The sequence below is a fragment of the Schistocerca gregaria genome, chromosome 1 (genome assembly GCF_023897955.1).
Source record: "Schistocerca gregaria isolate iqSchGreg1 chromosome 1, iqSchGreg1.2, whole genome shotgun sequence".
In the NCBI taxonomy this organism is placed as follows: domain Eukaryota; kingdom Metazoa; phylum Arthropoda; class Insecta; order Orthoptera; family Acrididae; genus Schistocerca; species Schistocerca gregaria.
In genome coordinates this window covers 383,130,757-383,383,350 of record NC_064920.1, presented here as the reverse complement: position 1 = coordinate 383,383,350, position 252,594 = coordinate 383,130,757, and the positions used below count along the sequence as shown (strand labels likewise).

Here is a 252,594-nt window from a genome sequence, read left to right as displayed (position 1 = left end):
GGATTAGATGCATTTAAGTTGTTTGGTTTTACTACCTCAGGTGAAGTGAATTTAGTGTCTGAACAAGAGCTGTACACACAGTTAGAAGCATTATGTTCTGAGTTTTCCTCTTTGCTCTCTCCTGGATTGGGCACTGCAAACAATTTTCAAGTGTACTTTACCATGAAACATTTTGTTTGCCCTAATTTTTTCTGGGCCTGTCCAGTCCCAGCGCCACCCAGGGAACGAGTAAGAGATGAAATAGATTGCCTCATGGAATCCCACAATGTTCAGCCTACTGCATTAAGTGAATAGTCTACTCTCTTAGTTCTAGTAAAGAAACTGCCAGGCCGGTTACACATCTGCAGCAATTTTGAAGTTTCTGTGAACACACAATCTATAATGGATACATACCTGATATCACACCCAGATGAACTCTTGGTGAAGTTACTACGTTGGCAATATTTGTCAAAAACTGACCTGTCTGATGCCTACTTAAAACTCCCTTTAGATACAGAGTTACAACGTATGTTAATTGTCAGTACCCCTTTTGGACTGCACCAATACTTGCTGTTGTCTTTTGCAGTCACCACTGCTCCTGCTATTGGTCAACATTTTTTTTGAACAACTTACAGCATCTGTGCTGGGTTGTGCAAGCTATTTGGATGATGTTGCTGTTTCTAGTGCCTCCACTGAGGAACATTTACAAAATATCCATACTCGTTTTTTTTTTCTGTCCTCCAAGCAGCCAGGTTGAAGTGTAATTTGGAAAAATGTCAACCTTCTATCATTTATCTTGGGTTTGAGTTTCTAGTGAAGTTCTCAGACCCCTGTATCAACATGTTTCTGCTACTGTGTAGCTTCCATGCCCTACGTCACTCAAAGAGCTCCAAGTTTTTATAGGCTAAGTCACCTGCTACCATAAATTTTTGCCTGTGGCAGTGACAATCGCACAGCTGTTACATGCACTGCTGTGCAAAGGAACTCATTTCACTGTTCACCAGCTTGTGAAACCATGTTTTCCACCCTTCAGACCATGATGTACTCTGCACTCTGCTTAGTGACATATCAACAAGTTTCCACTTGGTCCTTGCAATGGACACTTCACATTATGGGTTGGGGATGGTACCGGCTCACAGAGATCCCAATGGTTCCAGGTAGCCTATTGCTTATGCCTAAAAAATGGTAACTCATGCTCACACTATTTACTTTCAGGTAGAAAAGGAAGCTTTGGTCACTGTACATGCTGTGAAGCAATTCCAAGTTTTTTCCCCTAAGATACCAAATTCTACCTGGTCACTAATCACAAACCATTCAAATCACGTTTACCATTGGGCTCCTTTACTTTTGCATTACAACTATGGGATCCATTTCCATCCTACAAATCAACATACAAATTCCAATGCTTTGTCCTATCTGCTAGCCAGCCCAGACCAAGAATTGATGAAGAGGAATTCCTTTGTTTCTACATTGACGTGACCAAACAGCAGGCAGTTGCTGTTTTCCTGTAACTACCACATGGATTGCAAAGGCTGTAGCTTCAGATCCCATTTCGCAGAAGGTCATAGCAATTGTACAACATGGTTGGCCCTATTCACCACCTAGTCATGCATCTGACCCCCTCCATAATTATTACTTCTTTCAACAATGATTCTCTGTTGTACATGGCATTCTGCTTTTAGACATGGATCACAAGGCCCCTCGGGTAGTGATCCCCTCAGTGCTTCATTTGGAGGTTCTCCATTTGTTTCACACAGATCATTGGGGTGTATCACGCACAAAAGTGTTGGGCCATCGACACATGTTTTGGCCCATTCTGGATGGGGCATTACCTGCCTGGTTGCCTCCTGCTCACAGTATGAGATGCATCAGCTTCCTGGGCATTGTTGTCTCCTTGGCCAATGCCACCACATGCATGGTATCATATTCATATGGATTTTACTGGCCCCTTTCTCAATGCTTTTTGGCTGTGGGTCACTGACGAATATTCTCATTTTATGTATATCGTTCATTGAGTTTCCACATTCACAACTGACACTGTTGCAGCCTTGTCCAAGTTTTTTTCATTCGAAGGCTTGCCCATGATGTTAAGTGTCCGATAATGGTCCACAATTTTCACCACAAGAGGTTGTGGTATTTTATTATTACTGTAGTATCTGTCATGTCCTCACCCCAACATTCCATCCAAACTAACAGTGAGGCAGAACACCGAGTGGAAATATTCAAAACTCACATGAAAAAGTATGTTGCCAACTCTTCATTCGATATCGTCTTAGATCAGTTTCTCTCTGTGTAAGTATGTGGTGAAAGACCCCCAGGATATCACAAAATTAAGTTTTATTAGAAAAACAAAAACTGGAACACCAGTCAATCATAAGCATTTGCAAAGGCATTAATTATGAATGTGCGGTAAGGCGCATACATATGAAAAAATATTCATTCAATTTTTTCTACGTGGTTTTTTTTTTTACACACTCTCTTGTATGTAGAAGCTCTGTTAAGTAGTGCTGTGTGGTGGATGATGGACTACGTGTATTTAGTATCTCACACATTTGAAAAAAGAAAAAAAATTGATACCAGTATTAAGTATTTCTTATTAATGTGAATTTAAGCCAAATAAGGAGGATTTTCTTAATTATGACAAGTGGTGGTGTAATTGGAGTCTGCCACCTGCAACTAAAATTGAAGAAGTAAGAGATGAAGCCCGATATCGTACAGAACATTTTTAATAACACAATCATGTTATATCAATTCTTAAAAAAAATGTTTTCACATGAATATTCAATAATATTTAGTAATATTTATTTATTATTCTTTTTTATTATTACAACACAACTGGCAACCTGTTGCCAGGACTTCAGGGCACCAGTTGTGAGTAAGGTTTGTTAATTATTGTTATAGTAAGAAATTTCTAAGACATTGTTATTGGTCATAAAACTAATTGTATTTTCTGTTTGAATGAATCACGACAGGGAGCAAGTAATGCAAAAAGGATAAATTGAGGAGAAATTTTTTGAAAGGAATAAGAATTGGACCCAGGTCACATAAAATTTTCCATAGTAAGCTGTTTTGTACGTCGCAGCATAGGTAGGATGGCTAGGCAAGTTGCTTTCACGGTTATGCTTGGTAGTGCCTCTTTTGATGTAGGTAGAAACCTTTTCCTCATTATTCCCTCCCTTGAATTTTATTCATGAGAAATTTACAGGAATTTTTCAGTGTGAGACATATTATCAGAAAGAAACATAAAGAATTGCAATACAATAGTTTGCACATCATAATAGACATATAAAGGGCTTTAACAATTTTGTGAAAATTTTATTTTCGCATATTCATGGCCGAAAAATATATGGCCAATGTTGATAGCGATATTGAAAATGCAATCAGCCAAGATGGTGTAGAAGTGTGTGATTGAACAATTGAAGTTCAGGCACCATGCATGTCTACTCCAGAAAGTTTATGTACCGGTACATCAGAGATGAGTGTCGCAGGTGTGACAAATGATAGTGATGCTCCACAGCAGAATAACCTTGACAATACAATGTTTACAATTGATGAGACAATGTCATACATTTCACAGAGTGACATAGCACTCATGAATGAGCGATTTCAATACGAATTTTGACAAGAAGTTATGAACACCACTTGTTCACAACACAAATATTAACTTAGAAAGTACAGCTGACATCAATCATAGTAGTACAACTGAAGCACTAATATGGCAGTTACTATCTAAAATAAAAATGAAATTTGACAATATGAACACGAATCTCAATGATATGAAACAGAATTGAATGCCAATTTCAGTGTTGTGAAACAAAATATGAATACTAAAATTGATAATTTGACACACAATATGAACACTGTCACACCAGATCTAAATGTTATGAAACAAGAACAAAAACAAGTATTCAAAGATTTGCAAGGCACAGTCTCACAGAAAGTCAATGACTTAGCCAAAGATTTTTGCACTGAAATTCACAAAAAATTGAATATTATGAAAAACAGGTAGAGCATGAAGTGCTTTATGAAGTAACATTAACATTACGGAGTTAAAACAGAAGGTAGAGTCTTTTAACGACAATGATGATCGAGTAGAGCAACAGATAAGGAAAATCACAGACACAAACAAAAACACTGAAGCCATGCGAAACCAGATGGGTTTGCCAGTAAAAAAGTTAACCAGCATCGTTAACAAAATAAGTAGAGACTATGATGGTGTACCTCTAACTGTAGAGGAGCTTAATTTAAGGATAGCAACATTAGACGTTGACTCAGCATGTGCTAAGAAGGGGCGAGAGAGAGAGAGAGAGAGAGAGAGAGAGAGAGAGAGAAGATCAACGAAAATCTGAGTAATATTATTAGTCAAGCTGAAACATGTATTAAATAAGGGTAATACCATTGCAGAGAAGTTAGTAAATGATTGCAAAGTTATACACAGATGTAGTAGAAAAGGCCATTCAGAAAAAAAGAAGATGAAATAGTGAACAAGGTAAACATTAATCTACAAGACGCGGTAAATAGGATCCGCAAAATAGGATCCACAATGTTTTAGAGAAAATATTACCAGATCTCAAAATATGCATGTAAATAATACACTGGTCACAGTGAACAAACCACAACATGTTGGTATTCATCCACAAATTGTCATGAGTTCCATAGCAGGTACCCATGACAGTTGTAGAGTGCAAAATGTAAACATACCCACAACTCCAATACCTGAGCAATTACCAACCAGAATTAAAGGTAACTACAATAACCACATAAATGCAACAGAAAATGTGCCTATCAATTATTTTTGCAGATAAAGGTTTGCTGGGACATCAACAGTTTCCTACATTCACCACTGAAGGTAAAAGAATGAATCCCATAGTATTTATCATTGCTTTTCATCATGTATTTCCACACAATTGGATGGAAGCACAGAAAATAAGATTTGTCATGGGATATATGCAAGGTGATGTTCCTTTATGGGCAACTGAAGTGGCCAAACTTTGCAGCACTTATAACCAATTTGAATGAACTTTCCTCGACAAGCTCTGGTCTGGCGGTGCAAGAAAGACTCAGACATTAGGTTTTTAACCCCGCACCATTCAATAGCAAATGCGCTAGCCTATGTGGATACTTTGAAAAAATACCTGAACAAGACACGCTACTGGACAAACTCAATATCACAGGTAGACATGTTAAAGATTTTGAAAAGTTGTTTACCAACGCACATTAGAGAAAAATTAATCACAATGCCAGAGCATGACACACAGTGCTTGATTCTATTGACTTAATCTATGAGGAAAGACCTGTACCCAATACAGCAACAGAAAGAACAACATAGTTATTTAAACCAGGCAGTGAAATGTGATCTAAACACACTGCAAGGATGGTACACACAACAGCAAAATTACATATCCAAAGGTATCGGGTACAGTAATGGCAACAAAAAAGCATACGATTTAAAGGAAATTTTCAAAACAATAGGGGTGATTTCAATGCACAAGCGAATTACAATTCACCATCACAAGGCTCTGCATGAATAGAAACAGTCAGCCGCAGCAGTGGTCGACGCATGGCAACAATGCCAGACCTTATGCTGTACTGCAGCCGACCTTCGGGCAGCAAAATAATTGCACAGCAGCTAACAACACAAATTGGTGAAGTATACACACAGTACAACTAACTGAAATTACTCCAAGTGAGGAATTAAGTCACACTACGCCGTCAGAGAATACCAACCAGTCATAGTTAAGCCTCAGAGTATTGACCTCACAGGGAGTGGGAGCAAAACAAAACTACAAACATGCTTTGTAAGTAGGCACGGCCTGAGTCATGCTTGGGTAGCTCAGTCAGTAGAGCATTTGCCCGTGAAAGGCAAAGGTCCCGAGTTTGAGTCTCGGTCTGGCACACAGTTTTAATCTGCCAGAAAGTTCCATATCAGCACACACTCCGCTGCAGAGTGAAAATTTCATTCTAGAAACATCCCCCAGGCTGTGGCTAAGCAATGTATCCACAATATCCTTTCTTCCAGGAGTGTTAGTTCTTCAAGCTTCGCAGGAGAGCTTCTGTAAAGTTTGGAAGATAGGAGACAAGGTACTGGCAGAAGTAAAGCTGTGAGGACAGGGCGAGAGTCATACTTGGGTAGCTCAGTCGGTAGAGCACTTGCCCGTGAAAGGCAAAGGTCCCGAGTTCGAGTCTCAGTCCAATACACAGACTTAATCTGCCAGGAAGTTTCATATCAGCGCACACTCCGCTGTAGAGTGAAAATTTAATTCTAGAAAAATCCCCCAGGCTGTGGCTAAGCCATGTCTCTGCAATATCCTTTCTCTCAGGAGTGCTAGTTCTGCAAGCTTCACAGGAGAACTCCTGTAAAGTTTGGAAGGTAGGAGACGAGGTACTGGCAGAAGTAATGCTGTGAGGATGGGGCATGAGTCGTGCTTGGGTAGCTCAATCAGTAGAGCACTTGCCTGCGAAAGGCAAAGTTCCCGAGTTCAAGTCTTGGTCCAGCACACAGTTTTAATCTGCCAGGAAGTTTCATGTTTCGTAAGGTTTGACAAACGTGACATCAGGGATGATTTGTATCAGCATAAGTTAGATCTAGTAGATAAAGTCGAGGAAGAACAAATACAAGCAATCATTAAGGTGAAAAGATTTAATATTGACACACACTTAATTTTAGATACAGGTTCAACTACTAACCTAATGTCAAATGCTTCTTTTGTGAATTGAAGAAGAGAGTGAAATTCCCAACATTTCCTGTACAAAATTGCAAGGTGCAAACTGCTACAGGCCTCAAGACTAAGTTGGTTAAGCATCAAGCACTTATTAGATTACAAACTGAACATTTTACAGTGAAGTGCAATTTTCTTATAATAGACAAACTTATAGTTAATTGTCTTATTGGTATAGACACGTTTAGAACATACAAAACACAGATTGACATAGGTAATTGTAAATGCCTCTTTCATGTAAAAAATCAGATTTTTTTCTATCAGTTTAGTAAAAACACATGAATAAAACCAGAGCCAAAAGTAATAGTACAATATTCCTTTCCAGCTGTTTATTTCACAAACAAATCTGATACTGAACAAGAGGCGAACTCTGAGGTAGTTATGAAATGGAAGAGCAAACAAAGTGAATCACAGATACTAAATGATATGCAACGACAAGAACTTTCTAACTTGTTATTTAAGTATGGAAATGTTTTCAGTAAGGAGCCAGGAATAATCAAAGACTATGAATAGATGTCTGAAGTCTATTCACATGAGACATTTTGTGTAATGTCAGATCCTATTACATGGGCAAAACGAGAAGCAGTAAGGGAAGAGATCAATCATATGATTAAATGGGGAATTATACAACCTTCATTTCCACCCTATTGTAGTCCAGTACTATCAGTAAGTAGACCAGATGGTTCTATAAGATTAGTTCTCAATGCTTGAGGTATCAATAAGATTACAGTACCAGTACGCGTAAGACCACACAAGATGGCGAACAGCTTTTAAAGATTTACAATACAAAATATTTCAGTATTTTCAACCTCAAGATGTCCTGCTGGCAAATAAAGTTCCATGAAGAAAGTCGATATACAGCAATTGTTTGTGGTGGTAGAAGTTATAAATTCCGTGCTCTACCTTTCGAACTAAACATTAGCGCAGGAGTGTTTATATCTGCATTGAACAAGGTTTTGGGACAAGAATTGCTTCGCAAAGTCATTGTTTATGTAGATGATATACTAATAGCCACACTCACTTGGTTAGAACATATCAGGCTCATTGCACAGGTGCTTCAATGATTTACAGATTATGGAGTAACAGCCAATTTAAAAAAGTCTAGTTTTGGAAAGCACCAAGTGAAATTTTTACGACATGTTGTGTCAGAACAAGGTATATTACTTGATCTGAAAAAACTTGATGTGATTCGCAATTGTTAAGCTCCAAGGAATAAAAAACAACTAAAAGCTTTTTAGGACTAGCATCCTTTTTTCGTAAATTTGTACCACAGCAACTGATGAACAGTGATGCATTGCTCAGCTTGTTACGAAAAAATATGCTTTGGTTATGGGATGATACGTGTCAATAGGACTTTAATGACATTAAGCACGCATTATTCAATGCAAACATTCTTTGCCATGCTGACATGTGCAAGGATTTTTGTCTATGCACAGATGCCTCATCCCAAGGGATGGGGCATGCTTGTTTCAGATGAAAGAGGAAGAAGGTAAGGAAGTTTTGCTAGTTATACATTGTCGGAAGCAGAAAGATCTTATTCTGTGTCAGAATTGGAAAGTTTAGTGGTTATATGGGCATTTAAGAAGTTTGAATACTTTTTTTGGGGCAAGAATACGAAAGTTTGCTGTGAACATCAGTCACTGTCTTTTCTTTAACATGTAAACTATTGCACAGTAGATTAGCTAGGTGGTGTCTATAGTTACAAGAATTCAATTTCGAAAGCATTTATGTTAAGGAAGTCAAAATGTTATTGCAGATGCCTTGTCTAGGTTACCACAAGGTTTAGAGGAATTTGGTGAATTAACAAAGAAAGATTCAGAAATCAAAATGTTATTAATGCAAGGTATAACACAACAGTCTGATTACTATAAGCTTTGTAAGCAAATGAAAATTATACAACAGCAAGATCGCAGATGCAGGAAATTCATGCAATAACTTAAGCAGGATGAAGATGGAAAGATAAGTAAATGGTATCTGGAGTACAAGGGCGTTTTGTTTCACAGGAAACATGAAAAATCTGATCTATGGTGTGGGTGCATTCCTGAAGATTATATCGATTAATTTATAAGACACGCACATGATGTATGAGGACATTATGGAATACGCAAACGTATTGCAAAAATTGCAACACTTTGTTATTTTCAAAATTTGAGAAGACTAGTCCTATAGGTATTAAGAAAGTGTGCAATATGTCAAAAGCCAAAACAGTCCAATGTGTCAAAATATACTGAGCTACACCCAATATTCACAAAATACCCTCTTGATATAGTATCCCTGGACATAGCTGGTCCATATCCAATAAGTAAAGGAGGAGTAAAATACATAGTAGCACTATATGATATTTTCTAGAAACATATCAAAATGTATGCCATTAAAAATGCAGCAGACAGAAATATCAGAAAAAGAATTGAGGGAGACTGTTGGAGAAGAGTAGGTAAACGAAAGGTACTATTAACTGATAATGCTTCATATTTCATAGGGCAAAAGTGCAAACAATTTATGTTCTCACAGGACATAAAGCATTATCACCTATCGTACCTACCATATGGCAGAACTTGCAAATAAAGACTTCGGTAAATCAACTTACATGTCGCCTTCTGCATTGTCTTTGTATACTCGTAATAAGAGAAAAATCTCTGTAAATGAGTCTGTATTCATTTGGGTTAAAGGTAAAGGAGTATGTGAATATGTTGTTGTTGTTGTTGTTGTTGTGGTCTTCAGTCCGGAGACTAGTTTGATGCAGCTCTCCATGCTACTCTATACTTCGAAAGTTTCTTCATCTTCCAGTACCTACTGCAACCTACATCCTTCTTAATCTGCTTAGTGTATTCATCTCTTGCTCTCCCTCTACGATTTTTACTCTCCACGCTGCCCTCCAATACTAAATTGGTGATCCCTTGATACCTCAGAACATGTCCTACCAACCGATCCCTTCTTCTAGTCAAATGGTGCCACAAATTTCTCTTCTCCCCAATTCTATTTAGTACCACCTCATTAGTTGTGTGACCTATCCATCTAATCTTCAGCAGTCTTCAGTAGCACCACATTTCAAAAACATATATTCTCTTCTTTTCTAAGCTATTCATCATCCATGTTTCACTTCCATACATGGCTACAATCCATACAAATACTTCCAGAAACAACTTCCTGACACTTAAATCTATACTCGATGTTAACAAATTTCTCTTCTTCAGAAATGCTTTCCTTGCCATTGCCAGTCTACATTTTATATCCTTGCTACTTTGACCATCATCAGTTATTTTGCTCCCCAAATAGCAAAACTCATTGACTACTTTAAGTGTCTCATTTCCTAATATAATTCCCTCAGCATCACCCGATTTAATTCGACTACATTCCATTATCCTTATTTTGCTTTTGTTGATGTTCATCTTATATCCTGTTTTCAAGACACTGTCTAATCCGTTCAACTGTTCTTCCAGGTCCTTTGCTGTCTGACAGAATTACAATGTCATCGGTGAACCTCAAAGTTTTTATTTCTTCTTCAGGTATTTTAATTCCTACTCCAAAATTTTCATTTGTTTCCCTTACTGCTTGCTCAATATACAGATTGAATAACATTGGGGATAGGCTACAACCCTGTCTCACTTCCTTCCCAACCGCTGCTTCCCTTTCATATCCCTCGACTCTTATAACTGACATCTGGTTTCTGTAAATTGTAAATAGCCTTTCTCTGCCTATGTTTTATCCCTGTCACCTTCAGAATTTGAAATAGAGTATTCCAGTCAACATTGTCAAAAGCTTTTTCTAAGTCTACAAATGCTAGAAATGTAGGTTTGCCTTTCCTGAATCTATCTTCTAAGATAAGTCGTAGGGTTAGTATTGCCTAGGGTGTTCCAACATTTCTCCAGAATCCAAACTGATCTTCCCCAAGGTTGGCATCTACCAGTTTTTCCATTCATCTGTAAAGCATTTTTTTAGTATTTTGCAGCTGTGACTAATTAAACTGATAGTTTGGTAATTTTCACATCTGTCAACACCTGCTTTCTGTGGGATTGGAATTATTATATTCTTCTTGATGTTTGAGGGTATTTCGCCTGTCACATACATCTTGCTCACCAGATGGTAGAGATTTATCGGGAGTGGCTCTCCCAAGGCTATCAATAGTTCTAATGGAATGTCGCCTACTCCCGGGACCTTGTTTCGACTTGGGTCTTTCAGTGCTGTCAAACTCTTCATGCAGTATCATATCTCCCATTTCATCTACACCTACGTCCTCTTCCATTTCCATAATATTGTCCTCATGTACATCACCCTTGTATAGATCCTCTACATCCTCCTTCTACCTTTCTGCTTTTCCTTCTTTGCTTAGAACTGGGTTTCCATCTCAACTCTTGATACTCATACCAGTGGTTCTCTTTTCCCCGAAGGTCTCTTTAATTTTCGTGTAGACAGTATCTATCTTACCCCTAGTGATATATGCCTCTACAGCCTTACATTTGTCCTCTAGCCATCCCTGCTTGGCCATTTTGCACTTCCTGTTGATTTCATTTTTGAGACGTTTGTATTCCTTTTTGCCTGCTTCATTTACTGCATTTTTATATTTTCTCCTTTCATCAGTTAAATTCAATATATCTTCTGTTACCAAAGGATTTCTACTAGTCCTCGTCTTTTTACCTATTCTGGTTCTGTCAATTTATCCATGTCCCATCTCCTTAAATTCCCACCTTTTTGCAGTTTCTTCAGTTTTAACCTACAGTTCATAACCAACAGATTGCAGTCAGAGTCCACATCTGCCCTAGGAAATGTCCTACAGTTTAAAACCTGGTTCTGAAATCTCTGTCTTACCATTATGTAATCTATCTGAAACCTTCCAGTATCTCCAGGCCTCTTCCATGTATAAAACCTTCTTTCATGATTCTTGAAGCAAGTGTTAGCTATGATTTAGTTATGCTCTGTGCAAAATACTACCACGGGCTTCCTCTTTCATTCGTTACCCCATTCCATATTCACCTAATACTTTTGCTTCTCTTCCTTTTCCTGTTATCAAATTCCAGTCCCTCATGACTATTAAATTTTCGTCTCTCTTCAGGATCTGAATAATTTCTTTTATCCCATCACACATTTCATCAGCCTCTTTGTCATCTGCGGAGCTAGTTTGCATAAAACTTGTACTACTGTGGTAGGCATGGGCTTCATGTCTATCTTGGCCACAATAAAGCATTCACTATGCTGTTTGTAGTAGCTTACCTGCACTCCTATTTTTCATTCATTATTAAACCTACTCCTGCATTACCCTTATTTGATTTTGTATTTATAACCCTGTATTCACCTGACCAGAAATCTTGTTACTCCTGCCACTGAACTTCACTAATTCCCACTATATCTAACTTTAGCCTATACATTTCCCTTTTTAAAGTTTCTAACCTACCTGCGCGATTAAGGGCTCTGACATTCCACACTCCGATCCTTAGAACCCCAGTTTTCTTTCTCCTGACAATGACATCCTACTGAGTAGTCCATGCTCAGAGATCTGAATGGGGGACTATTTTACCTCCGGAATATTTTACCCAAGAGGACACCATCATTTCACCATACAGTAAAGCTGCATGCCCTCGGGAAAACTTACAGCTGTAGTTTCCACTTGCTTTCAGCCCTTTGCAGTACCAGCACAGCAAGGCCGTTTTGGTTACACTTCCCGACAGCATTGATGGCCTCTCAGCCAACGATGCACAGTAGATAGCTGCGCAGCTGGGCAATGTGCGTTCATTCGGTTTTCGCACCTGGTGCTGTCCGAAGCTCTGTCATATTTCAGAGTTCTACCGTGTTTTACGTGTGGAAAAGTGTGGTTGGCTGATTTCTGTTGTATATTGGGTCTTCTCTGAATTTTGTCGTAATGGCTGAAACACCTAAACGTTGTCAAGTATTTCACAAACAGGCAAGAGATCTTAATTTTAGCAAGCGTGAGGCAGTTTCAGGCGAGCCAATATGCGAGGTTGCCAAGGTGCAGGACCGCACTGCGGCGGCCTCTGGCGATATTAGTGTACAAACTGTCAGGCGAGTTATACAGGAGGCAAAGCTGTCACAGCAGGCAGTTGGCAATGTGGTGTTTTGGTCTCCAGGGAAGAAACATAGCATTCCAAAGAGGGTAACAGGAATCAATGACTTCGATCAAAATGTGTTACATCATAAAGTTTTCAAATTTTATTAAAGAGGCAAGTTCCCCACAGCAGGGAAATTGTGCACTACTATGCACAAAGCTACTGGATTTGAAGGAAGTGCAAGATCAATGCAAAGAATGTTGAAGAACATCGGATTTAAATATGTTAAGTCCAATGATAGGCGCAAATTTTTAATGGAGCGTAATGATATTGCTGCTGCTAGGATTATATTTCTAAGAAAAATGCATGACATCAGATGAAAAGGAACGTCAACTGTCTATCACTGGATGAAACTTGGGTGAATCAAAACCATACTAGAAAATTTATTTGGCAAACAACAGATGGACAAGGCGGTTTGAAAGTTCCAGTGGGAAAAGGAGGGCGTCTTATAATATGCCATGCTGGTTCTGCTGCTACTGGGTTTGTGCCTGAAAGTAAACTTATTTTCAAATCAAAATCAAAAGCTACATCTGAATACCATACCAAAATGAATGGAGAATCATTTTGAGAATGGTTTCAGAACCAGCTGTTGCCTTATTTGCATTCAGACTCTGTCACTGTTATAGACAATGCAAGCTATCACTCTGTTGTTCTCAACTGGCCTCCCACTACAAGCACAAGGAAAAATGATATTGTTTCTTGGTTGTGAAATAATAATGTAACGCACAGTGAAACACAAACAAGAGCAGAGATTTTGGGACTGGTGAATATGTCAAAGACCAGCGTTAAAAACTACGAAGTTGTTGGACACAGAGTGATATGAGTACCTCCTTATCATTGCCATTATAACCCCATTGAACTGGTGTGGGCACAGGTGAAGAAATACATGGCAGACAAAAATACTACATTTAAAATAGCCGACACTGAACAACTCACCCATGAAGCAACAGAGAAAATCACTGTTGCTGATTGGGAAGCTTGCGTGCATCACACTGAGAAACTGTAAGAAGAAGATTACCAGAAAGAAGCTGTCGGGGACGAAATAATGGCTTCATTGTTCATCAGTCTAGCTCTCACATCCTGCAATTCCAGTTCCGAAGGCAGAGACAATGAAAGCTCCGAGTAAAAAGGTATGTGAATGGAATGTAAACTTACTCTCTAATCATCATGAACATTTACTTTCTTCTCAAGCTGTCTGTGCCATAGAAAGTAGTTCAGTGGAATATCTATTCTGTAACGACAATTTTATTTTACTTTGTTTTTTCTTTTAATTAAACACTTTTTCATTCTGCAATCTGTTTTATTAATCCAGACGCTTTAGAATTTTACTTTAAGGCATCATCGTTGGATATCATCTGATGTAGTACACTGTAGCTATTATATGCTGTCACGTACATTTGAAAACAGTTGACACCCTTATCTTTGCATAAATAAATTATTACTTACGATTATATGCAAGAATAAGGGCGTGAACTTTTCTTAAATCTACAATGACGGCATATAGCCACAGTGTACTATTTCAGATGATATCCACCGATAATGCCTTAAAATAAAATGTGGAACGCATCTGGATTAATAAAACAGATTGCAGCTAGAAAAGGCATTTACTTCAAAAAACGATTATTTATATACTTGCTGTTTGCCCCGGGGACTGGAGTGGGTATTTTAGATTTGATTCTTTTGTCTATTTATTTATAAAGCAAGAGGAACGGAAGGCGTAATCTTCCTGTAATGTGCAATTTATTATAGAATCCATGCTGCAGTGAGAGAGTCTGTATCACTATTTTGTAAAGTAGTTATGACTGGGGAAGACTGAATAGACAGTCCATTCTGTTATGTATATGTCGCAGTTATTAGGTACACTTAATAAATTTATCACGGAACGGGCAGTAAAGCACAATGAACCTGACAGTAGCGAGACAGGTGAAACATCGGCTAAAGCAGCTGTCCGTAGCATAGCTGCCGTCAATTCGCCCAGTGTCCAGTTGACAACGCAGCATTCCTTGGAAGCTGCGAGGTGCGGCGACAGACCATTAACGCTGTCGCGGACTATAGTGTTGCAAGGTCAGATCTGTCAATCATCCAGACTTTTTCCCCTGCAACTACTGAAGAGGCTGCTGCCCTTCTTCAGGAACAACATATTTGTCTCACCTCTCAACAGATACCCCTTCATTGTCATTACAACTATGGTACGGCTATGTGTATTTCTGAGGCACACATGGCTCCCCACCAATGGCAAGGGCCATGGTTCATGGGGGGAGAAAATATTAGTAAGCCTTTTTCGCCCAGAAGCAAGCCCAGTTGAATGAGTCTTTAAAGAATGTAACTGGTTTGTACGATGTATGCTGTAAATATGATTCCCAATTACCAAACCGTGAATACGCCCGAACTAAAAATTTATCACCATAATGTGCAATCCCTGCGTAATAAGATCGATGAAATTAACATTCTATTAACACACGAACTTAATGATATCTCAGTGTTATGCATTTCTGAGCACTGGCTTAACCCTGAATTAATCCAGAATACGAAAATAAACAAATTTGTCTTGGCTATTTACTACTGCAGGAAAAACAGCAAGCAGGGTGGGGTAGCAATTTACACAAAGGATAATGTAGATTTTATTACACTACCTGACTTAACTAGGGCAAATGTCGAAAAGGATTATGAAATTGCAGCTATAAAAATTACTCAGTTCAACCTGGTTATTGCTACAGTTTACCGATCACCGTCCGGGAATTTTGAACTTTTCTTAAACAAAATGGAGTCACTACTAAATAAAGTAAATAAAATGGATTGTGAATTGATAATCTGTGTGGACTTCAATATTGACTTCCTCACGAATAGTGGAAATAGGGAGACCATTTTGAACCTTGCAATGTCCTACAATTAAAAGGCTGAAGTAAAAGCAGCTACCCGAGTATCAGAAACTTGCCAAACAGCTCTTGATCAGTTTCTAGTCAAGAAGAGTTTACACAACACCTCACTAAGAATTTTCAATGCAGGTTTTAGTGATCATCTTGCTCGAATATTAGGCGTAAAAGTACAAGGCAGTATTATTAACAACATGTCTTTCAGAACAGCATATCGGAGTTATAATCAGCATAATGTGAACTACTTCAACAACTTATTACAGAAAGAAAAATGGCTAGGAGTGTGCAAAATGAACGATATAAATGAAAAATTCAACACTTTCATTGATGTATTAACCCATTTCTTTGAACTTGCGTTCCCACTGAAAACATTAACCATACGGAGAAACTCTAGAACAAACAGCTGGATCACAAAGGGAATAAGAGTTTCATGCCAGAAGCAAAGAATACTTAATGAAATATGTAACTCAAAAAATTCCTCACCTGTAGTACGTGCATACTATAAAAAAATACTCCAAAATATTAAGAAATGTAATAAAAGCAGCAAAAATAATGCATAATGATGAAATCATTTATAATTCAGCTAATAAATCAAAGGCTATGTGGAGTGTTATAAAAAAAGAATGCGGAGAATACAGAAAACCTTGGAAAAATATAACACTATCACATAAAAATAAAAAAGTAACAAACCCCTTAGAAGTAGCCAACACATTTAACAACTTTTTCACAGGTGTTGCTGAAAATATGTTACAGTCAAACTTTAAGAGCACCCAGGATCAATGTACATCAGTTCTGTTTCACAAGATGAAGTAGCTAAAGCAATAAAAGGACTAAAAAATTCCAAATCGGCAGGTATTGATGGTATACCTGCAACAATGTTAAAGAAGAGTGCATCAAACCTGATTGAAGTACTCACACATTTATGCAACTGCTCACTTCAGGCAGACACTTTCCCTGATGTGTTGAAAACATCAAAAGTTATTCCTGTATTTAAAAAAGGGGATAAAGACAATGTAAATAACTACAGACCCATCACAATTTCCTCCTGCATCTCTAAAGTACTGGAAAAAGTGATGTATGAGAAACTTATGAAATTTATTAATAAAAACAGCATCCTATGTAATGAACAACACGGATTCAGAAATAAGAGGTCAACAACAACTGCTATCTATGAGTGCATCAATTCCATTCTAAACCTGATGGACAAAAAACAGGAAACAATAGGAGTCTTTATTGACTTGTCAAAAGCTTTTGACATGGTGGACCATAAAATTCTGCTATCAAAGCTAGAAAGATATGGTATTCGAGGTCTGTCCAACAAGTGGATCAGTTCCTTCCTGACAAATCGTATGCAGGCAGTGTGCGTCAAGCACACAAATATTGAACTAAAAACTGTATCTAATCACTTATCTGACTATAAACAAATAAAATGTGGTGTACCCCAAGGATCCGTATTGGGACCCCTTCTGTTTCTTCTGTACATAAATGATCTAAGCTTAAATATTGATGCACACAAAACAATCATATTTGCAGATGACACCACGATTCTACTAAAAGGAGGCAACGATGAACAGTTACAGCAGACAGTAAACACGGTCACGAAACAACTTAGTAACTGGGCACAGAGTAATCAGCTTGTAATAAACAGTAAGAAAACCGTTGCTCTAAAATTCCACAATGTTCCTAACAAGGACATGTTTATCCCATCAGTCTCTATCAATGATGAGCCAGTTGGTAACAGTACTGAAACCAAATTCTTAGGACTTTGGCTGCAGAGTAACATCAGATGGAATAAGCATATTGAATATCTCAATGCTGAACTGAGCAAAACATGTTATCTTCTTTGTTCATTAAAATCATGCTGTAGTGAGAAAACAGTATTGAATGCATATCATGCGTACTTTCATTCTCGTCTTAGATATGGGGTCACCTTCTGGGGAAACTCTAAAACAGCTAATAGCACTTTTAAACTACAAAAAAGGGCCAGTAGAATCTTGTTTGGGTGCAAGCCTAAAGACTCTTGTAAACCCCTGTTTAAGAAATCTGGTATTCCCCCATTACCATGTGTACACATTATGGAAACCCTTTTGTTCTTTAAATTAAATGTAATAGGCAAGGACTGGAGACTACAAAAAAACTGTGATATACATGAGCACTTTACCAGACAAAACAGAAACTTACATATGACTCAAATCAGCACAGCACTGTGCCAAAAAGGTACTTTTCACATGGGAGTTAAGCTTTATAACAAACTTCCTGAAAACATAAAAGCTATCACTGAGGTCAATACATTTGGAAAATCTCTAAAGTCATATTTACAGCATCACTGCTTTTACTCCATTGAAGAATATTTAAATTTATGAAATGTGTTATATAAATACGTACTTACGTGTAAAGTGTACTATTGTAAGCTTACATATGTATGCCTTGAAATTACTTTCAGCCTGTATATTTATAACTTGACTTGTCCAATGTCTTATGCATAAGCTGCTATGTAGACAACAGGACCAATAAAATACAATCTACAATCTACAAGGAACCTATTGGTATATGTACACAGAGATTTAATTAAATACTAAGCTATATATAACATATTCACAGGCAAAAGGAAGCATTATGAAAAAGTATGTGAGAACATGTAAGCTGAGGACTAAAGACAAAATATTGTGAGAAATGTCAAATAAATGATCATAATGGGTAAAAGAATAGACAAATATCTATGAATTTACACAAGGTATGGAAATACCTGCGGATGTATGCAATGAACTACTGTATAAGTGGCCACCAAGCTACAAAATGCAATTAGTTTTAAGTTTTTTTCTTTCAGTTGCCAGTGCATTATGATGGTGCAAAAGAAGAGTAGTCGGTACCAAATGAAGAAATGAGCCACACCTCGAGTAAACAATTTAATTGGAAGGATATTTACACAAAGGTCTTAAAGCAAATGAAAAATGAAATACGCAACATCGCAGTGTATCTCCATGACAAATATCAGTATCACTGCAGAGTACACACAAAAATTGAAGAGTGTGATTTTACAAAAACCAGTTAATTTTATCGTGTCACATGAAAGCATGAATAATGACATTTCTAGGTATTTGAGAAAATACATCTACGATGGTTAAAATGTCATGTTTCGCACTAAGCTACACATGAATTGAAGTAAACAGCACTATCCTTGAAGAAACAACATGATACTACCTGAGTGATTAGTCAGTACACATTATTTCAATGAAACACAAGTTCCTTGGCAACTAGTCCATCATTGTATGAGTAACATTACCTCATAAATCCTTGAACCAGTAGATGAATATTTCCCTTCTTCCCCCCCCCCCCCCCCCCTCCCCCTCCCCCCAAACAAGGAGGCAATGCCAAGCATAGTTAGGACAGCAGTGCATGATGTTTTGGTCAAATTTCATAGGTTTTTCTCCCTCCTCCACCTAAGGTAAGAAATTATCTCCAATAAGTGATCAAAGCCTATCTTTAAAATGAAGCATATCTGTATCATATGCTTGTATTGTGTCATAATAATGTGATATGTAATTAATTTGTACATGTGATGTGAATGAAGAGAAGTTGAAACTAACAAACAAACTGTAGTAACCTAACGCAGTTAATGAAAATTTTATGACGTTTTAAAACTTAAAAATTTATGTTCTTAGTATAAGTGATGGATGGAATGTTAGCCATAGGTATAAGCTATCATGTTATGTATATTGTTGTACCTCAATACTTGTATGAATTCTTATTGGAAACCAAACTCCATATTAAAAAACAAATGAACTTTAAGGACAAGCAATTTCTACTATGTTTTGGTTGGCTATATGTGTCTTTCAACAAGTGGGTGGTTGAGTGTGGTGACAATAACACGCGTGTGCAAAATAATTTCCAAGTATTGTGGCTCATAATGCTCAACACTTTTACAAGTGAACTACAGTTGTCTGAGCAGGTACTCACCACATTGACGGATGCTGTTGATCAGGGTTCTCTCTGTAAATCAAGGCATTTTTCCAAAGATGTGAAGTGAAGTACACACAGCATAAGGAAATTTCTTATTCAAATCTTGACATTAGTTACTTTCCAACTGCATTGTACTTATGCAGCATATATTCTAAGAAGACTTGGGATTGTTGCCATGAAAGTATTTTCTTGTTTGAAGTCAGTTTCTTTGTTGATAAATTATGCATAAATACTTGACATTTTTGGAAAAACTATGTGATGAGACTGATCAATGTTTTCGTTTACTGAAAACAGCCCATGTTAAAAGCTGGCATTTCTAATACCCAACATACTCTCTGGCAAGTGCTTTAATGTGTTTCTAAATGAACAAGCTAGCAGATAGAGAACTCTTAATAATGGCCTACCTCGGAGATCGGTTCTATCCCCAATCTCTTTAACCTGTATATCCATGACATGTCAGCCATGGACTCCACAAAAATCCAGTATGCATGTGATCAAGGATTAGTTTTGCAGAGCAAAGATCTTATGCAATGTGAGAACATGCTGGCAAGTGATCTACCAAAATTGAGTGATTACTTCCACAAATGGAGATTTCAGCCTAACCCAAATAAAACTGAGGTAACTGCATTACAAGTGAATAAAGAAGAAACTCAAAGGAAGTTACAAGTGACTTTTGATGGAATCAAAATAACTCATAACTATAATACAATATATCTAGGAATAACTTTGGATCAGTTCTTGACTTTCAAATGGCAGTGCTTCAAAATATCTCAGAAACTTTGATCAAGAGTGAACCTGCCAGAATCAGTTTTGGTGCAGAAGTGAGTACTCTGTATGCTGTTGCACTCACTTTTGTGCATCCTGGAGAACACTGCTCTCCTTTCTGGGGAAAACAATACAAACACAAAAAAACTGATGCGCAGCTTAATGAAGTCTTGAGAGTTATCATGGGTACTACTAGATGTGCTCCCATTCACTCGTTACCGGCCCTAGCCAATATTGCTCCACAGTTTCTAAGGAGGAGTGCAACTGTGCCAATGCTCACCTGCTTTATTTAGTTCTTCATTTCTTGTACTCGGTGTTGATGTACAGGCTGAAAAATGGGTTGTGGATGTGCAGTAGTGTCTACTGTAAATGATGCAGCCGACAGAGGCACAGTTGCATTTCACAGTCTTTTACTTTCACTATTCACAACTCCCCCCCCCCCTCCCCCTCCCCATATACTTGTTTATATATGGCTAGTGCACTATTGTTTAACCTTCAGTAAGCCTCATTAATAGTTTGCAGTCGAACATACAATAGTTTACTGCTGAACACCTACTAGCAGTAAAAAACTAACCACAAAGTTCACAGTTATTGAAGAATAATTAGGTACATATGGAGCAGACACTGGCATTGGTTTACCACATGGCCTATTAGTGTAACAATTATTTCACTGTTAAGTTAATGCATTGTTGTCGTTCTAACCAATTCAGGTTCCTCGTTGAAACTCGGCCATGGATTGACTGTCTTGGGACCAAAAACAGAGCCTTTATATATCCCCACAATAATAGGTACTGAAACTTCACATTGTTCGATGTTTAATTTACAGAAATTACAATTAAAACTTAGCTCATTAAATTAACTGAATTCAAAGAAAAATTGGTTCTCTTCAACAGTTTCTTCTACTACAAGAGTTAGGCTGAATTATTTGTTTAAATTATGAAAGTAACAAATGAAAGTAAGCAAACAATACTTTTGACAAAGCTGTTCATCACTTTGGAATTAATGAAGGGCTGGTTTTGCTAACATGTGTCTGAATAGAGCCAAACAGATACTTTAAGATTACTAGTATTTCGTCTTCCAAATGTTTTTAATTAGTACAGAATTTTTATTTGTTTATATGTCAACAACAGAATTCAAATTACAAAACAATTACTGATTTCACCCTATAATGAAAGATACTAACTAGTAATAGTCAAAATAAACTAGAAAATCAGTTACATACATAAAATTAAGCACAAAATTAGATCTGGTATTAAATTCTTTAAAACTGAGGGGCAACCTTTCTCTTGAAAATGTAGATTATACTCATGTATGCTAATGGTAAATAATGAAAAGTAACAAAACAAATTTAAGGAGGCAAATGGCTAAACAAGAGGGGAAGTAAAATTATCCCAGCTTGCTTCGTCACACAACTAAGGTAAGCTTGCTCAAGAAGATCACTTCTTATACAAAATCTCCATTGCAACTGAGTGGGGTAGCACAGTGGATAACACACTGGACTTGCATTCAGGAGGATGACATTTCAAACCCATGCCTGGCCATCCTGATTTATGTTTTCCATGATTTCCCTAAACTGCTTAAGGCAAATGCCTGGATGGTTCCTTCGAAAGGGCACAGCCGATTTCTTTCTGCATCCTTCCCTATTCCAAGCTTCTGCTCCATCCCTAATGACCTCATTGTTGATGGGACTTTAAATACCAATCTCCTCCCTTTCCTCCTCCTCCTCTCCATTGTTTCATGCCCCACAAGGTCTACCAACAACTCACCTGAATTCAGGCAAATTGATTCAGAATGTATCAGTTCTTTCACCTTGATCTCAAAGTGGTGACAATGCTAGAGCAAACATCCTCTCAACAATGCTCATTTGGTTCAGGATCAACAAAGAATATATATTTATTTATTTGTTGTTAGGCAACAAATGTTAAAACAGATGATTTTATGTTTCAAGTTCAACATGACATTAAATATTTTCCAAACTTATTTCAAAAATTTTTAATTTATAACTTTCAAATTGATGTGGCGCACTTGGAATTGGTAAGTAACACTATACACACTCTATGTCATACAAATCTGAAGTTTTTGTGTACACTTTAACAGTTTGAGGAAAACACACTATTGAATTTGTATTTCCTTCTTAGCTTAATTTTTACAGTAAGTGGTGGGTCTGAACAATACCTGAGGATGAGGAAATTTACTATGTATATTCAAATGCTGTAACACTATAAACACTCTTATCAACCAATAATTTAAGAAGGTGATTCTTGAAAGTATCATTAGGTAAGTCTCTAATTGATGGTGGTAGCTTGTTATACAGCTTCATTCCTGTGTGTTTAAAAGTATTTTGGATCTTGCACAGTCTTGTAAATTCTTCATCTGGGTTATTTCTATCTCTAGTTTCATGGGAATGGATAGCTATTTGGCAAGGCAATGTTGTTGTTGTTGTTGTATTTTTTTTTTAAAGAAAGAAGGCAAGTATTAATATAAAAAGAAGGTACAGTCAAAATGTTTGTACCTTTAAAGCACTTTTGACATGAATCTCAGCCTGTAATTCCTCTAACTGCCCTTATATTTTTTTTCTGCCACATGAACACTGGTTGAACACTAGGAGAATTTCCCCATAGTTTTATTGCATATTGCTGTGTCATCTGCAACCCATGAATCCACCAGGAGTGTTGTAAAAAACTTTATCAACCTGTTGTACAGAACATGTCCAGAGATTTTTCCTATTGTTGGTAAAATACTCAAAGAGCTGTAATTTTCTGGTTCTCTTGCATAACCCTTTTTTAAAAATAAAGATGCTAATCTTGTAATTTTTAGGCTTTCTGGAACCACTCCCTCTGCCAATGACTCATTGAATACTTTGGCCAGTCGATGGATGACATTGATGTGGGCGAAATGATGAACAGACAGGTTGGTTGTCTTGAATGTACAAATAAACTTTGGTTTCCTAATAACTTTTTATAACACTTTTTAATGTATGTTTGAAACATACATTTACAAACAATACTGGTACAATGGATATAATCATACGTCTACCCGCTACCACTTATAGAAACAAACAGTTGAAGATAGAGGAATTAATCAATTGAAGAGCATATTTCTTCTTCCTTTTTTTCATGTAGATGTATCAAAACATTAGCCTTGCCACAAAACAACTCATTAACTTATCTGTGTCATGGTCTCTATGGCATTCCGTTTACATATAGCTTACATGAAACAAGGAAAAGGAGGAAAAAAGAAAAAAATAATAATATGATTCAACATAATTGAACCCCCTCCTCCTACTGTGCATTGACATCATATGGAGGTGCACAGTGTTTGAGCTTATCTCCCTTTTTGAGGGTTGATAATTCTGCTTGGTATGGGCATAGCTTTTATTTTTGGTGATTGGAGCTGTCCTGAACGGTTATCAATTTATATGGGCATGTCAGTGTCTTTTAACACATACATACATAAGTTTTCTCTCTTACCAGAGTGCTTGCTGTGACCGCATAGTCCAATTGTAGTCAGTCAGCATCTGCACGGTGTTTAGCTTGCGAAGCGTGTGCACACAGCGCATCATTTGTTATTGTCCCAGTTCATGTTCACATGTTTAGTACAAGGCCACAGTGTCTGTGTACTGCGTTTACATTAGCTTCCATTGCATGAATTCTTGAAGCTTGTGTTCAGTGGCGTGATCCTTTGTGAACTCTTTCTGCAGCGACAACTGGTTTCCATATCAGCGACCCGAGGAATTTATTTCACTCATCGCTCTCATTTATTAGTGAGGACACCAGCTGGACATCTGACATGAATTGACAAGGTAAGTTCCTTGCCTCGTTTATGACATTGTCGAGCACAAAAAATTCATGTTACACGAAGTATTGTCATCTTTAGTTTATCATGCACACACCAACATGTATCACATGCACACTCAACACTTTGCAGACAGGTTTCATATGTTTTTGTGCTTTGTTTTTGGGTGTCTTTCATACAGTTGCATTACATGAAGTTTCTATAGTGTACTTTTCACACACTATACACATAACATATAAAAATACAATAACAATTACAAAATACACTTATCCTATTCATTTGCCGACATGCCATTATCATCGCTTATATACATTACAGTCTGTAACATATTCTCTACCCTTTTATATATATATTTTCATTGTTTGTCATTTTGTTTTAGCACATTTTGTTAAATTACAATTTTGTTACATTATTCGGTTCCAATTATACGAGTACACTTTGTATGTTTATACATTCGTTACATAACATTCATACAATAATAGATTCTGTTTTCACTTATGGCATAAATTGATGTACATTTCATTTCAGTTTACAGTGACTTCTTGTTGAAGCATATCTATCAATTCCAAAGAATTAAAGAAGTAACCATAGTTGCTTAAATAGATACTACGCGCCACTTAGATAACTATGCATGGCCTCTCCCCTCTAGCATTCTCTATAAATGATCTACACCCTACAGGGTTGAGGAAATTCTAAGGAAAGGTATTTATGTGCTCAGTTATAGACTTAACTGTTATCTAAAGAACAAAATAGTTTGTTGTTTATAAACACAACTTAATTCTGACTATACCAATTGTACCAAAAATTTATTCAGTGTTTAAAAGTACAGCTCAATATTTACTTGTTATGTTCATTGCATAAAGGATAACCCTCTCATGTGCTGAGGTATACAGAGTTGTATCACCAATGCAATATGTTATGTAATACGCATAAAACAATGTTTACATAAGTAACAAACATGCACAAAAATGCTAATGTAAACCAGGTGTTTGACGCTTTCATGGGTAGTTGACACTCACAGTTGTTACGTTTCAACCCCGTGATTATTTGGTAGTGTTCAGCCTTAGTTCAGCATCATGATATGTGATGTGCTGCAACTGTTTTCTTCTTCACATACTTTCACACTATCACTGTCATAAGTATCATAAACTTATAACTACATTTATCTTGCGGTGGGGTCCTTTCTTATGTTTATATGGTACCTAACACTCTACAAGCATTTATCATTCTTCACTTTAGGACATGTTGATGCATCATTCCCTGGCGGAAAAAAAACTTAATACGAACTTAAAACTAAATCTTCTTAGGTAAGTGTATAGTGGCTCAATGGCCATGATGGCCTCTTTCATATATTCCACCTTGTATTCATTCACTTCAGTGTGAAGTCGTGCTATCACAAAACTTATTTAATATCATGTGTGCGTCTCTACTTACTTGATCTGTCTGAAAGATAATGTGTATTAAAGATGTAGTGCAACCTCTTATTTAGGTTGCCACTTATATTGTACTCACTTGGTTACCTGCAGCAAGACTTTTCTGGTCCATCAAGTATAATTAGTGCGTGGACTGTCAATACTTATATTTGTAAATATTGTACATATAAAATAGAAAGAAACTTCCACATGGGAAAAATATATTAAAAACAAAGATTCCAAGACTTACCAAGCGGGAGAGCGCCGGCAGACAGGCACATGAACAAAACACACAAACACACACACAGAATTACTAGCTTTCGCAACCGATGTTTGCTTCTTCAGGAAGGAGAGGGAAAGACAAAAGGATGTCCCTCTCCTTCCTGAAGAAGCAACCATCGGTTGCGAAAGCTAGTAATTCTGTGTGTGTGTTTGTGTGTTTTGTTCATGTGCCTGTCTGCCAGCGCTTTCCCGCTTGTTAAGTCTTGGAATCTTTGTTTTTAATATAAATATTGTACATATATAGATCTATGTATATAGTAGCATAGCTTAAGCAAATATCTCATAGTTTAGCATCCCTTTCCTCAGCTTATCTTCGTATGTGTATACAGTGTGTAAATAGTCTTAGTGGTAGTATAGTCTATCCCATAATTTTTTATGTCCTTGTTTAGTCAATAGCCTTTACAAATGCTGGTGCAGGCTGCAGCTCATCAGGTTCGTTTGTTTTGGGCACTCCAACACTCCCAGCTGTGCCTGTCTGGCATGCATGTGCTTGCGATTTATTGACTAGCTTGGTCCCCAACGCGCACGCACTGCATCACTCTGATGCCTCTTACACCACAGTGAGTTGTGTATTGCATTGCATGCTACAATGTGTTTCATATTGCATGCTACAACTGGGCTATGTGCCAGGTGCAGCATTGTATTTTGAGTATCATCATCTCTAGTCACATAAAAGTAAAATTCTTCCTTGTTACAACCATTCGTCATTTACACATTTTACTTATAAGAAAAAAAAATTCCTCATCAACTAACGACATAAATTCTGGAGTGTGACTTTCCAGCATCCTAAATCTAATATTCTTATACACTTATACAACTTAGAGGGTATACAGCCCTTCTTCAATATACAAACGTTCTCAAGTCTTTGTGTGGGAAAAGGACCTTGTTTTTACGCATGTTCGTGTGTACCAATCTGTATTCTCCCGGATAGGGGATTTTAGTAATTATGTATGGTCCGGTATATAGCAATTGCCACTTATGGCGCAGTTTTCCAATTGTTATGGATTTGGGATGTGTTCTAAGTAACACCTTTTGTCCTAAATAAAATTGTGTTATATGTTTCAGCATTCTGTCACAAATCCATTTCCTGTATTTAGTCCAGGTTTCAAGGTTGATTACTGCTTGTCATGTTTTATCATCCAGTGATAATTCTGGTATTGGTATCTTGGGCAAAGGTTTCTCCCACTCGTCTACTTGTTTGCAATTGAAGATCAGCTCATTTGGCGTAAATCCAGTTGATATATGGGGAAGATTGATAACAACTTGTAAGAAGGAAGTAACATATTCAGTCCAAATGATAATCTTGAAAATCAAAGTTCCTGCCTTCACATACATGCTGCGCTGTCAGTGAAAGGTGTGTTCATGTCCACATGTGGTGTAGCGCATTGCAACTGCACTTGCTCGACAGATACAGCTGCCAGCAAGTGTTGCTGCATTTTGCGACCTTCGCTATTTTTCTTTGATGGGCTAGCCATGTATTGTGGGTAACCAGTGAAAGTATCTAACTTTTCTAAAAGCCTGGATTGGTTTTCTATCAAATGTTGTTTTGGAATATCAGTAGTTTTAGCAATACTGCATTGTAACCTTTCCTCTTTTTCCTTTAAACCTGAATCTATTTTAGTTAGAAACTGACTTTCTTTCTCTTTTAGAGCTGCTTCTACTGTATCTACTGACACTACCTTTTCAGCAAGGGTGCTGCCCTTATCCAGCATCCCAGCTTCAGCTTTTTCAGTTACTTCCTTTACATCTGCACATATCTTATCTCTCTATTTTTTTGGCAAATTTGGACTCTTAACTCAACTGGTTTGCTCTTAGACTTAACATTTGTACTTCTGTAGATATGTTTTTGCACACGTCTTGCAGCTCGCTGACTGCATCTGTCACAATTTTTGCCAATGCACTCACTTGGGATTGTCTCTCCTGAATATGCTTCACTAAGGTTTTTCAACTCACCTCAAAGTTGTTCCTACTTCTCGACTACAGAAGATACTTTTTCCATTAATATATTTATATTGTGGGACATATCGGTAATTTCTTATTGTTTTAGTTGTTTACCTAGCTTTGTCAACTTCCTGGATAGTTCATCAGATAATTCAGTGCTCACGTCACTGAACTGTTGACGAATACTATTCTTGAAATCGTTAAATTCCTGATTTTGCTGTCTAAACTGTTATCCTACATTGTACTGATGTTTTGTGAACTGTTGTGTCATACCCTTAAGTTGCTGTGTTACACATTCCTGATATTCCTGTTGTTTTGTAAACTGTTTTATTATTTGTTGAAAGAGTTGTATCAAATTGTATGTCTCACTTGTATTTACATTGTTTTTACAAACTGTTTCCTGTTATTGCATTTGGAACATCATGAGCAAGTAATGAAAGGACTTTTCACTGCAGTGCCCTTCAGTTTTACTATTTGAAAAAAATGTTTCTCAGTGAGGACTGAGAAATTGTCTTCCTGAGTGTCATAAAAGTGACATCATTATTAGTTGTATTACCGGTGTCATCATTTTTTGATAGTGGGTTGTCATCCTCATTGTTTTGGTCGCCATTGGCTAGTTCACAAGTTGGCACATTACCTTCAACTGTTGCCAAGCTTGGATTTCTGACATCTTGAATTTTCAATAATGGCCATTTCCTTTGACTCCACTGTGGACAGTTTTTAGCAAAATTATGATTTTTTTTTCAAAAATGAAATTTTGTCTGTATTAGTATTTTCAAATTGAAGTAGATTTAGCTGCGTATTCACTAATGAACCTGATTTTATCTGACACAATCTTATAGAATTTGAATGACTTTAATGATAACTATGTACACATTTTTGTCTTTTTTGTATAAATGCACTTTCTGCAAAAGATATTAATTAGAAGGTAAAGAGAGATGGCGCAAAGCACAGCCATATAAGCATACAGCATAGTAGCTTCCTACCTTTACTGCTGAAATCAGCATTCCCAGCACATTTATTTATTTATTTTTATTTATTTATTTTCTGTCCATATAACAAAAAGTTTTCGAACATTGTCAGGAAACTTTAGATTACATTACATACATACAGTAAAATATTTACATTCTTTCATAACAACATATGGATCAGACATGTCCGTACACATTATTTTTCAAAAGGGCACTACAAGTAGATTCATCTATAGTGTAACACAGTTTAGCTTATATTTACAATAATACAGTACACATAATACAGTGTAAAATTACATTCTTTCATACCACTGATAGATCGGAGACATTGTCTATATGCACTGTTTTCCAAATTGGCACTACAACTTAAAAAGTCCTCTATAGAGTAACAGCACTTCCCTATTAGCAATTGCTTCAGTCTACTCTTTTGCATATTTAGATTTACTTTCTTGAGTTCATAGGGTAGTGCATTGTAGAATATTGCTCTCATTCTGTGTGGGCAGTGGTCCGTTGCCTTTTCATTGGTCACAATTCTATAAAAACTTTCCCTTCCCCGTGTATCATAGTTGTGTACATTACTGTTTCTCATATTAAATTCAGGATTTTGTTTCACGAACATGACTGTCTGCAGTATATACATGGAGTATACCGTGAGAATTTTATATTTTCTAAAGGTATCCTCTATAAGCCTCTCTCTTCTTTACCTTGGCTACTATTCTTACTGCCTTTTTTGTAATCTAAACAGTCTATCTATATGAACTGCTGATGCCCCACCCCATACCTCAATACCATACTGAAGGTAGGCAAAATATAATTTTAATTTGCTTCTTCAATGTTTTTCTTATTCCCAATCTCATGGACACACAATAATTTCAACAAAAGTTTCATTAGTTTCTTGTAACAATAAAATTAATCATTTGTCTCCAAAAATTTTTACCTCAATAATTGAAAGGTCTGTTCATATTTCGCTCACCGCTGTCCTTTAAACAGTCGCCATTGGATAGTGGCATGTGTGGGTGGGCAAATAATGGAAACTGATTAATAATTGCTGCTTGAATAGCTGAAAAAGAGTTGATAGGAAAGAACAGTTGAAACAAATTGGAAGGTAATTTATAAGTTTGATTTTAATTGGTATTAATATCAACAGACCTTCAATGTCAATACATTTAAGATCAATATTCATAATTTGAGTTATGTACTGCTTCACATCAATTACATTGCGCATAGTCCCAATTATAAAAATGCTGATGCAGGATTTTTCTTCCACTGCTTGAGCAAATTCCTCTTGTCTGCTCCGAACCTTCTGGTACAGGATCTCGGCGCGGTGAAATGATGTGGTCATCATGAATGTACAAATAATCTTTGTTTTCCTAATAACTTTTCATAACACTTTTTAATGTATGGTTGAAATACACATTTTTAAACATTACTGGTATGACAGATCTAATCAATGTCTGCCCACTACCACTTATAGAAACAAACAGGTGAAGATAAACGAATTAATCGATTGAAGAGTGTATTTCTTCTTCCTTTTTTATGCAGACATATCAAAACATTATCCTTACCACAAAACAACTAGTTAATTTATCTTTGTCGTGGTCTATATGTAATTAATTTTACATATAGCTTACATGAATAAAAAGAAAAGACCGAAAAAAAGAAAAAAATAATATGATTCAAAATATTTGCTATCAAGAAGTTAAGTGAAATTCTCAACATGGAAATCCTGATAAAATATTAATATGCACAATTTTATTCCATTATATTCTATGGGACTGAACCTTGGGGGAGTTCATTAATTAATAATAAGATTCTCATTATACAGAACAAGGCCACCCACACAATGCCAAGGCAAAAGAAGTGTACCACTTGTAGACCAAAATTCAAGGAACTGAACATCCTAACAGCAGTAAATGTCTATATCTACAGAATCCTAACAAACGAAAACCACCCACAGTAATCTTTACCAAAAAAATTAACAGGTACACCAATACGAAACAAGGGGATTGCTGGAAACTAAGGGCATTTCAGCATTAAGCCAACCGATATGAGAAAGGGATTACATAATAGGCCACTAATTGTCTTGCAAATGTCATTATGCAAATAGAGAATATAAATGAATTTAAAAAAATATTAGACAAATATTGACAGAAAATTCATTTTATTCAATAAAGGTATTTTTTGATCAAATTTATGAATAAATGAATTGATCATTGTAAACTTTTACGATCATAGACTAATATGATTATAAACCTGGATGATTTTAGCATTTATAAGAGTAGTATAAGAGTATTAATTTGTAACTATATGTTAATTTTTAAATATATATGTTGCAAACTTTAATGTACTCTCAACATTAGTGTGTATGACCTGACAAAGCCTATATGTACAGATACAGCATGTATCAACTGTATCTGTATTATTAATCTGTGGTGATTTTTGTTAATTTCCTAAGCAATTCCAATAGGAAAAGTGAACAAGAAGTGTTATTAATGACATACAACTTAGAATCAGTGATCAATTTCTCTACACATATGGCTCAAGACAGTAGCACTCTAATAGATAATGTATTTGTACAGCAAGAGGATGTAAAACTAACACATGCTTTCCCTGTAATAAATGGATTATCAGACCATGATACACCACAGTTGATTAACTTACAATACCTAGCAGGGTGTACAGTTAAGAAACCATCAAGTAAAAGTGTAGTTTTGCTCAACCTGGTATCTATAGAGAACTTCAGAGAAAGTTTAAGAAATGTTAACTGGGGAGATGTATATAATGAGCCAAATGCTAATGATAAATGCAGCATATTTCTTGATAAATTTATATGCATTTTTGACAATGTTGCCCAAAAAAATTATTAAATGTAACACCAAACAGTTTTCAAAGAAACCTTGGATTGCTATGGGTATTAAAGTGCCTTCAGAAAGAAACAGAAAAATGTATGAGAAGCAATTTTACACTATAAAAATTATTGTAACATACTGAGAAAAGTTGTCATAAAATCAAGAAATATGTATATTAGAGATGTAATTAACAACTTGGGTGATAAAAACAAATCAGTATAGAATATTGTTAGAAGGGAGACAGGAAAAGTAACCACTGGGGTAGATAGTATTACTATAAAAGAGAATGAGACCATCTTAACCAACAGTGCACAAGTAGGCAATGTATTTAACAACAATTTCTTAAGTGCAGCTGAAAAAATTGGTAAGAATAGTTTTGAGAAATCCTAGTCATATTAATTTTCATCTAAAACCCTCTCGTGAAATAAAGAAAATTATTAAATCTTTGAAAAATAGATGTTCTGATGACTTCTCTAACAAGATATTAAAACAGTGTGGAGCAGTTACAGCTCGTGTTCTGAGTCACTTATGTAATGCGTCACTAACTCAAGGTGTTTTCCCAGACATGTTAAAATATGCCATTGTCAAGCCTCTCTATAAAAATGGGACACCGCATACGTCAATAATTACTGGCCAGTATCCTTGCATACAGCATTTTCAAAAATTGTCAAGAAAGTAATGTACTCAAAGTAGTCAGCCATCTCAACAGTATTGGGATACTTAGTAAATCACTGTTCGGATTTCAAAAGTGCTGCTCCACTGTAACAGCAATATACAGTTTCACTGCCCACATAGTAGAGTCATTAAATAATAAAATGTCACCAATAGAAATTTTCTGTGACTTATCCAAAGCATTTGATTGTGTGAACCATGATATTATGTTACAGAAATTACAATTCTATGGTATAAATCGAATACGATGGTTTAAGTCATATCTACAGAACAGGAAGAAAAAAAGTTTTTTTATATGGTTTAACTAATTTATGGAAGTTTCCCACTTCATCTAACTGGGGCAAAAATTACATTAGGTGTTCCACAGGGTTCAACCATGGGCCCCCTATCTGTTTTTGATACATGTGAGTGACCTCCCTTCTTATCTGAAACAGGAAGCTAAACTGACCGTGTTTGCTGATGATAGAAGCACTATCATTAATCCAGGAAAAGAAACTCCAATAGAAATTGATACAAATAACGTCTTTGGAAAAGTCATTGATTGGTTATCTGTGAATGGGCTTGCTTTGAGTTTTGAAAAACACAGTACATCTAATTTTCTACTGCAAGGAGTACAGTTCCTTCAATAAATATAACACATCAACAGAAGTCCACAGCCATGGTAGAGCATACTAAGTTTTGGTAGAGCATACTAAGTTTTTGGGTGTACATGTAGATGAAAATCTTAATTGGAAAATTCATATTTTGGATCTCCTAAAGCAACTAGTTTCAGCAACTTTTGCAATCAGAATAATTGCCAATTTTGAAGATATAAAAATTAGTAAGCTAATATACTTTTCATACTTTCACTCTCTGATGTCATTTGGAATAATTTTTTGGGGTAACTCAACACTTACGCAAAAAGTATTCACTGCTCAAACGAAAGTGGTTAAGGTAATGTGTGGGGCTCATAGTTTATATCTTGTAGGCATCTGTTTAAAAAGTTAGAAATTCTTACAATAGCCTCACAGCACATTTACTTAGCAATGAAATTTGTTCTCAACAACATGGACCAGTTTAAAAACAACTGTGAAATTCATGATTATAATAGCAGAAGAAAGAAGGACTTACACTATCTTCCACTTAAACTATCTTTGGTGTAGGAGAGTAAAATATGCTGCTGTTAAATTTGTTGATAAATTACCAGATGAAATAAAATGTCTGACAGACAGCAGTAATAGTTTCAAAAATAAACTGAAATCATATCTCCCTGACAATTCCTTCTATGCTGTAGATGAATTCTTGAATATGTATTAATAAATATATAGGTATAATACATTCAAATTTAGGATTATGGGGTAGGTAAAACAAATTTAAGCCTAAAAAAAGAACAACTTCTTGATTCATGTGTGTATTTCTTATGCACTTGACATGTTTCACATCATAATGGTTACTGTGAGATTGATCAATGGAACAAGTAACTAACTAAGCAACTAAAATTACACCAAAATGGCTGCTGAATAAATAATAATAATTAATGGTTATTAACCATAACAATCTGAGTTCTGTTAGTAAAGCATGATCTAAGTACTGCCAACTCATTATTCCATATTATACCACCGCAATCTAGTTTATTTATGAGTATTTTGTGTTACACAGTGTCAAAAGCTTTGCTCAGATCTAGTAGTAAGACATGAGTATAGGAATTTTTCTCAAAACAATCAAGAATATCAGTAACAAGATCTTCTGTTTCAATTAATTCAGACAAACCCAGCCTAAAATGAAACTGCAAAGAGGAAATCAGATTGTTATCCTCAAAATAGCTGCAAAGATGTAATTTAAGACAACATTCTGTTGTCTTGGATTTTGTAGGTATGAGGTATACTGGACATGACTTTCATGTCTGTTTTTAGCCCCTTTCTTATAAATTGGGATAACAATAATAGTCTTCAGGACCTTGGGAAATATTCCAGTCTTAAAACTATTGTTTGTTTGTTGTGGTCTTCAGTCCTGAAACTGGTTTGATGCAGCTTTCCATGCTAGTCTATCCTGTGCAAGCGTCTTCATTTCCCAGTAACTACTGCAACCTACATCCTTCTGAATCTGCTTGGTGTATTCATCTCTTGGTCTCCCTCTACGATTTTTACCCTCCATGCTGCCCTCCAGTACTAAATTGGTGATCCCTTGATGTCTCAGAACATGTCATACCAACCAATCTCTTCTTCTAGTCAAGTTGTGCCACAAATTTCTCTTCTCCCCAATCCTATTCAGTACCTCCTCATTAGTTATGTCTTAAAACTATTATTGATCCGAAAGGTAAGAGGGGCAACATTACTGAAAATTGTTGTTCCAGGATGGTGTCTGAAATTCCATAGAGGTCTTCACTGTAAGAGTTACATAGGTCTGTCACAATTTTGTACACTGTCTGACAGGTAAACTATTTCCATTTCAAAGATAAATTATTAGGTAGGTCAAGTACATTATGGAAAGTACTTCCAGAAGTAGCACCATCTTTTGTGGAGGTAGAAGAACTTCACAGTTAGTGCTGTTAACAAAGGATTCATTTAATATTTCTGGCAATATTGGAGTTTCTTGTCTATTTTTGTGTTTCCCTGCTGCTGTGTCTACTATCTTCCAGACAGCTTTATATTTGTTGCTCTAATTTTGAATGAAAGCATTAATGGCTCTCTGCTTTGCTGTCTGTATTTCAGTTCTGCACTTCTTCCTGGCTTATTTGTACCTCTGCTTGGATTCTAGGTTACCAGTTTTAGCCATTTTATTTAGGGCAATAACAGTGTTTCTCAGGTTATGCAGTTATGATGTGAACCAGTTGTTTGGTGCACTACCCATTTTCACCTTTTTTGTTAATAGTGGGCAATGGCTTGGGAGTAAGCTCATTGGTATTTTAATAAATAAGTTTCAGATTCAGACTCTTCATTAGTCATTGACCACATGTAGTGAAATGGCCTTTATAGTAATGTACAATAGCAATCACTATACTAATTACTGTTCAAATTGCATGTTTAAATAACTTATCCTAAATTTACCAATTGTACAGTTGCCATTTAAAGTGGATTCACACTTTTTATAATAAGCCCAGCATATGTAAACAGTTGTGCTATTGCCTACTGTGGCATATAATGCAATGAGCAACAGTGAGCAATATGTATATTGATGTAGCCTGATGCACAAGTTGCTTTGTGTTTTTTAAAATATTTCATCCTGTGTGTGAGGTCAGCATAAAATGAACAAGTTTTACAACACGAGATTTTTAAGACCTGAAGATGACAGCATAGTTTGTTGAAATTGGTTGTCTTAAATAAAATGAATATTTTATGCAGTTTTTGTTTTTGAATGGTTTTTAAAAATTAAACAGATTGCTCTTCAGTTCTCTCAAAATGAGAAAATTCAAGCTACACCAGCTATTTTCTAGTTAGTTAGTTGCTTGGTCATCCACAGATATTTACAAAATGATATAATGTAAGATGATATTCTAATAGAAAAACTTCACCACAGTGAATGAGACAATGTAAACAAAAAAATGGAAAAAGGTTTGAATGTCTATCACAAATCCTGAGCATAGCATTTTATTGTAAGAAGTAGCAGTCCAATGCAAATGACAGTTGTCTATTGTTAAATAATGTTAATTATTTACAGTATCTAAATAATCCTTGACTTTGTAATATGAATTATTTATTAATATTTCTGGCAATATTGGAGTTTCTTGTCTATTTTTGTGTTTCCCTGCTGCTGTGTCTACTATCTTTTGTGTCCTTGGGCAATTTATTGTACAATGTTATTCCCTTGTACAAAATGCCATTTTGTGTTTGTTTACTTTTGGTAATTATAAGTTTAGTCTGGCTCTTGTTCCATGACCACGTACGCTGCTGTTTGTGAGATAACTGCTGATGTCTTTCTTGATGTACAAAACACATTGGTATACATACTTACTTGGTACAGTTAAGAGCTCCCGGCTGTTTGAACAGATTGTTCATGCCAAACCAGAGCTACAGCTGTGGTGTGAGTTGAGTGACTGTGTGGTGACATATGAATGGCATCTCCACCAAGTTTGTCATCTGCACAGAGACAAACACACAATGGTCATAATAGTGAATGGAAAACAGGCCACCATGTCTCTTAGCACCTGATGATTGCAACGTGGTCAATTGCCGAAATATTGTGTCCTATGCACACTCATACCAGGCTGTTCACCCAAGATTTAGTTCATCATACAATACGCCTGGAGAAATTGAAGAATCACACTTTCGCTTTATGTTGATTCTGTACTCTGTTTGTTTTATATTGACAAGTCTCCTATAGCAACTGACTCCTTGTGTGCTGTGATTTTCATTTATTAAAATTGTTCAAGATTATACTCAGCATGTGACTGAGCAATTATTAAGTGTTGGTAACACTAATTACATAATCTAAATTTCCCGTCAAATGGAATGACTTCTTTGTTATTAAGTAATGTTAAATTTTTAGTGTTCTACTATGTGTCTAAATAATCCCTGACTTTTTAGTATGAATTATTTAAAAGGCTAGCTTTAATTGTATTTTTAAATATTTGGATTGTAGTAGTCTCTTTTTGGATAATTTACCATATAATGTTATTCCCTTATAGAAAATGCTGTCGTCCCCCCCCCCCCCCTCCCCCCTGATAAATGTACGTTTAGTTTGTATGTTGTTCCATGATTATGAATGCTACTGTTTCATAATTTGTATAAATGATTTGTCCAACATGATGTCATGTAAGTCCATACTGTATGCTACCTTTGTTACAGTGACAGTGCCTTGGACACAATCAAGCACAGAAGTGCAGAACAATTCGGAATATCCAGTACATGGTTCAGACCAAATGAATTTATCACTCTACAACTGTAAATATTCTTTTCAGCCCATATCACAACAAGGACTGAGATGCCTCAGTTAATCATCTTGGCATTCATCTTGATCCTAAATTAACTTGGGAAACTAACACTAACTATTTATGCATAAAGTTAGCCCAAGTCACCTATCCGCTAACTAAACTTAAGATTCGTGTGATGAACAAGCTACTATTGAACTCCTATTATGTCATTTTTCACAGCCACCTGACATATGCAATGATGTTGTGGGGCAGCTCCTCTGGAGCAAAATGAGTTTTCATTTGGCAGAAAAAGACCATTAGGTAAGTTGCTGGAGCAAGGAAGAAGAAATCATGCAGAGAATACTTTACAAAGATCAAAATACTGACAGTTGCATCACTGCTTATTCTCAGTTGCTTGGTGCATATCAAGGAAACCTAAGACAGCCATAAACTATAAAAAATTTTGTATAACCATAACACACCTGAAAGGCAAATGATGGACATCCAAGTTACTAGACTTAAAAAATAATAGTTAAACCTAGATAGAGATACAATTATTCAATATGTTACCACCTACAGCACACAGTGTATCACTGAATGCCTTCAGAAATTATTACAAAAAAGGAATTATATGTAATAAAAATGATCTAATCTACTAAAGCTGCTGCATGATATGACCACTTTAGTTCTTGAGCTATACTGAAAATGATACTGTATCACACTGTTGTGTTTTATTTTCATAATACATTTACACTTAATGATTAATATTTATCAAGTATGTCCCATTTATATTTGTTAAAATATTTTTCTCAGCATGTGTATTGTGTTACACTTACTGTTTCTCCTTTTGTCCTTCTGTACAACACATTTATATTTAATGATAACTGAATGTGTCCAATATAAACCATATATATTCCTTCTACTCTTTAAAAATGTATGGTTTATTATGTAGCTATAAAATATATGTAAAATGGCAATATCAACTGCATAGAAAATGCTTAAAGATCGATGAGTAAATCAAACCAAATCAATATTCATGATGTGCACATACATATAGGTATATATACTCACATGGGGTAGTTAGAATCCCCAGCTGTTTAAAGAGATCTCTGTATGGAGATTGGTTATTATTTTTAGTTATTATTCAAAAGGCTATTTTCTGTTGTATGAAGACTGTGTCCCTGTTGTTCATATCGGACCTCCAAACATGATACCTGCTAGTCTGTTTGTGTGTTTATTTCAATTCAGCTGACAATCAATATTAAACTCCTAAAAATTTGGTGTTTGTATCCACACTGAATTTTGCAGATTTATTTTCTCTTTAAAAAGAAATTAATGCTATTTGTTTTTTTTTAGGAACAGTGCAAGTTTACAGCATTATGATCAGATATTGATATGCATTATGGTTTAATTTTCTTTCTCAAATATGAGTTTTAGTGTTTTATCTGTCATTAGTGTTACTGTCATCAGCAAAAGGAATTTTTCCCCATGATTAACATTGTCTGCAAGATCATTGATGTATGCTGGAAATAATATTGGTACTAAGATCCTGCCCCCATGGACTCCTACAGTAACATTCTTGGGACATGATAATAGTTTCACTAAAAATTTTGCTTCATTTGACATCTGTGATACCTCTACTGTTTTATTCTGTTTTTAAGATGTAATCAGAGCCAGTCATTGGCAATTCCTCTTATTCCCAACTACATTAGCTACATTTTAGTAGAGTTTTGGCAGTGTCAAAAGCCCTGTTATAGATATAAAATATACATGGTACACATTTATCCTTGTCTAGTGCATCACATACCACCTTTGTGAACTCTGCTATGGTTGATGCTGCACTTCTGTTACTACAGGAACTTAACTTTGTTTCACTTAGGAGATTATACGAAGGTTGGAACTTTAATAGTGGCAACTATTTATTTATAGCTCGAACAAAATAAATACTTGTTTCAAAGTTTTACAGACCTTCAAAGTAGTGACCAGCATTGTGTATAACCCATTGCCAGTGATGTGGAAGTCTTAGGATACTCATAGCAGTGCCAGTTGTGCTGACAGTTCGAATGGCGTGGTCTATTGCCTGACGAATTTGTAGCAGTTCTGAAGCAAATGCCATGAACTGTTTCCTTCAGTTTAAAAATCAAGTTGAACTCATGAGGGCTTAAGTCAGGGCAGTACAGTAGGTGGTATAGCACTTAGCAGCCCCATCAGTCAAGCAAATCAGTAACAGCTTGCACTGTACATGCGTGAGCACTGTCCAGCAAAATGATGGTCAGGTCCTGCAGAAAGTTTCATCACTTATGTCTCTAAGTTGGTCATAGGTTAAATTTCAAAAATGAACAGCATAGAGACAGAAGTGATGACACTTTCTGCACGACCTGACCACCATTTTGCAGGACAATTTTCAAGCACGTACAGTGGAAGCTGTTACTGATTTGTTTGACTGATGGGGCTGCTAAGTGCTATACCACCTACTGCACTGCCCTGACTTATGCCCTCGTAAGTTCAACTCAGTTTTTTGAAACATAACCTATGACCTTAGGAGGAAAATTAATAAACGGTTTATGGTCATTAAAGTGTCAGAAATTCCCCAAAATATTAATTTAAACGATTTCTGCACACACACTGCCAGTTACTTGGCTTTTTAAGTAATGTTTCTCTGCAATCTATTTACTTACTGTGTATGTAAGAAATGTAACTACTTAATATATGTAGCTAAACAATTCTAAGGGGAAATGAGTTCCTATTCCTCCATAATTTTTATAGCAGATGCTTTGTTACATAAAACTATTACGATATTGAATACATCCATGGGGTCATGCAATAGAAAAGTATTGTACCATAATAATTTCAGGTATTATAGACTTTGAATCCACCCCACCCTCCCGCCACCACCACTCCACTGGACGAACCATTGACTTTTTTGCTGTGAGGTACCATGCCTCAATGATACAGATAGTTGTCTCTTAGGTGCAGCCACATTGGAGGAGTATTGTGGAGAGACCAAACTAACATATGTTTCCTGCAGAAGGGCAACTATCTTTTTAATCTGGATGAATGACTCATCTGGCTGTTTAATATTAGCTAATGTGCCTTTGTTACATTGGTATTTCAGATGGCTAAAAGCAAGGGGAAACTGCAAATGTTATATTTCCCAATAATATGCAGCTTTACTGTATGACACATTGAGAGCTACATCATACCAGTCTTGGGAATGAAGACCACAACAACTAAAATTTGAATAATATGTGGTTGTTACATACATCAGTCCTTTTAGGTGTGTGCTGTTTAAATGTGTCGTCATAATAACTGAGATTGCTTTCAACTGGTATCTTTGTTATGGAGTAAATGTAGATAATTTGGAAATGAATATATCTAGAAACAAATAAGCTGTAACTTACCAAACGAAAGCATTGGTATGTTGATAGAGACAATAAAAACAATAAAAAACACACACACAAATTTCAAGCTTTCGCAACCCAAGTTTGCTTTGTCAGGAAAGAGGGAAGGACAGGGAAAGACAAAAGGATGTGGGTTTTAAGGGTAAGGGTAAGGAGTCATTTCAATCCCGGGAGTGGAAAGACTTACCTTAAGAGGAAAAAAGGACAGGTATACTCTCGCACACACACACATATCTATCCGCACATACACAGACACAAGCAGACATTTGTAAAGGCAAAGAGTTTGGGCAGAGATGTCAGTCGAGGTGGAAGTACACAGGCAAAGATGTAGTTATAAGACAGGTGAGGTATGAGCAGCAGCAACTTGAAATTAGCGGAGGTTGATGCCTGGCGGATAACGAGAAGAGAGGATATACTGAAGGGCAAGTTCCCATCTCCAGAGTTCTGACAGGTTGGTGTTAGTGGGAAGTATCCAGATAACCCGAATGGTGTAACACTGTGCCAAGATGTGCTAGCCGTGCACCAAGGCATGTTTAGCCACAGGGTGATCCTCATTACCAACAAACACTGTTTGCCTGTGTCCATTCATGTGAATGGACAGTTTGTTGCAGGTCATTCCCACATAGAAGGCTTCACAGTGTAGCCATGTCAGTTGGTAAATCACATGGGTGCTTTCACATGTGGCTCTGCCTTTCATCGTGTACACCTTCCGGCTTGCAGGACTGGAGTAGGTGGTGGTGGGAGGGTTCATGGGACATGTTTTACACCGGGGGAAGTTACAAGTGTAGGAGCCAGAGTGTAGGGAAGGTGGTTTGAAGATTTCATAGGGATGAACCAGGAGGTTACGAAGGTTAGGTGGACGGCGGAAACGAACTCTTGGTGGAGTGGGGAAGATTTCGTGAAGGATGGATCTCATTTCAGGGCAGGATTTGAGGAATTTGTATCCCTGATGGAGAGCCACATTCAGAGTATGATCCAGTCCCGGAAAGTATCCTGTCACAAATGGGGCACTTTTAGGGTTCTTCTGTGCGAGGTTCTGTGTTTTAGGGGATGAGGAAGTGGCTCTAGCTATTTGCTTCTATACAAGATCAGGAGGGTACTTGCGGGATGCGAAAGATGTTTTCAGGTTATTGGTGTAATGGTTCAGAGATTCAGGACTGGAGCAGATTCATTTGCCACGGAGACCTAAGCTGTAGGGAAGGGACCGTTTGATATGGAATGGGTGGCAGCTGTCATAATGGAGGTACTGTTGCTTGATGTTGGGTTTAATGTGGACAGATGTGTGAAGCTGGCCATTGGACAGATGGAGGTCAACGTCGAGGAAAGTGGCATGGGATTTGGCGATGGAACCACAGGAGTTGAGGTTGGAGAGGAAATACTGGAGTTTTTCTTCACTGTGAGTCTTGATCATGAAGATGTCATCAATAAATCTGTACCAAACTTTGGGTTGGCATCTCTTGGGAGATTGAGTAGATGGGAGAGACTGGGTCTGTGTGCAATGAGAGGAGGTTGAGGTTTGTTGGAAACGTTGTGGAGGGTGAATGAGTTGCCTTTCTGGAGGTAGGAAACCAGGAGATTGGATAGTTTTTTGAGGTGGAGGGTGGCATGCTGTTTTAATTTGCGGTTGGCCTGTAGGAGTATGCTCTGAACAGCCGATGTGGATGTGGGAGAGGAAAGATTGAGGACTTTTATTAAGGATACTAGTTGACGGGTGTGTTCATTGGCTGAGTTGATGTGTAGGTGAAGGATTAGGCGGGTAAGGGCTATGGATTGTTCAGTTTGGTCCATCAGTCCCTATACCAGTTCAAAATTAACACTCCATAGCCCTCACCCCCCTAATCCTTCACCTACCATCTCCCACATCCAGCTCCACTCCCCTTAAAACTTCAAAATTCTATTCAACACAATCTGGAACCAGAATACCCCAATTCAGTAGTTAACCTTTCCTCCAAATCCCTCCCAATCCAAAACCTCTGTCTTATTCAGAGGCCTCACCTTCAGCCCTACTCCCACATTCAACCGAACAGCCCTCGTCAAAGATTTACTGTCCTATACATGTACTCTCTGCTGGAAATACCACTTTGCCATGAAGAAAAATAATCCTAATTCTACTCATAATGATCGAACTCCCCAAGACACTATCCAAATTGAACCCTGCCTCAAACAGTTCCGTCCTCCGTCACAGTGGGACCCACCTCCTCTTCCTCCAAATCACCCTCTCCAAACCTTCCAGGAATTTCTCACTTCCAGCCTTACCTCTCAATCCTTCTTGAAAAACCTTAATCCTATTTCCAATATCACCTCAGCTGAAGCCCAGGCTATCCGTGATCTGAAGGCTGACTGATCCATCGTCATTCTTCTGGCTGACAAGGGTTCCACGACTGTGGTACTTGATCGTCGGGAGTATGTGGATGAGGGACTGCGTCAACTTTCAGACAACACTACATACAAAGTTTGCCAAGGTAATCCCATTCCTGATGTCCAGGCGGAGCTTCAAGGAATCCTCAGATCCTTATGCCCCCTACAAAACCTTTCACCTGACTCCATCAACCTCCTGACCCCACCGACACCCGGCACCCCTACCTTCTACCTTCTTCCTAAAATTCACAAACCCAATCATCCCGGCCACCCCATTGTAGCTGGTTACGAAGCCCCCACAGAACGTATCTCTGCCTACATAGATCAACACCTTCAACCCATTACATGCAGTCTCCCATCCTTCATCAAAGACACCAACCACTTTCTCGAACGCCTGGAATCCTTACCCAATCTGTTACCCCCAGAAACCATCCTTTTAACCATTGATGCCACTTCTTTATACACAAATATCCTGCACGTCCAGGGCCTCGCTTCGATGGGGCACTTCCTTTCACGCTTATCACCTGCTGCCCTACCTAAAACCTCTTTCCTCATTACCTTAGCCAGCTTCATCCTAACCCACAACTTCTTCACTTTTGAAGGCCAGACATACCAACAATTAAAGGGAGCAGCCATGGGTACCAGGATGGCCCCCTCATATGCCAACCTATTTATGGGTCGTTTAGAGGAAGCCTTCTTGGTTACCCAGGCCTGCCAACCCAAAGTTTGTTACAGATTTATTGATGACATCTTCATGATCTGGACTCACAGTGAAGAAGAACTCCAGAATTTACTCTCCAACCTTAACTCCTTTGGTTCCATCAGATTCACCTGGTCCTACTCCAAATCCCATGCCACTTTCCTTGATGTTGACCTCCATCTGTCCAATGACCAGCTTCACACATCCGTCCACATCAAACCCACCAACAAGCAACAGTACCTCCATTTTGACAGCTGCCACCCATTCCATATCAAATGGTCCCTTCCCTACAGCTTAGGTCTTCGTGGCAAATGAATCTGCTCCAGTCCTGAATCCCTGAACCATTACACCAATAACCTGAAACAAGCTTTCGCATCCCGCAAAACTATCCTCCCGACCTGGTACAGAAGCAAATAGCTAGAGCCACTTCCTCATCTCCTCAAACCCAGAACCTCCCACAGAAGAACCACAAAAGTGCCCCACTTGTGACAGGATACTTTCCGGGACTGGATCATATTCTGAATGTGGCTCTCCAGCAGAGATACGACTTCCTCAAATCCTGCCCTGAAATGAGATCCATTCTTCATGAAATCCTCCCCACCCCACCGAGAGTGTCTTTCCACCGTCCACCTAACCTTTGTAACCTCTTGGTTCATCTCTATGAAATCCCCAAACCACCTTCCCTACCCTCTGGCTCCTACCCTTATAACCGCCCCCGGTGTAAGACCTGTCCCGTGCATCACCCCCCCCCCCCCCCCCTACCTCCACCTACTCCAGTCCTGTAACCCGGAAGGTGTACATGATCAAAGGCAGAGCCACGAGTGAAAGCACCCACGTGATTTACCAACTGACATGTCTACACTGTGAAGCCTTCTATGTGGGAATGACCAGTAACAAAATGTCCATTCACATGAGTGGACCCAGGCAAAAAAACAGTGTTTGTTGGTAATGAGGATCACCCTGTGGCTAAACATGTCTTGGTGCACGGCAAGCACATCTTGGCACAGTGTTACACCATCTGGGTTATCTGGATACTTCCCACTGACACCAACCTATCAGAACTCCGGAGATGGGAACTTGCCCTTCAATATATTTTATCTTCCCGTTACCCACCAGGCTGCAACCTCCGCTAATTTCAAGTTGCTGCCGCTCATACCTCACCTGTCATTCAACAACATCTTTGGTTCTGTACTTCTGTCTTGACTGACATCTCTGCCCAACCTCATTGCATTTACATGTCTGCCTGTGTGTGAATATATGCGGATGGGTGTGTGTGTGTGTGTGTGTGTGTGTGTGTGTGTGTGTGTGTGTTTGTGTGAGTGTTTACCTGTCCTTTTTTCCCCCTAACGTAAGTCTTTCCACTCCCGGGATTGAAATGACTCCTTACCCTCTCCCTTAAAACCCACATCCTTTCGTCTTTCCCTGTCCTTCCCTCTTTCCTGACAAAGCAAACTTGGGTTGCGAAAGCTTGAAATTTGTGTGTGTGTTCTTTATTGTTTTTATTGTCTCTATCAACATACCAGCGCTTCCGTTTGGTAAGTTACAGCTTCTTTGTTTGTAGATATATTTTTCCCACGTGGAATGTTTCCCTCATTCATATCATTAATTAGGAAATGAGTTATAAGAAATTATCAAAGAATTAATGCATGTTGGGATTTGATTATATAGAGTGTGTGTTAATTTTATTTTGTTTCAGGCCCTTTGATGTCTTCTCAGTGCTAAAAGAGCCATTGAAGAACTATTAATGAATAATTGGGTGGCAAGTTTCTTTTTACACATACTTACAAAATCTTTCATTAATTATCAGTGATGCTGTATTGCTATATTTTCACATATGGATCCATGAATAATATTTAGACGAAGTCACATGTTTGCATATGTCATCAGCAAGAATTATATCTCACAGCAGAATACCCAAGGAAAATTTTTTAAATAGTGAGGCACTGACAGTCAGTCTTAAATGCTACCTTCACTACACTGCAACCAACCTTACCCAGCAGATATCAGGAAATGAGGATCTGAATCTCAAAGCAGCAGTGAGGTATTAGTCAATCTAGTGCAGCTATGATAGTACTACACATACGTCATTTCGGTTGGGGGTGGGCGGGGGAGGGTGGGGAGGGGACGGGGGGTTAAGGAGGACTTCACAATAAATTTGTAATAGTAGGAATGTAGTACATTGTAATAGCAGCATGTGGCAAATAGTAATGTTCATTATGCCAAATACATTAACAGGATGTATGATAATATGGCCTACTGTTGTTATATTAATAATCAGCTGTATGTTTAGAAAATGAGTAAATAAATACATGAAGTTGCTTCATTAATACAGTGTCACAACAGAATGACTTGAAGGAAATACTCCTTGGCAGGACACCAGCTGGTTTTCTATCACATATAGATTCCCAGTTTCTCTTCTCCCCATTGGTATTTAATCATCCAACTCAATCTGAAGGCAACAGCTCACCAGGAAATAACTCACTATTAAAGTGAGCCTCTGACATGCATCGTGACTTTGCACAATCTCTTCTGATTCCTTTGTGTCCTGGTATACATTTTTGTAGCAGGAGAGTGGCTGCATAGATCTGTTGAATCATTTAGATGATGTCTAGTCCAGAATCTTCAAAGATCACAGAAAATTCAAAATTGCAAGTTGTAAAATTATGACATCATCTGGAAGATTAAACCTGAGGCAAAATCCTTCATGATCACATTCAGTTCACAATTTAATACTGTAAAATTATGAAAACATCTGCAAGATGAAACCTGAGCACTGAAATATGGAAGATAGCTAATCATTCAAGAACCCACTGTACTTAGTCCCATTAGTACACATAGCAATACACTGGTTGGTAAGAAAAAGAGTAGCACCCAGAAGACCAGATCTTACATCAATGTAAATATGTACACTTACCAACATTGGTGGCTACATAATTGATTAGAGTTGCAATTCTCTGTAACAGGTAGAACAACCACATTAATGCATTAGTGTTATGACCTGGGGAAAATCCATATTTTTTTGGCATGTTTGGATGTGTCAGTGCCTCGATGTTGGATTACATGGGATCATGGCAAGCACACTTACGCTCGTGGTTTTGGTTGACAACATCTGACCACCACAAGGGACGATTGATATTTTGGTGAACTAGCTGCAGTGCCTTGACTTCAGGTGCTGGAGATTCTTTGGCATGCTGTGGGACAATATAACTTTCGCATGTGCCATTATTAAGACTGTGAGCAAGTGCGGTACACAGAGAGGGGTGTGAGCAGTAAATTGGGTAGACAGTTTGCTAGCAGCAGCAAACATGTCAAGGTTGCCCAGAACAGTGACAGAGGCAAATCAAAAAAGCAGCAGGTTTTGCTGTTTGAAGGTGGCTATGTGATGGAAAGCCACATGTAAAGCCATTGGTTCCTATGTGGCATTCTCACTACTGATTTGGAGCATTTCCATGTGGCAAATCCAGGGTTTAATTCTGCAACAAAGGTGCTTCGCCATAGTGTATCTACTGCGAGTCCATTATGGTAGTCATTATCATCATGCAAAGGAAATTAATGGTGAGATCCCGTCTGCTACTACATCTTAATGGGTCTTTGTTGTAATGAGGGCGAGTGACCCTCTACTATATTAGATTTAGTTTTTGTTCCATAGACCCAAAAAATGAGATGATTCCCGTGGGTGTGGAATATGTCAGAAAGTATAACATAAAAACATAGAACATTTGAATATAATACTTACTACCCTGATTATTTGCCAGGATATTGTCAAAACAGGTGAATACAATACAGTAAACTGGAACAGCTAATATTTACAGAATAAATACAATGTCAGAATGCAACATTGTTAGGCACTATTAATAAATTTATCATACACAAAATACCTAATCTTGACTGTTGTGACCAAGTGCTGTCAAAACTGAAATCTAACAGACATTTTTACTTAAGCTGTCCTAACAGTCTCCGTTAAGATATTAATCTATAGAGCAGAAGGAGTTACCTATCAAAAAGTAATTCGAACTCTGTTTAAATTGTGCTTTATCTGTAACCAAGTTTTTAATGGTTGCTGGCAATTTATTGAAAATGTGTGTTCCTGAAAACTGGACTCCTTTTTTTGATCAAGGTAAGTGATTTTAGAACTTTATGTAGATTGTTCTTATTCCTAGTATTGAAACTATGTAGTGAGCTATTGGTTGGAAATAAAGATATCTTACTTGGAACAAATTGCATTAAGCAATAAATATACTGAGAAGCATTGGTTAGAATACAAAGTTCCTTGAACAGGTTTCTACATGATGTTCTTGAATTTACACCACAAATAATTCTTATTACACGCTTTTGCATGCTACAAACTTTTGCTCGGTTTGATGAGTTACCCCAGAATATTATCCCTTATGACATAATAGAATGAAAGTAAGCAAGTTTCCATGGTCTTTTTTTGTGCCTTCTTACATCTGACATCATTCTTTCTGCAAATAGAGACTTGTTTATGTGCTTAAGCAATTATGTGGTGTGACCCTTCAAACTTAATTTATTATCGAGTTGTAATCCCAGAAATTTAACGCTTTCAAACTCTTTGATCTGCATGTTTTCATATGTTATACAAATGTTAGAAGGAAATCTCTTATATGTTCTGAACTGCATATAGTGGGTCTTTTCAAAGTTTAATGACAGTGAATTAGACTTAAACCATTTATTAATGCCAGTGAAAATTTGAGTAGCAGGTATTTCTAAATCTGTACTGGACTTGTTACTTATTGCAATGTTTGTATCATCTGCAAATAAAACAAACTTAGCATCTGGCAATGTAACAGACAAAAGGTCATTAACATACACAAGAAAAAGCAATTGACCAAGATGGAACCTTGAGAAACACGACATATAATTAATTCTCAATCAGATGAAGGCTGACTGCTTACTGCCAGGTATTTCACAGTGACACACTTTGTTTCCTGTTAGTTAGATAAGACTCAAACCATTTTGCAGCACTTCTGGTGATGCCCTAATATTCTAATTTACTTAAGAGAAACTTGTGTGGATTGGTCTTGATAGTGCTTGTGGGAGTCTGGCTGTACAATCATTCACATTCCTGTCTTATATTGGTTATGAAGGATTAGGTATCTACCACTACAGATTTATACGTTCCTCTTATTTAAGATTTCAAAGGGAGCGTGAGTTAAATGGTTTTTCAAGGCAAGAAACACTGCACCTGTCTGGCTGCCTCAATCCAAGGTTTTCAGGATGTCATGCAAGAAAAGTTCAAGTTGAGTATCATATGGTCAATTTTTCTGGAAACCATGATGCAACGGCAATCATTCAGTTTGAGGTACCTCATATGTTTGAGCTTGGAATATGTTCTAAGATTCTACAACAAATTGATGTCAAGGATATAGGTTGGTAACTTAGTGGATAGCTTCTGCTGTCCTTCTTATAGAAATATGTGACATGTGCTTTCTTCCAATCACTTGGCATGGTTTTTTGTTTGAGGAATTTATGTGTACTGTGGTTAAAAAAGGGGCTAATTCTTCCACAAATTCAGTATAATATCTGATAGGGATTCCATCAATGTATGGAGCTTTGTTGACTTTTAGTTGTTTCTATATGCCACTGACATTAATATCTGTTAGAATTGCTTCTACAGTGGAGCAAGAATTTAACTGGGGCAATACTGCTGGATTTTCTTTGAAAATGGACAGCAGAATTTCTGCTTTGCTGCCCTCAGTTTTTGTTCCTGATTGGTCTATGAGTGTCTGGATACTAACGTTGGTTACCACTAAACAGCCTATACACACAATCAGAATTCCATTGGGTTTTGCAAGAAATATTTCAACTGTGATAGTCATTGAAGGCTTCACACATTGCCCTCTTGACAACCAAATGTATTTCATTCATTGTAAGTAAGGACCCAGTATCACTGCTTGAAACAATTATTGATTATTACAACAGCTGTTTTGGAAGATTTCCATTTTCAAGTACTTCTAATTGTCCTGATGTACATATAGTGTCTGGTGTGACTGTATCTGGCGACTATTCTCATTATATTTCACGTGAAATTTTAAAATACTGATTTCATGTCAATTTTGTGCTGTTTTATACAGGTGGCATACTGCTTTGATATAATGTTGTAGATATCTCCTGTAATTTTTGACAGCTCACACCATAGATGCAGACACACCAAATGTTATATATATATGTCAGGACAATGTAGTTGTATTTGAAAATGGAAATCTTCCAAAACAGCTGTTGTAATAATCAATAAATGTTTTAAGAAGTAATACTGGGCCCTTATTTACAATGGCCTTTCGAGACATGTAGTTCACTGCAAGCCCCATCATAAAGAAAAAAATATTTGACTCAGCTTCTCTCTGTTTATAGCCATATGCTTCATTTTACACCTGTTATGCAGTAGTCTCTGGTTCTTAGAAATTTCTTTACAGTGACTGTATGCCATGGAGGTCCCTCCTTCATGAGTTGCTCTACTAGATACAATATATCCAAAATATTTTAAAACTTGAGCCGCAGGTCTTCTACATGCTCCTATCCCGAGCTAACAAGTTCCTCATTGAGATATGACACTATTGCCACTTTATTTAGTTTGCTGAACTTTGTTTTAGTTGCCCTTTGTTCTTTATTAATCATTATTGTTCAAACTGCCTCATTATCACTGATACCAACTTCAGTGTGGACCACCACAAAAATAGGCAAGTTCCATTTGTTCCCATAAAATCAACATATTTTCATCAATAATGGGCTTTTAAACTATCTGTTGCTGGTAGTTTTCAGAGAAGGCATCATGCTAGATGTCTTGACACTTTCATCACTAACACTGTAATTAAAAATATTTATTGTTGGATGCTCAAAGTATCCTCCAAAAATTATAGTATTATTGAGGTACTTGCATTGCAGACAGACATGAGATGGATGCAGATGAGCTAGTGTCTTTGTCATGGAGGGTACATGTGAGGATAGGTATGGGCAGACACACAGATCCCATGTTTACTTGCTGTTGACAATAGGCCTGCCCTGGCAGTTCTTACACAGACATCACCTACCTTGGACCTGGCCTTTGCCTCACTCTGTGCTGTTTTCTCTGTTCTTACTTAATTGCTCACCACACTGTGTTTTCCACCTTGCTTGTCCATACACAGTGTCTGGATTCTTGCTCTGCTGTAGATTGAATTCCATGTCCTGCGTTCAGTGCCCCAGTTCATTGTCAAACAGCTGTCACCTACTCCCCGTGCCAAAAGTTACAGTTAAGTGGCACTGTCATGCATTCACAGACACAAAAATTGTGATGTAGGGTGTTCTTAAGCATGAGATGGTATTTTTCATAGTGTTAAACTGCACCCAACATGGCCCTGGAAATTTTACAATGTCAGGAGGAGTAGCTGCACCTGCGGGAGCAGCAACAAAAGCTGCAGCAGGAGCAGATGAAAGAACTGCTCAAACAGAATCCAGCACTGCTCTCTAATCATGCTATGCTGGTGGTGACCAGACACCCACAGAGAAGCCTTCTCCCATGACGCTGGCATCAATGAGTCTGCACAAAGGTGGGAGAATTACCTGGACTGGTTCTTGCTGCACTGCCAGATAAGGCATATCATCGATCCAGTAGATGAGACTGCCTTGTGTTTGTCCTCCAGCATGGGATTGCGTGAAATTGTGCAAAATTTGCATCCCTCTACCGAGACTTAGAAACTTAACTCTGAGGAACTTTGTCAGTTGCTCACTTAGTATTTCATCATCAAACCCATTTGGTGGCAACATGGTTACAGTTTAACTAGCACCACAAGCACTCCAAGCTGTCATATGCAGTGTGGATCACCAACCTGAAAGGTCTCCCACAAAAATGTAGATTTGAGTGTCCCCCAAAGTGCTACATGATATGCAGAGCCACTAATTATCCAGTTAACAGCTGACCCTGATGTCCAAATAAGGCACTGGCTTTGTATGACTTGTCTTTAGCCAAAGTTGTTAAGACTGTGGAGTTGCATTAACTTATAGCAGTGGCAAAGCGCATCCCGTCTGACAGGTGGGAGCTAGTGAACTTAGATGTGCATGGTAACCAGCCCTTGGTGCCCTTTGGCATCAGCCCAGCAGTTTTACCTTCCATTGAGCCACTGTGTGTTCACACCATTGACAACTTGTGTGCAGTGGCATGATGGTGCTGCCTGTCTTCACCCGCATTGGGCTCAGTGGATATGAGTCAGTTGAAGTATCATAATCCTCGCTTGCATAATTTTTTGTGTTCTCCACATTGCTACCCTTCTGCACTTGTCTCCACTCAGTGGGAAAGCTGGCAGTCCTGCCTCAGCTGTCTTTCGGTGCATATCTGACAGGACTATCTGCACATGGATGCCTCATGCAGGTCATGTCGCAAAGTAGGCCATTTGGCAACAGGTTGTGAAAGTTGGGGATCATGGGACAGTGATTAGAGGCCCCACTGTATTCTCTGGACCTGGAGGCTGTCTCAGATGCCCCACAAGCATAACCCCTGCATATTCTGTTAGCACTGGTACTGGGTGGGCAAATGATTGAGTTTCAGGTAGATATGGCAGAAACTGTCGACCTAATTAACTTAGAAACATACATGCTCTTAGGCTGCCCAGTGTTGCAATGGCACTACATCAAATTGTGTCTTTTAATAAAGAGTGTGTTCCTTTGAGGAACTAATTTCCATCTTGGAAGATTATAAGAATGTGGAATTGTAAATTAGGTTGTTAGTGGTTAATTCCCTGTTGGTGGAAAATATTTTTGGGTTATTTTGCTTTCCTGTTTATGGCTTCCAGGCAGTTGACAAAGTACATTTAGTGTCTCAGTTGGTCCCCTCTCAAGATTTGGACTCTACTGTAGTCATATGACCAGCTGTTTGAGAATACTTTGTGTCAGGCAGAAACTTGTGATGCACATGGCTCCCTTAAACCATTAACGACACCAAAATTTTGACCCTCCCACCCCTTCTCTTCGTGGTGAATGTCAAGGCCAAGGGCAAGGCCAAGTTGCATCATTGGTAGCACCTCGGCAGTAATTCAGAAGCCAGGCAGCAATTATAAAGAGGTGATCAATGCACATGTGTTGTGGACTTGTATCCAACTCTGCAGCTAGAGGCATTGTTGGCAAAATTTTCAGAGGAGTCAACACTTTTCATGGACTGACTTGCTCAAAGCAATGCTACAGTTGCCATTGGGCACCACTTCTCATAGTTTCTTACTTGCCAACACCCTGTTTCCTCCTCACCAGTTTAATTATTTGTCTTTGGGAACTTTGTCTGCAGCAGAAACTTATCAATGATATTTAGAATAGCTGATTTAGCACATTACCTTTTGCATCAGCTCCCTCTAAGACTGCCAGGTCACAGACTTCATGTGAGAGGAGCCTTTTCCAAATCTGCATGCAGTTTTTCTACACATTCTAGGGAACACCTTCATTAGAAACTGGACAAATGTAACTTTTTCCCCAAAGGTGCGTTTTTGGGACATGTGCTTCATCCTTAAGGATGAACACACCAAAGCCACCATCAATCTGTGAAAGGTCTAGAACATGAAGGAACTCTAGTCCTTTTTGGGCAAAATTTCTTATTATGCTAAGTTCATTTCCCAGGCCATGCACATTGCCATTCTCTTATCCTTCACCAACAGAGCATCAAATTTGTGTAGTCTGTCAATGGACTTTTCAGTCTGTCAAGAAATGTTGATGTTCTGCTCAATGTTTGGGATTCTTTACAGAGGGTAAACTATTAACTCTGGCCACCGATGTGTACCAGTACAGGATTGAAGCAGTCCTGTCACACTGGAACTCGGATGATGCTGAACAGTCCACCACTTATGCATCAAAGACACTTACTGTGGCACAATGTAACTACCAGCATGTGGAAAAGAAGGTGCTGGCTATTACTTTATGCACCAAAAAGTTACATAACCCATCAGCCTATCCTTTTCATATACAGTTAAATTTCCCAGAACCTCATCACTAAATCAATTTTGAGCCTTAATCACTGTGTATTAAGTGAGCTCCACTGCCTTTTCTTTAGTTGCAATTCAAACTCAGGCACTTTTTTGTGAGTATTTTGGCAGTGAATCACTGGCATTTTACACCATTCACCTCTGAATTATAATTGCTTTGTTCTTACACTGAGACTACTGGTTGTCTTACAGCTATTATTATTTCAACTGGCTGGAGAGTTGCCTAATCTAAGAAACACTTCTCTGCACCCTGCAAACAGTCAGCTACCCGGGTAACAGCCTCTGATATGTAGTGCACACCTGACCCATTTACGATCAGAAACCTTTCTTTTGTTGACAAAAATGAGAGATGCTTTTAATAGCAGACACTTGTAACAGTCATTTCTTAGGAGTAACTCAAAAGATTCATGCAATCAGTTCACTAGATAAGCCAATTCAGAATGTAAATAAATCAGTGCCTTATCTTCACAACCAAACCACAGTTTACACAGTATATTATTATTTCAACTTTTACCAGTTTTCTCAAAAATTTTAGAAAAAGTGATGTACAGGCAGCTTCTCAACCATCTCACCACAAATAACATTTTATCAAGAACACAGTTTGGATTTCTGAAGGGGTCTGGTATCATGAAGGCCATTTACTCCTACAGTGAAAATGTACTTAATTCATTAAATAACAAATCACAAGCAGCAGGTATTTTCTGTGATTTGTCAAAGGCATTTGATTGTGTGAACCACAACATCCTTTTAAATAAATTAGAATTCTATGGTGTCACAGGCAGTGCTGCAAAATGGTTCAAGTTATACCTCGCTAACAGGAAACAAAGGGTGTCAGTGCAAGGGACCAGTGAATTAAGTCATCAGTCATCATCAGAATGGGAAGGATCCATCCTAATGCCATTGCTTTTTCTTGTATACATTAATGATCTCTCATCAGTTACACTGCCAGAAGCAGAGTTCGTTTTGTTTGCAGATGACACAAGTACTGCAATAAATAGTATGTGGAGTGTAGTTCTAGAAAGATCTGCTAATGATATTTTCATGGATATTAATAAATGGTTTAAAGCCAACTCACTGACATTAAACTTTGAAAAGATTCACTATATGCAATTCAAAACCTGTAAGAGGTTTCCACCCAGCATATGCATAAAGAATGAAGAAGAGCAGATAGAAGAGGTTGACAATCTTAAATTCCTGGGATTACAACTTGATAATAAATTCAGTTGGGAGGAGCACACCACAGAACTGCAGAAACGCCTTAACAAATCTGTATTTGCAATTCGAGTGTTAGCTGACATAGGCGACATAAAAATGAAAAAGCTTGCATACTTTGCCTACTTTCATTTCATAATGTCATATGGTATAATATTTTGGGGTAACTCTTCAAGTCAAACAAAAGTTTTCAGATTCCAAAAGCGTGTAATACGTATTACGTGTGGAGTAAACTCACGGACGTCCTGTAGAAACCTCTTCAAAGAACTGGGCATACTAACTACTGTGTCTCAGTATATTTACTCCTTAATGAAATTTGTCCTAAATAATATATCTCTTTTTACAACAAACAGCTCAGTTCATACATACAATACCAGCAACAGAAATGATCTGCACAAGGACTTAAAAGCACTTACTTTAGTTCAAAAAGGGGTCCACTACTCAGAAACACTCATCTTCAATAATTTGCCAACAAACATAAAAAATTTAGTTACAAATAAAGATCAGTTTAAAAGGAGCCTGAAAGACTTGCTAGTGACCAACTCCTTCTACTCCATTGACAGGTTTTTTTAATAGAAACAAATGATGTATTGTATATCTAATCTATCTAATCTCTAATCATTAAATATTAAATTGCAATGAAACTCACAGGCTTCTACGGCAATATAAAAATTTAGTTGCACAGATTATACTTACACAAAGTATCACTCACTTTCATTTAATGCCTCAGTACACCCAGTTTCAGCCTTATCATGAAACACTGTCATGTCTTAGGCCACAGATTTAAGACCTCACTCAATAAAGTGTACCATTTTATTTCCCTTTTACCTATGAAAGAAAATCTACTGACAGACTTACTGTAGTGTAGCACATTTATTTTGTGGGGATGGTCTTGCATCTGGCTTCCCCTCCATTCCTCCATATTCAGATTTTTTAATGCTACTTCCTGTAATGTAACTCACAACAGCCTATACATGCTGACTAATTAGTGAATTTTTCTCCAGATTTGCAATCAATTCCATTTCAGTTCCTTTATCATGACAGTGCTACTACTGAACTGCTAAATATTTTCCTGGACAAATTCTTTTGTGCCTTCCAGGCCTAAGATCAGAAACAATGCAGATGGAGCCTTAACAAGTAGTAGTTTGGCTCTTGCTTCACCATCCTGGAACAGCCCTTAAGATTCTCATTACTTACAGAAGCATCCTGTTTACCTTGTGAAGTACCCCTCTCACATGAAGAACCCAATGCAACTTGCAGCCGAATGTCACTCCTTGGTACATAAAATTAATTGATACAGAGAGTATATCTCCTCCCAGCTTACCCAATCAGTATAAAAAGTTCTGAGACTAGATTAATAAAAAACAGAGACACGTTAAGAACACAGTTTTTAATGTTTCAGGTGTTCAACATACACTCTCCCCAATCAAGCAAAATGCACAGAACATTCATACAAACATATGAAACTGTCAGGCAAGTCCTTCTGTGAGATGTTGTTCCACTTGTGTAACACAATGGCCAGAGACAGTAGTCATGTTTGTATGAGTTGTGCTTGCATGAATGTGTGTGTTTTTTTATTTCAAGAGGCTTTTTACAAAAAGCTTAAAAGTATAGCAGTGTTGTTGCGCCTTTCTTCAACTCAGCATCACCTCTGCATGATGAGTAGCAATTTATCCATTTCATAATATTGTCATTATCCCATCCTGGATGTTCCATTGTTTGACATTGGCTTGAATGTCAGTTATGTCATCAAAGCATTGACCATTCATGTGAATTTCTGTGCACTGTCATTTTGAGGTAAATTTTTATAGATAACACCAAGTCTCATCACCTGTGGGTTTTTTTTTTTTTTTTTTTTTTTTTTTTTTTTTTTTTTTTTTTAAAGAAAAGAATTGTCCCGCTTGTGCATTTCAGTCAAGTTGCAGCAAGCATCCACATGTCATCATTTTTGTTTGGGAGTCATTTCGTACTGGACAAACTTTGCACATCCTTATCTCTCCTTCAAAACATTCTGGAGAATTTCTTGAGCACTCCATTTAGAGATCGATTTGTGACACAACAATGTTTACACATTATGGATGCATTCCACTAATTAACACTGCCTGATCACAGATGACTTGATGAATGTACATCTGTTGTTTACAGTTGGTAGTTCAAGTTGCCCCCATAATTACTGGGCTGATTTTGCTTATAAACCAAAAATAAAATCAATCTTGTAACTTTTTTTGACACACAGTGTATGCTCTAATGTTGACCTTGATTTCCTGTAGCAGCAACTGACCAACTTGCTGTTGCTTACTACATTGACACTCATCCCATTTGTGTTTGCCCATCTCTATTGTTGCAAGATCATCCTGTAAAATCTCACAATCTCATAAATGCCTAATTTTATGACATATTATCAGGTCACCTTGTGAAAAACTCTTTAGACAAAAGCTTGACCTACTGACAGTAGCTTTATAGTACATTTATTTCTCTCTTAAGCTTGTGATCACCACTTCCGACTTCAAAAACAAAAGTACTTTTTAGTAATAATGCACAAAATGTATCAGAAAGAGCAAATGATGCTAATTATCCTTTACTCAAATTTAACATGGTGAGTAAAGGAGAAAAGCATGCATATGTATATATTTTGGTCCATTTACGCACTAAATATATTTTTTCTGGAATCAAATTCATTTATCAGGTACTCAGGAATAGGATTCTAAAGGAAAACTATGTATATGGCCAGCATGGAGCTATAGATGCATTTGAAAAATGTAATGTATATGATTTATTGGTTAAGTAATCTTCATCACACACTGAGATAGTCCACAGAGTCTACATCATAATGAACTGCCATGCACATGATCCATGGAATGAACAACAAATCAAACTAATCAACCAACTTGGGATGTGACAAAGTCTTGAATACTTGCAGAGTTAAGCATGTCTATGTCTTGATCTAATGCAACAAACTTCCATTTTCTCAGGTGAAATAAATGTAACTCATCTGTCAGACTATCATTTACAATGAATGTCTGTTATTTTGTGGCAGTTACCTATGTAAAAGCAGCTGTTGAAAACCCAGTAACACTTTCAATTGCTTTGGCTTCCTCTGCACTTGTCATTGGTTTATAAGAAAAAAATTCCATACTGAAGGTTGCTGTCCCAGAAGTAATCGTTCTGAGATCTGTTGCATAGCCAAGAACTTCGGAAAGTGGTACACAGCTAACCACCACCTTAAAATAAAAATACAAAATTACATAAAGCAGTTGTATTCTATTAAAATCCTTAAAATACCTTATTACTTTCTGAGTATGACTTCAAACTTTCACGACTCCGCACACACATGCACACGCGTGCTCACGCGCACGTGCACTCACACTCACTCACTCACTCACTCACACACACACACACACACACACACACACACACACACACAGGTAAAAGTATCCACATGTTGCAACTTGGGGATACAGGACAGGTGTATTTTTGGGAATGGGAGAGGGATGAAGGATAGAGGGACAATGAAATGACTGTATGGCATTGCTGGCCATACGATCATATCATTTTCACTCTGTCCATCTCCACTCCCAAAAATACACCAACTGCTGATAACAGTGTGGAATGAGATTCAATTAAATACACATAAAGATGAAGCATGAGGTAGCTGGTGTAGGAAAACACTGGGAAAACGGCAAAGAATGGTCTTAAAGATTGCACTGTTTACAGAATGGGAGTATTATCTTATCTACATACAAAAGTGGACTTTATCAAGATTATTGTGAACAAGTGAAAGCAGCACATATGCCATTGAAAAATGTGTGCAATTGAATTCATTTCCTTGGTTTCATAGTGGCAACCAACATCAATGTGAGGAATGAATAACTCTAGAAGATATCTAATTTGATGTTGACCAATTCATAACTATAGTTACCAACAAACAGTTCTGTCTTCCAGTGGTCCATTACATTTTTTGTAAAATTCCTGCCATTTTTGCTGACACTGATGTCTTCCCGGACAGTCTGAGACACAAGTGTGGGTCAGTGAAGCAAAGGCATTTTCTGTAGTTGAGTATGTCACATGTAGTTTGGTTTCTCAGCTTTCACAAGTCTCCAGACTTATTTTGTCAATCAGAAGCTGGTACTTCATTTACCTCCATGTATTTTTGAATTCTGTCAACAATTATATTTAAGCAATCTTAGCTTTTGAATTATTTCTACAACAGAGTGATCGCTCCACTACACACTGTGTGTTCACTGCAATTATACTTCCCCACAACTTGAACATAGTATTGCCCATTTTCTGTTTTGCTGCATCTTGTATTGGGACTTAAGTTGGTTTACTTATATGGGTATATGTTTTATTTTTCTCTGTTTATTTTTATCCATTAATTTGCTTTTGTAGTTTACAGCAAAGATTAAAAAGCAATATACAAACATCAATTAAGCCTATGGAGATAATGAGAAAAATGAAGAGCATTAATTTTCTTATGTTTTGTAAAAGCTCTCATTGGATATTCCATTGATCTTGTACTGTCTGTATTTATCTGTCTATGATAGTGAGAAGATGTGGATTTCTGTTCAGTTCACTAATAGTGTGAAATATTTTAATTGTTATATTTCAAAGTCAATGTCACTTATTGGTTCCTTATTTCACCTGATCTGTCTAACTCTGTCACTGGTACCTGTAAAACTTCAGGGAAGCAAGAAATTTAAGCAGAGAAAACTGGGCACCATAACATTGTCTTTTAAGAAGTGGAGGAGGTAAATGACTTCAAGGCTTGCACAACAATCAACTAATAATACAATATTATATGTTACAGATTTTACATGTATATGAAAAATCATGAGCCTGACTATCTGGAGTGTGTGTTACTGTGTGTAAATTAGCTGAGACACTCACTCCCAAGTGGACTCACTATTGTTGTGCCACTTGTGTGGTGCTAGAAAGTTTCCATCGTAATTACTGTTCTTAAAATTATTAATTAGTCAGTAGAACTAGTGACCATTCCCTGGCCAGTCCAGATAGATTAAACAGGTGGAATAATTAACTGATGTAAAACATACTGTGTAACATTCTATTACCTTTTTATTTACTTTGTTTCATGATTGTAATAACAATGTGAAGAGAAAACCAAGGGAAAACACCACACGATATGCATAAGTTACAACTGATTAGCCAGAGGAATTGTACCAGCAACATTTAAGAAGATTGTCCGTAAGGTCGGAAAGAACTCCAATTTACAGCTTGCATGGCTCCACTAGGTAAAGCCTCGATCAAAAAGTTATATGCGTTACTTACCCTATCCAATCAAAATTCTAAAGCATTAAAAAAATAATAAAAAATAAATAAATAAAAAAATAAAAATAAAATAGAGATCTGGTTTAAAATTATTCTGATTTTTGGAATGTTGATACATAAACTGTAATCAGCAACAATTAGCTGCAATAATGGTGTAGAGTACCTCATTTACTGATCAGGAAAATTCTCACAATCAATTTTAAGATTAAAATTCAGTTTTATTTCACATTTATTATTTTAAAAAAAAGATTTGCAAAATGGAACCAGTTAAAAAGGTTGTGCCAACTATGAAAATTGTGTAGAGATTCAAAATGTCACCAAAGTGGGTGCAACGACAAATGATAGTGGCACCGAAAATATCAATCATATTGATGAGATCCGAGAATATTACTCAAATTCCATTTATGCTGCTGACAATAATGTGTTACCTTACGATGCTACCAGGCTCACTGTAGACAAGACTAATTGCCAAATCTCACCAAGAACCATTTTGTCATACAAAGCCTGCGAAAGACGCACTAGTGCAGAATCAATAAATTTCAATTTCTCCATGTCACGAGAATTTGTTTCAAATTTGATGAAACAAGACAGAATAGGTACATAAGGCGCTAATGTGTTGTCAAGGCTTTCAATGCAGGACATGTAAAAGGCCTCACTGACCTGATGAAGAATGTATTTAACAATTTTTCTACACAACAAACCAAAAAACTTGACAAAAAATTTTGTGATTTTAAAAATGAACAAAAGCAAACATTTATGGTTTTCCTAACATAGAGGTTCAATAATTCAAGTCAAAATCCACACAATGGCCTTTCTAATGATTCAACAAGCAAACTTGCAGATATGGGGAAGAAATCAAAGGTGGAATTATTCATTGATTTGTCTAAGGAGATAAACAACATAGACCAAAAGTGTCATCTATAGATGAGGTGCAAGAGAAAATGGCATGTAAACTAAAGATTGTGAGTGATGTGCAGACTCAGATGCAAGAGGCTCAGTAAGAAATTTGCCAAACTTTAGGAAGTGTCACAGGTTAATGAGTTGCAAGCTTTATATAAAGACTTATTGCAAGAAGTACAGGAGCTGTCAGTAAAAGAGAGCAATTTAGATTAAGGCACTACGTTCGTAAAGAAAGCACATGAAAAAATTGAAAAGGACATAAAGAATTTAAAGGACAGAGCCAAAGTGAAAATGCTAGATAAGGGTACAAACCTTGCACAGAAGGCCATACAACAGCGTAAGATTTATGTTGAAGCAGTTGAAGAGGTAGTCAAGAAAACAGATAACAAATTGTCTGCTATGAGTGAGCTAACCTTAAAGGCAGCAGAAGAGAAGTTGCAGAGCAGTCTAATTAATGTTGCTAATGTCACAAGACAGATGCCAATAGCTAGCACCCAGGTGCAGTTGGACAGGACATATAGCAGCAGTACTTATCAACCATTTGTTACCAACATTTTAAATGGAGAAGAAAGGAATTATAAAATGTAACAGGCATTGCCAATCTCAATATCAGTTGCACAAATATATCCAAGAGTATAATCAGAGGCATCTAAGCAGTGCCACACACACAAGAGACAATACTGCATGTATGTCTACTTTATTACCAGACGAGGGTCTGCTCCGTCATTGTCAATTTCCGATTTTATTAACAGGGAGTAAGAGAATGAACCGCACAATATTTATCAGAGCTTTTTGCAATGTGTTACACTGTGCCTGGAAAGAAGCACAGAAGATATAGTTTGTTGTGGGGTATACACAAGGTGATGTTTTATTGTGAGCAACAGATCTGGGAGAAGCCATGTTGTTGTTGTGGTCTTCAGTCCAGAGACTGGTTTGATGCAGCTCTCCATGCTACTCTATCCTGCGCAAGCTTCTTCATCTCCCAGTACCTGCTGCAACCTACATCCTTCTGAATCTGCTTGGTGTATTCACCTCTTGGTCTCCCTCTACAATTTTTACCCTCCACGCTGACCTCCAATACAAAATTGGTGATCCCTTGATGCCTCAGAACATGTCCTACATGTCCTACGATCCCTTCTAGTCAAGTTGTGCCACAAATTTCTCTCCTCCCCAATCCTATTCAACACCTCCTCATTAGTTATGTGATCTACCCATCTAACCTTCAGCATCCTTCTGTTGCACCACATTTCGAAAGCTTCTATTCTCTTCTTGTCTAAACTATTTATCGCCATGTTTCACTTCCATACAAATGAGCAATTTGAACCAGCTTTCTTGGGCAAATATTGGTCCACAGCCATCCAAGAGAGGCTGCATCAAGAGGTTTTCAACCCATCACCATTCAGTAGTAAACATGAGGGACTGAGGAAGTATTTTGAAAAATACTTGTACAAAACCAGGTATTGGACAAACCTAATTTTCCATGTGGACATACTGAAAGTACTGAAAAGTCGCCTGTTTCTGTCAATATCAGGGATAAGCTGATCACTACCCAGTTTTCCATGTGGACATACTGAAAATACTGAAAAGTCACCTGTCCCTGATAATATCAGGGATAAGTTGATCACTACATTTGAAAATTATACTGAGTATTTCTTATCTGTACTTGACATGATTGATCTAACATATGACAAGGGGCTGTCGCAACCACAAGACATTAATAAGCAGTGTGTGCCCTTGAAAAATATTCAACAGGTAAATGGCAACAGTGACAATAAGCAGCATGGTTGGCACTTGTATGTCCCATACAACAACATTAATACAAAAAATAATTACAGTAAGAGAGGAAACCAAAAGTCCAAATGAAGTTTCAAAGGAAATCACAAACAGAATTATAACAGACTGGTTTATACCAAACAGAGGGGCTGCTGAGGCCAGCCAGAGACTGCAGTAATGTTTGTGAGAGTTGCATTTTTGTGTGTGTGTGTGTGTGTGTGTGTGTGTGTGTGTGTGTGTGTTTTCTATCTTTGATGAAGGCCTTGTTGGCTGTAAGCTCATTTCCTGACAATCTTTTCTTGTTGTGCCTACCTATGAATCAGTATCGCTGCTACATGGTGAGTAGCAACTATTCTTTTCATAGTACTGTTACATTTCATCCTGGATTTTTAATTGTTTAAAAGGTGGGAAGTTGACAAATGGGAGAAACCATTGCCCAAGATACCTATGAGAGAGAAAAAAAAGTAAACCAGTTTTTGATTGTTCTGGAGGAAAAGGCTGAATAGAGGAAAAAGTCATATGAGAAACGATTAGGCACACTGTACAGTTTCAAGTAGGAGAAGATGTATTACTACAGACACATCCTACATCTACAAAATATGGGAAGCTCAATTGTAAATGGCAGCTTTTGAACACTGGGCCATTTGTAGTTACTGAAATTTCACATCCAGTTGCATACAGATCACCCTGCCCTAATAGTGGAAAGGACAAGGGCTTTTATCCACACAAAGATTGAAGAGAATTTATACACTAAAAGGATTGGACAAAGATCAAACCTCACTTGAAGCACTGAACAACAACTGAAATATTTCAATATAATAAGTATATAACAATTGTTTGCTTAGTTTTAAGAGAAAATTTTCATTTTATTTATTTATATGTTCTTAAATGGAAGCTTGCCATTTCCACTTGCAGGCTGGTCATGTACTTGAGCATAATCCATACCATTGATAACTGCCAGGAGATATCCAATACCTAACTTTTTTGTAATCAGTTCAGGTGTTATCTGCAGCTGTTAATGTCATTTTTTCAAAATTTCTTCTCCAAATGTTTACTCAATCTATCAGGTTTGTTATAAACCTTTTCATTTTTCCAAGAGATCTTTCCAGAATTTGGTAGTTGTCTTTTTTCTGGTTTTCCAACTTTTGTGTTTACTTGCTGCTTCAACGTATTACACTACATCTACATCCTGATCTCTTGCAGCGTCTGCTACTGGAGTTGATTGAACATCTCCATGATGTTCTCATCTACACCTACCTCTGTACTCTGCCAATGACAATGAGGATGGCAGAGGCTACATCCCATTGTACCACTTATTAGTGTTCTTCCTGAGCCATTCACTTATGGAGCATGGGAGGAATGATTGTTTGAATGCCTCTGTGCCTGCAGTAATTATTCTAATCTTATCCTCACAATCTCTGTGTGAACAATAGGTAGGGGGTTGTAGTATATTCCTTGAGTTATCATTAAAAACCAGTTCTTGAAATTTTGTTAATAGACTTTCTTGGGATAGTTTACATCTGTTTTCAACAGTCCACCATTTCAGTATTCCTGTGACACTTCACTGCAGATTAAACAAGCCTGTGACTATTCATGCTGCCCTTCTCTGTACAGTTCAATATCCCTACCTGGTACGGGTCCCATACACTTGAGCAGTATTCTAGGATGTGTCTCATGAGTGATCTGTAAGCGATCTCTTTAGTAGACTGATTGCACTTCCCCAGTATTCTACCAATAAACTGAAGTTTAGCTCCTGCTTTACCCACAACTGAACGTATGTGATCATTCCATTTCATACACCCAGGTATTTGTAAGAGTTGGCCTATTCCAACAGTGACTCACTGAAATTATAAACATAAGATACTACTTTTTTTCATTTTGTGAACTACTACTACTACCACCACTACTACTACTACTAGGAAATAGTTAACTCACAAAGTTATATAATCATGACAAATTTGTACATGTGACAAGTACATCACTAATCACAATATTTATGTACTACAGTTCCTCATAGAACTTTACATGAAATAAATGTCTTTTTATGGAAATCTGCAAGCTGCTGATACCATAATTGCATCCTGTGTCTGTCTACTGGTGCTGTTCAAAGAAGGAGAAAGAGTGAACAAAAGGAGTAGGAGCAGCACTACGAACAACAGAAACAGATGGTATTGTTTGAAGAAACACAAATTTTGGGTAATTTTAAGAAAATTAATATAACTAACATATACATCAGACAACCGAAGTGAGTTTAATGTGAAATCAGCACCTCAACTTGACTAAAAGAAGAAACCAGTTGATAGAATATGTTTTGAGGCATCAGTAAGATGTCAGTTTGGTAACAGAAGGAGGTGTGTGTGTGGGGGGGGGGGGAGGGAGAGAGGGAGGTGGAGAGGGAGGGAGGGAGGGAAGGAGGGAGGGAGGGAGGGAGGGAGGGAGGGAGGGAGGGAGGGAGGGAGAGAGAGAGATTTATTGCTGAGAAAGTTAACTCTAGTATGATCGTAACAGCAGGAGAGAAGTTTGAGCACCCAGTCATCAGATGAAACCTACCAATTCATAATCATAAACTGGGAGTGAAGAGAAAACAGATTAGGCGATTCCTTAACAACAAATCAGTAGGATTTTAAGATCCAAGAAGATATTAACAATACAAATTTAATGAAATCATCTCATAATAAAGTATTTGCATCTGTTCAAAACTCTCATTTAATTTCTGAAAAGAACATCAGCAAAATCAAAGTTTTGCCAAGTCACATATATTAAGTCACTGTCCATGGTTTCATCTGATATGTTACTGAAATATTTCTCTCCTGCAGCTGAACTGTCCTATTATCAATTTGTAATTACTCTGTTCAGACCCCTGTCTTCAATTTCCTGCGTTAATGGCCTCCTCCGTGAAAGATCAGCTAGAATTACTGACATAAATTCATTTGTTGTTACAACTTCCACCTTCATAACAGGCTCAAGTAAAACAGTACCAGATTCTGTCAACATCTGAAACACAAGAAAAAGAAACAAAATAATGAACAGAAAATGTGATATAAATATTTAGTCAATATACCATATAAATTTGTGTGCATCAGGATGGAGTAAATTCTTCTTCTAACCTTTTTGATGCACTGAGTCATGGCTGCAGACACAAAAGTTTCAGATGTCCCTTTTCCAATTTCAATCCAGTGCAATATGATATGGATATTGATGACCTAAATAAAATTACAGGATGTATTAAACTATAGCAAAACAATGGGAACATAAACATATAAGCTTGGATACACATTTCAGCTTTCATAACACAAACTCTCATAAGCAAAACGCAAAAAACACAGTGTTTAAAAAATTAAAAACAGTTAAGATAGGAGATGAATTAGTTGTTGATTTAAAGCAACAGGAATTGTGGTTCAAATGGCTCTGAGCACTATGGGACTCAACTGCTGTGGTCATCAGTCCCCTAGAACTTAGAACTACTTAAACCTAACTAACCTAAGGACATCACACACATCCATGCCCGAGGCAGGATTCGAACCTGCGACCGTAGCAGTCGCACGGGTCCGGACTGCGCGCCTAGAACCGCGAGACCACCACGGCCGGCAACAGCAGGAATTGTGGCCAGAAGAAAAAATATAAGGGTTATTCACACTTAGTTCCTCAATAATATCTCCACTGAGTTACAATCAACTATCAGAGTTCATGAACTCGCATCTTATTTTTGGATTAATTGTCTATGTTAGACTATTTTTATTGTTCCAGACTATGCTAGCAGACAGAGCATAAACACTTAGTGTTTATAAAAACTAGGAATTCATAATCTGATCCACAATAAGACATCAGCTGCCAGATAAGGTCTCACACACAAAGACGAAACTAGAATTAAAATAGCTGGGATACATACAAATAACCTCAGACAAGCAGATGATACCTTACTGATGGCAGAAGGTGAAGAAGAGTTAGAGATCCTCTTACTGAAGATGAAAGAAGGAAGTGTAAAGGCTGGTCTAATGTTGAATGCCAAGAAAATGAAAAATATGGCAACTACACCTGTCACCCCATGGCAAAAAAAAGGAGCAAAAATGGAGGTAGTTTCTGTGTTCAATTTCTTGGCTCTTAAGAGTTCTGCTGATAATAACTGTAGCCGCAAAATCAAGAGCTGCTTGTTATTTGGTAGAAAGGCAATGTCCACGTTTGACAATGTTTTAAGGAGTAGAAGCACAACAACAAAGAGCTGTATAATAAGCGTCATGGTCTTTCCATCTGTGGTGTACAGAGATGAGACCTGGACCATAAGAAAGGCTGAATGGGTAGAATAGACACCTTCAAACTTTCTAATTGGAGGGAACTCTTTGGAGTTCCATGGACCACAAAGAGAGTGAATAGGTTGGTACTGCAGCAAATGGAACCTGATGATTCTTGGAAGGTCTCATACCAAAACAAAAACTGACCTTCATTGGATGCATTATGAGAAGATATGATTCACTGGAAAAGACATCAATGCTGGGGAAGATCAAAGGCATGAGGAGGAGAGGGCAGCAAAGGTTGAGATGGATCGACAGTGTCACAGAAGCGATGGATTCCAACCTGGAAAGCATGCAGGAACAGGACACAATAAATTGGCGCACTTTAGTTCATGGCATAATGGAGAGTCAGAATCAACTAAATGAATAGAGATACAAACACAAACAAACAAACACACACACACACACACACACACACACACAGAGAGAGAGAGAGAGAGAGAGAGAGAGAGAGAGAGAGAGAGAGTGTGTGTTTCTATTCACTTTCCCACATTTAAAAGTTCTAGCTACATGCTGCATTTTTTGCATAATATCATGCATGTACCTTTCTTTAGATTGGGGTTTCAAACTTTTCTTAGTAATTGGAATCTAATCCCTTAATTCATCTACCAGCCATTCACCTGTTTACATGTCCCACCCACCCCCATTTTATTTTCATGACCATTAGAATTATGTTTATAACTGCAGTCTTGTTTCCTGATCCATTTATTTGTTTTCCCATCTCTCCTAGTTATTCCCAACATTTGTCTCTCAATTGCATCCTTTCAATCTTCAGTTTTTGAATAAGTTTTTGTTTTTAAAATCCATGTCTCACTGCTATAAGCCAAAACTGGTAATACATATTGCTTATAAACTTTCCTTTCTGAGCAAATGACAAGTGTACCTTAGAAAACACTAATTAATTTACAATAAGCACTCCAAGACAATGATATTGTTCTTGAATTCTCAGAATAAGATGTGGCAATCATTACACTCAATACGAGTTACCCCTTCGTTATAAGAGGGAAGTCACTTGAAGAATCACTTGTACAATGCACAGTATTATAAAATTTTTAAAGAAATTCTGTAGTGAGACACGATACAGAAGAAGGTAATAGCAAAGTTCATATGAATACAAAGGCATACAATATTACATGAAACCAAAGCTGCTTACTATGAGAAAGATAACTGTGTCATGCTTTATATAAATTTAGAACACTCTTCAGCACCAGTAACTAGGTTGATACTGTTAGCTTGTACATGACATGACAGCTGGTTGGCCCAACCTGTAGCAAGATAAAATTAAGCATACTACCATGTATGTGATGCAATGCATGCATGTAGTGAATAATATGTATTAATCATACTGATCTCGACCAATACACTACATAAGGAATACTGTCATATTTGCAACTTGCAAATGCAGGCAAGAGGCATGCTGGACTCTGTGAGAGCTTTCATTACATCCACAGTTCTCAGCAAAAATGATCCACCACAGCCAAACCAATGTGAACTTCATTTGCTTACAGTTTCATACCACCATTCATCCCATCAAGAAGTAATATCATACATGCATGTAGGAGAGTGATGCAATGTTTTTCTTTTTGCTGAAAGACACTGCACTTGAAATGTAAATTATGGTCGGAGAGCAGAGGATAGTACACTGATCTTCAATTTGTGAATGTGTATACACTGTATGTATCAAGTGCCAAGTGTTATTGGTGGGGTTTTCAGTCTGAAGATGGTTTTACGCAGCCCTTCTGGCTAGTCTACAATGTGCAAACTTCTTCATCTCCAAATAAATACTACAACCTACACCCAGTTGAATGTCTGTACTGTATTCAAACCTTGGTCTCCCTGCATATTTATTTATTTTTTTTCCCCCTCCTGCACTTCGCTCTAACACTAAACTGACAATTCCTTGATGCCTCAGAATGTGTCCTGTTAACCCAGACCTTCTTTTAGTCAACTTGTGCCATAAATTTCCTTTCTCCCAAATTTAATTGACTACTTCCCCATATGTTACCTGATCTACCAATCTAACCTTTAACATACTACTTTAGCATCACTTTTCAAAAAATTCTATTCTCTTCTTGTCTGAACTGCTTATATCCTTGTTTCTGTACTCCAGAACATCTGAAAAAACCTAAGAACACACACACACACACATATATATGATGATGATGTAAATAAAATAGAAAGAAACTTCCACATGGGAAAAATATATCAAAAACAAAGATTCCAAGACCCACCAAGCGGGAAAGCGCCGGCAGACAGGCACATCAACAAAACACACAAACACACACACAGAATCACTAGCCCTCGCAACTGATGGTTGCTTCTTCAGGAAGGAGAGGGAAAGACGAAAGGATGTGGGTTCCAAGGGAGAGAGCAAGGAGCCACTCCAATCCCGGGAGCGGAAAGACCTCCCTTAGGGGAAAAAAAGGACAGGTGTACACTCGCACACACATACACACACATATCCATCCGCACATACGTATGAGAAAGAGTATCTAACTATTTCTCCACATAGTTGCCACCATGGTTCAAACAATTATCATTGCAAGAAACCAACTTTTCTATGCCCTCTTCACAGAAAGATGCTGCCAGTGAAGACAGCCACTGCTGAACACCATTTTTTGCATTGTTTTCTGCTTGTTGAGTTTCTTGCCTGGGGTGAAACCATCAATGCAGTAAAATATTGTGAAACATTGAGAAAACTTTGGTGCATAGCATGTAGTGCCTAGTCAGAGCATTGTGTTGCTCCATGATACGAGCCAATCCCCATTCTGCTGGTGTCACTCAAAAGCTTATTTAACAATTCCAATCAGTTGGGGCAGACTGATTGCCCATCATACAGCCCCAACATTACACTAATAATCTCTGGTTATTTCAACTTATCTGGATCCCATCTCATTAATTTCCAACCATTTTGCAATTTCTTAAACTTTAATATATAATTCATAACTAAAAAATCAAACAATGGAAAATCCAGGATGGAATATAACAATTATGAGAAAGAAAGTTTCTACTCATCATATAGTGGAGGTGCTGAGCCGCAGATAGGCACAACAAAAAGACTGTCACAAATGAATTGTGGTTTCAGTTGCCTGTGTCTGCAGTCGTGTGTGTGTGTGTGTGTTTTGACGAAGGCCACTGGCCGAAAGCTTTAATTGTGAGAGTCTTTTTGTTCTACCTATCTGCGATTCAGCATCTCCATTATATGGTGAGTAGCAACTTCCTTCTCATTATTTATAACTAACAAATTGGTATCAGAGTCCACACTTGCCCCTAGAAATGACTTTCAGCTTAAAATCTGGTTTTGTAATCACTCCCTTATCGTTGTATATCAGTCTGAAATCTTCCAGTGTCTCCAGGTCTCTTCCACACAAAGAACCTTCTTTCATGTTTCTTAAACCAAATGATAGAACTAATTAATGGAAAATCTCATATAAAGATGTGAAACAATTACTAACAAAGAGATAGAGGGGCTGGCCAGTACTTACCTCAGCTCAGTACAGCCGATAGAGACACAAAAAACAACCGAAAATTTAAGCTCCTAGCTTTCGGAATAAATGTTCCTTCATCAGGGAGGAGAGAGGGGAAAGAAAGGGAAGAAGGGAAAGTGGATTTAGTTACTCACAACCCAGGTTATGAAGCAACAGGGAAAGGAAAACAGGGAAGGTAGCAAGGATGGAGGCATGGTTGTCAGAGGGAAGCCAAAGATATTCTACTGCAGGTACTGTGCCAGCTTCAAACCAAAGAGGATGCATACAGAAGTAAAGAGGTGTATAGTATAAAGATGTAGGATGGAAAGATGCATGAATGGCTAAAGAGGAAAGGGAAAGAGGAGAAGACTGAAAAGTAAATGGGAGTGAGGTTGTTTAACGTAGGTTTAGTCCAGGGGGATGGCGGGATGAAAGGATGTGCTGGAGTGCAAGTTCCCATCTCCGCAGTTCAGAGGGACTGGTGTTGGGTGGGAGAAGCCAAATGGCACGTACAGTGTAGCAGGTTCCTAGGTCCCTAGAATTATGCTGGAGGGCATGCTCCGCTACTGGGTATTGGACATCTCCTAGGCGGACAGTTCGTCTGTGTCCGTTCATGCGCTCAGCCAGTTTAGTTGTTGTCATACCGATGTAAAAGGCTGTGCAGTGCAGGCATGTCAGCTGATAAATGACATGTGTAGTCTCACACGTGGCCCTTCCTTGAATTGTGTATGTTTTCCTAGTAGCGGGGCTGGAGTAGGTGGTTGTGGGGGGATGCATGGGGCAGGTTTTGCAGCGGGGTCGGTTACAGGGGTAGGAACCGCTGGGTAGAGAAGGTAGTCTGGGAATATTGCAGGGTTTAACAAGGATGTTACGGAGGTTAGGGGGACGACGAAAGGCAACTCTGGGTGGTGTGGGGAGAATTTTGTCAAGGGATGATCTCATTTCAGGGGTTGACTTGAGAAAGTCATATCACTGGCGGAGTAATTTATTGATGTATTCGAGGCCAGGATAATATTGGGTGACAAGGGGGATGCTTCTGTGTGGTCTGAGGCTAGGAATATTGTTGTTGGACGGGGAGGAATGTATTGCTCGGGAGATCTGTTTGTGGACAAGGTCTGCAGGATAGTTGCGGGAGAGGAAAGCACTGGTCAGGTTATTGGTGTAATTGTTGAGGGATTTGTCACTGGTGCAGCTCAGTCTGAATGGAGGGAATGGGATCCAGGGTAACAGCTTTGTAGGTTGAGGTGTCGGAGAGTTGACGCAGTCCTTCTGCCACATACTCCACACGGTCAAGTACCACAGTTGTGGAGCCTTTATCCGCCGGAAGGATTACAATAGAGCGGTCTGTTTTCAGCTGTTTAATGGCACGGGATTCAGCTGGGGTGATGTTGGGGGTTGTCGGAATGTTCTTCAAGAAGGACTGGGAGGCAACACTGGATGTGAGGAATTCCTGAAACGTCTGCAAGGGATGGTTTTGGGGGAGGGGAGGAGGATCCCTTTGAGAAGGCGGTCGGAACTGTTCTAAACAAGGTTCAACACTGGGTCTAGTATTTGGGGGCTGTGTTTGGGTGGTGAAGTGATATTTCCAGTTGAGGTTCCGGGTGAAAGAGAGGAGATCTTTAACCAGGGCAGTGTGGTTGAATTTAGGTGTGGGGCTAAAGGTTAAGCCAATAAAGGTTAAGCCAATACACCAATACACCAATAACCTGACCAGTGCTTTCCTCTCCCGCAACTATCCTGCAGACCTTGTCCACAAACAGATCTCTCGAGCAATACATTCCTCCCCGTCCAACAACAATATTCCTAGCCTCAGACCACACAGAAGCATCCCCCTTGTCACCCAATATTATCCTGGCCTCGAATACATCAATAAATTACTCCGCCAGGGATATGACTTTCTCAAGTCAACCCCTGAAATGAGATCATCCCTTGACAAAATTCTCCCCACACCACCCAGAGTTGCCTTTCGTCGTCCCCCTAACCTCCGTAACACCCTTGTTAAACCCTGCAATATTCCCAGACTACCTTCTCTACCCAGCGGTTCCTACCCCTGTAACCGACCCCGCTGCAAAACCTGCCCCATGCATCCCCCCACAACCACCTACTCCAGCCCCGCTACTAGGAAAACATACACAATTCAAGGAAGGGCCACGTGTGAGACTACACATGTCATTTATCAGCTGACATGCCTGCACTGCACAGCCTTTTACATCGGTATGACAACAACTAAACTGGCTGAGCGCATGAACGGACACAGACGAACTGTCCGCCTAGGAGATGTCCAATACCCAGTAGCGGAGCATGCCCTCCAGCATAATTCTAGGGACCTAGGAACCTGCTACACTGTACGTGCCATTTGGCTTCTCCCACCCAACACCAGTCCCTCTGAACTGCGGAGATGGGAACTTGCACTCCAGCACATCCTTTCATCCCGCCATCCCCCTGGACTAAACCTACGTTAAACAACCTCACTCCCATTTACTTTTCAGTCTTCTCCTCTTTCCCTTTCCTCTTTAGCCATTCATGCATCTTTCCATCCTACATCTTTATACTATACACCTCTTTACTTCTGTATGCATCCTCTTTGGTTTGAAGCTGGCACAGTACCTGCAGTAGAATATCTTTGGCTTCCCTCTGACAACCATGCCTCCATCCTTGCTACCTTCCCTGTTTTCCTTTCCCTGTTGCTTCATAACCTGGGTTGTGAGTAACTAAATCCACTTTCCCTTCTTCCCTTTCTTTCCCCTCTCTCCTCCCTGATGAAGGAACATTTATTCCGAAAGCTAGGAGCTTAAATTTTCGGTTGTTTTTTGTGTCTCTATCGGCTGTACTGAGCTGAGGTAAGTACTGGCCAGCCCCTCTATCTCTTTGTTAGTAATTGTTTCAAACCAAATGATAGCTATGACTAAATTATGTTCTAGGCAAAATGCTACCAGGTGGCTTCCTCTTTCACTCCTTTCTCCTATTCATGTTCTCCCACTGGTTTTACTTCTTGTCTTTCGCCCACAGCTGAATCCCAGTCATCCAATGCAATTTAGCCCAATGCAACTAAGTTTTCCACTCTGTTAATTATCTGAATAATTCCCTTTACTGCATTATACATTCTTTCAGTTTTTTCATCATTTGTGGAGCTGATTGGCATATAAACTTGTGCTATTGTGGTGGATGTTGGCTTCATGTATCTTGGCTGCAATAATGCATTCATTTTACTCTTAATAACAGCTTAGCCATATTTCTGTTTTCTCATTCGTTATTACATCTTCTCCTGTATTACCCTTATTTGACTTTTTATTTATCACCCTTTACTCGGCTGATTAGAAGTCCAGTTTTTCTCACACTGAACTTCACAATTCCCACTAAATCTAACTTCAACCAAATCATTTCTCTTTTTAAATCCTCTACCTCCTTAGCAAATTAAGGGATCGAACATTGCACACTCCATCCTGTAGAATGTCAGTATTGGCTTTGGTTGGTTGATTCATGGGAGGGGACCAAAAACCAAAGTTATCGGTTCCATTGGTTTAGGGAAGGCTGGGGAAGAAAGTCGGCCATGCCCTTTCAAAGGAACCATCTTGGCATTTGTCTGAAGCAATTTAGGAAAATTATGCAAAAACCTAAATCACGATGGCCAGATGCGGGTTTGAACCATCGTCGTCCTGAATGTGAGTCCAGTGTGTTAACTACTGCACCATCTTGCTTTGGAGTTTTGGTTTTCCTTATGGCTTTGTTCAAATGAGTAGTTCCTGTTTGGAGATCCCAATAGGGGACTATTTTATCTCCAGAATATTTTACCCATGAGGATACCATCAACATTTAATCATACAGAAGAGCTGCACACCCTCTGGAGAAATGATTACCATAGTTTCCCCTCCCTTTCAGCTGTTCACAGTAATCAGATCAGCAAGACCATGTTGGCTAATGTTACAAGACCAGATCAGTCAGTCATCCAGACTGCTGCCCCAGCAGCTACTAAAAAGGCTGCTGCTCTCTCTTCAGGAACCACATGTTTGTCTCATCACAGATACCTCTCCATTGTGGTTGCACCTGTAGTGTGGTTATCCGTATTGTCGGACCACTCAAGACCTAATGCGACAAGGCCTGTGATTCATGGAGGTGTCAAGTGCGATAATGTTAAAATCATATGTTATGAGCAAGTAAAGTAAAACACTAGTAAGACAATGAACTCACATTCAGGAGGAAGTAAGTTCTGATTCCCCTCTGGCCATACAGATTTACATTTTTTGTGGTTTCTCTAAATCATTTATGGCATATTATAAAATGGACACATCTGCATTCCTTCCCTCCATATTTTTGTGGTTTCTCTAAATAATTTATGGCATATTATGAAATGAACACATCTGCATTCCTTCCCCATCCTTCCCAAAACCAAATTGCCTGTAATGACTTTATTTCATCAAGAAGGTGTTGAAGCTTCTTTCTTTTCCTTTACACATATTATGATATCCAGGCACTTTCAGTGTCAATTCAAAACTCAGAAATATGCTACACAATTAATGGAAAATCTCATATAAAGATGTGAAACAATTACTAACAAAGAGATAGAGGGGCTGGCCAGTACTTACCTCAGCTCAGTACAGCCGATAGAAACACAAAAAACAACCGAAAATTTAAGTTCCTAGCTTTCGGAATAAATGTTCCTTCCTCTTTAGCCATTCATGCATCTTTTCATCCTACATCTTTATACTATACACCTCTTTACTTCTGTATGCATCCTCTTTGGTTTGAAGCTGGCACAGTACCTACAGTAGAATATCTTTGGGTTCCCTCTGACAACCATGCCTCCATCCTTGCTATCCTCCCTGTTTTCCTTTCCCTGTTGCTTCATAACCTGGGTTGTGAGTAACTAAATCCACTTTCCCTTCTTCCCTTTCTTTCCCCTCTCTCCTCCCTGATGAAGGAACATTTATTCCGAAAGCTAGGAACTTAAATTTTCGGTTGTTTTTTGTGTTTCTATCGGCTGTACTGAGCTGAGGTAAGTACTGGCCAGCCCCTCTATCTCTTTGTTAGTACATATGCTACACACACACACACACACACACACACACACACACACACACACACACACAGAGTACACAGGTAATCAGTTATCTTCAAATATCCGAATCTTCCTACACTCCGCAGAGGATGACATGGCCTCATGAAATGTAGAAGTGTATATGAACTACTTTTAGCCTGAAAGGCTACTGTCTACTGTGGTTACAGTATTTTTGGTAAAGCTAAGATTGGACAACTTGGGTTCTGCATGTTCAATCATTGGTAATTCTTTACCATGCAGTGCTCTCCTCATCACTACTGGTGCCAAGCCCTCTACAATGACATACTAACATCCCCAGTGCCCACGGCCTTGAGCTATTGAATACTATCTTTCCCAACACCTGACTGATTCCAAACTTATAACCTCCTTCCTGGTCACTATGATCAACTATATCCTCACCTACAATTACTTCTCCTTTAAAGATATCACCTACAAACAAATCTGTGGTACAGCAATGGGCACCTGCATGGCACCATCATATGTTAACATATTTATAGATCATCTCGAGGTATCTTTCATAAATATCCAGAATCCCGAACATTTCACTTGAAAATTGGAAATTTGTGGTAAGTCCTATGGGACCAAACTGCTGAGGTCATTGGTTCCTAAGTTTTCACAATACTTACTTTAACTTATGCTAAAGACACACCCATGCATGAGGGTGGAATCGAACCTCCAATGGGGGCAGCCACATGAACCATGACAAGGTGTCTCAGACCGCATGGCTACCCCACGCGACATTTCACTTGGTTCAGTTTCATTGCAGACCTCGTCATGATAAGGACTGATGGTGAGAACACACTATCCATGTTCCTCCAGAACCTCAAAACATTCTCACCCCTTTGTCATCTTGATCAATGTCGCCCTCCAGCTCAAGGTCAACTACATCCAAATCAAACCTATCATTCACCAACAATATCTCTACTTCAATGGCTGCCACCCATTCCACACCAAGAAGTCTCTTCCATAAAGCCTAATTACTCACAGTTGTTGCATCTGTAATTATGAGGAGTTCCTTTCCAACTACACCACGGGCCTCACTGAGGCCTTCACAGACTGAAATTACCTTTCCAGTCTTGTCCCGAACCAGATCTCCCATGCCTTGCCTCCCCAGTCACCTACTATGGAGTATATAGGGCTGTCGTCTGCATAGTTTGACCACGACACATCCCTCTATCTTTAGGGGGCCAGGTTTCACTCCTGACTCACCTACAAGATTGTTAGCAAATAGATGAGGCAAGATACTGCATATGTGATACCAGCAACTGCCACAGCATCTGGGAGTGCCAGCGTCACCAAAATACATGGTATGTGAGTCACAGCATGCAGTGCTGTGATCAGCAGGTAGTATTTTACATTGACATAGTTACATGCTCACGTGGTACCATGCTGCATCCTTCCGTACATGGGTATATAGGTCTGCACTCCATGCAGAGGAGGCTACACATGTCCTGGACTCTGAATGATCAAGAACCGCTTCAAGTCCTTGCAATGAACCACGCCTGCCTTGGTTGATGCCACTCCCACTGCCCACCGAGTTGTTGTGCCACCTTCAGTGTGTGTCATATCTGCCATTGCACTTTCAATAGCCACTCATGAGGCACCACTTCATCACAGTTGTCAATGGCTGCCTATGAGCTCCTTGTGTTATAAGACAATTCTGAACTGTCTCCCTGCTCCTCAAGATACTGTTCAAGATAGACAGTTTTCAGTTATCAAGTTGTGAAGATACTCTCCCTCAGAAGTGTACTTTGCTTAGTTACTGTAATAAACTGTTGTGTTGTAAAAGTGTGTTTTGTCACACCTCAGTAGGGGATAGAACACCTATCAGCTCCAAACCCGACACCTGTGCTGCCACAAAGGACACTCCTCTCATAAGAAGGTAAAATTGTATGGCATGGCACATGACCTATTCTTGAAGAGCACCACAGCACAAATGTCCCCATTTGACACAGAGATAATAATCAACAATACAGCAAGCACTCATTTCATGAGACACTACATTGAGGTTTGTAATTTAAACCAGGACATTGGCACAAAGAATGGTGATCATGGACTTTATGCACCCACACTCTTGTCCCCTCTGGCGTAAAGGCAAAGAGAAAATTACCAACAGTGCATGGTGTATTAGAACAGTCATCTGTCCAAATACCAGCCATGCCCAATGGTGCTGAACTACAGTGATCTGATGGGAACTGGTGTACCCACATTGGCATGGAAGTTGACGCTACTCTTGTGACTCAGTACCACTCAGGACTGGAGCTACTGAATCATATTCTCTGCCAGGGTTTCAACTATCTGTCATCATGCCCTGAAATGAGAAGCATCCTCCCCATTATCCCTCTCACCCGACCAATGCCATATCCTTCTCCAAACATACTCCGCCTCTGCTTTCATATCCTCGCAATAGATGTAGATGCAAGACCTATCTCATACACCCTCTCTCTATCACTTATTCCAGTCCTGCCACAGGCATCTAAAATAGGCAAAGCCACCAGTGAAAGCAGCAGTGAGATTTAAAAACTTCACTGCAACCACTGTGCTGCATACCACCTGCACCAGACTACTAACAAACTGTCTGTCTGTACGAATGGACACTGCCTAACTGTAGTCAAGGGAGCATTTTGCTCAAAATAGTGAGTTTCACTGTAATGACTGCTTCACAGCCTGTGCTATATGCATTCTTCCCACCAACACCAGTTTTCTGAATTACACATGTGAGAACTCTCCCTATAACATGCGAGGGTTACTCCAAAAGAAATGCACACTATTTTTTTTAAATCCATCTTTTATTCTACATGTGTGAATGTTTTACAATGTGTAGATACATTCTTTAGGAATATAATTTCCATCCCTCTCAACTGCCCTACACCATCTTGGAACCAGTGCCTGTATACCCGCACGGTGAAATTCTGGACCAACCTGTTGCAGCCACTTTTTGGCAGCGTGCTCAAGGGAGTCATCATCTTCAAACCTTGTTTCACGAAGAGAGTTTTTCAGTTTCCCAAAGAGATTACAGTCACATGGAGCCACGTCAGGACTGTAAAGTGGGTGTTTCACTGTTGTCCATTCTTTGTGAGCCACTGTCAACATATGCATCAGAATTTAAGGTGGTTCCACTTGGCATGATGTCCACAAGCAAGAGTCCTTCGGAATCAAAAAACACCGTAGCCATAACTTTTCCATCAGAAGGTGTAGTTTTGAAATTTTTTCTTGGATGAATTTGCATGATGCCACTCCATTGATTGCCTCTTCATCTCTGGTGAAAAATGATGGAGCCATGATTCATCACCTGTCACAATTCTTCCAAGAAATTCATCTCCACCATTCTCGTATTGTTTCAAAAGTTCACTGCATAGCGTTTTTCTTATTTCTTTGTGAGCCACTGTCAACATCCTGGGAACCCACCTGGCACAAACCTTTTTTAACGCCAACACTTTCAGTATTCTGCAAACACTTCCTTCCCCTATCCCAATGTAGCATGACAATTCATTCACTGTGATGTGTCCGTCAGCAGTCACCAATTCGTTAACTCTCTGTACATTGTCTGGAGTGTGTGCAGTACGAGGCCTGCCACTGCGTGGACAGTCCTCAATATTGCCGTGCCTGCTTTCATCGTGTAACCTGCTTGCCCACCGACTAATTGTACTGCAAATGACGGCAGCATCTCCATACACCTTTTGCAACCTCTTGTGGATGTTTCCCACTGTCTCGTTTACACAGCACAGGAATTCTATGACAGCATGTTGCTTCTGACGAACGTCAAGTATAGCAGCCATCTTGAAGACATGCTGTGACATCACCACTCATGGGAACTGGCTGAACTAAGTTTGAAAACAAGTGGGAAGGATGTATCTACACACTGTAAAACTTTCACACCTGCAGAATGAAAAATGTATTTTTACAAAAATAGTGTACATTTCTTTTGGAGTGACCCTCGTAGCTTTTGTTACTGTAAACTCCCCCCCCCCCCCCCCCCTCCCCCGAAACAACTTTTGCTAGTTCTTGTGCTCCAACTGCATATTCCCTTCTCTGCTCCCATTCCAGTACTACACACGCCTCCTATCCTACCAGTTTTTAGTCCTTTCCCCTTCTCTATTTCACTCCTCCCCTCCTCTCCCTACACACAAAGAGCACAGCCTGATGCTGCATGTAGCAGACTAGTCCTGTCCCTAAATTGTCCCTGCATACTCCTAAACCACCAAAGCATGACTGGTATCTTGCCCCAGCCATACCCTGCTATATCTCCACCTACCCATCCCACACCTCTTTTGTACTGCCACTACCCAACCCAGATAAATTGCTGCTCACTTCGGATGCAGTTGTAGTTGGGCCTTATTGCCAAGAAATGACAGTGGCCATGTATGTGTATTGTGCTTGTGTGAATGCATGTGTTTTCTACTTCTTATGAAGGACATAGCTTGAAAAAATTTCTGTGTGTGTGTGTGTGTGTGTGTGTGTGTGTGGAAAACGGAAATTTGTGGTAAGGACTATGGGGCCAAACTGCTGAGGTCATCGGTTCCTAGGCTTACACAATAATTAAAGTAACTTATGCTAAGGACAACACACACACCTATGCCCGAGGGAGGACCCGAACCTCCGACAAAGGGAGTCGCGTGACAAGACACCTTAGACTGCACAGTTATCCTATGCGGCTGTGTGTGTGTGTGTGTGTGTGTGTGTGTGTGTGTGTGCGCCTGCGTCTCAGTACATCCTCTGTGTGATGAGTAGCTATCTATCCTCAGTTCATCGGAGCTTTTTTAAAGTCATATATGAGTTTGTTCTCTAATTTTTTAGTCAAGTTTGTGATGAAGCCTCTATTAGAAACTAATTTAAATTATTTACTCACCTGTGCTCCACATAATAATCAAGTTGTCTATATGGAATTACTCAACATAGTTTTTCTTCGTGAGCAATCCTACACTTAACTTATACCTGAACAGCTGTTCACTTTAAAATATTCATAAAAATATGCAGAAATCAATAAAATTAAAATCTGAATTGACAGTTAGAAGTCTCACATGTTGTAGCATATCAGTCAGTTCACGACAACGTGTTTTGTTACTCAGATAAATATAAGCGATAAACTTATCTACAACAACCAAACAAACCTATGACAGGAAGTCACTGTCACTTTACTCATCATCTTGGAGTATATCTCAACATAGAGGATTCCATCATTTCTTTATGGTTTGGCCATTATTTCAAATGAATACATTTTTTTAAAGTAGCAGATAAGAGAAAATAAGTAAATAAGTTTCTAAAGAGAGTTACAGGTTCCCCTTAGTCCTGCATGTGACTGATTTGGTAAAATTTCCAGAGAGCTATAACAGTCAGGGAAACTCTCCCTTACACTGGAAATATTACTGTGATAAAGACGATGACAATGATCAACATCAGTTTTAAGTCTGTAACATTCACGTCTGTGGATGAAATTTACACTACATAAAGTATATCTCTTGCAGATGCTACTGAGAATGGCAGGTGACTTGGCTGCAGAAATATTGGTTGGTTGTGGATTACATCACAACCTGGTTACATTCTAGTGCACTTTGTAACCTTATCATGTACCAGGAAAAGCTATGTTTGTATAGCAACAATTATGTTTGTTACATTTTATAGTTTATTTGATGCTGTTCTCGTTAGTTTCCTCCCTTACAATCTGCTTTTCACTTAATATTTCTGGTTTATTTTCCAGTTATTAATTTTTTCCTTTGATTTGGCAACTGCCTGAAGCTCAGTAACACTTCAGGGTCTGAATTTCATCAGTCACAATTCACTGTTATTTTCAGTTCCTTTGTTATGCCTTCTACATCTCTTGTGATCTGACGTTCTGAGTCACTTTGGCTTCTCAATGCCATTTTTATATCTTCCCTTAGCTCATCTCATCAAGAAAGTGAAGGAGAGCTTTGTGATAGGATGATTATAGGAACAAAATGCCAGATGGGAACTTGCTCTACAATATCTGCCTGTTCTCAATTTAAGGTAATTTTCGTCTTCTATTTCATTCCTCTTTTGCCAAAGCTTTTCCTTGTATTTTCTGTTGATTTCCCTAATTTTGGTCCGTATTTTCCAATTTCGCTAGTATCTAGCTTTGTTCTCTCTTTTTTAGCTCATTTGATTCATATTAACATTCATATTGAGCTTGGCTACTACCCTATTTGCCATTTCAGCACTCATGTTTTCAAATTTCATCCATTGTCAGTAATCCATTTTTGTTCTCCTGCAGCTTGTTAACTCTTCCTTGGGGCGAAGTCCTGAGTGATGTATTCTGTAACTCTTCCTGTATTCTTAAGCCTTACCAACCTCTTTTCCTATAACCTTTACCTGATGGAAGAAAGAGCTATTGGTTCTGAAAGACATTAATTTTATGTCTTTATATGTGTTTGTCTTGGAGTTAGGTAGACGTTGGGAAATTTTACAGACATACATTTCATTATTTTCCAAACATTAGAAAACAAGTAGAGAGACAAAGGAAGGACTTACTGGACAGTTTAACCTGGGTCCATGTGCCAATCCAGAAACTGCTCCTTGTTTGAGTGGCTGTATATACTTTGAAGGAATTGAATCTATATTTGCTGCACTATCAGGACTCCGGTCAAAAATCAATAAATCTTGGCTGTTTCCTTTTCTCTCGGCATCAGGAGTCAATGACAATGCAATTGTGACATTCTGCAGTTTGTTTCCTGAAATTATTAATTTTATGTAATTAGAAAATATAAATATGAACACATAACAAAATTTACAGTTTCAAACAAAGGAATATCCAGTATGGAATGTAACAATATTGTGAGAAGGGAAGTTGCAAGTCGCCATATAGGGGAGATGCTGAATCACAGATAGGCACAACAAAAAGACTCTCACAATTAAAGTTTTCAGCCATTGACCTTCATCAACAATAGACACACATACACATACACAGTATGGTTTCAGTTGCTTGAGACTGCTGTCACATGTGTGAGCTGTGTGTGTGTGTGTGTGTGTGTGTGTGTGTGTGTGTGTGTGTGTGTGTGTGTGTGAGAGAGAGAGAGAGAGAGAGAGAGAGAGAGAGAGAGAGTGTTTATTGTTGACAAAGGCCAATGGCCAAAAGCTTTAATCATGAGAGTCTTTTTGTTGTGCCTATCTGCAACTCACCATCTCCACTATATGGTGAGTAACAACTTTCGTTCTCATAAAAACTCCAGTTTGGAATATAAAACCTAATATGAGAAAAGTGAATCAGTTACTGTGTAGGGGAAGCAGTAAGCATTAGACAGAGTTATAAAAAAAACATTATTGCTGAGGTTTTAAACATGTATTTTCCTTGAGAGTACATACAAGCACATGAACACATACTTGCACACACAAATTAAGTTTTGCTGGGTAAGTGCCGCCAGCTGCTGTCTTTCTTTCACAAGATTGTAATTAATCACAGTACCTGAAAGTAGTGTGAAGGTACTTAGTGAACTGGTCTCTTTGTATTTTTAATGAGTGAGATGCAAAAGCTGCAGGGCAAAACCCAGTGTTAAATAGAGGGTTCATTAATTGTATGGTGTTGCTAATAACCCCCCTCCACAAAAAGAAACAATTAATTAACCCCTCCACCCCAAATCCTTCACCACAGTCTCTTGTTCACAAACAGATCTCCCTTATTGTATCCTGTCATGATAATAATAATTCAACCAGACCTCACTAAACTGCCACAAATGAACTCTCTCTCACTTCAAATCATCATTCCTGATTAGAGCAACTGCACTGTATCCTTCACAATGATTCTGACTACCTTTTCTTGTGTCCTGAAGTGAGGAATAGGTTCCCAAAAATGAAACTTCCTGGCAGATTAAAACTGTGTGCCAGACTGAGACTCAAACTTGGGACCTATGCCTTTCACAGGCAAGTGCTCCACCATCTGAACTACCCAAGCATGACTCATGTCCCATCCTCACAGCTTTACTTCTGCAGGTACCTCGTCTCCTACTTTACAACTTCACAGAAGCTCTCCTGCAAACCTTGCAGAACTAGCAGTCCTGAAAGAAGGGATACTGCAGAGACATGGCTTAGCTACAGCCTGGGAGATGTTTCCAGAATGAGATTTTTCACTCTGCTGCAGAGTGTGCGCTGATATGAAAAGAAGACAAAGGTCCCAAGTTCGAGTCTTGGACTGGCACACAGTTTTAATCTGCCAGGAAGTTTCATATCAGTGAACACTCCTCTTCCTATAAGGTAGTCTGCATCCCAATCAACTTACAAAATATCTTAGTTTATTCTTATTTATCTCTCGGGGTCAGACTGTCACTATACGGGTCACATTTTTGTTTACGACCCCAGTTCAAGACATCTAGTGCATCCCCTTTCAATCCTGTCACTACTACATTTGTAAAGGCAACCACCTTATATATTACCTCTGCCACAGCTTCTGCTTGGCATTTTATTTATTTGTTTGTATTTATTTTTGATATAGTTATCAAATTACGGATTTTACAAATGTTATATTGTGGCAAAGGTATATAGTACACATCATATATGTGTACAAAGGTTTAATACATAACATAAAGTGTACTCCCAATTATTTGTGTGTGGATTATCCTGTTAGAAGTTTATTTGGAAGTAGGGGAGATGTGCAATATTTTTCTCTACCAAACAATATGAAACAACCCATCATATAACAGTAAGTGCAATTTCCGTTGCTTAAACAACTGTCGCATGACAACAGAGTACCATTTATATTGTTACTGGCCAGCATATTCCATGTACAATGAAATTAAACTCAGTTTTCTGATGTTAATTGGCATTTAAGTGTCAACAAAGCAAGTTAAAAGAAATTTGTAAAACATATGATGGAGAGCAAAAGAAACATGTGTTGACATTAAAACAGAAATTACTGTTAACTGAAAGATTTGAGGAGGGGAAAATTGTTGCAAAAACTAAGTGCTGATTTGTGGTACTGAAATGCAGACTATTTGAGAAATTAGAAAGAATCTGCAGAAAACACAGTATTTTGTCAGGGAATTCAATTCTTGTTCTGGACCATTTGCACGATAAAGCAACAAGAGATCTACATCTGATGAATCAGATGCTGCTCTCTTGCAATGGTTTTGCCAAAAATGATCAGAAAGTGTCATTGTTTCAGGCATGATGTGTGCCAAAAAAAAGGTAAAGTTTTTCATGAAGCTCTATGGTTATAGGGAGATTTCATGCCTCATCTGGATGGCTGACCGATCTCAAACATCATGGGATTTGTGAACTTACACTGCACGGAGAGCGGCTTAATTCAAATCTTGCGGCAACTGATTCCTTCCAGGAAGAGTACCAGAAATCTGTGGAAGAAGATAATTTCACAACAGACAAAATTTGTAATGCAGACAATAATGGTCCATATAGGAAATATCTACCAACCAGAACTCTTGCTTTTATGAGCAAAGTTCAACTCCTAGATAAGAGTGGTCTAAAGGATGCATTACAAATTTGTCACTAATGCTTCTGGAAACAACAAAGTGAAACTATTAGAGATTAGAAAATCAACAAGGCCTCAGAGTTCAAGGATGTCACACCTATGGATATCACTGTACATTATTACAATCAAAAAGGAGTGTGGATGGATAGTGAAAGTCACAAAAACTTGTTTCACACACATTTTGTACCAGAGGTTTGACAGTTTCTAGAGGTGAAAGATTGCCACAGAAGACTGTTCTATTGCTTGTTAACATCACAATGAAAGGATTCTGTTATATGATGATGGTCCCATCATAACTAAGTTTTACCTCCTAAGATGAGTGCCATCATACAGCCAATGGATCAAAGCATTATTGCAACAATTAAACTGGGCTGATCTACTGCGAATGCTAGTAGATGATGATTTGGTGGTATTATGTAAGAAGTTGGCAATTCCACATTCCATACATGGGATTTCTGATGCCTGGTAGGAAGTAAAGCCACATTTGTTTGATCACGGAGGAAAATACTTCCAGGTATAGAAGAAAGTGATTTTCACGGTTTCAGTAATGAAGAAATATCAACTGCACAAATAATGAGCTGGTGACTGGTTTAAATGCTTTTGAGGATGTTGATGAAAAAAAAACTTGAATGACTAGCTGAGGACTGACACATCTAAATCTGGCTTCCAGCACACGAGTGTCACCAAAATTGTGACTGCTGTTTCACAACAAAACAAAGAAGGGGACAGTGAATATGAATGTGAAAGTGGTGATGAAGAGAATGGCCTTGTCAGTCATTGTACCGCACTGGAATGTGTTAATACTCTCCTATATCATACGGGGCAGACGGGGTTTCAGTATAATGACATTATTGCTACAAGAAAAATTTGAAATTACTTGCAAAAAAAGTCACCTCCTCTCAGAAGCAAAGCAACATCATAGACTATTTTAAGAAATAAACAGGCCAACAATACCTATGCAAAGAACATGGAGAAACTTTCAAACACAGAATACATGTTCGAAAATACCTTGATTATTATTGATTTTAAATTATTTGTCCATCTTCTCCCTCGCATTCACCCCAAATAATCGGGAGTCTACTGTATTACCTACAGAGGTTAATACGTGCTATATACAGAATAGAATTATTTCAGTGAATAAGGACATTTATTTCCAAGAAAAGTATTTAATTTTATTTTAAATGGGTTGCCAGCATACACTATTATTTATTCTGTCAATTTGTTGTATCACATTGAGCCACTGACATATATATTCTGGTATGCTATTTTTAATTTTGTTCTTTTGTCTATGATAACCACGCTTATATCTTATGTTGTGATTATGTTTATCATAACATCTGGGTATGTTGCCCTGATGGCTTACAAAAAATGTTAAAAGTCAATATGTAGACAATAATTATACAGTGATATATTTACTTTTGATAAGGGCATCACAATAGGATTTCCTGTATCCCAGACCATGTATCACCCTAACAGCTCTCTTTTCTAGTACCAGTATTCTGTTCAGCAGCACATACCCACAGCTCTATTCCATAATTTATAAATGGGAAAATTATCCCAAGGTAAACTGATTTTAGTGTTTTATTACTAACAATTTTGTAGAGTTAGCTAAGCAAGTGCAATGCACTGCTTATTTTCCTGCATATCTAGTTAACATGGTTTTCCCATGGAAGATTGCCATACGAGTCCACACCAAGGACTTGAGAATCTGTTGATTTCTCTTCACCAAGGACTTAAGAATCTGTTGATTTCTCTTGCCCCATTTTGATAAATTATTTTTGTGCACTGTTACAGTTTTTTAGGTAAACAGGTAAGATTTTCCTCGCCCCATGAACCACAGACCTTGCCATTGGCAAGGAGGCTTGCATGCCTCAGCAATACAGATAGCTGTACCAAAGGTGTAGGCACAATGAAGGGGAGTCTGTTGATAGGCCAGACAAAATCATGGTTCCTGAAGAAGGGCAGCAGCCTTTTCAGGAGTTGCAGGGGCAACAGTCTGGATTATTGACTGATCTGCCCATGTAACATTAACGAAAACCGCCTTGCTGTGCAGATACTATGAAAGGCTGAAAACAAGGGGAAACTACAGCCGTAATTTTTCCTCAGAGCATGTAGCTTTACTGTATGGTTTAATGATAATGGTGTCCTCTTGGGTAAAATATTCTGGAGGTAAAATAATCCCTCCTTTGTATCTCCAAGCGGAGACTACTCAGGAGGATGTCACCATCAGGAGAAAGAAAACTGGCATTCTATGGATCAGAGCATGGAATGTCAGTTCCTTAATCAGGCAAGTAGGTTAGAAAATTTAAAGGGAAGTGGATAGGTTAAAGTTAGATATAGTGGGAATTAGTGAAGTTTGGTGGCAGGAGAAACAAGACTTCTGGTCAGGTGAATACAGAGTTATAAATGCAAAATCAAATAGGGGTAACACAGGAGTAGATTTAATAATGAATTAAAAAAAAAAAAAAAAATAGGAGCATAGGTCAGCTACTACGAACATCATTGGGAACACATTATTGTAGCCAAGATAGACATAAAACCCATGTCTACCACAGTAGTACAAGTTTATATGCAAACTAGCTCTGCAGATGATGAAGAGACTGATGAAATGTATGATGGGATAAAAGAAATTATTCAGATCCTGAAGAGAGACGAAAATTTAATAGTCGTGAGGGCTGGAATTTGATAACAGGAAAAGGAAGAGAAGCAAAAGTATTAGGTGAATATGGAATGGGGTAACGAATGAAAGAGGAAGTCCCTGGTAGAATTTTGCACAGAGCATAACTTAATCATAGCAAACACTTGGTTTAGGAATCACAAAGGAAGGTTGTATACATGGAAGAGGCCTTGAGATATTAGAAGGTTTCAGATACATTATATAATGGTAAAACAGAGATTTAGGAACCAGGTTTTAAATTGTAAGGCGTTTCCAGGGGCAGATGTGGATTCTGGCCACAATATATTGGTTATGAACTGTAGATTAAAACTGAAGAAACAGCAAAAATGTTGGAATTTAAGGGACCTGAATAAACTGAAAGAACCAGAGGTTGTAGAGAGTTTCAGAGACAGCATTAGGGAACGACTGGGAGGAACAGGAAAAATAAACACAGTAGAAGAAGATTGAGAAGCTTTGAGAGATGAAATAGTGAAGACAGCAGAGGATCAAGTAGTTAAAAAGACAAGGACTAGTAGAAATCCTTGGGTAACAGAATAGATATTGAATTTAACTGATGAAAGGAGAAAATACAAAAATGCAGTAAATGAAGCAGGCAGAAAGGAATACAAATGTCTCAAAATGAGATCAGCAGGAAGTGCAAAATGGTTAAGCAGGCATGCCTAGAGGACAAATATAAGGATGCAGAAGCATATACCACTAGGAGTAAGATAGATACTGTCTACAGGAAAATTAAAGAGACCTTTGGAGAAAAGAGAAACACTTGCATGAATATCAAGAGCTCAGATGGAAACCCAGTTCTAAGCAAAGAAGGGAAAGCAGAAAGACGGAAGGAGTATATAGAGGGAGTATATACAGGGAGTATATAGTATAGAAGGAGTATATAGAGGGTCTATATAAGGGTGATGTACTTGAGGACAATATTATGGAAATGGAAGAGGATGTAGATAAAACGAAATGGGAGATATGATAATGCGACAAGAATTTGACAGAGCACTGAAAGACCTAGTTGGAAAAAGGCCCCAGGAGTATACAACATTCCATTAGAACTATTGATAGCCTTGGGATAACCAGCCCTGACAAAACTCCACCATCTGATGAGCAAGAAGAATATAATAATTCCAATCCCAAAGAAAGTAGGTGTTGACAGATGTGAAAATTACCGAACTGTCAGTTTAATAAGTCACTGCTGCAAAATACAGACATGAACTCTTTACAGACGAATGGAAAAACTGGTAGAAGCCGACCTCGGGGAAGATCATTTTGGATTCCGTAGAAATGCTGAAACACCTGAGGCAATACTGACCCTACGACTTATCTTAGATTAAGGAAAGGCAAACCTATGTTTCTAGCATTTGAAGACTTAGTGAAAGCTTTGACAATGATGACTGGAATACTCTCTTTCCAATTCTGAAGGTGACAGGTGTAAAATAAAGGGAGTGAAAGGCTCTTTACAATTTGTACAGAAACCAGATGGCAGTTATAAGAGTCGAGGGGCATGAAAGGAAAGCAGTGGTTGCGAAGGGAGAGAGACAGGGTTGTTGCCTCTCCCCAATGTTACTCAATCTTTATAGTGAGCAAGCAGTAAAGGAAACAAAAGAAAAATTCGGAGTAGATACTAAAAACCATGGAGAAGAAATAAAAACTTTGAGGTTCGCCGATAACATTCTAATTCTGTCAGGGACAGCAATGGACTTTGAAGAGCAGTTGAATGGAATGGATAGTGTCTTGAGAGGAGGGTATAAGATGAACATCAACAAAAGCAAAATGAGGATAATGGAATGTAGTCGAATTAAGTCAGGTGATGTTGACACCTAAATTAGTAAAGGAGTTAAAGGAGTTTTGCTATTTGGGGAGCAAAATAACTGATGATGGTTGAAGTAGAGAGGATATAAAATGTAGACTGGCAATGGCAAGAAAATCGTTTCTGAAGAGGAGAAATTAGTTAACATTGAGTATAGATTTAAGCATCAGGAAGTCTTTTCTGAAATTTTTTGTATGGAGTGTAGGCATGCATGGATATGAAACATGGACAATAAATAGTTCAGAAAAGAAGAGAATAGAAGCTTTCGAAATGTGGTGCAACAGAAGAATGCTGAAGATTAGATGGGTAGATCACATAACTAATGAGGAGGTACTGAAAAGAATTGGGGAGAAGAGGAATTTGTGACACAACTTGCTTAGAAGAAGCAATCAGTTGGTAGGCATCAAGGGATCACCAATTTAGTATTGTAGGGCAATGTGGAGGGTAAAATCTTAGATGGAGACAAAGAGGTGAATACACTAAGCACATTCAGAAGGATGTAGGGTGCAGTACTTACTTGGAGATGAGGCAGCTTGCATAGGATAGAGTAGGATGGAGAGCTTCTTCAAACCACTCTCTGGACTGAAGACCACAACAACAGATAAGAATCTAAGAATCTAAGAATCTAACAAATATGTGCATGATATGCATTCCCTCAGTTTCTGCAAGAGAACTGCAAGCTTCACCAGGTCAAAGACCTTTTGAGAGCAAAAAATATTCCTACAGTATGTTTTCTTTCATCCAGATAGCTATAAATTTAATGCAGAAATTCTGTGACAGCTGTTTGTCTTTTGATATTCGTGTTGGGTTTCTGTGAGGAGACCATTTTTAGTGAAAAAGGCACTCTGCTGTGCCGGCATTATTGATTCAAAAATCTTACTAAATGTAGGAATCAATGATACTGATGTGTAGTTTGAGGCTTCATCCTCTGAGCCTTTTTTTTAATGTATTGCTGTGACAATGCTCCTTTTCAGTACCTTAGGACACATACCTTCTTTCATGCTACAATGGATGATATATGTAACTGGTTTTACTGCAATATTTGTGAATTTTTAATTTCTGAGGTGGAGAGACTGTACCAATCACTTGTATGTGTGTTTTTAGCTGCAGAATTATTTTACTACTTCTTGTTCTTTTACTTCCTCAAATTCAAAGCCCTTGTTGTTGTGTAGCAGAGTATTAGGATGTTAAATGGATATGTGTCTGGAATTATGGTGCCAGTTAGGAAGATAAAATACTTGTTAAGGATATTATAAACAGTTTTTTAGTCTTGTATCAGTTGACCTACAAATCATATTTATTGCTTTCCCAGGTGTGTTTGTAAATGTTTTACAGTATTTGTTCATGAGATTCCAGGACCATGGCTTACATTTGCTACTGATTCACTGTGGACTTGGCACCTGAGATTTGGTAGTTCTGATTTGAAACTTTACTTAGCACTGATATATTTTTCATTGAAAATGAACAGCCCATATGATTTGCACATCATACAGAGGTCATGGATATTCTCTCTAAGCATGACTAATCTAGCTGGTTGTCTAAATTTAACTTCTTTATCTCACTGATTGAGAAATGTTTTTGTTTTAATTGGACAAAAAGAGTTAAAATGACTCTCATTCCATTTATTATTAGGTCTTTCTAACTGACAGGCACTGTCCCAACTGTCTCCAGCTAGTGTATTTTTGAATCTGGTTATGTTGCAATATTCCAAGACATGTATCAATCACCACCTCAGTTCCTGTTCCGAATGCTTTAACTGCCATTACTGCTAACATTCTGTGTTGTAATAAAACAAAGTATATAAATATTACAAACAAAGATTCCAAGACTTACCAAGAGGGAAAGCGCCGGCAGACAGGCACATGAACAAAACACACAAACACACACACAGAATTACTAGATTTCGCAACTGATGGTTGCTTCTTCAGGAAGGAGAGGGAAAGACGAAAGGATGTGGGTTTTAAGGGAGAGGGTAAGGAGTCATTCCAATCCCGGGAGCGTAAAGACTTCCCTTAGGGGAAAAAATGGACAGGTGTACACTCGCGCACACACACACACACACACACACACACACACACACACACACACACATATCCATCCGCACATACACAGACACAAGCAGACATATTTAAAGGGAGGAGTATATAGAGGGAGTATATATGTCTGCTTGTGTCTGTGTATGTGCGGATGGATATGTGTGTGTGTGTGTGTGTGTGTGTGTGTGTGTGTGTGTGTGTGTGTGTGCGAGTGTACACCTGTCCATTTTTTCCCCTGAGGGAAGTCTTTACGCTCCCGGGATTGGAATGACTCCTTACCCTCTCCCTTAAAACCCACATCCTTTCGTCTTTCCCTCTCCTTCCTGAAGAAGCAACCATCGGTTGCGAAAGCTAGTAATTCTGTGTGTGTGTTTGTGTGTTTTGTTCATGTGCCTGTCTGCCGGCACTTTCCCGCTTGGTAAGTCTTGGAATCTTTGTTTTTAATATATTTTTCCCATGTGGAAGTTTCTTTCTATTTTATTTACATCATCATATATAAATATTACTAAATATTATTAAATACGCATATGAAAACATTTTTTTTAAATTGATATAACATGATTGCATCATTAAATATGTTCTCTGCTTACATGCATTTTTAGGCTATTGGACTTTGTTTCTACTTCTTCAATTGTAGCTGCAGGCAGCGGACTCCAAGTACACCAGCACTTGTCAGAATTAAGAAAATCCTCCTTACTTGGTTTCACGTCACTTGAATAAGAAATACTTAATACTGGTATGAGATTTCTGTCTTATTTCAAACATGTGATACAAAATACTCGTAGTCCGTCATCCTCCGCGCGGCACTACTTAACAATAAATTTTAATTTTAGGATATCCAAGGGGTCTTTATTGATGTACTTATACAATTGCCCTCACACTGTACATTGACACATTATGGAGATGTACAGGTTTTTTTTCCATGTATATATTTACATTTGTCGATAGGGGTCGATGCCCTTTATTTGTCGGCTTCCCTTTTATTTAATGGAATGGATATGTCAGCTTATCCTATGTATGTAAAACTTCTACAAGAAATTAAAAGGTTATATACCTGATATGATAGTCCATTACATATTTGAATTCAGTGCACTAACAATAATGTTCAGTTTGCTTCATTCTCGCTGCCAGGTTTCATGCTGGCACACTGGCTGATTTGGCGTCTTAGAGCTAGACGCTAACAGTCAACATGCTAGATGCTAATGTTGCACATGGGTGCACTTGCTTTCTTAGTGTTGATTTCACATTGAGTGTCACACTTTCACCTGAGTGTCACATATCAAAGAATTGCTGTGGCATTTGTCTTCATTCTGGGTGCACTGGGTGTGTGCTTATTGTTCAAAATCTGACGCTGAGGCAGAAGATCTTAATTTTTATGGCCCGGGCATCATTATTACCCATTGTACTTGCATTTTCAACAGAGAGAACCCCGACCAACAGCATCTGGCTATGAGGTAAGTACCTGCTTGAACAACTCTAGCTCACTTGTTAAAGTATCAAGCACTGTGAGCCACAATACTCATAAATTATTCCATTGCCCACATGTGGTAATGTCACCACACTTGACCATCCATTTGTTGAAAGACACATACAGCCATCCAAAACATAGTATAAATTGTTTGTCCTTAAAGTTCATTTCCTAATATGGAGTTTGGGCTCCAATGAAAATTCATACAAGTATTGAGTTACAAAAGTATATAACTTGATAGATTATATGTATGGCTGACATTCCATCCGTCGCTTATACTATGAACATAAATTTCTTAAGTTTTAAAATGTCATAAATTTTTCATTAACTGTGTTCTGTTACTATAGTTTGTTTGTTAGTTTCAACTTCTCTTCATTTACATCACATGTACAAGTTAATTACATATCACATTATTATGACACAATACAAGCATATGATACATTTATGCTTCATTTTATAGATAGGCTTTGATCACTTATGGGAGATCATTTCCTACTTAGGTAGAGGAGAGAGAAAAACCTTTGAAATGGGCCCAAAACATCGCGCATTGCTGGCCTAACTACACTTGGCGCTGCCTCCTTGTTTGGGAGGGAATAAAGGAAATACTCATCTACTGGTTCAAGGATTTATGTCCAAAGGGTAGAAGACGGAATTTGTAACTTCTGCCTCCACCATTAAATGCTGTTTATTTTTGACATTCTTTGTGGAGCTTTATTTGCCAGTAGGATATCTTGAGATCGAGTATACTGAAATATTTTGTACTGTAAAACTTTAGAAACTGTTTGACAAAGTTGTCTGGTCTTATGCATACTGGTACTATAATCTTACTGATACCTCTAGCATCGAGAACTAATCTTACAGAACCGTCTGGTTTACTTACTGGTAATATAGGATTACAGCTGGGTGCAAATGAAGGTTGTATAATTCTCCATTTAATCATGTGATTGATCTCTTCCCTCACCACCTCTCGTTTTGCCCATGGAACAGAATATGTCTTACACAAAATGTTTCATGTGGATGGACTTCACATTTATATTAATAGCCTTTGATTACTCATGGCTCCTTACTGAAAACATCGGCATACTTAAATAGCACATTGGAAAGTTCTTGTTGTTGTATATCATTTAGTACCTGTGATTCACTTAGTTTCTGCTCTACCATTCCGTAGCTAACCTTGTTCAGTATCATATTTCTTTGTGAAATATACAGCTGGAAAGGAATATTATATTACTACATTTGACTCTGGTTTGTTTTTGTTACTTTCATTAGGTGTTTTGACTAAATCAATAGAAAAATCTGATTCTTTACATAAAAGTGTCATTTACCATTACCTATGTCAGTCTGTGTTTTGTATGTTCTAAATGTATTCATGCCAATAAGACAATTAACTATAAGTTCGTCAATTATAAGAAAGTTGCACTTCACTGTAAGTTGTTCAATTTGTAATAGATAAATGACTGATGCTTAACAAATTTAGTCTTACTGCCTGTAGTAGTTTGCACCTTGCAATTTTGTACAGGGAATGTTGAAATTTGCGTCCCTTCTTCAATTCACAAAAAAAAAAAAAAAAAAAAAAAAAAATGGATTTGACATTAGATTTGTAGTTGAACCTGTATCTAAAATTAACTTTGTGTCAATATTAAATATTTTCACCTTAATTATTGCTTATATCTGTTCTTCTTGGACTTCTGCTGTATCTAACTCATGCTGATACAACTCATCCTTAATGTCACCTTGTTTGTCAAACCTCATTAAACATGTTTGTAGCTTTGCTTTGCCCCCATTCCCTGAGAAGTCAATAGACTGGGGCTTAACTATGACCTGTTGGTCTTTTCCAATGGCGTGGTGTGACTTAATTCATTACTTGGAGTAATTTCAGTTAGTTGCGCTGTGTATGTACTGCGTCAATTTGTGTCATTAGCTGCTTCACAGTTATTTTGCTGCCCAAAGGTTGGCTGGTACAGCATAAGACAGGGAGACATTGTTGCCATGCGTCAGCCTCTGCAGTGGCTGACTGTTTCTGTTTATGTCTGACATAGGACCTTGTGATGGTGAACTGTAATTTGCTTGTGTGTTGAAATTATCCCTGTTGGTCTGAAAATTTCTTTTAAATCATTTGTTTTTTCCATTCCCGTTACCATACTCATTACCTCTGGGTATGTGACTTCGCTCTTGTGTGTACCATCCTAGCTGTGTGTTTAGGTCACGTTTTACTTACTGACTTACATAACTAAGTTGTTGTTGTGCCTGATTTTCTGTTGCTCTAATGCGAACAGGTCTTTCCTCATAGAAGTCGATAGGATCAAGCACTGACAGAAAATATTCAGTGTTGTGCTCTGTCGTTGTGACTAATTTTTATCTAATGTGTGGTGGTAAATGACTTTTCAAAAATTTTAACACATCTACCTGTGATATTGGGTTTGCCAGTAGTGTGTCTTGTTCAGGTATTTTTCAAAGTATCCACATAGGCTACCGTATTTGCCATTGAATGGTGCGGGGTTGAAAACCTTGCGTCTGAGCCTTTCTTGCACCACCTCAGACCGGTATTTGTTGAGGAAAGCTTGTTCAAATTCGATATAAGTGCTGCAATGTTCAGCCACTTCAATTGCCCATAAAAGAATGTTACCTTGCATATATCCCATGACAAATCTGATATCTTTGCTTCTGTGCAGTTGCATGGAAATACATGATGAGAAGCACTGATAAATACTAAGGGATTTATTTTTTTTACCTTCGGTAGTGAATGTAGGAAAATTTCAATGTGTCAGCAAACCTTTGTCTGGCATTTTTGGTCGTATTTATGTAGATATTGTAGTTACCAGTAATTCCGTCAGGTAATTGCTCAGGTATTGGAGTTGTGGGTATGTTTACATTTTGCACTCTACAACAATCACTATTACCTGCTGCGGGACCAGTGACGATTTGTGGATAAATAACAACAGGTTGTGGTTTGTTCACTGTAGCCTGTGTATTATTTGTGTGCATATTTCGAGATCCGATAATATCTTGTTCTAAAAGATTACAGGTCCTATTTTCCACAGTTTATACATTAAGGTTTACCTTGTTGACTATTTTATCTTATTTTTTTCTGAATAGCCTTTCCCATTACATCTGTGTATATTGTGCAATTGGTTACAAACTTCACTGTAATGGTATTACCCTTATCTAATGTACCTGCTTCAGCTTGACTAATATCACTCAGGTTTTCATTGATCTTCTCTCTCTCCTTTTTAGCACATGCTGAGTCAACTTCTAATGTTGCTACCCTTAAAGTAAGCTCTTCTAGAGTTATCGGTACACCTTCATAGTCTCTATTTAGTCTGTTAACGACAGTGGTTACCTTTCTTACTGTCGAAACCAGCTGGCTTTAAGTGGTTACGATGTTTGTGTGTGTGTCTGTGATTTTCTTTATCTGTTGCTGTATTCGATCATGATGACCATTAAAAGAATCTACTTTCTGTTTTAAGTCTGTAATGTTAATGTTAACTCCAGAAAGTACTTCATGATTTACCCATTTTTCACCTCATTCAATTTTTCATCGATTTCAGTGCGAAAATTTTTGGGTAAGTTATCGAATTTCTGTGAGACCATGTCTTGCATATCCCTGAATACTTGGTTTTGTTCTTGCTTCATTGTATTTAGATCTTGTGTAACAGTGCTTTGTTGCTGTTTTACTGTGTTTATATATTGTGTGACTGTGTTCAGATTCTCTGTCAAATTATCAATTTTGGTATTCATATCTTGTTTCATATCACTGAAATTGGTGTTCATATTGTGTTTCATATTATCAAATTTCATGTTTATATTATCAAATTTCAAGTTTATGTAAGATAATAGCTGCCACAGTAGTGCTTCAGTTGTACTACTACAATTGCCATCAGCTGTACTTCCCAAGTTAATGTTTGTGTTGTGAACAAGTAGTGTTTGTAACATGTTGTCAAAATTCATATTGGAATCACTCATCCATGATTGGTATGTTACTCACGGAGATGCATGACATTGTCTCGTCAATTGTAAACATTGTATCGTCAAGGTTATTCTGCTGTGGAGCGTCGCTATCATTTGTCACGCCTGTGACACTCATCTCTGATGTAATTAAACTTTCTGCAGTAGGCATGCATGGCACTTGAACTTCAATTGTTCAATCATGCACTTCTACACCATCTTGGCTGACTGCATTTTCACTATCGCTATCAACAATGGGCATATATTTTTCGGCCATGTTACATGAATATGTGAAAAACAAAACTTTCACAAAAATGTTAAAATTTCATATGCTAATTATTACACTTGATAAATGTAATCTGTGTAATTTCAAAGCCTTTTTTATGTCTATTATAATGTGCAAACTATTGTATGGCTATTCTTTATGTTTTTTCTGACAATATGTATCACACTGAAAAGTTCTTGTAAAAATTCCTGTAAATTTCTCACAAATAAAGTTCAAGGAAAGGAGTAATGAGGAAAAGGTTTCTATCTAAATCAGAAGAGGTGCACCCAAGTGTAAATATGCAAGCAACTTGCGTAGCTGTCCTACCTTCGCTGCATCGAACAAGATAGCTTACTACGGAAAATTTTACGTGACCTGGCTCCAATTTTTATTCCTTTTGCATTACTTGCTGCCCATTGTGATTCATGCAACAGAAAATACAGACAATTAGTTTTTATGACCAATAACAATATCATAGAAATTTCTTACTATAACAATAATTAACAAACCCTATTCACAACCGGTACCGTTAAGTCCTGGCACACAGATTGACAGTTGTGTTGTAATAAAAAAAATTACTAAGTATTATTAAATACGCATATGAAAACACTTTTTAAATTGATACAACATGATTGTGTTATTAGAAATATTCTGTGCTTATATGAATTTTTAGGCTAGTGGACTTCGTTTCTTACTTCGTCGATTGTAGCTGCAGGCAGAGGACTCTCAGTACACCAGCATTTGTTTGGTTAAGAAAATCCTCCTTACTTGGTTTGACTTCACTTGAATAAGAAATACTTAATACTGCTATCAAATTTCTTTCTTATTTCAACATGTTTGATAAAAAATACTCATAGCCAATTATTCTCCACACGGTACCACTAACAGAACTTCTACATACAAGAGACTGTGTAAAAACAAAATCATGTACAAAAAATTGAATGAATGTTTTGCTTAATTTGTCTGCACCTTATACCAATGTTTGTGATAGATCAGTGTTTCATTTTTTGGTTTTTTAATAAATCTTAATTTTACGATATCCAGGGGGTCTTTCACCATGTACTTATACAATTCACTGAACATCCTTATGTGAGAGGTATGTAGGACATTGTGGAGTGTTGTCATACACATCTACGTATATCGACATCTACATCTACACTACGTACTCTCCAAATCACTGTGTGGCAGAGGGTACCCTGTATCATTACTAGTCATTTCCTTTCCTATTTCACTCACAGATAAGAGTGAGGGAAAAACAACTGTCTGTATACTTCCTTATGACCCCTAATATCTTGTATCTTATCTCTGTGGTCCTTAAGCAAAATGTATGCAGACGGCAGTAGGATTGATCTGCAGTCAATTTCAAGTGCCAGTTCTGTAAATTTTCTCAATATTGTTCCTCAAAAAGAACATCACCTTCCCTCCAGTGATTCCCATTTGAGTTCCCGAAGCATTTCCATAACACTTGTGTGTTGTTCAAACCTACTGGTAACAAACTAGCAGCCCACCTCTGTATTGCTCTAACATCTTCCTTCAATATGATATGGTGCAGATCCCATACAATCAAGAAATATTCAAGAACAGATAGCACTACCATTCCCAGAACATATATATTTCCAAAATTCTTACAATAAACTGAAGTTGACCATTCACCTAACCTACCGCAGTCCTCACCTACTCGTTTCATTTCATATTGCTTTGCAACATTATGCCCAGGTATTTAAATGCTGTGACTGTGTCATGCAGGACATTACTAACAATGCATCCAAACATTTTCCTACTCGTCTGCATTAACTTACATTTCCTACATTTAGTGCCAGCTGCCATTTACCACATCAACTAGTAATTTTGTCTGAATCATCTTGTATCATCCTAGAGCCAATCATCTTTGACACCTTAATACACCACACAGTATCATCAGCAAACAACCGCAGACTGCTGCGCACCCTTTCTGTCAGTTCCTTTATGCATACAGAAAATAATATCACACTTCCCTGGGCCACTCCTGATGATATCTTTGTCTCTGATGAATTGTTGCCATTGAGGACAACATGATGGATACTATTACTTGAGAAGTCTTTGATTCATCACATACAGGTATCTGGGAACCTATTCAGTATGTTCATAACTTCTTTAACTGTCTGCAGTGGGGTAAGATGTCAAATGCTTTTTGGAAATCTAGAAATATGGAATCTGCTTGTTCCCCTTCACCCATAGTTCACAGTATATCATATGATAAAAGGACAAGCTGAGTTTCACATTAGCAGTGCTTTTTAAACCCACGCCGAATCATGACATAAGATTTTTAGTCTCTGTGAAATTTATTATATTTAAATTCAAAATATGTTCTAGAATTATGCAGCAAACTAATGTTACAAATATTGGTCTGTAATTTTGGGGACCTGCTCTTTTACCCTTCTTATATACAAGAGTCACCTGCACTTTTTTCCAGTCACTTAGGACTTTGTGATGGGTAAGAGATTTGCCATAAATGCAAACTAAATAAAGGGACAATACTATAAAGTACTCTTTGCAAAACCAAATTGGGATTCCATCCGGACCTGGTGACTTATTTATTTTCAACTATTTTAGTTGTTTCTCTACACCAGTGATGCTTCTATAACATTCCTGCATTAATGATTTCTTAAATGCAGAACTTAAAATGTTGGTTTTTATTTTGCAATCTTCAAATGCCACAGCAGACTGGTCAAAGAGTGATTGGATGGAAGCCTTAGACCTACTTTCACAGTTTCAGATAGGATCAGAATTTTCTTGGGTTCTTGGTCATATCATTGGCTAATAGTTTCAGTTTTTTATGTACTAAGGCATTCACCAAGGTCCAAGGCACATTTCACTTGAGGCTGTTCAATGAATGTAGCTGATAAATTAAGCACTTCTTAGAAGTGGCTGATGTGGTGTTCTACACATACCTTAAAACATCAGCCAGATCTCCACTGCCTTAAAAATTCATCATTGAACTGTGGTCAAGGCCCAGTTTGACCACCCAATGGTCAAAGCATGCTGTACCATGCAACATGGTTGATTCTAACAAGGCAACCTCCCCATCGCACCCCCCTCAGATTTAGTTATAAGTTGGCACAGTGGATAGGCCTTGGAAAACTGAACACAGATCAATCAAGAAAACAGGAAAAAGTTGTCTGAAACTATAAAAAAAAGAAAATATACAATCTGAGTAGTCCATGCGCAAGATAGGCAACATCAAGGAGAGCCGGAGCTCAGGAGCACAGTGGTCCCGTGGTTAGCGTGAGCAGCTGCGGAACGAGAGGTCCTTGGTTCAAGTCTTCCATCGAGTGAAAAGTTTACTTTCTTTATTTTTGCAAAGTTATGATCTGTCCATTCGTTCATTGACGTCTCTGTTAACTGCAATAAGTTTTGTCTCTGTGTTCTACGACTGCACCGCAAAACCGTGCGATTAGTAGACGAAAGGACGTGCCTCTCCAATGGAAATCGAAAAAAATTGATCGTAAGGTCATAGGTCAACCGATTCCTCCACAGGAAAACACGTCTGATATATTCTATACGACACTGGTGACAGCAAGTGTGTCACATGACAGGAATATGTTGCCCACCCACCTAACTTGTACACTTGGCGAATGGGTAAAAAGATTCTTCTACCTTGTCCGATTTAGGTTTCCTTGTGGATGTGATAATCACTCCCAAAAAAGTGATGAAAACATAAGATTTTTTCAAATAAACTGCAACAAATAAATGCAAGTTTCGCAGTCGCACAGTTTTCCCTGTGCTCTGTCAAAACATATGTTTTTAACATTTTCAAATCTTTCCGTTTAAGTGTAGCGTCCCCATACTATGGCGCATTTACCTCGCATCGGACGGACGGACCGACAGATAATAATTGTCTGAAAATAAAAAATTAAACTCTTCACTCGAGGGAATACTTGAACCTAGGACCTCTCATTGCACAACTGATCACGCTAACCACGGGACCACGGCGCTCCTAACGTCGCACTGTCTTTCATGTTGCATATCTTGCACATGGACTACTCAGTGTGTATATTTTGCTTATTTTTTCATAGTTCCACATAACTTCTTCCTGTTTTCTTGATTGATGAATGTTCAGTTTTTCAAGGCCTATGCACTGTGCCAACTTATAACTAAATCTGAGGGGGGTGCGATGGGAAGGTTCCCTTGTAAGGAATAATTTGCATGTTAATAGCGTTATTTATAAAAAGTGATGGTGAAAGGAAAAGTTTAATCCACTGATATTCTACTCAGGAATTTCCATTGTTACATTACTTGTTGTTTACAATTCATATGATGACATTGGTAACTGCCAATTATCGAAGTACTCCAAGAACAAGTGCCTGTTTACGACAAACATTCTTACTTGTGTTCGAGCTGACAGGAGTTACAAATTTTATAGTTTTTTATTTTCTAACTAATGTCTGTCTGAAGAACTTATTTTGCACCAGAGTTACATCCTCCTCTTTAAACCCTAGAAAAGAACAGAAAATCTCATGGAAGTTACAACTGTTTATTTTATTTTGCTTGTGAATCCAGTTATTTTCTCCACATCTGCACATTTTAATCTCTGTCCTAAAGATGTGTGTCAGATAATTTAAGTATCAAACCTGTAAGTCCATGTAATTATGATGTATTAGCATATTTAGGTAACTATACTTCAACATTCAGCATATATGTAAAGAACATCTTTCACACATTTATTCTGGAAAGATTCAAGTTCAGAAACATTATCATTATTTAAACATTTTATTTGGCTTTGTGCCCTTCAGGGTGGAAAAAATGATATTACACTTAACATAACATTAATTAATCCAGAAGAAAAGTTCTTTCTAATATTAGGATAATAAAACACAATAAATGAAGCAAAATCCGAATACTGTACCAAGTTTGTGCTGTATTGTGTGAGAATCTTGAATTCTGTTTGTTATTGTTTCTTTATAAGCAATTTGTAGTGGACCAAGTTCAACTGGTATTCTATAGTCAGTAACTATGCGATTTTTTATTACATCAAGATGAAGCTCTCCCATTCCTGAAACCAAAGTGCAGGTTATAATAATAACAATACAGTAATACAAAGAAATCATTGAAGTTACTTGTGAAGTTCATCAATCTGATAGCTGAAACATGTTTTGCTTCTACCACTTTCTCCAAGTCCTTTTCATATTGTTCATCTGACTTTGAATCATGAAGCTATAATAAGTCAGAATTTCTATCCAGATGTGAAAGTGACATCAAGGCCTTTGGAAACATATGAGAGTTGGATCTTTAATAACAGCAACTATTTATTTACAGCTCGTACAAAACAGATACGTGTTTCAAAGTTTTACTGACCTTCAAAGTAGTCCCCAGCACTGTGTATAACAAATGGCCAGTGATATGGAAGTTGTTTAATACTCTTAGCAACGCCACTTTTGTTGACAAAACGAGCAGTGCGGTCTATTGCCCGACAAATCTGTAGCAGTTCTGAAGCAAATGCTGTAAAGTGTTTCCTTCAGTTTAGAAATTGAGTTGAACTCATGAGAGCTTAAGTCAGGGGAGTGCAGTAGGTGGTATAACACTTAGCAGCCCCATTAGTCAAACAAATCAGTAACAGCTTGCACTGTACATATTTGAGCATCGTCCTGCATAATGATGGTCAGGTCCTGCAGAAAGTGTCATCACTTCTGTCTCTAAGCTGGTCATAGGTTGTGTTCCAAAAATGAACAGCACAGAGACAGAAGTGATGACACTTTCTGCAGGACCTGACCATCATTTTGCAGGACAATTCTCAAGCACGTACAGAGCAAGCTGGTACTGATTTGTTTGACTGATGGGGCTGCTAAGTTCTATACCACCTATTGCACTCCCCTGACTTAAGCCCTCGTAAGTTCAACTCAGTTTCTAAACTAAAGGAAACACTTCAGGGCATTTGCTTCAGAGCTGCTACAAATTCGTCGGGCAATAGACCAAACTGCTTCAACTGTCATCACAACTTGCACTGATAAGATTATCCTACGACTTCCACATCACTGACAAAGGGTTATACACAATGCTGGTGACTACTTTGAACGTCAGTAAAACTCTGAAACACCTATCTATTTTGTACGAGCTGTAAATAAATAATTGCCACTATTAAAGTTCCAACCCTCATAATACTCTGCAACAGCAGAGATAAGGTTGCAAAATATGAACACGAAAGAAATTCAAGGCCAATTTTCCGAAAATTCTTAGAATAGATGCATGTTCTTTCTAACAAAAGGCACACTGGCTTAATGAATGGAGCAAGCAGAAACCAATATGCACTATCATCTCCTCCTGAGCATTACTTTGAATTTTAAGCTTATAAGCAACTTTTTTATGAATTTACTACAACTAGATTTCTTTGTATCATAAGAACCTGCTAATACTGTTTGCCCAGTTTCTTCATTGACTGAAACCCTTAAGCTGGGATCTTCTTTTTGCAGTTCCACAAGTGCAGTTTCAAGTTGCTGCTGGTAGGCCTATTTGTATTAAAAAGAAAGTAACAATTAACATATTAAAATGTAATAAATAAACTGTCAATGAATAAAAAGACATGCAGGTATATAAAATACATATTCACAGATTGACATGTTTGTGAAAAGATGAAGTTGGTCATATATGATTTCAGAACAGTAGAATACTTTGTTTCAAGTTAAAAGTAAAGCTAAGAGTATTTTTTACAAGAAAGTAAAAACAAAAATCAGCTATTATTAATAATATTAAGATCAAATAGTGTCTTTATTGGTTTAAAACTGACAGGTTCATAGTCAGATAGCTGCTCACATTTAAAACTAGATTGAGATTATGTATGTTTCAGAAATATGTGATAATTCACTCCAAGTTAAAAGTATGGCTAAGAGTATTTCTTACAAGAAAGTAAGAAAGTAAACCAGCCACTAATAACAAAGCTATTTATTAAGATCAGATAGTGTCTTTACTGCTTTCAAACTGACAGGTCCATAATCAGATGGCTGTTCCAATTTAATATTACATTTGTCTTAGGCTGTACATGTGGTGTTGGCTGTTTTTCACTGTGGCAAAAGTTCCATGGGGTCATGGTGCCCTACAGCAAACACCATAAATGGACTTTCCAATGAACTAATTTTGTAAGATAAGGGCTATCCTGGGAGAAGCACAAAGTACTACTTCTATATCTACATCCACATTCTACAAATACTGCTAAGTGTATGGTGGAGTTTACTTCCAATAATGCCATGTATCAGGGTTTCTTTCCATTCCATTCAGACTAGAAATGAGGGAAGAATAACTGTTAAAATGACTCTGTGTGTAATGTATTTAGTCTAATATTGTATTTGTGCCCTCTATGGCAGTTCCACACAGCTTGCTGAAGTATATTCATGGATACCTCACTTCATCTTAGTACTTAAAATTTTTAAGTAGGCTTTCATGTGATAATTGGTGCTTACCTTCAAGCTTCAGCCAGTTAAGGTTTTTCAGCAATTCTACTATATTCTCATATGGGGCGAACATACCTGCGGCTATTCATGCTGCCCTCATTGGTTGTTGTTGTTGTGGTCTTCAGTCCTGAGATTGGTTTGATGCAGCCCTCCATGCTACTCTATCCTGTGCAAGCCTCTTCATCTTCCAGTACACACTGCAACCTACATCCTTCTGAATCTGCGTAGTTTAGTCATCTCTTGGTCTCCCTCTACGATTTTTACCCTCCACGCTGCCCTCCAATACTAAATTGGTGATACCTTGATGCCTCAGAACATGTCCTACCAACCAATCCCTTCTTCTGGTCAAGTTGTGCCACAAACTTCTCTTCTCCCCAATCCTATTCAATACTTCCTCATTAGTTATGTGATCTACCCATCTAATCTTCAGCATTCTTCTGTAGCATCACATTTCGAAAGCTTCTATTCACTTGTCCAAACTATTTATCGTCCATGTTTCACTTCCATACATGGCTACACTCCACACAAATACTTTCAGAAATGACTTCCTGAGACTTAAATCTACATTCGATGTTAACAAATTTCTCTTCTTCAGAAACGCTTTCCTTGCCATTGCCAGTCTACATTTTATATCCTCTCTACTTCGACCATCATCAGTTATTTAGCTCCCCAAATAGTAAAACTCCTTTACTGCTTTAAGTGTCTCATTTCCTAATCTAATTCCCTCAGCATCACTCGACTTAATTCGACTACATTCCATTATCCTCGTTTTGCTTTTGTTGATGTTCATCTTATATCCTCCTTTCAAGACACTATCCATTCCGTTCAACTGCTCTTCCAAGTCCTTTGCTGTCTCTGACAGAATTACAATGTCATTGGCGAACCTCAAAGTTTTTATTTCTTCTCCATGGATTTTAATACCTACTCCGAACTTTTCTGGGGTGATTGACACTATTAACATAAGCACTTGTGCCATACCTCTGGTGTTGGCAAAGAAACCCTTTAGTTCCCTCAGCTCTGTGGAGCTAAAGTCAGTGCCCATGCACAAGTGGAAACCTATCCCATACGACATACAGAGGACCTCCACACAAAGCTTGTGGGGTGTGAATATTTTTTTTTTTAAGATTGACATTGTCAATGCAAATTTCCAGAGCCCACTGGATAAACTGTCACAATGCATAACAGTTATAAACACTCACTTCATCTTACACAAATACAAGAACTTGCTTCTGGGATCTCTTTCACTTCAGTAATCTTCCACAGATACCTAGAACAGTTAACCATGTCCATCCCAGGTTGCACTAACTATCTCAACAACTTAATTTTCATGGGCACTATGTGTCAGGACCACCTAGCGACCTTTGCACCTACTCCACTACATTGCGTGATCCAGTTCTCAAGTGCTGCTTACACAAACACCAGTTTTTTCTGGAGCAAGTGGAATATCTTAAACACCTGTTCAAAAAAGAAGAGCTCCAGCACAATGATTGGACAGCTATTGACTCTCTACCCCGCCTCGAAAACTTAACAGGAGCTGCAGGCAGTTTTGAGAAAGGGGTATTATTATTCCAAGTTCCACCCACAGGTGGCCCATATTGTGTATCCATCAAACCAATTGCAAAAGAAAGGTATTCAAAATAGACACTGCCTGCAAGCATGTTTTCACACAGTTGAAGCATCTGGTGCACTTGGCACTTTACTTTACACACTTTTCTGCATCATGTTCACTGGTTGTGGATGTGATGCCTCTCCATATGGCACAGGTGCAGTGCCAGTAGATGGGAATAATGGCTGTACTGAGCAACCAACTGCCTATACATCAAAGACAATGAGACCCACTCAAAAGAATTACTTGGAGATAGAGAAAGAAGCTTTCCCAATTATCTTTGCAGTTAAGCAATTCCATGTTGGTCTAGGGGTGGGACCAACTCTATACTCATTATAGATCACAAACCACTGTTAGCACTCTTCAGTCAATGTTCTCAGCTTCCAGAGTGGGCAGCACAATGGATTCAGTGTTGGGCACTTTTCCACAGCTCCTACAATTATACCATTAAGTACAAGTCCACAGCACAATATTCAAAAGTGGGTGCTCTAGCTTGCCTACTCATTGGGCCAGAACTGGCCTTTGGCCAAAAGGAAATCTCCTATTTGCATACTGATGTGCATTAGTGGCACATGTTGGATGGGTTTGACATTATGAGTTCTCAAATCACCGCTGACACACGCTGTAACCCTATCTCACAGTGCACCATACACTATATGTGCTCCATGTGTGTCCCACTTATTTTTAAAAGAATTCCAATCAAGAGCTCTAGGTCGGGGCTTGTCTCTCCAACCATTTGTCTATCACCACTGATGTTCATCATCCTAACTACCTGGTGGCCTCAAGTTTTGTAACTCTTATGTCATAATGAAAGCCCTCATGAGACAATATGATACTGTCCAGGCCTGAACAAGGATTTGGAGACAACACTGGCGAGTTGTTCTGCTTGCACCTAGCATCACACTGCCCTGCCTCAATCTTTCACACCCTCGACCACCCGACATCACCCCTGGATCTGCAAGCATCTGGACTTTGCTGACCCCTTTCTTTGCTCTATGGAACTCATTGTCATGGATGGTCATTCTAACTACCCATATGTGACCAGCACAGTGTCCACCATCACTGATGCCACACTTAATGCACTGGTCTAGATTAGCCATTGAAGGGCTTCCCTGAAACATCATGTGGAACAATGGGCCCCAGTTCACGGCCATGGCTCTCAAATAATTTTTCGCCTGAAACAGCATCAAACGCCATTTTAGTCTTCCATTTCACCTGTCTTCCAATGACAAACCAAAGCATTTCATGCAGGCATATTAAAAAGTAAATATTACAAGTTGTGGGAACCACCACCAACATAGCTGTTTTCACAATGTTTCTAAGTAGACACAGGACTATTCCTGTCCACAACCATAGCCTAACAGAGCATCTCCATGGACGACAACCATCTACTCTCCTCCATCTCCTGACCCCACATCCCCAGGGACCCCCAAACCAGGCATTATCTGCCAGTCACAACACTGTAGACATCATCATACAGGGAAAAGGATGTATGGATGCTGGCTAAGGGTGTTTGCTACTCACAGGTAGCATCTTACGGAAGTTGACACTTCAAAGGGTTTGGAGCACCACCTCCATCCCCACCTACTGACTGCACCAACTTTTGTGCCTCAGTTGAACCTGGACTATCCACCCTTGTCGACTCCAGACCAGCACAGGTATAGCTTATACTCCAGGCCACCAGTGGCAGTTCGTGTGGATATGGGCATGAAGTAGGAGAGCCCACTGCAACCTCCACACCCTTGGCCATTATCATTCAAAAGGCTACTCCTCAGCATGTTGCCAAAAACAGAGGACACTTCCCACCAACCAGCAGGCTTCAGAGCCGGGGCACCAACTGTATCACCAGTTTACTTCCCAAGGCACCATTCAGGCTATTTCCAGCACCATGTCAATTTCAGGTGGATGGGATCTGGTATCTTCCAGCTGAGAGTTTCTAAGCCCATTGGAAAGCACTGAATTCAAGGACAATGGCTAGATGGCACTGCTACATTTGCAACTGTTAGCATCACCACTGCAGTACTGGCTGTGGAGAAATGCCCATTTTGCCGGCCTATCAGTGCCTGCAGCCACCTTTTAAGGCTAGCATCACAGCAATTAAGTTTTCAGTCATGGTTCCACTGCACTCTTGTATTGTCATCATTATGCATCACCGTTTTGGCCACAGCATTCACTATGTTAGAGTATTACTTTTTGGATCTATTATTCTACCATACCATCTACATTGTTGGCCTCTTATTTATTCTTGGCAGCTTTGAGTTCACAGCTGTGGTTGGTCAACCAGGTTTTGTGGGTTCTTGAGTTGTTCCTGGTCTTATCAAATTCCGGTCACTGTACAATTCATGAAACTTCCTAATATATATTAAAACTGTGTTCAAGATTCAGACACAAAGATCTTTGCTTTTCAAATAGCTTAGCCACCAGAATTCACCTCATACTGGACTCACAACTCCAGTTTTATTCAGATTTGATACAGTCCAGGGACTACATTGTCACCAAAAGTATCTGGACTCACAATGAATATACTCTGTGTGATATCAAGCTATGCTTGGAGAGTACATAAAAGATAATGTAAGCATTGAATTTATAAACATGTTTCCTGTCAGAACAAATTAAAAGGTAGAATTCAGTCTAAACAGGAAATGACTACAGTGGCCCAAAAAATTAACATACCAGCAACTAAAAAAAAAACCCTAGAATCACGCTGCCATGGGTGCAGCTTGTGTAGTACGCATTTGTGCCACTAAGTGTTATAGTGTAACTCACTGCCAGTTCAGTGCAGCCTGTGTTGTCAACCTGGCTTGTTCTGTTCATTTGGAATGACTGTGTTTGATACTGCTGTTTTGTTCTTGTCCTTTTAATTTTTTTTTTTGCATGGTTAAATGAACAATGTGCAGTTATGGAATTTTGTTTTATACTTAGTAAAAATGTTGTTGAAACTGTTTTAATGTTGCAAACAGCATACCAAGATGACACTATGGGAAAATTCAAGTGTACGAGTGGTTTGCTTGATTTATGGTGACATGTCGACGTGACAAACCTTGTTCTTGACACCCATCAACTGCCCAAATCAATGAAAATATTGAAAAAAAATTGAGAGCTTGTGCTCACAGACTGTCGAAAGACAATTGATAAACTGTCAGATCTTGAAGCTCGGATCAGTGAATTTTAATGGAAGATTTGGGAATGAAAAGAGTTACTGGCAAGTTTGTTTCTTGGGTTCTGACTGACAGTCAAGGGAAATGTCGAGTTGAAACATGATGTGCTTTGAAACAACAGCTTGAAACAGATCCAGATTTCCGGTCAAAGGTCATTTCTGGTGATGAGTCATGATGCTATGGTTATGACCCAGAAACAAACCAACAGTCAAGCCAATGGAAGACATCATTATCACCCCATTCAAAAAATGTCTCAAGGCAAATCAAACATCAAAACAATGCTGATCTGCTTTTTTGACGCCAAGGGCATAGTTCATTCCGAGTTTGTTCCCCCAGGTCAGATCATCAGTCAAACATTTTATTTGGAGTTTTTAAGAAGACTGCACAACAGTGTTTGTCAAAAAAGACCCAATATGTGGCAGACAGGAGACTTGTTCTTCCACAATAACAATATACACACAGCCACCTCTGTCTGAGATTTGGCTAAAAACGGTATTGTTACACTGTCCCATGCACCTTACTAACCTGACCTCACACTGATTCGACAACACAGAAGAAGTCAAGACAAAAACAAGGGAGGAGCTGTCAGCCATTTCTAAAGACGACTACAAAAAATGTTTCAAACTGTGGAAGCACCAGTGGGAAAAATGTATTAGTTGTAATGGAGAATATTTTGAAGTGAATAAGGTTGTTTTGTCAACAATTTGAAAATAGATAGCTTTTAAAAACTAGTTCCTTTTTTTTTTTTTTTTGGGGCGGGGGCCTCATATTGTGTTACCAGAGATTTTGCAGTAGTTCCATGTGCCTTAATCCAGCATTAGTTATATTATTGTAAAGCAGAAATATAAAGGAGGCAAAAACACAATAATTGTTCTGGTATACCTAAGAAAGCAGGTGCTATGGCCTATCAAACTATAAAATGTATTATGGGAGGCATCCATGTGCTCTGTAAGTGGAGGACTTCTGTTTTAGTTCAGGTATGTAAATCAGTAAAATAAGCAACCATTGAGAAGTGATAGCATTCGTGTTTTATAATCATGCTGGAGCACAGAAGTCACTGATAATAAGAACACATGTACAATGTCACTTAGAGTGGTGCAGTCTATCCTATCACTGCTTGTGAAGGATGTTTTATGAAATGACATGTGAGAACCTGAGAAAGTATTTTCTTTTTTTTTAACTGTGTTATAAAACAAAACAAACAAACTCCATCTGAACAGGTGATGAAGGCCCAACAGTACTGACCAGTCGCAGTGACATCCTCTGCCCTTAGGTGTGACTGTATGCAGATATGGAAGGGCATGTGGTCAGCATGCTGCTCTCCTAGACATAGTCAGTTTTTGTGACATGACTAGTGCTGCTTCTTCTCAATCAAGTAGCACCTCAATTGGCCTCACATTTGCCAACAACACATGGATGGTAACCCATTCAAGTGCTAGCCAAGTGCGGCAGTGCTTAACCTTCAGTGTGTTATTGTGACATGAAATTTGATAGAGGTAGTATGATGATTTGGGAACATTTGAAATAGTTTGATAAGGAAGGAATGAAGATTAAGGTTTAACATCCAGTCGACGATGAGGTCATTACAGACAGAGCAAAAACTTAAGATTCTTTCAAGGCTAGGAAAGGCCATGCCCTTAGAAAGGAGCCATCCCATCAATTGCTTGGAGTGATTTATGGAAATCACATAAAACCTAAACAGGATGGGTGGAAGTGGATTGAAACTGTCATCCTCCTGAATATGAGTCCAGAGTGCTAACCACTGCACCATGTCGCTCTGTCTTAGTCTGGGCTCACAGCATTATATTAGGCAACAGCTGAAAAGGATTGGCAAGGGAAGGTTGGTGACAGTATAGTAGGTGGACTTGAGCTTACTCAAGGTCAATTCCAGTGATAACATGGAGAAGAGCCACACCTTTCTTAAGATGAAGTCGGTAAGAGGTATCCCTGCTTGAGGACAGTTGCTTTACTGATGGAAATTGATTCAATAAATGAGGAATGCAGATCACAGGTAAGTAGAGTACACTTATTTCATCAACATATTAAAGCAATTAAAAGTAAAGTGGATGAACCGCTGATAGTATTTGACACATTACTTGTACCTCAGAGTGTCATTCACTTAGCAAAAAAATATTAAGGCTTCCTTCAAAGGAATATGTCTCATTTGATTTCTCTGCAAGGAATTCATTGAAACAAGTAACAGTGGCAATTCATGCCAAAAGTAATGTTTCATTCGGAAGAATGTGCATATCAAAACATTGCAAAGCTCAAATATTTGAAGGTTGTACAGGAAAGTTAGAATTTTCCAGGGAAAAACTCTTCATTATGGGTCACTACAGATCCCCTTATTCAGACTACAGGGTTTTACTCTCCAGACTTGGTGTTGGGCTAGGCCTAGTTCCTACAAACAATATAAAGTTGATTTTATGCTGGGATTTCAGCACAAACTTTCTGAATAATTCTCCACATGAAATAATGTTAATGGATTTACTTTAATCCGATGACCTGTTGCAGACAGAATACTTTCCAGCTAGAAGGAAGGGACGAAGGAAGTTAAGGTTTAATGTCCCATCACCACTGAGGTGAATGTTTCAAGGAAGGTGAAGGAAAATGGCCATGCTCTTTCAAAGAAATCATTTCAGCATTTGCTTGGAGAAATTTAGAAAAACCATGGAAAACCTAAATCTGGATGGCCAGATGTGTATTTGAACCAACATCCTCCTGAATGCATGTACAGTGTGCTAAAAACTGTGCCACCTTGCTTGGTTTCCCTCTATGTTTCACAGAAACACTAGCATGATCATAGAGAGCATCTTCATAGATTGTTCTCTACATGACAGGCACAGTGGGAGAAAAATTAGTAATGGTCCCTCAGATCTTGATACACAGAGAGTAATGCTGAAAGGAATCAACTCAGAGTCAAATCCCAAAGTACCACATCGAAGATTTAGAGATAGGTGTCCACCCCAATCTCAAAGCAAAAACTTGACAAGAAATACACGATACAGATGACTTGAACAATAAATATATTACATTGCTTCAAACCTTTATCACTTTATTGGATAGCTCTCTCTCAGTAAAAATTTCATGCAGGTATGCAGAATTAATAATCAATCTATACTAACCCTACATCATCTTCTCTACTCATAAATATATCATTCTGTTATTGTGTTTTCTTATGAGAATCTGGTCATGGCTGTTGAGTAGTGTAATCTTGCTAGAATCTTGGCTGTCTGCCCTAACATATCACTTCAGACTCACTACTAAGAACAATAATATTAACATTTTGAACACTATTTTAGAATAAACTGAACTCTGTTACTAATTTTAACCCCTTTTATTCCTGTCTGAACATTAATTAAGCTACTGTACTTCTTCCAGGGCATTTAGTGGGCAGACAAGAGGGTCATTATTTCCAAAAACAAAGTATGCACTTCACTTCACTATTATCTATAATTACAAAGGGCATTCAAAAAGTTTTGCATAGTCATCTGTAACTTTTTTATTTTTTGCAGGAGGACAATGAAATTTTTTGTGAAAATACTTGGAACATTTAGCTATAAGTTGGTTTATAAAAGTATTTTCTTTTATTTACAGGCGAGCCATAATGGATCATGAAATAGGTGTCAGGTTGTGACGACAGTCTGTGATGGAGTTCCTCTTCAATACCGGTGATGACTCTGTCACATCGATTCACAGGAAGTTGCTCCTGTTTACGGGGAGGACACAGTTGGAGTGCTCCGGTATCCAGTGGTGGTTGCAGAGGTTTAAAGAAGGTGATTTCTCTCTACTGGACAATCCACGTTGCAGTAGACCATCAATGGCAGTGAGTGATGTGAATAAGGAGATCATTGATCAAATCATCCAAAATGACAGATGTGTGATGACACGACAGCTTGCTGAAATGACTTGTTTGTCATTGGATAGTGTGGTATCACTGGTACAGTCACTAGGGTACAGAAAAATCTGTGCACGTTGGGTACCTAGATTACTGACATGAGAAATTAAAATGCTGAGGAAGAATGTGTGCAAGGGTATCATGAAAACCTTTACTGAAGAATGGAAACAGTGTTTTGATGATGTCATTACCCAGGATGAAACATGGTTGTTTTTGTCCAAACCTGAGAGTAAAACCCAATCCATGCAGTAGCGTCATCCGGGTTCCCCTCAGAAGAAGAAACCAAGACTTTCACAAACAGCAGGCTGAAAGGTAATGGCCTCCTTCTTCTGGGATCAGTATGGTGACATTTTCATTGACATTTTGGAACCAGGTTACACAATTAACCAGGACCATCTCTGTTTGTCATTGGACACGCTGTGACATGACATCAAGAACCACAGACAACAGCTTCAGGGTCACCTCATAAGACTACACCATGATAATGCCAAACCCCCTACAGCCCTTATGACACAGGAGAAAATCAGGAAAATGAGTTGGAAAATTGTTCCTCATCCTCCCTACAGTCTGGGCTTGGCTCCATCTGATTTTTACCTCTTTGGTCATTGAAGGCCAACCTGTGCAGTAAAACATTTGATAATGAGAAAGACCTTACTGCCTGTGTCAAGCGTTGGTGTAAAAGTCAATCCCCAGAATTTTACCAAAGTGCGTTTACTTCATGGAAAGAATGTTGGGCCAGATGCGTTACAGCTGATGGAGACTGCATTGAGTAGGCTCAATGTATAGTTAAATGTTCCAAGTATCCAGTTTCATGTTCCAAGTACATTCACAAAAAATTTCATTCTTCTCTTGCAAAAAATAAAACAAAATAGAGATTACTGTGCAAAGCTTTTTGAAGGTACTTTGTATAATTCTGATAGTTACTGGTTCCCACTAAAGTGCAGTCACAGCATTCATCTCTAGACCAGATACCAATACTATCTCAGCTTAAGAGTCTTCCTCCTGAAAATAAATTATTCTACTTGTTATACTGGTTGCCACATCCTGAAGGGATGAATTTTGAAGGTAGTGTTAGAACAGATATATTTAGTTGGAGATCACTGATAAGTACCAAGAAACATAACACACATGAAATGTAACCCTGTGGCTGCTCACCTTTTTAAATGACACCCGTCACATTCAAAATTATGAAATCTTAGCAAGTACTGAAACAAAATGACTCAACAATGTTGTGTGTCCTTCAGTTTCTTAGTTTAATAAGCCATACAACCATAGCATTCATTCACTATTTTCCATGCAGTAGATTGTAATTTTAAGGTAGGATTTAACTGAATTATTCATAGGATAGAGTAGAAGGGAGAGCTGCATCAAACCAGTCTCAGGACTGAAGACAACATCAACAACAACAGCTACAGAGCTGGATTTTTCCAGAAAGTTCCAAAATCTTTGAAGATAAATGTAGCAGATAATTATAATAACTTTATATCACCATTCTAATAATGTGGTGTTAACTTAAAGGAATCTTGATTTTCAAGTGGCAAGTTGTATGTCACATACTAACAAGTTGGATCACCTCGAAATTTGCTCATATATAATCTGAACAATAAAACATTATAACACAATATACAATAAAAATTAAATTTATTACTAAACTTAGTAACTTTTGGTTCTGAAATGTTCTATTTCAATAATAATATTTTATCACATCACTGATTAATTAATTTAGTGTACGCTACAATACACATTTAATGGAATATACATCTGTATATACCTGACAGGGACAGTGGTCCTCATGCCACAATATGCGATATGTTCCAAACCAGGTAATGCCAGGTATTGCAGCTAGTTACCACTAAATAACCATCACTGTCAGAGATTAACAGTATACCACATGAATGTAACAGTAACACTGTTCCATTGAAAACCTATCTACATAACAAACGACATTTTAATATCATGTAGGAGGGAACATTACAATTACTTCCCAATTTCTTTACTGCCAGTGTTTCCAAAGATTTCTGAGAAAGCAATGTATAGGGAAGTAGTAGAACATCTCAATGGACATTTGCTCTGAACTTCACAATGTGGTTTCAATAAAGGAGTATCCATAGAAAACACAATTTATGCCTTTATGTGTGAGGCACTATCATGGCTAAAAGACAGACTGTGGACAGTAGGTATTTTCTTGGATTTAATGAAAACCTTTGTATATAGGGACCATGCAATACTTTTGGATGATTTGAAATATTATTGGATTAGGGGAAAATCTGAACAATGGCTCACTACATATCTGGAAAGTAGGAAGTGTAAACAAACAGAGAAGTAGTTTGAACACAACTGGGACATTAAGTGGGGGTTTCCACAGGGTTATATTCTGCATGTGTTGCATTTCTTATACTTATCGATGCTCTCGAACTAAACATGATGGATGATGCCCTAAATTTTTTTTTCTTTGAAGATGATACAAGTATTATTGTGAGAGACATAAAATGTAAAATGAATGACGAGCTAATAGAATAATCAGTAACATTAGCACATAGCATCCGCAGAGCTGATTAATCATTGCTGATGACAACCAATTACAATGTGTACAGTTCCTGACATGGAACTCTTGTAAAAGCAAAATTTTATTGGTCTCAGGTCAAACTTCAGTGAAGTCAACCATTTCTAGTTCTTAGAACAGGGAGTAGATGGAATTCTGTCTTGGAAGTACCACATTAAAGCTATTGTGCAGAGACTGAAGGCTGCTATCTTCACTATTGACATCCATGTCTATACTCGCAAGCCACCTTATGGCATGTGGTGGAGGGTACTTTGTTTGTCCCTCTTTCCCTGTTCCAGTCACATAAGCATCAACGAAAGAATGATTGCAGGTAAGCCTCAGTATGGACTCGTATATGTCTTTGTGGTCTTTTTGCAGGATATATGTAGGAGAAAGTAATATATGGTTGACTCTTCTGGGAACTATAACAGTAGACCATAATGCAATGCAGAATGCTTCTCTTGCAGCATCTGCCAATGGAGTTGGCTGAGCATCTCCATGACAATTTCGCACTTATTAAATGGTAATGGAAAATGTTGCTCTTCTTTGGATCTTCTCTATTTCCTCTATCAGTCCTGTCTGGTATGGACTCCACAGTGATGAGCAATATTCGAGTATTGATCAAATGAGTGTTTTGAATGTTACTTCTATTGTTGATGAACTACATATCCTGAGGATTCTTCCAATGAATCTCAGCTCAGCATCTGACTTGCTTGTGATTGATTTTAAGTGTTTGTTCCACTTTGAATCACTCTATATGCATATTCCTAGATATTTATGGAAATAACTGCTTCCAGTGATTGTCCTGCAATTTTATAATCATACAGTAAAGGGTCTTTCTGTGTATGTGTTCACAGTATATTACATTTGATTATGTTGGGGGTCAATTGCCACTCCCTGCACCAAGTGCCTTCCTGCAATTCGACACAAGTTTATAGTGTCACACTTTTCCTGTATAGAACAGAATGACTTCCACTGTCTCTGACACTTGAAGGCTTGTTTATTTTGCTTACTTTCACACTGTTGTCTCATATGGAGAGATTCTGAGGAAACTATGTGCACTTACCAAGGATGTTCTTGGTTAAGAAAAGAGCAATCAGACTAATCTGTGGTGTCAGTTTCTGAGTTTCATGTAGGCCATTGTTCAGGTTTCTTGAAGTTATACCTCTTTCATCCCTATACACATATCGCACCATGGGAATAGTTATTCAAAATATTCATTCACTTACAAGAAACTGCAAGTTTCATTCAATGAACAATAGATGTAAAAATGATACACACTTTGATAACACTTCCTTCAGAATTTTACAGAAAGGTGTGCACTTTTCAGCAGCTTTCATTGTCACTAGACTTCCAGCAGAACAGAAAATAGTGTGTGATAAATCACAATCACTCAAACCCAAGCTGAAAGGTTTCCTTGAAGCACACTCATTTTATTCTGTACAGGAATTTCTCACAATAATCAAGAACCTTTCTCTGTAAAGTGTTATCTGTTTGTATACTCTCTCACAATTTCTTTTCATTTTTATTAATTCTGTCGTTTTTAAATTTTCTAGCCAGCATTCTGTAAACTATGTACTAACTCACACTATGACCAAGTAGCTGTCACTTGATTGGTCTTACAGAATCTGAAATAAACAAACAAAATATATTTTTAAAAAAACAGCTGGATTTGATGGACTGACAAACATAAAGGCCCAATATGAAAAGTAACAAAAATCAGTGTGATGGACTTGTCTGTTAGTCTTGTATTGGTCAATGATCCAAAACACATTTCTTTAAAAGGTGAAATTCTGGAAGCAGTACATTCTCAAAGAAATAAAGATAATCAATTGTCTCTCATTACAGATCAACCCCATTGCTTTCAGTTTTTTTTGTTTTGGAGCAAGTATTCTGTTTCACAATAGACAGGTACTTTTCCAGTGATACTATGTGGAAAACTTCTCAGTTTTACTTCTGTAAAGGCTCCTCTATAAGGAAGGCCATATAATTGCTTAAAAATGAAGTCCACACAGAACTAAAAATGAACAGAGATGTCCTATCATTACTTTCATTGATCTAGCAAAACCATTTAGTTTGTGCTGATCATATAATCTATATGGGGGTGGGAATACTGGTATTTGTGCCACACTTCTTGAAAAACAGAAATTCCACAATAAAACAACTATGACAATGTGAATTAGAATAGAGTGCTGAGTAACAGACAGATACTTTACAGTCTACATTTAAATGTGTTTGTCTTCCACTCAGTGCCTTCTCTATGTGGTGAGTAACAATCCATATTAATTCACATTGTCAATTATGAAAAGGATAGATTACCACTCACTGTAAACGTGACACACTTAGTTGCACATAGGTACAATGGAAAGGAGTTATACACAAAGCTTTTCGCCAAAACCTTGTTTAGAACAGAAAGGAAAACACACACACATCCACATTTCATCCATAAATGACCATTACTTCCATCTGCTTTAGCTGGACTGAAACTGTTGCATTGAATGAATGCAACAATCATGAGTGGGACAGGGAAAGGCGATGGATAGCAGAATATGGTGGAGGGAGAGAAGAGTGCTATCTACGGACAGCATGCAGGGACTACCGTACAAGATGGCAGGACAAGACTCAGGCAGCCTCTGGAGGTGGTGGGGTTGGGTCGTGGGGATGAGGGGGTGGGTGATGAGAACGGGAAGTGGAAAAGAAGAGGAACAGAGAAGGGTGCATTGCCAGACAGTGAGTACAATAAGCCTGAAGGGACCTGTACTGGGGGGGTGTTAAAGAACAGGGGAGGCAGAAACTGTTGGGTGGAGGGTGTGGGAATGACAGGTTATTGTAGTTGAGGCTGGGATAACTTTTGGAGCGGAGAATGTGTTGTAAGGATAACTCCCATCTGTGCAGCTCATACAAGGTAGCAGTGGAGGGGAGGATCAGGTGATCCAGGTTGTGAAGCAGCCATTAAAATCAAGCAGGTTATATTCAGCTGCATAATGTGCCACTGGGGAGGGTGTCCACTTTGCTCTTGGTCGAAGTTTGATTGTGGTCATTCATCCTATTAGACCACTGGTTGATATTCAACCAATATAAAAAGTTGTGCAATGATTGCAAGGATTGAGCAGGCCTTGCACATGTGTTTTCCACAACAAAATTTCTGAAATTGAATCCTTTGCTTTCCATGATCTGAAAGAGCATTCCAGATACCACCTCCATAAGTTATTTAACTTGTTACCTCGGTGATGATGATGTTTGGTTTGAGGGGTGCTCAACTGCATGGTCATCAGCACCTGACTGTTACCTTGGGGCACCACTATTCATCCCCTATCCTATACCTGCCCTGTTGCACCTAACCAGCCGTGGTCACCTTCCAGGAATTTCTTATCTCCAACTTGGCCTCATCATCCTTCCCCAAGTTCCTTCTTAAGAACACCAATCTTTTGGCAGAAGAAAGGGCAGCCATACACAGCCTCAAACCAGATCCTCATCTAATTATTCTGCTTGCAGACAAGGGTTTAACCACTGTTGTTATAGTGACTACATGCTAAAATACCTTTATCAGTTGCCTGACTCCGTCACCTATAAATTCTGCCAGAGTGATCCCATTCCAGAATTCCAGCATATCCTCCAATCCCTGCTTAAAATCTTAGGCTTGAATACAGTTCCCTCCTCACCCCCTTGACACTCCACCTTCTACATATTCTCAAAAACAGACAAACCCAGAAATGCTGGATGCTCTAGTGTAGCTGGTTACTGTGCCTCCACTGAAAGAATGTCAGCCCTCTTAGATCAATACTTCCAATCAATTGCCCAAAATCTAGCATCCCATGTCAAAGATATCCACCACTTGCTTTCCCACTACTTTACTCCTTCATCCCTACTTGCCACTGTTGATGCCACTTCCCCACACACCAACATCTCTTATGCCCTGTGCTTCAGACTCCATATCCAATATCTCATTCATCATACACCTTACTAACTTTATCATAACACACAGCTACTTCTCCTTTGAAGGGGAGATATGCAAACAAATCTGTAGCACAGCCACGAGCACCTGCATGGAGCACTCCTATGCCAACCTGAACTGTAACTACAAAAACAGTAATGTTTTCTGTATATTACTAAAAGATTTGAACTCAAAAACTCTAAAGATCCATAAGATCATTAAAAAGAATGAATGACCAGAGTAAATATCTCTGGTGAAAAGGAGCCTTGTACTGATTTACTGTATACATAAAATAAAATGGCATTGCCAACTGTTGCACTGCAGGACTATTAAGTATTGAGACCTGACAGCCTTTGTTGGCAGGAGTAATTGGAGAACTACCACCAAACACAGTTGCTCGTCAAAGTATTATATCGTAGATTTAATGCAAACAATGTCCTGCAGATTATACTTTATATGTCTGGCACAGTTGTGGTAAACAGCAGTAGAAGCCCAGAGGCTTCTAGGCTTATACAGGGTGATTCTGTGATTATGTTACAAACTTTCAAGGATGCTGGAGGAGGAGAAATGTATCAAACTGAAGTAAGAGACTCTGGTCTGGAAACAACTGCATCAAAAGTTATAAGCCAAAATTGTTCTGACAGGGGACCTCTTCTACTGCAAGCTCTTTGCTTCCCATATTTTAAGAGGCAGTACTATGAATCAAAATAACAACAAAACATCCAGGAAATATGGGCTCTAAAGTGCATACCTTAAGAGCTATGAACACTTGTTCATCTTTGCTACTGTGAAACACATCTCTTCTACTAAACGAGGTTCATAGTTCTTAAGGTACACACTTAAGAGCTCACATTTAATGGATACTTTTCCTTGTTTTAGTCCATATTACCTCCTCCAAAAATAAGGAAAGCAAAAAGCTAGCAGTAGAAGAGGTTCACTATCAAGGCATTAGAACAATTTTTCCTTATAACTTTCGACTGCCGTTTCTGGACCAAGGTCCTTTACCTCAAATTGAAATATTTACCTGTCTCCAGCATTCCTGAGAGTTTATAACATCTTTATGGATCCACTCTATAGTGCAAAAGTGCATAGTGTTGGTGGAAGTCATAGTTTGACTGTATTCTTTTAGTTGTATATTTCCTCGTTGAGTGTGAATTCTGACTCGGAAATATGAGAACATTTCAGGTAGCCAAATGTATCATGCAGAGTCATTCACTATCAAGGATATTATCTTCCAGTACAGTAACTACAATTCAAAGTAATACTAAAATGACAAAAAGTTAAACAAAAACAACCAGAGAGGGAAAAGGTTAAGCTACTGTCAAGATATACTCAGAAAGCAGAAATTGATATCTGCATTAGACTGCTCATACCTCAATCATGTTTGCTCTTTTGTAATAAAGTAAGTGTAGTCTCTTGGAGAGGTTTATAATACGATGACATAAAAATAGCATTTTCACTATGTTTTTCTAAGTAGAATCCAAAGGCATCTTAAATTAGATCACATACAGGCCGCAGTCACAGCACCATTTCAAAGCTTTGGCTATAGTTCCAAGACACAGATAGTCACATGTCAGTATAATATTGGCTAAGATCACGATTAATATTGTCACATAGAAGAAGGTGTAATTAGATGAATGACAAATACTAATTTCACTTAACGAAGGTTTATTCAGCACTTGCGCATACAAGAGCGCGGAGTGAACTGACTCCGGCCAGAACACTTACAGTATATATACAGTTACAGAACATCCAGTACAATGATTCTTCACATTTGTGGATACTTCTAGAATGTACTTGAACCAAATACAGTTTAGGTGAGTTTTGAACTCACAATCCTCCATGCAACAGTTGAGTATCATAACCACTACACCACAGTGGCTGTGCAACTCAGCTTCTTCTGCGACATTGCTCCCTCCTTAAGAGAACAGCATCTCAGTGTTATGTCCTCCTAGTCCAGGATCAAGTCATTGGTCCTGCATACTCCAATTCCCTATGACTGATGTTCGCCCTGGCGGTGATCTTCTTAGAACTTCCTTTGCCGCTATGCTCTTCATCACCTTTCTGAATGTTGCATGTCACTAGAGTTTCGAATTTACCCTGGGTTGCAAGATCCTTATAGGGCTTCATTTGAAGGTCGTGGACCATATCTCTGATCTTTCGTCATCTTGTGTCAGGGTCGAAATCTTCAACTTCATAAGTACCATCAAACAATTGTTTTACAACCTTATAAGATCCAAAGTAGCGCCTAAGAAGCTTCTCAGAGAGACCAACCTTCCAAACAGGAGTGAAGATCCAAACGAAGTCACCAGACTAGTAGACAACAAGGCGGTGGCTCGCATCATACTTTCGGTGATCGTTTTCTTGACCCTGCAGTGTGCGGAGTCAAGCTAATTGCCCAGCTTCCTCACCTCTGGTTAACAACTGGCCAATGTAGTCATCATCCACATCATGAGGATGTAACAGAAACACAGTGTCCATTCTTGTAGCCGCCTCACACCTATGCACCAGGAAAAAAGGGGGAAATGCTGTGGTGTCTTGTTTGGCAGTGTTGTAGGCAAATGTCATGAAAGGTAACACCTCATCCCAGTTGCTCTGCTCAACATTAACGAACATTGATAGCACATCAGCCAAGGTCTTATTAAGGTGTTCAGTAAGCCCGTTAGTTTGTGGATGGTAGGCAGTTGCCATGTGATGAGTAATGTTGCACCAATGGTTTATCTCTGTCACAAGATTTGATTGAAAAACTTTCCCTCGATCTGTAATTAACGACCTTGGGGCACAGTGTTTTTAATACAATGTCTTTCATGATGAATTTTGCTAACTCTAATGCTTCAGCTGTTTTCACAGCTTTTGTAATGGCATAGCATGTCAGATAATCAGTGTAAACAATAATCCATCTATTACCACTAGCAGACATTCGAAATCATCTGAGGAGGTCAATCCCAACACGCTGGAAAGATGTTTTGGCTGCTGGAATTGGTATGAGTCACCCAGGTGGTTTCTGAGGAACTGCCTTTATCCTCTGTCGCTCTCGACAGTGCGACAGATAGCGATGGACACTCCTAAATAAACCTGGCCAGAAAAATCTCTTACAGATCCTATCATATGTCTCAATAAATCCTAAAAGTTCAGCCTCAGGTGTGTCATCGAATTTCTGTTGAACATCTAAGCACGTGAGTTTAGGAATCACTGGTAGCCCCTCTTTCCAAATGGTCAAAGTTTTTCTTGCAAAGTAATCCATTAACTACCTCAAATTGTCCTTCCACATCCTCTGCAAGCATAATTTGAGATATCCTGGCATCCTTCTTCTGCTCAGCAGAGAGATCCTGGAGTGCAGTGAGACAGTCTCTATCTTCATCAAAGTCTTGATGGTCTCGCACAGCGTTTCTTTAGTGACAGTCAGCATCTTGGTGTTTTCTTCCATTTTTGTACATTATGGTAATGTCATACTCTTGAAGACGTAGTGCCCACCTGGCAAGTCATCCTTTTGGATCTGTAAGACCTGTCAACCAACAAAATGAATGATGGTCTGTAACAACTGTAAATGGCCTCCCATAGAGATACTGTCAACAGCTGCACATGGCCCAGATCACAGCAAGTTCTGCAGGTGCTCTCTCATCATACAGACCAAGAACAGGGTTAGTCGTCAGAGCTTTTCGCAGCACATCAAAAGAATCTTCTTGAGCACTACCCCAGGTAAATTTAGCACCAGCTTTTAACAACTCTTGGAGAGGTCTGGCTTTGATATAAAAGTCTTTGACAAAATGACAGTAATAAGAACATAATCCGAGGAAGCTTCTCACATTTCTAATACTTTTAGGAATAGGAAATTCCATTATAGATCTCACCTTTTCTGGTTCTGACCGCACACCTTCATTTGACACAAGGTGTCCAAGTATTTTGATTTCTTTTGCTCCAAAAAGACACTTTCTTGGATTAAGTTTCAGTCGGCCTGGTTGGAGACACTTAAGTATGGCCCTCAGTCTTTTTACGTGTTCATCAAATGTCTCGGACAACACTATAATGTCATCTAAATAAAAAAGACACACCATCCATTTCAGGTGCCCCAGAAGATTATCCCTCATCCATTTAAAAGTTGCTGGTGCATTACACAAACCAAACAGCATTACCTTAAACTCATACAGGCCCGCAGGGGTGACGAATGCAGTTTCCTCACAATCAGCCTCATCTACTTCGATTTGCCAGTATCCCAAGTACATTTCCATGGTTGAGAAAAACTTAGCCCCCTTCAGACAATCTAGTGTATCATAAATTTGTGGAAGGGGGTAAATGTCCTTTTTAGTTATCTTATTAAGCTTCCTGTAATCAACACAAAAGTTCCAACTGCCATCCTTCTTCTTGACCAGAACCACTGGTGATGACCACGGGAACTGTGAAGGCTGAATGATGACATTCTTCAACATTTTCTCTACCTCGTCACAAATTATTCAATGTTTGGTTGCTGTCACATGGTATGCTCTCTGGCTTATTGGTGGATGGTCTCCACTGCTAATCCAGTGCTTCACCATCAATTTGTCTAATTTGCTCTTCACCTGTGGATTGAAGCATTCAGAGAACTCTTGAAGAATGGCAAGTAGCTTCTTCTGTCATTCCTTAGTGAGATCTGGTGATAGTCAAGCTAGAAGATCTTGTCTCGTAGTGGTAGCGCAAATTTTGCCCACAGACTTGGCATGGGAGGTTTCTATGATGCTCAGGTGTTTGGCAATTAATGGCTCAGTGTGTGCTATGCACAACCATCTTAGAATGATCTGAGGTTCTCAGCGACAGTTAACTATCCACAATTCTTAAACAAGATGACATAGGTTGGGGGTGACCAAATTATTTTTCAGTGGTATGCTTCTCTTACATTCCACTACAAGATCCATGGGTTGATGCATTGCATGACACATGACAGTTATCTTTCTAGTGCTGACTGCAGGAATGATCACTTCATCCAGTACACATAGTCTCCACACACTCGGATGCGCATCTTCCTGTCCACAGTATGTCATCCTGTCTAGCATAATCTTCGAGTGACCACAATCTATAATCACATGAGAAGCTTTCACAAACAGTCCCATCCGAGAATGACGTCATGGCTACACTCTTGTAAGATGATGAATTCTAAGGGCTGTGTATGGTCACTTATATCCACACAAATGACACCTCTCCCTGTATGTTTTACATATTTCCCCTTAGCCACCTTCAGCAGAGATGTTTTGTTGTCGACAAATACAGTTTTCTGCAACTGGCAATGCTACTACTCTGAAATGACTGAATATGATGCGACACAGTCCACAAGAGCTTGGGCTGGTCAGCCACCCAGGAGGATACTCGCGTAGTTTCGTATCATTTTTGTAGTGATCAACTGTGTAGCATTTTTCTCTTCAGTGGCCTCACCTCCACGGAGGGTCATACCCTTTAGTTCTCCAGGTTGCGGCGGCTATGTGATCAACTGGGACTTCTAAACAATGATGGAGACTTTGATTGGTGTGTTGGGGAGTGTCCTCACCAGCGGCTAGCTTGTGGCAGTGGTGACCTACATCGTCCTGCACCCACATCTTCTTGTTCATCTTCATCGTCCTGGAGTTGGTGTCAGCTAAGATCGATCTGCTGTCTTCTGGTGTGGGCATCATCAAATATCTGTCACCTTTCTCAACAATAGTGCACCACATGTCCCAGTCGTCCACAGTGGAAACATACTGGTTGGTTATCCTTGGTCCTTCAGACGTCAGTCTTCCTTGGTGTCCAAACAGGTTCTTATGCGGCGATGTAGGAACATAATTTCACCTGGGTCTCTACTTTTTCACCATTTTAAAGGGAAATGTAGGATGAAAGATTGGGTTCAATGTCTGCTCCACTTCCTCCCTTATGACCTCTTGAAGCATCTCAGTTTTTTGCTCGCCATGCAATCCAAGTGCCTTCTGAACTTCCTCTCTCACTATCTGATGATGAACACTTTTGAAATCAGTTCCTTCCTCCATCACAGACATTGATAAGAGGTTTGGAAGCCATTCAAACTTCTTGCATGTAATTCTTTTTTGATGCATTGTCTCAATATGCTGTCACCATTTTATGAAGTCATCTGTTGTCGAAACCTCCTTCAGGAGTAGGGTTTGATACATGTCCTTAGCAACACCCTTCATGAGATGTACAACCTTGTCTTCCTCCTTCATTCTAGGATCTACTATTTTTCACAGCTCCAACACGTCTTGAATGTAGGATGCTGTAGTTTCTCATGGACACTGTGCCCTACACTTTAATTTATCTTCAGCCTTGCACTTCTGTCGTCGTGTGTCACTGAAATACACTCCTGGAAATTGAAATAAGAACACCGTGAATTCATTGTCCCGGGAAGTGGAAACTTTATTGACACATTCCTGGGGTCAGATACATCACATGATCACACTGACAGAACCACAGGCACATAGACACAGGCAACAGAGCATGCACAATGTCGGCACTAGTACAGTGTATATCCACCTTTCGCAGCAATGCAGGCTGCTATTCTCCCATGGAGACGATCGTAGAGATGCTGGATGTAGTCCTGTGGAACGGCTTGCCATGCCATTTCCACCTGGCGCCTCAGTTGGACCAGCGTTCGTGCTGGACGTGCAGACCGCGTGAGACGACGCTTCATCCAGTCCCAAACATGCTCAATGGGGGACAGATCCGGAGATCTTGCTGGCCAGGGTAGTTGACTTACACCTTCTAGAGCACATTGGGTGGCACGGGATACATGCGGACGTGCAATGTCCTGTTGGAACAGCAAGTTCCCTTGCCGGTCTAGGAATGGTAGGACGATGGGTTCGATGACGGTTTGGATGTACCGTGCACTATTCAGTGTCTCCTCGACAATCACCAGAGGTGAACGGCCAGTGTAGGAGATCGCTCCCCACACCATGATGCCAGGTGTTGGCCCTGTGTGCCTCAGTCGTATGCAGTCCTGATTGTGGCGCTCACCTGCACGGCGCCAAACACGCATACGACCATCATTGGCACCAAGGCAGAAGCGACTCTCATTACTGAAGACGACACGTCTCCATTCGTCCCTCCATTCACGCCTGTCGCGACACCACTGGAGGCGGGCTGCACGATGTTGGGGCGTGAGCGGAAGACGGCCTAACGGTGTGGGGGAACGTAGCCCAGCTTCATGGAGACGGTTGCGAATGGTCCTCGCCGATACCCCAGGAGCAACAGTGTCCCTAATTTGCTGGGAAGTGGCGGTGTGGTCCCCTACGGCACTGCGTAGGATCCTACGGTCTTGGCGTGCATCCGTGCGTCGCTGCGGTCCGGTCCCAGGTCGACGGGCACGTGCACCTTCCGCCGACCACTGGCAACAACATCGATGTACTGTGGAGACCTCACGCCCCACGTGTTGAGCAATTCAGCAGTACGTCCACCCGACCTCCCGCATGCCCACTATACGCCCTCGCTCAAAGTCCGTCAACTGCACATACAGTTCACGTCCACGCTGTCGCGGCATGCTACCAGTGTTAAAGACTGCAATGGAGCTCCAATGCCACGGCAAACTGGCTGACACTGACGGCGGCGGTGCACAAATGCTGCGCAGCTAGCGCCATTTGACGGCCAACACCGCGGTTCCTGGTGTGTCCGCTGTGCCGTGCATGTGATCATTGCTTGTACAGCCCTCTCGCAGTGTCCAGAGCAAGTATGGTGGGTCTGACACACCGGTGTCAATGTGTTCTTTTTTCCATTTCCAGGAGAGTACTTGCGCATTTCCACCTGTAATACTTCCGAGCTTGTGTACTTCTTCTCGTTGTTCTCATATGATTGCTTGGCAGTGCCCTCCAAGTAGAAACATATGTTAGCCAAACACATGGTGTCATCCCATTTGTTAAATTTGGCTAAACACTCATATACCTTCAGCCACTTGTTTGGACCTTGGCCATAGTCACCAGAGAACCTGGAAGGATGTCTCATATGGTGGCACACAGTTGCCAGAAAACATACGGTATATACACAGTTACAGAACATTGAAGTACAACAATACTTGACATTTGTCAATACTTCTAGAATGTACGAGAATCAAATATAGAAATTAAAATTTTACAGTTCAGATTAGTTTTGAACTCATGACCCTCTATGCAACAGTGTAGTATCATAGCCATTACACCACAGTGACTGTGCTAGTCGGCTTCTTCTGCAACAATCACTGATCTTAAACACATGAGAAATTCAACAATGTCTGCAAGACATTTGTCTGAAGAGGTTGTAGCTTACAAAAGAGTTGCAGTTTCCCAGCAAACCACGCGTCAGAGATTAAGAGTGCTTGGTTTGTCTCACTCAACACAGAGCAGTAATTAGTCCATTTATTTTGATGTTAGAATAATAAAGTTGACTCGAGCATAAGTGAATGAAGAAATGTGCTCTTCATAGACAAATTCTACTTCAAGTTGCAATAATATTCACATCACACACCTGTCTGGGTCTTCATTTGTTGTTAGGTGTATTTTAACACCCACATGTACAAAGATGAAATACTGCAAACACTTGTGTGACATTTCAGCTGTGCAGTTAGTTGGCAGCTCCTCTACATGGAAGACAATGCCCATTACCATTTCTCAATGGTCAATGATGTGCAAAAAGATAGTGTAAAGATGACACATTAAGTTCCAGACAGGCACAATTAAGCACAACATAAGCTTTCAGCTACACCCTTCATCAGAAAAAGAAAGAGAAACATACACCATTCATTTACACAAGCAAACACACCTCACTCACACATGATCGTTTCAACTCTGGAAGCTCAGACCACAATGCAGCTATCATACAGGATGGAAGAAGCATTCTGGAGGGGGCAAGGAAAGGGAAGGGATAGCAGTGTAAGGGTGGGGGTAAGAGGACTACTGTCTGACGGAGTTTGCATGGACTAGACTGCCAACAGATGCAGCGTCATGAGGTGGTGCGGCAGGCAGGTGGGGAAAACAGAGCCAAAAAAGGAGAGGAGCAAGGAAAGATGGGTGGGTGCATTGGCAGGGGGTAGCAAACAAACAATGTTAGACAAGAATGGGGAGGAAGTGACAGGACATAAGGGATGGAAACAGTTGGGTGGAGGGTATGGGGACAGTATGTTATCATAGGTTGAGGCTGAGATAATTCGGGGGCAGAGAATCTGTTGTAAGGATAATGCCCATCTGCACGGTAACATATCTAAATCTTAATTCTATAGGATACTAGTGGGTTGCTCTCAGGAGCTGAACAACAACCGAGTAGCCACAATTAAGATCTTTTTCAGATATTTACACAGCTTTTTCTCATGAATGGCATTCTCAACATAACTCTTGAACCATTCCCGAGCACATATCACATCAATACAAACCATGAGTGTTCTTTCTTTCTCTCTTATTTAAATTAGTGTTTTCTCATTGAGAACCAAATAGCAATGTTTTTTAACACTTTGGCATGCCAAATGCCTGTTTCTTGTTTTGCAACCCTTTAAAAATATGCTTGAATCTCTCAGTTATGCTTAAATTTGGACACTGTAGCTTCACCAAATTGAAAGACATAAGTACTGACTTCAATGAGTCTGGTATTCTCACAGTCACTCATCTTGAATATTAGCCAATTATTTTTATCAATTTTAAAATTGTTTTTCTGAATTTATTATTCATTGTATACTTTCTAATCATGAACTATGACAAATTGCTTTCTGAACTGATTAGCCATCGTATACTTTCTATCTCTAAGCAATGACATAACTAAGTGCTTTTTTATGATGAATATCACAAAACTCCTTTGTAAACCATTCAAAAATAGTATACACAGTCATTTACAATGAACAAAAGCTCTGCAGTTGGTTAAATGACACAGTCTTTCAGGTGATCTTTTACAGCCATCTATGTACTTCCAATCACCAGTATTCATATTGTGGACTTTAAATAAAATTTGTGTTCTTTTGAGAGACATTAGTATTGAGAAAACACAGAAAAACAGCATATTTTGAGGTTCATTCAAAAATAAGAATCATATGAAACCAAAACAATGAAACAAACAGTAGAAAGTAATCAAATGATGCCAAGACAGAGTGTATATGTGGACAAGGAAAAAAAATTCCCGGATTTCCCGATTAAAAAAATACACTTTTTTCCATGTGAAGAGACAGTATTCTCTCCCACGGCAATCTAAAACTTATCAATCCTTTGAATGGTTAACATTTTATACACCGGCGTAGACCTTCCAGCCGCCACTTTAGAAAACGAAACCCAGCAAAAAAGAAACAGTAGAAAGTAATCAAATGATGCCAAGACAGAGTGTATATGTGGACAAGGAAAAAAAATTCCCGGATTTCCCGATTAAAAAAATACACTTTTTTCCATGTGAAGAGACAGTATTCTCTCCCACGGCAATCTAAAACTTATCAATCCTTTGAATGGTTAACATTTTATACACCGGCGTAGACCTTCCAGCCGCCACTTTAGAAAACGAAACCCAGCAAAAAAGAAAAGGTCTTGGAAAGATCTCTGATGTGCAGCAACATGTACACTGTATATTTACATAATTACCAAAGTATAAATTTGAATTTCACCAAACACAGCACGATAGTTTCCAAAGCATTGAAATACAGATTGTGATGCCCTTTTGTAAGCGAATCATAGCTCATGTCACGTCATCTCACCAGCCATGACAGCAGATATTCAGAGGATAGGAAACGTGATGTTGTCAGCCGCTAGCAACATCACTTAAGAACAATCGACCCACAAATGAGAAAAGTTAAGGGTTTAAATTAATAAACATAGTGTGGCTACAAGAAAAGCTAAGCTTTCACATATAACATTGATCTCGAATATTAATATGCTACAACAGAAGATACGCTTTCACGTGTAATATTGGTCTTTTATTGCGTGTGTTACACTTTAAAATACTTCACACAAATGTGCCAGTAAAATATAAATGTCTAGTCTTCTGGGCTCCTTAGTCCTCAGAGTGTTAAGTTTCAAATGAGATACAAATGATCTGTAATTTTAAAAAAATCATTGCACATTCTCACACGCAACATAATTCATCTTGCACAAAAGGAAATTTACTTGGAAAGAAATGCTATTCAAATCACCATTCGCCATATTTTCCCAACACCTGTCAGAAATAGCTTTGTTTTGGCTGTTGCCAGAGAAAACCATAAAACAAGCCTTATTGCACATACGCAGCTACGATGGCATAGGAAACCCGTATGACGTCATAAAAGAAACAGAACATCAGAGGATATTCCACGAGCTTTGCAATTTCGTAAACCATACTAAAATGTATAATTCAGCTTGAAGTGCACATTTGTATGTCCACAATCTCAATGAAGTAGGTCCAAACCTCATATTAAGCTTTTCAGTGTGGTTTTTGGGATGTAAATTTCTTGAAGCACCAGAACTGTACTATCTCACATTTGGTTCTTTATTATGGCAAAATGCAAGACATGCCAGAAGATGAAAATGTGGAAATTCAGCAAACAATTGGAAATTTCATTGTTCTGGAAGGCGATTATTGCTTGATTGCCCAAAACGTGAAAATAAAATAAAATCAGGAAACTGAAACTCACAACATATTTCAGCCTTCCATAACTATGTGCACGTATTTTAATTCACTTGATAGCTCCTGAAAATTTTTTTCCGGTTAGCATCTGGGTTCAAGTCGCCAGAAGCGGGAGAAGGTACTGCTCACATGCGACTGAACTGTGCACGCGCATAAGCCCACTGGTATCTGCTCAAATGAATCTAATGTAAACAGATGTGACGTCACGCTCATCAGAAGCAGTTTGCTGTTACGAAGTATAGCATAGTCTTTGCCCTAAAGCCTTTGACGTATTTTGCTATCAGCAGATGCTTGTGTGTGCATGGTACTTTGTTGTTGTAAAGGTCGTATTTCTTTTGCAACTAAAGTTTTATATATTTTTTTATAATTTACATTTTATTGCTCCAGTATTATTTTTTAGTAGTGGGATAAAATATTGTTGTTTATTAGAGTGTCAGTTTTTACCAGTCAAAATTACAAAAATTTAACTGAAAATTAAAACCATGAAAAATTCCTGGATTTTCCCAGTTTTCTCCCGGATAAAAAATTTCCCAATTTTTCCCAGATTTCCCAGTTGTCCCGGGGCATATACACCCTGCAAGAACACAAATGATAAGAGACACTCTGTACAGAGCAACGTCCAGGAGTATAATTATGACAGCGAAACACAGAACAGGAAAGGAGTTAAAAGTAAAACAAACAAGTGAGCAAAATCTAGGACAAGCAGATGCAACCTGTACATGGACACTGAAGAAAGAAAAAGGAAGAACAGAGAAAGATCGAGGAGAGTAAATAGAATAAGATGATATAATGAAAAGTAATGAATAATCTACAATTCTCCCATCATATTTTAAACTATCATATTTCCACATTTTCTTACTACAGTCAAAAGGCAAAACTTATTTTCCAAACAAATAAATATCAGCTCCTAATATACTATCAATGTTAGGTACCTGTGATGGAGGCTCTATTGAGCAAAAAAAGACAGGGTCCGGCACAATGGTGTCTATTCCAAAGCTTTCATTCACAGTGGCTTTATTCCTTAAGGACAGAGCCTTTCTAGCTCTTTCAGCAATGGCATATGATGATGTCAGAAAATCTCCTGTTACTGTATTCTGAAGAAACAGAAAAATTCTTGTTAAGCTAAATAAATAAGACCTAAACATGTCACACAGCATATTCCAACACCATTAAAACTTTAATCTCACCTTCAGACCTGAAACAGCAGCAATATTTCCATTTGTTACTTCATTAACTTCAGTAGTTTCATCTGCATAGACAACCATTAGTTTCCCAGTATTCTCCGTCAGTTTTTGCTGAATATTATAAATCTTTTGATTCTGAAGAGACAAGAACAATTGTGGTCATCAATGTGAACAGAAATTCACTCACCTCTAGAACAACTAAAATTGTTTCTTATGCATTTCAGGAGGATGGAGAAATATTTAAACCACTCCCTGTGCTTACTGCGCTTAATTGTGTAGCCAAAGGTCTCTTGTGTGTGTGTGTGTGGGGGGGGGGGGGGGGGGGGGGGAAGAAAACAGTGGCATCTGAGGTTTGGGAGGTCAATGGTCAGTGTCACTGATTAGCTGTATCTTTGCCATCACACATTATATAAAACTAGATATTATCCATAGCTGCACTTGCATGTCAGTTGTTTTGTTATGATGAGTAATGGTGAGTGAGTAAGCTACTGTATGAGAAATAACGTCAGCTGCCCTCATGTGTGTACCTGTTTGGCTAAGTACAGCTCATGGCGTGTTGACCTCCCCTCTCCTCCAAAATGCATGATGACATAGTATGCTCAGTGTCACTACTAAGCAATGCATGCAGAAGGGTATGGGTTGGAACGCACATCTATGCGCCTTACTATGGAAGTGGCTACATATTATACAATGTGTACATTATGCAACAAATTTACATGGTTTATATTCACTAATGGATATTTTTAATCTTCATATCAAATTTCATCAGAATTGGTTCAGCAACTAAGTCATGAATACATAGCTGACAGTTAGTTTCTAGTTAATAATATTAATATGAAAGTATGGATTAAACATGTTGAGGATTGTGTAACCATTGTAACCACAACATTGAGTTGTATTGCATCAAACATATAAACCAATAAAAGCATTTGCACAAATATGATAAAGTTTGAAAGTCACAGAGTAAATATTTGTAACCTAATTCACATCACATTCTTCCAGTCAGTAAACGTCTTGTAGTACACACTTTCATAAGTAGCCTATACTCTTCTTCAGTTATCAACCTATTTCCAAACCAAATTTCATCTAAAACAGTTCAGTGGATTTGTCAAGAAAAGGTAACAGGCAAACACATATTTGCACTTACAATACAGTATTAGTATGGATATGGATTTTTATCCCAAAATTGTCAATATAACTGCTTACTAACATTTATCAGTTCTGAAATGCCTCACATGAAAATTCTGGAGGACTGCTGATCAATGTAAGTGATATGGCATAAGGTATGAATATAGTTACATATTTAAAACCTACCAGATAAAACTGACCTATATACCTCTGAATGCAAAAACTGTTACACAATTACAAATTCACTGTACAGCACTAAGATTCAGGCACCAATCCATTCTCTTATTTTAGATACTAAATAAAGATGGCAAGAAAAAAGTTTACTAAAATCATTTACATCAAATGTATTCTTTTCAGCAAGTAGCAGGGGCAGTAACCCATCAGAGAGCAACATTACAACAGCATGCGACATTCATAGGCTATGTTTTTTCTCCTGGTCATGTCCACTAGGACCCCAGTGGTGATAAATAAACTCCTGCAGAACCAGTACTTCAATGTCCAGTTTTCATTTCAACCTGCTACCATTGACTTACTGGACAGATCATCTACTGATTAATATCATGCTGGCTTTCCACAACTGGACTCACTTCTGACTGTCTGTGCATATGCTGTTTACCATTCTCTGCTGTGGATTGGATTTTATATATTACTTCAATTGCACAGACTTGTACGTTGTTGCCTGCTATCAAACGATGCAATGTTACTGCTTGTATTTGCATTTTGTGTGACATCAAGCAGATGATTAAACAGTAGCAGAGTGTTAACACAGCAGTCAGATAACTCTGGACACAAATATCATTGCAGCAAGTAATTGACCTCTAACAGCCCTCCCAAAATTTTATGGCACTATTTTTATCCTCCTCGAATATTTCCCTGCAATTACTCAATAGGACTGTAGTTATGTGACCACCAGAGCCATGTGAACATCTTCAAATGCAAAAACTGTGCCTAAAACCAGTCTTACTGATTCAGGAAATAATGAGCTTGTGGACTGTCTAATCAAATATATTGATTTGCAACTTGTATTGTTTGTGAAAGAAACGAGTGCACATGACATGCTAGTAGGTTTCAGAATCACGTGAAGGATGGCGGCATGAACACCAATCCCCAGCTGATCTCAAATAAACTTTCCCCAGCCTTGGTCTGAAGTGCATCTTGGGTTATGATGCCGCCATCAACTTGCAACAACACTAAACACAGTTCACCAGTCCAGGTACAGTTTTTCACAACTCAAAATTTCAATGGTTAAGTTTCTTCATTGATGGTAATGTCAGCTTCACTAACCCTCAGTGAAACAGTGGCTCTAGAAAGTGCATTTGCTTGTACGTTGTTGTCTTGGACACATTTGATGCATTGTGAACTGTCTGATGGGACTGAAGCTCCTGTCAGTGACTTATCCTATGATATTCCACCAGAGACAGGACTAACCAGCTGCCCACACAAATGAATGGTCACTTCCAGACCGTGGTCAAGAGTAGAGTTGACCGCCCAGTGGAAGAACACATTTCATTTCACTCAGTTCAATGGCTGCTTCACAACGAGTGCCATCTTGCTGGCCCCTCCCCTCTTTGAATTATGTAGAAGGGAGTTTTCCTTGCAATACGTCCTTAGGTACCATAATCTCTCTGGCCTCATTTTCCAATAGCCATTGCCCCACACCAACTTCCACCTCTGCCCATCACCCATAACTTCACCATCCTGCTCCCACACTTCCTCCTTCTGCCTCTGTTCTGTCTCCTCCACCCAATCCATTCCCCCACAACACCATGTGCTGTTTACAGCTACCTCCCCCCCCCCCCCACCCCCACCCCTCCAAAGTGAGTGTGAGTGTGAGTGTGTGTGTGTGTGTGTGTGTGTGTGTGTGTGTGTGTGTGTGAGAGAGAGAGAGAGAGAGAGAGAGAGAGAGAGAGAGAGAGAGAGAGAGGTGGGGGGGGGGGGGGGGGGAGGGAGAGAGTTTCTTTCATCTTATGTAATGTTTACTGCAGAAGAGCTTACAGCATGATCAACAACAAAGCTATTATAATATTTACAGAATAGTATCATTTATCTGGTTGAGATACGCATACAAAGCTATCGTGCCCAGCATACTGCAACTGTCAAGGATCAACTTTGCTGACTCAACTATAGTGATATGGCACAGGAAATTCACTCAGGTTTCATTGCAAAAGCAGTTCTGCCAAGCAACAGCAATTATTCATGAAACTGTTTCCTTAAATTCATAATCCAGTCTTAGACTAAGAAGCTGTTTTTCATTATTGGTACTAGAGATAACAATACAGAAAACTTGAAAGCCAGAAGATGTAAGTTTATAATTATATAACTGAAAGTGGTTTATCTTTACACCACATACCTTGGACATTTTTCCTGAATATATTCGAGCAAAGGTTAATGCCTTTTTTTGATCACTGTGGACGATTTTGAATACTCTTGCACATAAATTGTCTTGGAAAGCTTTGGCTAAATGAGTATTTCGTTTCTCAGGTGATGGAAGAAAATTAATAACTGCATTCATCAGAGGCTGAACACCCATGTTTTTGTATGCACTTCCACATAAAATGGGTACTCCTTTCTGCAACAATAAATAGAAGTAGAAATAGTTGTGAAATAAAGGCAAAAAAGAAAAATGTTTATTTAATAAATAAAAATTAACGTCTGTGACTACGTTACTGTACTTGCCGTGGCACTAGGAGGGGAAGGATGGTGGGCCCATCATGGTGGCTGCCTTTTACCTCTGTGAAAGATCCCTCATACTTATTTGATAGCAAGCCAAGAAGACATAAGGCCATCTTGGAGGGACAGGAAGGAGGAAAATTCCCAACTCTATCTAGCACTGAATTAGGAATCCCCCTGGGTGAAGACTAGTGCTCTACCCACTAGACCACCAGGGCCACAAAAGTCTACTTACCATATATCACTGGACTATTTAGACACAGAAAAATAAGAGTGTGTACGTACTTTTGGAACATTGGATTCCTGAGATTTCACCAAAGAGAGAGGAAACGTATTCAATAAATGGAATTGTGGAAGGATAATGCAGAAAAATCAATTAGTGAGTTTGAAGATGACTCAGCAGAAGAAGAGGAGAAAGAAATTCATAATGAAACACAAAATAGAAGAAGACTTCTGAAAATGTAAGAAGTCAGATGTAGGAGAGAGACCAATCAACAAGTAAGAGATTATGCAAATGGAGATTCACAATACAAATGTTTGCAAGGTAAAAAAGTAAGAAAAGGATACCTAAAAGCCCATATTGTTGGCACAGGCATATATTATTATGTTGCAGGGCATGGTGAGTGGAAAGCTACTGTGTGTTGCCAGCATAGACACTTGTATATATTCATTAACCCTTCCTGCTAAAATAGTACTCATCATTCTGGCACAAAATCTGAGCAAATTGGTTGAGAAGCGAAACCATATTCACTTTGCTGCAGAACATGTACAAAAAAAAAAACAGATGTAGTGTCTGCTGTTACTGCTTTGGGCCCTGGCTATCACCACAGCCACTAACCATACGCTCATGTACCACAGGCTGCCACAATTCCTACATGCTTATAACTCTTTCTCTGGAGATCACACAAACACAATCTCCATCTACAGACATATGTTGGGTTGTTTACAATTGAACTTCTAGCAGCTGCTATAGTACCCAGTGGCACCAACCTCCCAGTCAGATGTGCAAGCTTTGCCGCAAACGATGTCATGGCTCTGCACTTAATCGCATCCATGAGTCATAGGCCTCCACTGACATCCCTCTGCTGGGAGAGTATTTCTGTCCAACTGCTCTGCAGCAGTCTTATCTCATGACGTGCCTAGCAGCTCCTCAATTCCAGTTCCCTTGCTGAGCAGTCTTCACTTCTGGCTTACATCAACCACATCTAGAGGCTCGTCATTTGGAGTTCTCATCACCGAGCCAATGAGGAGTCTCTCACTGCAGCATTCACAGACCCTTGAGCACCATACGCTCAATATCACCAACAGATTCACAGGATTTGGCTCACCACGGCTAACAGCCTCACAGAGTTTGGCTCTGCATCACCAATAGTTTCCCAGATTTTGGACTTCGCTATCCTTGAGCACTCTATGCTTGCCACCTCACTCAAGGACTCTCAGCCCACATAAAGCAGTGCAACTCATATCTCTAGAAATTGTGCTGCAGTATTCTGACCATTGGAATTTGAATCAGTTAATACAATTCATGTCTCTAGAAACCATGCTATTATATTCTGTTTGTTGAACTTAATAAACATACAACTACTCCTTGTAAACTAGGCACTTCAACTGTAGCACATTCCTTCCTCTCAGTCATGAACACTAAAATGGCAGTGAGCATAACTGGCTTCAGGATTACGGCCAACAAGTGACTGGTGTCCAAATCGTCAAATATTTTGCTCTTGACCAGAGTAGTCGTCCATTTGTACGCACTGATAAGGAGTTTTGCTGAGTTCTGCTGTATACATGTGCTCTTAATGCCTGCTGTCACCTTTCAGTATGGCACTACAACTCTTAGACATACCGATGCAGCTCCTGCTTCACTTCCAGCATTTACAAAATGGCACCGAGCTATGATGGACGCAAACGCATCCGGATGTTGGCCTCAGCCCAGCACTGATGGCATAGCCCCTGCTACCTCGGGAATCCAACAAGATTTGGAATCACAGCCTGCCTCCTTCATATGGGTGAAACTGTATTTCAGTGCCTCTGCAATTCACAATGATGCTCAGCAACAAGCTTTGCTTCTCACTTACTCTGGTCGTCCTACCTATAATGCTCTTTAGTTCCTCAATCCCAGTAAGGACCTCGTTACACTGTTCCACGGGTAATTAAGGTACCAATTCACTGTCTATTATGATACTTCTCATGCTCCTGCATTAAACTCCCTTTTCTGAGGCACCTCCCTTGACGCCACTGGACTCGTTCCTCATCATGCCTGTGTGTTCACTTTTCTATGCACAGGTACACACTTAGTAAAGCACATCATCCGCAGCACATTCCCTAGCTCCCTGTCAAGTCTGACTCCTTAGCCATATGCCACCAGCACATCCACCACTAATGCATCTGCCACCAGCCTACTTCCAGCCGCCCTTCCGTCACCAGCACCAGTGATGCCAGCAGCAGCACTACTGGCACGAGTGCCACTAACACCACTGCCACTGTCTCCAGTACCTGCAACTCCAGCAATTCTGGCTCCATTGCCTCCAGAGCTATTGCTGATACCCTGTTCATATCTATAGTGCCTTCATCACTCTCCCACGGATCTTCCATTCCGAATGTGTGTCACGAACCACCTGAGTATAGCACATTCGTCAATCCTGGTCTCTTCGTGCTGGATACTTCTCCGGGCCTCGTGGTACGGATAGTGAGGATGATGGTTCTGTGATAGTAGTCTCCAACCATCCCACCGCATTCCAGAAATGGCACCATGTACCTTCTCTCACTCTTTCAGCTGCTGTCTCCAGCATCTCATGGCACACTTTTCTCCTTTCCACATTGCAGAACCCACATGCTTGTGGTCTGGCTTCCACAAGCCTTCAGCCTCTGGTTACATCTGCCTGTGACTCATCCCACCAATGGCACTGGGTGCAGCCACAGTGACCTCTTGCTCTGTGCAGGGCTCTTCAAGCCCTCCTCAGGCCCCCAGCTGGACTTTCCTCAGCCTTCAGTTGTGCAGTCTCGGAAATTTTAATGCAGACCCAGGTCACAGCAGGCCCTGCCTCCATTGCTGCCTTCAATACTCAAAATAATCTTCCACAACAATGAAATATCACGTTCATCACTGCCCCAGCAGCCAGGTCAAAATACCCAGATGAGAACACTGTACGTCACTCTTTTCCGGGTTCAGTCTTCCCAGTTCTTATCTGAGCCAGACTCATGTCATGGCCGCAACCAAGCTTCCTGCCTCTAACCAAACCTGGGTCCAGGCCTCCACCATCACCAGCAACCATGCCAGTGACTGCCTTCCCAACCCTGGGGCACCTCTGAAGTCAAGTCTTCTTCAACATGGTTACACCATCTCTCTCTTAGGGGAGCAGGGGTGCTGTGGGCCCTTGTTATTGCCCTGCCACAACTCCAGCCCACTTATATCTCTTCCCCTGGAAATCGTGTGAAAGCTCCTGAGATTACATGAAAACAATATGCACCAACAGACACATGCTGGGTCGCTCACAATCAAATCCCCAGCAGCTGCCACAATACCCAGTGATGCCAACATCATCCACAGACCCAAGCATTGCTGCCATTTCGTCCATCCTCAAGCACCCTACTCTCACCGATTACTAGTGCCTTCATGGACTACATCCATACTCAAGCACCCTATCCTCACTGATGCCTACGGTCTTCACGGCTACATCCATCCTCTAGTACCCTACACTCACCCATTGTATGGCCACCATGGACTATATCCATCCTCAGCCACACTATACTCCCTATTGCTGACGACTTCACAGACTTTGGTTTACTGATGCCGATGGCTCCAAGGGTTTCAGACTTTGTCATTCCCAAGCACACTATTCTCACCATTGTCAGACTGAACCAAGTAGCACATCTCACATCTGTACAAATCATGTTATTGTATTCTGTTAACTGGACTTAATAGACATATAACTGTTCTTTCCTACCTGGGAATTTCTTCTGTAATGTGTCTGTCCTTCTCACTCAAAAAACTAAAGTTATGACAGTAGATAAAATCACTATATGCAAGATGGTCTAGTGTAGTAAACAGATCCTTAAAATTCCATATTCACACAGACTCCTTTTTATTGCACAGTTTATACAATAAGCATTTTTTAAAAGTGTTAAGTGTGATTTGAAAGAATGGAAAATCTGGCATGGAATTACAACAGTATGAATTTATAGAGGAGGTGCTGAACAGCAGACAGGCACATTTCCAGACAGTTATATATTATTTAGCTTTCAAACTCAGTAAGTCATTTGTCAGCCACACACACACACACACACACACACACACACACACACACACACACACACACGCACACAAAGTTGCACACATGCACTCACGTCTCTAGGCACAGTGGCCCAACAGATGAGTAGCGATCTTGGCTGTGGTGTGTAGTACGGGTACGAAAGAGGTGTGGGTAAGGAGGGGGAGGCATACAGTGGTAGGGGTTGGGGAAAGTGCTGTAGTGCTGCCTGTAGAAGTGTGCTGTTACAAGGCAGGCCAGGATGGTAGGCTTCTAGGTTCAGCACAGCCCCCCAACCCTACCTCACTATCTATCCCTCCCTCAACCTCACACCTCTTCTGCAGCCTCAGCCTCACTACCTGTCCCAGCCATGATCATCACATCACTCAGTCAGGCCTCAGTGCCTAGAGTGTTGTGCGTGTATGTGTAATGGGGGCAGGGGGGGGGGGGGGGGGTGAGTTTACATCTGATGAAGGACTTGGTCCAATAGTTTAATAACATCCAAAAGGCTGCTTTCAAGTGTGCCCATCTGCTATTTAACACTGCCTTTAAGTCTGACTTAGAAATTACTGGGCACAACAAACAGCATACCTATTTCATGAGTTGCTCTTGAGTTCTTTCTGAGATATACTGTTTGTATGTTGTATTTAGTGACTGGCTCTCTTACTCCAAAGTTAAATACATTTTTTTTAATTGCATAATGTCCAGTTTTCACATCATTTGGTTTGTTAAGTAGGATCAGAATCTGAATTTTATTTTCTCATAACATAGATGTTATATCATTGATTCAGTGTATAGGAGACTTCTTAGTTTCTAATTATAATGGATAATATAAAGAATACAACATTTATTATACCTGCAAAATATGTGGAGATATATATCTTGTTTATCCTGCTCATATAGTCAGACCACATTAAAATATTCACCAACAGAGTAATAGCATTTCTGTACCAGATTGGTACATAATTTATTTTTATTGACTGAGTTTCAATCTTTCAAAAATTTATGTTTTTCAGCTTCCTGCATATTTTTATTCCCATATATTTCCAGGTATGTGCAATGCTTCAAACTAACAATGGTACACTATTTTTTGTGTCTATGCCAGGAGCATTGCCTAAAACGTACATAGCAAATGCCATGCTGTTTAGTTTATTTTTTAGACAGTCTATGTGTGTGGGTCATGACGAGTTTCAGTCGAGCAGCATTCCTGAGAATTGTACATGTTCTGCTTTGATTGGTTCCACACTTCTGTGCATGATTTGAATACCATTTATTTCAGTCTATTTTGTCTTAAACTGCATCATCTGTGCTTTTGAAATATTTATTTTCAGGCCATTCTGATGGAACCAGATCTCTAGGTTTTCTGGAGTTCTTATGACACTCCGCATTTTTTTATTTTCAATCAAGGCTGATTTGATAGATTTCATCTATGTTTATGGGTAACTTATTTATGTAAAAAAGAAAAAGGATTGGGCCTAGCCTTGTCATAATCCCCCCCCCCCCCCCCTCTCTCTGAAGCAGTTCTCCACTTTGAGAAATACTTCTCTTCACTTGATGTTACGACAACCTTTTCCTTCCTCCCTATGAAATATGACAAACCTCTATAATGCTCTACCCAGGAGACAACTTACATTCAAAATGAAATATAAATACTTTATCTTTAAAAATAAGAAAATGAATGAAAAGTTTTACATTATTTCACACACATTATTGCAAAACCCCCATATGTTCGTGGTCAGAACTCATATTTACACAACAGATTAACTCCCTTTCCCAACCACATTTCACCTAGTTCTTCTCTGAACCCCAAGCAGTTTTCTTCTATGTTAATTTCCATCTTACGGCAGCATTAAACTTTGAGCATAAACTGTGGCATTTAACTCTGGGCAACATCCAACAACCATCCCCATCTCCACTTCCACAATTGCCACATATTTCATGTATTATGGAGCCATCCCTACAGCTGAGGTATCTGCAATAATTGTGATTAGACTAGATTAGATTAGTTTTTCATTCCATAGATCCGTGTTAAGGAGATCCTCGTGGATGTGGAACATGTCACTTTTTTTTTTTTTTAAGCTGAATTAACAATACTAATAGTATAAATATATACAACACATCATTTGTTTCTATTAAAAAATTCATAAATGGAGTAGGAGTTGGCCACCAGTAAGTCTTTCAGGCTCCTTTTAAACTGATCTTTATTTGTAACTAAATTTTTTATGTTTGCTGGCAAGTTATTGAAGATGAGTGTTCCCGAGTAGTGGACCCCTTTTTGAACTAAAGTAAGTGCTTTTAAGTCCTTGTGCAGATCATTTTTGTTTCTGGTATTGTATGTATGAACTGAGCTGTTTGTTGGAAAAAGAGATATATTATTTAGGACAAATTTCGTTAAGGAGTGGATATACTGACAGGCAGTAGTTAGTATACCCAGTTCTTTGAAGAGGTTTCTACAAAACGTCCGTGAGTTTACTCCACAAATAATACAAATAATATCCACTACCACTCATCATCTAAAAGCTTCAGTAGATTACTCGGATGGGGCTGTAACATCCCCAAACCAAGCCCTTAAATGAGACAATCTCTCCCTGACATCTTGTCTATAGCAACTATCATTGCCTTCAGTTGACCTTCTAACCTCATCAACATCTTTATCAAACTGAATGAAATTCCCAGACCACCATCTCTTCTCCACAACCCATCACCACTTTTTCAATGTGAAGTGGTTAACATTTATGATAATTCAATAGTCAATCACCTTTTCTGCACTTCCTCCTCCTGATACTCTTTTGCACCATCTTCTTCTCTTCTCTCTCTCTCTCTCTCTCTCTCTCTATCGCTTCCTTATTCTCTTTCTGTACATTCTTTAATTGCATTCTTCTTTTCATCTTCTTTCATTTTCTCTTCAACTTTTAACCCACAGTTGACACAGTGTGTACTAAAATACAATACAAATACCTCCTACTCCCTCTGAGAGCTTCTTTTCTCCTCATGTTAAGTATCTCACCCCTCCACACTACCTATCTTGCAATCTCTTCCAACCATTTCCTATTCCCTTTATGAGAAAGAAACCTATGGCACAGAAATTCAGGAATACCAGCAGTATTTAATAAGAGAGGCACCACACGAAGTCAAGTACAGGACAGCCTTAACGTCATTTTTATAAAACAGTTAAGGTATAGCAATGTATTATGCATGAGATATAGCATATCCATATTGAAGAACTAATACTTGTTACAAAAGAAGTAAACGGTGAAAAGTTTTACTCATATTACTTAATTATAGTTCAAGGTACAGAAAAATGTACAATGTAGAAAAAAACTGGGCTCAAATATTTAAATGACTGACACAAAATGAAGTATTCCAAATTTAATGAACAGGAGAACTGTTCTTAATAGAAAAAGCTGTGAATGGAAACTGTTCATGTGATCAACAAATCTCCGTGCTCTTTGGAATCTACTCTCACAGAATGCCAAAAAAATGCTTTTTGGATTAGTTTTATATTGGTTATTTTGTACATGTATCCTTTTCAGATTATAAAATGGCCTCAGTGGTTTATTTCATGGAGTAGTAGCACTTCTTGCCTTAAAATGTTGTGGATAGAACATGTGTGAACAAATGACACTAAGAGAAATGTTGCACTATTTCAAAACTGGCATCTAACTGGAAAAGTGAAAGCTTGCTTTTTTCCCCAGACCAAGCTCCATGTTAAACATAATCCTACCCTTTAAATTATTATATGTTTTGAATCCCACATAACAATGTGTCTAAGCACAAAGCTTTAATGGTGTGTAGGAATACTGAAACTTTCTATTTGTGGATGCTATAATGTTGCTTGAAATTTAAATTTTCAAGTTTATAGCAGTTATCTTGTCAAAAAACAAAACTTTTCAAAACTTTACAGTGAAGTAACAGTTACTTTCATGCAGTATTATGGCTGCAAATGTCCAAACTTAGGCCCCAGCTAATTTAACAATTTTTTTTTCTGGTCCAGTACTTGACATGGATATCAAGCTATTTACATTTGTTGTTGATGTGGTTTTCAATCCGAAAACTGGTTTGATGCAGTTCTCCATGCTACTCTATCCTGTGCAAGTCTCTTCATCTCTGAGTAACTGCTGCAAACCACAAGCCACATCCTTCTGAATCTGCTTACTGTATTCATCTCTTGGTCTCCCTTCATGAATCTCCCCCCCCCCCCCCCCCCCCAGTACTAAATTGGTGATTCCTTTATGTCTCAGAATGTGTTCTACGAAGCGATCCCTTCTTCTAGTCAGGTTACACCACAAATTTCTCTTCTCCTCAATTCTGTTCAGTACCTCCTCATTAGTTACGTGATCTACACATCTAATCTTCAGCATTATTTTGTAGCACCAAATTTCAAGAGCATTTACATCTACACTTTCCAAATCATGCTGAAGACCATGACATGATGTGGCCATAGAAACTACTGTTTTCTGTTTTCTACGTAGTTCTCCTAAAATATCCTTTATGCAGGGTGTAGTAAACATTTAAAGAGATGATTCAATAAAATATATCCAACATTTGCAAAATATTTGAAAAGATGCTTCTTGATATACCAGAAATGTTCAGAAATTATGTGTACTGTGACCTTAATGGGCTATGTTTTTTTGAGTGTGGGCAACAATGAGTAGTTGAAGGGCGAGATCCCTGACCAGAGTGTGCACCATTGGAACACAGTAGTACGTAAAAGCACATTTAGCATCCAGTTATATGAAAGGTGTCAGTAAGAAATCATGTCAAGTGTGGGCCATTTATTGTGATCCATTTCCTACTCATGGAACTACATCTACATCTACATCTACTTGATTACTCTACTGTTCACAATAAAGTGCCTGGCAGAAGGCTCAATAATACACCTTCAAGCTATCTCTCCATTGTTCCACTCTCGAACAGCGTGCAGGAAAAACAAGCATTTAAATTTTTCTGTGTGAGCCCTGATTTCTTGTATTTCATCGTGAGTATCATTTCTCTCTATGTAGGTGGATGCCAACAGAATGTTTTCGCAATCGGAGGAGAAAATTGGTGATTGAAATTTCAGGAGAAGATCCCATCGCACAAACAATGACTTTCTTTTACAGATTGTCACTCCAACTCACCTGTCATGTCTGTGGCACTATCTCCTCTATTTCACAATAGTACATACACGAGCTCCCCTTCTTTGAACTTTTTTGATGTCATTCGTCAGTCCCACCTGATGCGGATCCCACACCGCACAGCAATACTCCAGAATAGGGCATACAAAAATGATGTAAGCAGTCTCTCTAGTTGACCCATTGCACCTTCTAGGTGTTCTACCAATGAACTGCGGTCTTTGGTTTGCTTTACGCACAATATTATTTATGTGATAATTCCAATTTAGGTTATTTGTAATTGTTATCCCTAAGTATTTAGTTGAATTTACAGCCTTAAGATTTGTGTGACTTATTGTGTAACTGAAATGTAGTGGATTTCTTTTAGTACTAAAATATATCTAAAAACAAAGATGATGTGACTTACCAAACAAAAGCGCTGTCAGGTCGATAGACACACAAACAAACACAAACATACACACAAAATTCAAGTTTTCGCAACCAACGGTTGCTTCTTCAGGAAAGAGGGAAGGAGACGGAAAGATGAAAGAATGTGGGTTTTAAGGGAGAGGGTAAGGAGTCATTCCAATCCCGGGAGCGGAAAGACTTACCTTAAGGGGAAAAAAGGACAGGTATACTCTCGCACACACACACATATCTATCCGCACATACACAGACACAAGCAGACATTTGTAAAGGCAAAGAGTTTGGGCAGAGATGTCAGTCGAGGTGGAAGTACACAGGCAAAGATGATGTTGGAAGACAGGTGAGGTATGAGCGGCAGCAACTTGAAATTAGCGGAGGTTGACGCCTGGCGGATAACGAGAAGAGAGGATATACTGAAGGGTAAGTTCCCATCTCCAGAGTTCTGACAGGTTGGTGTTAGTGGGAAGTATCCAGATAACCCGAATGGTGTAACACTGTGCCAAGATGTGCTGGCCGTGCACCAAGGCATGTTTAGCCACAGGGTGATCCTCATTACCAACAAACACTGTCTGCCTGTGTCCATTCATGCGAATGGACAATTTGTTGCTGGTCATTCCCACATAGAAAGCTTCACAGTGTTGGCATGTCAGTTGGTAAATCACGTGGGTGCTTTCACATGTGGCTCTGCCTTTGATCGTGTACACTTTCCAGGTTACAGGACTGGAGTAGGTGGTGGTGGGAGGGTGCATGGGACAGGTTTTACACTGGGGGTGGTTACAAGGGTAGGAGCCAGAGGGTAGGGAAGGTGGTTTGGGGATTTCATAGGGATGAACTAAGAGGTTACAAAGGTTAGGTGGACGGTGGAAAGACACTCTTGGTGGAGTGGGGAGGATTTCATGAAGGATGGATCTCATTTCAGGGCAGGATTTGAGGAAGTCGTATCCCTGCTGGAGAGCCACATTCAGAGTCTGATCCAGTCCCGGAAAGTATACTGTCACAAGTGGGGCACTTTTGTGGTTCTTCTGTGGGAGGTTCTGGGTTTGAGGGGATGAGGAAGTGGCTCTGGTTATTTTCTTCTGTACCAGGTTGGGAGGGTAGTTGCGGGATGCGAAAGCTGTTTTCAGGTTGTTGGTGTAATGGTTCAGGGATTCCGGACTGGAGCAGATTCGTTTGCCACGAAGACCTAGGCTGTAGGGAAGGAACCGTTTGATGTGGAATGGGTGGCAGCTGTCATAATGGAGGTACTGTTGCTTGTTGGTGGGTTTGATGTGGACAGATGTGTGAAGCAGGCCATTGGACAGATGGAGGTCAACATCAAGGAAAGTGGCATGGGATTTGGAGTAGGACCAGGTGAATCTGATGGAACCAAAGGAGTTGAGGTTGGAGAGGAAATTCTGGAGTTCTTCACTGTGAGTACAGATCATGAAGATGTCATCAATAAATCTGTACCAAACTTCGGGTTGGCAGGCCTGGGTAACCAAGAAGGCTTCCTCTAAGCGACCCATAAATAGGTTGGCATATGAGGGGGCCATCCTGGTACCCATGGCTGCTCCCTTTAATTGTTAGTATGTCTGGCCTTCAAAAGTGAAAAAGTTGTGGGTCAGGATGAAGCTGGCTAAGGTAAGGAGGAAAGAGGTTTTAGGTAGGGTGGCAGGTGATCGGCGTGAAAGGAAGTGCTCCATTGCAGCGAGGCCCTGGACATGCGGAATATTTGTGTACAAGGATGGTTTCCGGGGGTAACAGATTGGGTAAGGATTCCAGGCATTCGAGAAAGTGGTTGGTGTCTTTGATGAAGGATGGGAGACTGCATGTAATAGGTTGAAGGTGTTGATCTATGTAGGCAGAGATACATTCTGTGGGGGCTTGGTAGACAGCTACAATGGGACGGCCAGGATGATTGGGTCTGTGAATTTTAGGAAGAAGGTAGAAGGTAGGGGTGCGGGGTGTCGGTGGGGTCAGGATGTTGATGGAGTCAGGTGAAAGGGTTTGTAGGGAGCCTAAGGTTCTGAGGATTCCTTGAAGCTCCACCTGGACATCAGGAATGGGATTACCTTGGCAAACTTTGTATGTAGTGTTGTCTGAAAGCTGATGCAGTCCCTCAGCCACATACTCTCGACGATCAAGTACCATGGTCATGGAACCCTTGTCCGCCGGAAGAATGATGATGGATCGGTCAGCCTTCAGATCATGGATAGCTTGGGCTTCAGCAGTGATGATGTTGGGAGTAGGATTAACGTTTCTTAAGAAGGATTGAGAGGCAAGGCTGGAAGTCAGAAATTCCTGGAAGGTTTGCAGAGGGTGATTTTGAGGAAGAGGAGGTGGGTCCTGCTGTGATGGAGGATGGAACTGTTCCAGGCAGGGTTCAATTTGGATAGTGTCTTGGGGAGTTGGATCATTAGGAGTAGGATTAGGATCATTTTTCTTCATGGCAAAGTGATATTTCCAGCAGAGAGTATGAGTGTAGGACAGTAAATCTTTGATGAGGGCTGTTTGGTTGAATCTGGGAGTGGGGCTGAAGGTGAGGCCTTTGGAAAGGACAGAGGTTTCGGATTGGGAGAGAGGTTTGGAGGAAAGGTTAACTACTGAGTTAGGGTGATGTGGTTCCAGATTGTGTTGATTGGAATTTTGAGGTTTTGGAGGGAGTGGAGCTGGAAGTGGGAGATTGAGTAGATGGGAGAGACTGGGTTTGTGTGCAATGAGAGGAGGTTGATGTTTGCTGGGAAGGTTGTGAAGGGTGGGTGAGTTGCCTTTCCGGAGGTGGGAAACCAGGAGATTGGATAGTTTTTGAGGTGGAGGGTGGCATGCTGTTCTAGTTTGCGGTTGGCCTGTAGGAGGATGCTCTGAACAGCCAGTGTGGATGTGGGAGAGGAAAGATTGAGGACTTTTATTAAGGATAGGAGTTGACGGGTGTGTTCATTGGCTGAGTTGATGTGTAGGTGAAGGATTAGGTGGGTGAGGGCAATGGATTGTTCATTTTGGAACTGGTATAGGGACTGATGGAAAAAAGGGTTAGTACTAAAGTGGATAACTTCACACTTTTCTTTATTCAGGGTCAACTGCCACTTTTCGCACCATACAGATATCTTATCTAAATCATTTTGCAAGTTGTTTTGATCATCTGATGACTTTACAAGACAGTAAGTGACAGTATCATTTGCAAACAAGCTAATAGGGCTACTCAGATTGTCTCCTATGTCTTTAATAGAGATCAGGAACAATAGATGGCCTATAAAACTTCCTTGGGGAGCACATGATATTACTTCTGTGTTACTCGATGACTTTCTGTCTATTACTATGAACTGTGGCCTTTCTGACAGGAAATCACGAATCCATTCGCACAACTGAGGTGATATTCCATAGGCACGCAGTTCAGTTAGAAGATGCTTTTGAGGAACGGTGTTGAAAGCCTTCTGTAAATCTAAAAATATGGAATCAATTTGACATTCCCTGTCAATAGCACTCATTACGTCATGAGTATAAAGAGCTAGTTGTGTTTCACAATAACAATGTTTTCTGAATCCATGCTAACTATGTGTCAATAAATCGTTTTCTTCAAGGTAACTCATAATGTTCAAACACAGTATATGTTCTAAAACCCTAAAGCAAACTGATATTAGTGATATGGGGCTGTAATTCAGTGGATCACTCCTAATCCCTTTTTTAGGAATTGGTGTTACTTGAGCAATTTTCCATCCTTTAGGTACAAAACTTTCTGTGAGCGATCGGTTGTATATAATTGCTAAATATGCAGCATTTGTATCAGCATAACACATACTGAAATTTTTGCACCAAAAATAGCTTACAGTGAAGGTGTTATTACCAGAACGAGATATGTTTAAGTGGTGTACAGAGTTTAGGGGAGCCAGAACAAATGTCCGTGGCGAACAGAGCTGAGGCAGACTTTTGATTTTGACTCATGAGTAGAGGTACTTGTTTCCCGTGAAGCACAAAATCAAGAAATTTTTATGAAATCTTACTAGTTTTTCTCAAAACACCAAACTATTTACCTTTAAGCAAAATCATGAAGTAGTCTATGAAATTGTGTGCAATCACACCATTTGAAGTTAACAGCAGAAATTCAATTCAAGTTTTGGCAATGAAATCAAAATATCAGTGACAATCAATTCTACACCACCTCGACATATATCAATTTCTTTTATTACATCAAGTATTGTTAACTTAATTTCCTGTGCAGGGAAATATGACATTCAACAATGTCCGGCACATTCTTTGATCTGCTGGTGTACCGCATGTTGAAAATTTTTGCTGAGCACCTGTGCAGTCAGTCTTACATTTTCTAATTTGTTTTTGTGCTGCAATTTGTTAAAATGATAGTGATAGTTATTGATCAAGAAAAAGAATTTCCATGAGAAGGACTTCATGTGTTTGAGAAAACTAGATAGATACTTATGTGCAAATACCACAATGAGTGAAATGAGTGCCAGAGAAAGGACACATGCCTAAAACATACAACAATTCTTCCCATAAGAAGAAAAAGGAGGAGGCACTAAAGATGACAGGTGTCAAAAGATAAGTTTTTCTCACAGATATCATTGCAGTGGCAAAACGAGTGAAAACCAACCAAAGAGATCATTTTAAAAAACAACTTGAGCTTTCACCGAGATCAATATTTCACTGGAAATGTTGATTAGCCAAAGCTGAGAGTGTGGATGAACCAATACATATTACATTTGTGTAATATGGAGGGGAGTAAATAAGAGTTTGACTTATAATGGTGACAGTTTGATTGTGAGGCTTCAGAGCATCAATTTCCCTAGTGTTATTAAAAATAGACACACATGGTTTTATGTAAAGAAATATTACTGGGAAGGAAGATAATTCCATCATACTTGCTATAATCCACAATTCTGCCCCAAAAACTATTCTTACTTTCACAGCAAGAACAAGACACAGACGTGGTGAATCATCAAAATTCAAGCTTTTCTGTGTTACCAACCGTCATGTGTCAAGATTTTTAAAATGTGGAAACAGAATGATCTACACAACCTAACCAAACTGCCATGCATCAGGATTTTATAATGTTCACAGCATGAAGTTTTGGCATGATGTATCGATGATGACAACCCTCTATTTACATGTCGATGAGTCAGCTGCAATGAAGCACAAATGCTGCACAGTCACTGTGTTGGTTGTCAAAAGCCCCACAATTGAAGAATTATCCACATTACTTCATCGTATCCCTTAATACATTTACGTGGTTTTTGGAATCGAACTGAATATACTTCGCATACACAGTATGTTAATTATTACTCTGCTATTAGACATGGAAAAAGATGAAGACTGGTGAGCTGAAACCATTGAATGCAAATGTAATCGCAGGCACAATACATGCAGCACAAATGATGACTGAACATCCACAGGAACATTTTAAGATCTGATTTCAGTATTACATGGAAAATTAGGAACTATATGGTCATGCTACTTTTCTTGTCCACTGACAATTAGGCTTCAAAGACAAGGAAATTAATAATTTAAATCCTTAAACAGTGTTACATAGTTCTCTAATATCAGATCTATTGAAATTTGAAGGTGCTGGAGACTTGCCCTCAGCTGGAAGACTGCAGGAAGTTTCTGCACCTCACATCATCAAAGAGGAGGAGGAAAGATAAAAAGAAGCTGTGAAAGATGAGAGAGTATCAGTTCTTTGTGGTGATATGACAGGCAGAAAAGGGTAGCGTATGTTCATGGTACAATTTAGAATTTGTTTGGTGGGGGAGTGACAGTTATTGCAAATGGTACAGAGGGTTCACAAGCAATTATGGGTGCAATTCAGAAACTTGAAATTCACTACCAAACTGTAGTTTCTATAACTTCAGATTCAGATTGTTATATGGGCAAGTATATTAACACAATTAGGGTTTTAGTTTCAGAAGGTTTAGTACATACATGGTATTAGGCTCATATAAACATCTTCCATAATATCCAGAAGAGAAAGCATGCATACATTCAATTCTCATATCAGAAATATGTAGGTGAATCCACAGGAGCTAAATTTTTCCCTATTCCTTCCATACGCAGATGAGATTCATGGTTTAAAAGTGTTGAGTGTCTTGGAAAATTTCTCAATGACATACAATATAACCCTGCTTTTAAATTCCCAGAATTAATGTTTCCCCGCCATTTATGACATTTTCTATCATTACCATCAAACTTCCTGTGCCGACAATGTTAATTTGTACCCAGTTTTGTGTCAACATACTTATGATTCTCCCGTTATTTATGCATTACGAAAAAATGTTTATGGAGAAAAACTGATGCTGGCATGACGTTGGACATCCAGTAGTGTTTACAAATAGCACATGGTTAAGTTTCTTTACACCAGGGCACTCTACTCAGCGGATTTGAACCAGTAAATATGTTAAAGGTGGAACAACTCGTGCCATATTTCCCACCACTGCCAAGTTCTACTTGGTGTGATGGCTGATGGGAGTAATTAGGTTCGTTCAAATCAAGATATTATAACCAATAACAACCATTTCTAAACTGTCTGTACTGTGCAAATGCAATTTCGTGATTGTTGTGATCATAGTGACACTTTTGTTGAATCATAATTAGCATTTTTCGACATTTGGCCACTTGGAGCATTAGTTGATGCTGTCATTCACTTTACATTGCTCAAATGTTTTTAGTTGAAACACAGCTCCGGTTATGTATCTTTTTCATGCTGAGCAAAATATGTTTTGACAATTTATTCTCATTGTCATGAGCAGCATTTACATGTGTATTTTTGTGATGTAACACAAACAAACAATATGAGTAATAGCTTGTATGTGTGTGAATTTCTACATAACTTAGAAGGCGCAGTACCTGATAACCTCAAAAAGACAACTACAGTGCAAGAGATGCAGAATAACACATATTCAAGCACCACACGCAATACTTATGTACACATTTACACTTGACATCAAGAAAAAACTTCTCAATATGCGTCATGTTAAGCATGAAAAAATATGCAACTAGTGCAGTATTTCAAACAATGGAAAATCCAGGATGGAATGTAACAATACGAGAGAAAGAAAGTTGCTACTCACCATATAGTGGAGATACTGAGCCGCAATAAGCACAAGATTCATACAAAACATAGCTTTCGGTCATTAAGGCCTTTGTGGCCTTTGTCAGCAGTACACACACATACATACACACACACACACACACACACACACACACACACACACACACACACACACACACACACACACGCAAGTGAGTCTCAGAGAGCTGAAACTACACTACAAGCAGAAGCACTAGTGGATGATGGGAGTAGCGACTGGGTGGGGGTAAGGAGGAGGTTGGGGTGGGGGAGGGGGAGAGGGATAGTATGGTAGAAGTGGCGGACAGTGAAGTGTTGCAGTTTAGACGTAGGGTAGGAGAGAAGGTGCGGAGGGGGGGAGGTGGTAAGTAGTGGAAAGGAGAGAAATAAAAACAAAAGAAATTAAAAGACTGGTTGTGGTGGTCAAAATGACGGCTGTGTAGTACTGGAATGGGAACAGGGAGGGGGCTGGATCGGTGAGGACAGTGACTAACGAAGGTTGAGGACAGGAGGGTTATGGGAACATAGGATGTATTGCAGGAAAAGTTCCCACCTGCGCAATTCAGAAAAGCTGGTGGTGGTGAGAAGGATCCATATGGCACAGGCTGTAAAGCAGTCATTGAGATGGGGGGGTATCATGTTCGGCAGCGTGTTCAGCTACAAGGTCGTCCACTTTTTTGGCCACAGTTTGTCAGTGGCCGTTCATGCAGGCAGACAGCTTGTTGGTTGTCATGCCTACATAGAATGCAGCACAGTAGTTGCAATTTAGCTTATAGATCACATGATTGGTTTCACAGGTAGCCCTGCCTTTGATGTGACAGGTAATGTTAGTGACCGGACTGGAGTAGTTGCTGGCAGGAGGATGTATGGGACAGGTCTTGCATCTAGATCAACTACAGGGGTATGAGCCATGAGGTAAGGGATTCGGAGCAGGGGTTGTGTAAAGATGGACGAGTATATTGTGTAGGTTCGGTGGACAGTGGAATACCACGGTAGGCGGGGTGGAAGGATAGTGGGTAGGATATTTCTCATTTCAGGGCATGACGAGAGCTAATCAAAATCCTGGTGGAGAATGTAATTCAGTTGCTCCAGTCCCAGATGGTACTGACTTATGAGGGGAATGCTCCTCTGTGGCTGGACTGTGGGACTTTGGGAGGTGGTGGGCGACAGGAAAGATACGGCACAGGAGATTTGTTTTTGTTCAAGGATGGGAGAATAATTATGGTCAGTGAAGGCTTCAGTGAGACCCTCAGTATATTTAGAAAGTGACTGCTCATCACTGCATATGGGATGACCATGAGTGGCTAGGCTGTACGGAAGGGACTTCTTGGTATGAAATGGGAGGCAGCTGTCGAAGTGGAGGTATTGCTGGTGGTTAGTCGGTTTGATATGCATGGAGGTACTGAAGTAGCCATCTCTGAGGTGGAGGTCAACATCTAGGTAGGTGGCTTGTTGGGTTGAGTAGGACCAGGTGAATCTGAACCAGGTGAGCGGTTTAGGATTCTGGGTTTTTAGGAAGGATTCCTATAGATGGCCCATGGAATGGTGCCATGCAGGTGCCCATAGCCGTACTGCGGATTTATTTGTAGGCAATGCCTTCAAAGGAGAAGTAACTGTGGGTGAGAATATAGTTGGTCATGGAGACTACGAAGGAAGTTGTTGGTTTGGAATCCATAGGGCATCTGGAAAGGTAGCATTCGGTAGCAGTAAGGCCATGGGCATTAGGAATGTTAGTGTGCAGGGAGGTGGCATCAATAGTGTGGTAAAGGGAGAGGAACTGTGGAGAGTTGATCAAGGAAATGGTTGGCATGTTTTATATAGGAGGATAGGTTCCGGGTAATAGGTGTGTATGTGTGTCTACTGCTGACAAAGGCCTTAATGGCCGAAAGCTATGTTTGTGTGAATCTCTTTACTGTGCCTATCGTGGCTCAACATCTCCGCTACAATGTGAGTAGCATCTTTCCTTCTCTCGTATTGTTACATTCCATCCTGGATTTTCCATTGTTTGATTTTTCCCTGATGGCTTTTCTTCAATCCTAACCCTGTGCTGTTTTCCTTTGTAACTACTTTCTTTTGCGTCGCTATACTCAATTCCATCCTTCTTTCTTTTCTTTCCTGTGTTTCTGTTATTGCCTTACGAACTGCACTGGACGCACTACTTATGAGCCACACTGTATCAATGGACTCAGTCGCGTACAACAGTCAGCATCAAGAACACGCTGATTGTTGGTCTAGCATCTTATGTCCGACATTACTCTCCCCAATATAATTAAGCCTATACCTTCAAACTGATCATGCTCCCTGTGTCAGTTCCAGTATTTTTGCGTGTTATCTCCCGCACTTTTCCCGTGCCACATGATCTTACATTTCTAACTATGAATCCCTCCCCCCCCCCCCCCCCCTCCCACTTTCTCCATTCTATCCCTGATTGCAACCACTAAATCCACCTGATCCAGCCACATTTGCCGTCCCCCTTCTCTACGCTTATCAACCTTCAAACCTGGTACCCACAGTAATATACCTATATTTATTAATGATTAATTAGTCTCTACTTTAACCTTTGTGACTTCTCGCCAATTTAGTGCGTTTTTTGCCTTCCACTATCGTCATCTTCCTCAGATTTTATCTCTTTTTCCCCCTGTGCATCCATTTTGCACTTTTCACACGTTTCTGGGTGTAGTTTTGGGTAATTTTTCGGACGTATTTCTACTTTCTTACATATTTTTTCACATTTTTGCACCACCATGGATCCTTGCTCCTTCCGTCTGCATCAATACAGTAAAGTTTCCTTATCCCTAGCCAGATCCCAGTCCCACATTCTTTTCCTGTGTGGTTCCTTGGCTCATGAAATCCCCCCTAATGGCCTTACCATCAAAATATCCATCTCTGGTTGCCACCCCTCCTTCCACAATGACCTCCACCTGTGCCAATCCTTAACCCTCACCAACCATATCAACCAAGCCCAATCCTCCTTGCAGTATCTTCTCTCCATCCGCAAAATTCTCGTGCTATGTAATCCCAGATTCCTGGAACCCATAAGACACATTGAAACTCTTGCCCTGCAAGGACTTGAGCAACAAGCACAATGTCACCTCCAAAAGCTCTCCATCCTGCTCACTTCCTACTCCCGCCTCGGAGTACCAATGTCCACCACTTCCACAACAACCTCCAGACCTCCCCCATGCCCCCTCATAGCTGACAAACCTTGTCTCGCAGACCTACTACACTTATCCCACCCTCCGAATCTCCGTCCTACCACCACACAGAACTCAAATCCCAAACAGACTCGCAACACAGTCATGAACCTTTCCCCCAGAAGCCTTAGTCCCACAGAAATATCAGTCCTTTCCAAAGGCCTCACCTTTTGACCCACTCCCAAATTCAACCATGCAGAACTAGTCAAAGACCTTCACACCTTCTCCTGGTCCCTACAGTGGAAACACTTTTTCGCCACCAAACCGACCAATCAGACTCAACCAAGGACCAACATTGAACCTTGCCTAACTCAGTTCACTCCTCCATCCAACCATGATGTACCCCCACTGCCTCCAAACCACCCCCTGTTAACTTTCCAGAATTTCTTATCCCTGAACCTTGCCTCACCATCATTCCCCAAATCCCTCAACATGCATACCAACCTTACATCCGCAGAAAGAACTGAAGTCCACCATCTAAAAACTGATCCCGATCTTATAATCCTTCCTGCAGACAAAGGCTCCACCACCGTAGTTTTGAACCACTGGGATTAAATGGCAGAAGGACTCCATCAGCTGTCAGATACTTCGCCCTACGAACAATGCCACAGTGATCCCATTCCAGCAGGATCTCCAGTGACTACTCAAATCCTTAGGCCCATCCCAAAACCTCCCCCCAGAGTCCACCTCTCTACTTACCCCTACCACTCCCCGTACTCCGACCTTCTACATGATTCCTAAAGTCCATAAACCCAACCACACAGGACGCCCCATTGTGGCCGCTTATTGTGCCCCCACTGAGAGACTCTGCTCTTGTAGACCAACACCTCCAACCTATTACCAGGAACCTATCCTCCTATATAAAAGATACCAACCATTTCCTTGGCTGACACTCTGCATGTCCTCTCCCTTTACAACACAGTGCCCTGCTCGTCACTATTGATGCCACCTCCCTGTACACTAAGATTCCTAATGGCCATGGCCTTATTGCTATCGAACACTACCTTTCCAGATGCCCTATGGATTCCAAACCAACAACCTCTTTCCTAGTCTCCATGACCAACAATATCCTCACCCACAATTACTTCTCCTTTCAAGGCATTACCTACAAATAAATCTGCAGTACAACTATGGGCTTCCACAAGGCACCATCCTATGCTAACCATTCCATGGGCCATCTAGAGGAATCCTTCCTAAAAACCCAGAATCATAAACTGCTCACCTGGTTCAAATTCATTGATGAAATCTTTGCTACCTGGATTGAAGGTGAGAACACCTTATTCACATTCCTCCAGAACCTCAACAACTTCTCCCCCATTTGGTTCACCTGGTCCTACTCAACCCAACAAGCCACCTTCCTAGGTGTTGACCTCCACCTCAGAGATGGCTACATCAGTACCTCCATCCATATCAAACATACTAACCACCAGCAATACCTCCACTTTGACAGCTCCCACCCGTTTCATACCAAGAAGTCCCTTCCATACAGTCTAGCCATACGTGGTCATCGCATATGCAGTGACGAGCAGTCCCTCTCTAAATTTACCAAGGGTCTCACTGGAGCCTTCCCTGACCATAATTATTCTCCCATCCTTGTACAAAAACACATCTCCCGTGCCTTATCTTTCCAGTCTCCCACCACCTCCCAAAGTCCAACAGTCCAGCCACAGAGGAGTATTCCCCTCGTAACTCAGTACCATCTGGGACTGGAGCAACTGAATTACATTCTCCACCAGGGTTTTGATTAGCTCTCGTCGTGCCCTGAAATGAGAAATGTCCTACCCACTATCCTTTCCACCCTTCCTACTGCAGTATTCCGCTGTCCACCAAACCTACACAATATATTCGTCCACCTTTACACAACCCCTGCTCCGAATCCCTTACCTCATGGCCCATAGCCCTGTAGTTGACCTAGATGCAAAACCTGTCCCATACATCCTCCTGCCACCACATACTCCAACCGGTCACTAACATTACCTATCACATCAGAGGCAGGGCTACCTATGAAACCAATCATGTGATCTACATGCTAAGCTGCAACCACTGTGCTGCATTCTATGTAGGCATGACAACCAACAAGCTGTCTGTCTGCATGAACGGCCACTGACAAACTGTGGCCAAAAAACAAGTGGACCACCCTCTAGCGGAACACACTGCCACACGATACCCCTCATCTCAATGACTGCTTCACAGCCTGTGCCATTTGGATCCTTCCCACCACCACCAGCATTTCTGAATTGCGCAGGTGGGAGCTTTCCCTGCAATACATCCTATGTTCCCATAACCCTCCTGTCCTCAACCTTCGTTAGTCACTGTCCTCACCCATCCAGCACCCTCCCTGTTCCCATTCCAGTACTATACAGCCATCATTTCGACCACCACAACCAGTCTTTTAATTTCTTTTATTTTTATTATTATTTTTATTACTCTCCTTTCCGCTACTTACCCCCTCCCCCCACCGCACCTTCTCTCCTACCCTACGTCTAAACTGCAACACTTCACTGTCTGCCACTCCTACCATAGTATCCCACCCCCTACCCGCCCCAGCCTCCTCCTTACCCCAACCCAGTCGCCACTCGCATTATCCACTAGTGCTTCTGCTTGCAGTATTGTTTCAGCTCTCTGAGACTGCAGGTGTGTGTGTGTGTGTGTGTGTGTGTGTGTGTGTGTGTGTGTGTCTACTGCTGACAAAGGCCTTAATGGCTGAAAGCTATGTTTGTGTGTTTTATTGCGCCTATTGTGGCTCAGCATCTCCATTATATGGTGAGTAGCAACTTTACTTCTCTTGTATTAGTGCATTATTTCATTATTTATATAATGAATGACAGTTGCAGGCTTTCAAAAACATCGATTATGTTATATGAGATTGAGTCAAATGTTACTACTTCCCAGAAAGTTATTAATTCCGATTACATCAGTGGTTTTTATTAGATAATAAAGCTTTATTATATAATAAACAAACCCTGATAAGCCTTTGATGACTGTTATGTACAGATATCATACATTAAGTGGGAAAACGCAAGGAGGTATCCTATACATAACTTTTACGGTTTTCCCACATTTTACATTTTCCTGCATCTTTTTTGAAGTCCCTTGAAAAGTGTAAAAGTGGGGTTTCACCATAATAGAATTTGTCAAAACTGTTGAAGATGAGAGTGTTGTTGTGAGCTAATTTAAAGCCTCAACCTCTAATGAAGTAAAAACAGTGCTTAGCTATTTTCTTGCTGGCCAATGCTCAGAATTTTTCAATTTGAAGATGGCATTATAGAGCTCCAGGGTACCATTAATTTATGTTCCACAATCTAAGCTTAGTCACCTTCCAAAGAGCTTTAAATGAACAGAGGATGCAACTAACTACCTCCTCCTCCGTGAGACATCCTCAGATAAACTTCATAAACTGCCAAAGCAATTGAAAGCACATTTAACATCTCTGTCTCAAGCTGTAGGTAGAGCAAGTCTGGTAAAATTGAACCACTTAATGGAGTGTGACATAGAAGAGATTGTTATTTCTTCTATCATATTGTCCCTGATCCTAGAAACATAATGGAAGGTGATCCAGACAGTGTTAAAGTCTCTCAGCTAAAGAAGCAAATGCCTGTTCTACAAGAACTTTAGGGATTTGGTTGCTAGTTCTTGTAGGGAAAACAAGATGTAGATGTCTCTGCATCAAAGTACAAGCATCTTGTGGAAGCTGCAGTGATGGCTTAGCAGATTGCAGGGAGTAGTGTCGATAGAAGACATTTTCAACATATTGTAATACAATGTCTGACAGGAGAACAGCTCTAACCTCCAGTAATATGGAAGTCATGGTATCAATGTCTTTTTCAGACTGATTTGTGGATTATGTACATAGGCTACGCCCTACTAACTTAAGTGACAAGATACATGTTTTCCAAACATTCATGCTTGATTTATGTTTTCATCAGATGTATAATTTTCATGCTTCTTGAATTTATGTAAAAATAAAAGATGCTGCAAATATGCTAGCAATGATTTTTGCTTTAGCTTTTATTGCTGAAAAGAGGAAATAAAATTTAGGGAAATTATCGACAAAAAGATATAAAAATAGCAAAAAACATACTGAAATAGCTTTTTAAAAATGGAGAAATCAGGCAAAAATTTTCTCTGCCAATGGATGCCTCCACTGATGAGTGGGTGCACAAAATTGAGGAAGTGTTCGTGAAGACTGCCAATCATCAGTGGGTGAAATTCCTGATATGTTTCCACAACTCTAAGGAAATCTCTTCTGCAAGACACACAAACAAACCATATGCAAGATGGGTCCCAAAACAACTAACTGAGCAGCACAAGAAAAATCAGGTCAATGGCACCTGCAAGTTTCTTGAGCAACTTCAGTTGGAAGATAAGGATTTTCTGAGCTCTATTGTGACCAGAGATGAAGCATGGGTGGTTTGCTACATTCCTGAGACAAAAACACAGTGGTTTCACATGAATTCCCCATCTGCCAAAAAATTCAGAACCACAGTTTCAGACAAAACAATCATGACCTCAGTGTCTTGTGACCAAAAAGGCATCATTTTGGTCGAATTTTTTTCCTCAGGAGGGGAACCATCAATGCACAATGATATTATGAGACACTTATCTCGTATTTTTTCAAAAATACTTGTTTCAAAAAATAAAAATATAATACACTTAATTTCTCAACATGCCTCATACTTATATGTCCCAGTGGAACATGCCAAAAGATATGACAATGATAATGTAGAAAATAAATAATACCAAATTGCTTTTACTATAGTTTCTGTTTTATCTTTAACCACACTGTGCATTTATATATCAAGTGTGAATCAAAGAAGGAATATGACTGAAATCCAGTAATGACATTTCTTTCCCTCTGCTGACAGACAATCACAATATTTCATAAGATGACATTTTAAATCAACTTTATTTTCATTATCACTTGTAATTGTTAATATCTCAGTCTGGACTAGGAATGATGATAATGTAATAAGGTTTAAAATACAAAGGAATCACATTCTCAAATGAATACATTATGTGAATCATACTTAATGGATCTAATAACAGATTACAATAATGAAAATGTTCAGTTTTGTCTCACCTGAGATGATGAAACATTTCCCAGTGATTTTAAAAGTGGCTCTGATGAAATGCTCTCCATACTGTCATGCTGAATAACAAGGTCTGCTAACTCATCATCTAAGGTGGTCAGCTGGTCAATAAGTGAATTTCTTGATTCAGTTGCTCTTTCCCAAAGCTTACCATGTCGTTGCTGACAAACTGGTGTTTGGGTGTAAGTCTTCCCTTGGTCTTTTTCACTCCATGATAGAATATTTAGTGAAACAAGATCAATAATGCCTGAAAACTTTTTCTCATCATCATAGACTGGCAGTTGAATGAGCAATGGATTTAAATCCAGCTTGTATTTTAAAGATTCTACAGATAAGTTCAGACTTGCATCTCTACGATCCATTTTATTAACAAAAATAATACGTGGAATACCATAGCGGTCTGCCTGTCTCCATACTGTCAGTGTCTGAGCCTCAACACCTGTAGATAAGAAGTTAAATTTTAGTGATAAAAAAATAAAAATATATAAATTATAAGAAGTCTAAATTATTCACTGTATGACTATACGAAGTAAAATCTTAATTTTGATCCATAAATATTAAGAACAATGATAACAAATAAAAAAAATAAAATTAACACAAGACTGAATATATAAAGTGTGGTGCAGGTTGGGAGTGGTATTTGATTAGAATTTTAATAAGTGTGGGCTTCTGACAAAATGCTATGGTTTGCTAACAACACTTTACAATGCCAGAACAAATACACAAATAAACAAGGAAAACACTCACACTTAATCATCAAATCAGTTAACTTCAAATGAAACAATAATAAAAAAACTAAACAAAGAGAATCAGATACTCATCTCTCAGTAATAAAATAATAAAACCTTAAAAGATGGCACAAAGAATTTCACCTAAGATAAATGTAAATATCATTTTTAAGAAATATGACTTTGGCCCACAAAAACTAACCCTACAAAAGAAACAAAAATAATACTGCACAACACTGCTTGCATCTCAGAAAATGTGAAGAACATCTGACCCACACACAGTGGAAAGTCGAGGATGGAATAACAACAATCCTTTGAAAAAGATAGTTTTCTACTCACCACATAGAGGAGATGTTGAATTGTGGACAGACACAATGGAAAGACTTCTGCATATTTTAGCTTTTGGCCAAAAGGACTACTTCTGCAGTAAGAAGTGCACACACAGGCACAACCCCCCCCCCCCCCTCTCTCTCTCTCTCTCTCTCTCTCTCTCTCTCTCTCTCTCTCTCATTGTAACTGTGCTTGATGGGAGGAGCAATCCAGTGGTGGTGGTAAGGAGGAGGCATGGGGCAGTGAAAGGGATTGGGGGGGGGGGGGGGCATTGCAGGGTGGGGTAGGGAAAGACACAGTGTTACCTGAGGAGTGTGCAGGGATGTGTTCGGGACAGGGTAGGGGCTAATAGGTCCAATCAGGAAGTTGAGGGGGGTGGGGGTGGGGAAAAGGAGAGAAGTAAAGAAGAAAAGCACTAGTATATGCATTGGTGGAATAGAAGGCAGTGGAATGAAAGGCAGTGTTGTGCTGTAGTGGGAGCAGAGAAGGGGATAAGTAAGGACAGGGACTAGTAAAAGTTGAGGTCAGAGGGGTTATGGGAATGTAGCATATACTGCAGGTAGAGTTCCCACATGCGCAGTTCACAAAATTTGGAGTTGGTAGGAAAGATACAGATGGTATAGGCTGTGAAGCAGTCATTGAAGAGAAACATAGTGTGTTGGGTAGCATGTTCAGCATCTGGCTGGTGCCCGTGTCTCTTGGCCACAGTTTGTTGGTGGCCATTCATGCAGTCAGACAACTTGTTAGTCATCATTCCCTTGTACAAAGCAGCACAGTGATTGCAGCTTAATTTGTAGATGACACGACTGCTTTAACAGGTAGCTCTGCCTTTGTGTCTTTAATAGGACAGGAAATCGCTGTGTCAGGGCCGGAGGATCAGATTCAGTTGCTCTGGTCCTGAGTGGTACTGAGTCATGAGGGGATTGCTCCTCTGTGGCTGCACAATGGGTATGTGGGAAGTGATAGGTAACTGGAGAGACAATGTCTGTGAGGTCTGTTTTTGTACAAAGTTGGGTGGCTAATTTTGGCCTTTGAAGGCCTCACTGAGACCTTTGGTATATTTGGAGAGGGGCTGCCTGTCACTGCAGATATGACAACCAAAGGTGGTTAGGCTGTTAAGAAGGGACTTCTTGCTATGGAATGAGTGGCAGCTGTCGAAGAGGATGAATTGCCCATGGTTGGTAGGTTTGATACGGATAGAGGTACCAATGTAGCCAACCTTGAAGTGGGTGTCAACATTGAGGAAGGTGGCTTTTTGGGTTGAGGAGGACCAGGTGAAGCAAATGGTGGAGATGATGTTGAGGTTCTGGAGGAATGTGGTTGGGGTGTCCACACCCTGAATCCAGATCACGAAGATGTCATCAATGAATCAGAAATAGGTGAGGGGTTTGGGATTCTGGGTGATTAGGAAGGATTCCTCTAGATGGTGTATGAATACGAGGGTGTAGGATGATGTCCTCCAGGTGCTCTCTGCGGCACCACAGATTTCTTTACAGGTGATGCCTTCAAAGGACAAGTAGCCATAGATGAGGGTATAGTTGATAATGGTGACCAAGAAGGAGGTTACATTTTTGGAGTCAGTTGGGCACTGGCAAAGATAGTGTTCAATAGTCACAAAGCCATGGACCTTAGGGATCTTAGTGAAGAGAGAGGTGTCTGCAACAGTGATTAACAGGATCTGTGAAGAGTCATCAGATGAAACAGTTGGTGTCTATTATGTATGAAGGTAGGTCACATGTAATAGGCTACAGGTGTTGGTCCATCAGAGCAACAATGGGGTGTTCTAAGTAGTTGGGTTTATGGACTTTCTAGACATGTAGAAAGTAGGAGTTGGGAGTATACAGCTGAGGAGAGGGATAGACTCATGGGAGAGGTTCTGGGATGGGCCTAAGGATTTAAGCAAGGGACTGGATATCTTGTTGGATTTCTCGAATGGGTCACTGTGGAAAATCCAACACCATGCAGAATCCCTCTGCCAGGTAATCCAAGTGGTTCAAAACCACAATGGTGGAGCCTTTGTTGGAAGGTAGGATTATAAGGGCAACATCAATGCTTATGTCGTGGACTGCAATTCTTTCTGCAGATGAAAGGTTGGTTCCAATATTGAGGAATTTAGGAATTAATTGTGAGGCAAGGACTGAAGCTAAGAAATTTTGGAATGTTAACAACAAGGGATGATTAGGGGGCAGTAGGGGTGCATCATTGTTGGATGAAGGAGTTCAGTACTGCTTTTGCATTGAGTCTGATTTGTAGGGTTGGTGGCAAAAAATTGTTTCCACTGTAGGGAGTGAAAAAGGAAAGAAGGTATTTAAGAAGCCCAGTATGACTGATTTTGGAGTGGGACAAAAGATATGGTGTTGGAAAAAACATACTTTTGTGGGACTAAGCTTTTGGAAGATAGGTTCATGATTATGTTTTGGGTCTGTTAGGTGCTGAGTTCTATATGGTGGGAGGGAGCTTTTGAAGGTGCAGTAAATGAAGTGCAAGGCACCATTTGTTGGCTATGATGGAGTGTGGAGAAGATTAGGAGGCTCTTGTAGAGGTGGCAGGGGTAGTTGTCAACAGTTTGGAAGATTTCTTTGAGGTGATGCTGTGAATGCTGCTCTAGTTCCTGCAGGGCAAGGGCCTCAGTGTGAAAGATGGGATGAAGGAATTTGGCACTGCAGAGTTGATGAAGTTTATGGATAGAGAGGTAGTGTTGCAAAAAGGTTTGGGCCTGATTTACTTGGTTTTACAGGTCCCGGTTGGTGAGGGCTATGGACTGACAGAATGTGAACAGGTAGAGGTCACCATGGAATGGAAGTTGCAGCCAGAAATGGGTAATTTGATGGTCAGACTATTTGGGGGAGGGATTTCATGAGCTCGGAAACAACTCAGGAACAGCATATGGGAATCACTTCTCAACAGGAACTGGAAAATTTTTCTATATTGGTGCAGATGGAAGGAGCAAGGATACATAGTGGAAGATAAAAAATGCACAAAAATATGAAAAAGCTAACAAAAATATGCAAAATTAGCCAGAAAAAGCTCACAAAGAGGACAGAACAGATGACGTATGGATATGAAAGGTGAAACCTGAGGGCGTAGGGCCGAAAGTGAAAGGTAAAAACAAATGATAAATGATGTAAAAATACAATATGAAAGTAAAAAATAAATTAAATAACAATAATAGTAGGATGCAGGTTGATGGGTGTACATGTCTAAAGAATGGGGACAGCAGGTGTAAATGGATTTGGTAAGATTGGTATGGGAAGAGAGGGGGAGGGGGGATGGCAGGAGGGGTACACTGGTAAGATCGATATTCAACAAGAATGTGCAGCACAGGAAGGTATGGAAAATATATGCAAAAGTATGTGAGAATGAGGTTGGAAGGGTTATCAATTCAAAGGTCTAGGATTAATTTATAGGGGAGGCGGGGGGGGGGGGGGGGGGGGGATATGGGACATGAGATGCTGCACTAACAATTCATGCAGTCATATAGCCAGACTCTCCAACACCACAGCACAATCTGTCTGTCTGTCTGTCCAGGGACCATCTCATTCTAGCATTCTAGTAATTTAAACTCATTGCCCACTGCAGCACCCTCAGCTGATGACAGCAGCCAACCGCTTGGGCAGCCACACCAATAAGAAAGTGCCGCAGCACACCTTGCATCAAACCCAAGGCTTGTCTGCCACTGCGCACACCAGCTCCTGCCACTACCTCATGTTTATGCAGCCAACTTGGCTTCATATTTCCGATACCAAGTTACACACCCCAGCTCCAATGTCTGGTGACAGTCTCTCAGAGCCAGAGACTCTGAGACATAAATGAGACCTTGGCCTAGTCCCATACTCAAAGTATTGCATGTGCTGTTGCTCACTTGACCCAAAGTTGGCTTCAGGTTGATGCTGCTTTCAAATTGCACCCCCAGGCTCTCAAATGCTGTGTTGCAACACTGTAGCAAGGCTCGGCATGATGCCATCTCCACCAAACACTGACACCAGCACTCATAAAACCTGAGCACCTGAACCACACTAGCGTGACCAGCAGGGGGGAAGGGGGGGACGGGGGTGGGGGAATATGAATGTGCCACAATATTTCAATTTCAAGGCAAAAAGTGAAATTATTGGCAACAAAATATTTGGAATAACAGCTCAATGATTTTGCACAACTTCCAAAAAGTCTTATTGGCTTTGCAGAAAATACTGTTAAGTGATTCTCTTGAATGAGTGTTTATTATTATCATAACTATCAATTGTAACAACAAACTCAAAACAAAAACAAAAATTACACGTACAGCTATTTACACTATGCAAACATTAAATGGGCCAGACTAAACACAAATGCCATAAGACTCAATCTAGTGGAGCACCTAATTTTCTGATTCATGTAGACTCTAGATACCACCAGGAAAACATCTATTTAGGCACTCACTCACAATATGGTTCAATGTCCAAATATCACCAGTCACACTTGTGTCAGTGGAACAACTCCACTTGTGCATGTTGTACTTGCAGTTACCTTCCACAGTTCAGTATTTGTTAAGCTAGCCCAAACATCTCTAGAACTGTTAGAACCTGAAACTCCAACAACTGGATTGTGTGGCACTGTGCCTTTAATCCAAAGAACTGTGTTTATTTATTTATTTATTTATTTATGCATTTATTTTACCTGGCAAGATTAGGGCCTTCAGGCCCTCTCTTACACCTAACCAGGCATACTCAGATTGAACGAGTTACAGTTTCTACCGAACATGAAGGACATATAACGTATTATGCAGTATTGATGTTAAAGAAAAAAAATAGAGATTATAACAGTAGTACAATGATAATTATAACAATAAAAATAATTATAACAATCAAGAATAATAATAATAATAATAATAATAATAATAATAATAATAATAATAATAATAATAATGACTATGTATATGAAAGTAAACATACTTTTCATTTGTGAATGTCAGTCCCATTGTTAGTTGGGAATTTTCTCGTTATGTACTTGCAGCTTGTGAGTTATTCTCATCGAGCAGAGACATAAGACGGTAGAATGGGGTAAAACAGATATATAAGAGGTAGATAAGATAGAGGAAGAGAAATAGAATGGTAAAATTCGAAGTTGTGATGGAGAGGAGAAAGAAAGAGATGGGAGGGGCACAACAATGGTGGCTATACTGTCCCTAATATGTAAGTTTTGAGTTCCCTCTTGAATGTTGAGTAGTTCTGGATAAGGCGCAGATCACAGGGGAGCGCGTTCCATAGTCGTATGGCTGAGATGGAGAATGACATGGAGAAAGATTTTGTGTTATGTAAAGGTACAGCCAAGATGCTAGACGTATCCAATCTGGTATTGCGATTGTGGAATGATGATAGGTGTTTAATGTGAGAAGATAAATATTGGGGGCACCAGTGGCTAAGAAATCGATGAAGTAAGCACATTGTGTGGAGATCGCGTGCCTTATGTGGGCGTATCCAACCTAGCTGGGAGTATGAAGGACTGATATGATCATACAACCAAATATTGCACACGTATCTAACGCAAGCATTCATCACTAGCTCGAGGCATCTAGAATTTTCACTATTTGTGCCATGTTGAACTACATCGCAGTAGTAAAGATTAGGCAAGACTAGTGTTTGGACAAATTTTTGTTTAACATGGGTTGGAAATATTTTTCTAAATTTTTGAATTGCATGTAGGGAGGAGAGCGATTTCCGGCAAGTTGTGACTGTTTGTTCTTCCCAGTTTAGGTGTTCATCCAAGATAATTCCAAGGTCTTTTACTGTTTTTTGGTATGGTAGTTGGGTACCATTGAGGAGTATTTTAGGGACTGTTTCGCGAAAGTACCAGCTGATTAACTTTGGATGAGATATAAGTATGACCTGGAATTTCTTGGGGTTTAGTTTCAGACCTAAGTTCTGTGCCCATCGAGAAACAGAGCAAAGATCTGCGTTCATACTCGCTACTGCGTCAGCAATGTTTTTGTGGCTTGCACTTATGTACAGTTGGATGTCGTCGGCATATAGATGGTAGTTGCAGGAGTCTGGTGACTATTAGTTAATCAATTCATCTACACTCAGACTTCATGTAACCAGGGTATAAGCCACATTCATGTCTTGCAGTACTATAATGAAATATTTCTTTGATAAACTTGTAGATCCTTTGTATCAGAATGATACTTGACTAGGAAAACAAACCTGTTCACTTGTTCTTTAGAAACTGCAGTTTAGTTGACAACATGTCAAAAATGCTGTATATTGGTGAAATTCACATCAAAATTTAATTATCTCAGACTGTGGACATAATCTTAAACTATTAGTATGTCTTAAAAACTTCTTCTATTGCTTCAATATACAAAAAGCATATAAACTGTTTATTAATCTTTCTTTGCAAAGAAATTAACTTTTCCTCTTCTATGTCATTTGTTATGGTCAACACATAATTTTTATATTTCCAAAAGTCTATAATATTTGCATGCATAAACAGTAATTTATCTAAATTCATAAACAAGTTTAGTTTTCATAAAAGAGCCAAAATTTATGTAAATTTTGTGAATTTATATACATAAACAATGAAGTACACCATATTTCCAGAGAAAATCAGAACCTCATAATAGCATCCAGAAATGTTAGCTTTCTACTCAAAATTGTATGACAATGTCAAAAACCCAAACAGATAAGCATTAATTGAGAAATATGCATGTATTTGGTGCTTCACTAAATCTTCATAACAAATACTACAAATTTTCCAGCAGGGGTAGTTACATTTACCCCAGTATATGGCATTCTCCTTCTAGAAGTCTGATTTTCTTTTATTTTCATTCTTTGTTCCCTTACACATCACTTCAGTTCCTACCTCATATACCCTCATTATGCATCCACACTCACCCTCTCCCTCTCCCTCTCACTTCTGGCTTTTCCACAGTTTAAACTATTCTTGGATTTCCAGGCAGCTCTTAAGCTACATCTGCTACAAAGAGTGTGTATGTGTGTGTGTGTGTGTGTGTGTGTGTGTGTGTGTGTGTGTGTGTGCTGGGGGGGATGTATATGATACAAAACAGAGAGAAAGAAAGTGGCTTTCTCATATATTTTAGCTATATATTTGGGCAAATTTAAATGTTATTTTACTTGGGAGTAAATTAGATAGTACTTACCAGCAGAGCCATCCAAAATAACAATAGCGCCATCCAGCACATTTAGAGTGCGCTCCACTTCAATAGTAAAGTCAATATGACCAGGGGTGTCAATTAGGTTGAATTTGTGTTCATCCCAATAAAAGGTAACAGCAGCAGAAGTAATAGTGATACCTACAAAACAATAATTCACAAAGTATTCTTCAAACATGTAAAACTGCTAGTTTCAATAAATTGATTAGAAGTGGAATTTGGAAGTTTGCAAACACTTTCATTTTTCCTCATCAAAACCAAATTTGTTGTTTTTAGATGCCCTCCCCCCTTCCTCACAAACTCACAGACAAGTAAACAAACAACAAACATGATTAAATGCAACATTGCTCAGTGGATCACATCTAAATCAATTTATGGTGCTTGATACACATTTGTTTTCTAGAAGTGCACCATATTGTCAGAAGTTCATCTTCATATTGTAAAGTTAGTATTGTTTACATTATTGTTATTTATTATGATGCAATTGTAAATACACAGTCAGTACCACACTTGTTTCATTTCATTAGGTCTTGGCAACTTTTACCAAGTTTTTGCGGAATGAAATAATTCAGGTTTTCATTCACGAGTCATGTAATCATGTATGGCAGGTATGATATTAATGATGGTACAAAAAATGCAGTAAGCATAATAAAGATGAAGCTTCCAGTTTTGTAGTGATAACCATGTCTCTTTTAGGTGGTATTAAAATGACAGGTAACTTTCATCTTTCCCATTATCTTCACAATGGTTTTTAATTTTGTATCACATACACTAAACTTACAGCAGGAAAATATCAGAGGCATGGCCACTGAAAGCAGCAGAACTTGTCTGCGTAGAGGACATCTATATAAACTGAAATTAGAAAAGAACACTGACCTACAATAGATACAAACTATGAATTAAAAGTGTGCTAATAGACGTTCTGTTATCTCAAAATCAGCTGAGGTAATTCATTTTCATTTTTTGTTTAAAAAGATCCCATAGGGATGATTTTAGGTACAAATTAATTAATTCATGTAGCTGTTAGAAACTGCATTAAAAATTTCTGGTTTTTTTGTTACAAAAACTGAAATAATTAATATAAAAGCAGGGAAGTCACTACTTCAAAAAAACTGCTGCTTCTTCATTTACATTAAACAGTTGTAGTTTTACCATGCACTTATAGTGGTTTGCAGAGTACAAATGTAGATGTACATGTATACAGGGTGTTACAAAAAGGTACGGCCAAACTTTCAGGAAACATTCCTCACACACAAAAGAAAGAAAATATGTTATGTGGGCATGTGTCCGGAAACACTTACTTTCCATGTCAGAGGTCAATTTATTACTTGTCTTCAAATCACATTAATCATGGAATGATGAAACACACAGCAACAGAATGTACCAGCGTGACTTCAAACACTTTGTTACAGGAAATGTTCAAAATGTCCTCCGTCAGCGAGGATACATGCATCCACCCTCCATCGCATGGAATCCCTGATGCGCTGATGCAGCCCTGGAGAATGGTGTATTGTATCACAGCCGTCCACAATACGAGAACGAAGAGTCTCTACATTTGGTACCGGTGTTGCGTAGACAAGAGCTTTCAAATGCCCCCATAAATAAAAGTCAAGAGGGTTGAGATCAGGAGAGCGTGGAGGCCATGGTCCGCCTCTACCAATCCATCGGTCACCGAATCTGTTGTTGAGAAGCGTACAAACACTTTGACTGAAATGTGCAGAAGCTCCATTGTGCATGAACCACATGTTGTGTAGTATTTATAAAGGCACATGTTCTAGCAGCACAGGTAGAGTATCCCGTATGAAATCATGATAACGTGCTCCATTGAGCGTAGGTGGAAGAACATGGATCCCAATCAAGACATTATCAACAATGCCTGCCCAAACATTCACAGAAAATCTGTGTTGATGACGTGATTGCACAATTGCATGCGGATTCTCATCAGCTCACACCTGTTGATTGTGAAAATTTACAATTTGATCATGTTGGAATGAAGCCTTATCTGTAAAGGGAACATTTGCACTGAAATGAGGATTGACACATTGTTGGATGAACCGTTCGCAGAAGTGTACCCGTGGAGGCCAATCAGCTGCTGATAGTGACTGCACACGCTGTACATGGTACGGAAACAACTGGTTCTCCCGTATAGCACTCTCCATACAGTGCCGTGGTCAGCGTTACTTTGTACAGCAGCAACTTCTCTGACGCTGACATTAGGGTTATCGTCAACTGCACGAAGAATTGTCTCGTCCATTGCAGGTGTCCTCGTCGTTCTAGGTCTTCCCCAGTCGCGAATCATAGGCTGGAATGTTCCGTCCTCCCTAAGATGCCAATCAATTGCTTCAAACGTCTTCCTGTTGGGACACCTTCGTTCTGGAAATCTGTCTCAATACAAATGTACCGCGCCACGGCTATTGCCCCGTGCTAATCCATACATAAAATGGGCATCTGCCAACTCCACATTTGTAAACATTGCACTGACTGCAAAACAACGTTCGTGATAAACACTAACCTGTTGATCCTACGTACTGATGTGCTTATGCTAGTACTGTAGAGCAATGAGTCGCATGTCAACACAAACATCGAAGTCAATATTACCTTCCTTCAATTGGGCCAACTGGCAGTGTATCGAGGAAGTACAGTACATACTGACGATACTAAAATGAGCTCTAACATGGAAATTAAGCATTTCCGGACACATGCCCACATAACATCTTTTCTTTATTTGTATGTGAGGAATGTTTCCTGAAAGTTTGGGCGTACCTTTTTGTAACACCCTTTATATTAAATGCCTGATCCTATCTGTTAATGTGTAACTTGGCATGTTGGACGTCCTTGATGGTTCTCTTTTACAATGAGATTTATAGAAAACAATTTGTGAATGACTGAGCTGTTAATTATTTCAAAGCCTGTAATACCATGAGAAGTTGGTACATTGGGTTGATATGCAGCTCGATAGCCACCTAGGTAAAACTTATTTCCAAGAGAAATGGTAGCACAAGAAATCATAGCAGTTTAGGTTCCTTTTTGTGTTTCAAAGTCACTCCATCTCAGTGCCAGGTATAAGAAGATTACAGCCTCGCATGCTATACAAACATCCCTTCTGATGATCAAATTCTATACAGGGCAATATGATATGTAAAGAAAAAGGGTATCCTGTATGTGTTCACTATAGTCAAGTAGGAAATTTTTGTCTGACACATTTCACTCACACCTTGCTCTACAAAGAAATGATATTTAAATGGAGATACATTCGTAAACAATCAATTCATTGATTTACAAGAAACAGATATTGGAAAACATTGGCAATATTACCTCGATTTCTTTCCTCGACCATATAATCTGTAACTGTGTTGCCGCGATGAACTTCACCCATACTGTGAATTGTTCCAGAATAGTAAAGCATTCTCTCTGTTGTTGTTGTCTTGCCTTAATAACACCAAATGAATGAAGAAGGTAATTCATTATAAATAAATATGTAAGGGAAAAATTAATAATAATTAACAATATTAAATGCTTTCTATACTCTGAACTAGTACAAAAGTATCTACATACCAGCATCAATGTGGGCCAAAATGCCAACATTCCTTATGCGAGATATTTCCGAAGAAACATGTGTGCTCTGTTTTCCTACTTCCCTGCTGAAATATCTGAAAAACCTCAGACCACCAAGGGCTTTTATATGGCTGTAGTGCTTTGACATAGCAACAACATATCCTACAACATTAATAAAAAAATATGTATCAGTAATTTTTTCTGCTGAAGAACAACATCAAGCAACTCCAACATCTTTAATACAGGGCTACAATGAAATCTTGTATTATGCCAATTGTTATAAGAACACCTTTAGCATGAGAGGGAATTAGTAATGTTACGGCTCAGTTCTACAGACGTAATTTAAATGTGTCAAACAAAACTCACTGACTCACATACAGCTGTTATCTTGAATCTATTCCCTGTTTACTTGTATCTGAAGAACACACAGCAACAGTGAAGCAGGAGCTTGCAACATTCAGCAATTGGTTGAATTGTAATGACAACAAAAACTACATGAAATTGATTTGGAGCTTTGAGCTTAACAGAATTCATGGTTCTTGTATGAGATAAAAAAAGGAATGGGCAGGGAGGTCATCCAAAACCCAGAACCACTGGAGAAATACAGAATATATAAATGCAGGGAAATGACAAAAGATGACGTGTGAAGATATGAGAAGTAGCAGAGGAGTGAGTGTAATCAACAAGTAAAGGATGAGAGTACGAGAAGCTGAGGATGTGACTATACATGAGGCAAAGATGGATGACATGAGGGATAGATGAAAATGTTGCAAAAGGAGAAAGTAGATCAAACAATACAGCTGCACTTGCAAGAGGACAGCATAATCTCCATACATACTTATAATATGCAGAAAGCTCTCCCTCCTGTGGTGAAAAGAGAGGGGAATTCCATTTCACCCCACTTCAACTTCCTGAGAAGTAATGAAGTAAAAACAGCATCTCTATATGACCGTAAAATAGTTTTGTGAAACCTGTGTTCAAGCAACATGAGCAGATATTGAACATTCACTTACATTACAAAAAGACACGAGCTGTTATTTCAGTCAAAAAATCAACAGTTCAACATTAGCAGCATGCTCCCTCATATTTTCAGTTATTATAAATGAAGTTTCTTATATTCAGTATTACACTTCTCTCAAAGTATCATATCAGAAATAATATCAACAACTCAAAACTTTTTCAGTGAATACTTACTCAAAATGTCTCTTGCACAGTCCATTTTTTTTTATTGTAGTATATTGTTGCAACTGTTTTATAACGATTTATAGTTTAGTTCAAATTTACACATCTTACTATAAGATAAAACAAATAAAAGAAAATTTACTTAATTTAGTTCCAGAGCAACCCTTCAGTTATTTGTGCTGTACTCGTCCTCCATACACTACTGATGAACGTACTGCAATATTGTGCCCTGCCCATGAAGTAATAACATACTATTTTCCTGAGTCAATGAACTGCACTGCAACTCAGCAAATATGTACACCTAAGATAATGAAAGTGCAATAGCATTATCAACTGTATTTTGTTCCATATAAGAATATGTGCTGATCTTTTCTTTCTCTTTTTTTTTAGTCGCATGCCTTTCCAACAGCATCTTACTCTATCAGATACTTATTTCCTTCCATTTTATTCAAATGAACTGAAATTGTATTCCTGTTAGGAATTTGTTTAATTGTGCCATTATTATCGCCAATTGCGATTACTGATATGACTTTACTATGAATACTTTTCTGTTTTGCTCCAGAGTCAGGCTAAGATTATTGTAATTTTTTATGCAGATGATATGACTGTACTAAATGTTTCCAACAATTTGTAGGCACTTGAGCAAAATACATTCATATCAGTCAGTAGTACAGCACAATGGCTCTCTGAAAATGAGTTAATTATTAATCTGAAAAAAAAAAACTATATACATGGTCTTCAAAAATAACCAAAAAGAAGAAAGATGGATGTTTTCTTAGACGAAGAAGGACTGGAAGAAGTAACCTCAGTTAAGTTTTTGGGCATTACAATAGAGAGTGAGCTAAATTGGAAACAGCAGATAAATACTGTTTCCAGTAAGCTAAGCTCAGTGATATTTATAATGAAACAACTGGCTCAGTATACTCACCAAGACCTCTTGTGCATTGTCTATCATGGACTTTTTGAACCATACATGTGATATGGAATCACAACAAGGGGGAACTCAACTACCACAGGAATGAAGAGAATATTCACATTACAGAAGCAAGCCACTCAAATTATATTGAAAAAGAAGCAAAAAGAATAGTGTAAAAGTTGTTTCAAAGAACTAAACATTCTAATATTTCCATCATTGTATATATTCAAGACAACTGTGAGTGCATTACGTGATCACACAAAACTGGAGACTAATGAGACTGTTCATACACACAACACAAGGAACAGGAAACGACTGTGCTGCATTCAACACAGACTTAAGATTTTTGAAAAAGGACCCAAATACTCTGGCATCAGGTTAATAAAAGCAATGTCAAGGGAATTACAAGACCTCAAAACTGAGAAAATGTTCCCCACAACTCTAAAAAAAGTTTCTGATACAAGAAGAATATTATAGTGTAGTTGACTACACTAGCAAACAGTGATCAAAAGTTCATCCTGTGAGCAATAAATATCATGCATCATAAAAAGACCTAGCAACAGAAATCAGTGTTAAAGTAATTAACTATAATTAGGAACCACTGATGTATAATATAAGCTAATTACATCTCACAAAATTATTATTATTTTTGTATGTATCATAATAAGTCATTTTGTACTGTGTAATATTATGAATATACTGCATCATAAGTCATTGTGTATGATGTAATGATATATACACTCATGCTCATACATTAAGGATAATGCCGATTACAGCACAGCAAGTAAGTGTGCAGATGTTTTCAGATGTGTTAATGGTGACTGTGTGTTGAAAATGGCTCAAAGAATATATATTTATGACGTTATGAGGGAAAGAATATTAGGGCGACAGGAGGCTGATCAAACACAGCAGGTCATAGCACGGGGCCTCCGTGTGCCACAAAGGGTGATCTCAAGATGATGGCAACAATTCCAGCAAGCAGGAAACATGTTCAGGTGCTACAGTAAGGGACGTCCACAGTGTACAACACCACAAGTAGACCGATATCTCACCATCAGTGCCCGCAGATGGCCATGGAGTACTGCAGGTAGCCTTGCTTGGGACCTTGCCACAGCCACTGGAACAGATGTCTCCAGACACACAGTTTACAGACGACTGAACAGACATGTTTTATTCGCCTGGAGACCTGCAAGGTGCATTCCATTGACCCCTGGTCACAAGACAGCCCGTAAAGCCTGGTGTCAAGAACACAGAACATGGTCACTGGAACAGTGGTCCCAGGTTATGTTCACAGACGAGTCCAGGTATAGCCTGAACAATGATTGTCACCGGGTTTTCATCTGGTGTGAACCAGGAACCAAATACCAACCCCTTAATGACCTTGAAAGGGGCCTGTATGGAGGTCATGTTTGATGGTGCAGGGTAGAATTATGATTGGTACATGTACACCCCTGCATGTCTTTGACAGAGGAACTGTAACAGGTCAGGTGTATCGGGACGTCATTTTGCACCAGTATGTCTGCCTTTCCAGGGGTGCAGTGGGTCCCACATTCCTCCTGATGGATAACAACACATGACCCCACTGAGCTGCCATCTTAGAGTAGTACCTTAAAACAGAAGATATCAGGCGAATGGAGTGGCCTGCTTGTTCTCCAGGCCTAAACCCCATCAATCACATCTGGGATGCTCTTGGTCGACATGTGTCTTCAAACACATAGGACACTTCAGTAGCTCCAATGCGTACAGGTGCAAGAATGGAAGGCTATACCCCAGCAGCTGCTCGACCACCTGATCCAGAGTATGCCAACCCGTTGTGAGGCCTGTGTACATGCGCATGGTGATCATATCCCATATTAATGTCAGTGTACATGCTCAGGAAACAGTGGCATTTTGTAGCACATGTGTTTTGGGATGGTTTTCTCAACTTTTCACCAATACCGTGGACTTACAGATCTGTGTCATGTGTATTCCCTATGTGCCTATGCTATTAGCACCAGTTTTATGTAGTGCCACATTGTGTGGCATCCCATTCTGCAATTACCTTTAATTTATGAGCATGAGTGTAAATACTGTGAAAGCTCTTACACATATTTAATGTTTAAGCTATTTTATATACTTTTATCTTTCATATTATCTAGATTGTACGCATAATGACATGTCCTATGTTACAAGTACATATCTGTACAAAAGGTAATTTACGGGACCAATAAAAATCACACTCATAGTCACATATTTTGCTGGAATACGGCAAAAATTCTTTGTTATTTATTTATTTAGTCATCCGTGGACATTTTATAATTTATGGATTTTGTCAGTTTGTGTGCATTCATATATTTATACAGTTTGTTGTTACATGTAGTTAAACATTGTGACATATAAGTTATTGTCCAAAACTGTGAGATTAATGAATGAGATGCCAGACGTCTGTATAAAAAGCTTCTTTTGTTAAATAATAATTGTTTAATTTGGCATTTCTGCTTTCATTTCATAGTAATGATCATCAATCCCCAATTTATAAATGTTACAGATTTTGCTTTACTACTTTTTTTTTTTTTTTTTTTTTTTTTTTTTTTTTTTTTTTTTTTTTTTTTTTTTACGTGGCCAAAGCGATACCCACGAAATTAAATTAAACTATACAGAATTTTCTCACAAAGTGAGGAGACAGTTAGTAATTTCCCTGAGATTATAGAAACCCAAATTGAATGTTTTTCAGCACACCACAAGTCTACTGACCTTCACTTCAAACAATAAAAAAGTGTGGAATTAACTAAGGAGTGAAGTGATTTTTTTTTTATGTAGTCAATAATATCGTGTGCATTTTCGGACAAAAAAACAAAATTTGTTACAGAGCCTAAAAAAGTGGTGTGTGTGTGTGTGTGTGTGTGTGTGTGTGTGTGTGTGTGTGAAATAGTTAGGTTCATTTTACTTTTCAGTTAGTAGATTTCCTTTTAATTAGTTATTTATTTGATTATTATCAATTATTATTATTATTATTAATATACATTACAGTAAGGAATTGTAAAGATTTGTGGACAAGCATGTTAAAAGGTACCACACACTAAATGTGGTACATCAAGATGGTACATCAAGACAATCAAGTCGCTCACAGTTACTGTCGCACAATGTCCAATGCAATAATAGAAAACTTCCACATTCTTTACATTTAGAAGAATCCTTCTGGTTGACTCCCTAGTACAACTCTGATCTAACTCCAAGATAATTACCACATATCAACTCTCCCACTTTCTCTCTTGTTTCTACCTTCATTTTCCTCTTTTCCACAGTATGGTACTTCCTGCATTGCTTAATTTATCATTCTTTTTGCATAAATTTACAATCTTGTTCTTGCATCTTCTAAAACACTAAAATTATTATTAACATTCTTGCCCTCATCAACACCATGACTACAATAATGACAAAAGTTTATCTCTCTTTTTACACATACACACACAAAACAAACAAGGAAATCTGATTGTTACAATATTTTATTCGTACTGTTCCCAGTTTAATGGAAGAGAGGAGCAGAAGTCTATTACCTAAACAATAAAATATATTAGAAAAATATTGTTCTGATGTCACACACTGTGGTCCTGCTTCTCACTGTAATGACCTTACACCACCCTTTTTTCTTTCTTTCTTTCTTTTTTTCATTCTTTTTCTGTGTTATATGGAAGCAGTGCAGAGGTGCAGATTAATACAAACACTTCATAGTTGTAGACAAAATTTTATTCTTGGAAGCATCAATGACTTCATTAACAAAAGAATTATTGTATGCACTTGCAGATATGACTATTTATTCTAGGTCATGTTTCTAGAGTTTCCATTGGCCCAAGGCCTCCAAACAGATTTTTTTTTCCATGGTGGAGAAAAACGATATTGCAGGCAATACAATAACGTGCTGAATTATGCACAGTCGTAGTGAAACATGTTCCATGAACACCGAAATAATTCTCATTCAAGTCTCTTTGCAATGAGCAAGAGCTGATGGTAAAATGACTGGTAACTATGGCTTGCATATAAATAATATATATTAAATTCTTTTTACATAAAAATTATGTATAACATATTCAAGCAATAATGAAATCAAACAATGGAAAATCCAGGATAGAATAATGATGATATTATGAAAAGGATAGATTATTGCTCACCATATAGTGGAGATGTTAGTTTGCAGATAGGCACAACAAAAAGGCTGCTAAACGAGTAAGCTTTCAGCCAAAAGCCCTTCTTCTGAAATACTGAAAACACACCCACTTTCACACAAATACAGTTCACACACCCGTGACCACTGTCTCTGGTCACTGAGGCCAGACTGCAAACAACAGTATATGATGGGAGAGACAATCTGGGTGGTGGAGGTCAGGAAGAGACTGTGACTGGGAGAGGGAGGGCCAGCAAGGTAGGGGTGAGGGATGATGAATTGTGTTGGGGGATGATGAAGTGTTGCCTGTGGGAGCATACAGGGACATATTGGGGAGAGCATAGAGCAGCTAGTTGCAGATGGGAGGTTGGACAGAGTAGTGGGGGAGGGGAGCAAAAGAAGTACAAACACTGTGAGTTTATTGCTGAGAAAGAAGGTAGTGTAGAGCTGGATTGGAAACAGGGAAGGAGACAGGTGGGTGAAGGACAGTGAAGGATGAGACCAGGAGGGTTATGGGAATGTGTGATATATTGCAGGGAGTGTTCCCACCTGTGCAAGTCAGAAAAAATCTGGTGTTGGCAGTAAGAACCCAGATGGTGCAGGCTGTGAAACAGTAATTGAAGTGAAGAATGTTGTGTGGCAGCATGCTCAGCAACTGGGTGGTCCTGCTGTTTCTTGGTCATAGTTTGTTGGTGGTCATTCATGCGGGCAGACAGCTTGTTTGTTGTCATGCCCCTGTAGAACACACTACAATGGCTGCAGTGTAGCTTTTAGATCACTTGACAGATTTTACAGGTAGCCCTGCCTTTGGTGGGACAGGTGATTTTGTGATTGGACTGGAGTAGGTGGTGGTGGGCGGACATATGGGACAGGTCTTGCATCTAGGTTTCTGTACAAGGGTGGGAGAATAATTTTGGTCTGTGGAGGCTTCAGTGAGACCCTTGGTATGTTTTGAGAGGGACTGCTTGTCATTATATATGCAACAACCAAGGGTGGCTAGGCCATACAGAAGTGACTTCTTGGTATGGAATGGGTGGCATCTATTCAGGTGGAGGCATTGCTGGTGGTTGATAGGTTTGACATGGACAGAAGTGGAGGTGAACATTAAGGACGGTGGTCTGTTACATTGAGGACCATGTGAAATGAATGGGAGAGTAAGTGTTGAGGTTCTGGAGGACTGTGAATAGGGTGGCCACATCCTCAATCCAGATCATGAAGAGATCATCAATGAATATGAAACAGGTCAGGGGTTTGAGATTCTGGGTGGTTAGGTAGGATTCACTCTAGATGGCCCATGAATAATTTGGCATAGATTGGAGCTATGCAGGTGCCCATTGCCCTGACATGGATTTGTTTGTAGGTGATGCCGTCAACGGTGAAATATTTGTGGTTGAGGATATTGTAGGTGATAGTAACCAGGAAATAGGTTGTAGGTTTGGAATTCATTGGGCATTGAGAATGATAGCAGTCATAAGTGGAAAGGCCAGTGGCATTAAAGATTTTAGTATAAAGTGATGTGGTATCAACAGTGGTGAGAAGGGTGTGATGTGGTAAAGGAACAGGAACTGTGGACAGTCAGTGGAGGAAATAGTTGGTGTCTTTCATAAAGGAGAGTAGGCTATGGATAATAGGCTGAAGATGTGGTCTACAAGTGCAGAGATCCTCTCAGTGGGGGTACAGAAACTGGCCACAATGGGACATCCTGGGTGGTTGGTATTATGGACTTTGGGAAGCATGGATAAGGTAGAAGTGTGGGGAGTGGTACAGTTGATGAGAGAGATAGTCTCAAGAGAGAGGTTCTGGGATGGGTATAAGGATTTGAGGAGAGGCTGGAGATCCTACTGGATTTCTAGAATGGGATCAATGTGGCAAGGTTTGGAGGTGAACGAATCTGAGATTCCTTTGATGAGGTAATCGTTACGGGTCAAAATCACTGTTTGAACCATTGACAGCGTGCAGGAGTATAAGGTCAGAATCAGGTTTTTGATTGCGGTTCTTTCTATGGCTGTAATGTTCACTCACATGTTGAGGAATTTGGGGAGTAAATGTGAGACAAGGTTCAAGGTTAAGAAATGCTAGAACTTTAAAAGGGCATGATCTGGAGCAGTGGGGTTGGATCACGGTTGAATGGAGGAGTGAACTGGGTAAGGCAGGGTTCAGTATTGCTTTTATATTACCAACATGATTGAATTTGGGAGCGAGGTGAAAGGTAAGGCCTTTGGAAAGGGCCGAAACTTCTGTGGTACTAAGGTTTTTGGAGGAAAGGTTCATGGCTGTGTTTCAGATCTATTTAGGTTCAGAGTGCTGGATGGTGGTGGGAGGGAGGTTTTGAGAGTATGGTAAATATAGCAGGTATGCAAGGCAGGGTTTGTCAGCTATGAGGGTATGTGGGGGAGGGATGGAGGTGGTGTATAGTGGTAATCCAAGGTGGAAGTAGTAGGTGAATAGGTTGGAGAGCTTTTTGGGATGGCATTATGCATGCTGTTTTAGTTCCTGGAGGACAAGAGTTTCATTGTGAGAGATGGACTACAGGAATTTGGAAATGCAGAGCAGAAAAAATTTTCCAGCAGGAAGGAGGTATTGCAAGAAGATTTGGGGCTGATTTACAAGGTTTTGCAAAACTAGTTTGGTGAGGGCTAATGACTGATGGAATTTAAAGAGATGGAGATCATTATGGAAGGAGCGGTTCCAACTGGTGATGGGTAATTTGATGGTAAGGCCCTCTGGAGGGATTCCATGAGGCAGGCAAAAATGCAGCAACAGTATGTGGGACTGGGTACTGGTTAGGGATAAGGAAACTTTTCTGAATTGACACATACGAAAGGTGCAAGGATCCATAGTGGAGGATAAATACAAGTAAAGTGTGTAAATAACTTAGAAATACTTGTGAAAAAATTCACAAAAATATATGGTAAAAATCACAAAATGGGCAGGATGTATGAAGTGTGGGGAAACTATATGAAACCCGAGGAAGTAGAGCTCATAGTGAAAGCTGAAAACAAATTGAAATCGATATGACAACACAAAGAGATCCAAGATAAAAGTAAATAAAAAGTTTATAATGTGGGTTGCAGGTTGGTGGCTGGATATGTATGAAGAAAGGGGACATCAAATGCGACTAGATTAGGTGAGGTTACTAAGTGCACACTGAAACAATGTGTGTTTGTGTTCCTTTGTTGCATAGCAACTGAAGAGTTCTCAAGAGTCAGGATGACCAACAATCAGAGTGTCTCCAGCCAAAACTGCCATCAATTTGTCCGGTGGTATTTATAGCATGAAGACCAATCAGATGAAGATGATGTATCAGGTCATCAGGCATACCACACTACTGCTCTGGATACTGATAGTGAAATGGAGGAGCAGCCTGTGGTGTGCATGTAGTTCTAGGGAGTAGTGCTGCACCATCAGTGCCAAAGCCATTGGGGCTACCTGTCACAGTTTACTACCCATCAAAGATGCAGCACAAAGCACTCACAGTCACTGGCATCACCTAAGCTGTATTCAATGGTCTGTTGTCTGCCTCCCAGAACTCTACATGAAGAACTACACTGTTTGCAGCCTTTGTGTGTGAGTAGTCCACAGATTTGTATTTGTCTCACTGCTGATGTATTTCTGCGATCTACTTAGTCTCTCACTTGGTTCCACATCAACTGGTGACTGTGACGCTGTGCAATCATCATGTGCATAGATCACTTTACAATTTTTTATTGTGTTCTGTGCTATCATTTGTGTGTAAAAAAATAGATATTGCTGATAAAAATACAAAATACTGTATACTACTGCAATAATACGAGAACATAACAATGTAGGGTGAACTAATGGAAGTTTACCCTATAACACTAAATGTCTCAAAGCATGACTTGATGGATCATTTGTGGTTTGATGGGAAAGAGAGCAGCCCAATATATATAATGTTACAGGAAAGAGAAAAAAATATACTGCTGAATAAAAAAGTTTTTGTTAGAGGTATGAAAAGAGTAATGGATTTAGTGGACAATGTACCAAGATAATTCATTTGGAGCTTGTGGATTCCAAGGTCAACAACAATTGCCAAGGCATCGTATAAGAACAGATATAAGAGAAGATGGTATTACTGTTACAGCATTGCCCTAACTGAGGTGGATGTTCAATGTCGATAATGGCAATCATGTAATAGTAGTACCACATATTCTTATATCTCTTCTTATATGCTGCCTTGGGAATTATTGTTAACCTTGCAATCCACAACTTTAAAATAATAATAATAATAATAATAATAATAATAATAATTATTATTATTATTATTATTATTATTATTATTATTATTATTATTATTATTATGCTGGTACCCATGCGCGTTTGTGGATGCATGGGGGAGAACTTTGTTGTCCCAGTACTTTCCACTGAGAGTACACCATTTCTTTTTACTACTGGAATTTGTGTACATATGGCATACTAAGTGCAGTTTAGGAGTAGAATCTTTAAATACTATTGAAAAATTCATAGATCATGTGTTACTGCTTATGTTGTGGTAAAAGTAATCAGTAACTGTACCTGAAGACTTAGTAAAAAGGCAGAAATGTGAATAGAGTTTCCCCTTTGGATCTTTAGGAATCAGATAACAATTTAGTGATGATCATCTGTACACTTCAGTTTAAGAGGTTTTAAGGAAGAATCAATGTGTAAGGAGGTAGGATATTGAAGTATTGATAAATGATGAGCTGAATTTACACACTCTGAGTCTGTAGATACTGTGATAATGAGTATCACATATGTGGTTCAGTTGAAGAATAAAGCATATCCATAAAAAATGCTATCATAGAAGCTGGAGGGACAAATATGCGTATAATAAAGATGAATGCAAAGACATTCTGAATAACAGAGCAAATGCTTCAACTGACCAATTCAACTGAAAGAAGAAAATACAGAAATATACCTGTCCCTTTCCCCCCCTAAGGTAAGTCTTTCTGCTCCTGCGATTGGAATGACTACTAACCCTCTCCCGTAAAACCCACATCCTTTCGTCTTTCCCCCTACTTCCCTATTTCCTGATAAAGCAACCATAGGTTGCGAAAGCTTGAAATTTGTGTGTGTGTTTTTTATTGTGTCTATCTACCAGCACTTTCTCGTTCGGTAAGTCACAGTATCTTTGTTTTTTAATATATTTGTAATGTCATTTATAAGAGGATGTTTTCCATTAATAAATGAATAATTAATTATTTTTGCAACACAATTCAAAAAAAATTGTGAAGTTAATGGGTTAAAGCTCAAGTTGAGATACAGGGGCCATACCCCCAAAGTTTGATTATTCAATAACACAGAATATGGATAGTAGGAAGAAAGTAAACTTCTCATGCATTAATTATGTACTGTATGTTCCCCAGATTTTTTGTTTCAAATCTTACAAGTATTAGCTATTAAAACTTCACAGTCATACATTTTCAGTACTATCTGTATGAGGTAAGGAGAAATTATTTTATGCTTCTCACGCCGATTTAAAAATGTGGTATGTTGAAATTTTTATTTAAATATTCATTTTCTGCTCTTTAGTCTTGTGCTTGTGCAATTTTTCAATGCATTTTAAACATACTGATGAGACTATAAGAGTCATGTCTTAAATTTCAGTGCCTTTTCATATGAAAATATAAGGAACAGAATGGTGTTATACCTACTTACTAATAATATATCAATTTGTTTGTTACCTTCCAACAAAATAAAATAAAGAAGCAAGCAAAATAAACTGAATATGACTTTTTACAAGGTTTTTATTTCAATCCTAGCTTCGCAGCTGTAGCTTCACCCTTGTACACATATGTTACATATACTGCACACATCTCCTCCCCCTCCTCCTCCTCTCTCTGTCCATCTCCTCCTCCCCCTAACTCTGGATATCTGCTGCTCATGCCTCTCTCTGTCCACCTCTTCATATCCCCTGTCTCTGTCCATTTTCTTCTCTGTCTTACTTCCATCCATCTCCTCGTCACCGCTCTCTCTCTGTCCACCTCCTCCTTCCCTTTCTCTCTCTGTCCATCTCCTCCCCCCACATCCATCTGTCCATCTCCTCTTCCCTCCTGTCTGTGTCCATCTCATACCTCATACTACCCCCTATTGCTATCCATCTCCTCCTCCCCCTTTCTGCGCTCAGCAATACCTATCTGCCATATAAGTCCTGAAACATTCAGATACTACCCACACAACACACCACTCATGAAGGGCACCCTAGAAGTCAGGCACTGCCTGTCTTTTTCAGCCAGCCCCCCCTCCCCTACCAAACAGACCAACAGAAAGTGTGTTAATATTACACTGACATCCAGTTCTGACGTATAGTTAAAATGTCAAGTCTCTAGTTTACTGGGAAGTTATATTAAAATCAACTGAAAAATTTGTACCAAAAAGACATACAGGTAAGAAAATAAGTTAATAATAATGTGGTAATATACAGCAAATGGAGTACATGTTACAAGGTTCATGATAAGCAAGAGTCCAGAACCATTTAGAATGACATATGTACTGAAGAGCAGTACATTACAGCTTCATCAATTTTGATTGTTCTTATCTGGAAAGCATAATGTTCACCCAATGATTTTCATCAAATCTTTCCGTGTTACAATGCCGCAGTACTGATGCAAGAAGCAAAGGAAAGGACTTGTCAGAGGGTATATATAGGGAGATGCCACACAGTGCAGTGACAGAAATCACCAACACATGCCAAAATTTTGCTGAATTTGAGTGCACAATTTGTATCAAAGTATTGGTCACACAGAGTGCAGGTGAAACTCTGCCCAGAGGTTTTGAATCTAGAACCTTTCAATATGAGATAAGCCATACTTTACAGATAACATGAGAAATATTTGAAAAAAAGCCAATTACTGGAAGCACGGTATGCCCCAAGTAGACGTTTTGCATCTCCTGAAAGAAAGACAAAATTCTTTTTGCAGTCAGAGGAGTTACAAAAGTGCCTGACAATGCTCAGAAAGAATTTGTTGCTGTTATTAATTGCATACACATGATAGATGAGGACCACATACAAGCATGTGGACAGAATTTGTGAGTGACACAAAATGACATCAGGAATGACAAAAACAGTAGAGGCTTAGGAACTCCAGTTTCAAATGACAGAGGAACACAGAACAATAACAGTAAAAATCAAAGAAACAGTTGCGAGTCAAATGGCCATACCCACAGGGTAAAGCCCCTGTTGCGCAATGGACTTAAGTATGCACCTTTACAGCAGCACCCCATGTGTACATGTTTGGATCTGCAGAATGGTTCGTATTGTCTGATTACACAATACACGTGGGATGATCCTGGCACAAATTTACATGCATGCAGACTAGACCTCAATAATGCACCTTCATTCAAATTGAACATTTCTGGAAGTCAAAGTCTCTTATTTATTAAGTAATTGTTTCATTTTCTATTGTTATTACTATTTACTAGTGGACAATGTTTCACAATTGCTAAATATGCATGGGGATTGGGTATATGTCCTCATCTGCTTCTCCCTACCCTCTCTATTCATCTCATCCTCACTTGCTCTTTGTCCATTCCCTCTCCCTGTCTCCATCTCCTCCTCTCTCCAGCCAATAAGACATAAACACAACCATGCTGTTTTCTCAGAAAGCAGACCATACAGATGAAAATAAAACAACACATATGATTGTTCCATATAATTATTATTGGGTATGCAGCTGTGTAAATTTCACTTCTTCTGATATTTCAGCTGTATACTGTCCAGCTATCTACTGAGTGAGCAAAGTGACAGAAGGTCCAACACTTGCTCCATCTTTTCAAATGCGTGGACCACACCACTGCGCATACAGCCACAAGTACACAAGGTGCCAGAGATGCTGACTGACGACAAAGAGGTACAACACATGCATGAAATTAGATCTATGGCAGCAAGATAAATCCACACAGTGATATCGATATACCTCTCTGAGCTGCAAATATTGTGACATCTTTGTAAGTTTATTAAAGAAATTGCTGGATTTCATGATTTGTACAAGCTGATGCCACTATCTCTGTTAGTTAAATTTGTCACCAAACAAATTTCAATTGTGTCTTTCACACTGAGTCACAGAAAGATGAAGTGGAGGCTAAAATTTCAGCATCATCATACACTATAGTGTGCCCAGTATCAATAACGCAAATTTATTAGGTTGTAAGGACCGGGTGCACCTGCAATGCTCTGTATGCCTATCATGGACTGTATTGTTGGTTGTCCAATGTTTGAACAGCCACAGCCAATGTTTGAACAGCCACACCCACAGGGGATCTTGTAAACACCAGGCTTCTGAAGTACCAAATTGTTTTCAATGGAACACAGGAGTGCTGCTGTCTTTAGTGGAGGATGAAACACCATTTTCTCTTTGTGTTTGCTAAGGATCCATCCTATTTTTGACAGCAGGCTTCCCACAAATGGCAGAAAAGCCATGCATTTAAAACTTGCTGTGTCTTCTTCTACATTTCTTATGCTCACTGTTGGTTTCATTCATAGGGCCTTATGTAACTACTATGGAGAATACCCATTGTTTTAAAAAATTCTGCTCAAGTGTAGAAGCTTGTCCTCCAGACTGCTCTCATCAACAATGACATGTGCTCTGTGTACCAGAGTTCTGAGAACACTCATTGTCTGTGTAGGATTGTGGCAGCTATTTGCATGTAAATATAAACCCATATGGGTCAGTTTCTGATATACTTCATGTTCCTAAGTGGCATCATCTTTGTGTCACACCAAAACTTTCAAAATTGAAGGCATCCATGTTTCTCGATTTCCATTGTGAACTGCATTTGTCTATGGGTGGAATTCAGGTGATTTAAAAATTCTTTTACTTTATTTTCCCCATGTGGCCATACGACAAACATGTCATCAACATACCTTCAAAATATTGTGGGCTTCAAGCTATCAGATTCCTGCTCCTTTTCCTTGTAGTCCTCCATAAAGAAGTTGGCCACCAATGGTGATGAAGGACTACCAATGTTGACACCATCAGTCTGTTCATAAAATTCGTTACTGAATAAAAAAATATGGCGAGGTAAAGACATGTTTAAACAATGCTGAAATCAAAGGTTTTGACAATGAGAAATAATTATTCCGGAAGAGGAACCTTTGTGAATGAAGACACTACAACAAAACTGACTAATATTCAATTTGAGTGATTTTAGTTTGCCACGGAAGTCTGCATAGTTATGCATGCAATGAGTGCATTTTTCCACAAGAGACCTTAATAATGGCACTAAGTGTTTGGCACAGTTACAGGTTGGAGAGCCAATGTTACTCACTATCAGATGTAGAGGAATATCTTTCTTGTGGATCTCTGGAAGACCATAAGGCGTCAGAGGAAACGTACCACCTAATTTCAATCTTCGCACAACTTATGGTGGAAAGGTGGAGGCATTCAGAAGTGAAGTATCTTCCTTACCACCTCGTTGGTGGGTCTTTAGTGGTCTTCTGGTATCTGCTATCACTCAACAAACAATTCATTTTATTCTGCTAGTTGTCATGAGACTTTAAAACAGTGGCATTACCTTTATTAGCCAGAACCACCACCATCTCAGTAACCTGGTGAAGTTTACATAGTGCATCACTCTCTACCACAGAAATGTTACTCCTTTGTGGATGAGCCTTCACGGCTGCTCAACACGTTTCGTGCCTTATTTCTCTTGCTGAATCTGTGGAAAGATGTCGAACAGTTTCTACAATAGCACTGATGAATGCAGGTATTGGTAAAATTCTTAGTGTGGATGCAAACTTCAGTCCTTTCATAAAACCATCATTGTAGTGTCATCAAAACCTTTATCCTTCATATTAATTGAAGCATTGAATAACAGTTTCTTGCTGCGAAGATATAACAAGCTGACTGAACTTTGCTGCTGTCTGTCTCGATGTGGCTACCTAACAAATTCAGTCTGACTTGACCCACACTATATCATCTATCCAGTTCCATGAATTGTAGGGTAACTCCACAGATACCTAGAGATGCAAGCAATAAAGTTGTTCAGAGAGCAGGTACAATTCTCAACAGGTAAAGTAGAGCCACTCCTTAATGATAGCAGCACCAGTTTTCGTAAAATCTTATTCATTGCAGTTGATTTTATAAAATATACTAAGATGGCAAACTTTGAAATTATGCCATGGTCAGGGCACTTTAATAAAAAAAACTTAAAGAGATCAGTAACATCACTCTCAAATGTTGAATGTTATCTAGTCATTGAACACTTAAAACTAGCTCCTCCACGAAGAGGTATTTGATGTGCATCTTCTTATTTTTGTGGTACAATAGTTGTTCCATAATACTTCAGGCATGCAGCTCCATAAATTTCACTTCTTCTTCTGATATCGTGGCTGTATATTGTCCAACCATCTTCAGAGTGAGCTGGGTGACATGCTCCAAATCTGCAGACTGTGTCACTGGGCATTCAGCCACAAACACACAAAGTGCGAAAGACATTGATTGGCAGCAGAAAGCTAAAACATATGCATGAAATTAGATCTATGGCAGCACGGTCAATCGGCACAGTCATATCGATGCATCACCAGGAGATGCACCATTGCAACACCTTTGTGAGTTTATTAAAGAAAATGAAAGATTTCATGATTTCTCCAAGCTGAAGCCGCTATCTCTATTAATTTCATTCATCACCAACTGAATTTCAGTAGCTTGTTTCACTATTGAGTCCCATAAAAATTAAGTTGAGGTTAAAATTTCAGCATTATCATGCAACATAGAGTGCCCAGTATCAATACCACCACTTTATTAGTTTGTAAGATCTGATTGTACCTGCGGTGCACTGAGCGTCTTTCATGGACTGTACGTATTGTCTGTATGATGTATGAACAGGCATACTCACAGGGGATCTTGTAAACACCATGCTTCCAAAGCACCGAATCATCTTTAATGAAACCCAGGAGTGCTGCTTTCTTTGATGAAGGGTGAAAAATAACTTTCACTTTATGTTTCCTGAAAATCTGTCGTATTTTTGACACTAGGCTTCCCACATACGGCAGAAAAGCCATCCATTTAAAACTTCCCATATCTTCTTCCGAATTCTTTATACACAGTGTTGGTTTCATATGTAGTGCCTTACATATCTGCTGAGGAGAATACCTGTTGGCTTCAAAAGTCCTTCTCAAATGTAGAAGCTCCACCTCCAGATTGCTCTCATCAGCAACAATGTGTGCTCTGTGTACTACAGTTCTGAGAACACTCACTGTCTGTGTAGGATGGTGGCAGCTTTTTGCATGTATATATAAATCCATATGGGTCAGTTTCCTACATACTGCATGTTGCAAAGTGCCATCATCTTTTTGTCGCACCAAAACTTTCAAAATGGAAGGCATCCATCAAGCCATGGTGCACCTTTCCTGTCACACCAGCTCTTTGGCACGTCACTATCGATTACCCGACTGTACTACGATCTTTGCCCCTGTTGTGATCTGGGGGCTGTTTTGCAGTCGAGGCACTTGGGGTCGGACTAGCTATGAGGAGGAAGGACGTGCTCGTGGGGACAAAGGAGGAAAACACGCAGGCTCGGCCAGCAACAGTGCAGCTGGTCTACCTTGCAACATGGGTGCTAGTTTGTGGTGGACCTGACTGATGTCAACTCCGTGGCCTGTTTGTTGCATTGCTTTGGTGCCTGTTCTCTCAGAGAGACCCATCCCTCAAGACCATCTCAAACAACGCTCTCCATCAAAGGTGTAAGTGATTTTGGCATCTCTGTTTTGTTGAACGATTTGCGTTGCAGCGATTGTTCTTGTTGGTTGGTTGCCCTAACGTACATGCTGCTGAGGTAAGAGCAGCTGGCAAGGTGGAGAACAGCGTGGAGAACAGCAGTCACTATTTGCTTTAAAAAATCAGTGTTCCCAAATGAGGTAGTAACTGTAAGGTATTGAAGATATTAGGTCATAGTCTAGTTGTAATTTTCTGCATACCAAGCTTACACAATTGGAAGCTACACTGCAGACCTATGCAACCAAATTAGAGTGCACAAAACCTAATATCATTGTGAAGTTGTGCATTTGAATAACGTGATATTATCTTGAAATTTTTTCCTTTTCACCTTTGTACACATTGTCGGCCTTAATCATATGTGGAAATATTGTTTGGCAAACTATGAGAGTGTAAAAATCTGACACTGTATTTTCAGCATTGGATTTGTATACAGTTCTTAGTTTAAATGTTTTACAGCATTGATATTACTGTAAAACTTGTCACTTCTATTGAAAGCATTTATTGGTTCTTCATTTATATTGTTGTTTATTGACCTCAACTGATATTAATTTATGTTTGCTTGGCGTTTGCTGTGTTTTCTGCAGTCTGTTTGTGTTCCAGTTTTCTGCATGTTGGGGTGTGTGGGAGCGGCACCATGTACTGCTCCGGTGCACAGAAGCTGTGACGTGTCGTCTAATGGGAAGTGACCCCCAGTTGGGTCCCGGTGTTTAGGTGCTGCTTTGGATGGCTGGTCTGCTGCTTCCAGCATTTTAAGTTAAGTCACCTTTTGCCCAGGGCAGCCTGGTATCACTGCCCATTTGGTAGACATTTAACCTTATCTGTTTTATAAAAGCTTGTTTTGAATAAATTGTCAATTATTGATTTGCTAGTTGTTGTGTTAAGGGGTGACATAGTATGGGCCTTGACCTTCCATGCTAAGTGTACCCCTCATCCCAGCTTTTCCATTGTGAACTGCATTTGTCTGTGGATGGAATCTGGATGATTTAAAAATTCTTTTAATTTATCTTCACCGTAGGGCCACACTAAAACCGTATCATCAATGTATCTCCAAACTGCTGTTGGCTTCAAGCTGGCAGATTCCAGTGCCTTTTCCTTGAAGTCCTCACGTAATTCATCAGACTTCAATGGCAAACTAAAATCACTCAAAATGAACATTTCTTATATATTAGTTTGAATGTTGTGTTGCTGTTCACAAAGGTTCCTCTTTCAGAATCATTATTCATAATTGGAAAAACTTTGATAAAGAGATTTCAGGATTGTTTAAACATATCTTGACCTCACCATATTTTTTATTCAATAACAAATTTTATGAACTGGCTGATGGTGTCATTATTGGTAGTCCTTTGTCACCATTGGTAGCCATCTTCTTTATGGAGGACTTCAAGGAAAAGGAGCTGGAATCTGCTAGCTTGAAGCTCACAGTATTTTGAAGTTATAATGATGATATGTTTGTAGTATGGCCCCATGGGGAAGATAAAGTAAAAGAATTTTTAAATTATCTGAGTTCCATCCACAGACAAATGCAGTTCACAATGGAAATCGAGAAACGTGGATGCCTCCAATTTTGAAAGTTCTGGTGTGACGCAAAGATTATGCCACTTAGGAACATGAAGTATATCAGAAACTGACCCATATGGGTTTATATTTACATGCAAATAGCTGCCACAATCCTAAACAGTCAATGAGTGTTCTCAGAACTCTGGTACACAGAGTACATGTCATTGCTGATGAGAGCAGTCTGGAGGACGAGCTTCTACACTTGAGAAGGGTTTTTGCAAACAATGGGTATTCTCCACAGTAATTACATAAGGCACTATGAATGAAACCAACAGTGGGCATAAGAAATGTAGAAGAAGAGACAGCAAGTTTTAAATGCATGGCTGTTCTGTCATATGTGGGAACACTGTAGTCAAAATTAGGATGGACCCTCAGCAAACACAAATTGAAAGTGAATTTTCACCCTCAACCAAAGACAGCAGCACCCCTGGGTTGTGTTACATATGATTTGGTGCCAGTGTGTGTGGCTGTTTCCAAACTGAACAGACAACACATACAGACCTTGAGAGATGCACAGAGCACCACTTGTATAACCAGTTCTTACAACTTAATAAATAAGTGGTATTGACACTGGGCGCTCTACAGTGCACAATAACATCAAAATTTTAGCCTCGACTTCATCTTTCTGGGACTTAGTAGTGAAAGAAGCAACTGAAATTCGTTTGGCAACAAATGTTATTGTCAGAGATAGTGGCTTCAGCTTGAACTCATCATGGAATCCAGCACTTTCTTTAACAAACTGACATCACAACAGTGCAGTTTACAGTGATACATCAATATCATCTTGTGGGTCAGTCATGCAGACATAGATTTAACTTCATGAGTATGTTGTACCTCTCTGCCACCAATGAACATATATAATGAGAAAGGACATATATGGGGGCAACAATCTGTCTGACTGTGAGAAAGAAAATAAAGCTACGTCATTTTCACAGGAGAGCACAGTATTTTCTTTCTCATAGTTGGTTTTAACAAGAAACCTGTACATTTCTGGTTTAAGAAATTGCAGCTTATGCCCATCTGAATGTTTATTAGTCTGTCATATGAAAATCTGGATTAATTGGTCAAGAAAATTTTGACATTTATGCTAGCAACAATTACCTTTATATTACAGGTATATTCACATATTAAAAAATATATATAGCTTATGTCTGTTCATTTGAGAATCATCAAAAATCTGAAATAAATTAGTCAAGCACTTATTGAGATTTTTGGTAACAGCTTTTCCCCTTTGTATATTACATATATACTTATATATTGTACATATTAAAAATTATATAATCTGTGTCCATCAAAGCATTCATTAGATTATCATCTACAAATTTGAAGTAAATTGGCCAAGAATATTGGATATTTCCCCTTTATATATTATATATACATTCATATATTTAAAAAAAAAAAAAAAAAAAACATGTAACCTATGTCCATCCAAGTGACCATTAGAATATTGTGTAAAAATTTGAAGTAAATCGGTCAGCTACTTTTCAAGAATTTTGGAAACAACTTTTAACAATGACTTGTCTTCATACTGTTGCACAGATTATATATATAAATTTTGAAACAATACTCTATTAAATGTCTGGATGGACATAGTTGCTATATACAGGGTGTTACAAAAAGGTAAAGCCAAACTTTCAGGAAACATTCCTCACATACAAATAAAGAAATGCTTAATTTCCATGTTTGAGATCATTTTAGTTTCGTCAGTATGTATAGTACTTCTTCAATTCACCGCCAGTTGGCCCAATTGAAGGAAGGTAATATTGACTTCGGTGCTTGTGTTGACATGCGACTCATTGCTCTTCAGTGCTAGCATCAAGCACATCAGTACGTAGCATCAACAGGTTAGTGTTCATCACAAATGTGGTTTTGCAGTCAGTGGAATGTTTACAAATGTGGAGTTGGCAGATACCCAGTTGATGTATGGATTAGCACGGGCTAATAGCCGTGGCGTGGTACGTTTGTATCAAGACAGATTTCCAGAACGAAGGTGTCCCGACAGAAAGACGTTCGAAGCAATTGATCGGCGTCTTAGGGAGCACGGAACATTCCAGCCTATGATTTGCGACTGGGGAAGACCTAGAACGATGAGGATAACTGCAATGGACGAGGCAATTCTTCATGCAGTTGACGATAACCCTAATGTCAGCGTCAGAGAAGTTGCTGCTGTACAAGGTAACGTTGACCACGTCACTGTATGGAGAGTGCTACGGGAGAACCAGTTGTTTCTGTACCATGTACAGCGTGTGCAGGCACTATCAGCAACTGATTGGCCTCCACTGGTACACTTCTGTGAATGGTTCATCCAACAATGTGTCAATCCTCATTTCAGTGCAAATGTTCTCTTTACAGATGAAGCTTCATTCCAACATGATCAAATTGTAAATTTTCACAATCAACATGTGTGGGCTGACGAGAATCTGCATGCAATTGTGCAATCACGTCATCAACATAGATTTTCTGTGAACGTTTGGGCAGGCATTGTTGATGATGCCTTGTTTGGGCCCCATGTTCTTCCACCTACGCTCAATGGAGCACGTTATCATGATTTCATACGGGATACGCTACCTGTGCTGCGGGAACATGTGCCTTTACAAGTACTACACAACATGTGGTTCATGCACAATGGAGCTCCTGCACATTTCAGTCGAAGTGTTGGTACGCTTCTCAACAACAGATTCGGTGACCGATGGATTGGTAGAGGCGGACCATGGCCTCCACGCTCTCCTGATCTCAACCCTCTTGACTTTCATTTATGGGGGCATTTGAAAGCTCTTGTCTACGCAACACCGGTACCAAATGTAGAGACTCTTCGTTCTCATATTGTGGACGGCTGTGATACAATACACCATTCTCCAGGGCTGCATCAACGCATCAGGGATTCCATGCGACGGAGGGTGGATGCATGTATCCTCGCTGACGGAGGACATTTTGAACATTTCCTGTAACAAAGTGTTTGAAGTCACGCTGGTACGTTCTGTTGCTGTGTGTTTCCATTCCATGATTAATGTGATTTGAAGACAAGTAATAAAATGTCTCTAACATGGAAAGTAATCATTTCCGGACACGTGTCCATATAACGGATTTTCTTTCTTTGTGTGTGAGGAATGTTTCCTGAAAGTTTGGCCGTTCCTTTTTGTAACACCCTGTATATTACCACATTTACGAATTCTCAATATGTTGGCTATGTTCGTTTGAATGTTTATTAGAGCATCATGTTAAAATTTGAAGTATATCCGTCACATACTTTTTGGTATTTGTGGTAAAAACTTTAAGCAGTGACTCCTCTTTATATAGTAGTATATATTAAGTAATTGTTGATCTCTTAAGTAGTTATCACAGATTTATGTTATTACTGTTCTTAATTGTGGACTCAACTGTTCATTTTATACTATGAAACTTGTCTGCACATCACTATATTTATCTAAATTTCTGTTTATACAGCATTTTGCATACGGAGGATGCAGCCCCCCCCCCCCCCCCCCCCCCCTCCTACCCCCCGGAGTTATTACCCTGGCAGTGTCTGTAACCTTTAGGATTAGGGTACGATGATGACACCAATGAAAAGCCAGATGTTGCTGAATTTGATGCTGGCTGGGAAGAAGGGATGAAGGGAGGGATGTATGTTCCCTATAGAAGAAGGCCTGCTGGAAAAACTTTTGCATTTGTTTGATCACTGCATTTATGAAAATTTACCAATTGAAAATTGCACAAAACATCCAGTATGGAACCATGTGGAGCTATTGAAAGGATGCCTTTGGATTGGAACCTTCAAGGAGTTAGAAAACGTGGGCGTCCCAAACAAACGTGGAAAAAGGACAATTGAGAGACAAGCTGCAGAGGATGGGAAAACCTGGAGTGAAGAGACTCATACCAGGAGGAGGGATTTTGTCACGGCCTTATGTTCCAGAGGCAACAACAGGAACTAAGCATAAGCATCCAATATGAAAACCTGAAACCTGCTAGCCACATATGTCACTGCACCTGTGCTGTTCATATGGATCTTTGTCTAATGCCCCCTTAAATTAAAAAGTACTGATAGTAACACCATGAGAACATACTGAAATGGAAATCACTGGAGGAGTTGATAGAGGAGACAGCCGTGGAAAAACAATAATAACCAAGAGTTGGAATTAAAAAATGCCAATAGAAACATGAATGGATGAATACAGTTGGAACTGTACAAGTAGCTTGTCAGTCTTCATCTCAAAACACAGGCTGGAAATAAGAGAAGAGGGAAACGAAGCACAATACAAGTACTGCATTACAACACTGTAGGGGAGTTAGAAGGTGTACTTAGAAAGGATACAAAATTATGTAATCAGGCAAAAATGTTTGCATAAATGGAATAATAGTCATCATTGTGATTCACACAAGAGCTGTACTGAGGTGTATTTTGTAAGATACAGAAGGAGGAGGAAGTATCAACATCACCAGCATGTGATGTGAAATTAATAGTAGTTAGTGGAAATAGGACAAAGTTAGTCAAGTTGCTAGCTTTTGTAGAACTGGAACTGAATAGCAAAATAATGGGACATTACTTTTTGGCAGTTGGAGAATTACTGGTGGACTGTTTTGGGATTTGATTTTTCATGGGAGAAAGACATACGAATCAACTTCTTGGATGGAAATTTAAAGATATGTGTTTGGGAGGAAGTAAATAAATCAAAGAATGCAATACCACACTTAGAAGATTCAGTGAACAGATTAAGATTGCGTAGTTGCTACTGAACATAGTTCATTACAAGAAGAAAGTGTCAAACTGAATGTGAAAGAAGTGATTCAAGGCAAAGCAGACAAATCATGTTTTTTAAATGTGAGATTGAAGCAAGAGTTAGAAGATGCACTAGTCTGATGTGTTTGAGAAATGAGCAGACACAGTCAAAGAATCACCTTGATATGGAATCCCAAAAACCTTTTTGTGTCCTCACTTGCACTACAGCCTTTGCTAAGAGATCAGATTTAAATTTCTGAAACTTATTGGCAGATAGTTGATAATTTGAAAAACCCCAATTGTAGTCCTCTTCTAATTTTGTTAAAATCGAGAGGGGGAGCCGGTCTAGTTGGGCTGTTAAAACCATTTACAAAATTTTGGTACCAGTCATGACACAGCAAATTCATTTGGGAGAGCAGTTTCAAAAGTTCCATGGAGTTCAGTATCTGTCAGGTTTGACCTGAAATAATTATACTGCAAAATTCTCTTGACAAAAGAACTGCACAGATATATGACTAGATTTGTCAGGAAAAGTTACCATTTCAGAGTGCTACACTTTGGAATAATTTGAGTGTTGGTGTACTTACAGTAGCCTTAGACAAAGAGTTAGGACTGATATTGTTGGACACAGAGATTTGTATGTGCAGTCTTTGACATAAAACATGGCCACTGCTGAGCCTAAGTTCGATCCGATTGCAAGCCGAGACAAATAACCTGCCCATGCTGATAAATATTTGAAGTCCCACCCTCTGTCCAATCTGGCAACACTGTACACTGCAGCACTTCCTGGAGGAAGTCTTTCCTCCAATTCAAGTGAGTTTGGTCTGGCTGTGGCCGTGGTCTAGCGCTAAAATTCTTGACGTCTGAATGTGAGATCTCACAATTGAGACTCTTCTTTGGCTAAATTTTTGTAGCATATTTCGTCTGAATGTTGAAGTCATGAGTGAAGTGATAGCAGGGCTACAATTTGTTTCACTTTCTGACACACACTGGTAATAATAGTTTCACCCAGTAACATTAACCAATTGCTTGGCAGACTGTTTGCTTCCAACTCAATTTTGATTTCAGGCAAGACGGCTGACCTGTGACATATCGCGCATGGAGGTCCACATCGAAATTTTGTTTTGTTCTTACGGCACTTCTGCCTTTGCTTTTCGACATTTCCGGTCGGAAAAATTCCAGTTTGTAGAGGAAATATCAATAAGTATTTTAACCTAATTTGACATTGATATCTACAACAAATCCTGAGAAAAAAATTCTCAAAGTAAATGCTTTTTCGGGCCAAAAATAGTAAACATCCCCTTAATGCCAGGCATTCTGGCTTCACTACTGTGTTGTAATGACTTATTTTTGCATTTTTGGAAAGGCAGTTTTTATTGTAGAAGTCTATGGTGATACCATACGTTCTCTCCATTTTATGAAACTTTCCCTCTATTGCAGATTTTTCCAAAGCATTTTCTTGGATTATCTCCCCTAGATATTTGAATTTTTTTTTACCCTCTCTATTTGGCCAACATCTTTTTTCAGGAATATTGTAGTACCCTCAACGTTTGTACAATTTTTTTTCTGCAGAAATTCTTAAGCCAGTTATGCTGGCTGTTTCTTCCAGGAGATTTATTTGTTACAGGAGACACTACATTTTTGGGAAATATACAAAAATCATCTGCACATGCAAGACAGTTGATTTTGATCAATTTTCCTCCTCTTCATAACCATATAGGTGAGGTGTCGAGTTCAATAAATTTTTTATCCCATATTCTCAGCGTTTTCCTCAACACACTATTAAAAAGAATTGGAGGCCTGTCATCTTGCCGTACACTTGTTTTTATTGTGAAAGGCTGTGAAATCTCTCCCATCAATTTTACTTTATAGAATGTATATGTAAGTGTTTTGCAGATTAGGTTTGCCAGTTTCAACTTTGTGTCAAATTCTCAGGTTATTTTACTTACAGCTTCTCTGTCAACAGAATCAAAAGGCTTTTCAAATATTTGTTCTGAACATGACCTTCCTTTCCTAAAACCACCTTGATATTCACCTAAATGATTGTTTAGTGTTGTTTCTATTCTAGGAAAATACTTCATATGCTGTTGGCAGTAAAGAGATTCCTCTGTACTTGTTTAACTCCTGCTTATTACCTTCTTTGTGGAGTGGATGTATCAAGGCAACTTTCTATTCCTCTGGTTTTTTTTCAGATTTATTGAAGAGTAAATTTAGCTCCTTTGCTATATTTGGCAAAGATCACTTTAAAAGTTCAGCTTTAATAGAACCGTCTCCACTAGCTTTGTTGTTTTTGAGGGTTTTAATTACTTCTTCAATTTCTTTTATAGTTAGTGAATATTCTTCAGTTAATAACTGAGAATTTCAAATTATGACTTGGCTCAGAACAATTCAGAAGATGATTGAAAGAAGATAAGTATTATATTTTACAAATTTTTTGTCTATTTCCAAAACTTTCTTCTTTTCAAAGGCTGGTTAGGCATTTCTGATTAATCTGGCTGTTTGCTTTCTTTGCAGTTTAAATTGATGATAATCTTCAATTTTCTTTGAGTATTTCCATTTTTCCCACTTTTTAGCTCTCTCCACTATGGCTTCTTTGCATCTTTCACTCCATCATATTTTCCTATTTTTTATTGACCCAAATGTTTCCCATGTCGCATCATTAACTGTTTTGAATATTTCTTGCCAGTGATATGTTTAGCCACTTTAATTTTGTATTGATAGCTTTTAATTCCCCCCCATGAACCACAGACTTTGCCATTGGTGGGGAGGCTTGCATGCCTCAGCAACACAGATAGCCATACCCTAGGTGCAACCACAATGCAGGGTTATCTGTTGAGAGGCCAGACAAACATATGGTTCCTGAAAAGGGGCAGCAAACTTTTCAGTAGTTGCAGGGGCAACAGTCTGGATGATTGATTGATCTGGCCTTGTAACATTAACCAAAATGGCCTTGCTGTGCTGGTACTGCGAACGGCTGAAAGCAAGGGGAAGCTACGGCCGTAATTTTTCCCAAGGGCATGCAGCTTTACTGCATGGATAAATGATGATGGCATCCTCTTGGGTAAAATATTCCGAAGGTAAAATAGTCCACCATTAGGATCTCTGGGCGGGAACTACTCAGGAGGACGTCATTATCAGAAGAAAGAAAACTGGCGTTCTACGAATCGGAGTGTGGAATGTCAGATCCCTTAATCGGGCGGGTAGATTAGAAAATTTAAAAAGGGAAATGGATAGGTTAAAGTTAGATATAGTGGGAATTAGCGAAGTTCGGTGGCAGGAGGAACAAGACTTTTGGTAAGGTGAATACAGGTTTATAAATACAAAATCAAATAGGGGTAGTGCAGGAGTAGGTTCAATAATGAATAAAAAAATAGGAGTGCGGGTAAGCTACTACAAACAGCATAGTGAACGCATTATGGTGGCCAAAATAGACTCGAAGCCCATGCCTACTACAGTAGTACAAGTCTATATGCCAACTAGCTCTGCAGATGACGAAGAAATTGAAGAAATGTATGATGAGATAAAAGAAATTATTCAGATAGTGAAGGAATACGAAAATTCAATAGTCATGGGTGACTGGAATTCGATAGTAGGAAAAGGAAGAGAAGGAAACGTAGTAGGTGAATATGGACTGGGGCAAAGAAATGAAAGAGGAAGCCACTTGGTAGAATTTTGCACAGAGCACAATTTAATCATAGCTAACACTTGGTTCAAGAATCATAAATGGAGGTTGTATACATGAAAGAAGCCTGCAGATACTTACCGATTTCAGATACTCAGTAAGTCAGAGATTTAGCAACCAGGTTTTAAATTGTAAGACATTTCCAGGAGCAGATGTGGACTCTGACCACAATCTATTGGTTATGAACTGTAGATTAAAACTGAAGAGACTGCAAAAAGGTGGGAATTTGAGGAGATGGGACCTGGATAAACTGCAAGAACCAGAGGTTGTAGAGAGTTTCAGGAAGAGCATAAAGGAACAATTAACAAGAATGGGGGAAAGAAATACAGTAGAAGGAGAATGGATAGCTTTGAGGGATGAAGTGGTGAAGGCAGCAGAGGATCAAGTAGGTAAAAAGACGAGGGCTAGTAGAAATCCTTGGGTGACAGAAGAAATACCGAATTTAATTGATGAAAGGAGAAAATATAAAAATGCAGTAAATGAAGCAGGCAAAAAGGAATACAAACATCTCAAAAATGAGATTGACAGGAAGTGCAAAATGGCTAAGCAGGCATGGCTAGAGGACAAATGTAAGGATGTAGAGGTTTATCGCACCAGGAGTAAGATAGATACTGCCTACAGGAACATTAAAGAGACCTTTGGAGAAAAGAGAACCACTTGTATGAATATGAAGTGCTCAGATGGAAACCCAGTTCTAAGCAACGAAGGGAAAGCAGAAAGGTGGAAGGAGTATATAGAGGGACTATACAAGGGCGGTGTTCTTGAGGAGAATATTATGGAAATGGAAGAGGATGTAGATGAAGATGAAATGGGAGATATGATACTGCGTGAAGAATTTGATAGAGCAATGAAAGACCTATGTCAAAACAAGGCCCCCGGAGTAGACAACATTCCATTAGTACTACTGACAGCCTGTTCTTGCATTTAACTGATAGGTAAGATATTCTCTCTGAGATGGATTTAAATTATGTTACATTTCCTATTATACTTTTATGAACATAGAAAGCTATACCCAATAATGGCACTTGATTCAAAATTCTGATTGTTGGTTTGCCTTTGAAGATTCTGTAGTTACAAGTATCAATTACATTTTCATCTAGGAATTGCTAAAATTGTATTTCTCTAAAAGTATTTCTAGTCTTTATGTATCTCATTCAAAAAATTGTGTTTAACAAGAATTCCTCATTTTCTAACCTTACTGACATGGAAGAAGACTGTTAAGCACAGTGTTATATAGTAACAATGTAGGGATATCAAAGCTAGTGATATTAGTTTCATTCATGCAGGGTATGACTGAAGTATTGAGATACATAATTTTCCATCATTGATACAATTCCCCCAAAATATAAAGGAATAATTTGCAACAAAAGCTTATTTCAGTGGAGTAAAAAAATATTTGAATTCAACCTTGACCCACACATCACAAATCAGTAACAAACCAAACGTTTTATACCACAAAATCGACTATCTGTGTGCACTCTTGTGTATATCGGCAGGATGGAAGCAAGAATAAAAACAGTTAACTAATTATTCAATGTCATGCAGTAATCAGTTCATTTGAGGATGTAAAAGAGAAGAAACTGGCAAATATGTTGATTAAAATTTAAACTGATCTGTAAATGTGGGCAAAATGAGATTCAGTGCTGTCACATATTTTTCATCTCTCTCTCTCTCTCTCTCTCTCTCTCTCTCTCTCTCCCTCTCTCTCTCTCTCTCTCTCTCTCTCTCTCTCTCTCTCTCTCTCTCTCTCTGTGTGTGTGTGTGTGTGTGTGTGTGTGTGTGTGTGTGTGTGTGTGTCTGTGTGTGTGTGTGTGTGTGTGTGTGTGTGTGAGAGAGAGAGAGAGAGAGAGAGAGAGAGAGAGAGAGAGAGAGAGAGAGAGAGAGACTGATTTCTTAATGAGAGAGGTGCCAGTTTATACTATCAGAGAGCAGCTATCAAACAACCTTTGACCGACCATCAGAAAACTGACCTCTTCACTTTTAAGGCACAATACATCAACTTTGATTGGAGCAAAGTAATCTTCTCCTACGAAAAAGTATTTTCTTCTTGTAGTGATGCCCCTGCTTGGGTGAGATATGAGAATAAATGTAAAAAATTATTTCAGAAGCAACTGTTTCGTGCCTAAATGGCTTTAGTTTTGTAGTAGGTTAAATATAATCGAAATAAGCAGTTTCCTATATGTGGACTTCATTAGTCTCAACCATTATCTGTTAAGATAATCACTGAATGTGTGCATAACCATTTTAAAACTTGGGAGCTTTAAGTGTACCGCCCACAGGAACAACACTTCCAACTACGCTATGTTCACGAAAGACAAAGAAGTGGATGGTTCTCTGTTGCAATATGGAGCTATATCTCAGCTCGTGGAGCAGACCCTCTGTGAAGAATAGATATAATTCTCAATGGAAACACGCATACTAATTTGTTCAACTGAGGCCAATTGAGAAGTGGCAGCTCCTGTCACAAAAACTGACAATGACTGGGAAAGTGGTATGCTGACCATATGCCCCTCCATATCCGCATCCAGAGACACCGGTCAGCTGAAGATGAGATGGCAGCCAGCTGGTACCATTGGGCCTTCTGTGGCCTGTCCAAACAGAATTTAGTTTAGTTTAGTTTTCCATCACGAAACCAGGTGTAGAAATGTCGCACCCACAGGATGAAACATATTTTCTGCAGGTATTAACAATGGAAACTGTAGAGTTATGAGTACTTTCAGTTTTTCTTAAAATTTATTCATTACTTTCATGACTATACCCCTTGCTGAAGCAACTGTTCGACTCTCATTTCTATTCTTTTGATCTCTCCGTAATAACTGGCTTTCTCGGACATCATCTTAGTTTTTCTTAGTACTACATCTCATAATTATATACCAAAATATTGTTGTGCATCAAACAGATAATAGTAAGGAGTGTAAAGAGTAACTGTCATTGAGTAAAATCATACAGAATTAATATCATATGCAGTGTAATAAAACTGTTAGTGACTCAGGAGAACTAATTACGCATCAATAACTGATTGCATGTGCCCAACATTTTTCATTTTAAATTTTGGCAAGATTTTGTCATAGGTACTGAAAATTCATAAGCTCAAAGTTTCTGAACTACTTGTACTGGGTAAGGATTTTGTATGGGGCTAGGAGTAATTATTTTATATGTTGTATTTTACTCTACAACGTATCACATTAAAAACTGTTTTGTTTAAATAATTATTTAGCACGTTCGTATGTTTCTTCTAGCCATGGAAGCCTGGGTAGTGGCCTGAATTATGTACTGTTAACAACCTTATCAGATTTTGATATAGCCTATGTCAGGTCATTCATACTCACTTCTGCCAGCCTGCCTGACAAGGGAAGTGTGCAAGGTTGTGGATAAGAGCCAGAGTGGAATAAATGGTGATCTAGTTTCAGTTGCCAGAAATCTTGCCATAAAGCTGTTCACCCAGGTGGGCCTTTTGTAAGCGGATATTGCTTTCAGAAAGAGCTGAGATAGCAGTAGCAGTAGCGTCTTACATTAGCACACTGCTGTGTGTGGGTTCGATTCTAGTCCTATGGGAGATTTGTTTTTCATTTATCTCTCTCTTTACTCCTATTGTCACTTTTGATACCGGATGCCAACTACTTTCGTTATGTTGATTACAAAACAGATGACGAAGTGATCAAACAAAACCAATTTCAGATTTAATATTCTTTAGTTGAATGCAGATTTATTTACTATGATACAGTTTACACATTTCATGCTGTTTGTCATCATATCAACACTGGAAACATCAGTTGTTTCATGGGTAAGCCTTACCACGGCATTTAGTTGTCACTAACTAGAAGGGGAAACTTGTTTTGTTAACATTCTGAAATCAGTTATTTACCTCAACTTTAGGCACTTGTTCCAAGCCTTGAGCAGTGAGTAACAATGTTGACATGAGACACGAAGAGTCAATGGCGGCAACCACCATCATCTTTGGTAAATGCTGCACATTGTGCGAGCAGGCACTTGTAATGTCCACAGGGGATAGCTCCCAATAAAAATGGATCTGTATCATTCTTGTATAATTATGAGTGGAAAGAGAGAGAAAAGGATACTAAAGTAGAGGGTAGCTGTCATTTTGAACAGATAAAGCCATGAAACAGAGTCTAAGAAAAGGTCAGCTGACTCCTCCACTATTTGCAGTAACATACACTAACACATTTCTACTCTAACAAAAATAAAAAAGTAAACTTTTACATGATTTGCATCGAATCCATGATTTCAAATAGTCCAGTCTAGCAACAGGCATTCTAATCTACCTGTTACTATTGCATATGCCATTTGAATGGAGACCTATCAGTGTGAGATATATGGCACTTTAAACTACATCATCATTCATTCTGTATTCTGATCTCCATCACTGCACCCTCCACTTATAAGTCTCCCCCTCACCCCCCCCCCCCCTCAACTGCTCTCACCCAAGTTTCATGGAATATGAAACCCTTTATCTTACTGTGACTTTTAAATCTCTAGCTTAAGATGCCACAGCTATTGCACGGTCGAATTTTTTCACAGCATTAAAATTAAAAATTCTCACTATTAATCAGTAATGTACTTCAACCCTAATAGGTGATAATTTTTTTTTTTTTACAGGGCCACAGCCCCTTTCATAACAGCAGAGTCATCTAGAACTGGTTCGGACAACAGAGAAGGATAAAACTTCTTCCTTTCGTGCCGAGACCACCAGACCTGAAACCAATAGAAAATATGTGGGTGGAAGTTGAGAGGTTGCTACCACTTCAAGTAATGCATGCAGAATGCCTAAGATCCAACACAGAGACTACGTGGTGGCAGATTAATAGTCAGCAAAATATCTGTACACATTTAGCATTGTCAGTGTTTGGACACCTTCGAGCTATCATAGAAAACAACGATGGATGGGTAGGGCACCCCTCCCACGGGATTGACATCCATCAGCCGCCTTTTGCAAAGTTTTTTATTTACAGGACACTGAGAAAGCTCTCTAAGTGAGCAGCAACTGATGGTTGGATAGGTGCACATATTGTCCAAGAACCATAGATAATCTGTTTCACTGGATATATGAGAACAGACACATCGACACATCTATATGATATAGCGGGCAGACTCTACACAAGCCCAAACATTTTCCTCACCCAAAAGAGAGCTATAAAAATATAGAACAAGGCAAAGCCGACTGATAGCTGCAGACCTCTCTTCCAAAAGTTGCTCATCCTACCCCTTGGCAGTCTGTACATACTAGAACTATGCAAATTTGTAAAAAGTAATATTACAAAATTTAATAAAAATGTAAATGTCCATGACTATGACACTAGACAGAAAATGAAACTCCATGTTAAAGAAATGAGCACCTATGCCTTTAAAAACTCTCCCTTCAACAAAGGCATTAAAATATACAATAGCCTGCCATCAGAAATAAAAACAGTAAGTCTCTGACTGTATTTAATACAAAAATTAAAATCATTCCTACTTGATCATTGTTTCTACAGTGCAAGGGAATTTCTGCTCCACGTGGGTGGACAGAAACATGAAACAAATTACAGTAAAGAATTTTGTAAAGAGTAAAACATTAATGCAAGTATGTGCAAAAATCTTGCATCTATATCATCTGCTACTAAGCAAATTAAGTGCAGAAAGAATATCCAACCAGGTACTGTTGTGTATATGTGTGAGAGGAATACAGCACTAAAATACAAATGTGTAACTGAGTATTTAATTTGTGTGTTCATAACGTCTCAGAAAATATGTATGTAAGCTCATGTTTGTGTAAACTTTTGGCATATTACTTCATGCCAGCAAATTATCATAATGTCCAATATCAAATGCATGTCTGTGCACCACCATGTGCATGTCATGTACAGTATTGATTCAGAGGACAATAAATAAAATAAATGGTGGGGGACACTAGCCACCTTTTCGTGAAGGCTCATTTTTTTGACATTGCGACTGAAATGAGTAAATGAACAACTTTGTTTTGCTGTTTTTCAGGATCTAAGAGAATTCCTGGTGACTACTTTGAAGGAGAGTAACAGGTGCAAACATGTAGCTCTTTTGTATCAGTTGCAAGTAAATAGTTGCCATCATTTAAGTTCCTTCCCTCATATTCAGTCTTCTCACACACTTGTTTATGTAAGCTGTTTTAATGGCCACAGATGTCCCTTTTGTTAATATCTAGTTCCTTCAGCACACAAACACCTCTGAATAGGTGCAAGTCAACTGTCAGTGGTCCTAATTTGAGGTTTGTTCATGATGTAGAACCCACATGTCAAGAGGAATAGTTATAAAGTGAACGTACTGATTAACATAGTTACTCTGTGCCAAATTTCTATGGTAGCAGTTAGGCACCCTCTGTAGACATTTTCTGACATTGGCATTAGCAACATCCTTTCATTCAGGGTGGCTCTGAATGCGGGCAGATTTGTTCATTTAAATTTAACTGAATAGCTTAAATATAATTTTCGATTAGCATCAAGTTCTCCATGAGTCCATATGTCGTCCTCAAAATGTGCAGTGTACCTGTGTTGCTATAAATCATGCACTGCAAAGCTTTAGCAGAGTTTATCACATACATTTACCAGAATCAAACAATGACAGTAAAATGCCTTGCATCACCATCAATCTCGATGGCTTGACAGAAATAGACAAATTCCTGAAGAAATAATCACATGAAGGATCTCCTCTAAAAGAAAAAATGTGACATGTAAAGCATTAATAGCATTAAACAACATAGAGCGATATTTTAATTGAATCACAAACTATAAAAATGATTCTGTGCTATAGTCATGTCTTGTATATTATTGTAATAGAAAAGTCATCATATTAAAATGGGTCATCTGTCTACATTGGTATTGAGTATCAAATGCTAATTGTAGACTTTTATGTGGAGCATCATTCAACAACAATAAAGCATTTTATACTCTCCAAAGCAATGAACGATAGCAGGTGCCTTGGACAAGGGGTGAGGCAGTACAGCACTGCTGCTGCAATCACTGGCGGTAGCTAACAAATGGGTTCCAGATGGTACTGGCGCATGTAATGTTCAGAGACTAACAGTCCACAAAGCAATCTGGCACAAAACTGTTGTTACTGATGTGTGAGGAGGTGCAATACATTGTGGCTGCCTTATGCTTTCATTCAGGACATCAACATTCAGACAAAAAGTGCTATAAAAGTTTAAGCAGCAAGTGGTCTTAATCACAAGACCTCACATTCAGACATCATGTGTTTTACCACTAGACCACAGCCACAACTAGAACAAAGTTACATGAATTGGAGGCAAGACTTAAATTGGAAAGACCACACAGATAATATTGTGGGGAGGGCGAAACAAAGACTGCGCTTTGTTGGTGGAACACTTAGAAGATGTGACAAACACACTAAAGAGACAACCTACATTACACTTGTCCATCCTCTGCTGGAATATTGCTGTGCAGTATGGAATCCTTACCAGGTGGGACTGACGGGACATTGAAAAAGTGCAAAGGAGGGCATCTCGTTTTGTGTTATCGTGCAATAGGGGTGAGAGTGGCACTGATATGATACGCCAGTTGGGATGCCAGTCAATGAAACAAAGGTGGTTTTCTTTGCGGTGAGATCCATTTACGAAATTTCAATCACCAACTTTCTCTTCCGAATGCGAAAATACTTTGTTGACACCCACCTATGTAGGGAGAAGTGGTGATCACAATAAAATAAGAGAAATCAGAGCTCGAATGGAAAGATTTAGGTGTTCTTTTCTCCCACACGCCATTCAATAGTGGAATGGTAGAGAAGTAGTATGAAAATGTTTCGCTGAACCCTCTGCCAGGCACTTAAGTGTGAATTGCAAAGTTACCACATAGATGTAGATTTAGATGTACATGTAGACTTCCTCCAGAAAGTGCCACAGCATACTGTGTCACTTGATTGTGAATATGGTCGGACTTAGAATATTTATCAGTGTGGCCATGTTATTTGTCCCATCTCATGATTGGTGCAAACTTACGCTTTGTGGTGGCCAACTGCTAGCCATGTTTTATGTCAAAGAATATTTGTAGCATATTAGTAGCTATTCAAACATGGGGCTGGGACATAATGAACTGATATGGGAAGTTCAGTAAGCATTTTGGAAGGCAACACCACATAATAAGAATCAAATAACATTATTCATGGGGTTATGTAGCTTCCACTGAAGATTTTTTGTAAAACAGGTACTAAATAGTGAAAAGCTCCACAGACTGTTGAAAAAATATGCAACATAAGTGTGGTGATTTTTGAAAATTGGCCATGTCATTATGAAACACTAAAATAACTAAAGTAGTGACATTTCAATCAACTCTCCCATGGTCCTCTTCAGGACAACTAACTGCTGGACTCTAGCTATTTCAGTTGTTTGATAATACACAGCCTAATACCCAAAATAATTTTATTCAAATTGGCAGTGCCTGTGGTAGTAATGAACTTAACATTTCCTTAACTGTTAATTTAATGGATCATGGAAAATAGTCTTCCTTGAGTACAACATTTCATTCTTGTTTTTATTTCTCAATTACATGTAATATTAGAGGTTATTTGGCATCCAAGTTACCTGAAGTTTAAACATGTTTCATTCTACTCATCACAAATTTTCACTTTTATATTCCTTGATTACCCTGTAAAATGCATTGCTTTAGTTTCTTTCGCATTTGTCTTCATTCCATTTTCCTCAAAGCTGGTGGACAGTTCTTTAATTTTCATTTTGTCTTAGCAATACCATGTCCTCAGCCAATATTACACATATGATTATCACTCCTCTATTGTCACACCCCATTTTGGTGGAAGCAATTTTTAACTATATCATCTAAACACATATTAAATTGATAAGTGAATCACAACAGCCTTGCCTAACCCCTCTTCCAATTTTAATTCCTTACATCATTTCATTTCCAGTTCTTACTTTTTCTCTTTGTGCCACATTCAAATTTCTTGCAAGTATCCTTTCTTTCCTGTTACTTCCAGTCTTCTTTAGGACATCTCAAAGTAGACTCCACCAAACACTGTCAAAGGCTTTTTCCAAGTAAACAAAAGCTGCACAACTTTCCCTACTTTTTTCTGAGTACCTCTCCCCTTTTTTTAGTAATTGTGTTGCATCTCTTGTACCTTTCCCAGTCTGAAGCCAAACTGTTCTTCAACAAATTCTGTCTCAACTTCAGATTGATACCATGTTATGAATTGTGTGAAAGAGGTGAATGAGTGTCCCTACTTCCATAATATTCGGAGGGAAGTGTAAAACGTGTGCTCTTCTAGAAGACAAAGGCAAGAAATAAATGTAAAAAGTGAGATTTACATTCTGTTACCCCTAATAGAACACTTGGAATAGTTGCTTTGGAAATCTGTGGTTCTTTACCAAAAGGATGAGACAGTATGGTATGTTGTTGCACTGTATGATGTGTTACAGGGTCTGACGAATCCAATCAGTAGTGTGAAGATAAAATGGATTTATGATGACCACTTTATGACTGTATGGAAACTGGGAATAATATCATCAAATTATGAGAGCAAATTTATGATCTTGGCACAATTTTCTGCCAAATTCATGAGTCAGATGGATACTTAATTTCTGAACTCCACCCTAAAGTGAGACCAGCATACTGAATCTTTAGGAGACTGACAGATTCCTGGGAGTTTACAGTGTAAAAAGTGATAATAAGTGGTTTGACACTCTACAGAACTTTGAGGAAATCATGAAAGGTTTACTACACGTCCCTATGTGTAATTCTACATGCATCTTAATGTTTGTACAAGCATCATACTGAATAGAAAAAACCTTTTTCTAATCACTGGAACATAAAGCTCAAAATGATATGAACAAAATGAACAGCAAAAAGAAAACAACAATTTGACAGGGAACTATCACGCAAGAGTGACTACAAAGTTGAAGACCTCACTCTTTTAGAAAATCATCCAAAGACTAAACTCATATTGACACAGGCACAGAAATAGGAAATATTACATACAGAACCTTATAGGATCACTTGCATATGTGATGCCATGACTAATAACAAGATATAGTTTTTTTCTTTTCTTTTACTATCATGTACTTCATACACATATTTCTAATGACATACAATATTTTTCATTTTGTTCTATAGCATGTTGTTGTTGTTGTTGTGGTCTTCAGTCCTGAGACTGGTTTGATGCAGCTCTCCATGCTACTCTATCCTGTGCAAGCCTCTTCATCTCCCAGTACCTACTGCAACGTACATCCTTTTGAATCTGCTTAGTGTAGTCATCTCTTGGTCTCCCTCTACGATTTTTACCCTCCATGCTGCCCTCCAATACGAAATTGGTGATCCCTTGATGCCTCAGGACATATCCTACCAACCGATCCCTTCTTCTGGTCAAGTTGTGCCACAAACTTCTCTTCTCCCCAATCCGATTCAATACTTCCTCATTAGTTATGTGATCTACCCATCTAATCTTCAGCATTCTTCTGTAGCACCACATTTCGAAAGCTTCTATTCTCTTCTTGTTCAAACTATTTATCGTCCATGATTCACTTCCATACATGGCTACACTACATACAAATATTTTCAGAAATGGCTTCCCGACACTTAAATCTATACTCGATGTTAACAAATTTCTCTTCTTCAGAAACACTTTCCTTCCCATTGCCAGTCTACATTTTATATCCTCCCTACTTCGACCATCATCAGTTATTTTGCTCCCCAAATAGCAAAACTCCTTTACTACTTTAAGTGTCTCATTTCCTAATCTAATTCCCTCAGCATCACCCGACTTAATTCGACTACATTCCATTATCCTCGTTTTGCTTTTGTTGATGTTCATCTTACATCCTCCTTTCAAGACACTGTTTATTCCGTTCAACTGCTCTTCCAAGCCCTTTGCTGTCTCTGACAGAATTACGATGTCATCGGCGAACCTCAAAGTTTTTACTTCTTCTCCATGGACTTTAATACCTACTCCGAATTTTTCTTTTGTTTCCTTCACTGCTTGCTCAATATACAGATTGAATAACATCGGGGAGAGACTACAGCCCTGTCTCACTCCCTTCCCAAACACTGCTTACCTTTCATGTCCCCCGACTCTTATAACTGCCATCTGGTTTCTGTGCAATTTGTAAATAGTCTATCGCTCCCTGTATTTTACCCCTGCCACCTTCAGAATTTGAAAGAGAGTATTCCAGTCAACATTGTCAAAAGCTCTCTCTAAGTCTCCAAATGCTAAAAACTTAGGTTTGCCCTTCCTTAATCTAGCTTCTAAGGTAAGTCGTGGGGTCAGTATTGCCTCACATGTTCCAACATTTCTACATAATCCAAATTAATCTTCCCCGAGGTCGGCTTCTACTAGTTTTTCCATTCGTCCGTATAGAATTCGTGTTAGTATTTTGCAGCTGTGACTTATTAAACTGATAGTTCGGTAATTTTCACATCTGTCAACACCTGCTTTCTTTGGGATTGGAATTATTATATTCTTCTTGAAGACTGAGGGTATTTCGCCTGTCTCATACATCTTGCTCACCAGATGGTAGAGTTTTGTCAGGACTGGCTCTCCCAAGGCCGTCAGTAGTTCCAGTGGAATGTTGTCTACTCCGGGGGCCTTGTTTTGACTCAGGTCTTTCAGTGCTCTGTCAAACTCTTCACGCAGTATCGTATCTCCCATTTCATCTTCATCTACATCCTCTTCCATTTCAATAATATTGTCCTCAAGTACATCGCCCTTGTATAGACCCTCTATATACTCCTCCCACCTTTCTGCTTTCCCTTCTTTGCTTAGAACTGGGTTTCCATCTGAGCACTTCATATTCATACAAGTGGTTCTCTTTCCTCCAAAGGTCTATTTAATTTTCCTGTAGGCAGTGTCTATTTTACCCCTAGTGAGATAAGCTTCTACATCCTTACATTTGTCCACTAGCCATGCCTGCTTAGCCATTTTGCACTTCCTGTCAATCTCATTTTTGAGATGTTTGTATTCCTTTTTGCCTGCTTCATTTACAGCATTTTTATATTTTCTCCTTTCATCAATTAAATTCAATATTTCTTCTGTTACCCAAGGATTTCTACTAGCCCTCGTCTTTTTACCTACTTGATCCTCTGCTGCCTTCACTACTTCATCCCTAAAAGCTACCCATTCTTCTTCCACCGTATTTCTTTCCCTCATTCCTGTCAATTGCTCCCTTATGCTCTCCTTGAAACTCCGTACAACCTCTGGTTCTTTTAGTTTATCCAGGTCCCATCTCCTTAAATTTCCACCTTTTTGCAGTTTCTTCAGTTTTAATCTACAGGTCATAACCAATAGATTGTGGTCAGAGTCTTACAATTTAAAACCTGGTTCCTAAATCTCTGTCGTACAATTATATAATCTATCTGAAACTTGTCAGTATTTCCAGGCTTCTTCCATGTATACAGCCTCCTTTTATGATTCTTGAACCAAGTATTACCTATGATTAAGTTGTGCTCTGTGCAAAATTCTACCAGGCGGCTTCCTCTTTCATTTCTTTGCCCCAGTCCATATTCACCTACTACGTTTCCTTCTCTCCCTTTTCCTACTACCGAATTCCAGTCACCCATGACTATTAAATTTTTGTCACCCTTCACTATCTGAATAATTTCTTTTATCTCATCATACATTTCTTCAATTTCATCATCATCTGCAGAACTAGTTGGCATGTAAACTAGTACTACTGTAGTAGGTGTGGGCTTCGTATCAATCTTGGCCACAATAATGTGTTCACTATGCTGTTTGTAGTAGCTTACCCCCATTCCTATTTTCCTATTCATTATTAAACCTACTCCTGCATTACCCCTATTTGATTGTGTGTTTATAACCCTGTAGTCACCTGACCAGAAGTCTTGTTCCTCCTGCCACCGAACTTCACTAATTCCCACTATATCTAACTTTAACCTATCCATTTCCCTTTTTAAATTTTCTAACCTACCTGCCCGATTAAGGGATTTGACATTCCACACTCCGATTCGTAGAATGCGTTTTCTTTCTCCTGATAAGGACATTCTCTTGAGTAGTCCCCGCCCGGAGATCCAATTGGGGGACTATTTTACCTCCGAAATATTTTACCCAAGAGGACACCTTCATCACTTAATCATACAGTAAAGCTGCATGCCCTCGGGAAAAATTATGGCCGTAGTTTCCCCTTGTTTTCAGCCGTTCGCAGTACCAGCACACCAAGGCTGTTTTGGTTATTGTTACAAGGCCAGATCAGTCAATCATCCAGACTGTTGCCCCTGCAACTGCTGAAAAGGCTGCTGCCCCTCTTCAGGAACCACATGTTTGTCTGGCCTCTCAACAGATACCCATCCGTTGTGGTTGCACCTACGGTACGGCTATCTGTATCGCTGAGGCCCGCAAGCCTCCCTACCAATGGCAAGGTCCATGGTTCATGGGGGGGGGGGGGGGGGGAGGGGGGTTCTATAGCATAGAACATGAAGTGTGACTATGTTTACTTTGCTGTTTTCTTTACGAGCTTCTTATGTAAATACTTGGATTTTTTCCTGACGTCTTTCAGATAGTTTTATGAAATGTATTGTGAGAAACAGAATGCAATAGGCAGAAATGTTGTAAGAATTGTGGAGCAAGAGAGGTAACAATAGTTATCAGGATGAACAAGATTTTATCATCAGAATTTTAACAGGATTGGGAAACTTCTGATATAGAGGCTTGCTTTTGAAGTTTCCGGAAGTAAAATGGGTTTTTGGGTTTTATACAATATTACTTTACTTCATGTTGTTTTTCTTTGAATTTTTTCTGATTTCAAATTCACAGTCTTAGTAAATCTCCAGGAACCATTTTCTTCACACATGCTGCATGCTAAAACCTACCCTGCTGTGTTATCCAATTTCATTATTGCATCCTTTTCGAGATTAGAAATATTTTTCTGGCTAAGAAGAGAGACCCAGCAGGCAATAACAATGGTTCACTATTTACCTTTGTTTTATTATGCATATTTTTCTTGGCAGCTGGTTGTATACAGCATTCTGCAAAACTTAAAGACACATTAGAAAAGTAATATAATATATAACTACTCTGTGGGAATGAATGAAAGTGCAGGAGCATATTACCAGTGGTTTTCAGTCATGCACATAAAGATGGATGTCACATGGCATGTAGTCAGCATGACTATAGTGCCAAATGCAGCACTGCAACACCAAGCAGTTGAAGAAATGGGAAAAGACAGTGTGTGTCAATCAGTGAGCATTTACAGTACACTGTGTGGTGTTCTTCATTACTGTTGGCCCAGAGACAACATTTGGATGGCTTCACACAGGTAGAATTATCAGGAAGAAGGACAAAGTGTAGCACAGGAGGTTGATATTGTGCACAGCATTGTTTCATGTTCATGGGGAGCATTCTCAACCACAGGCAATGCTGCCCGAAGGGGATGTGGTTGTCTACTGCTGTCAACTATAGCAACAAATGACTGCTATTCTGTGCAACAGGCAAGAACAGATACATGTCAAATAGCAGCCACAATTGCAACAACACTTAACAGAACTGCAAGGCATGCAATCTCACCCTCCACAGTAGCACAATTGCAGGGGGGGGGGGGGGGGGGGGGTCTCTTTACCCAGTGATTAAGTTGTTATTTTCTATTGACACCCACATATTAGCAACACCATTTTTGATGGTGCCAAGAGCTTAGGAATGGTACCAGGGAGGAGTGGGATCATGTGCTCTTCTCAGATAAAGAGTACATATTCATCTGAGTAGTGATTATGTACGTACCCTCATATGGCGAAAGGAGAGAACATGCACTGGACCCAGGAATATTGCCGAACATGATAATTTTGGTGGTTCAGGTGTTATGGTGTGGGGAGGCACAATTTTACATGGATGTACTGATCACCAAATCTTTGAACATGGTACACTCAACAGTCAGTGTTACTGTGACACTGTACTTCTTCCCCATGTCTGTCATTTCTGGGGCACATTTGGCCCTGACTTCATTTATATGGATGACAATGTGCAGTCACACTGAAGAGTGTAGGTCTCCCCCCCCTCCCCCATCTTAAATCCTACTTAGGTTGTGTGGGATGCATTGGGGACATGCACTGGAACATGTCCACATGTACCAATGACCATCCAGCAAACATCAACTGTGCTGGTGAAGGAATGGGATAGCTACTGCAAGAACTCCTAACTAGCCAGCACAGGAGTACATTGCAGAGCATGCCTTCCTGTCTGTGGTGATCACATACTCTATTAAGAACCATGTAAAGCCTTTTGTAATGTCCAAAGTACCACCATAAATCACCATGATTTCAGCGTAATTATTGCCTTTGAATAACAGGATCATTTGTTCATCTCAACATATATGCTTTCAGTTATCTTATGCACTATACCTTTGCATTTCTTTCTATGTACTGTCAAAGTTTCATCGAGCTATGTTACTTGGCAATAGCACCTCAAGCTAATGTTACTTTGTTTCTTAAGTTTTGCATACCAATTTACTACTCCTGAGTGTGTTATAATTTGCATATGTTTACTTCTTGAAATATGTTGTGTTTAGAAAAGGAACATACAAGTATGTCTACAGAGAGAATTTTCAGTGATTTGTGGTTGTTGAAGTCATCAGTCCAGAGGCTGGTTTGAAGCAGCTATCCACACTAGTCTATCCCGTGCAAGCCTCTTTGTCTTAGCTGGACTACTGTGACTTATATCCATCTGAACTTGCTCACTACACTCAAACCTTGGTCTGCCTACACAATTTTTGTCCTTCACATTTAATTCCATTTTAAAAAATCAACTATTCTTTGATACCTCAGGATGTGTAACATCAACATAATCCTTTGTTTAGTCAAATTGTGCCACAAAGCTCCATTGCCATTTTTAAAAGTTTTGTTCATTCCGCTCTGTTCCAGGTCCTTTGATGCCTCCAAGAATGACACAAGCAAATCTCAAATGTTTCTACTGCTTCTGCCTGAAAAATTCTCTTTCCAAATGTATTCTTACTGGTTGCTCAATATACAGATTGCATAAAATCTGAGATAAGCTTCATCTCTGTCTCAATCCCCTCTCAACAACTGCTTCTCTTACACAGTTGCAGTCTAGTTCCTGTAGAAGTTACATTTAACATTTCACTCCCTGCACTTTATTGCTACCACCTTCAGAATTTCAAAGTGTGTATTCTAGTGAACACTGTCAGAGGCTTTCCTAGCACTACAAATGCTACCAAAATAGGTTTGTCTTTCTACAGTTAATCTTCTAAGTTAAGTCATAGGGACAGTATTCCCTCCAGTGTTCCTACAGTTCCCCATAGCCCAAAGTGATCTTCTCCAAGGTTGGATCTTACCAGTTTTTCTATTCTTCTGTAAATAATTTATATCAGTATTCTGCATCTGTGACCTAATAAAATCTTAAATCGAATATGTATTCACAGCCGTCAGCACTTGCCTTCTTTGAAATTGAAATTTCTGCATTCTTATCGAAGTATGAGTATATTTCACTTGTGTCATAGACCAATATCTTGCATACCATATGGGATATTTTTGTCATGACAAGTTCTCACGAGAATCTCAATAATTCTAATGGACTGATTTTTACTGCAGCTCCATTTTTTTTCCGACTTAGGTCTTTCACTGCTCTATCAAACTCTTCTCACAATATCATATATCCCACCTTATCACCGTCTACTTTCTCTTCCTTTTTCATAACAATGTCTTCAAGTTCCAGGGTTTATATATATCATCATTTTATTTCTACCACTCACTTTTTCCTGTTTTGCTTTGCTTGTTGCTGGCTTGACCTCCAGTGTATTCCATCTAGCTTCCCATCTCTATAGTTACTTCTCTTTGTTTGAAAGTTCTCCCCTGACTCTACAGGCTCCATCTCACTTTCCAATAGTCGTGCTTCCTCGAACAGCTTTGCCATTTTGCATTTTCTATCACTCTCTGCCTATATTTCCTTTTGGGTATTTAATTCTTTTGTTTTCTCCTTTCACAAATTAAATTTGGTATCTAATGTGTTATCCAAATTTCCTATAGGGTGGGGCAACTAAAGGTAGCTTGGCCAAGTGGATACGATTGGACATGAATGTATGCATGTAACTACACCCCGTGACGCACAAACCACATTATCCATACTGGTTACACAGCCTTCATGCCTGACAGAGTTGTCAGTAGAGGTCAGTCTGCTCATAGGCCTAGGTGGACCACCCAGATCCCTTGATCTGTCAGTGTGCAATTACTTTATGTGGGGACGGCTCAAAAGTGCCAAGAGATGAATGATTGTCAGTTCCAACATCTGCCATAATCTGGTTGGTACTGTATTTCCTGTCCTCTGCTGCATTTATTTGTACCCTGGAACTTTGTTCTCCAGGCCACTTTTATTTGCCCCATTGTGTACTGGACTTTTTGATCATCTGCTTCCTTCACTAATTCAGCTCTCAAAGCTACCCATTTATCTTCTGTTGTATTTTGTCCCCTGTCTCAGTTAACTGTCCCCTAATGCTGCCTTTGAAACTTTCAACAACCAGTGATTCTTTCAATTTACTTATATCCATCTCCTTTGTATCCCACCTTTTTGCATTTTTAACACTAGAACAGTGGAGTTTCCTAAAACAGCAGAAAAAGGTCACTTTGATCCGACATCAAATATTTTCATATTTGACTTAAAACAAGTACTTTTTCTAGTGTTTGTTAATCTATATTTTATTTCTTGTAATCACTATGATTATTTACAATTATAAATAACGATTACTAATTTATTTGAACAATAATATATCATACAAATTTATTGTTGCTACTGTTAACAAGTTTCTTAACTATAGATTTTAATTTATTAACTATTCACACAAATTTCTACACACATTTTAATATATTTGGTCCATTTTACTCTAATGTATTTTACAAACAGCTCTGTATTACTTTTCACTCAAGTCATATTAAGCAGCTAGACACATTTAGCACAGGGGATTTCTGTTTTATACACACATTTTCCGCACATGACTTTGTGGCACTTTACACAGTTTTCACTGGTCTTCTTGCCTTTGCAGAGGCTGATTTGGCACTTCCTCCACTTCTAGGTGATTTCAGTCCCATATCCTCTTCCTTTGCCTGATGTTCTTACTCTTTCGTTTAACTGAGTTAATTTGCCAGTTGAAGTATGAACTACTTCCTTTACATTTTCTTGTTCGATACTATGTTATAGATGACCCATTCATTTATTGCCGCAATGTCTGCTAGAAGACATTCATTGGCCATCTCCTACATGCAACCTTCATAGTATATTTATGGGTAATTTGATCAACCACATCCACCCCATAGTTTGTTGCATTGTAGAACATTATGATCTCAGGTTTTTTCTTTCCTTCCTTGCTTATTGCTACTTCAACATGCAGAGTACTCAGACGAATGACATTTTTATTTCATTCGTAACAAGACATTTTTATTCTTCTTTCCTTGGTATACAGTCAAGGTGCAGTCTGTATTGCCACTATTGTGCAGTATTGTTGTGGAGTGTATTTCAGCAGTCAGCTTCTTTACTCCACCGAGGATTTCATGGTGGATCCTGTTCATTGTGTGATCTACTGAAGTTTTCTTTTCTTTGAGTTTTTTTAGCAAGTTGAAGAGACTTAAAGAAATTGTCTATCGTCACATTTCTTCCTTGACTTATAAATGGCTCCATTAGACACAGAACGGCGTACTCTCCAAGTGGTTGTTTCCCTCTATGTGTGTCCTCTTTGCTGAGGTATGGGAAAGCATTAGATATATACTTTGTTGTTACATCAATACCCAACCAGAATTTGAGACCATATTTGTCTGGTGTGTTGGACATTAATTGAGTAAACCTGGATCTTGCTTTGCTTGGTAACAGTTGCTCATCAATGGTTATATTTTCTCCAGGGTGGTAAGCATGAATACTAATTTGTTGGCTGCCAGGCATTCAGCCCGGGTTGATTTTTCATCAAAACAGAAATCTGAGAATCTCCTGAAATCTGTCCCTTGGCATAATGTCCTTGATAAAAACAGGCCCCCAAGAGTGTGAATAGAGATAATCCACATACATAACGTTTGTGCACAATACACCCTGAACATACATGATGGCTATCAGTTCCTCCAGTTCCTCAAATGACACAGTCCAGTCATTGCTTTTTAGTATTTTTTGAGCATTTGATTCTGTGTAGTTCTTCATGAGACGTAGCATTGCATTGTCAAAAATACAACAGAAGGTGCTGATGACAGCCCTGTCTACTTGTTGGCAAGTGTAAGCAGTGGGATCTCCTCTCTCCTTCAAAACATTAACAGCTGACTGCCTTCTAGAAGATGAATAATTTCCAATCTCCCACTTGGTTCCATCTCTTGCAATCATCTTTGTAGACACTTCCAACCGTACCTGCTGAGGTGAAAGAGGTGATGATTGGCGTATATCAGCATCTGAATCCTCTTCCACTAATCACCCGTCATTCACAATGCTTTCATCTTCACTCGTGTCAGGTACATAATCATCATCTTCATCAGTGAAGTCAATTTCTGATTCAACTTAAGAAATCTCTTCTTTATCAGAAAGTCCACACTGATGATACATGTTCGAAAACAAGGACTGCCTAAATGTCACAACATAAGCTGTGGCAGACTGGTATATACACATGCCAAGTTGCAACAATGAGGAGAAACTGCTCTGCATTACTGCTTATTGTTGTCACTGTACTGTTGGATAACTTACTTATATTCAGAAGAGACATTACAATGGGGTCAAACTGACCCCTTCGCTGTTCTAGGTATATGATTGAAACGGTGAAGAAAATTAAAATATTTTGTAAATACTAAAACATCTTTGGATAGAGGAGAAGAAATTAGAGAAAGTCATATAATTTCATTAATGGAGTAAATAAACATGACATGACAATGAACGAAAAAGTATGACAATGGTAATTTTAACCCCTTCCACGGTTATAGCATTAATCTACATTTCACAACCAATAAATTATGATCAGAGTCCACATATGTATTTGAAAATGGTTTGCAGTTTAAAATTTCTGTCTATCATTACATAATTTACATGAAATCTGATATATTTAGGTGTTTTCCACATATACAACTTTGTTTCAAGATTCCTTAACCAAGTGTGTTAGCAATCATGAAATTTTGCTATGTGCAAAATTATACCAGGTAGGTTACCTTTCAGCTCTTTCCCCCAGTTAATGTCCTAATTTTTCTTTTCTATTACTGAATTCCAGTCCCCCTCCATGGTACATTTTTGTCTCCCTTAACCGTCTGAATAATTTCTTATATCTTTTCGTACATTGTTTTAATACCTTCATCATCGGTGGAACTAATAACTTTGGTGGGTGTTGGCTTCATATCTGTCTTGGCTATGATAATATTTGCTCTATATTGTTCATAGTAGCTCACCCACATTCACATTTTCTTATTATTACACTCACTACTGCATTACACATTTATTTTTATCTTGTAATCATAATACTGTACTCACCTGCACAGAATTCTTGCTACTGCTCTTCACCAATCTCAATATACTTAACATGAACCTACGCATTTCTTTTTTAAACTCTTTAACCTACCTACCTGATTAAGGGTGTAATATTTCTTGTTTCGTCCCGCAGAATGCCAGATAAGTTTTTGCTGGCAACATTCTCCTGATTAGTCCCAGTCCGGAAATTCAAATCGGGAACTATTTTACATTGTAATAGAACTGCTCAACATATCCTTTCATTTTGCAAAGTATAGAAGAACAAGATACACAATAAGTTTGATTTGGTATTGTAATCACACTTTTGTTTCCCATAATCTTTCAAAAAATTAAAATTGATAAAATATGTTTTAGTTTATGAAATATTAGTTGACTGTGTCCCTTTGATTAAGAAGTATTGATTATTGTATTTGAATTTTGAATATTGTTGGAACAGTAAACAAGTATTTGTATCGAGTGTAGCCATGACTGGAAATGAAACATGGACGATAAATAGTTTAGACAAGAAAGGAATAGAAGCTTTTGAAATGTGGTGCTACAGAAGAATGCTGAAGATTAGATGGGTAGATCACATAACTAATGAGGAGGTACTGAACAGAATTGGGCAGAAGAAGAATTTGTGGCACAACTTGACTAGAAGAAGGGATCGGTTGGTAGGACATGTTCTGAGGGGTCATGGGATCACCAATTTAGTATTGGAGGGCAGGGTGGAGGGTAAAAATCATAGAGGGAGACCAAGAGATGAATACACTAAGCAGATTCAGAAGAATGTAGCTTGCAGTAGTTACTTGAAAATGAAGAAGCTTGCACAGGATATAGTAGCATGGAGAGCTGCATGAAACCAGTCTCTGGACTGAAGACAACAACGACAACAGTAAACAAGTTGTTGGACTCTGTTGGTAGTGCACTGGCCAACTACAGATTAACATGTAATACATAGCTGTAATTGGTCTAATACCAAGCAGCAAGTGGGCATGAGGTGCTAGACTGTATATTTGTTTTGCAAATGATTTTCTCAAATTATAGACAAATACTCTGACTACTGTGCAGTGAGGGATTTGACATTAATTACAAAGTTGACATGAAGAAAGAAACCTGCATCATTATATTATTTCAATGAACATATTTCCAAAGAAACAACTCAACTGTCCTTCAGCAAGCAGAATCTACCATCAAGATGAACAGCCAGACATGAATTTTAACATCAACAAGCACAAAGTCACATAGAAAAAAATAAACTTTATTCACTCAACATTCATTTGCTCTTACAAATATGTACTTACTTCTGCAAATGCTTGCAAAATGAGAAAAGTGTGAAACATGTTAATTTCTTTAGTACTTTAATTATTGAACTCAACAGAGTAAGGGGTGGGCCAGAACCTCCAGCATCTGTGCACAAAATGAAATGGCTGTAGTTTCCCCTTGCTTCCATCCATTCTTAAAATCAACACAGCATGTCCATGTTGGTAAATGTTACAAGCCCAGATAAGCCAATCATCCAAACTAATGAACCTGCATTTATTGAAAAATCTGCAGCCCCTCTTCACGAATCATACGTCAGTCTGAGCCTTTCAAAAAATACCTGTTCCATGTGGTTGTATCTATGCGGTATGCTCTTTGTGTCACTGAGGCACACAAGCTAACCCCTCACTGACAAGGTCTGTGATTCATGGAGTGCAATTATTTGCAATGTTTATGAAGCTGATGTGTGTGAATGAATTTAGCTTACGGTTTTCTAGTGGCAGGAAAGGCAGTGGGATTAGGGTCACACAGGAAATATTATATTTGTGGATTGTGTTTGGTTTGATACAATCTGATAGCTGATTTTATTCATTTTCTGAGAATTTTCTGAGACAGACTGAAACTGACCCGAATAATCATTGACCGTAATGGGGATGCTTATGCGAAATTAGCAACACAATAATCAGTGAGAACATGAATCTAAATTTCATTGAAATTGTAACATGCAGCAGGAAGTGCAATTATATCAGAAAGTTATTACTTAAGTAATGTATTATTTTAATTTATTATTGTATGTCTAGTGTTCATTAAGAAGTACATTATCAAACATTTTGCAAGCCCAGAAAACTTACACAATACAAAGTACATAGCTAAATAAAGAGCAGTGATACAGGAGTGATGAAAGACATTTGAGGCAAGGTGCTGTGGAGCTCCATGAGCTTTGGTAGTGAGGGGCACTAGTGTAGTTTTAACAATGAAAACAGTAATGTTCAAAACTAGATGACAACAATTACTGTGTATGACACAATGAGTGAACCAGTTATCAGTTGTACTGCAGTCAAACCAACTGTTGTGGACTGAGACAATGTGCACAGCCAGCCCTATGGACATGTTGCATGTACTGCTAGTGCAATGTAAGATTAAATTACCATATGACAGGGGTCTGTATTAATGGAAACAAATTACTGTTGGTCAGACAATGTGCCTGACATGCAAATGAATGGTGCTTTTCTAGTTTCACATTATGTGGCACAGACTTTTATTTATGTTGTGGAAGTGCATTTGTTTACATCCTGACATAAAATGAGACACACTGCATGCTGTGAGCATACCAGTCTATGACAGAATGTATTCATTGTTTCATTTACTTCTTTCATTTAACTATTGCTGTGCACAATTTATAGTTGCTCAGCCAAAATATTAGAACAGCAGTGTGCCAGCAAAACCAGTAAACTCGCTGTTAACAATTTTTTTTTTTTTACTAAAAATGCTAGCTGCTCTGTGGGCACACTGGTGCAGTGCAGAAAGTACTTGTCTGTGCCTAGCTAACTTACAATGGGTCACATACATTCAACAGATACACTTAAGAGATGCCTCTAACACGCGCAAAGGGAAGGTGCTATTGTGTCCAAAATAATCTTTCCAATTAGGTAGCTAAACTTACCTCTCAAGGTCACCCTGCCAGCCAAGACATTACTTTACTTTTATGTTATTTAACAGAACTGTGAAATAATGTGCTAGGGAACCATGAGGTAATCTACATATAGAACAATGAATATTTGTTTTCTGCATCATTAATCTGACAGTCAGACATGTGGTGTCTCTCTCTCTCTCTCTCTCTCTCTCTCTCTCTCTCTCTCTCTCTCTCTGTGTGTGTGTGTGTGTGTGTGTGTGTGTGTGTGTGTGTGTGTGTGTTTTTCAACATACACACAACATGTGTGTTTCATGGTAGCTGATAAGCTCCTGGAGTCAAACTTGTTTCCCAGTTATGTCACATGTCTCTTGCAGCAGCTCCTACTGGATCAGTGATGGCTTGAAGGCCAACTTAATGAAGGTGATGTTTTTGGCCATCAGGAAATGAATGGTCATTAACAACCATCCAGTTGTCAAACAATCAAGAACATTGAATCCTATTGTTTAAAATATTATACTGTTTGTATCCATGTCTTAAACATTCATCTTGAATCCATACTTTATGATACAGATGCACATTACACAGTGAGTCAAACTATGTGAAATACTTTATTGTAAAGTCAATGAAAAAACAGCATTCACAAATTTTTACATTAGTGGTTTGATGTATTTTATTTCTCATGTTTTTGTAGCAAATTACACTCAAATGTTGACTAATGAACAATTAATGTTCACAATTTATAGTGAGAAATGTAACTGTAATTGACGGCAGATAAGTAATAAAAGTTTCGTGGCAAAGAGTGCATACAATAATTTATGTGGAATCAAATTCCAGAAGTAAATACATAAAGAAATTTTCAAGATTTGTAGAGTTTATCTTCAGCACAAGAAAAATTGTTTGAAACACTGGTAGTATAGCTCAATGTCTGCTACACAATCAATATTAACTGATGCAGTAATAGAGAGAGAAAAGAACTGCAAACTTCATGGGCCCATCAAGTGTCCCCAAACAGAAAGCAGCAAATTAAGCAATTTGAAAAAGTGTATGATAGAAGCTGACTTCTGAATTTAACTAGCTCCAGATCCAGGAACTGATTTGACATGAGTTTACATGATGCAGCAGAAATATTGTATCACTGCATATGTGGCAGAAGTGTAACTTGAAACATATGCTACACAGTATTCAGACCCAGCAAGAAAGAGATACATACACTGTTCTTTCAATTGCATTGGTTAGTGCTGTCTGCTTCCTGGAATAAATAAAGGAAAATTAAACTATTGCAAGATTTATGAAAAGATATGTAGTACTGTAAGCAACTGAAGCATCAGATCAGTGCAGGAAATGCAAATTGTGAATGAGCTATTTTTTATATTGTCGAATTTGGAAATTTCAGCCTCTGAAAGAGCAGCCTATAGACACATTTTCATAAATATTTGAACTACGCGAAGCATAGGGACAGACATATAGTAGAAACCAAAAAAATGGAGAATTCTAAAAAATAAATTACTCTTAGATAGTTAGGAAAAGTTGCTGAGGTTTCTTGTTGAGAGCATAAAAAACATTTTTCATAGTTATTCATAGTTTCAATTAAATGAAGGAAATCAGAAAGAATTCAGAAGCAGATAACACAGACAAGAACACACTATTGCAAATTGGCACAACTTGCTACTATATGCAAGAGCAATGATGTGAATCAAAAAGGTGTGTGACATTTGAGAACACAAAAAACAGATTTAAATGAGAACATAAAAAGAAATGCATTTATGAACAAATTACAAATGATATGATATGAGACAAAACCACAACAGAAATGGGAGTTCAATGTAGAGTAGTCAGCAAATAATTTTCTTGTCAATATAATCATTTTGGGTTACAAGCCATGAACCATGAACCATGGACCTTGCTGTTGGTGGGGAGGCTTGCGTGCCTCAGCGATACAGATAGCCGTACCGTAGGTTCAACCACAACGGAGGGGTATCTGTTTAGAGGCCAGACAAACGTGTGGTTCCTGAAGAGAGGCAGCAGCCTTTTCAGTAGTTGCAGGGGCAACAGTCTGCATGATTGACTGATCTGGCCTTGTAACAATAACCAAAACGGCCTTGCTGTGCTGGTACTGCGAACGGCTGAAAGCAAGGGGAAATTACGGCTGTAATTTTTCCCGAGGGCATGCAGCTTTACTGTATGATTAAATGATGATGACGTCCTCTTGGGTAAAATATTCCGGAGGTAAAATAGTCCCCCATTCGGATCTCCGGGCGGGGACTACTCAAGAGTTCTACGAATTGGAGTGTGGAATGTCAGATCCCTTAATCGGGCAGGTAGGTTAGAAAATTTAAAAATGGAAATGGATAGGTTAAAGTTAGATATAGTGGGAATTAGTGAAGTTCGGTGGCAGGAGGAACAACACTTTTGGTCAGGTGACTACAGGGTTATAAACACAAAATCAAATAGGGGTAATGCAGGAGTAGGTTTAATAATGAATAGGAAAATAGGAATGCGGGTAAGCTACTACAAACAACATAGTGAACGCATTATTGTGGCCAAGATAGATACGAAGCGCACACCTACTACAGTAGTACAAGTTTATATGCCAACTAGCTCTGCAGATGATGAAGAAATTGATGAAAAGTATGATCAAATAAAAGAAATTATTCAGATAGTGAAGGGAGACGAAAATTTAATAGTCTTGGGTGACTGGAATTCGATAGTAGGAAAAGGGAGAGAAGGAAATATAGTAGGTGAATATGGACTGGGGCAAAGAAATGAAAGAGGAAGCCGCCTGGTAGAATTTTGCACAGAGCTCAACTTAATCATAGGTAATACTTGGTTCAATAATCATAAAAGAAGGCTGTATACATGGAAGAAGCCTGGAGATACTGATGGGTTTCAGATAGATTATATAATGGTAAGACAGAGATTTAGGAACCAGGTTTTAAATTGTAAGGCATTTCCAGGGGCAGATGTGGACTCGGACCACAATCTATTGGTTATGATCTGTAGATTAAAACTAAAGAAACTGCAAAAAGGTGGAAATTTAAGGAGATGGGACCTGGATAAACTAAAAGAACCAGAGGTTGTAGAGTGTTTCAGGGAGAGCATAAGGGAGCAATTGACAGGAATGGGGGAAAGAAATACGGTGGAAGAAGAATGGGTAGCTTTGAGGGATGAAGTAGTGAAAGCAGCAGAGGATCAAGTAGGTAAAAAGACGAGGGCTAGTAGAAATCCTTGGGTGACAGAAGAAATACCGAATTTAATTGATGAAAGGAGAAAATATAAAAATGCAGTAAATGAAGCAGGCAAAAAGGAATACAAACATCTCAAAAATGAGATTGACAGGAAGTGCAAAATGGCTAAGCAGGCATGGCTAGTGGACAAATGTAAGGATGTAGATGCTTATCTCACTAGGGGTAAGGTAGATACTGCCTACAGGAAAATTAAAGAGACCTTTGGAGATAAGAGAACCACTTGTATGAACATCAAGGGCTCAGATGGAAACCCAGTTCTAAGCAAAGAAGGGAAAGCATAGAGGTGGAAGGAGTATATAGAGGGCCTATACAAGGGCGATGTACTTGAGGACAATATTATGGAAATGGAAGAGGATGTAGATGAAGATGAAATGGGAGATACGATACTGCGTGAAGAGTTTGACAGAGCACTGAAAGACCTGAGTCAAAACAAGGCCCCCGGAGTAGACAACATTCCGTTGGAACTACTGACTACCTTGGGTGAGCCAGTCCTGACAAAACTCTACCATCTGGTGAGCAAGATGTATGAAACAGGCGAAATACTCTCAGACTTCAAGAAGAATATAATAATTCCAATCCCAAAGAAAGCAGGTGTTGACAGATGTGAAAATTACCGAACTATCAGTTTAATAAGCCACAGCTGCCAAATACTAACATGAATTCTTTACAGACAAATGGAAAAACTAGTAGAAGCCGACCTCGGGGAAGATCAGTTTGGATTCCGTAGAAATGTTGGAACACGTGAGGCAATACTGACCCTACGACTTATCTTAGAAGCTAGATTAAGGAAGGGCAAACCTACGTTTCTAGCATTTGTAGACTTGGAGAAAGCTTTTGACAATGTTGACTGGAATACTCTCTTTCAAATTCTGAAGGTGGCAGGGGTAAAATACAGGGAGCGAAAGGCTATTTACAATTTGTACAGAAACCAGATGGCAGTTATAAGAGTCTCTCCCCGATGTTATTCAGTCTGTATATTGAGCAAGCAGTGAAGGAAACAAAAGAAAAATTCGGAGTAGGTATTAAAATCCATGGAGAAGAAATCAAAATGTTGAGGTTCGCTGATGACATCGTAATTCTGTCAGAGACAGCAAAGGACTTGGAAGAGCAGTTGAACGGAATGGATAGTGTCTTGAAAGGAGGATATAAGATGAACATCAACAAAAGCAAAATGAAGATAATGGAATGTAGTCAAATTAAGTTGGCTGATGCTGAGGGAATTAGATTAGAAATGAGACACTTATAGTAGTAAAGGAGTTTTGCTATTTGGGGTGCAAAATAACTGATGATGGTCAAAGTAGAGAGGATATAAAATGTAGACTGGCAATGGCAAGGAAAGCGTTTCTGAAGAAGCGATATTTGTTAACATCGAGTATAGATTTAAGTGTCAGGAAATCATTTCTGAAAGTATTTGTATGGAGTGTAGCCATGTATGGAAGTGAATCATGGACGATAAATAGTTTGGACAAGAAGAGAATAGAAGCTTTCGAAATGTGGTGCTACAGAAGAATGCTGAAGATTAAATGGGTAGATCACGTAACTAATGAGAAAGTATTGAACAGGATTGGGGAGAAGAGAAGTTTGTGGCACAACTTGACCAGAAGAAGGGATCGGTTGTTAGGACATGTTCTGAGGCATCAAGGGATCACCAATTTAGTATTGGAGGCAGCATGGAGGGTAAAAATCGTAGAGGGAGACCAAGAGATGACTACACTAAGCAGATTCAGAAGGATGTAGGTTGCAGTAGGTACTGGGAGATGAAGAAGCTTGCACAAGATAGAGTAGCATGGAGAGCTGCATCAAACCAGTCTCAGGACTGAAGACCACAACAACAACATAATCATTTTGGGTTACAAGCCATACCACTTGTTAACATTAAAAACAAATATGAAAGAAAAAGATTATTTTGAGTATTTTTGCAGAGGTTCTTTTCTGGATGACAAAACTGCAGTATTATAAAGCTTTCTTATAGGTACCATCACTGTATGATTTCCAGTACTATTATTAGGGAAAATAAAAGGCGCACAGTAACCGTACTGCAAAGAAGAAGGTGTAAATGTACAGACAAAGAAAGTATCACAAACAGACTACATCTCAAAGTAACAGAAACAAGAACAAAAAGAACTTCATTTGCCATGTTGCACACCAGAGCAGCATATGGATAGTTGAAGCAATGAACACCAATAGGCTTAATGTTCTATTCACAATTACAATGATGCAAACTTCACAAGGACACTGTGCATTATTAAATGTATGAAGATGCTATTGATGTGATGTAACAATGAATGAGCCAGCACAGGAATGCAGCTCTGACAGGGAACAGAACTATCGTAGCCACTGCGAGTATTTTTTAACACAATCATCAAGATGAATTTGCAGCAGGCTGGACTGGTTTTTCGTTGTACTGACACCCATCAGTGTCATCCAGTACTCAGATATTAACTTTCCTTTTATTATCCTGGGACTGGTGATCTACATTTAAAGTCACAGCTTTGAGAAAAATTGTTTCATATTATCATACACTGCCTAACAAAATAAGAGAAGCATCCAGACGGAGGGGTGGGGATGGAAGGGGAAGCGGCGGGGGGGGGGGGGGGGGGGGGGGGAAGGGGGGGGCAAAATGCAAGTTCACAGACTGAGAGGTTATGTGATTTTATTTCAGTGATTACAAAATTGCATCAAATTTATGAAGAACTTGGCAGTATGAGCCCAGTTATCAGTATGATGTTGCACCCCCTCCTGCCTGGATGTATGCACTGATTAGGTTGGGAGAGGTGTCCAACTAGTTATATCCTCTTGAGGCACAATGGCCCACAAATGTTGTAATTGGTTCTTGATATTCTGGATACTGGTACTGGGGCAGAGTTGGCAGCCATACTGGACCCAAATGTTTTCTATTGGTGACAGATATAAGGACCATGCTGGCCATGACAGTATCTCAACATCAGGAAGCACTTCATAAAGACACGTGCCTTGTGTGGATGACCATTGTCTTGTTGAAAAATGGCACCATGATACTGCTGCATGAAAGCTAAACGTGAGGATTCAGGATGTCTGTGACATACAATTATGATTCCCAAGTACCCTTAAATCACTACCAGCAGTAATCCGCAGTTGTACCCGATGGTTTCCACCACCAAGAAGCCATAAGTAACACTGCTGTACCTCTCCAAAATACAGGAAGAATGAGACTTCTCTTTAGGTCACCACCATCCTTTGCATCTATGGTCATCTGGGGTAGTACAGAAGCATGTTCATCATTGAACAGGATGTGGTACCGTTCATCAACAGTCTGTATCTCCCAGTCACGGCACCACTTCAAACCAGCATTTGTGTTACAGTTTAATGTCAGCCTACACATTTAATTTTAATTCATTAATCAACTTCTGCTAGCCTCCGACCAATGGTGCAGTGTAGTGTGACACAGAATGGTGCAGGGACTCCATTAATTATTCTCAGATGGTAGATGTGAATGTGAGAGGACTGCAATGCGCTTGGTGTACAACACAGTGATCTTCCCTTGTGGTGGTCAAATGTGGTTGACCAGGGGCTTGACAATGTGTCTGGCCTACCCTCACATTCCAGTGCAGTCCACCACTGAGCCATGTCATATCCAAATGACCCACAAACCTGGATACTGAACAATTCAACCAGCCGACTAAAAGGTGATCCAAAATGATGCTCCTTTTAGACACTGTTAGGTGCTGATAACTCTGTCTCACATGACTATGCATCAACTATGTGTCCTTCACATTGATCACTCAATGTCTGATACTGTTCACAACCCCTATATATCCTACCAGGCACAGTAATGATACTAATGAACACTAGTGATTGTTCTCTTTGTCGCAGAGAATTTACAAATCCACAAATGCTGAGTATGTATACAAAATTATGTTGACATTTGAGCATGTTTTCCGGGTGCCTCGCATTTTTTGTCACGAAGTGTATATCAATTGCTTCTGGTTTCAGCATTTGCCTTATGTTCTTTTTTGATGTGAGAAAAGGGATTTTCTCAATGTCTCTTCCTGTTCTCTAATTGCACATAGTATCTTCTACAACAATGAATATGACATGCTACTTATTTGTTAACAAGTTTCACTTTAATGAATGTTTGTTTATCATTAGCTGTAAGATAGTGTGGATCGTGAACGGCAAGCCTGATGCAGTGGTGCAGGTAAGTGGACAGAGACGTGGCTGGGACAGGTGAGAAGGAGGCAGCCCCATGTAAACCTGCAGTGGATGAAAAAAGCTGAACAGGTAGCTCAGGGAGATAACTGTAATAGTTTTCCCAGCACTGTAAGTGTACAATGGTGGTGATCCCAGCCAGCTAAGTAAACAATGTGTCATATACTGTGACACGGTGAAATAATAACTTTTAGACTAAATGAATTATGAGAATTCTAAGCACATCAAAATGAGCATCACACCAAGAAAATTAAGACAATCTAATGCAACAATGCCTGTGATAAGAATTCAGTGAACAGCTCTCATTTTAATTATGTTCATTTTTCATCAAACATGATGATTTGTTATTGAATGCTTGATGACATAAGAGCACTCTTATACTTATGCATGACAACATATCAAGTCTGAATGTTGATCAGCAATATGGTATTGCTGTGTCTGCAATAAATATGACTGAATATATCAATTAAGTCATATTTTGATCAATACAACACACAATGTTGTGACTAAATGGCAGTCAATAATCATACACATTCAGTGACTTCTTTGTCATCCGAATGTTAGATGTAAGATATTTCTTGTAAGAGAAATTAATCTTTTCTAAAACACATATTAATGAAGATGATTGAAATGTAAGATTGGTGCATGCAACAAGAAAACTGAGAGCAGCACTGGAAGAAGCAAGAAAAACCATATGTTTATCTGTCCATTTTTTTATTGTTTAAAACATTTCACACACACACGCGCACACACACACACACACACACACACACACACACAAATTCAGTCTTTGCTTATCTACTTAAATATTACTGAAAAAGAGAACATCATGTATAACATCAAAATGATCAGTGCAATAGTACACTTCTGTAAGTGTATATACTGTAAGTTTATGGCTAATGTTGTAATATTTGGATCATTAGCCACTTTGCACTTTAAAGGAAATAAACTGCAATTCTTTAGTAGAGGGCGTAACATGGCACAATAGGACCTCACAATCTGAACCTTGTGATACTACGATTATTTTGTTTAAACCACATATTACAGTACTAACGGACAGTATTTAACCTAATCTATTTAAGTATTTAGTTCAATGTTAACCACAGGTGTCACCAGCATTAAATTATTGCTGTTGTTGTTGTTGTTGGTGGTGGTGGTGGTGGTGGTGGTGGTGGTGGTGGTGGTGGTGGTGAGGGTGGGACGGAGGGGAAAGGGGGGGGGGGGTGAATAGACAGGGTAGAGCATTTGCCCACAAAAGGTAGTCCCAAGTTTGAATCTCAGTCTAGCACTCAGTTTTAATCTGTCAGGACGTTTCATATCCACACACAATCTGCTGCAGAGTGAAAAATTTCATTCTGTATAGTATTAACATTTACATTTATCGACACTGTGTTTATGATTATTATCTCCTAAATAACCATGGTAACTATTTCGAACTTAAGTTTTTCTAACTAGCTTCTGCTTGATTTTTATTGGAAATTTAAATAAATTGCCTATTACATACATAATTTTACTTAGTTTATTTTTCAAACATTAAAATACGGTTAAAAACACAAAAATAAAACTACAAATAAAAATGTAAGTAATTACAATGTCAGAAATGATAAATACAGTATCAACAGCATAAGGTAAAATAATCTTACAAAATTCATTCTATAGTGATCAGAAAATATTTCTCCTGTTGTCAAAATCAGATACAAATATTCTAGCCATTTTTCTTTAGTCTATATGATCTAACAACAATTTGTGCACACTGCAGCCTGCTGAATGACTGAGCCTCTGCTGTGTCACTGCAGAACACAAGTAGCTCTCTAGCCATCGTAAACAGTAAAAATGCATTCTGCTTCAAGCTTGAAGCTGGACACACAAGGATAGCTCTTACCAATGCTTCAACATAACTACATAATTATTCAACTTCTTTTCTCACAGAAACCAAAAGTTCTTTTGTGTCTTTCAGGGATTTTACTTTGTATCGTAAATGAGAGCATTCAAGTTCTATTTTCAGAGTTTGAAAATAAATTTCTGGGTATGGAGACACTAAATCATGTCCTTTTTTCTCCAACAATACTTTTTCCATTGTAACTTGTTTCTTCATGCTAGGTTGGCCAAGTTTTCAATATCTAAGCCCTTGGGCAGCCATATCAATAATTTGAAATTATTCCTGGCAGTAAAATTCTTCCAGCGATAGAAATTCATGTGGATCCATGCCCTTGCGCAACTGCTTAGGAACTGTTTTTTTTTCCTTGGAAGTTGCAGCTGTTCTAAGCCAAGTTGAGATATCTTTACATAAGGAAGAAAACCTTTCTTTCAACCTGAGTTTGTTAAGGCCCTCAATTATAAATTCAACTGATGAATGAAGTCCTGAGACTATTCTTTTCCTCCTTGGAAACTCTTGTGCAAGATGTTTAGAAGCTCAATCACTTCCTTCCCCATTATGAAATCAAGGTATATTTTTCCAGCCTCAAAAGCACTATGTTGATCAATGACTCCTTCATATCCCTGTTCTGTTAGTTCATTCAGTGTGTTGAGAACCAAGGATATTGTTTCAAAAATTGGCTATATAAAAAGCATTTTATGTAAAAATATCTAAAACATATTAGGATCATTCAGCTTGCTGCAATTTGTATGTTAATTGGAAACATTGTTGTTGAATTTAATTTAATTTAATGCAACTAATGAATTTGTAATGTTGTTATCAAAATCATTAACTTTGCTATATATTGATCCTTTTGTATCATATTCAGATTCATTATTGTAGCTTTGTAAAAAACATTTATACAACAATACAGGATTATGTTAAGCATTACTAGCTCACTTTTTCTCAGTAAGCTTTCTTGGTACAAAATCTGTACCAGTTAAAGGTGTAAATTTCATCTTGTTTTAATATATGGAAAAGTTTCATCAAACTGCTGTGTTTTCTACTTCATTTGGTAGTTAGCACACCATAAACATTTCAATATGCCCACTGAACAACAGGCAGTAACGCTTTCAAAAAATATTAATTTATTTGAATAGTCCGGCACGCCCATCACTGCAGGACCAGTAGCGTGCTACAGGTGCAGTTCAAGGGGATGCAAGCAGTGTACATACACCAAACAGCTACTGTGAATTGAATATTACTGTTTTGTATGTCTTTGGAAGTTAAATAAAACTGTGTCAGCCTGCTCAATGTTTTTGATTTAGTTTCTTAGTGGCAAGGTGGCTGCACATTCTCAGGACTTGGTAAACTTTGTGGGTAGTGCATGTAACAGTTAAGAGTTTCTCTGTGCACAATGCTGACACAGTTGTATTTCAGTGTGGAGATAACACAAACTTTTTTTTTTTTAGACTTTGCTGAATTTTTAACACTCATGCACTGATCATTGATTTTATGCTGATTTATGCAGTTAGAGCTTTTGTTTAGCAGTTCAACACAGTTATAACATTAAATGAACTTTATAAGTTCAACATTCAGTTTATTTATGAGAAACTAAGTTAACATGTAATTCAAAATTTTTTCTTCTAATAATTTCCTGGTATGCAGCCAGATCCCGTTGACATTCTGCCACGATATTTCGGCCCAGAGACGTCCGGCCATCATCAGGCGACTGCACCTGGGCTCTTCAGTAGTTGTGTACTCACCTGATGATGGCCAGACGTCTCTGGGCCGAAATATCGTGGCAGAATGTCGACGGGATCCGGCTGCATACCTGGAAATTATTAGAAGAACAAATACGCCGGGAAAATTTCAGAAGTCAATTCACAATTTATTTGAAGCCTATAATTTGGTGACTTATATATTTTATTTATTTGTACTGCCGAGACTGAACTTCATTTATTTAACATTTTCATGTACTGCTCAGGCTGAAGCTGTAGAGTTTGTTAGTTGAAGTAATTTTACGGGTATGTGATCAACTCCCCCCCCCCCCCCCCCCCCCCCGATTTCCCCCTCCCATCTACACCCACAACTGTAGAAGTGAGCAGAGCCGCAATAGTTGCACGGAGACCCATTTGTCCTACACCCGAAAACATTTATACAGACTTTGATACTGCCGTAGATAGCAGAGTGACTTATTAAATTTTATATTTGGAAGCCAGAGACTACATGTGATTATTTTATTTTCCATTAAAATAATTTTTTCTGAGGTAACATACAGCAGAAGACAGGATTACAAAGTCTAGATCAATTACTACATACTGTGCTTCATTGAATAAATTGAATAACTCACACTTTTATTTCAAACAGTTCACTCAGTGACACACACACACACACACACACACACACACACACACACACAAGATCAAGGTTGAGCATAAACAAAATTCATGAGTAATGCCAACAAAGGCAAACAGAAGTAAAGCCCTGACACAACTTATAATAATGACAGTCCTGGCTGATGAACACAGCTTACATCTATTCACAAAGTGTGTAGCACTACACAGGATGCCGTATGACCTGCTTGCTTCAGAATGCAAAGAACAATAGAAGAGGTTCCTGTAATGAGTTTTCAGTGGGGTTAATTGCATTTCAGACCAAACTAATTACAAATGAATCAATCTCTAATGAAGCAAGTATCTATTAACAATAGCTGAAACTTGTGTACCAATTAATCAGGCAATGACCATGCCTAATTAGATGCGATCCCTCTGGAGGTATACACTTACTTTCCTTCAATGTAGGAACCCATTTATCCAGTGAGTGTTAATGTGATATTGAAATCAAGTTGTAATTTTGCACTTTTCACATATGCCAAGCTATGTCCAAAGGCATATTTAGCAGAAGAGAACATACATCCAAAAGCTGCCACACCCCAAACTACACAAAAATGACTAACACAAAAACCCATGAGATGAAATTAATATAAAACTAAATTTAAAAAACTAATCCCAACATACCTTAAACTCTCAACACCAAAGAATCTTTCAGTCAGTTTCTTCCCATTGCAAATCTTTTCATTTAGTTGCCCAGCAGAGGCGATCCTATCAACATTTTGACCCTCTGGAATAAAATTTATTAATAATTAGCACATGTGTCTTATCTGCTTAAGTGTTTTATTCATTCATTTCATCATCCTATACATTCTGTACATCCCCTAATGAAAGGGAGCCTGCATTAATGCTGGATGACTTAAGTTGCACATTAACAGGCAGAAGCTGCCACCAAAAGCGGCTTCTGTGAATGTTTCTACTCATCTTAAATGGTCTATTAACAGCAAAACTTCCCTCACAGAATCAATTGTATGTACAACTATGGCTATTCGCAATAATTTATCATAAATTTACACTCTAGAATGCTCATATGACACAGGTTTTTAATTTTTTCCATTATATAGACAGCCAATAGTGGTCCCTGAAATCAGTAATGTTTCTTTTCCCTAAAAATAATCTGCACTACCTGCTTCCACACCTATCATTAGCACAGAAGTAAGTGAAATTTTTGGCAGTGAAAGTCTCTCACAATGTAGATAACTGTTTTGCTCTATGATCAATGACAATGTGATCATACAAATTTTCTGCAAGCAGCAAGACATATCAACAGATTTTTAATAAAACAGAGGGAACAGCAGCTTTCCTAAAGTAGAAATGTTTCTGCTAACCTTATTGCATGAAATTTAAGCATGAGGAGGACAAATATTTTATAGCACTTTAAAAACAGTTAATTATTAATGTGGTTTCTAAGAGCTGTTGCCCTTTTCGAGTTTCTTTGTTTTGATAGTGCACGTAATTTCAGTTCATTAGCATCCAGGTATCTGTGGAGATCAATTAATGGGTGGATTAGTCTACCTGTAGAAATATAGTGTCTAGTAGACAGTAACAGTTTTTTCAAATGCAGATTAATTTTGTTTCTCCTAGACAATTTCTCCCACAATACCGAGGAATTCTTAAAAACGATTAATTAGTCAATTACAAACCTTTGAACAGTCTTCATGTTACCACATGAAACAGCAATTTCAGAATGAGAATAATAATTACAGATGTATCACAAGGACCAACACTGGGTATGCTGTTGTTCTTGTAATACATAAATAATCTTCCAAAATATATTCAAGAAGTAGAAGTAGTTCCTTTTGCTAATAAGTATTATAATGAACACTAATGGAGGAACTTCCACACTTCCAAACATACATAATATTTTTTTGTAATATTAATAAATGGTTCTCTGAAAATCGACTGTCGCCGTATTTGGATAAAACACAGTACGAGCAATTCAGTGCTACACAAGACCTGACCACCCCATTACAAATAATGAATGGTGGTAAATCAATAAACGAAACAGAATATTTGAAATTCTTAGATATTTACATTGATAAGAATCTGCAGTGTAAATAAAATGTTATAAGGCTTGTTAAGTATCAGATCTGTGCAACTTTTGAATTACAGTTACCAGATTTTGGAGATGAAAATTTTAAAAAGTTGAGTATTTTTTTTTTCTATTTTCTTTCATTAATATCATATGGTGTAATATTCTGGGATAACATGTCATTGAGGAAACAATGTGTTTGTTGTGCAGAAGTATGTAATAAGGATTGATGCCCTTTCTAGAATGTCTTGGAGACCGCTCTTTAAACAGTTTAGCATACTTGTGAAGTTTGTTGTCAACAGTCAACCACAGTTTGAAATCAACAGTAAAATTCAAACATACAACATCAGAAGGAGATCAGCCAGCCTTAGTGTGGCACGTAAACAAGTGAGGTATTTGGAGATGAAAATAATAAATGTAAAACACAAGTCATATATACTTGCCAACTACTCCTACTCCATAGGATTTCTGTATGTTTAGTAGTGTGTGTGTGTGTGTGTGTGTGTGTGTGTGTGTGTGTGTGTGTGTGTGTGTGTCAAGAACCTAAAAGAACAATGCTGCAAACGGAATTCAGCAAAATGGACTCTAGCATTGGGCAGGTTAGGCAATAATTATAAGACCTATACAGAGGTATGTGTGTTTTTAAGAGAGAGAGAGAGAGAGAGAGAGAGAGAGAGAGAGAGAGAGAGAGAGAGAGGTGTATGTGTGTTTTTAAGAGAGAGAGAGAGAGAGAGAGAGAGAACATAGTTAAATACAAATCACTGTATGAATGTAAAAAAATAACCTTAAGAAATCGTGGAAATGGTCAGCAAATTGACTTATCTCATGTTGCTGAAAAGATGTATAATAACTGTATAACTGACTCATACCACATCATACGAAAAGGCTGCAGTTATAATCCCAGAACATACAAATAACTGACTAATATATCTAGCAGATATGTTGCTTATGAAATGTGGGCAACATTTGTTCATTTTACATATCATATTCAGATTGAATGTGTTTAATGGTAGTACACATAACTAACAAAAACAAAAACAAAGAAAGCAAATAAAACTACAGGTACAAGTTTCTTTCTTAAGAAACATATCTTTAAGGTACTCAATTCAGTTCCAGGAAACCAATTAAATAAATCTAAATTCTTTTTTTAATATTTTCTTGTTTTCTTGTGTTATTTACACACAATTAGATGAAATAACAACTTTGCTGCAGTGTTTTACACAACATCAACAAAGTAGATGTACCATTTGGTGTCCCATTTCGTTTGGCAGTTGATCTAATTCGTAAGTCCTTTTGACACCTACTATTTCTTCCTTAGACAGGAGTTCAGTCTTCGCTTCATCGACTGAAAATGAAACATTATTTCTCTTTAACCACTCCATAATATCTGCCTTGTGACAATTTGAAGATGGCAGCTTTTCTCTCTGCATGGAGTGGTAGCTGGTGTTATCCATCAAGATAATTGACCCTTCTTCCAGCGCAGACAACAATCGAATAAACTAATTCTTAAAAACTTCTCCATTTATTTCTGAATGGTAATCGTATTGGCAAGAACTTTTCCCACCACGAAAACAAGTTTGGCCTCTGGTATGTAGCATGTGGTTAATGAACCATCGTGGGCCATGATTAATCAGCTATCTCTAAAAATAGGCACTTTCAAACCACCGTTTCCTTTGCAGTCATGCTATATATACTTATTGGCGTAGTTCCGTGAAACCAGAGTATCATGCAAGGACACTACCAGCCTGGTGTCTTCAGCACCCAAGAAGCGCACTGTAAGCAAAAACTTCGCTCTTGCTACTGCAATGTCTCTGTGTTCCATTAAGAATTTCCTTGTCCGTCATTACACTTCTTGAATCGGAGACAAAGCGAGTGGAGAAGACGAAGATCAGAGGTCTCTGAGCTCGAGTTATTAATTTTTTCATGGAGGTCAGACTGTATTTTTTTATCCGTTGGATACTCTCTCCTGTCGTAATATCCAAGTACAGTTCTATGCACGAGCTCATTGTTAAAATTGTCAAAGTCAGTTGATTACCGTTCATGTTCGTATCCCTTTCTTGGAGAATCAAAATACTCATTCATGTCTGGACTCTACTTCTGTGCCAACCACTATAGTGTACTATTTTGTAGTAAGGAGCAACGAAATGCACCTGTTACAACGGGATGTTAATAAGTTGTTAGCTTTTCCTAGTTAAAATTGTTGTACATTAATTTTGTTTTTGCATTAAACTTTATTCTTTACATAATGGTTGATAGTACTTGTATAGCAGTAACATTGATTTTTATTTCTTGGGTGCATGTTTTTGAAGCAAACATGGCACAAGAAAACAGAGAATTCACAGTGAGAGAGTGTTTCAGAGTGTAGGCAGAGAAGAAGGCTGTGTAGTGCAAGAGTGGGAGCAGGGATGGGTATGGGTTAGGATGTATTGCAGGGAGAGTTCCCCTCAATGCAGTTCGAAAAAGATGGTGTCAGTAGGAAGAATCCAGATGGTGCAGGCTCTGAAGCAGTCATTGAAGTGACAGCTTGTTAGCTGTCATGCCCACATAAAAGCAGCACAGTGGTTGCAGCTTAGTTTGTACATCACATAAATGCTTTCACAGGCAATCCTGCCTTTTACGGGACAGGAGATATCTGTGACCAGCCTGGAGTAGGTTGTGGTGGGGGGATGTATAGGACAGGTCTTCCATGTACATCTATTGCACATAAACAGGCTAGGTGGCAAGGGGCCGGGAGCAGGGTTCGAGCAGAGGTGGACTACGATATTGTATAGGCTCGGTGGATGTTTGGTTTGTTGGTGCTTTAGGGCACAAAACTGCTAGGGCTATAAGCACTCGTATCATATTGTTAGGAAAACGAAGTACTAAATAAAAAGCTGAAGCAAAAACGGCAAAAACCCAATCAAGCATCTTTAAAAGAGGAGCAGATAAGGACAAGGACAACCCTAATGAAAATTTCTCAAAACATCATTGAGATGACGGAAGGCCCCTGGGGGCGTGGGATCAAATTTGCTTCATCATGCTGCTGTAGCGAATAAAAAGTAAGACGCGATTGACACAATGCGTGTCATCTGCTAAAACATCTGACAAAGTAGATGGCAAACATGGACGTAAAAAGCTAAAAAATGGGCACTGAATCAGAAAGTGGCACACTGTCAAGAATGAGAGCAGCAGAAACAGAGTCGGGCAGGGCGCCACTTAATAAATGGCAATTCTAAAATGACAGTGTCCTACACACAGCCGGGCTAAAACGACCTCCTCACGATGTGACAGCCAAGAGGAAGTCGACAATGCTATTGGGAGAGGTTTAATGTCCGGTTATTTGTTCCCCTGAAGAGAAGACCATTGTGTACTCCAGAGTGACACTACATGGTAACAGTGACATGAAGATGACACAATGACTAGTAAGCGAGGGAGGGGAGAGAGCTGCCCCTACACAGCAGCATCAGCGTTCTCATTCCCTGGCATGCCGACGTGACCAGGAACCCACAGGAACACGAGGTATTCTTGGATCCGTTGTATTAAAGGGTGGACTGAGTACAGCGCATGAAGGATCTGAAGAGCACAGAGAGAATCTGAGCAGACAACACAGTTCGGAAATCCATGTCACTGGATGTACTGGGCGGTCCGATAAAGAGTGTAGAGCTCCATGGTAAAAACCTAGCACTGGTCAAGAAGACAATATTAATAAGGATCATTAGCAAGTACAAAGGCACACCCAAAACTGTGGTCAGTCATGGACAGTCGGTGTAGACATAGTCACTGTTTCCGAGCCATGCACGAAGTGTGAGAAACTTGTTACGATACACCAGTCCAGGAATAGTGCCCACAAGAAGCGAACCGAGTCCGAAATGAACGAGTATCTCGGCACAAAGCCAGGCTGGCGAAGGGCTCGCATCTGTGGGGAAAGTGGCAGGAAGACCAAAAAAATTTCCTATCAAACTTCAAGTGCAAAGAGTTTCATTGTGTCAATGAACGAAAGAAGGAATAGGCCGAGACATAGGGACAGGGAAAGAAACTCCTGATGCCGCCAGTTCATACAGACAGTCTTGTCTGCGGAACAGTGGATGACATTGTTGATGCCCCACAAGTAAAGATGATCAAGACATTGCTGAAGATGCTGCTCAAGTAGAAAAGAGAGCCCAACATACCTGGCAGGAAACAATCTATTACTACGGCACATAAGATGACACTGAACAGTGAGCCCTGAGGCAATCCGTTTTCTTGAATGAAAGTGTCCGACAGAGCCAAGCCCACACATAATCTTTAAAAAGTCCTGGAAAAAAAGGGGCAGGCAACACATGAAGCCTCACTCATACACAATACAGAGGACCCCCATCTTCCAGCAGGTGCCATACGCCTTCTCCAAAACGAACATGGCCACAGTTTCGTACTTCTGCAAAAAATTGTTCCCAGTATGAGTTGAAAAGGTGCCAAGATGATCAACTGCATAGCAGTGCCTACGGAATCCACATTGGGCATTACAGAGTAGATTCCGAGAATCGAGTCACCACATCAACCTACCATTAATCATACATTCCATCACCTTGCAGATGCTACTGGCGAGGGAAATTGGGCAGCAGCTGGAAGGAAGATGTTTGTCTTCCCAGGCTTACGTATGCGAATGACAACTGCCTCATGCCAGTGACTGGGAAATGTGTCGTCTGTCCAGATGTGGTTATATGTGTGGAAAAGAAAGCATAGGCCTCAGGAGATAAGATGTTGAAACACCAGAGTGTGAATGCTGTCCGGTCCTGAAGCAGATGAAGAGGATGAAGAGAATGCATGTTTAAACTCCCTCATAGTAAAAGCAGGACTGCAACATTCACAATTCTGGGAGGAGAGAGATCATCTTTGCCTCCAGCGGCCATTTCAGAGGGAGGAAGGCAGGATGGTAGTAGGTGGAACTCGAAATGTCTGTAAAATATTGGGTCAAGGTGTTGGAGATATCAAGGGGATCTACAATAACATTGTTTGCTATGGTCAGACCAGGAACAGGGCAATGAACCACAGTTCCTGAAAGCCAATAGAGATTACACCAAACAACAGAAGGGGGATTAAAACTGTTAAAAGAGCTTTGAAAAGAAAGCCAGCTACCTTTTTTTTTTGGTATCCTTTCTCCGTCTGCATATTGTGTAGTGGCATGCTTCAATCCACCAGGGAACGGGAGCATGTCACAGCGAGGAAGAGGTGGCAGGTATGGAACATTCTGAAGCAGTAAGGATAGTGTTTCTAAGGTATTCTACCTGGTCATCAACACAGGGAAAATAGTATTTATCAAAAGTGGCCAGTGAGGAGTAGAGCTGCCAGTCGGCTTTGGAAAGCTGCCAGTTGGTTGGATGCACAGAGGGGATAGGCATTACCAAATGAATGACACAGGGGAAATGGCCACTTGAATGTGTGTCAGAGAGAACAGACCACTCGAGACAACGAGCAAGCTCCAAGTGCGAAAAGGAATCTACGGAATCGGAAAGAAATGTGGGTGCACCTGTATTCAAACAGATTAGATTGAGCTGGTTGAGCCCTAAAGTGGATGGTGGTCACTGAAGTTGCCAAGCAGCAAAAATGGAGGAGGTAGTCGAGAAGTAAGTTGCAAAATGTCTGGCCTGGTGGCAGCAGAAGACAGGGGTGAGTAGACAATGCAAAGAGAGGAGGTGAAACTGGGAAAGGAAAGACAGACAGCAACAACTTGAAGTTGGGTGTGCAAGGAAATGGTGTGTCTAGATGTTGTCTCAAATGAGCCAAAGTCCCCATTACAGGGTGACGATCAAAACAGACTAAAGTGAAGTGTGGGAGGTGAGAGTGATTGTGAGGGCATAGTTTTGTTTGCTGGAGGCAGAAAACAATGGGACAGGAGGATCACAACATGAGCTGTAATTCAACCCTATTGGATCTGATGATGCAAATGTTCCACATCCAATGACAGGCAGGAAATGGGTCAAATAAGGGGTTGACCTGAATGGCTCTCTCATTGAGGTAGATTGGACAGTCACAGGAGGAAGCAGCTTGATCAGCTCTGCAGTTCATACAGTGAGGTGAAGGAGGTGGACATTCATTCTCATGAGCTCCCATGCCACAGGTTTACATTCGGCTGTATTTTCACAAGATTAATGGGCCTGGCTGTGGTGCTCATATTTATACCAAAGCATGTGAAATATAGCCTGACAGCAATAGCTCCGTAGCCAGCCTTCATTTTCGATGGAAGTAGCACACAGTCAAACGTGAGGAATATAGTGTGAGTAGGCACTAATTCTTTATCAACCCTTTTCATAACATGGTAACCTGCAGTCACTCCCTGGTCAGTGAGATAGATGGTCAGCCTAGGTCAGACAATCATGAAGCCAAGTGTATCTGACACCATGGGAGGAATTCAGAGTGCAGTGTGCCTCTACTTTAACAGGATATCTGTGGAGAAGTGTTGCCCTAAGCAGGTTCTGTGCTTGAAATCTATCACCAAAACTAAGGTCCATTACACAATCAAGAGCAGGACTTCACATGACCGGCAATGGCACCCACACCATTCTGTACAACAAATAGGTTAACTTTCATTAAATTGTGACCATCTTCCATGCGTGATGTCATAAGGCATATGGGTACAGCCAGGAGAAGCATCAATTCTATGATCTAAACCCATTTACATTTCTGAGATGAGGAATTTAACATGGAGAAATCCCCCATGATTCCCAGTGACTCTGTGGCATGCTCCTTCCCACTGGGGGGAGAGGTGGGGGTGGGGTGGGGGGAGGAGAGGGGGGAGTGGGGGGGGGGGGGGGGGGGTGTAGGCCTCATTCACCTAATGTGATTGTCCACACCTCAGGTCACAACTCCCAGAATCTGGACAGAGGGACCAATCGGCATCGAGGAAGGTACCAGCTCAGGCAATCATCCCTCCATGGGCCTGGCCTTTACAAAGGGATATGTAGGAGACCTTCTTGTCAACCTGGCGCTGGGAATTATGCATTACCCAGTCACCTTTTATGTGTCAAACACATGGGCTGGCCTTCAGGAACACACAGGGAAGAAGAAAAAGGAAAGGAAAAAAGAGAGATCTCGAACGCCGAAGTGGAGGAAGGGAAAGAAAAGGAAAGACAGAGAAAGAAATATGGGTGCACAAGATGAATCCATACACAGTTTTACCAAGAACTTCGGTTTCCCGAAGATGGCATACAACTAAGTCCCCAAGGGAGGGAAAAGGAAGAGCAGCTGAGGCTAGACATGCAGCATGGAAAAGGAAATAGTGCTGCAAAGGCTGGGGACCCATTGTAGCCAAGCATGTACTCACCAAATCTGCATCTACATTTATGCTCCGCGAGCCACCCAACGGTGTGTAGTGGAGGGCACTTTACGTGCCACTGTCATTACCTCCCTTTTCTGTTCCAGTCGCGTATGGTTCACGGGAAGAACGACTGTCTGAAAGCCTCCGTGCGCGCTCGAATCTCTCTAATTTTACATTCGTGATCTCCACGGGAGGTATAAGTAGGGGGAAGCAGTATATTCGATACCTCATCCAGAAATGCACCCTCTCGAAACCTGGCGAGCAAGCTACACTGCGATGCAGAGCACCTCTCTTGCAGAGTCTGCCACTTGAGTTTGCTAAACATCTCCGTAATGCTATCATGGTTACCAAATAACCCTGTGACGAAATGTGCCACTCTTCTTTGGATCTTCTCTATCTCCTCCGTCAACCCGATATGGTACGGATCCCACACTGATGAGCAATACTCAAGTATAGGTCGAACGAGTGTTTTGTAAGCCACCTCCTTTGTTGATGGACTACATTTTCTAAGGACTCTCCCAATGAATCTCAACCTGGTACCCGCCTTACCAACAATTAATTTTATATGATCATTCCACTTCCAATCGTTCCACACGCATACTCCCAGATATTTTACAGAAGTAACTGCTACCAGTGTTTGTTTCGCTATCATATAATCATACAATAAAGGATCCTTCTTTCTATGTATTCACAATACATTACATTTGTCTATGTTAAGGGTCAGTTGCCACTCCCTGCACCAAGTGCCTATCCGCTGCAGATCTTCCTGCATTTCACTACAATTTTCTAGTGCTGCATCATCTCTGTATACTACAGCATCATCCGCGAAAAGCCGCATGGAACTTCCGACACCATCTACTAGGTCATTTATATATATTGTGAAAAGCAATGGTCCCATAGCACTACCCTGTGGCACGTCTGAGGTTACCTTAACGTCTGTAGACATCTCTCGATTGATAACAACATTCTGTGTTCTGTTTGCTAAAAACTCTTCAATCCAGCCACACAGCTGGTCTGGTATTCCGTAGGCTCTTACTTTGTTTATCAGGCGACAGTGCGGAACTGTATCAAACGCCTTCCAGAAGTCAAGGAAAATAGCATCTACCTGGGAGCATGTATCTAATATTTTCTGGGTCTCATGAACAAATAAATCGAGTTGGGTCTTACACGATCGCTGTTTCCGGAATCCATGTTGATTCCTACAGAGTAGATTCTGGGTTTCCAAAATCGACATGATACGCGAGCAAAAAATATGTTCTAATATTCTACAACAGATCGACCTCAGAGATATAGGTCTATAGTTTTGCGCATCTGCTCGACGACCCTTCTTGAAGACTGGGACTGCCTGTGCTCTTTTCCAATCATTTGGAACCTTACGTTCCTCTAGAGACTTGAGGTACACGGCTGTTAGAAGGGGGGCAAGCTCTTTCACGTATTCTGTGTAGAATCGAATTGGTATCCCATCAGGTCCAGTGGACTTTCCTCTGTTGAGTGATTTCAGTTGCTTTTCTATTCCTTGGACACTTATTTCTATGTCAGTCATTTTTTCGTTTGTGCAAGGCTTTAGAGAAGGAACTGCAGTGCGAAACAGGTTTGGAAAAAGGTGTTTAGTATTTCAGCTTTACGCGTGTCATCCTCTGTTTCAATGCCATCATCATCCTGGAGTGTCTGGATATGCTGTTTCGAGTCACTTACTGATTTAACGGAAGACCAGAACTTCCTAGGATTTTCTGTCAATTCGGTACATAGAATTTTACTTTCGAATTCACTGAACACTTAATGTATAGCCCTCCTTACACTAACTTTGACATCGTTTAGCTTCTGTTTGTCTGAGAGGTTTTGGCTGCATTTAAACTTGGAGTGAAGCTCTCTTTGCCTTCGCAGTAGTTTCCTAACTTTGTTGTTGTACCACTGTGGGTTTTTCCCATCCCTCACAGTTTTACTCGTCACGTACCTGTCTAAAACGCATTTTACAATTGCCTTAAACTTTCCATAAACATTCAACTTTGTCAGTGTCGGAACAGAAATTTTCGTTTTGATCTGTTAGGTAGTCTGAAATCTGCCTTCTATTACTCTTGCTAAACAGATAAACTTTCCTCGCTTTTTTTATATTCCTATTAACTTCCATATTCAGGGATGCTGCAACGGCCTTATGATCACTGATTCCCTTTTCTGCACTTACAGAGTCGAAAAGTTCGGGTCTGTTTGTTATCAGTAGGTCCAAGATGTTATCTCCACGAGTCGGTTCTCTGTTTAATTGCTCGAGGTAATTTTTGGATAGCGCACTCAGTATAATGTCACCTGAGTATCCCAGTTTATATCTGGTAAATTGAAATCTCCACCTAAGACTATAATATGCTGAGAAAATTTATGTGAAATATATTCCAAATTTTCTCTCAGTTGTTCTGCCACTAATGCTGCTGTATCAGGAGGTCGGTAAAAGGTGCCAATTATTAACCTAGCTCAGTTGTTGAGTGTAACCTCCACCCATAATAATTCACTGGAACTATCGACTTCTACTTCACTACAGGATAAACTACTACTAACAGCGACAAACACGCCACCACTGGTTGCATGCAATCTATCCTTTCTAAACACCGCCTGTGCCTTTGTAAAAATTTCGGCTGAATTTATCTCTGGCTTCAGCCAGCTTTCTGTACCTATAACGATTTCAACTTCGGTGCTTTCTATCAGCATTTGAAGTTCCGGTACTTTACCAATGCAGCTTCAACAGTTTACAATTACAATACCGATTGCTGCTTGGTCCCCACATGTCCTGACTTTGCTTCGCACCCTTTGAGGCTGAGCCCCCTGGGAGTGGTTCGGTGGACGGTTGAATACCACTGTGAGAGGTGTTACCCTCCCAGTTCACCCATGCATTCTCTCTCCCACCACCTATCACCTCCCACAAACACACCTTCTGGCAACAAAAGAGAATCTCTCTCTCTCATGACTCAGTATCACCCGAGACTGGAGCAACTGAATCACATTCTCCACCAGGTTTTCCACTACCTCTTGTCATGCCCTGAAAAGATGAATATCCTAGCCACTGTACTCCCCAACCCTCCCACACCAGTATTCCACTGCTCACCGAACCTATGCAATATCCTTGTCCATCCCTACTTCCAACCTTTTGCTTCATATCCCTGCAAACTGACCTAGTTGCAACACCTGCCCCTTACGTCCTCCCACCACCATCTACTCCATTCTGGTCATAAGCATCCCATCAAAGGCAGGGCAACTGTGAAAGCAACGATGTGATCTACAAATTATGCTACAACCACTGTGCTCCTTTTTATGAGGACACAGCAGATCACAAGCTGTTTGACCACATGAATGACCACTGACACACTGTGGCCAAGAAACAGTTTCCCAACATGACTTCAACAACTGCTTCACAGCCTTTGCCACATGGATCACTCTCACCAACACTAATTTTCCTGAGCTGTACAGGTGACAACTCTTCCTGAGGTATACCCTATGTTCCCATAATTCCACCCACCCTGGCCTCAACCTTCACTAGCCTATCCTAGCCCACCTATCCGTTTCACTGCTCCCACTCCAGCACTAAACAGCCTTCTATTCCACCAATGCACCTACAAGTCTTTTCCCCTTCTCTGCCTCAGTACCTTTCCCCAAACCTCCTAACTGACCTAACAGCCCTAACCTGTTCCTGGCACATTTATAAATGGATTTTGTCAAACTGTTGTTAACTTACAGATATGTGATAACTGAGAAGCTTTCTATACAGCAATGACCACCATCAATTTGAAGTACATAAGAACGCACACAAAATAACTGTTTGTCTTGGAAATACGTGTAACAAGTTCTGATCATGCTGCACAACACAATCCAAGAGATCAGGATGAAGGAGCTTACAGACACTCAACGGCAAGGTAATCTGTGACACAGAGTGCCTACCATATCACAACTTATGTACTGTGAGATGTCATATAGCTCTGCCCTAGTGTAAGTTCCCCTGAAGTTTGAAGACAGGAATTCATTCTCAAAAATATTATCTCACCACAAAGTGTTCCTCAACGTAATATTCATTCACCTTAACCTCCTCTTACTCAACTTTAGTACTTTACCTTATTTTCTACCAAGCCAAATTACCTGAACTGCTGTGCTACTAGACAAATGAGGTTTCTGTAGGCAGACAAAAAATAAAGTTCTTTGCCTAATAAACCACTGCACTGCCAGTGGATACAGCCTTTGCCAGGAACATCCTAAAGATATTTCCTGTCAGCTACAAATTTAAAATAAGTGCAGATTGGCCAGCTTAATCTAAACAATTATAGAGAGGATTACAATCAATTTCAGAATCTTAATATTCCATTCTCAAGCGCCTATAGAGCACACTAAAACACCTAGTTAAAACTCTCTCAAGAAATCAAATTAAATGAAAGCACCCATGTGTTCTGACATGTAAAAGGATCGCCACCATCTCCTGTAACTAGTGCCCACCAAGATCCCTTTTTGACCATCAATGATAACAATGCTTATGAGCAAACCTGACTTTACAGAAAGAGAATATGTACAGAAATAAATAGCATTTAAGTAAGAAACATTTGTATCAGCTATGTCAACTTCTTACAAATAGCTCTTATAAGATACTGTGCTGTGTCATTAAAACTCAAAGAAATGCTGAATAATTAATAACTTGAGAAGTGTCTTGATTAACACAGTAATATTGTTACAACAATATATGAATTTGTTGTAAGTAATAACAAAAAATTTGGAAGGATAGTGACATTACAATGCCGCAATTCAGCTGACTAGTCAGTAGCAGTTACACTTCCAATGTGTACATCGACTGTATAAAAAGTAGTTGCATTTAATGGCCAATCTGCATTTTAAATTTGTAGCTGACAGCAAATATCTTTAGGATGTTCCTGGCAAAGGCTGGATCCACTGGCAGTGGTTTATTAGGTAAAGAACTTTATTTTTTGTCTGCCTACAGAAACCCCATTTGTCTAGTAGCACAGCAGTCCAGGTAATTTCGAACTTCTGTTTTGACAGAGGCATGTGAAAGTTATTCTACATATTAACAATACATAGCTTCTTATTAAGCCCAGTTTTATATCTATTTTAAACGACACCTTCACTATAGTTAGGCGCAAGTGTTTTTAACCTAATCGTTTATTTCAAGCACATAGGAGTAATTAATACTAAAAAAATCTATAAAAAATGACGCCAATAGGATGCATCACAAACAGAACAGATGGGTAAATTAAAGTTAAAGTTACTTCTCACAGAGTTACATTTCCTAGAACGAGATTACCAATGCCAGTTAGCTAACAGATCCTACAATTTACATTTAGGAGCAAGTAACGTATTAATGAAATATATAGATTGCATAGACGCAAAAAAGTAATATTGATATGACCAACACAAACTGCTGCTTTAACGTCATGCAAATTCAAATGTCTTTTTTGTTTTTAATTTCAATAAAAAAATTTCTGTTGCAAGAATCGAGGAAACAGGTTCGTATGCTATAATTTACGCCAGCAAGCTTTCTCTCTTCCCGTTCGATTAATCATTTTATTTTTTTATTCATTATTTCTAGCACCTCAGGATGCCAGTATCTAAATCCTCTGATCGTAAGTGCGTCTTTCACACTGCAAGGCTCTCAAAAACCATCGTTGTAGTGACAATTTGCGTGCCTTCAGGGAAACCAGTAATTGAGCGATTCTAGTGAAAATCCATTTAATTGAAACGGTGGCAGAGCATTTATGTCCCTTGTTCCCTGTATCAGCGTTCTTGCAGATGTATGGAAACTTCCGTCCTTTCCAAACTGAAAACATATAAATATCATAGGATCGAGGTCTGCGGATAAGTACGGGTTATTAACATACCTAATAACAAACAGCCATCACACATATATACAAAAATCCCTGATTGCCAATTTAGGTAACCACAACTTCATCCCAGCATAGCCGCTAATTACAAATATATTAACGCTCAGTTTCCTTATGCATTAACTGTGACGCAACAGTGAATAATTTGTTATTTGTGTACTACTGTAATTGGGTTGGGATATCGCACAGCGATATGTCGACTTCACGATATATTAGATATATTTAATCGATATTTATCTGGGCTATAGATAGTCAACATCGATATTTTATGGCGATATACTTCACACATCCAACAAAACAGTCGCCACCTCTAGTGGCATACTGCAAGTGGGTACTCCCAGTTTTTAGTGGTACAAAGTGTGAGATGCCACTTTTGTCACACCACAAAAAGTTCAATTTCGTTGTACTTTGTTGTGCAACATTCTTTCCACCACTGCTCCCTGGTCACAGTATTTCGAAACACAAGCATTCTGTCGTGGTTATCGTGCAGTAATTTATACTGTACTCAATTCGATTTCAGTATTTTTCTTTTTATTACTGATAAAATTGAAAACAATGGCCGACAGTTACACTTCCAAGGCTTCTTGAAAAATTTTTGGATGAGTAAATAAGTACACTTAATATATGTAACCAAAAAACGATTCGTATGATTTTCTTAATTTGTGAGACGAGACGGTGTTTAAATTGTGGGGTATATGCAGAAAATAGCTTCTGAGTGTGATGTGGTTGCCGTTAAATTAAAACTTCGTTGTTTGAAATTTCGTCTTAGAGTCTACTTTTGTAAACGTTTTTGTGGCCCTCGATTTACACCTGTGCGAAATCTATTTTCGGAACCACATTAGGGTTTCGTCTTCCTTGCATTTAACTCTCGTCACAGCTCTAATGATGCAATCTGCACTATAAAATTATTACCTGCCCATATGTTTTCAATTGACACCATACTGAAAGCTGCCCAAACACATAGCATTGTGGCGTCTGTGTGAACAGAACCTCACGGTGCAACTACAATAAGCCACAAGTTGTGGCTCCACATTAGTTGTTTGTATGAACTCATGGCCATCATGCCTCCGTCAAGTAATAGTGTGATATACAGAACATAAAATCCCATCTAAAGCCTGGGATCATTTTTATGTTAATAATTGGCAACCAGTGCTCTACAATCGCAATGAAGTCATGAGATGTAATTTCTTAAACTTTCCCGGCGATTTGATGACATCTCGTGGAAATCGGGTTTTCTGCCGGATATCTACATCTTCCAAACACGATATTTCGACGTCAAGTAATGAGATGTTCAATTGACTCTTTTATTAGAACATGTGAAGAGTCAATTGAATATCTCATGACTTTATTGCGACTGTACAGCACTGGTTCCCAATTATTTAGTAATAGTTTGTTCACATTGCCCCTCACATCATATCTCATCAGGTCAATTTAAGTCCTTGATATCAACTAGTATGGCTGCCCT

General features: G+C 39.0%; 1 protein-coding gene across 2 annotated transcripts; it reads right to left on the bottom strand.

The window, feature by feature from the left end:
* Nucleotides 1-57,481: 57,481 nt before the first annotated feature.
* On the bottom strand, nucleotides 57,482-251,326 carry LOC126348303 (ribosome-releasing factor 2, mitochondrial). Of its 2 annotated transcripts, XM_050002343.1 has the most exons (16): nucleotides 251,127-251,293; nucleotides 236,591-236,693; nucleotides 188,174-188,289; nucleotides 173,075-173,236; nucleotides 172,835-172,948; nucleotides 169,508-169,660; nucleotides 161,308-161,756; nucleotides 135,897-136,115; nucleotides 132,422-132,553; nucleotides 132,167-132,328; nucleotides 103,508-103,610; nucleotides 102,014-102,160; nucleotides 81,990-82,189; nucleotides 65,799-65,894; nucleotides 65,539-65,685; nucleotides 57,482-57,953 (listed from the first exon to the last, which is right to left on the bottom strand). In XM_050002343.1, exons 4-16 carry the CDS (start codon nucleotides 173,220-173,222, stop codon nucleotides 57,774-57,776), a joined length of 2,250 nt encoding a protein of 749 aa, XP_049858300.1. In that variant the 5' UTR covers nucleotides 173,223-173,236; nucleotides 188,174-188,289; nucleotides 236,591-236,693; nucleotides 251,127-251,293; the 3' UTR covers nucleotides 57,482-57,773. The 2 variants fall into 2 exon arrangements, with proteins under 2 accessions (XP_049858300.1, XP_049858301.1); XM_050002344.1 differs by lacking the exon at nucleotides 188,174-188,289 and having other exon boundaries at nucleotides 251,127-251,326.
* Nucleotides 251,327-252,594: the final 1,268 nt, after the last annotated feature.

Coding starts and splice junctions, on each gene's coding strand:
- LOC126348303 (XM_050002344.1), bottom strand. CDS start 173,222: ATGTCAAAGCACTACAGCCATATAAAAGCCCTTGGTGGTCTGAGGTTT. Junction 82,190..102,013: donor CACAATACAGCACAAACTTG/GTACAGTATTCG, acceptor TAATAATTTCAG/GAAACAAACTGCAGAATGTC. Junction 65,895..81,989: donor GACCCAGGTTAAACTGTCCA/GTAAGTCCTTCC, acceptor AATTTTATTTAG/GTCATCAATATCCATATCAT.